Source organism: Pseudophryne corroboree, chromosome 5, assembly GCF_028390025.1.
Source record: "Pseudophryne corroboree isolate aPseCor3 chromosome 5, aPseCor3.hap2, whole genome shotgun sequence".
In the NCBI taxonomy this organism is placed as follows: Eukaryota; Metazoa; Chordata; class Amphibia; order Anura; family Myobatrachidae; genus Pseudophryne; species Pseudophryne corroboree.
In genome coordinates this window covers 702,616,333-702,904,690 of record NC_086448.1, presented here as the reverse complement: position 1 = coordinate 702,904,690, position 288,358 = coordinate 702,616,333, and the positions used below count along the sequence as shown (strand labels likewise).

The following is a 288,358-nucleotide window of genomic DNA, read 5'->3' as shown; positions in this document are numbered from 1 at the left end:
CATCAGTCATTACATAATAAATATATATACCTGTCCGGCTGCAGTACTAGTGATATTATATATACATATATATTGATTTCATCTCATTATCATCCAGTCTATATTATCAGCAGACACAGTACGTTAGTCCACGGCTGTAGCTACCTCTGTGTCGGCATCGGCAGTCCATCCATAATTGTATACCACCTACCCGTGGTTTTTTTTTTTCTTTCTTCTTTATACATACTACTATAGTAGCTTACTGTAGCAGTCTGCGGTGCTGCTGAGCTGACAGTGTCCAGCAGGTCCGTCATCAGTCATTACATAATAAATATATATACCTGTCCGGCTGCAGTACTAGTGATATTATATATACATATATATTGATTTCATCTCATTATCATCCAGTCTATATTATCAGCAGACACAGTACGGTAGTCCACGGCTGTAGCTACCTCTGTGTCGGCACTCGGCAGTCCATCCATAATTGTAAACCACCTACCCGTGGTTTTTTTTTTTCTTTCTTCTTTATACATACTACTATAGTAGCTTACTGTAGCAGTCTGCGGTGCTGCTGAGCTGACAGTGTCCAGCAGGTCCGTCATCAGTCATTACATAATAAATATATATACCTGTCCGGCTGCAGTACTAGTGATATTATATATACATATATATTGATTTCATCTCATTATCATCCAGTCTATATTATCAGCAGACACAGTATGGTAGTCCACGGCTGTAGCTACCTCTGTGTCGGCACTCGGCAGTCCATCCATAATTGTATACCACCTACCCGTGGTTTTTTTTTTTCTTTCTTCTTGATACATACTACTATAGTAGCTTACTGTAGCAGTCTGCGGTGCTGCTGAGCTGACAGTGTCCAGCAGGTCCGTCATCAGTCATTACATAATAAATATATATACCTGTCCGGCTGCAGTACTAGTGATATTATATATACATATATATTGATTTCATCTCATTATCATCCAGTCTATATTATCAGCAGACACAGTACGGTAGTCCACGGCTGTAGCTACCTCTGTGTCGGCACTCGGCAGTCCATCCATAATTGTAAACCACCTACCCGTGGTTTTTTTTTTTCTTTCTTCTTGATACATACTACTATAGTAGCTTACTGTAGCAGTCTGCGGTGCTGCTGAGCTGACAGTGTCCAGCAGGTCCGTCATCAGTCATTACATAATAAATATATATACCTGTCCGGCTGCAGTACTAGTGATATTATATATACATATATATTGATTTCATCTCATTATCATCCAGTCTATATTATCAGCAGACACAGTACGTTAGTCCACGGCTGTAGCTACCTCTGTGTCGGCACTCGGCAGTCCATCCATAATTGTATACCACCTACCCGTGGTTTTTTTTTTCTTTCTTCTTTATACATACTACTATAGTAGCTTACTGTAGCAGTCTGCGGTGCTGCTGAGCTGACAGTGTCCAGCAGGTCCGTCATCAGTCATTACATAATAAATATATATACCTGTCCGGCTGCAGTACTAGTGATATTATATATACATATATATTGATTTCATCTCATTATCATCCAGTCTATATTATCAGCAGACACAGTACGTTAGTCCACGGCTGTAGCTACCTCTGTGTCGGCACTCGGCAGTCCATCCATAATTGTATACCACCTACCCGTGGTTTTTTTTTTTTCTTTCTTCTTTATACATACTACTATAGTAGCTTACTGTAGCAGTCTGCGGTGCTGCTGAGCTGACAGTGTCCAGCAGGTCCGTCATCAGTCATTACATAATAAATATATATACCTGTCCGGCTGCAGTACTAGTGATATTATATATACATATATATTGATTTCATCTCATTATCATCCAGTCTATATTATCAGCAGACACAGTACGGTAGTCCACGGCTGTAGCTACCTCTGTGTCGGCACTCGGCAGTCCATCCATAATTGTAAACCACCTACCCGTGGTTTTTTTCTTTTCTTTCTTCTTTATACATACTACTATAGTAGCTTACTGTAGCAGTCTGCGGTGCTGCTGAGCTGACAGTGTCCAGCAGGTCCGTCATCAGTCATTACATAATAAATATATATACCTGTCTGGCTGCAGTACTAGTGATATTATATATACATATATATTGATTTCATCTCATTATCATCCAGTCTATATTATCAGCAGACACAGTACGGTAGTCCACGGCTGTAGCTACCTCTGTGTCGGCACTCGGCAGTCCATCCATAATTGTATACCACCTACCCGTGGTTTTTTTTCTTTTTTTTCTTCTTGATACATACTACTATAGTAGCTTACTGTAGCAGTCTGCGGTGCTGCTGAGCTGACAGTGTCCAGCAGGTCCGTCATCAGTCATTACATAATAAATATATATACCTGTCCGGCTGCAGTACTAGTGATATTATATATACATATATATTGATTTCATCTCATTATCATCCAGTCTATATTATCAGCAGACACAGTACGTTAGTCCACGGCTGTAGCTACCACTGTGTCGGCACTCGGCAGTCCATCCATAATTGTATACCACCTACCCGTGGTTTTTTTTTTCTTTCTTCTTTATACATACTACTATAGTAGCTTACTGTAGCAGTCTGCGGTGCTGCTGAGCTGACAGTGTCCAGCAGGTCCGTCATCAGTCATTACATAATAAATATATATACCTGTCCGGCTGCAGTACTAGTGATATTATATATACATATATATTGATTTCATCTCATTATCATCCAGTCTATATTATCAGCAGACACAGTACGGTAGTCCACGGCTGTAGCTACCTCTGTGTCGGCACTCGGCAGTCCATCCATAATTGTAAACCACCTACCCGTGGTTTTTTTCTTTTCTTTCTTCTTTATACATACTACTATAGTAGCTTACTGTAGCAGTCTGCGGTGCTGCTGAGCTGACAGTGTCCAGCAGGTCCGTCATCAGTCATTACATAATAAATATATATACCTGTCCGGCTGCAGTACTAGTGATATTATATATACATATATATTGATTTCATCTCATTATCATCCAGTCTATATTATCAGCAGACACAGTACGGTAGTCCACGGCTGTAGCTACCTCTGTGTCGGCACTCGGCAGTCCATCCATAATTGTATACCACCTACCCGTGGTTTTTTTTCTTTTTTTTCTTCTTGATACATACTACTATAGTAGCTTACTGTAGCAGTCTGCGGTGCTGCTGAGCTGACAGTGTCCAGCAGGTCCGTCATCAGTCATTACATAATAAATATATATACCTGTCCGGCTGCAGTACTAGTGATATTATATATACATATATATTGATTTCATCTCATTATCATCCAGTCTATATTATCAGCAGACACAGTACGGTAGTCCACGGCTGTAGCTACCTCTGTGTCGGCACTCGGCAGTCCATCCATAATTGTATACCACCTACCCGTGGTTTTTTTTTTCTTTCTTCTTTATACATACTACTATAGTAGCTTACTGTAGCAGTCTGCGGTGCTGCTGAGCTGACAGTGTCCAGCAGGTCCGTCATCAGTCATTACATAATAAATATATATACCTGTCCGGCTGCAGTACTAGTGATATTATATATACATATATATTGATTTCATCTCATTATCATCCAGTCTATATTAGCAGCAGACACAGTACGGTAGTCCACGGCTGTAGCTACCTCTGTGTCGGCACTCGGCAGTCCATCCATAATTGTATACCACCTACCCGTGGTTTTTTTATTTTCTTTCTTCTTTATACATACTACTATAGTAGCTTACTGTAGCAGTCTGCGGTGCTGCTGAGCTGACAGTGTCCAGCAGGTCCGTCATCAGTCATTACATAATAAATATATATACCTGACCGGCTGCAGTACTAGTGATATTATATATACATATATATTGATTTCATCTCATTATCATCCAGTCTATATTATCAGCAGACACAGTACGTTAGTCCACGGCTGTAGCTACCTCTGTGTCGGCACTCGGCAGTCCATCCATAATTGTATACCACCTACCCGTGGTTTTTTTTCTTTCTTCTTTATACATACTACTATAGTAGCATACTGTAGCAGTCTGCGGTGCTGCTGAGCTGACAGTGTCCAGCAGGTCCGTCATCAGTCATTACATAATAAATATATATACCTGTCCGGCTGCAGTACTAGTGATATTATATATACATATATATTGATTTCATCTCATTATCATCCAGTCTATATTAGCAGCAGACACAGTACGGTAGTCCACGGCTGTAGCTACCTCTGTGTCGGCACTCGGCAGTCCATCCATAATTGTATACCACCTACCCGTGGTTTTTTTTTTCTTTCTTCTTTATACATACTACTATAGTAGCTTACTGTAGCAGTCTGCGGTGCTGCTGAGCTGACAGTGTCCAGCAGGTCCGTCATCAGTCATTACATAATAAATATATATACCTGTCCGGCTGCAGTACTAGTGATATTATATATACATATATATTGATTTCATCTCATTATCATCCAGTCTATATTAGCAGCAGACACAGTACGGTAGTCCACGGCTGTAGCTACCTCTGTGTCGGCACTCGGCAGTCCATCCATAAGTATACTAGTATCCATCCATCTTCATTGTTTACCTGAGGTGCCTTTTAGTTGTGCCTATTAAAATATGGAGAACAAAAATGTTGAGGTTCCAAAATTAGGGAAAGATCAAGATCCACTTCCACCTCGTGCTGAAGCTGCTGCCACTAGTCATGGCCGAGACGATGAAATGCCAGCAACGTCGTCTGCCAAGGCCGATGCCCAATGTCATAGTACAGAGCATGTAAAATCCAAAACACCAAATATCAGTAAAAAAAGGACTCCAAAACCTAAAATAAAATTGTCGGAGGAGAAGCGTAAACTTGCCAATATGCCATTTACCACACGGAGTGGCAAGGAACGGCTGAGGCCCTGGCCTATGTTCATGGCTAGTGGTTCAGCTTCACATGAGGATGGAAGCACTCAGCCTCTCGCTAGAAAAATGAAAAGACTCAAGATGGCAAAAGCAGTAGCACCGCAAAGAACTGTGCATTCTTCGAAATCCCAAATCCACAAGGAGAGTCCGACTCCAATTGTGTCGGTTGCGATGCCTGACCTTCCCAACACTGGACGTGAAGAGCATGCGCCTTCCACCATTTGCACGCCCCCTGCAAGTGCTGGAAGGAGCACCCGCAGTCCAGTTCCTGATAGTCAGATTGAAGATGTCAGTGTTGAAGTACACCAGGATGAGGAGGATATGGGTGTTGCTGGCGCTGGGGAGGAAATTGACCAGGAGGATTCTGATGGTGAGGTGGTTTGTTTAAGTCAGGCACCCGGGGAGACACCTGTTGTCCGTGGGAGGAATATGGCCATTGACATGCCTGGTGAAAATACCAAAAAAATCAGCTCTTCGGTGTGGAAGTATTTCAACAGAAATGCGGACAACAGGTGTCAAGCCGTGTGTTGCCTTTGTCAAGCTGTAATAAGTAGGGGTAAGGACGTTAACCACCTCGGAACATCCTCCCTTATACGTCACCTGCAGCGCATTCATAATAAGTCAGTGACAAGTTCAAAAACTTTGGGTGACAGCGGAAGCAGTCCACTGACCAGTAAATACCTTCCTCTTGTAACCAAGCTCACGCAAACCACCCCACCAACTCCCTCAGTGTCAATTTCCTCCTTACCCAGGAATGCCAATAGTACTGCAGGCCATGTCACTGGCAATTCTGATGAGTCCTCTCCTGCCTGGGATTCCTCCGATGCATCCTTGAGTGTAATGCCTACTGCTGCTGGCGCTGCTGTTGTTGCTGCTGGGAGTCGATCGTCATCCCAGAGGGGAAGTCGTAAGCCCACTTGTACTACTTCCAGTAAGCAATTGACTGTCCAACAGTCCTTTGCGAGGAAGATGAAATATCACAGCAGTCATCCTGCTGCAAAGCGGATAACTGAGGCCTTGACAACTATGTTGGTGTTAGACGTGCGTCCGGTATCCGCCGTTAGTTCACAGGGAACTAGACAATTTCTTGAGGTAGTGTGCCCCCGTTACCAAATACCATCTAGGTTCCACTTCTCTAGGCAGGCGATACCGAGAATGTACACGGAAGTCAGAAAAAGACTCACCAGTGTCCTAAAAAATGCAGTTGTACCCAATGTCCACTTAACCACGGACATGTGGACAAGTGGAGCAGGGCAGGGTCAGGACTATATGACTGTGACAGCCCACTGGGTAGATGTATGGACTCCCGCCGCAAGAACAGCAGCGGCGGCACCAGTAGCAGCATCTCGCAAACGCCAACTCTTTCCTAGGCAGGCTACGCTTTGAATCACCGCTTTCCAGAATACGCACACAGCTGAAAACCTCTTACGGCAACTGAGGAAGATCATCGCGGAATGGCTTACCCCAATTGGACTCTCCTGTGGATTTGTGGCATCGGACAACGCCAGCAATATTGTGTGTGCATTAAATCTGGGCAAATTCCAGCACGTCCCATGTTTTGCACATACCTTGAATTTGGTGGTGCAGAATTTTTTAAAAAACGACAGGGGTGTGCAAGAGATGCTGTCGGTGGCCAGAAGAATTGTGGGACACTTTCGGCGTACAGGCACCACATACAGAAGACTGGAGCACCACCAAAAACAACTGAACCTGCCCTGCCATCATCTGAAGCAAGAAGTGGTAACGAGGTGGAATTCAACCCTCTATATGCTTCAGAGGTTGGAGGAGCAGCAAAAGGCCATTCAAGCCTATACAATTCAGCACGATATAGGAGGTGGAATGCACCTGTCTCAAGCGCAGTGGAGAATGATTTCAACATTGTGCAAGGTTCTGATGCCCTTTGAACTTGCCACACGTGAAGTCAGTTCAGACACTGTCAGCCTGAGTTAGGTCATTCCCCTCATCAGGCTTTTGCAGAAGAAGCTGGAGACATTGAAGGAGGAGCTAACACGGAGCGATTCCGCTAGGCATGTGGGACTTGTGGATGGAGCCCTTAATTCGCTTAACAAGGATTCACGGGTGGTCAATCTGTTGAAATCAGAGCACTACATTTTGGCCACCATGCTCGATCCTAGATTTAAAGCCTACCTTGGATCTCTCTTTCCGGCAGACACAAGTCTGCTGGGGTTCAAAGACCTGCTGGTGAGAAAATTGTCAAGTCAAGCGGAACGCGACCTGTCAACATCTCCTCCTTCACATTCTCCCGCAACTGGGGGTGCGAGGAAAAGGCTCAGAATTCCGAGCCCACCCGCTGGCGGTGATGCAGGGCAGTCTGGAGCGACTGCTGATGCTGACATCTGGTCCGGACTGAAGGACCTGACAACGATTACGGACATGTCGTCTACTGTCACTGCATATGATTCTCTCACCATTGAAAGAATAGTGGAGGATTATATGAGTGACCGCATCCAAGTAGGCACGTCACACAGTCCGTACTTATACTGGCAGGAAAAAGAGGCAATTTGGAGGCCCTTGCACAAACTGGCTTTATTCTACCTAAGTTGCCCTCCCACAAGTGTGTACTCCGAAAGAGTGTTTAGTGCCGCCGCTCACCTTGTCAGCAATCGGCGTACGAGGTTACATCCAGAAAATGTGGAGAAGATGATGTTCATTAAAATGAATTATAATCAATTCCTCCGTGGAGACATTGACCAGCAGCAATTGCCTCCACAAAGTACACAGGGAGCTGAGATGGTGGATTCCAGTGGGGACGAATTGATAATCTGTGAGGAGGGGGATGTACACGGTGATATATCGGAGGATGATGATGAGGTGGACATCTTGCCTCTGTAGAGCCAGTTTGTGCAAGGAGAGATTAATTGCTTCTTTTTTGGTGGGGGTCCAAACCAACCCGTCATTTCAGTCACAGTCGTGTGGCAGACCCTGTCACTGAAATGATGGGTTGGTTAAAGTGTGCATGTCCTGTTTATACAACATAAGGGTGGGTGGGAGGGCCCAAGGACAATTCCATCTTGCACCTCTTTTTTCTTTAATTTTCTTTGCGTCATGTGCTGTTTGGGGAGTATTTTTTGGAAGGGCCATCCTGCGTGACACTGCAGTGCCACTCCTAGATGGGCCCGGTGTTTGTGTCGGCCACTAGGGTCGCTTATCTTACTCACACAGCTACCCCTGCGCCTCTTTTTTTATTTGCGTCATGTGCTGTTTGGGGAGGGTTTTTTGGAAGGGCCATCCTGCGTGACACTGCAGTGCCACTCCTAGATGGGCCCGGTGTTTGTGTCGGCCACTAGGGTCGCTTATCTTACTCACACAGCTACCTCATTGCGCCTCTTTTTTTCTTTGCGTCATGTGCTGTTTGGGGAGGGTTTTTTGGAAGGGACATCCTGCGTGACACTGCAGTGCCACTCCTAGATGGGCCCGGTGTTTGTGTCGGCCACTAGGGTCGCTTATCTTACTCACACAGCTACCTCATTGCGCCTCTTTTTTTCTTTGCGTCATGTGCTGTTTGGGGAGGGTTTTTTGGAAGGGACATCCTGCGTGACACTGCAGTGCCACTCCTAGATGGGCCCGGTGTTTGTGTCGGCCACTAGGGTAGCTTATCTTACTCACACAGCTACCTCATTGCGCCTCTTTTTTTCTTTGCGTCATGTGCTGTTTGGGGAGGGTTTTTTGGAAGGGACATCCTGCGTGACACTGCAGTGCCACTCCTAGATGGGCCCTGTGTTTGTGTCGGCCACTAGGGTCGCTTATCTTACTCACACAGCTACCTCATTGCGCCTCTTTTTTTCTTTGCGTCATGTGCTGTTTGGGGAGGGTTTTTTGGAAGGGACATCCTGCGTGACACTGCAGTGCCACTCCTAGATGGGCCCGGTGTTTGTGTCGGCCACTAGGGTCGCTTATCTTACTCACACAGCTACCTCATTGCGCCTCTTTTTTTCTTTGCGTCATGTGCTGTTTGGGGAGGGTTTTTTGGAAGGGACATCCTGCGTGACACTGCAGTGCCACTCCTAGATGGGCCCGGTGTTTGTGTCGGCCACTAGGGTCGCTTATCTTACTCACACAGCTACCTCATAGCGCCTCTTTTTTTCTTTGCGTCATGTGCAGTTTGGGGAGGGTTTTTTGGAAGGGACATCCTGCGTGACACTGCAGTGACACTCCTAGATGGGCCCGGTGTTTGTGTCGGCCACTAGGGTCGCTTATCTTACTCACACAGCTACCTCATTGCGCCTCTTTTTTTCTTTGCGTCATGTGCTGTTTGGGGAGGGTTTTTTGGAAGGGACATCCTGCGTGACACTGCAGTGCCACTCCTAGATGGGCCCGGTGTTTGTGTCGGCCACTAGGGTCGCTTATCTTACTCACACAGCTACCTCATTGCGCCTCTTTTTTTCTTTGCGTCATGTGCTGTTTGGGGAGGGTTTTTTGGAAGGGACATCCTGCGTGACACTGCAGTGCCACTCCTAGATGGGCCCGGTGTTTGTGTCGGCCACTAGGGTAGCTTATCTTACTCACACAGCTACCTCATTGCGCCTCTTTTTTTCTTTGCGTCATGTGCTGTTTGGGGAGGGTTTTTTGGAAGGGACATCCTGCGTGACACTGCAGTGCCACTCCTAGATGGGCCCTGTGTTTGTGTCGGCCACTAGGGTCGCTTATCTTACTCACACAGCTACCTCATTGCGCCTCTTTTTTTCTTTGCGTCATGTGCTGTTTGGGGAGGGTTTTTTGGAAGGGCCATCCTGCGTGACACTGCAGTGCCACTCCTAGATGGGCCCGGTGTTTGTGTCGGCCACTAGGGTCGCTTATCTTACTCACACAGCTACCTCATTGCGCCTCTTTTTTTCTTTGCGTCATGTGCTGTTTGGGGAGGGTTTTTTGGAAGGGACATCCTGCGTGACACTGCAGTGCCACTCCTAGATGGGCCAGGTGTTTGTGTCGGCCACTAGGGTCGCTTATCTTACTCACACAGCTACCTCATTGCGCCTCTTTTTTTCTTTGCGTCATGTGCTGTTTGGGGAGGGTTTTTTGGAAGGGCCATCCTGCGTGACACTGCAGTGCCACTCCTAGATGGGCCAGGTGTTTGTGTCGGCCACTAGGGTCGCTTATCTTACTCACACAGCTACCTCATTGCGCCTCTTTTTTTCTTTGCATCATGTGCTGTTTGGGGAGGGTTTTTTGGAAGGGCCATCCTGCGTGACACTGCAATGCCACTCCTAGATGGGCCAGGTGTTTGTGTCGGCCACTAGGGTCGCTTAGCTTAGTCATCCAGCGACCTCGGTGCAAATTTTAGGACTAAAAATAATATTGTGAGGTGTGAGGTATTCAGAATAGACTGAAAATGAGTGGAAATTATGGTTTTTGAGGTTAATAATACTTTGGGATCAAAATGACCCCCAAATTCTATGATTTAAGCTGTTTTTTAGTGTTTTTTGAAAAAAACACCCGAATCCAAAACACACCCGAATCCGACAAAAAAAATTCGGTGAGGTTTTGCCAAAACGCGGTCGAACCCAAAACACGGCCGCGGAACCGAACCCAAAACCAAAACACAAAACCCGAAAAATTTCAAGTGCACATCTCTAGTATCTACAATATATACTGTATATACATTCAATTAAGTGCTAGTTTAGCAAAAATCTTGTACATGTGCTACTCTATGGCCTTCAGTCAGGCTGGATCACAAAACGCGATCCAACCACAACAATTACGAGGATGCGCGGCACATGCGCAGAACCCGTGGTGCACATGCGCCTGCTTTTTCTGTAGGCACCCCGCAGTAAATGCGAATGCCTCTGCCTGTCAATCCTAGGTGGATACAGAGTGTTGCGGGGGTGGTGGCATGAAAACGGGGGTCGCACCAGTCGAACGGGGGTCATGGCTTGATCGTAACATCATACGCAGTTGCTGCAATCACAAAGATGGCATCGGGCCTCCTGATGGCAAAGATGGCATCGGCATGGTCTCAGGGCAAGGCAGCGGATAGCATGCTGGGCTGCCTTGCCCTGTGATGGGCGGCCCTCAGCATGCGATCAAAAGAATTGCAAATTGTGCTACTTAGCAGAATTTGCAATCCTTACTGAATCGGGTCCTATATCTTTCTCTAGCTGTGCAGTGGCCAGGGGAAGCAGGAGCATCCTCTGCCTGCCTCCACAGTCAGGCAGTCCTGGAACACTTAAATTGCACTGGCCTGGGGGGGAGATGGCACCCTGCCCCCATGCCCAGCCAGCTCCCTAATGTAGTCACCAAACACCGCTCCACCGCTCCAATTGCCTGGCTGACTACTTCAGCATCAGGAACAGTTTCCCAGTGTCTCTGCTGCTTCTTTTACCAGGCTCACACAGGTGATTGCGATCAAGTCTGCTACTCAGCTTTGCACACAGAATACCTGGCCTGGATCTGACATCCTGCATTTTGCATTTATGTGCTATCATTGCCACATAATATAACAATAATAAACAGGGAGCTTTTTGTCAGCCCTCTTACTATCTCTCTCTCTGCCCATATAACATTGGCAACGTGAAAGGCAGTGGTGCAAGTATGCAGGTACGTTCGGATACGGAGTACCCTTAAGAATTTGGCAGCGAGTACGCAGTACCACCTGCCACACACTTTGCACTCGTGACCGCCATTACCACAATTATAATGTGCTACAAAGCAACAAGGCCATGGTGCTTGGCAGCATGACGGTGCCTCACACTTTGTCAGGGTTACTGGGAGCGCAACGTTGATGTCACATCACGCTTCCTCCTCTGGCGGCTGTGGCTGGCTTGAAGAGAGGAGCCTGATTACACTTTCCCGCAGCGTCCCTTGCTGGGAGCAGCAGTGCAGCTATTTCCATTCACTCGGCTCGTGTGACGCATTAGCACTGAGAAGATTTTGTTCTTCACAGGCTGGGATGCTGGGCATGTCTCTGGCTTCACTGTGTGGGGTAATTAATTTCTATTATAATGATGACACTACTATATATTTCTATTATTATGGGGGTATTACTATAAATTTCTATTGTAATGTGGACGCTACTATATATTTCTATTATTAAGAGGACAATTCTATATATTTCTATTATACCAGGGGCACTACTACAGTATATTTTCCTGTTATAATGGAAGCATTACTATATATTGTTAGTAAACTGGGGGTATTACTATATATATTTATTATACTGGGGCATTACTATATATTTCTAGCCTTGCTTCCAGAGTACAAAGAAAAGGGTCTGTGTCGTGTGGCCACACCGCTAGGGTCATGTAGCTACTCCCACTAGTGGCATGTGACCACGTTCCCTCACAACACATGACCACGTCCATTTTTCGGCACTCAGTACCACTAAGAAATATTTCTACTTGCACCACTGAGGACAATGTACAATACACATCTTTGTGGATCGTATCATATAGCTATAGGATATCAGCATGGGTATTATAATATAATGGTGAATGATAGGTCTGGAGTTAAAAAACTTAAAGTACTGTAAGTTCAGATTTAGGCGGTGCAGTAAGGTCTATATCAAGAAACATGTTAGTTTTATTTTGTGTTATAATTATTTGAAATACAGCAGGAGTTAGAATGACCTTGGTAAAACACTTTCATAGAAAGAGAAGCTTCTGCTCTTCGAAACTAGCCAGTTTGTTTTCCTATATGGGCTCCTTCTGTAAGACCTGAGAAGTCACAAGCACTAGTTTTTCCTATTATATTGACCATAAATAATTTGAATTGGTCCTGGATAATGAACCCAGGGCACCCCTGCAAGTGTCTAGAGGCAACTCAGTTTGGAAACCACTGATTTAGGGAATAGGTGTTTGTTTGAAGCTCATTTTGCAATAAGCCCTCTGCTGTTCCAGGACTTTGGCGCTGTTTTCTTTTTTGGTCCAGTCATGTGCTGCGGCTCTCAGGACTTTGCCAGTCAGTCACTGGTCAAGTCCTAGGAAGCAGGTCAGAGATTCTGTACTGCTGAACACATCCAGCGCTGGTTCAGCATTTTTTTTTTTTATTGATAATTGGTTTTTAAGTGGAAATTAGACTAAAACTGTATCATATTATCTCCACTCTAGTTCTTTAGAATGTAATTAACATTTGTGTAGGTGGTCTCATAGCACTTGTATTTGTCTATATGGCACTGAAACAAAGTCTGTGTCATTGGAGCCCTTACCACAGCCCAAAGTTAGTACATCCCTCCTGAGGTGTTAGCAATCCATGTGGGCTTCAAATAAATAGTTTATGCAATTCACAATATGAGCCCAATATGAGTTTACCATCTTCGGAGTGTTAGAGAATTAATATAATTTTTTATTATTTGTCAGATAAATTTTTATTTATTATTTCAAAATATAACTGGACCGTCTTTTGTTATTTTCCCCTCAGCTCATTTTAAAATCGTTATAAAGGAGAATAGTGTCTAAAAGCAATTACAGAGTAAGACCATTTTCCTTACTGTGTAAGATGCATAACTACAGTAGGTGTACTGTCAGTTGCTTTTCATTTTACCCTTGTATGCCTCACTGACATGTTTTGCTAATCGCACAGTGTAACCTAAGTAGTGGTCCCAACATGGTTGCATCGTCTGGTACTCTTTTGTGTAGAATAAACAATGCATGGTTCTGAACTCTCCTAATTCTTCTTCTTCTTCTTCTTCTTCTTCTTATTATTATTATTATTATTAATATTAATATTTTGTAATTATTATTATTTTTACTTTGCATTATAAAATAGGGTATTTTGGACTAAGATTGGTCCAGAAATCTTACAAACTTGTCCTATAAGAGGAACAAGATGGCAGAAGCCTCATGACTCACAAAGAGTCATCCTTCAGCACTCAGGAGAGGAAAAAAACCCTTGTGGGGGAAACCTCTGGGGACCCATGGCTGAAGGACTGCCCGTCCCTCTAGGCATTAAGAGACTATGCAGAGTTTGCCCAGACCAACTGCCCACCAACTAACCTTGCATAACCTAGTCATCCCTTCCATCGCCTAAAATCTGCTATTTTTACCTTTTACCCAGACGGTGAAGAACGCACCTACAGTTGCTGCTGAGAGAGTTAAAAAAATAGCAAGAGATGAATGGGGAGGGGGACAGTTATACCCACCATAGAACTCGTCTATGATGTTCACAGGGAGTTACAACTGTTCAAATGTAGCCAACTTTGTCGTGGCTACATCATACTGCGATTGCACCTTGTTAGGCGTGACCGCGCCGCGTACGTCTGGGCATCTAAGATGTTTGTGCGCCCATTTCGCATGAAAGAGGGAGTGGCAAATGCTGCAGCTCAGCACGCCTAGGCACAGGCGTGCATAGCTGCATTGAGGGTGCACGTTTACCTCAGGTGTAGCCATGATCAGCTTGGCTACATCTGTATATAGTATTGGATAAAACAAAAGTAATCACTAAAGCACAATATAATTCTCTTACACCTTTGCAAATTACTAAAAATGGAACAGCCTGCAAAACTGGCATATTGGGGTTTAGGCAGGCAGGCAGAGAGAGAGAGAGAGAGAGAGAGAGTACAGGATTTACCTTGCAACATTATAGGCTCACCAAAGAACTCCAAGGAGATGTCATACTGTAGGTGCAGCCAGACATAAAGGATTTAATTAGGGACATTCTAGGCCCATCTAGACAGCGCTCTTCAAATATCTCAAATGACCTATTTGCAGCTGCTTGTGATTAAGAAACAGCACTGTCCCTGTAGGTGTGAGATTTTGTTTTTATCCAATACTATCCCCAAGGTCATAAGTCATATATTATCGTAGTCATGCTAAAAGTCTGCCGACGCTTCAAACTAAGCTGCCCTTATCTTTGTCAAGTCACTATCCTTCTGATGGTGTGCTATGCCGTCCCAGGCCTCAGGAGGCATATGGAAGAGACAGCAACAGCACAGCCTTGATATAGGCAGTTGCCATTATGACATCACAGCATGACCTCACACACCCCACCACTCTCTTGTAGAATGTTATCTGCTGCGGTTATGTGGGGTCACTCTTGTGGTCTACCGCTGACCGTAAAGTTCCCACCATTGGATATAATGGAGCGCCTATGCGCTACATTGTATCTCGAGTGCGCCGCCTGATTGACAGCTCAGGCGCGCACAGCCAATCAGGAGAGTGCCATGACGTGGCACTCCTTGATTGGCTGAAGGGACCCTCTTTGACAGGAGTCATGGGGGGTCCTGCCAGTTGGGGAAAGGGGTCCCATGTGTAAACATGGGACCCCTTTCAGTGCGTGGAACGTGTTTTTTGTTTTTTTAATTTGCCAAGTACGTGGATTACAAACAAGAAGAGGACCGATCTACACTGGATTGTTGTGAGTATAATTTTATTTACAAGTACCCCGTGGATTCTACGTGGAGAAGGGGACTGTCTCTTTGTGCCAACATAGGTAAGTATGTGTGTATGTTGGTGTGCATGTATGTAATAAAGTTGTACTGTCACGGTGTGTGTGTACTGTTTTTATTTGGGTATTTTTTTTGTAGTAGAACTACTGGTACCAGCAAGCCCATCCCCCCCCCGCATGCTGGTACTTGTGGTTCTCCAAGTACCAGCTTGCGGGGGAGGCTTGCTGGGACTTGTAGTTCTGCTACAAAAAACAATATTCTTTCATTTTACACTCTGGCTATCAGCCCCCCATCCGCCGCCCTTGGATGGGTGGGACAGCCTCGGGCTTCACCCCTGGCCCTTGCATGGCGGGAGGGGGGACCCCTTGATTTAAGGGGTCCCCACTCCTCCAGGGTACCCCGGCCATGGGTGACTAGTTAGGTATTTAATGCCACGGCCACAGAGACCAATATAAAAGTGTCCCCGGGCTGTGGCATTATCTCTCTGGCTAGTGGAGCCCGGTGCTGGTGTGAAAAATATAAGGGACCCCTACATCTTTTGTCCCCCGTATTTTTGGCACCATGACTGGACGCAGAGCCCGGTACTGGTTGTTAAAATATGGGAGAACCCCTGTCATTTTTTTCCCGTATTTTTACAACCAGGACCTGCTCAAAGAGCCCGAGGCTGGTTATGCTTAGGAGGGGGGACCTCACGCATTTTTTTTCAGGATTTTTAACCATTTCACACCCCTTCAAACTGAAAAACATGCACTGATCTCTCCATAATATTGTAGTTAGTAAAAAAAAAATATATATTCTTTTAAAAAAAATTATTGAATAATACTTGTGGCTCCTAAATAGACAAACCAAGTAGATAATCCCTCCAGATATAAATAGATATGCTATTAGCAATAAAAAAAAAGCACCAAAAAAAACATGTTTTTTTAAAAATTTATTAGATCACGACAGAAAAATGAGGCGGAATGAAATTGATGAAATGACTGTCGAAAAGCACTGTTGTCGAATCAACATTCTTCAATTGAATATACTTTTGTCGAAAAGCCGCATTTTAACATTGCAGACATGTCGAATTGAAAAAATGTCGAATTGCCAAAAGTCGAAAATGAAAAGGCAGGTTTTTAGTCGAAAAGTACTGTATTGCATTGTCGAATCAAATTCGACAGGTTTTTTGTGTCGAAAATTATCCGTTTTTCTACATTTTCGGCAATTCGACTGCAATTGCATATACCCCATAAAGTCAATGTAGTTATAAAGTTAATGTATTAAAACAACAGAAAGTCCTGTTTTCTGCTATAAATTCTTCAGATCACTTACATGACACATACCCACCAGAATACGTGGCTGGATGTAAGTTCCAATAGTAGGGGAGAGAAGAGAAGGAAAAGGACATAGACAAGGCACGGGATTTAAAAAGCAATTTTATCATTGAAAATCCTATTAAAAGATACATGTTAAAAGTGAACGGTATGCGGTTAAATTACCTGCTGTTGGGATCCTGGCAGTCAGGATATCGACGCAAGGGAAATCCCGTCAGGCAGGAAATGCCGGCGGTCGGAATCTCAACCCAAGACAGGTATTCCCACATGGGTGGTGATGCACGCCACCACCCAAGGGGGAACCATGCCCGAAGCGCGGCAAGTGCAGAGAGCCCGCAAGGGAACAAACTGCGCTCACTACCAGTATTCTGGCTGTCGGGTTCCCGGCGTTGGTCTCCTGACCTCCAGGATTCCGACTGCCGGGATCCCATACCGATCCCATGTAAATTATATGCAACTATTTTAAAATAGACTTAATCTTTGCAGTATATGTAACTGCACTTGTTATTTGACTATAGGCAACAGGTTTATACACTGATTCAGTATTCATGAAAATGCATCATACTGTAATAGTTTAATGGGAACCAGTGACATCACTGAGAGTTTAACAAGTGCATATAAGATCCATTAGGTCCTAGTAATGCTATCAGTGTCCCAATTTTTTTATAGGACATAAATGAAAATGACTTCTTCCAGTGTGTTTATGTGAAAGTTCTGAAATCCATTCCACTGCTTGTACTATTATGCACTGAAGGAATAAGAATAACGAGGTTTTATTAAAATGTTCTAGAGCTTTTAAAAGTACTGTCAGTTTTAGTTGTCCATTATGAATATCCTTTTATTTTATAATTGATAGCATTGTAATAACACGGATCACCTGAAAGATAAATACTTATTTCCCATGCATATGATGCTCAGGCATGACTAAGTGCTTCTGTACACTCCAAACTAGTCTCATCCTAGAGGCAATTAATGGGTCCCATATGACTCAGCTATCAATATTATGGTGTCACATGTACATTCTGCTTCCATTGTAAATACCAGTTTCACGAATCTTGACCTACAAAATGTACAGGTTAGCATTTTATTATATAGGTGGTTTTAGTAAGCTGAAAGAGAATTCTACTTAGAATATTAGTCTCAGATAATACCATTGCACATAATAGAAATACAAAAGCATTTCAAAATGTGATCATTCTTTATTCTATTATTTTCAGTGTTGGTAAAATGTGCTTGGTAAGCAGCGATACAGCACAAGTTCCTATTGATCTCTTCGTTCTTTCATCTTCCAGGGATTCGTTAAATAATGCATACACCCTTGTGGATTAACCTTCTTCAGGATAGTATGTTCAAACCATTAGCCAAATATAGAAACAGCAGTTTATGTCAACCACTTCAGACCCATTGGCTTTCATTTAATTAAATTATCCCATTATGAAACATCTCTAATGAGATTAAAATTAATTATTTATTAGACACTTATTTGCACTATGGGGTTTATTAATTATTCATTAAGGTGCTAACCATTTTCAATCCATCACTTTTCTATTTAAAAGGTGCAATTTATTAAGTGCATTTAGAATATGTGTCTTTACTGTATATAGCTTCCATCCAACACTCATTAGATCAGCATGCTTATTCAGCAATTACATACTCAAGAAACACCTTACTTGAGTCCATTAATGGATGAAGTTCATTTATATATATTTCTAATTAAAATAGGATCTAATAAGGAATAGCTATATGGAGATATACATTGCTGCTGTATGCAGAGATTGGGCATCACTGGTCCACTTGGTGGTTTCTCTGGATATTATATCCAGTAACAATGTATTTGTTGAAAACTGATGATTGTGCCTGTGCAACAGCAATCAGTTAATTCATTAAAGATGTAATTTCTTGTTAGGTAATTAAGCCAAATTAAAGCAAATCCAGAACTGAACACATTCAGCTGCAACCTTTGGCATGCAAGTGTACCAGTTGGTTCAATCAATATGTCAATGCGTGATGTAGTCACTAAACCCACGTCAGAATCCCGCACAGGTGAAATCCCGACAGTCAGCATGCCGACTGGTGGGTGTCCACGACACCATTAGAGTAGGAATAGAACCTGTGGCGAACACAGCAAGCCACGGAGCCTGCAGTGTGGCGAGCACTTGGTTGCGCTCGCCCCCGTTGGCAACCTTAACTCTGGGATCCCGGTGTCGGTATGGTGACCGACGGTATCCTAACCTCAGGTCACCCATACCCAACCCGTTAATGCTTGGTCTTAGGGTGATTACCTAGAACAATCATACTGATGTCTCTCATTTTTTCATTTGGGTGTCAAGAGGAGTTTAAGGGCCTGATTCTGAGTCACACACAATACCGTTGTTCATGGAGTTGAGCGATTTTTACCACTGCATTGCAAAAATCCCTGAAGACTTGCATACATTATACCGTGTATATACACAAGGATGCAGTTGTAATTGAGATGCACTGAGCAAATTCAATTAGCTGCAGGGTTTAACTTGCGACTACTTGTCAGATGGACCTATTTAGTTAATTTCTGCTCCCCTGCACATAAGAGTCAGGAGCTGCAAGGAAAATCTGTGGTACGTGCACCCTCTGGGGCTTAACATGCGGGAAATCCATAGATTCCAGCACTTTATGTAGAATCCATGGGTAAGCGGGCATTACCCATGGGGAAAATACAGAATTAGGGGCAGATGTACTAAGCCTCGGCAAGTGATATCCCAGGATTTCAGGGCAAAAATACCTGGATTTGAATACTGGGATTAAAGCCTCCAATCCCAGGATTTGCAGGATTAAGCAGTGCAAGAGCATGGTTGTCTTTTGGCTGAGCAGTGCCACTGAGCACTAGCCCGCCCCTTCAGCCGCCACCTCCCACCCACCCACCCGCCATCATTTTAAGCGGAGGAGGTCGCCACAGAGCCCAGACAGAGCCGCACGGTGGTACCTGTGATAAGTGACATGAGGAGGTGACTCTCCAGTGCGCCAGTGTCACTCACACTAGCACCAAATGCACAGGCTGCGGCCACCAGCCAAAGAGGGGCCTTTTGCAGGCTCAGTTGTTTATCATTAAATTGATCACACTGCTGCTGCCTGTACTGCCAGTGCCACCCTGCCCGCACGTTCAGTGAGACAGCCACTGTGGACACACCTGCCTACCTGGGCCTGCTTGTCACTGCTAGCCAGGCCTGCACGGTGTCATACTCTGCTCCTGCTCTGACTGTACCCTGCACTGCCAAAGGCTGTGTACTACTGCACTGCTGCTGTGCTGTGTGGAGTGGACTGTGGAGAAGTTGACTGAAGAATCCTGTCTGGACGGTGGGCCCCTGCCCCCTGCCTGCTGCGTTTGCAGTGGACTCTCATGTTTGGAGGTGTAGGTGAAAGCAGAGCCGGCCCTAGGCATAGACAAACTAGGCAATTGCCTAGGGCATCTGATATGCCTAGGGGCATCAGCAGCTTCTGCTAATTAAAATGATATGCGGCATGCCTATATTCTGTGTGTAGCATTTCATATGCAGATACAGCCACAGTCACACACAGTATATAGGCAGAGCCGGCCCTAACCAATATGATGCCCTAGGCAAGATTTTAGCTGGTGCCCCCTAGCACCGCCGCTAGTTCTGCAAGAGATGCCTGGCATGAGTCAGCTGGCAGCTCTGCTAACGTCGGGCGCATTTTGTTTATGAAAATGCACCTTATTTGCATTACTATGTGGCTAGTCACACACAGAATATAGGCATGCCGCATATCATTTTAATCAGCAGAAGCTGCTGGTGCCCCTAAGCATTCCAAATGCCCTAGGCATTTGCCTAATTTGCCTATGCCTAAGGCCGGCTCTGTATATAGGCATGCTGCATATCAGTTTAATCAGCAGAAGCTGCTTGTGCATCCTAGCCACATAGCAATGCAAATAAGATGCATTTTCATAAAAAAAAGGTGCCCAATGTTAGCATTGAGGCAAGATTTATGAGGACACATCTGTATCCAAGCAGAGGCAGAGGTCACAGTGTTAGTGGAAGTGTGAGTGCTGTGTGCATGTGAGTGGGTTGGTTGTGCAGTAGTGTTCGGAATATGAGTTAGGAGCATTATGTGTGTCATGTAAAAAGGCATTAATAATGTGCTGCATATGTGTAAGGGACATTACAGTATGTGTAAAAGGGCATTAATAAAGGTTGTCATAATGTGTAAGGCGTACTATGTTTATAAGGACATTAATAATGTGTCTCATATGTGTAAGGGGCATTACTCTGTGGCATTATGTGTACAAGGTGCTCTACTGTGGAGTTGCGTATAGAAAGAGCCCTACTGTGTGGTCTAATGTGAATAAAGAGCAATAGGGTGTGGTGTAATGTGAATAAGGAGCAATTCAGTGTGATGTAATGTGAATAAGGGGCTCTACTGTGAGGAGTAACGTATATAAGGTAAAGTGATACTACTGTGTGATGTAATATGAATTATGGACACTATCACATGATCAAATGGGAATAAAGTTGCAGTTTCTGTGTGGCGTAATTGGAATTGGGGGTACTATTGTGTGCCATGCCCTTTGTCAGCAAAAACACACCCCTTTTTGGGCTGAGCGCCAAATGTGCGAACTGCTCCTATTTAAAATATAGGGGGTATAAACACCAAAATAAGGACTGCTATGGGTGAGGGGTGATGGTGCTGGGAAAGAGGTGCAAGGTCAGATGCGGAACCAGCGGTGGTGCTAGGGGGCATCAGTCATAATCTTGCCTAGGGCATCATATTGGTTAGGGCCGGCTCTGGGTGAAAGGGTGAGTGAATTATTTTTCTGTGGGTCTGGAGCTAGGCTGGCTGGGGGAGAGGGTTGGGCATGAAGTTATTATATACCTTTTGGGGATGTGTGGGTGGTGTCACTGTGTGTGCTGCTGCGCATGAGTTTTATATTTTTCCTGTGGGGCTGGGCCTCTGGTCCATGAGGTCTTGATGATATGTATTATTTTATATGTGGGGGGGGGGCTGGGGGGGCCATGACTGTTATTTTATTTCTGTCATTGTGGTGTTGGTGCCTTGCCGTGGGCCATGAAACTTTTTTTTTTTTTCGTGGACCTGTGCTGGGCCATGAATGTTATTTCTTTTATTCCTGTGGTGTTGGGCCCCAACACCAAAAGAAATATAGTAACATTAGGGGCACCAGCCAATCAGCCTCTAACTGTTAATTTACATATTGGAACTGATTGGCTGTTGTGTTTATCACCTTGCACATGTCACTGGTTTATCACTTCCTTATGCCGTCTCCAGTCTTACTCTTAATACATCTGCCCCTCAGTGTCCAACACAGGCCCACAGGAGAAAAACAAAAGTTTTATTTTTTTTCCTGTGGGGCTGAGCGCCTGCTCCATGAATTTTATTAATTACTGTGATGTTGGGGCTCAGCCAGGGGTCACGAAAGATTTATTTCATTGACCAACTCAATCCCGGATATCCTGGAAATCCAGAAATTGACAGATTTTTAATACTGAATCCTGTGAATGAAAAAATTACCAATGATTGGCTTTCCTAGTACCAACCAATCAGCTCATACCTGTCATTTTTCAAATACAGCCTGTAACATGGCAGTTAGGAACTGACTGGTTGGTATTTTATCTATATCCACTTTATCAATCCTCAAGGCTTACTACATAACCCCCTAATATAGTAGCTCCTGGCAGTAAACCCTGATATTTCCTTGTGCAGTAAACACAGCAGGTAATCAAATACAGCCCCACAGTCTCAGAAATGTTTTTGGAGTTGGATATTCTGGCACATGGACATGCACCGTCTAATAGATGAGTCATGATGCCCCAGACTAGAGCATCAACACTTTGGTTTAATGTACCCATAGGCCAAAAGTTTCTTGTTGAAATAGTTAGCAAAAATTATTAAAAAATGTTTTTTAATCATGCTGTGGGCTTGCCCAGCGTTCCAGAATGGACAACCCCGAGCCTTTCTTAGAGCCAACACTGTGTGTGCGGATGACAGATGCATGTGCCCCTTATCCATTCTCAGCTGCTTTGACAGTGTCTCCCCCCAACCTACTCCTGTTGGCAGAACAGTGTAGCCAACGGGTGGGACAGTCCCAGAAAATCAGGGCTGTTGGAAGCTATGCCATAGGGTGTCACAGCACCCAGTATGGCAACCACTGCCCCAGACAGTCGTGGTTAATATTAGTGATGAGCGGGTTCGGTTTCTCGGAAACCGAACCCCCCCGAACTTCAGCCTTTTTACACGGATCCGAGGCAGACTCGGATCTTCCCGCCTTGCTCGGCTAACCCGAGCGCGCCCGAACGTCATCATCCCGCTGTCGGATTCTCGCGAGGCTCGGATTCTATCGCGAGACTCGGATTCTATATAAGGAGCCGCGCGTCGCCGCCATTTTCACACGTGCATTGAGATTGATAGGGAGAGGACGTGGCTGGCGTCCTCTCCGTTTAGAGTAGACTAGAGAGTAGTAGAGACACTTGATTTACTAATTTTGGGGAGCATATTAGGAGAACTACTTGCTGATAGTGTGACCAGTGACCACCAGTTTAATTAATCCGTTCTCTGCCTGAAAAAAAACGATACACAGTGTGACACAGTCACATACCATATCTGTGCTCAGCCTCAGTGTGCTGCATCATCTATGTAATACTGTATATCTGACTGTGCTGAGTGCTCAGTGCTCACACAGCTTAATTGTGGGGGAGACTGGGGAGCAGTTATAGCAGGAGTACATATTTTAACAGTGCACACTTTTGCTGCCAGAGTGCCACTGCCAGTGTGACTGACCAGTGACCACTGACCACCAGTATATTGTGATTGTCTGCCTGAAAAAGTTAAACACTCGTCGTGTGGTGTTTTTATTCTATAAACGCATTCTGCTGACAGTGTCCAGCAGGTCCGTCATTATATAATATATACCTGTCCGGCTGCAGCAGTGATATATATATATTTTTTATATCATTATCATCCAGTCTATATTAGCACTGCAGCAGACGCAGTACGGTAGTCCACGGCTGTAGCTACCTCTGTGTCGGCAGTCGCTCGTCCATCCATAATTGTATACCACCTACCCGTGGTGTTTTTTTTTTTTCTATCTTCTTGATACTAATAGCTTACTTTAGGAGTCTGCAGTGCTGAGCTGACAGTGTCCAGCAGGTCCATCATTATATAATATATACCTGTCCGGCTGCAGTAGTGATATATATATATTTTATATCTCATTATCATCCAGTCTATATTAGCAGCAGACGCAGTACGGTAGTCCACGGCTGTAGCTACCTCTGTGTCGGCAGTCGCTCGTCCATCCATAATTGTATACCACCTACCTGTGGTGTTTTTTTTTTTTATCTTCTTGATACTAGTAGCTTACTTTAGGAGTCTGCAGTGCTGAGCTGACAGTGTACAGCAGGTCCGTCATTATATAATATATACCTGTCCGGCTGCAGTAGTGATATATATATATTTTATATCTCATTATCATCCAGTCTATATTAGCAGCAGACGCAGTACGGTAGTCCACGGCTGTAGCTACCTCTGTGTCTGCAGTCGCTCGTCATCCATAAGTATACTAGTATCCATCCATCTCCATTGTTTACCTGAGGTGCCTTTTAGTTGTGCCTATTAAAATATGGAGAACAAAAATGTTGAGGTTCCAAAAATAGGGAAAGATCAAGATCCACTTCCACCTCGTGCTGAAGCTGCTGCCACTAGTCATGGCCGAGACGATGAAATGCCATCAACATCGTCTGCCAAGGCCGATGCCCAATGTCATAGTACAGAGCATGTAAAATCCAAAACACAAAATATCAGTAAAAAAAGGACTCAAAAATCTAAAATAAAATTGTCGGAGGAGAAGCGTAAACTTGCCAATATGCCATTTACCACACGGAGTGGCAAGGAACGGCTGAGGCCCTGGCCTATGTTCATGGCTAGTGGTTCAGCTTCACATGAGGATGGAAGCACTCAGCCTCTCGCTAGAAAAATGAAAAGACTCAAGCTGGCAAAAGCACAGCAAAGAACTGTGCGTTCTTCGAAATCCCAAATCCACAAGGAGAGTCCAATTGTGTCTGTTGCGATGCCTGACCTTCCCAACACCGGACGTGAAGAGCATGCACCTTCCACCATTTGCACGCCCCCTGCAAGTGCTGGAAGGAGCACCCGCAGTCCAGTTCCTGATAGTCAGATTGAAGATGTCAGTGTTGAAGTACACCAGGATGAGGAGGACATGGGTGTTGCTGGCGCTGGGGAGGAAATTGACAAGGAGGATTCTGATGGTGAGGTGGTTTGTTTAAGTCAGGCACCCGGGGAGACACCTGTCGTCCGTGGGAGGAATATGGCCATTGACATGCCTGGCGAAAATACCAAAAAAATCAGCTCTTCGGTGTGGAAGTATTTCACCAGAAATGCGGACAACATTTGTCAAGCCGTGTGTTGCCTTTGTCAAGCTGTAATAAGTAGGGGTAAGGATGTTAACCACCTCGGAACATCCTCCCTTATACGTCACCTGCAGCGCATTCATCATAAGTCAGTGATAAGTTCAAAAACTTTGGGCGACAGCGGAAGCAGTCCACTGACCAGTAAATCCCTTCCTCTTGTAACCAAGCTCATGCAAACCACCCCACCAACTCCCTCAGTGTCAATTTCCTCCTTCCCCAGGAATGCCAATAGTCCTGCAGGCCATGTCACTGGCAATTCTGACGAGTCCTCTCCTGCCTGGGATTCCTCCGATGCATCCTTGCGTGTAACGTCTACTGCTGCTGGCGCTGCTGTTGTTGCTGCTGGGAGTCGATGGTCATCCCAGAGGGGAAATCGTAAGACCACTTTTACTACTTCCACCAAGCAATTGACTGTCCAACAGTCCTTTGCGAGGAAGATGAAATATCACAGCAGTCATCCTGCTGCAAAGCGGATAACTGAGGCCTTGGCATCCTGGGCGGTGAGAAACGTGGTTCCGGTATCCATCATTACTGCAGAGCCAACTAGAGACTTGTTGGAGGTACTGTGTCCCCGGTACCAAATACCATCTAGGTTCCATTTCTCTAGGCAGGCGATACCGAAAATGTACACAGACCTCAGAAAAAGACTCACCAGTGTCCTAAAAAATGCAGTTGTACCCAATGTCCACTTAACCACGGACATGTGGACAAGTGGAGCAGGGCAGGCTCAGGACTATATGACTGTGACAGCCCACTGGGTAGATGTATGGACTCCCGCCGCAAGAACAGCAGTGGCGGCACCAGTAGCAGCATCTCGCAAACGCCAACTCTTTCCTAGGCAGGCTACGCTTTGTATCACCGCTTTCCAGAATACGCACACAGCTGAAAACCTCTTACGGCAACTGAGGAAGATCATCGCGGAATGGCTTACCCCAATTGGACTCTCCTGTGGATTTGTGGCATCGGACAACGCCAGCAATATTGTGTGTGCATTAAATCTGGGCAAATTCCAGCACGTCCCATGTTTTGCACATACCTTGAATTTGGTGGTGCAGAATTATTTAAAAAACGACAGGGGCGTGCAAGAGATGCTGTCGGTGGCCAGAAGAATTGCGGGACACTTTCGGCGTACAGGCACCACGTACAGAAGACTGGAGCACCACCAAAAACGCCTGAACCTGCCCTGCCATCATCTGAAGCAAGAAGTGGTAACGAGGTGGAATTCAACCCTCTATATGCTTCAGAGGTTGGAGGAGCAGCAAAAGGCCATTCAAGCCTATACAATTGAGCACGATATAGGAGGTGGAATGCACATGTCTCAAGCGCAGTGGAGAATGATTTCAACGTTGTGCAAGGTTCTGCTGCCCTTTGAACTTGCCACACGTGAAGTCAGTTCAGACACTGCCAGCCTGAGTCAGGTCATTCCCCTCATCAGGCTTTTGCAGAAGAAGCTGGAGAGATTGAAGGAGGAGCTAACACAGAGCGATTCCGCTAGGCATGTGGGACTTGTGGATGGAGCCCTTAATTCGCTTAACAAGGATTCACGGGTGGTCAATCTGTTGAAATCAGAGCACTACATTTTGGCCACCGTGCTCGATCCTAGTTTTAAAACCTACCTTGGATCTCTCTTTCCGGCAGACACAAGTCTGCTGGGGTTCAAAGAACTGCTGGTGAGAAAATTGTCAAGTCAAGCGGAACGCGACCTGTCAACATCTCCTCCTTCACATTCTCCCGCAACTGGGGGTGCGAGGAAAAGGCTCAGAATTCCGAGCCCACCCGCTGGCGGTGATGCAGGGCAGTCTGGAGCGACTGCTGATGCAGGGCAGTCTGGAGCGACTGCTGATGCTGACATCTGGTCCGGACTGAAGGACCTGACAACGATTACGGACATGTCGTCTACTGTCACTGCATATGATTCTCTCCCCATTGAAAGAATGGTGGAGGATTATATGAGTGACCGCATCCAAGTTGGCACGTCAGACAGTCCGTACTTATACTGGCAGGAAAAAGAGGCAATTTGGAGGCCCTTGCACAAACTGGCTGTATTCTACCTAAGTTGCCCTCCCACAAGTGTGTACTCCGAAAGAGTGTTTAGTGCCGCCGCTCACCTTGTCAGCAATCGGCGTACGAGGTTACATCCAGAAAATGTGGAGAAGATGATGTTCATTAAAATGAATTATAATCAATTCCTCCGTGGAGACATTGACCAGCAGCAATTGCCTCCACAAAGTACACAGGGAGCTGAGATGGTGGATTCCAGTGGGGACGAATTGATAATCTGTGAGGAGGGGGATGTACACGGTGATATATCGGAGGATGATGATGAGGTGGACATCTTGCCTCTGTAGAGCCAGTTTGTGCAAGGAGAGATTAATTGCTTCTTTTTTGGTGGGGGTCCAAACCAACCCGTCATTTCAGTCACAGTCGTGTGGCAGACCCTGTCACTGAAATGATGGGTTGGTTAAAGTGTGCATGTCCTGTTTATACAACATAAGGGTGGGTGGGAGGGCCCAAGGACAATTCCATCTTGCACCTCTTTTTTCTTTAATTTTTCTTTGCATCATGTGCTGTTTGGGGACAATTTTTTTGAAGTGCCATCCTGTCTGACACTGCAGTGCCACTCCTAGATGGGCCAGGTGTTTGTGTCGGCCACTAGGGTCGCTTAGCTTACTCACACAGCTACCTCATTGCGCCTCTTTTTTTCTTTGCGTCATGTGCTGTTTGGGGAGTAGTTTTTTGAAGGGCCATCCTGCGTGACACTGCAGTGCCACTCCTAGATGGGCCAGGTGTTTGTGTCGGCCACTTGGGTCGCTGAGCTTAGTCATCCAGCGACCTCGGTGCAAATTTTAGGACTAAAAATAATATTGTGAGGTGTGAGGTGTTTAGAATAGACTGAAAATTAGTGGAAATTATGGTTATTGAGGTTAATAATACTTTGGGATCAAAATGACCCCCAAATTCTATGATTTAAGCTGTTTTTTAGGGTTTTTTGAAAAAAACACCCGAATCCAAAACACACCCAAATCCGACAAAAAAAATTCGGTGAGGTTTTGCCTAAACGCGTTCGAACCCAAAACACGGCCGCGGAACCGAACCCAAAACCAAAACACAAAACCCGAAAAATTTCCGGCTCTCATCACTAGTTAATATTGCAATGCAGCTGGGGACTTGGCACTCCTCTAAGAAAACATTTACTCAGGATAATAAACAATCCCCATTATATGTTGAAAGGCATTTATTTATGTATTTATTACCAGTTATTTATATAGCGCACACACATTCCGCAGCGCTTTACAGAGAATATTTGCCCATTCACATCAGTCCCTGCTCCAGTGGAGCTTACAATCTATATTCCCTATCACACGTACACGCTAGGGTTAATTTTGTTGGAGGTCAATTAACCTACCAGTATATTTTTGGATTGTAAACCGGAGTACCCAGAGGAAACCCAGGCAAGTACGGGGAGAATAAACAAACTCTGCAGTTAGGGCAATGGTGGGAATCAAACCCAAGACCTCAGTGCTGTGAGGCAGTAATGCTACAATTACACCATCCGTACTGCCCTATTAAGACAGTCCATAATCTCTGTGCTGTATGCTTCTCATTAGTTTTCTATAATTACATGCTTATATATGTAACAAATGTATAGTGTAAACCAAAAGTGACCCATTCCCACTCCATGTACACAAAGACAAGCCCTCACTTGTTACTGATGTAAATAACACAGGGAGAGGTATCAAGTCTCCTAAAGAGTAAAGTGGACAAGTGTAGAAATTTCCATTAGAAACCAACTTCTAGCTAGGATTTATCAAGTACAATCTATAATATGATTGGTAGAGGCTCATTGGTTGTTATGGGCTTTATACATCTTCTCCAATATTTCTTCTTAAATTTCAAAATACACTTAAAAAATAAAGGCATTATTTATGTAGATAAAATGTCATTAAAAAACCCTGCACCTGGTGGAGCCCGCCTTAGCTTTACGTTCTCACATAAAGTGCAGATGAAAATAGGATTTTAATTACCTACCAGTAAATCCTTTTCTCGTAGTCCATAGAGGATGCTGGGGTCCACATTAGTACCATGGGTATAGACGGGTCCACTAAGAGCCACTGGCACTTTAAGAGTTTGAGAGTGTGTGCTGGCTCCTCCCTCTATGCCCCTCCTACCAGACTCAGTATAGGAACTGTGCCCAAGGAGACGGACAACTTCGAGAGAAGGATTTTACACAGATAGTGGCGAGATTCACACCAGCTCACACATACAAGGCAAACCAAGCTAACCAGCTTGAAAAATCAGCAATGGCTGAACAATATTACTTAACAAAGTAACAAAACAGTACTTAACCAAGAACAAAGCAGTACTGGACCAATAAATAACTGCAGTGAGTGCCCAGCATCCTCTACGGACTACGAGAAAAGGATTTACCGGTAGGTAATTAAAATCCTATTTTCTCTTACGTCCTAAAGGATGCTGGGGTCCACATTAGTACCATGGAGATGTACCAAAGCTCCCAGAACGGGAGGGAGAGCGCGGAGGCTCCTGCAGAACTGATTAACCAAACTTAAGGTATTCAGAGGCCAAAGTATCGAACCTGTAGAACTTAGCAAACGTGTTCGACCCAGACCAAGTAGCCGCTCGGCAAAGCTGTAAAGCCAAGACACCCCGGGCAGCCACCCAGGAAGAACCCACCTTACGAGTAGAGTGGGCCTTAACAGATTTTGGACACGGCAGTCCTGACGTAGAATATGCATGCTGGATAGTGAACCTGATCCAGCGAGAAATCGTCTGCTTAGAAGCAGGACACCCAATTTTCTTGGGATCATACAGGACAAACAGAGAAACAATGCAAAGAAGGAGGAAAGGATATGGCTCTTGGCGCTATACCACAGGTTGCGTCGGCGTTTCATATCAGCCAACCTATTGTGGTGCCAGTTGCTGCTGGCTCCTCAATTCCATCAAAGTCCTTGGATGTTGTGAGGGCTCTGAAAATCTATGTGAAGAGGACTGCTCATCACAGAAAATCAGACTCTCTGTTTGTCCTAAGAAAAAAAGAATGAGGGGGGCTCTTATCACTAGAGATGAGCGCCTGAAATTTTTCGGGTTTTGTGTTTTGGTTTTGGGTTCGGTTCCGCGGCCGTGTTTTGGGTTCGAACGCGTTTTGGCAAAACCTCACCGAATTTTTTTTGTCGGATTCGGGTGTGTTTTGGATTCGGGTGTTTTTTTTCAAAAAACACTAAAAAACAGCTTAAATCATAGAATTTGGGGGTCATTTTGATCCCAAAGTATTATTAACCTCAAAAACCATAATTTACACTCATTTTCAGTCTATTCTGAATACCTCACACCTCACAATATTATTTTTAGTCCTAAAATTTGCACCGAGGTCGCTGTGTGAGTAAGATAAGCGACCCTAGTGGCCGACACAAACACCGGGCCCATCTAGGAGTGGCACTGCAGTGTCACGCAGGATGTCCCTTCCAAAAAACCCTCCCCAAACAGCACATGACGCAAAGAAAAAAAGAGGCGCAATGAGGTAGCTGTGTGAGTAAGATTAGCGACCCTAGTGGCCGACACAAACACCGGGCCCATCTAGGAGTGGCACTGCAGTGTCACGCAGGATGGCCCTTCCAAAAAACCCTCCCCAAACAGCACATGACGCAAAGAAAAAAAGAGGCGCAATGAGGTAGCTGTGTGAGTAAGATTAGCGACCCTAGTGGCCGACACAAACACCGGGCCCATCTAGGAGTGGCACTGCAGTGTCACGCAGGATGTCCCTTCCAAAAAACCCTCCCCAAACAGCACATGACGCAAAGAAAAAAAGAGGCGCAATGAGGTAGCTGTGTGAGTAAGATTAGCGACCCTAGTGGCCGACACAAACACCGGGCCCATCTAGGAGTGGCACTGCAGTGTCACGCAGGATGTCCCTTCCAAAAAACCCTCCCCAAACAGCACATGACGCAAAGAAAAAAAGAGGCGCAATGAGGTAGCTGACTGTGTGAGTAAGATTAGCGACCCTAGTGGCCGACACAAACACCGGGCCCATTTAGGAGTGGCACTGCAGTGTCACGCAGGATGTCCCTTCCAAAAAACCCTCCCCAATCAGCACATGATGCAAAGAAGAAGAAAAGAAAAAAGAGGTGCAAGATGGAATTGTCCTTGGGCCCTCCCACCCACCCTTATGTTGTATAAACAAAACAGGACATGCACACTTTAACCAACCCATCATTTCAGTGACAGGGTCTGCCACACGACTGTGACTGATATGACGGGTTGGTTTGGACCCCCCCCAAAAAAGAAGCAATTAATCTCTCCTTGCACAAACTGGCTCTACAGAGGCAAGATGTCCACCTCATCATCACCCTCCGATATATCACCGTGTACATCCCCCTCCTCACAGATTATCAATTCGTCCCCACTGGAATCCACCATCTCAGCTCCCTGTGTACTTTGTGGAGGCAATTGCTGCTGGTCAATGTCTCCGCGGAGGAATTGATTATAATTCATTTTAATGAACATCATCTTCTCCACATTTTCTGGATGTAACCTCGTACGCCGATTGCTGACAAGGTGAGCGGCGGCACTAAACACTCTTTCGGAGTACACACTTGTGGGAGGGCAACTTAGGTAGAATAAAGCCAGTTTGTGCAAGGGCCTCCAAATTGCCTCTTTTTCCTGCCAGTATAAGTACGGACTGTGTGACGTGCCTACTTGGATGCGGTCACTCATATAATCCTCCACCATTCTATCAATGTTGAGAGAATCATATGCAGTGACAGTAGACGACATGTCCGTAATCGTTGTCAGGTCCTTCAGTCTGGACCAGATGTCAGCATCAGCAGTCGCTCCAGACTGCCCTGCATCACCGCCAGCGGGTGGGCTCGGAATTCAGAGCCTTTTCCTCGCACCCCCAGTTGCGGGAGAATGTGAAGGAGGAGATGTTGACAGGTCGCGTTCCGCTTGACTTGACAATTTTGTCACCAGCAGGTCTTTCAACCCCAGCAGACTTGTGTCTGCCGGAAAGAGAGATCCAAGGTAGGCTTTAAATCTAGGATCGAGCACGGTGGCCAAAATGTAGTGCTCTGATTTCAACAGATTGACCACCCGTGAATCCTTGTTAAGCGAATTAAGGGCTCCATCCACAAGTCCCACATGCCTAGCGGAATCGCTCCGTGTTAGCTCCTCCTTCAATGTCTCCAGCTTCTTCTGCAAAAGCCTGATGAGGGGAATGACCTGACTCAGGCTGGCAGTGTCTGAACTGACTTCACGTGTGGCAAGTTCAAAGGGCATCAGAACCTTGCACAACGTTGAAATCATTCTCCACTGCGCCTGAGACAGGTGCATTCCACCTCCTATATCATGCTCAATTGTATAGGCTTGAATGGCCTTTTGCTGCTCCTCCAACCTCTGAAGCATATAGAGGGTTGAATTCCACCTCGTTACCACTTCTTGCTTCAGATGATGGCAGGGCAGGTTCAGTAGTTTTTGGTGGTGCTCCAGTCTTCTGTACGTGGTGCCTGTACGCCGAAAGTGTCCCGCAATTCTTCTGGCCACCGACAGCATCTCTTGCACGCCCCTGTCGTTTTTTTAAAAATTCTGCACCACCAAATTCAAGGTATGTGCAAAACATGGGACGTGCTGGAATTTGCCCATATTTAATGCACACACAATATTGCTGGCGTTGTCCGATGCCACAAATCCACAGGAGAGTCCAATTGGGGTAAGCCATTCCGCGATGATCTTCCTCAGTTGCCGTAAGAGGTTTTCAGCTGTGTGCGTATTCTGGAAAGCGGTGATACAAAGCGTAGCCTGCCTAGGAAAGAGTTGGCGTTTGCGAGATGCTGCTACTGGTGCCGCCGCTGCTGTTCTTGCGGCGGGAGTCCATACATCTACCCAGTGGGCTGTCACAGTCATATAGTCCTGACCCTGCCCTGCTCCACTTGTCCACATGTCCGTGGTTAAGTGGACATTGGGTACAACTGCATTTTTTAGGACACTGGTGAGTCTTTTTCTGACGTCCGTGTACATTCTCGGTATCGCCTGCCTAGAGAAGTGGAACCTAGATGGTATTTGGTAACGGGGGCACACTGCCTCAATAAATTGTCTAGTTCCCTGTGAACTAACGGCGGATACCGGACGCACGTCTAACACCAACATAGTTGTCAAGGCCTCAGTTATCCGCTTTGCAGCAGGATGACTGCTGTGATATTTCATCTTCCTCGCAAAGGACTGTTGAACAGTCAATTGCTTACTGGAAGTAGTACAAGTGGGCTTACGACTTCCCCTCTGGGATGACCATCGACTCCCAGCAGCAACAACAGCAGCGCCAGCAGCAGTAGGCGTTACACGCAAGGATGCATCGGAGGAATCCCAGGCAGGAGAGGAATCGTCAGAATTGCCAGTGACATGGCCTGCAGGACTATTGGCATTCCTGGGGAAGGAGGAAATTGACACTGAGGGAGTTGGTGGGGTGGTTTGCGTGAGCTTGGTTACAAGAGGAAGGGATTTACTGGTCAGTGGACTGCTTCCGCTGTCACCCAAAGTTTTTGAACTTGTCACTGACTTATTATGAATGCGCTGCAGGTGACGTATAAGGGAGGATGTTCCGAGGTGGTTAACGTCCTTACCCCTACTTATTACAGCTTGACAAAGGGAACACACGGCTTGACACCTGTTGTCCGCATTTCTGGTGAAATACCTCCACACCGAAGAGCTGATTTTTTTGGTATTTTCACCTGGCATGTCAACGGCCATATTCCTCCCACGGACAACAGGTGTCTCCCCGGGTGCCTGACTTAAACAAACCACCTCACCATCAGAATCCTCCTGGTCAATTTCCTCCCCAGCGCCAGCAACACCCATATCCTCCTCATCCTGGTGTACTTCAACACTGACATCTTCAATCTGACTATCAGGAACTGGACTGCGGGTGCTCCTTCCAGCACTTGCAGGGGGCGTGCAAATGGTGGAAGGCGCATGCTCTTCACGTCCAGTGTTGGTTAGGTCAGGCATCGCAACCGACACAATTGGACTCTCCTTGTGGATTTGGGATTTCGAAGAATGCACAGTTCTTTGCTGTGCTGCTTTTGCCAGCTTGAGTCTTTTCATTTTTCTAGCGAGAGGCTGAGTGCTTCCATCCTCATGTGAAGCTGAACCACTAGCCATGAACATAGGCCAGGGCCTCAGCCGTTCCTTGCCACTCCGTGTCGTAAATGGCATATTGGCAAGTTTACGCTTCTCCTCCGACAATTTTATTTTAGGTTTTGGAGTCCTTTTTTTTCTGATATTTGGTGTTTTGGATTTGACATGCTCTGTACTATGACATTGGGCATCGGCCTTGGCAGACGACGTTGCTGGCATTTCATCGTCTCGGCCATGACTAGTGGCAGCAGCTTCAGCACGAGGTGGAAGTGGATCTTGATCTTTCCCTAATTTTGGAACCTCAACATTTTTGTTCTCCATATTTTAATAGGCACAACTAAAAGGCACCTCAGGTAAACAATGGAGATGGATACTAGTATACAATTATGGACTGCCTGCCGAGTGCAGACACAGAGGTAGCCACAGCCGTGAACTACCGTACTGTACTGTGTCTGCTGCTAATATAGACTGGTTGATAAAGAGATGTCTATGTAACTATGTATGTATAAAGAAGAAAGAAAAAAAAACCACGGTTAGGTGGTATACAATTATGGACGGACTGCCTGCCGAGTGCAGACACAGAGGTAGCCACAGCCGTGAACTACCGTACTGTACTGTGTCTGCTGCTAATATAGACTGGTTGATAAAGAGATGTCTATGTAACTATGTATGTATAAAGAAGAAAGAAAAAAAAACCACGGTTAGGTGGTATACAATTATGGACGGACTGCCTGCCGAGTGCAGACACAGAGGTAGCCACAGCCGTGAACTACCGTACTGTACTGTGTCTGCTGCTAATATAGACTGGTTGATAAAGAGATGTCTATGTAACTATGTATGTATAAAGAAGAAAGAAAAAAAAACCACGGTTAGGTGGTATACAATTATGGACGGACTGCCTGCCGAGTGCCGACACAGAGGTAGCCACAGCCGTGAACTACCGCACTGTACTGTGTCTGCTGCTAATATATAGACTGGTTGATAAAGAGATAGTATACTCGTAACTAGTATGTATGTATAAAGAAAGAAAAAAAAACCACGGTTAGGTGGTATATACAATTATGGACGGGCTGCCGAGTGCCGACACAGAGGTAGCCACAGCCGTGAACTACCGCACTGTACTGTGTCTGCTGCTAATATATAGACTGGTTGATAAAGAGATAGTATACTCGTAACTAGTATGTATGTATAAAGAAAGAAAAAAAAACCACGGTTAGGTGGTATATACAATTATGGACGGGCTGCCGAGTGCCGACACAGAGGTAGCCACAGCCGTGAACTACCGCACTGTACTGTGTCTGCTGCTAATATAGACTGGTTGATAAAGAGATAGTATACTCGTAACTAGTATGTATGTATAAAGAAAGAAAAAAAAACCACGGTTAGGTGGTATATACAATTATGGACGGGCTGCCGAGTGCCGACACAGAGGTAGCCACAGCCGTGAACTACCGCACTGTACTGTGTCTGCTGCTAATATATAGACTGGTTGATAAAGAGATAGTATACTCGTAACTAGTATGTATGTATAAAGAAAGAAAAAAAAACCACGGTTAGGTGGTATATACAATTATGGACGGGCTGCCGAGTGCCGACACAGAGGTAGCCACAGCCGTGAACTACCGCACTGTACTGTGTCTGCTGCTAATATATAGACTGGTTGATAAAGAGATAGTATACTCGTAACTAGTATGTATGTATAAAGAAAGAAAAAAAAACCACGGTTAGGTGGTATATACAATTATGGACGGGCTGCCGAGTGCCGACACAGAGGTAGCCACAGCCGTGAACTACCGCACTGTACTGTGTCTGCTGCTAATATATAGACTGGTTGATAAAGAGATAGTATACTCGTAACTAGTATGTATGTATAAAGAAAGAAAAAAAAACCACGGTTAGGTGGTATATACAATTATGGACGGGCTGCCGAGTGCCGACACAGAGGTAGCCACAGCCGTGAACTACCGCACTGTACTGTGTCTGCTGCTAATATATAGACTGGTTGATAAAGAGATAGTATACTCGTAACTAGTATGTATGTATAAAGAAAGAAAAAAAAACCACGGTTAGGTGGTATATACAATTATGGACGGGCTGCCGAGTGCCGACACAGAGGTAGCCACAGCCGTGAACTACCGCACTGTACTGTGTCTGCTGCTAATATATAGACTGGTTGATAAAGAGATAGTATACTCGTAACTAGTATGTATGTATAAAGAAAGAAAAAAAAACCACGGTTAGGTGGTATATACAATTATGGACGGGCTGCCGAGTGCCGACACAGAGGTAGCCACAGCCGTGAACTACCGCACTGTACTGTGTCTGCTGCTAATATAGACTGGTTGATAAAGAGATAGTATACTCGTAACTAGTATGTATGTATAAAGAAAGAAAAAAAAACCACGGTTAGGTGGTATATACAATTATGGACGGGCTGCCGAGTGCCGACACAGAGGTAGCCACAGCCGTGAACTACCGCACTGTACTGTGTCTGCTGCTAATATAGACTGGTTGATAAAGAGATAGTATACTCGTAACTAGTATGACTATAAAGAAAGAAAAAAAAAACACGGTTAGGTGGTATATACAATTATGGACGGGCTGCCGAGTGCCGACACAGAGGTAGCCACAGCCGTGAACTACCGCACTGTACTGTGTCTGCTGCTAATATAGACTGGTTGATAAAGAGATAGTATACTACTAATATTATATATACTGGTGGTCAGGTCACTGGTCACTAGTCACACTGGCAGTGGCACTCCTGCAGCAAAAGTGTGCACTGTTTAATTTTAATATAATATTATGTACTCCTGGCTCCTGCTATAACCTATAACTGGCACTGCAGTGCTCCCCAGTCTCCCCCACAATTATAAGCTGTGTGAGCTGAGCACAGTCAGATATATATATACATTGATGCAGCACACTGGGCTGAGCAGTGCACACAGATATGGTATGTGACTGAGTCACTGTGTGTATCGTTTTTTTCAGGCAGAGAACGGATATATTAAATAAAACAAACAACTGCACTGTCTGGTGGTCACTGTGGTCGTCAGTCACTAAACTCTGCACTCTCTTCTACAGTATCACAGCCTCAGGTCAATCTCTCTCTCTCTCTCTCAACCCTAATCTAAATGGAGAGGACGCCAGCCACGTCCTCTCCCTATCAATCTCAATGCACGTGTGAAAATGGCGGCGACGCGCGGCTCCTTATATAGAATCCGAGTCTCGCGAGAATCCGACAGCGTCATGATGACGTTCGGGCGCGCTCGGGTTAACCGAGCAAGGCGGGAGGATCCGAGTCTGCTCGGACCCGTGAAAAAAACATGAAGTTCGTGCGGGTTCGGATTCAGCGAAACCGAACCCGCTCATCTCTACTTATCACACTGGCGCCTTTAAAGTGCCTTGAACTACGTCCCTTCCTAAAGTGTCACCACACTTTCAACAGATAAACAATGCAAAGAAGGTGGAAAGGATATGGCTCTTGGCGCTATACCACAATATTCAACACTTTACATGTACATATATATTAAAATTTACACAATACGTTCCTCTCAATGGATCCCCGGGAAATTTATTTTCTTCTTTCAATATTCATCCAATCTCATATCCCAGTGATGTGAATAATATGCAAAAATAAAGATAATATATGTGTAGAACAGTCTCAATTTCTTTAAAAAAAAGTCTCTTTTTTATGCACTGTACAATATCCTTTAAATGAACAATAAGACGTGATGTGGTCGTACCCCGACTCACACAATTCAACGTGAAGCTATGTATATAAAAGTATCTTTTTTTCCACCACCGATTTTACTGTGTTTTAGATTGGCGTACCCCACTCACTAAGTTTGTAGAGTGGAGAAAGCTCATATAGGTATCTTTATCTTCAACAGTATATCCAAATGCGTACCCTACGTACAGGTTTGAAAGTGATCACATGTGTATCAAGGTTTCTATTCCCTTGGTTTTTCTGATGGAGGTGACTTTAATTTTCTTCTCAGTTTTCCCCAAGGATTCAGTGCCAAATATGTGAAAAGAATTTAGAAAAAAACAAATGTGTAGACTGGACTAATAAATTAGTACAGAATATATATATATATATATATATATATATATATATATATATATATGTGTGAAAGCCTCTTTCCAAATATTTGAGAGGAATGTACCATGAAAAAAAAGGGGGGTTAATTATTGGTTGGAAATATCCCTTTGTAAAGATATATATGTATAATGATCCCCGAAAATATAGGAACGTACCCTATTTATATGTGGTACATATGACCTTGAAAATGAACCCAGTGTATGGACTGGTGTTAGATTGGAATGGACGTACCCCACTTACACAAGGTAGGTGAAGTGATGTACACATAACAGTTTCTTTGTATGGAGAAAAAAGGAGAAATTCCAACAAGCGTACCCCACTCACAATCTAGCTATGTATATAAAGATACCTTTATATACATAGCTTCACGTTGAATTGTGTGAGTCGGGGTACGCCCACATCACGTCTTATTGTTCATTTAAAGGATATTGTACAGTGCATAAAAAAAGAGACTTTTTTAAGAAATTGAGACTGTTCTACACATATATTATCTTTATTTTTGCATATTATTCACATCACTGGGATATGACATTGGATGAATATTGAAAGAAGAAAATACATTTCCTGGGGATCCATTGAGAGGAACGTATTGTGTAAATTTTAATATATATGTACATGTAAAGTGTTGAATATTGTGGTATAGCGCCAAGAGCCATATCCTTTCCACTTTAAAGGCGCCAATGTGATAAGAGCCCCCCTCCTTCTTTTTTTCTTAGGACAAACAGAGAGTCTGATTTTCTGTGATGAGCAGTCCTCTTCACATAGATTTTCAGAGCCCTCACAACATCCAAGGACTTTGATGGAATTGAGGAGCCAGCAGCAACTGGCACCACAATAGGTTGGCTGATATGAAACGCCGACGCAACCTTTGGAAGGAACTGCTGACGCGTCCGAAGCTCAGCTCTATCTTCATGGAAGATCAAATTGGGGCTTTTACAAGACAAAGCCCCCAATTCCGACACACGTCGAGCAGAAGCTAAGGCCAACAAAGTGACCACCTTCCACATGAGAAACTTGACTTCAACCTCCTGAAGAGGCTCGAACCAATCTGATTGAAGGAACTGTAACACCTTGTTAAGATCCCAGGGCGCCATAGGCGGCACAAAGGGAAGATGGATGTACAGAACCCCTTTCAAAAAAGTCTGAACCTCAGGGAGGGAAACCAGCTGTTTATGGAAGAAAATGGACAAGGTCGAAATCTGGACCTTTACAGATCCCAACCTCAGGCCCATATCCACACCTGCTTGCAGGAAGAGGAGAAAACGTCTTAGTTGAAACTCCACCGTAGGAAACTTCTTGGATTCACACCAAGACACATACGTTTTCCAAATGCGATGGTACTGTTTAGACCAGCCTTTTTCAACTGGTGTGCCGCGGCACACTAGTGTGCCGCGACCAGTTGCTAGGTGTGCCGCCGCCCGCCGCACAGACCCGCTGCCGCCAGCCAGCAAGACCTGACACCGCTGCCCGCACCGGCCGCACATACCCGCTGCCGCCAGCCAGCAAGACATGCCACCGCCGCCTGCCAGACAGCCCCACCTCATCCGCCCGGCAGGCTGTTCACATCCAGTTCTGCACTGCATTTTCGTTCCGACAGCCGGCTTGTGACCTATGGTGAGTCATAGGTCACGCACCGCATGTCGCCCGCCCACTCACACAGTCTCTGCTGCTCCGTGCTGCCTGGTGAGGTGAGGTCCCGGCGCTCCTCACTGATATTTAGTTATTAAAGCATGACAAATTATTATGGGTGCTGGGGGCAGGTGTGTGGAATTACTAAGGGGGGGAGCTGGTGTGTGGAATTACTAAGGGGGGAGCTGGTGTGTGGAATTACTAAGGGGGGGAGCTGGTGTGTGGAATTACTAAGGGGGGGAGCTGGTGTGTGGAATTACTAAGGGGGGGAAGCTGGTGTGTGGAATTACTAAGGGGGGGCAGGTGTGTGGAATTACTAAGGGGGGGCAGGTGTGTGGAATTAGGGGGGGCAGGTGTGTGGAATTACTAAGGGGGGAGCTGGTGTGTGGAATTACTAAGGGGGGGCAGGTGTGTGGAATTACTAAGGGGAGGAGCTGGTGTGTGGAATTACTAAGGGGTGGAGCTGGTGTGCGGAATTACTAAGGGGTGGCAGGTGTGTGGAATTGCTAAGGGGGGGCAGGTGTGTGGAATTACTAAGGCGGGCAGGTGTGTGGAATTACTAAGGGGGGAGCTGGTGTGTGGAATTACTAAGGGGTGGAGCTGGTGTGTGGAATCACTAAGGGGGGGCAGGTGTGTGGAATTACTAAGGGGGGGGCTTATTTTGTGGCCACACCCCTTCCCCACGAAGCCACACCCCTATGTACTTTAGCTCGCACCTACGGCGCGCAATGCCCATGTTTTGCATGCAGGGGTGGGGCTCCGATGCCGTTTCTTGCACACAGTGCTAAAATGTCTAGTTACGGCACTGTTGCTAGGTATCCATTTCTCTGGCTCTGAGCTTGTCCCCCTCATCAGATCCTCTCCAGGGGTGAGGGGGTGGACTTGGATAGGATGAGGGGAGGGGGGGGGCACCGCTCGCTAGTTCCGCCACTGCACTGAGAGACACAGAGATTGGAGCCAACCCACACACAGCGCTTTCTGAGGTAAAACTAAGAGAACTACCAGCACTCTCTGTGCTGCTTAATAGATTACACAGACTTTTCATAGCCCGCCCCACCACCACCACCACCCCCTTCTACAACTCCCTGGTACCGCACAGGATAGCTGGAGTTGCTTGGAGGGACAGTTCTCCCTGTCAGCGTCTGTTGTACAGGAACTGCAGGCAAGAAAATGGCGCTGAATGCTGCTGGGTCCGCTCTGAGGAGAAGCTCCGCCCCCCGAACATGGCGCTGCTTCCCGCTCTTCCTTTTATTATACTGGCCTGAGGATTTTGCTGGCAGCGATCCGGGGACCCTGACAGACTTGCTGGCCAGGGAAGAGTATAGGCGCTGGCTCAGGGCACCCCTCACAGTGCCGCACTATGTACCGCTGAGCCCAGAGCGCAGTTAGTACTGCGCTCCCTACCCTGTTGCCGCCATCTTCACACCAGCTCCCCGCTTGCCAGGGGGGCTGGTGACTCACTCACCACCGAAATCTTCTGGCTCTGTAAGGGGGTGGCGGCATGCTGCGGGAGTGAGCGGTCACCTGGGGCGGCTAGCGATCAGCACCCTCAGGAGCTAATGTCCTGTCAGCGGAGATAGTGGCTCAGACCCCATGGGGCGGACACTACTCATCCCTTAGTCCCACGGAGCAGGGAGGCTGCTGCCAGCAGCCTCCCTGTGCATAAACTAACTATAATAAAATAATAAAACTAAAGAAGCTCTAGGACCTCCCCTAACTGTGACCAGTTCCTCCAGGCACATTTTCTAAACTGAGTCTGGTAGGATGGGCATAGAGGGAGGAGCCAGCCCACACTCTCAAACTCTTAAAGTGCCAGTGACTCCTAGTGGACCCATCTATACCCATGGTACTTATGTGAACCCCAGCATCCTCTAGGACGTAAGAGAAATTATTATTATAATTTGTTTCAGAAGTTCCCCCATTGGTGAGATTAAGTCCAGTTTCCGTTGTTGTTCTGCAGCAGAACATATAAAATTTCCTTTTTTTTAATGACACATAATTTCAGAGCTAGTGTTAAGTGTCAATAAATATTTCTGCCAGTTTTCATTCCTTATTTTTACTAGTCACTAAACAGCTTTAAAACAACTGCCTTACAGAGCTTAGTAACTGTGCAACCAGACAGAGGTCTGTTCTTGTAATGGAAACTATACCTAAGGATCGTTTATATATGTAGTGTATAATTTAATTATTGATGCTGGTTCTGAAATATTGCAGTCACAGATTTCCGCTGACACAGCATCCATATGATCTATATGATCAATTTATCTACGTGTAAAAATACAAGGTGAAGTTTATGCTCTACTTTCTGTGTGTACATAGAGATATTTCATAGTAGATCCAATAGTGAAAGTATAGGCAGGTGCCAAATGTTTGCAACCTTTGGGGGAAAGGCTTTACAGCTACAGTATCTGCTAGACCAGGAAACCACAATACCTTTAATCGGAGAGAGAATTGACAGCATTGGAAAGGAATGAGTTAAACATCTTGTGAGGGGTGGACCTAGCTGGAAGGAAAGTACAGCCCTTGAAAAATGGGAGGGTTAGTATATATAGGGAAGGATAGGCCATTTTGTTTCTCTCTGTTGGTGAAATTGCCTTGTGCTGGGTGAGTGCTGCAGTGCAGAGCTCCCCATATTGTTTTTGTGCAGTTAAGATTAGAATTTCAACAGCCCTCCCTTAATTGTATTATTATGGCTTCCCGCCCTCGCCGTTCCGCCGGGACCCCAGCTCGATACCGCACTTCTGGCGGTGGAGCTGGGCCGGGGGAAGGGATGGCAGGCCTGGGGGACGGGGCTCCGTCCCCTGCGGCCTCCACGGGCGCGGGCAGGAGCGCTGCTCGACGGGTCAGATCGGCCTCGCCGCTGGGGGCCGGGCCGGCTTTGCCGGGCGGCCGCGGGCGGCGGGGTAGGCCAGAGAGTCAGCCAGGCTCGGAGGTAGGCGGGCAGCAGCCCTTGCCTCCTGGAGCGCTTGGCGAAGTGGCGGTGTCCGGGGCCCGCGGGCGCGCGCATGCGCACCGCAGCGGGCGCTCGGCGGCTGCTGCACAGGCGGCCCCTGTCTCTCCCTCCTTGCCGCGGCCGGAGCTGAGTGCCGGGCGGGGGGTAGAGGCCGGACGGGGTCGGTGGCTCGCCGCGCAGGGCTTGTGTCAGGGCCTCGCGCGGCGGGTAGGAGCAGTGCGGCGGGCGGAGGAGCTGTGTCGGAGACCAGTGGGACGCGCGCACGAGGTGCGCGCCCGCCCACGACTGCCTCCGGCGGCGCCGGCCGTGCACGTGTGCGCGCAGCGGCGCCGCCAGCCCAGTTGTCTCCCTGCTCATTGCTAGTAACTCCCTGGCAGCCGGAGTCCGGCGGGGGCCGGGGAGAAAGGTGAGGGGGGACATTCTTGGGGGGCAGGCAGGAGGCACAAGTGGGGGTGCGCTATGAGCACCGGAGTGCAATTGCACGAGGTGACCGGGCACGCGCGCGGGAGGCGCGCGAGCCTGTGCCCAATGTCAGCGGCGCAGTGTGCCGCGTGTTTCTCGGTCTCCCCTAAATACTCCCCGGGGGCCGGAAGACAGCGCCCCGCGGGGGAGGAGGGGTGACAGGGAATGGGTCAGCGGCCGCAGGGTGGCGGCGCGGGCGGATTATGCTCGGGGCGTCTCCCCCCTTGTGGCGGGAGATAGTTCCGGTTCGCAGGGGGAGGTGGCGTTCTCGGAGGCGGAGAGCGAGGGCGCAGACAGGGGCGCCCCCGTCTTCCTGCCGGGGCAGCGGGCGTTGGGTGCCCGGTTGCCGCCGGTCGGGCGGCGGGCGCGTGGTCGCGCGCGGGCCCCGGCGGGAGGTTCCTCGGGGCCCGAGGGCTCGTTTTGGGGGGGTCGCGACCCCTCCGGAGCGCTGGCGTCGGCCCTGGCCACTGTGGTGGAGGCTTTAGGGCCGTTAGCGGTGGCTGGCTCCCCGAGTACGGCAGGCGGGGCCGTTGGTCGGAGGGCTGCTGCAGCGCAGCGAGTGGCACGCGCCTGCTGGGAGCTCGGGGCGGCCGCTGCAGAATTGGAGCGGGGTTCGGGGCAAGACGCGCAGGGGAGCTCGGCGGCAACCCCCCCTCACGGAGGGCGCGGCATGCGCCGCAAGTGCGGGCTGGGCCCCCCGTTTCTTTCTCTGTTACAGGGGACTTCGGGGAAGTGGAGATGGCCGAATACGAAGAGGAAGACGGAGGTTTGGCCACGCCGGAGGATTCCATGTCGGGGTTGGCGGCATCAGGTGAGGTGGTGCAGTCGGTATCAGGTACCTCCACGAGCGCTAGTTCTCGCAGTTCTTCCTCTTCCTCCTCTTCGTCTTCTCTATCGTCGCAAGTGTCCGCAGTCAGTAGCACGACTAGGGCAAGGAAGCGGGCGACGAAATTCGCCAAGAGGGCAGCGGGCCAGCAGAAGAGGCGGAAGAGGCACAAGCGGCTTAGCGAGGAAGCTCGTAGGGCCAAGAAGCGCCGCGATTTGCCCGGGGTCGTGCGCTGCGAATATACTGCCGTTATGCGGGGGCTTCGAGATAGCTGCCGCAAGAAGATTTGCAGAGGGGACTTCGTTGATGTGTTCGTCCTGACGAAGGACGCGAAAAGGGAGTATAAGGCGGTGGCCGCGAAGAAGGGTATAGGGACGGAGGCATTCCGTACCTTCGATAATTGGCTGGCTGGGTTTTGGGTCTTTGCGGCGTGTTACCTGGAGGACAGGCCAAGCGAGCACATGAACATAATCTGGTACCTGCATCTCGTGCACGACATGCAGCGCACGTCGACGGGATCGGAGTGGCGTAGATATGACCAGGAATTCCGAGAGAAGCAGGACGGATTGCAGGTCACGGACTTTGGGTTCAAGGACGTTGAGGTCTGGCTCAAGGTCACTCGGGGTTCGCAACAGGCGGAGGAGCCCCGGAAGCCGGGGGCGGACGGGCACCGCGCAGGGTCGTCCGCCCAAGGGTCCAGCGCGGAAGGCGGATTGGCCAAGCCAGGTAGGTCGGCCGTCCGTGCAGGGGGGCGTGCCGCCACAAAAGGAAAATGTTTCGCGTTTAACAACGCGGCGTGTTCCTTCGGCAAGCAGTGTCGTTTTCGACACTCGTGCCTGCAATGCGGCGGGTCCCACCCAGCGTCCTCCTGTTTCAAAGGCAGTCGGCAGGGTGCCCGGGGTAAACAAACTTACCCCAGACAAGCCGCGGGTGGGAGCGCTTCGCAGAGCGCCCACACCAATTAAATTGGAGACGATGGGCTGGTGGTTGGACTTGTATCCGAATAGGGAGGATGCACAATTTTTGTTTTCCGGTTTTCAGTTTGGGTTTCGCTTGCCTGTTGCGAGCGAGGTGTCCGTGCGTGCCCAGCGGAACCTCCAGTCTGCCCGAGCCTTGCCGTTAGTCCTGAGGGAGAAAGTGGATAAGGAGGTCAGGTTGGGCAGGATGGAGGGGCCGTTTCCATCGCCCCCGGTGGATGACTTCGTCATCTCTCCAGTGGGGGTGGTTCCCAAGAAGACTCCAGGCGCCTTCCGGCTCATTCAACATCTTTCTTACCCGTTGGGGGCGTTGGTCAACGACGCAATACCGCCGGCTCATTGCTCGGTGGTGTATCAGTCGTTTGATGAAGCGTTGGAGATGGTCCGCGGTTACGGGACCGGGGCCCTCATGGCTAAGATTGATGTTGAGTCCGCTTTTCGGTTGCTGCCATTACACCCGGACTCATTCCGTTTTATGGGTTTCCGGATTGGAGCGGAGTATTTCATCGACAAATGTTTGCCGATGGGATGCTCCGTTTCATGCTCATTTTTCGAGCGTTTCAGCACTTTTTTACATTGGTGCGTGGAGTCTTCATCAGGGGGTCACGGGGTCGCCCATTACCTCGATGACTTCCTGTGCGCGGGACCGGCAAATTCACCATGGTGCGGCGACTTGCTTTTCAGCATCCGAGCGCTGTTTTTCCACTTCGGCGTTCCTGTGGCCGAGGATAAAACAGAGGGCCCGTCCTCCTGCTTGTCCTTTTTGGGGATTGAGATTGACACGGTAGCAGGAGCGTGTCGGCTTCCTCGGGACAAAGTGGTGAAGCTCCGCAACGCCATTTGCCGGTTTATAGGGTCGCGTAAGGTCACACTACGGCAGGCGCAGTCCTTGCTGGGCATGTTGAACTTTGCTTGTCGGGTAATCCCGATGGGCAGGGTTTTCTGCCGGAAGCTGGAAAGGGCGACTGCGGGGTGTGCCAGACCACACCATTTCGTGCGTTTGTCCTCAGAGATTAAGAGGGATTTGGCAATATGGGCCTCGTTCCTCGAGGACTTCAACGGGGTGTGTATATGGCAGGCCCCAATGGTGGACAGCGCTAGGTTGCAGTTGTTCACCGACGCAGCGGGTGCCTCTGGATTCGGTTGCTATCTGGAGGGATCTTGGTGCGCGGCCTCGTGGCGAGCAGAATGGCATCGCGAAGGTTTGACAAAGGACCTTTTGCTTCTGGAGCTTTTCCCCATTATGGTGGCGATGGAGGTATGGGGCGATCGGCTGGCTCATCGCAGCATCTTGTTTAGATGTGATAATCTGGGTGTGGTGCATGCGATTAACAACCAGAGGGCGAAGTCGCTGGTCGTTCTGCGGGTGCTGGGGCAGTTGCTGTTGACGTGCCTACGTCGGAATGTCTGGTTCCGCGCGCAGCACGTGCCGGGGCTAGAGAACGGAATTGCTGATGCGTTATCGCGAGGGCAGTGGGAAAGATTTTGTTTGTTGGCACCCAAAGCCGACGAACATGGTTTTCATTGTCCCGGTTATGTATGGCAGGTGATCGGGCCGGACTGGAGGGAGGGTCTAGCGTTGCGGTCAGTCGCGCCAACTACGCTTACGGCTTACAGGCGAGCCTGGAGCGAGTGGGAGGAGTTTGTCCAAGGACGGAATTCACAAGGTAAGAGCGGGCATCGGATGATGCTTTCTTTTATTTGGCAGCTGTATGTTACGGGTAGGTCCAGAGCGGTGGTTGCCCGGTACTTGGCTGGGATTTCGTTTTTCAGCAAAATAAAGGGCGTCCCCGATGTGACGAAAAGTGGGATTCTGCTGAAGGCAATGAAGGGATGGGCGCGAGTCGCGCCGACGCCGCCTGACAGGAGGCGGCCCATTGATGCGGCCTTGTTGCCGGCTGTCATCAGGGCGGTAGGTGGTGTCGCATCGTCCATGTTTGAGCCGCTGTTGTTCAGATTGGCGTTCTCAATGGCTTACCACGGGGCCTTTAGGGTTTCGGAATTGGTGGCGCCTTCTAAGCGAGCAGATTCGCGCATGCTGGTCGGGGACGTGGTGGTGGGTGAGAGGTCCTTGCTTTGCAGATTGCGTCGCTCTAAGACGGACCAAGTGGGGAGAGGTCGTTGGGTCACTTTGGTTCCGGCACTGGATGAGAGCATTTGCCCAGTAAGTTTGGCAGTACAGTATGCGGCAGTACGGCCCGGCGGTAGGGGGTCATGGCTGCTGCATTATGACGGGCTGCCGGTGACGAAGTATCAATTTCGTTGGATGCTGGGTCGCTGTCTTGCGAGCTTGGACCTTCCACCCGCTGCGTTCGGGACGCATTCCTTCCGCATAGGGGCTGCGACGTCGGCTGCGGCGGCGGGATTTTCCATGGCTGAGATCCAGGCGGTGGGGCGATGGAAGTCGTCGAGTTACAGACGGTATATTCGCCCCGTTGCGTGAGATGTTGGCTCGCGCGTAGTTTGTTGGTTTTTAATTACAGTTGTTCAGTCATGTTGTACAGTTCAGTACGTTATGGTGTTGTGCGTTTGTTTGTCTTCCCCCTTTTTATCCTACTCAGGGATTAGCTACTCGCCGTTGCTGGCATGAGCCGGCAGCGGGGGTCTGGAGTTATTTTGCGATTTTTTGCCTGACTTGACGGACTGAATTCTAATCCTCAATTCGGCTGATCTGTTCTAATCAGAGTCCCTCAGCAGGTCTTTACGCTTTCACCTCCAGCTGAGTTCTTACATGTGTTACCCCTTTTTTACCCTCCTCCCCCCCCCCCACTTTTTATTTTCTTAAATTTTGTTTCAAGTTCCCCATTTGTGTGTTCATGTTATGCTTCAAATTGTCTCGAAGCTCGTGCAGATCGGCTAGGCCGAGATTTCTGCAATATTCGGAAACAACATTTTTCTTTTTGGCAGATCCTTCAGGTTAATGCACTTACTGAATTATGGTTTGGATATTTAGTAACCAATTTTACCCCCTTTTCCTCCTCTTCAGGTTGGTTTGCTGATGACTTGACCGTTTGGGTGGTGGGCCACTCGTATGTTTTTTGGGCCGCAAAGTTTTTAGCCTTGGCTGGGGCTCAGTGGTTTCCTAGGGCTCAGGGAGTTAGATGGCTTGGTTGGCGAGGAATGATGTGGAAAGATCTGAGGAGTAGACTAGTCTGTCAGGCCAGCTAGCATGGAGTTCCTAGAGTATTGGTTGTCCATCTGGGTGGCAACGACCTGGGGAAGAGGACGTCTTTGGAGTTGCGGTGGGCCATGATACAGGATCTGGCAAGTGTGGCCGCGGCATTGACCAATTGCATATTGGTGTTCTCATTCATGGTGCCAAGATTGAGTTGGCGAGGTGTGGCGGACGGACGCGTAATTAATGAGGCCATGAAGAAGGTGAATGGGGCGGTGGCGAAGTGGGTGCTGTCCCACGGAGGCAAGGTAGTTCGCCACCCTAGGATTCGGTTCCGAGACAGTCACCTTTTTCGGCCTGATGGTGCGCACCTATCCAATGAGGGGATGATGTTTTTCCTGGAGGATCTGTTCCTAGTGTTGCAGGAGTTAGGGTGAGGGTATGGTGGCGGAGCGAAGACTCTGGGGAGGAGTCTTTCGCTGTTGGCGGAAAAGAACGGCAGTTTGTAGTTGTATGGTAAGCTGTAGTGATTTACAGTTGGATTTGGTTTAGGTGCACTCACCTCCATCGACTTATTTGCCGCTCGACCACCCGACCGGGATGGCAGCGGAATGGGGCACCCCTCCGGGTGGGAAGTCATTGTGGGGGTGGAGCTAGCACCTATTACCGTTTTTGATAGTTTGTAGTTAAATTAAGATAGTTTTGATTTTAGCAGTTTTTTAAGGTTAGCGTCAGTTTAATAGAGCCGTTCTTTTTTCTGCCACCATATGCCGGCTGATTCGGCATCTTAACCAAAGCTTTTCATTACAGGTGTGCTATGGTTAGGGTCAAATAAATAGCTAGCAATTTTCTGCCAAATTCAAGTCTCCGTGTCTTTATTTATGGGCATAAGAGGTAACGAATGCTTACTTAGAACGAAGGGGTCCACCAAATGTCACTAGGATGTTTAGGAGAGAGAATTGACAGCATTGGAAAGGAATGAGTTAAACATCTTGTGAGGGGTGGACCTAGCTGGAAGGAAAGTACAGCCCTTGAAAAATGGGAGGGTTAGTATATATAGGGAAGGATAGGCCATTTTTTTTCTCTCTGTTGGTGAAATTGCCTTCCCGCCCTCCCTCCCTGTTTGGTAGAGGTTTTGGCACGGAGTGCATTGGCTTTGAATTGTTGGCTGGTTTTTATCGTTGGCTATTTATTGGCGGAAAAGAACGTCAGTTTGTAGTTGTATGGTAAGCTGTAGTGATTTACAGTTGGATTTGGTTTAGGTGCACTCACCTCCATCGACTTATTTGCCGCTCGACCACCCGACCGGGATGGCAGCGGAATGGGGCACCCCTCCGGGTGGGAAGTCATTGTGGGGGTGGAGCTAGCACCTATTACCGTTTTTGATAGTTTGTAGTTAAATTAAGATAGTTTTGATTTTAGCAGTTTTTTAAGGTTAGCGTCAGTTTAATAGAGCCGTTCTTTTTTCTGCCACCATATGCCGGCTAATTCGGCATCTTAACCAAAGCTTTTCATTACAGGTGTGCTATGGTTAGGGTCAAATAAATAGCTAGCAATTTTCTGCCAAATTCAAGTCTCCGTGTCTTTATTTATGGGTATAAGAGGTAACGAATGCTTTACTTAGAACGAAGGGGTCCACCAAATGTCACTAGGATGTTTATGACACATGCTTATATTTTTTTTAATGTACAACACCATGGTGATACTGGCTCACAGGGGTACAGTGGCAACCCCTGGAGGGCCCCACTGCCTGTGGACCCATCTACACCTCTAGGGGTTCAGGTTCCAGATTGTGCACTTGAATTATATATTATGTATATTTTACATTATAGTGCACAGGACTATGGTGTTGTTTTTATTATTATTATTATTATTATTATTATTATTATTATTATTATTATTATTAGCCTTTATTTATACGGTGCCAGTAGCACATAAATAAATGAACAAAACAAGAAAACCAGTGACTTACAGTAAAAGTAAATGTAGTGCAAGTACATGGACTATAAATATTTCTGCATCAACAGACATGACACTAAAATAAGCATCAGGGTGGCCAAAAGCGAGGGCTAGGTGCTGTTGTAAGGAGTATGGTGAAGAAGAAAGGCTAGGTAAGAGAAAGAAAGCACATAAGGTGAGAGGGACCTGCTCACAAGAGCTTACATTCTAAAGGGGAGGGGCAGGGTGACAGGGGTGACACAGATGGGGTAGACAGAGAGCATGGAACAGAGGGTTAGTATGAGAGATGGCTGGGTTTAATGATGAAGTGATTATTGAAAGCCCATTTGAAGTTTTGTAGACCGTAGAGAGTCTGATAGGGAGATGTAGAGAATTCCAGAGATAGGGAGCAGCACATGCAAAATCTTGGAGGCAGGAATGGAACCTCAAACTTAGTATTTCAAAAACAGAGTTAATTATATTTCCACCGGTCAATAGTAGTTACCAACCTGATGTCTCTATCACTGTTGAAAACTCGACAATCAACCCTACCCCACAAGCTCGGTGCCTAGGGGTCATCCTTGACTCTGACCTGTCCTTTGTTTGCTACATTCAATCTGTCTCAAAATCATGTTACATGCATCTAAAAAACATATCCAAAATACGACCATACCTTACACAAGACACTGCTAAAACTCTAACCCATGCTCTTATTATCTCCCGCATTGATAATTCCAATAGTCTCCTAACTGGTCTTCCCAAAACGAGACTCTCATCACTACAATCCATACTGAATGCAGCTGCGGGGCTAATCTTCTTCGCTAGACGTTCATCGTCTGCAGGTCCACTCTGTCAGTCCCTCCATTGGTTACCTGTATTCTACCGTATTCAATATAAAATACTTTTACTCACACACAAGGCCATTAACCAAACTATACCAAAGTACATCTCTTCGCTCTTCTCAAAATATCTCCCAACCCGACCTCTTCGCTCTTCACAAGATCTGCGTCTCTCATCCACACTCATTTCTCGCTCCCACTCACGATTGCGGACTTTCTTCTGGCTGCACCCACTCTGTGGAATGCCATACCACACACAATAAGACTCTCCTCTAGTCTCCAAACCTTCAAGCGTTCCCTGAAAACTTACCTCTTCAGGCAAGCGTATCAAGTTCCGGAACCGCCCACATAACTTTCATAAACTTTCCTATCAAATTATATCCACTCTGCACAGACCACACATATCCTCACGTCTTCTCATTCTTCACTTTCCCTTTCTCCCGACCCCGGTTCATCATTGCTGTGTGACCATATCATACAGCCCACCAAGAACCTTTGCAATCTGGTGGACAACTATGCAATAGATAGCACCTATACTTGTGTATCCATGCCTATTTCCCTATAAATTGTAAGCTTGTGAGCAGGGCCCTCCTACCTCTATGACTGTTTGTGATTACCCAGTTTTGTTATATCATTGTTATTTCCAATTGTATAGCACAAAGGAATTTGCTGTGCTATATAAGAAACTGTTAATAAATAATAAATAAATAATGGAAGGAAGTAATCAGTTGGCAGGAGAAGTGGTGTGCATATGTGAAGCGAGGAGGATGTAAAGTGAAATAAGGTCAGAGATGAGAGGGGAATGGATGAGGGCCTTACACATTACATTGCTGTTATTAATCTGATACACTATCATGCATGCACTAGCAATATTAACTACACTGCTCAAAAAAATAAAGGGAACACTAAAATAACACATCCTAGATCTGAATGAATGAAATATTCTTATTAAATACTTTGTTCTTTACATAGTTGAATGTGCTGACAACAAAATCACACAAAAATTATCAATGGAAATCAAATTTATTAACCCATGGAGGTCTGGATTTGGAGTCACCCTCAATATTAAAGTGGAAAAACACACTACAGGCTGATCCAACTTTGATGTAATGTCCTTAAAACAAGTCAAAATGAGGCTCAGTAGTGTGTGTGGCCTCCACGTGCCTGTATGACCTCCCTACAATGCCTGGGCATGCTCCTGATGAGGTGGCAGATGGTCTCCTGAGGGATCTCCTCCCAGACCTGGACTAAAGCATCCACCAACTCCTGGACAGTCTGTGGTGCAATGTGGCTTTGGTGGATGGAGCGAGACATGATGTCCCAGATGTGCTCAGTTGGATTCAGGTCTGGAGAACGGGCGGGCCAGTCCATAGCATCAATGCCTTCGTCTTGCAGGAACTGCTGACACACTCCAGCCACATGAGTTCTAGCATTGTCTTGCATTAGGAGGAACCCAGGGCCAACCGCACCAGCATATGGTCTCAGAAGGGGTCTGAGGATCACATCTCGGTACCTAATGGCAGTCAGGCTACCTCTGGCGAGCACATGGAGGGCTGTGCGGCCCCCCAAAGAAATGCCACCCCACACCATTACTGACCCACTGCCAAACCGGTCATGCTGGAGGATGTTGCAGGCAGCAGAACATTCTCCTTGGCGTCTCCAAACTGTCACGTCTGTCACATGTGCTCAGTGAGAACCTGCTTTCATCTGTGAAGAGCACAGGGCGCCAGTGGCGAATTTGCCAATCTTGGTGTTCTCTGGCAAATGCCAAATGTCCTGCACGGTGTTGGGCTGTAAGCACAACCCCCACCTGTGGACGTCGGGCCCTCATACCACCCTCATGGAGTCTGTTTCTGATCGTTTGAGTAGACACATGCACATTTGTGGCTTGCTGGAGATCATTTTGCTGGGCTCTGGCAGTGTTCCTCCTGTTCCTCCTTGCACAAAGGCGGAGGTAGCGGTCCTGCTGCTGGGTTGTTGCCCTCCTACGGCCTCCTTCACATCTCCTGATGTACTAGCCTGTCTCATGTAAGGGCCTCCATGCTCTGGACACTACGCTGACAGACACAGCAAACCTTCTTGCCACAGTTCGCATTGATGTGCCTTCCTGGATGAGCTGCACTACCTGAGCCACTTGTGTGGGTTGTAGGGAGGTCATACAGGCACGTGGAGGCCACACACACTACTGAGCCTCATTTTGACTTGTTTTAAGGACATTACATCAATGTTGGATCAGCCTGTAGTGTGTTTTTCCACTTTAATATTGAGAATGACTCCAAATCCAGACCTCCATGGGTTAATAAATTTGATTTCCATTGATCATTTTTGTGTGATTTTGTTGTCAGCACATTCATCTATGTAAAGAACAAAGTATTTAATAAGAATATTTCATTCATTCAGATCTAGGATGTGTTATTTTAGTGTTCCCTTTATTTTTTTGAGCAGTGTATATATATATATATATATATATATATATACATACTGTATGTGTATATATATATATATATATATATATATATATTATCAAGGGGCCCAGACCAAGCACTAAAGATTAGCCAAGCCAATGAGCATGGGCCCCTACAACTGCACTTCCCCGCTGGGACATTCAAGTCCCCGTCCGACACAAAATAAACACACTTATGCAGATTTGGTTGCATTTTACACCTAAAGATCCTTTCACTTAGAGAGACCAAATGGGCTAATGTAGAGACATAGCTCATGATGTACAGTACAGTAGGGGTATGATCTTGTAAATGCAACTGACACAGACTGGACAGAGACAGAAATTTGTCTGACAGAAGGCATATCTCCTGTGGGTGCTCGACCTCTGGTGCAAAATACTGTATACCCTGATGATTGTGATGAGCTTCTCTCTGGCTGCTGATTAGCTGGTTAGAAAGACGCTTAATCTGGCTGCTTTATGATTGACTGATTAGAGAGACCCCTCTGACTGTGTTATGATTGGCTTATTAGAGAGACGTTTCTCTCTGACTGTGTTATGATTGGCTGATTAGAGAGCAAATCAGTTATCATCTTGCACCAGTTGTCTTCCCCAGACTTCAACATGCACAGCATAACCCAGGGCTCGACAAATCCGAGGGGCCGGGTCACCATGGCCCCCTAGTTTTTGCTGCCTGGCTACAAGATTATGGAGGGAGGGAGAAATCAGATCCTCCTCAGCTCCAGCAGCGATTTGTGGGCATGCCTGGAGTTCATGTGCTGACTGTTGTGCCTGCCCATCTGCTATCTCCAAACTCTGGCTGCATAGAGCTCTCAGATAAGAGGGTCTATGCGTTCCAGGGAATTGCAGCTTTGGAGGGGGTAGTGATATGTCCACAGGGCAGGGTGATGGCGGGGGGGATTGTTTGACCAGGGGGTGGCTGCGGAGGGCTGGTTTGCCTGGGGGTACCCCTTACTTGTGCCTGGGGGGTGGGGGAGGCTGCTCAGTAATGTGGCTGGGGGGGAGGGGGGTTCAGTTGGGGTTTTTTTGGCGAGGGAAGGGTGGCCTGACTCCTACACTTTCTGGCTCCTAGATTTTAGAAATAAAAATGTCACGCCCTGGTATAACCAAATTCTCATTGTGTAACTATCCCTTACCAGTGTCTGCCCTGCAGAATGTTTAGTTCTATTTGCCTCCAATTGTTTCATATTTGGTAGGAATATGCTTATCCATTATTACTGAAAAAAAGACATGTTTCTCAGTATGATTATTGAAACATTTTCAGGGTTTCAAATCCAATTTTCAGCAATCCCTATCCATTCATAGCGGGTTAATCCATTAATAAATAGAGCACACTCAGAATAATACTATACCTCTACTTGAAAATCATACCATGTCACTTTTCCCTTTTGTGTTTACAGAACGCGGGACTTTGACTCATTAATCCACAAACAGTCCTAGAGAACAGTTCGGTTTTCCTGCATTCTTTTCTCATAGTATCATTTCCATTGTTACCGCATTTAGGTCCAATTTCGTAACAATGCCCTCAAGCATTTACCATTGTTTTCCCTAGACCAAAAACTTTCATGAACTTGACAAATCTGTTCAAATGTTAACTCTTGCTATACCATGGTTCCAATCAACATGGCTTAAGACAATCACAAAAATAATTGTAGTGTATTTCTTTCTAAAAAAAAAAACATAACAAACCAACCCATACTATATAGTAATAAAAACATTTTTGTCATCCAAATTTTGACACTAATTTCCCCTCTTATTCATCCTGTACAGTATATTAGTTTCCTTAATCGTGCTTTATTTAAGCATTGGTTAAATTTATACACCCTTTCAGTCTTTCATACTCTATATACATCTGTTTAGTTCCCTTTAGATTGTAAGCTCTCTCACATACAGGGCCTCCCTTTTGCATGTGTTTTCCCTCTCTAATACCTCTTTTATACCAACGTGACAGGGGCGGCTTTTGGAGATCACATGATCTCCAAGCACCACCCGTACACACACTGTGAATTGGAGCGGACCCGGCTTCCCGCGTTTACATAGCACAATTTGCTCTTTGAACCTGTGTTTAACACTGCAAGCTACCCGAGTTGGAATACCGGGTCACTCGACCCGGATCATGGGCGTAGCTACCATAGGTGCAGGGGATGCGACTGCTATGGCGCCCGAGTTGTCTCTGGCACTTGAGCCTTCCCCTGCACCTAGTTGCTGCGCCCCGGCGCTGGCATCTCTTACCTTTACAAGTGTGCTGCTGCACTGCAGCCACACCTGCTCACCCGGCTGCCAGCTCCGCCTCTTCTGAGTACTAACTAATGCAGGGAGGATACCTGGCTGAGTCTGCAGGAACATCCCTGAACCACAGGCACGACTCCTCCCAGCATTTGTGAGGAGACACGAGATGAAGCCGGGCCGGCCGGGAGAGCGAATGAGGTGGCAGTGCAGCCCCGCTGGTGAGTGCTGCGGGGAAGGGGTTCTTTTGATGAACTCCCCGGGAGGATGGGGACGTGGACACGGACACGTGCAGCAGCAGCGGCGGGGCGGGCCTGTTCCTGTGGGAGGAATTATGCTATGGGGCCCGGTCAGACATAACTACGCCCCTGACCCGGATTATTCTAACTGGGTTCATGTAAACTACACAGCAACACGGGTTATGCACGCTCATGTGCAATAACCTGTGTTAGATGCTGGAGGTGTAAAAGGGCTATTATTTATACTATTATCCCCTCCCCACTGTCACAACTGCACCAAACCTGTGGGTTGAGCCTGCTCTGCTTTTCTGGACATTGTAGCTGCATGTGTCACAATGACTATATAGCATGTATTTGATGTTCTGCAGTGCTTAATACTGTTAAGGGGCCCATACATCAGCAGAGCATTAGGGCAATTCCCTGTTCTCCCGAGCCTGGGTAGGGGGATTGGGGAAATACAATATGTTGGAAATTTTCGATTTGTCAATTCTGTCCAAAACGTTTTCAGGATCAGCAAGTTTGGAAGTTTTAACATGCTGGATTTTGCCGATTCCATGGTGGATCGCTGATCATGGATGTCAGGGAATCTGGGAATCGCCCAGTTGATGTATGGTTCTCATTAATCTTTTGAATATTTTTATTCTTCTTTTGTTTGTTCTGTTTCAGCTTATACACTTTGAAAGGACTGCAGACCCCTTCTGATGCAAAATAAATAGGAGCTAATTGTAATAATAATAATAATCATAGCCAATATATCCATTTCTACAGATCTTTTATATATTAGATAATCATACGGTATATGATTATGCTAGTAGATGTACACTGTAAACTACAATGGCACAGGAAGCGTCAGGTTGGCCCAGAGGTGTACAGGGGAAATCTCTGGTGGCCCCACCCCTTTCTCTATTGTCAGGCTCCAGACAGTTCACTTAAATTATACATTATTACTCTATTAGAGGGTCAGTTGCATGGTCTCTAATAGCTGTCAAAGTATTAGTGGAGACTGGTCTCACACAGTGTAACTGCCCACACCCCTTAAGCATTGGCCTCTACTAGTGCTTTCCCCCAGTGGGTCCTTCGTGTCCAAGTTCAACACTGGAGACAGGGACCATTAGCAGCACCTACCATTTTAGGTGCACATGGCTGCCTGGACTGCTGCTCAGGGCAGCGCCAGTCTGGACTCCATAAGTATTCATAATATTTGAATGTGAATGGGGTAATATAAATGAATTAATAATGTGGGCTAAACAAATTATTTCTTTATGAGGGCATCATATACTGTATAGTGAGTGCATGCTGCCACTTGTAGTTCTGCAAATTTCAATCAAGATTACAGAGGTCAACTATATTTTCCGTATTATTCAGGAGCAAGACTTTATTCATGAGGTAACCTATGGGAGTAAAGCACATTTAAGGTAACAATAGCCGCCTTTCAGTGTAGCAACCAATCCAATACCATGGTGGATTTATCTGTATGCTAAATATAATATTTGCCACTTGACAGTTACATACTGTACATAACATATAACAACAGAAATATAAATACTTAATATGTAACAAATCAGAACAGTGTTTCTTCTGACCCTAGTATGTACTAACATAACACCAACTATCAAAACCCCATTTCATTTTAAATGTCACTATTTTCAGACTTTTGCACAATTCTCTTTCCTCTCTATGGGCCCGATTCAGACCTTATCGCTGCAACGGCAGCGATCGCAGTCTGAAGCCCATTGTGTTTTGCGCACACGCAGCAGACACACTTTGCATGCGCACACAGTGAGATGCACACAGTGACAGGCAGAGGCGGTCGCGGGGCGGGAGAGGGTATGCCAGCGGCATTTGAAAGCTATTGAGGGGACGCGGTCAGGACAACACAGGCATGTCTGAACCATTGCTGGGGCGGGCCGGGGTGGCTGTGTGACATCACACACAGCCGCTGCGCCCTAAATATGGTGGGTAGCAGCCTGCCTCTACAGCTAGGCTGCGTAGGCAGGGAGCTACTTGCCAGGGGCAAAAGAATCACCGCCGTTTGCATGTCAGAGATTGTGATCGTAGATGTACTATTTTTAGCACATCTACGGTCAGCTCTGAATCCCCCCCTATATTTTAATATTTTGCTAATGTATTTTTATATCAGATTAGTATTTTATTTGTATACCAAAAAAGTTGAGTCGTAATGTATAAAGTCTGACATGAGTGCTGCCCAATAGTAGTATTGAGTCTCTTTGGTAGTCACATGATTCCATACTAGATACAGAGTGGAAACAACCTTTCAGAATTAGTTACTGGCCTGTGACATATCGGACGTGTATTGGGGGTCATTCCGAGTTGATCGCTCGCTAGCTACTTTTAACAGCCGTGCAAACGCATAGTCGCCACCCACAGGGGAGTGTATTTTCGCTTTGCAAGTGTGCGCACACCTTTGCAGCTGAGCGCAGAAAAAACATTTTGTGCAGTTTCAGAGTAGCTCCTGACTTACTCAGCCCTTGCGATCACTTCAGTCTTTTTGGTGCCGGAATTGACGTCAGACACCCGCCCTGCAAACGCCTGGACACGCCTGCATTTTCCCAAACACTCCCAGAAAACGGTCAGTTGACACCTATAAACGCCTTCTTTCTGTCAATCACCTTGCGTTCAGCTGTGCGAATGTAATCCTCGCTAAATCTATTGCCCAGCACTGATCCTCTTTGTACCCGTACGATGTGCCTGGGCATTGCAGCGCATACGCATGCACAGTTTTGCCATTTTTTTACCTGATCGCTGTGCTGCGAAAATTGTCAGTGAGCGATCATCTCGGAATGACCGCCATTGTTTTATTAGTATTTATACAAACAATATGTTTTTACGATGTAAGCCTTAGATGTAGTGTTATTGTCACTTAAACACATTTTATACTTAGAACAAGTACTTATTATTATTATTATTATTATTATTATTTATTAACATTCATTTATATAGTATCTGCAAGCATACTCCATGATTTCAATTGGACACTACAGGAATAATATAACAAAACTAGTTATTAACATACAAAACAAAGTAGTGTCATTTAGTGTCTGCAGTTGGTATTATATTATAATTCTTTCTGTGAGACTTTAGAAGGAATAGACTGTATATAGAAAGGTAGAAGGCAGAAGGCAGGCAGATTTTTTTTTTTCTATAAAATCGCTCTTGCCTCAGTCTCCTCAGTTTGAAATTTGTCTTAGAATTGATGGGCTTAATTCAGACCTGATCACTCCCTGTGTTTTTTTTGCAGTCCAGCGTTCGCATTGTCGCCGCCCACCGGGAAGTGTATTTAGCTGTGCAAGTGTGCGATTGCATGTGCAGTTGAGCGGTACAAAAAGAGTTTGTGCAGCTTCGTTCTGAGTAGCCCAGGACTTACTCAGCCGCTGCGATCACTTCAGCCTGTCCGGGCCCGGAATTGACGTCAGACACCCGCCCTGCAAATGCTTGGGAATGCCTGCGTTTTCCCAACCACTCACTGAAAGCAGTCAGTTGCCACCAACAAATGCCTTCTTCCTGTCAATCTCCTTGCGAACGGCCGTGCGAATGTATTCTTCGCACAAACCCATCGCTGAGTGGTGATCCACTTTGTACCTGTGCAACGCGCCTGCGCATTGCGGTGCATACACATGCGCAGTTCTGACCTGATCGCAGCGGTGCAAAAAACGCTAGCGAGCCATCAGGTCTGAATTAGCCTCGATGTGCGAATCAACCCAGGGCAGGATTAATCAGGGCTTTTTGTATGGATCCAGAAACATTATTTCTATGCTAACCTTATTCGTTAGAGCTAAGTAAAATAATGTATTTTATATACTGTGTCAGATGTCATTATTTATGTATGCTATAATTGTAATCCTGATACTCTGATCCTGATACTAGTCAGCCATCTTGCGTGGTAGGGCTTATAGTTGAGTTATCAAAACAGATAAGTATGTCAGGTAAGTAGCGTCTGCTCCCTGGTGGAAAGAGTATTATTGGATATGTTTTTGAAAGAGTTGGGTGTGGTAGAGGACAAAGAGTTGGATGGACAGGATATATACATTTAAGTAATATCCAAATAAAAGTGGTGATTCAGAGGTGGATGCAAGGAAACCATTTGCAAGAGGCCAATGGATTTTATCTGGGCCACACTGCGCATCAGTCGTGAAGGTTACTGCACAGAGGCATAGATCCATGCAATCTTGATGGGTATTTCTGGGAGGTAACGGGGTAAAGGGAGTGGAGGGGGGTAAGGTCTACCAGAAGCGGGCATGTAGCGGGTGTATCGGTGTAAGTGACAGCGTCCAAAGATGCAGTTGCTCTGACTTGCGTCAACAGGGTGTCTTTGTACTAATATCAGCAGATATACGCAGAAGAGATAAGTTGTCTTCTCAATAGGATGCCCATAGGTGCGACATTACAATACAGATGCTGTAGCGGTAAAAGTCGCAGCCGGTACTGTTATAGTGCCCACCCTGAATCACCCCAGAGGTGATATTGGAATCCAAAAAGTTTAGGGGAGATGTATCAAAGCTTGGAGAGAGATAAAGTGGAGAGAGATAAAGTACCAACTAGTCAGCTCCTAACTGCCATGTTATAGGTTGTGTTTGAAAAATGACAGTTAGTAGCTGACTGGTTGGTACTTTAGCTCTCTCCACTTTATCTCTCCCCGAGCTTTGATACATCTCCCCCCTTAGTTTGTCAAATGTATTAAGCTCCAGAAACCTTATAGAGCTTGTACACAAAAGGCAACGCCATATGTAGATGGCGTAAGCCTATAGAAGCTTATGGGCTTCTCTTTCCACAGAAGTCCCCTGAGAGTGTTCAAGAAGAATTACGTGTGTCCTTAACATGTAGCAGAGGATCAAATCATTGACCACCGTAGTTAATGAACTATTAAAAAATAAATACTGACTGAAGAAGGTACAAAAGTCTGTGTGAGGAAATGAAGCATGTGAGGTGAGGTTAGACAAGCCTTACAATCAGCATCCTGAAGAAGCATGGGAAACTTACATATGAGTTTTCCACTGGTGAAACAAATCCCTCAGTGAATCGATTCTCGAGGGTTTTGCTCATCTCTTTGTGTGCTGTGACTGGTTATCCTAGAATAATGACTGGTTTCATCCAAAATCGCTTATATTTGGAACACACAATGCTTGTTTTTCATGTTGTTACAACCTGAGACTTACAATTTTTACAATGTAAGTCTACATTTACAACTCGCCTGGCTCAGTATTGTGTCACAGATATTTTGCTCAGGGCAAAATAGAGCTTTGGTTTCTAGTAAACAAAACATTATATTACTATGGTATCTACTTCCAGGCGTAGCACAAGGGCTATAACTTCACCTGTGTGCTGCCTGAATATGCAACAACTTACCAGTGTCCATCACTGTACATCATTTCTGAAAATAGCTTACGAATATAATGTTTTTTTTAATGAAGACAGTGGGGTGGTGATTTAGACTTGTGTACAAATGTGTTTCCATGTCCTCATTTTGAGCATTATGCAAAATTATTGTACTGATACTTGCACACAGGTTTAACTAATATTTTGAGCTGCACTTGCAGCCTGTGGAGCATGGGATACACATACAATCAAATTGCAAAGTTTTCCAAAGTTTTGGTTTTGCAAAACTACCCCCAAGTGTTTTGCTTTTGGAACTGTATTTTAAAAAACAAAAACATTATAAAAACAGCTAGAATAATGTAATCGGGCCTGTTTTTGTTTCTACAGTACTATAAACCTCAATAACATTACTTTTCAGTAATTTCCAGTCAATTTTGACCATGTCACAGATCACAATATTGGGGGTCATTCCGAGTTGTTCGCTCGTTATTTTTTTCTCGCAACGGAGCGAATAGTCGCTAATGCGCATGCGCAATGTCCACAGTGCGACTGCGCCAAGTAAATTTGCTATGCAGTTAGGTTTTTTACTCACAGCATTACGAGGTTTTTTCCTCGTTCTGGTGATCGTAATGTGATTGACAGGAAGTGGGTGTTTCTGGGCGGAAACTGGCCGTTTTATGGGTGTGTGTGAAAAAACGCTACCATTTCTGGGAAAAACGCGGGAGTGGCTGGAGAAACGGAGGAGTGTCTGGGCGAACGCTGGGTGTGTTTGTGACGTCAAACCAGGAACGACAAGCACTGAACTGATCGCAGATGCCGACGCTCTGAAGCCAGATCTGTAAGTGTGCTATAGTCTTTGTAAACTGCTGTGTATTTTGATGCTGCTGCTCTGTTGGCTTCAGTGTAGCCAAGGCAAGCATTTGTTCTATATTAGTGAACAATGGGGGTCATTCCGGCTTGCGAGCGAACAACTCGGAATGACCCCCATTGTTCACTAATATAGAACAAATGCTTGTTGGCTAAATGAAGCAACAGAGCAGCAGCACAAATACACAGCAGTTTAAAAGACTATAGCACACATACAGATCTGGCTTAAGAGGGGGGGGGGTCACAGGGGATACGTTACCCCGGGCTCTGCTGTCTCAGGGCCCCCCCATGCCTACCGTCCTGCACACATATAGGAGGTACTCTATAACACTCAGGGGAGCCGCGCCTCCCAGCCAACCCCTTTTCATTGTCAGCTGCAGAGGAGTGGCTGTCGGATGGCTTAGATATTAGCTCCGCTCCCACGGGTCCGCCTCCGTGTCTCTGGGGCTGCAGCATACACTAGTCACTACTATCACAGTCAGTCCTGCTTTTTACATTATCTATGCCCTGCGCTGCTTTCTCTGTCCCACTTGCAGGGTAAGCCAAATCCAGAAATTTCTCCTAGCTGTCAATGGCTCCCATGCAGCTGCTTGCCAGAGGAGAAGGGACAGGAAATCTCCTGCAGGCCTCCTAAGTCCATATAGAGGGTACTTTGGGGTATCTATCCATCTACGTACTTTTTTCTTAGTCTGTAGGTCCCCCTTGTCTTAAGTGCCCCGGACCCACTAGAGCCTTAATCCGGCTCTGCACACATATATAACATTGCTACACAGCAGTGGCAGAAAGGATAGCAGTTTAATAAACTGTACATCCACATAGAAACCAACAATGTTTTCATTAATCAAGAACTAGATCAGAGGCCTGAGGACAGTAAAGGGAAATTAAGGTGGAGTATGTATGTAATGGAAGGCAGGTAAAGGAAGGCATCAGGCAGTGAAGGCTGGAAACCCATTCTTTACTGGTGCTCAGCTCAGTCTAGCTTTAGGTGTCCTGCAGACAGCGTCTTGGCTACCATCCTGATTTTCACTGCAGTTGCTGTGGCACCACAATATTTCCTGTGGTCTCCCCGCAGTCTTTCCTGCCATCTCTGATGACTGGGCAGTACATATTGCTGCTGGTCAGTTGACCTCCGCTACACTAACTGCAATCCTCAGTCTGATCAGCTGATTCCCTCCTCCAGTTGCTTTGCAGCAAAGTGCATAAAAGGACTCCTGTGAGCTCCAGCAAATTGACCAAAACAGTGTTACTGCTTCAGCTGCATCTAGGCTCCAGACTCCTGTTTTCAGATTCTGTTCCAAGTAGCTCTGATTCCTCAATTCAGCTATCCACATGTTCTAGCCTGTTCCTGCAATCTGCTAGTGTTTCCAACACAGAGTATTCCAGCAGCCTATATCTAATCCAGTTTAGCTGCACTCAGTGTATACTGCTGGCTTCCTGCTTCCTGAGTGCTGGCTCCAACTGGTTTCAGTTTGGTCCCTGCAAAGCCAGCACAAGGTAGTTCAAGTCTGACTCCTGTTGCTGTTCCATCAGTTCCACTCCAACCAGAGCAAAGCCAGCACAAGTCTGACTCATGTTCCAGTTTCTACTGGTTCCAGTCTGGCCAGTGCAAAGTCAGTACCAGTCTGAATTCTGTTCCAGTTTCTACCAGTTCCAGTCTGGCCAGTGCAAAGTCAGACTCCTATTCTAGTTTTCTACTTGATCCAGTCTAGTCTGGTTACTATCTCAGTTTCAGTCTGTTCTCTTTAGAACTTACTTGTTCATATTAAACTGAGACTTTTCCTAGTTACATTCTACCACCACCACATTGTAGCAGTATCCTATCTGCTACACCTCAGTGCCCAGTAAACCTCATGTGCAAAAGTTACCTACACCCACTTAGCTTCCTGCATAAAGAGCCCTCTACTCAGCAAATGCCAAAATCAATCCCAAGTCCACAAAAAAAAACACACAGATCTGACAGAAGGATTTATTAGTTAGTAAATTTAACTGTTTGACTAAGAAAACTTATGAAGAAGGAAGGGCATAGTATGGCCAGCAGATAAGCCTCTTATGTTCTCTTTAACCATTGTCGTGAATCCTTGGCTATTAACATTGTTCTTCAACCATTGTCTGTAATCCTTGGCTATTAACAATGTACTTCAACCCTTGTCAGGAATCCTTGGATATTAACATTGCTCTTCAACCCTTGTCATGAATCCTTGGTTATTAACATTGCTTTTCATCCATTGCCAGGAATCCTTGGCTATTGGGTGTGCTACAGAAGATAGACATTACAAAGGTAGACAGTCATTAGGTCGACAGTCAAAAGGTCAACAAGACCAAAAGGTTGACAGTCAAAAGGTCAAAAGGGTCAAAAGGTCAACAGTCAAAACGTTAACAATAAAAGGTCATCAGGGTCAAAAGGACAACATCAAAATGGTTGATGCAAAAAAGTAGATTTTTTGTGTCATTTAGTGTTTTTAAAAATTTGTGAAATGCATCCCATCACTGGCTTGCTTCACTTGCCATTCTTTGGGCTCAATTACTAAAGTTAATAGTTTGTGTCATGGATAGTAAATGCAGCAAAGGTTGTAATAACAAAAAACCCTTAAAAACGTGTGCCGACCATAGCTGTGCTGATCTTTTTCATGTCAACCTTTTGACCCAGTTGGCCTTTTGACCCATGATATGTTGACTATGTCAAACATTTGACCCTAATGACCTTTTAACTGTTGACCTTTTGACTGTGGACCTTTTGATCCTGTCAACCTTTTGACCCTGTTGACCTTTTGACTGTCGACCCTATGGTGTCAACCTATTAACTGCCAACCTTCCAACTGTCTAGCTATCAACCACCTTCCTTGGCTATTAACATTGCTCTTCAACCCTTGTCAAAAATCCTTGGCTATTAACATTGCTCTTCAACCCTTGTCAGGAATCCTTGGCTATTTACATTGTTCTTCTACCCTAGTCAGAAATCTTTGCCTATTAACATTGCTTTCAACTCTTGTTAGAAATCTTTATCGTGTATGAACATTGTATTCTTTCCTCAACGTGTTCGCCCGCTGCTGACATTCTGGCGGACGGGATGCCGCTGTCGGTATAGTGACAGCCGGCATCCCATACGCTGAGATCCCATACCAATCCCCTCTCCATATGGGGATAGACACCACCCAGAGTCTAACTTAAACTGAGGGTCCCTATACAATAGACCTCAGCTTCCATTCAGAACCTAAGATTGCAATAAGATGCCTGTTCATCATTGATCGATTCCAAGCATCAAAAAAGGACAGTATGGGCTCTCTGGATAAACTACTGTATGTTTGCTTGGTCAACTATTGGAAGCTAAGTATAACTTGTTTATCTTTCTCTACTTATAATAAAGTGTGAGTTGATTTCATGTATTGTACTATTTCACTTCATTCAGAAGACCCACCATACACAAATACCCATTTTGGGGTGATATTCACAAATATTAGAGGTCCCCTGAATGTACCATGGACAGACCTGAGCATAGATTGGTCCCTCTATTTCTGACAGTAGCCACAGTCTCCATAAGTTTCTATAGGGGCTGCAAAGCTATCAGATTTACTAAGCCTATGGGTTACATTCCTCAGAAATCACAGGGAGCTGTTTCCTGTGTGCTGCAAATGTGCAGAATTGCCCAAGTTCCTGAAGTAGAAGTGAAATGATTGCTTTTGCAATCATTTCACTTCTTTACACATCTTTAACTTTATTCTCTGTTGTTTGCAAATGTCTTGCTAATTTATTATTTAATAAAAAAGTGAACAATTCTAGTATCTATTTAAGGTCATTAGAAATTAGTGATGTGCACCGGAAATTTTTCGGGTTTTGTGTTTTGGTTTTGGGTTCGGTTCCGCGGCCGTGTTTTTGATTCGGACGCGTTTTGGCAAAACCTTACCGAAATTTTTTTGTCGGATTCGGGTGTGTTTTGGATTCGGGTGTTTTTTTCAAAAAAACCCTTAAAAACAACTTAAATCAAAGAATTTGGGGGTCATTTTGATCCCATAGTATTATTAACCTCAATAACCATAATTTCCACTCAGTCTATTCTGAACACCTCACACCTCACAATATTATTTTTAGTCCTAAAATTTGCCCCGAGGTCGCTGGATGGCTAAGCTAAGCGACCCAAGTGGCCGACACAAACACCTGGCCCATCTAGGAGTGGCACTGCAGTGACAATCAAGACAGGATGTCCCTTCCAAAAAATACTCCCCAAACAGCACATGATGCAAAGAAAAAAAAGAGGCGCACCAAGGTTGCTGTGTGACTAAGCTAAGCGACCCAAGTGGCCGACACAAACACCTGGCCCATCTAGGAGTGGCACTGCAGTGTCAGACAGGATGGCACTTCAAAAAAATAGTCCCCAAACAGCACATGATGCAAAGAAAAAAAGAGGCGCAATGAGGTAGCTGTGTGACTAAGCTAAGCGACCCAAGTGGCCGACACAAACACCTGGCCCATCTAGGAGTGGCACTGCAGTGTCAGGCAGGATGGCCCTTCCAAAAAATACTCCCCAAACAGCACATGATGCAAAGAAAAAAAGAGGCGCACCAAGGTGGCTGTGTGACTAAGCTAAGCGACACAAGTGGCCGACACAAACACCTGGCCCATCTTGGAGTGGCACTGCAGTGTCAATCAAGACAGGATGGCCTTCCAAAAAATACTCCCCAAACAGCACATGATGCAAAGAAAAAAAGAGGCGCACCAAAGTGGCTGTGTGACTAAGCTAAGCGACACAAGTGGCCGACACAAACACCTGGCCCATCTAGGAGTGGCACTGCAGTGTCAATCAAGACAGGATGGCCCTTCCAAAAAATACTCCCCAAACAGCACATGATGCAAAGAAAAAAAGAGGCGCACCAAGGTGGCTGTGTGACTAAGCTAAGCGACACAAGTGGCCGACACAAACACCTGGCCCATCTAGGAGTGGCACTGCAGTGTCAATCAAGACAGGATGGCCCTTCCAAAAAATACTCCCCAAACAGCACATGATGCAAAGAAAAAAAGAGGCGCACCAAGGTGGCTGTGTGACTAAGCTAAGCGACACAAGTGGCCGACACAAACACCTGGCCCATCTAGGAGTGGCACTGCAGTGTCAATCAAGACAGGATGGCCCTTCCAAAAAATTGTCCCCAAACAGCACATGATGCAAACAAATATGAACGAAAAAAGAGGTGCAAGATGGAATTGTCCTTGGGCCCTCCCACCCACCCTTATGTTGTATAAACAGGACATGCACACTTTAACGAACCCATCATTTCAGCGACAGGGTCTGCCACACGACTGTGACTGAAATGACTGGTTGGTTTGGGCCCCCACCAAAAAAGAAGCAATCAATCTCTCCTTGCACAAACTGGCTCTACAGAGGCAAGATGTCCACCTCATCATCATCCTCCGATTCCTCACCCCTTTCACTGTGTACATCCCCCTCCTCACAGATTATTAATTCGTCCCCACTGGAATCCACCATCTCAGGTCCCCGTGTACTTTCTGGAGGCAATTGCTGCTGGTGAATGTCTCCACGGAGGAATTGATTATAATTCATTTTAATGAACATCATCTTCTTCACATTTTCTGGAAGTAACCTCGTACGCCGATTGCTGACAAGGTGAGCGGCTGCACTAAACACTCTTTCTGAGTACACACTGGAGGGAGGCCAACTTAGGTAGAATAAAGCCAGTTTGTGCAAGGGCCTCCAAATTGCCTCTTTTTCCTGCCAGTATACGTACGGACTGTCTGACTACTTGGATGCGGTCACTCATATAATCCTCCACCATTCTTTCAATGGTGAGAGAATCATATGCAGTGACAGTAGACGACATGTCAGTAATCGTTGGCAGGTCCTTCAGTCCGGACCAGATGTCAGCACTCGCTCCAGACTGCCCTGCATCACCGCCAGCTGGTGCGCTCGGAATTCTTAGCCTTTTCCTCGCACCCCCAGTTGCGGGAGAATGTGAAGGAGGAGATGGTGACGGGTCAGGTTCCACTTGACTTGACAATTTTCTCACCAGCAGGTCTTTGAACCTCTGCAGACTTGTGTCTGCCGGAAAGAGAGATACAACGTAGGTTTTAAATCTAGGATCGAGCACGGTGGCCAAAATGTAGTGCTCTGATTTCAATAGATTGACCACCCGTGAATCCTGGTTAAGCGAATTAAGGGCTCCATCCACAAGTCCCACATGCCTAGCGGAATCACTCTGTTTTGGCTCCTCCTTCAATGTCTCCAGCTTCTTCTGCAAAAGCCTGATGAGGGGAATGACCTGACTCAGGCTGGCAGTGTCTGAACTGACTTCACGTGTGGCAAGTTCAAAGGGTTGCAGAACCTTGCACAACGTTGAAATCATTCTCGACTGCGCTTGAGTCAGGTGCATTCCACCTCCTTTGCCTATATCGTGGCCAGATGTATAGGCTTGAATGGCCTTTTGCTGCTCTTCCATCCTCTGAAGCATATAGAGGGTTGAATTCCACCTCGTTACCACCTCTTGCTTCAGATGATGGCAGGGCAGGTTCAGGAATGTTTGGTGATGCTCCAGTCTTCGGTACGCGGTGCCTGAACGCCGAAAGTGGCCCGCAATTCTTCGGGCCACCGACAGCATCGCTTGCACGCCCCTGTTGTTTTTTTAAATAATTCTGCACCACCAAATTCAAGGTATGTGCAAAACATGGGACGTGATGGAATTTGCCCAGATGTAATGCACGCACAATATTGCTGGCGTTGTCGGATGTCACAAATCCCCAGGAGAGTCCAATTGGGGTAAGCCATTCTGCGATGATCTTCCTCAGTTGCCGTAAGAGGTTTTCAGCTGTGTGGCTATTCTGGAAAGCGGTGATACAAAGCGTAGCCTGCCTAGGAACGAGTTGGCGTTTGCGAGATGCTGCTACTGGTGCTGCCGCTGCTGTTCTTACTGCGGGAGGCAATACATCTACCCAGTGGGCTGTCACAGTCATATAGTCCTGAGTCTGCCCTGCTCCACTTGTCCACATGTCCGTGGTTAAGTGGACATTGGGTACAACTGCATTTTTTAGGACACTGGTGAGTCTTTTTCTGAGGTCTGTGTACATTTTCGGTATCGCCTGCCTAGAGAAATGGAACCTAGATGGTATTTGGTAACGGGGACACAGTACCTCAATCAAGTCTCTAGTTGGCTCTGAATTAACGATGGATACCGGAACCACGTTTCTCACCGCCCAGGCTGCCAAGGCCTCAGTTATACGCTTTGCAGCAGGATGACTGCTGTGATATTTCATCTTCCTCGCAAAGGACTGTTGGACAGTCAATTGCTTACTGGAAGTAGTACAAGTGGTCTTCCGACTTCCCCTCTGGGATGACGATCGACTCCCAGCAGCAACAACAGCAGCACCAGCAGCAGTAGGCGTTACACTCAAGGATGCATCGGAGGAATCCCAGGCAGGAGAGGACTCGTCAGACTTGCCAGTGACATGGCCTGCAGGACTATTGGCTTTCCTGGGTAAGGAGGAAATTGACACTGAGGGAGTTGGTGGTGTGGTTTGCAGGAGCTTGGTTACAAGAGGAAGGGATTTAGTGGTCAGTGGACTGCTTCCGCTGTCACCCAAAGTTTTTGAACTTGTCACTGACTTATGATGAATGCGCTGCAGGTGACTTATAAGGGAGGATGTTCCGAGGTGGTTAACGTCCTTACCCCTACTTATTACAGCTTGACAAAGGCAACACACGGCTTGACACCTGTTGTCCGCATTTGTGTTGAAATAATTCCACACCGAAGAGCTGATTTTTTTTGTATTTTGACCAGGCATGTCAAGGGCCATATTCCTCCCACGGACAACAGTTGTCTCCCCGGGTGCCTGACTTAAACAAACCACCTCACCATCAGAATCCTCCTTGTCAATTTCCTCCCCAGCGCCAGCAACACCCATATCCTCATCCTGGTGTACTTCAACAGTGACATCTTCAATTTGACTATCAGGAACTGGACTGCGGGTGCTCCTTCCAGCACTTGCAGGGGGCGTGCAAATGGTGGATGGCGAAGCTCTTCCCGTCCAGTGTTGGGAAGGTCAGGCATCGCAACCGACACAATTGGACTCTCCTTGGGGATTTGTGATTTTGAAGAACGCACAGTTCTTTGCTGTGCTTTTGCCAGCTTAAGTCTTTTCTTTTTTCTAGCGAGAGGATGAGTACTTCCATCCTCATTTGAAGCTGAACCACTAGCCATGAACATAGGCCAGGGCCTCAGCCGTTCCTTGCCACTCTGTGTTGTAAATGGCATATTGGCAAGTTTACGCTTCTCCTCAGACGCTTTTCATTTTGATTTTTGGGTCATTTTACTTAACTTTTGTGTTTTGGATTTTACATGCTCTCTACTATGACATTGGGCATCGGCCTTGGCAGACGACGTTGATGGCATTTCATCGTCTCGGCCATGACTAGTGGCAGCAGCTTCAGCACGAGGTGGAAGTGGATCTTGATCTTTCCCTTTAACCTCCACATTTTTGTTCTCCATTTTTTAATGTGTGGAATTATATGCCAGTATCAATAGCAATGGCCTACTACTATATTTACTGCGCACAACTAAAAGGCACCACAGGTATACAATGTAGATGGATGGATACTAGTATACTTAATGGATGACGAGTGACGACACAGAGGTAGGTACACAGCAGTGGCCTACCGTACTGCTATATACAGTATACTGGACCTGGTGGACACTGTCAGCAAACTGCTAAACTAGTCTAAAAAAAAGGCACCACAGATATACAATGTAGATGGATGGATACTAGTATACTTATGGACGACGAGTGACGACACAGAGGTAGGTACAGCAGTGGCCTACCGTACTGCTATATACAGTATAATGGACCTGGTGGACACTGTCAGCAGACTGCGTTTATAGTATAAAAAAAAAGACACCACAGGTATACAATGTAGATGGATGGATAGTATACTTATGGATGACGAGTGACGACACAGAGGTAGGTACACAGCAGTGGCCTACCATACTGCTATATACAGTATACAGGACCTGGTGGACACTGTCAGCAAACTGCTAAACTAGTCTAAAAAAAAATGCACCACAGGTATACAATGTAGATGGATGGATACTAGTATACTTTATGGATGACGAGTGACGACACAGAGGTAGGTACACAGCAGTGGCCTACCGTACTGCTATATACAGTATACTGAACCTGGTGGACACTGTCAGCAAACTGCTAAACTAGTCTAAAAAAAAGGCACCACAGGTATACAATGTAGATGAATGGATACTAGTATACTTTATGGAAGACGAGTGATGACACAGAGGTAGGTACACAGCAGTGGCCTACTGTACTGCTATATACAGTATACTGGACCTGGTGGACACTGTCAGCAAACTGCTAAACTAGTCTAAAAAAAGGCACCACAGGTATACAATGTAGATGGATGGATACTAGTATACTTTATGGATGACGAGTGACGACACAGAGGTAGGTACACAGCAGTGGCCTACCGTACTGCTATATACAGTATACTGGACCTGGTGGACACTGTCAGCAAACTGCTAAACTAGTCTAAAAAAAAGGCATCACAGGTATACAATGTAGATGGATGGATACTAGTATACTTTATGGATGATGAGTGACGACACAGAGGTAGGTACAGCAGTGGCCTACCGTACTGCTATATACAGTATACTGGACCTGGTGGACACTGTCAGCAAACTGCTAAACTAGACTAAAAAAAAGGCACCACAGGTATACAATGTAGATGGATGGATACTAGTATACTTTATGGATGACGAGTGACGACACAGAGGTAGGTACACAGCAGTGGCCTACCGTACTGCTATATACAGTATACTGGACCTGGTGGACACTGTCAGGAAACTGCTAAACTAGTCTAAAAAAAAGGCACCACAGGTATACAATGTAGATGGATGGATACTAGTATACTTTATGGATGACGAGTGATGACACAGAGGTAGGTACACAGCAGTGGCCTACCGTACTGCTATATACAGTATACTGGACCTGGTGGACACTGTCAGCAAACTGCTAAACTAGTCTTAAAAAAAAGGCACCACAGGTATACAATGTAGATGGATGGATACTAGTATACTTTATGGATGACGAGTGACGACACAGAGGTAGGTACACAGCAGTGGCCTACCGTACTGCTATATATAGTATACTGGACCTGGTGGACACTGTCAGCAAACTGCTAAACTAAAATGCACCACAGGTATAGGAAAGTAGATGGATAGTATACTTAATGGATGACGACACAGAGGTAGGTACAGCAGTGCACTCTGCACTGTACTCCTCCTATATATAATATTAATTATACTGGTGGTCCCCAGTCCCCACAATAAAGCAGCACACTGTGAGCACAGATATGGAGTGTTTTTCAGGCAGACAAACGTATTAGAGAGGAAGAAAAAATAGAAGCGCTCAACACTAACTGACCCTGTGATCCAAGATTAAATCACAACCAAAGTGTCCAAAGGGATTTTTGATATAGTAAAATATATTTATTACAATACAAAAAATTAAGCACAATAAACCAGATATGTATCTGACATAAAAACCCTTATCCTCACTGAAATTATGTTATCAACAGATATTCTACATTCATATCAGTTACAAGTGTCAGCTAGATAACTAGTAGCAATATAGTTGTAACAATTGTTGCAATAGAGTAACCAAGCTGTTTATTTGGCACTGTTGAATATATACTCAGACACAATTGTTAAATGTAGAATGAATTATAGATATGGAGTACACTCATAGGCTCTATATACCAGAGCTGTATTCTGACACGTCTCTAAAGTTCCAGGAGCCGATGGCAGGTGATAATGAATAATTAAATTACCTCTCCGGTAAGGCTGGCTGGTCCCGAGCGTCCTCGGGTGAGTCCAGAAAGCCTAGATTGAACTGCAGAGTTAAAAGCACTACCGTGCTAGCCGAGGTCCCGCTGTTGAGTCTGCTATCCCTGGGCGTGCACCGCCCGTTGCAGTTTGTAGGGAAAAGACAGGTAGATGGCGGCTATAATGGAGAGCCCGCTGCGGGAAAAAGCACCTTAGTGGAACTCCTCGATCTCCCTGGACTGGCACCGTCCGTTGGAGATGTAGGGGAGAGAGGCTGCTGGTTAGCCACTGGTGCTGTGCGGAGATGGAAGTACGGCTTTATCCTGTCCTGGCTGACGCACTGTTTGCTCCCGTGAAAGAATGACCGGAGCCGGAGACAAACGTATACTGGTGGTCACTGTTAGCAAAACTCTGCACTGTACTCCTGCTATAGCTGCTCCCCAGTCCCCACAATTAAGCAGTGTGAGCACTCAGCACAGATATATCATGCAGCACACTGAGCACAGATATGGTATGGAGCGTTTTTTTCAGGCAGAGAACGGATAAAAACTAAACTCTGCACTGTACTCCTCCTAACAGCTGCTCCCCAATCCTCCCCACAATTATAGTAATAAACAAGCACAAGCAATCAAATGAAATCAACTGTCTTCTGACTTCTACTAAACGGAGAGGACGCCAGCCACGTCCTCTCCCTATCATCTCCAATGCACGTGTGAAAATGGCGGCGACGCGCGGCTGCTTATAGAATCCGAATCTCGCGAGAATCCAACAGCGGTTAACCGAGCAAGGCGGGAGGATCCGAGTCTGCTCGGACCTGTGTAAAAAAGGTAAAGCTCGGGGGGGTTCGGTTTCTCGGAAACCGAACCCGCTCATCACTATTAGAAATAAATCTAAACTAATACTTTTGAATACATTTTGTTTCTCTTTGTTTGTGGTTGTTTGGGGAACACACTTTTCTCCTGTGTGTGGCCCAAATTGAGAGTTGCTGCTAAAGAAGAAGTGTATCCACACCATCTACATCACCATATTATACTACTTCGGTCCACAGTGCCGAGGACGAATGCTTTCTGCAAGTTCACTATCAAAATGCAGTCTATGCTCCACCTGTTCCCACTAATTATAATAATAATAATTTTATTTATATAGCGCTCTTTCTCCAATAGGACTCAAGGCGCTTAACAGATACATAGCATAATATAGTACAGAAAATAATGAAGTACATAAAATACAGAAGCATGAAGATACTAAAAGGGACATTATGGAAATGCTTGAGTAAAAAGGAAAGTCTTGAGTCTACTTTTGAAGGATTCTATAGTTGGGGCCTCTCGCACTGTGCGGGGAAGTGAGTTCCATAGAGTCGGAGCCGCATGACTAAAAGCTCAACCCCCAGATGAATTACGGGAGATTCTAGGTACTGCTAAAAGTCCTTCATCTACAGCTTGCAGTAATCGAGTGGGGCAATATGGGATCAGAAGCTGCTTCAGGTACCTTGGGGCCTGGTCATGTAATGCTTTGAAACTCAGTAAGCCAATCTTGAAGATGATTCGCCATCTTATAGGCAGCCAGTGAAGGGAGTAGAGTATGGGTGTTATGTGGCTAGAACGGGGCTGGTTGGTTAACAGCCTGGCAGCTGTAAGCGGTGCAATTCTTTTGCTGGGAGACCAAGGTAGAGGGCATTACAGTAGACTAATCGAGATGATACAAATGCGTGGATGACTTTTGGCAGATCATCTGAGGGAATTAAGTGCTTGATTCTGGCTATGTTCCTCAGGTGAAAGAATGAGGATTTGATTGTGGCTGATATCTGATGTTTAAGTGTCAAGCCACCATCCAGGACAACGCCAAGATTCCGCACACGATCAGTGGTTTGTAATTCCGAATCCCCGAGTGTAAGTCCAGTTGGTTGGCTATGCTGCAGTCTTGTCCTTTGATGTTGTGGTCCTATCATAAGGACTTCTGTTTTATCCGGGTTCAGTCGCAGCCAACTAGCACTCATCCACTCCTGGAGTTCAGCTAGACAGCCATTTAGGGTTGCTATTGGGTTATCAGTGCCCGGAGCAAAGGACAAGTACAGTTGTGTATCATCTGCATAGCAGTGGTAGACTAGCCCATGGTGCCTGATTATTTCACCCAGCGGGAGCATGTACACTGCAAAAAACATGGGGGATAGTATAGAACCTTGTGGGACACCACATGGCAATGGCATTGGTGGTGATGAGTATAATCCAGACGATACTCTCTGTAACCTGCCTGTGAGAAATGATTTGAACTAATTTAGGACTGTGCCATCCAGTCCACAAAAATGTATCAGTCGCTCAATCATAAGCCCATGGTCCATGGTATCAAATGCTGCCGAGAGATCCAGAAGGATTAATATTGAACAGTCGCCTCTGTCTCTTGCCGTCAGAAGATCATTTAACACACACACACCAGGGCTGTTTCACCAGGGCTGAATAGATTCTGGAGAATATATCATTATTTATGCAGAGTGCTTTGAGATGATCAGAGAGATGGGTGGCGGATGATTGATCGACAGTCAATAGGTCGACAGTCAAAAGGCCAACAGGTACAAAAGGTCGACAAGGTCAAAAGATCATTGTCTAAAAGGTAAACAGAAGTTAGACAGTACAAATGTTGACCTTTTTACCCTGTCAACCTTTTGTACTGCCTACCTTTTTCATGACGATTTTTTGACCCTGTTGACCATGAGTACCCGTCGACCTATTGACTGTTGACCATGTGGTGATGACCTATTAACTGTTGAACTTGTGACTGTCGGTCTATTAATCCCCACCCAGGTAGATACAGGCAGTGCTAAGAAACAAATGCTCATACACTAGTGTTGATTTTTTTTTAATGAATGTTGCAGTTGCTTTATGTCAAATAATTCGACAAAGGACTTTTTGTGTGATAGTGGACATGCATTTGGAAGAGAGAGTATGTGATACTCCACATTTTGGGAGGTCTTACTTTTACTGGTCCCCAATGCAGGACATGGCTATTGCGGCTGCAGGAAGACATAGCTGTCAGAGTCCATGCACAATGCATTGCAAGAGCTCAGTGGAAAAAAAGAGGCAAGAAATGACTGTTGGAAAGAGGACAAGGTGACACCTGGAGGGAGAGAGGGTAAAGCAACTGGAAGTATAGAGGAAACCACTGGGAGGTACTGAGAGGACCCCACTAGAGCTGGGCTAAGCAGAGCTAATTGAATCTGTGCAGAAGGGTCAATATCTACACAACCTGGAGAAGGGGTTGGTTATGAAATGTCGGTGGCCTGGATACTGGCGGTCAAATGACCGATGCTGGCATCCCAATGTTGAGAATCCCAACAGGGTCTAGGTAAGCATACTTACCTTCCCTCAATACCCCCCTAACCCTCCGCAGCTTAAACCTAACCCGCCCCCCTCCCCCCCCCCCCACACCCACACACACACACACACACACACAAACAAACATCCTAACCCTAACCCTCCACGGTGGTGCCTAAACCTACCACCCCACACACACACTTCCTATAGCCTAACTCTCCCCCGCAGCCTAAGCCTAACCTCCCCCCTGCGGCTTACCAGTCTGCAGCCATGGCAAACCCTCATTTGGGATACCGGCGGTCTGGATTCCAGCACCAGGATTGTGATGCTTGTCAGATCTGACCAGATCCCCTGCAGAAGTGGTGCACAGATGCTAATAAAAGCTGCTGAGAAACACAGAGTGAGTTGCTGCAAAGTTGCTACAAATGTACATATATAGTATATATGGTTATGTTAGCATGATCTCTGTCAGGCATCATGGTCATGTGGGGAAACTGAAGAATAACCCAGACAATAGTTAAGTTATGAAGCCATCAGTACTGTACTGACTGTATTGTACTATTCTAAACGTATTCATAGACAGTCCAACCTATTGTCTATTTACCTTGTTTGTCAAATCAACAGTTTGCGGTTCATGAAAACTTTAACTCTTTCGCTGCTCAGCGTTTTCTCACCCCTGTGCGGAGGTACTTTTTCCATTCGCTCATCACATTCTAACATCAATGTAAAACTTTTTTTGTGGTGCCCACACAAATTATACCTTGTTTTTTTCAGAAGTCTTTTTTTATTACAGAAAATACAATTACTCTTTTTACTCATTCTCAGTCATCAAATAAATATAATTAAATGGGCAAAAAAGTGTTTTTATCTAGAAATTTGAAGAAAGATATATAAATATGTTGAGATTCTATGAGAATCTGCCCCCTCTCCACTGATCCATGAATCGCAGTATACAGCTGTGAGGGGGTGGGGTTTTGATCGTGGGCTGTGGTGCCACGAATGAGGTAAAAAAAAACATTTGGTCCATCAGGGGTGGAGTTTCTAACTAATCAGACCCCTCCTTCCCACCCACCCTTCCTGTGTGTGAGGAACTGCCCTTGTGTACAGGTGCAATATTGGGTGTAAGAAGGTATGTAGTAGCAGTTGGTAACGTGGCCATAGCTGATCACCACACAATAAGCACTAAGGTGCCCAACCATTTGAAACAGGGGACTGCCCTTGCTATTGCTTAATTCATGAATGCCAGGCTGGAATAGATCTTCCCCCATCCCTATACGCCACAATATTTCTGTAGTACAGGTGGTTATTGTCTGGTGATCTCAATAATCACCAGACATTTTTTCTTTTTTTTTTAATGAGGACACCTAATTTAAAAGAGTGGGTTTTAGGCAATTACAGCATGGCACCACAGCAAGTATAGAAGTGGGACATGCAGCATATGGAATGGGCTGCACCTGCAGCAGCAGACTTGGGTGGGTGACTTACCATACCAGTTTGAGGAGAGTTCGGAAGTAGCCTCTGTAGCAGCATACAATAGTTCTGTTTCTTCCACACAGGTAAATCATAGTGAAACATTGCAACTCAAGATGACCTCCAGCCCTTGGTGAATATTAAGCTACCCTTGGGAGGGTAATTCTGTTAACCCTAAAAGTATCCTCATAAAATAACACTGCAACATAGGAAAGCCCCTGGTGACTTGTAATATTACTGTTACCCTAGTGATATCCTGTGTAGACCAGACACGTTTCTAACGGGTGTTGGCACTAGAGACAAATATCATCTGAGGTGTATGAACATGCGCCAAGATGAATGAAAAGTATCTGAGGCACTGGTGATAATATTACACTCAACCCGCTAGCGTGGTTTCAAGGTTGTTAGGTTTCCCCATTCTGGTAGTAGGGTGACATGTACTAATTTGATTTCTTCACTTAAAATGAGACTGATGTGATTCCAGGACTTACCCTCAAAGAACAGCTCCCTAAAGGTGAGAGTGAGCGGCAAAGGTAAGTTGCCAGGTTTCTTTTTACCTACCTCCATTTATTGTTAAATAATACTGTAAAAGGATATGAGTGAATTGTATTTTGTATATTGGGGGTTAATTCAGACCTGATCGCTCGCTAGGTGTTTTTTGCAGTCCTGCATTCGCATAGTTGCCGCCAACCGGGGAGTGTTTTATAGCTATGCAAGTGTACGATCGCATGTGCAGCTGAGCGGTACAAAAAGATCTTGTGCAGTTTCTGAGTTGCCTAGAACTTACTCAGCCGCTGCGATCACTTCAGCCTGTCCGGGGCAGGAATTGACGTCAGACACCCGCCCTGCAAACGCTTGGACACGCCTGTGTTTTTCCAACCACTTCCTGAAAATGGTCAGTTACCACCCACAAACGCCTTCTTCCTGTCAATGTCCTTGCGATCGGCTGTGCGAATGGACTCTTCGTAAAACCCATCGCACAGCAACAATCCACTTTGTACCCGTGTGATGCGCCTGCGCATTGTGGTGCATACACATGCACAGTTTTGACCTGATCGCAGCGCTGCAAAAAGCGCTAGCGAGCGATCAGGTCTGAATTACCCCCATTGTTAGAATCATATAAAGTTAAAGATTTCGGCTTAAAGGTTTCGGCTGGCGAATAGTGTCGAATCTGAAAACTGACGAATCCACTGCGGGATTCAACACCAATTGAATATACCATTATATATTTTAAATAATGTATTACATTAATATTTTATGTTTTTGTTAATAGTTAAAGATGATTAGACAATTACTTCTAACTGTGTGGCTCCAGTTTCCTCATTCAGGGACCATCAGTAGAGAGTGTGGTGTGGGTAGATAGGGAAACTGACTGAGTGGACCAATAGTTTAGTTTAACCACCTACTGATCCATGCGGTAACAAACCTCCTAGGTTTGCAGAACAACTTGCCACGTTAGAAAAAATAGTATATCAAAATAAGAAACATCAAATCTTAAAGCTGTTTAAAATGTAGGTAGTATTAAAATGTTTAATTGAGTGGACATTCCATTTAAAGGGAAACACTATTTCCAAGATTCAGTGGAAACTCAAGGATTATAATATATTTTTTGGCCTTGTCTTCATATTGTTTCTGCTTTCCCTGAGTCTAGCAGCAACTTTTCCACTCTCTTACTGGTTCCTCTTCTCTCTGGAGGTGTCTAAACTGAAACATATCAGTAGATACTGGAGCCTCCTATGGGGGCTTAGGGGGAAGAGCAGCCAAGTTCTGGAGCAATATATAACCCTTTCACTACCTGAAAGATGGATTATCAAATGAGATGAAAGCAGGATAGAACATGAAAAGTATAACCTATATCATCATATATATTATTATAACATAGGCTAATATGTTGATTTTCTCACATGCAATGCGCTAAATAAAATTAATGAAGTAGATCAATGAAGTCCTAGTAGTTGACACTTTCATGCATAATGGCTATGTTTTATTTTTTTATTTTTTATTTTGCACTGGAAATTGTGAGACTGTTTCTTGTCCCAGACTAGCAGTTAGTTCAGACTCCCAGTTTATGCTGTCCAGGTCTCCGCTGTACACGTTTTACAGCTTTTACCATCCTTTGTTGACGGCTGCCTCTCCGTCTGGTTTTGAACTACTAGCACCATTATTAGTTAATGGCTTACATCCACCCTGCTATTTTAATAAAATCCCCATCATCTAGAGCAGATTGTGGTGAAAGTTTTTGTCAAACAGCTGATAAACCATCCTGGTTCACAAAGCAATTTCCATCAGAGATTCTAACCTATTTTAAACCTCCAACATAATCTCTCTCTCTCTCTCTCTCTCGCTCTCTCTTTCGAGATATACATATATATATATATATATATGTATATATATATATATATACTGTAAAGTAGAGAAGTATTCTTCCATTTTTTCACAGCAACGAGACAAAAAAAAAAACAGAAAAACAACCAGAGACAGCCAAGACAGGTGTCATATTTCACAATCACATCTGTCACACATTCTCACTTCATTTTTCCTTGCAAATTTTAGCATTGTAATGTATTTATAACGTGCCAACACATTGTATGGCTCAGTGTGATTGTTTGAGTGAACAATCAACATCAACATACATTTACACTGAGAGCTTGGGGGATGAATGGGGTAGGCTCTGGTGTTTACCTGAGTAATAGGGTGTTTTATGGTTTGCTTAATAAATATGTGTTATGTGTATTAGTGCACCTTTAGATGTGATCAACTGATTTTATATAACTTTATATATATATATATATATATATATAATCATACATTATGTATGTATGTATGTATGTATGTATATATGCATGTGTGTGTGTGTGTATATAATATATATATATATATATATATATGTGTGTGTTGTGTAGCAACAGTATCTAAGATTGCATTATATACACACACACATGTACACATATCGATAGATAATAGTAAGATATATAGATAGATAGATAGATAGATAGATAGATAGATAGATAGATAGATAGATAGTTTGCTGCTAGGATTTTGTTTCCAATATCACACTGAGTATCCCTTTAGATGGCTGCTCAGATAGGTCCACTAATGTCCTGCTGTAAGTGCAAGCTTGTGCTATCAGTTGGGAGCCACAGCAGAAGTGCATAGCTTGCTGACAGAAGGCTTCGGCTGGCCTTTTCTACACACAGCTGTATATTCAGACACAGCTAAGGATTCATTTACATAACACAATTTTCTGAAGCTACCAGGTTCCCTCTGAGTACTGCAGCACACCACTCCGTCCAATTGTTACAGTCACACCAATAATGGTCTGAAGAAGGGAATCGGTGTGGTTTGCCTTCCCAAAACAAGAGAAGCAGCCCTCTGGCTATACTGGGCAGATCTTGCAGAGAAAGCATAGGAGGGAAGAGGATTCGTCGTCTCAGGGTCTGAAATTGTATCTTATTTACTACAGAGGGAGAAGAAGCTGTCTGCAGTATACAGGGTGATGGCCAGAGGCTTCCTCCTGCACAGCCCCTTCTCCCAGCTTTGGTGGTGAGGGAGCTCAGCTTACTAGTGCTCGTTCTCTCCTGCTCCAGAGCTCCAAATTCGGGAATTACACTCAGGATATTCAACTCTCTTTCTGCTGGTTTTGCTCTCTGAAAAGAAGAACTGAAAGCCAGGACAGTGCAAAGCAAAAAGCTGCTCTATTGTACTAAGGAAGAAACGTCTGTTATTATAGGACTAGTTGTGTGAGAGGAAAGAATACTTAGCAAACAGTGAGTATGTACACAATTTCCCAATCAAAGCAAGCGCTCTAATTTATTGTAATGTTTCAGTGAGCAAGTGCAAAATCTAATTAGCCAGTCACTGTGTATGCAGCAATTCATTCTTACAACTGTTTAAAACTTATATTAACACATACTTTTGCATAATATTTCAGTTTAAATAAAGGTAATATATTATTAAGGAAATTTCTGGCCATTAGCATTGTGATATAGTATTCCATCAATAAGAATATATATATATATATATATATATATATACTTATATGCATATATATATATATATAATGTAGAGACAGAGAGAAATATTTGTATATATATGTAAAATTAAAAATATTTTTTTTTATGTTGCTCTTTTGTCCAGTAGAACTTATGCAAAAAGGAGAGAAATACTGTAGGTACACGTTGTCCCCGTTAAAACAAATCTAAGTTATTATATGCTAATAGGATATCATTGTTTATTTGGCTCATGGTTACGGTTAGCATTATTTAATGTTAAGCTGAAGAAGGGAATCGGTGTGGTTTGCCTTCCCAGAAGAACTTGATGCGTACTGCAAATTATCTTAACACATAAATATAAATTAATTTATTTAAAAATCCATATTGTGTGACAGTTATTTTTTTCATCTATTTTTCATCTATTAATGTAGAAAATGGAGCAGCAGTTTTACAATAGGTCCAGGTACATTTTTGTCTCCCATTTACAGAACACAAAAGCATAATAAGACAAATAGCCATGAGAGATATTTTAAAAAAAATAATTCTAATAACTTATTTTTTAATTTCTAAATTAACTTTTTTATAACTCAAGCATTAAATTATTATAAGTTTGCTTATTATTCTATATTTATTAATAAGTGCCAATTGACAGGATTTGTAGGTAGACAGACTGACCGACTACTGTAACAAAATCTATCGGTCTATCCACGTTATAATTATATATGTGTTTGCTTTACTACGTAAAAAAAATAACATATTTTAACAAGTTCACTCTGACAACTTCTTGGATGCTAGATGCTATTTTTAATGAAAATCCACGTAAGCAGATTTTTTTGTGATATGATTTCCATATAAACACATTTAAACAGAAGAAAATTACTCTGGCCTGTTTTCTTTGGAAAAAATGAAGAACACAACTCAACAAAAATCTCCTGTACGTCAGCCACATTTATTTTGATAAGCCCTGTCCCTTACATTTTGAAAACATCTTTGCCTTTGGGGGAATTTAAAAAAATATATATTTAAGATTATAGACATTTTCTAAAAATTGCTTCAAGTAAGCAAAAAATACAAGGCTTGAAAACCCATAATTTTTGTAGATTTTGCTTTTGCTTTGAAATTTCAAATCCCTTCCAATTTGCAGTTTACGTTTCACAGAACATTATTAACTTTTTTTGGCTTAATCCAGGGCTTGCTGTCAGACGCTTTTGATTTTGTAATTTTGCAAAGTATAATAAACACAGCAAAAGTCATGAATTTTCCTCCGCATCCTGAGCTCTGTGGTAGGGAAAATGTGAGAAAATGTGAACCTAAAGCCTTGTTTGATGATCTCGCGTAGCAAGCCTGCCTTCTGGAAATAATTTTTGGAGGTTGAAGTGCATGGTATTAACAGATTTAATGTGGCTATTCAATGGATTGGTGGGATACCATCCGAAGTTTAACCCTTCCATCCCACAGTGCCCTGGAATATGCCTTTAATTCTTCCCAGCCACACAGAGGTTAACAGAAATTAGTCTGTTTAGCCAATCAGCAAAATTTCCATCTGTGAAGAATTATACGTTTAATTAGTAAAAAAACAGGCAACGTAAAAGACCTCAATAGCTAATCAGAACTTGAATTTGCCAGTCCTAAATTTTCATCAGCAGAATTTGTCCTTGTTTGTATTGAGAGCTGTTGCACAGTGTCAGAGGCTACTGGCTGACACTGCTACAAATGCAGTCACTATACAGAAAACTAGCTAAAGGAAACTGAATTACATTTTGTGTTTTTTGGAAATACATTCTGTACTTTTAAGGGTTTATTATAGCCGTAGGCTTTATTCCCCTTTTTCATTTTTTAATGGCGTAAGCTGTTTTAGGGGATTCAGCATGATATTGCATCTGTCAGGATCCCGGCGGTTAGGAGACCGACGCCAGGATCCCGACAGCCAGAATACCGGCGGTTAGCTCAGCGTGTCACCTCGTGGGCTCGCTACGCTCGCCACACTTTGGGCCCAGTGCCGACCTTCGGTCACCACAGGGTTATATTCCCACCTGGGTGGTGGCGTAGACAACCACCCGAGTGGGGATTCCAGCCGGCGGTCAGGATTCCTACCACCAGTATTTCACCAGGTGTCGGGATTCCGGAGTCGTATCCTGACAGCCGGGATCCCGACAGGCGGCAAAATTAATGCCTCCTGTTTTAGGTCAAAAGGATTTCTCACAAAGTGGAAATGTTCCATGTGTCTATCACTTATCAAGCAATAAGAGTGGGATCGCTTTAGAATAACACATACGGTGGTGAAAAAATACATGTCAGCACTAACCAGAGATGTATTTTCCCTGTCTACTCTCCCCCACCGCCACCCTTCAACATCATAATTTTTTTTGCCACAGATATAGGGAGCACAATTGATGGAAAGGCATGTGAAGTGTAGCACTTTGTAAACTGTAACTAATTTTGCTCACATCTGTGTCTAATTGTTGTCTGCCTTCACATTCTTAAGAGTCCATTTATTTTCTCTGGGCCACTATGTGGATTCAGCTGACCAGCCTAAGTGAGGATTAGTTGTTTTAAAGTTATTTTGATTAAGGAGTAATTTCTTCTTAATCTGGTAACACATGTGATTCAAATACACTCTAAATACACTTGGATATCTGCTCTTCTCTTAGAAAATGTACATACATGTTATTCTATTTGATGAATCTGCATTTCTGCGTTGAATTTGCTGTTGTTGGTTCTTTTAGTACACAGCGCATGTATAAGTGCAAATATATTTTATAGTATACATACATACTATAAACTAAATATATGTGTGTGTGTGTGTGTGTGTGTGTGTGTGTGTGTGTGTGTGTGTGTGTGTTTTTGTGTTGTAAATATTTGTAAAATTTGCCTCAACAGTCATTATGGCTACAATGCTCTATTTTGAGAGTTGTATTATTAATAGACCATTTGAAGGACTATAAGGATACAGTGGGTGGAGTATGAGATGCCATCCTCCAATGTGGCACTACTTTAGTGAGAACACACACACATACACACATATGAATGAATATATTTAGTAAGGCCGATAAGTGAAATTTGCTTGACTGCCTATATTGGAAATGCTTCATCTCTATCTTTTGTGCTGAACTCATCAAAGAGACGTCAGTTCAAGATGAATGGAAACTCACATCAAAGTTTCTGGACCTAGACTTTTAGACAATACATTCCTGTTGCCAGTGAAGAGTTTGTTTTTGCTTCCTAAGCCAAAAACCTTTCTTCACCTTGGTTCTTATCACCTGTTTGCTGTATACACTGCCTGCAGTAATGCATATCATCAACAAACTACTTATCTACCAAACCCTCTCACCAAAACTACTCTAGATCCAATCTTTGAACCAAGCTAAAAGCAATATGCGTGAGATCCACAATATCATGTACAATGCAGAGGAAACAGGCCACACCGCTCTGTTATACACATACACATGACAAACCTATATAAATACACATGAAATGACGTGTCCTCTCTATGAAGGAGAACATGGCATGTGCCTTTTTGCTGCAAGTGCTGATTAAACAGCATGCAAAATTACACTTGTTTACATTGCATTGCTCTGTTTATCCCATGTGTGGTTTCCAGGTTTGCCCAATTAGGATGAGCAAAATAGCAGTATTGTGCAATTACAGAGGGGTAATTTACAGGCCTGCCTCCACTTCCCCAAGCAATCCCAGAATGTGTGCTGCTGAATTGGAAATGTCGAATATTAAATGATGGAAAAGTGAGATGATAAGATTAGGGTATTATTAAGAGTTAAAGTGTTGGAGGGAAATATGTTTCAAGGAGAGATATTCTTAAGGATGCTGTTGTGGGTTCAATGCTTGACCTATTTTGTTCAGCATGATTATTCTGTTAATAGCTACTTTTTTCTAAGCACCTTGTCCTAACTACCTTAGAAAAACTGCTTTGCATGTTGATTGGGGGAGGGGTAATCCATTTTGCAGCTGTCATAGACCAATGATGAATCACTATCCTTGCCATTTGGCTGCCTTCCCCCTGACGGGGAGTGAGAGGAGGGGAACAGCAGGGAGAATCCACAGCTCAGACTTCTAACATGAAGACAAAATGATTTTACTGCCACAGTGTCTTCTTCTACATGTAGTTTCTGTCTAGTGTCAGTCTTGTTCGACAGTCCTACCACTATCATCTCAGACTGAACCCGGATATTAAAATAACATCATTTGTGTATTGTAACTTCTAGGTGTAAAATTAAAGAACGCTTACACCAGGTCAGATGTTGCGGCTTCACCATATCAAAGGTAAGAATCATTTTTTCATTTCTTTTATTAGAAATTGTGATTTCTCATGGTATAGCTCTATCTACATGGTCTGCTTTCAATGCATGATGCCCAGAGTTTGTTAAAGAGTAAATAAGTCATTTTTATACAACCATCAGCACAAATTCAACAAAAGTATTATTTTATGTTTGCGTTGCATTAATAATAATACTTTCAAAACTCTGCAACATACTCTTGATACATATAAATGTATGCTATTTACACAGCTATCTCTGTCCAGGTCTGTACCTACGCATCACACTGCGCATAGTTTGTTCTTTAAATGAACATCAGTGTCCTTATTGTGTAATTTGGACATATGTACGTTATGATATGTTTGGTTACATTTGGACTTAGACGCATTATAAAGTACTTTGCTACATTTAAAAATATTAACAGAAGTAATTTATGCTGTAGATCACCAAGCACAATTAGACTTGTGTTATCATTAGTCTAGCATATTCTTTCTATAAATAGACAGCAATAGCAACCTTTTAGCAAACTATGTTCTGCAAAAACTGCACTTTTTTTTATCAAATGGGAGTTGTATCATATTTACAAAAGCATTGCTGAGTGACAGGTTACAATTTTAATTTACATTTAATTTTATAGTTGTACATACCTTGTCTAGGGAATATCTAGGGATAGGGTAACATTATCATAGATCACATTCTTTTTTCAAATATTGTCTAGAGTTTTTTGAAAATTCTTGTTTTCTTACCTTAATTTCTAATTTCCCCTTAGTTATTACTGATTTGTATATAGAAAGTATAAAACGCTTTTGTGTTGAAAGTCATTGTGCTTCCCTGTCTTTGCCTAAATGACAGCTGAGCAACAGTGCCGTGCTAAAGCAGTTTAAAGCCTGTATGGATTCACTGTATGCTGGCCTTATCCTTTTTCAATTGGACACGCTTTATGTAATCCACAAAGCAAACAACTGAGCAGACATAATAATGTTTTAATGCTGCATTTGTTTCAGCGGAAACAGAGGAACAATTAACTAGTTTGCCAGAGTAAACACGTGCATCATGAATATACCCCATTTGCTGTCACAGGACTGCAGGGCTACATCAATCGCTTCAAGTGTTTGTAGACCCTTTAAAAGACAATTGGATGATAAATCATGCTAGCTTGTGAGTGCTGAGTGCTAATTCAATGACAGTAGACTGTTTGCACTAATCGGTTGATAATGCAGATAATTGACTATATTAGTAAGCAGGAGGAGGGCTGATACAATACCATATTGAATGTGTTCAGTCACATTGGTCACACGTAAATAACCTCTGCCTGTGCAGAATAGGATCATTATCATTACTCGGAATTTTATTACAGTGTCTAAATCACCATCTTCTACAGCATTGTACAGTGTGATTAGTTACACACGTGTTTTCTTATAAAAATGACATGAATTTACCGAAAGAATAGAATTGAGAGTCCTGCTAAACGACTGTATATTCTACAGATCATCCAAAAATATATTACACAGTTAATATTGTGCAAACAGCCTTCGATAGCCAAATCCAGTACTAATTGTTTCATTTAACCATGTAAAAGCATAAAAATCATACAAAAACATATTGTGGAACGCATGAATGAATTATTGCTTCATAATTAGAATATACATTTGTTCATTGTTTTTTAACTATAAGGCCCATAGATTTTTACATAATGTCACATCTTGGTTTTGCGTAGGTTCTAGAACACAGTTGGCTTATTGTGTTTTTATGCTGGGGAGCATATGGTACAGCAGTGCACTAAAAGATTGTTTCGGTGGTTGTGAAGCAGGAGGAGATTAACCATGATAGCTGTCTGTTGTATTCATGGCTGAAATTGGCTTCCTTTCAGGTCTATGGAAATGCAGGATCTAGCAAGTCCACATAGTCGACTTAGTAGCAGTAGTGATTCTCCCAGTGGGACAAGCCTTGATAACTCTCACATAAACAACAATTCTATGACACCAAATGGCACAGAAGGTAAGTTGCGTGAAATCTTTGGAATCTCTCTACTCTCTATTGCCTTTAACTGATTACATGGTATCTGTAGCAAATTTTCAGATGTGTAACATAGATATTAGGACAATAGTAAACCACATAGACCATTTAACTCCCGAATAATTGAAAACAGAACATGGATATCCATATGTTAAAGAAAATTTGTTTTTAGAATGGTTTCTCTAATATATGATATACAAACTTTCTATATATCAGGTGTAAATGAGTTAAGTACGGGCCATATATATATATATATATATATATATATATGTTCCAAACAGACCGGCACTCCCTCCTGCACTCAATAGGTACTCCGGTGCCCTCCATAAAAGTCCAAACAAGCAAGAAGAAAAGGGTGGCACTCAGAGACTTTGAAGTAACAATAAGTGTATATCCGTGAAATACACTTGTTGTTACTTCAAAGTCTCTGAGTGCCGCCCTTTTCTTCTTGCTTATATATATATATATATATATATATATATATATATGTTCCTTAGTGTCTAAATCTAATTATGTGGATATGATGTGCTACCTGGAGGCATCATTTAATATCTAGGCGTGATTGTACCGATGATCTGCGGAGTCTGGTCTGACACACATGACGTGTCATGTTCTAAATTATTGATTTATTCCTGATTATACATGGATAATTTAGCTGCATGGAATTCACTTTGGGTATATTATTACATGACCCTATTGGGTGTAAAGTCTTAGACATCAATGAATATGAAATTAATAGATACATTTAAAAAATCTGTCTTGGTTGAAACATTTATTTACACAAAAAGTTGGTCTCTGAGTTTGCGACCTGTGGATTATTTATAACCTCTGACCTCAAATTCATCATCCAATCATTGACTACATAGCTCTGTACTAGATAAGACATGCATCTATTCATATTAGTACAGTAACATGCCACATTTGAAGTCATGATTGTCATTGTGATTGCATGTTTTTGTATTATGCAAAGGTGAATAGTAGATAATGCTGTACAAAAATGAGAATTCCCATAAGCAGGTGACCTGATTACAATATTGGTAACCTTTACAGTTTACAAATTATGAATCCATTGGAATTTCAAGGAGACTGTTATTTCAGCACTAGATATATAGTCTATATTAAATCGATTCTTTTGTACCATCAACAACATGAAAACCTCTTTCATACCTGTATATGTCTTGTAATATTTTGTAGAATATTGCTTCACTAGTTTCTAACGTCCAGCAACCACCCTCCTGAATATTCTAGTTAAGCTCTTTAATACAAACAATTTTAAGAACATCATTAAAACATATAATTGCCTACAAGATCTCTGTTCCAATTCAAAAATTGTGTATGTTAAATATACACTATTTCGAAATGATAAAATAACATTATTTATTATTGACTATATCTTACTGTGTGGAGAGATGGATCAAACCATGGAGAGAGATAAAGTGAAGAGAGATAAAGTATCAACCAAACAGCTTCTGACACTTTTCAAACAACTCTAAATTGACTGAATCTGATTGGCTTGATACCTTTCCCCCTATATCTGTATATGGTCAATATATTAACATAACTATTTATTTGTCACTGATTTTCTTGCCCCTGGACAAAAGGGAAACTCTTCCGGTTATGTTTCTCCACTTTGCTTAATCATACGTCAAGAAGCACTAAAAGTCTGCCTTGTATATGTAGTACAGGTTGAGTATTCCTTATCCAAAATTCAAAATCCCACATTTTTGGGTCCCTTACTGAGATAATGACACAGATAGATAGATAGATAGATAGATAGATAGATAGATAGATAGATAGATAGATAGATAGATTATATATCTATGTAATATATCTATATATACACATAATATATAATATATGATATTATCTCAGTAGGGGACCCAAAACTGTGGGATTTTGAATTTTTGATAAGGGATACTCAACCTGTAACTACATCAAGAATACAAGTCACAAAAAAGATTTCTGAAGACAGCATAATACAATATTAGTTATATGAAGGGTATAAAAGAAGAAGTGATGTGTTTTAAATCCAGTATGGTTCAAGCAGGGAATATAGCTTTCTGGGAAGAAATTTAGGAAGACCAAGGAGAAGACTAGAGTCTCAAATTATGTAGCCTTGGCTGCCATGGATTGGATTCTCATTATAGCTACAACTTTGCATGGACTAGGTCACCTATAGTGACCCCTGAGAGCAGATGTTTCTCAGATTTAATTGTGCCTATGAAACAAGCAGTAAACTGACCCTTCTTATGTTACTTTTGTTATGGGCAGATATGTTTATTAATATAATTGTTGAAGCTGATCAGTCACAAAAGGAAATGCCTATATATGTCATATTAGAAAATGGGTTATGTAGAGCATGCAGATTAAGCTTTATCATGTGTATATTATGCAGAATTGATATAGCAAATAATCTACTTCACAGGAATTATATTTTGTTTATTTTCTTGAATGGGGAAATTTTGTTATTGTGCTGTAACCTAAATTTGTGTTTAATGATTCATATGATGAATAGTTTATTTCAGTCAAGTTATGAGATAGAATACAAACATACCTATCAAGTATCATAGATTCTGCATGGCATGAACTGTACTCATTCATATAAATAACACCACTCTGGAACAGCCACACATCTCCTATCTTGTTCTGTTACTTATACTTTTTTTTTTACACTGGCTTGTTGTTTTCCCAATACACTGCCTATAAAACAGCCACATATGTCTTCTTTAGATTCCATCCTCTTCCTTTCAACAAAATCAAAACCTTCAATGAACAAAAAAATGCCCCCCAGTATTACAATTCACAGTGCTTCACTTATTTGTCCAAGTTCAATTTCACACATAATTCATCTATATCTTTAAAACAGAGGATGTGACCATGTTTTATATAGGGGTCTATTTACTAAACCTTGGAGACAGATAAAGTGAACAGAGATAATGTACCAACCAACCAACCAGCTACTGACTGTCATTTTTAAACACAGTCCGTAACATGGCAGTTAGGAGCTGATTAGCTGGTACTTTATCTCTATCCACTTTATCTCTCTCCAAGGTATACTAAATAGACCCCATAGTCTGCATCAAGGTAGAACCTATTTATCCGGCAATGGTCATCATCCTAGGATGTAAATTTCAAGTTTTGAAATTGAATGGTTTCAAAGTTGCAAATTGCAATAAATGATTGGCTGCAGCATGCATAGATTAAGTAAGGAATAATCACACATGACACAACTCTTAATGTTTGTTACTTTACATAACAAATCAGAGTTACACACAGACCAAGAATTAGGTTATTGCTTTTGCCAATGTTTTCCATTACCTGTATTTTAGTATTTATACTAGCTAAGGTAATATAGATACTCATTAATTATATTTGTCTCCCGTGTACTGTATATTATTACTGTTAAAAAGGGAGATTTATATTGTAGCCTTAATATAAATATTGTCCTTATAATTATCTTGCCCCATAAAACGAATCATTAATGAGCGCTGCGATATCTCAAGATAATCCCAGTGTGGAGAAAGATTATTAGTTGACCACATAAAAGAGCTGGAATAGAGGTAAATCGGCTATACAGGTAAATCTACCTTTAGTGTCAAATGTTTGATTCTTACAGTGAGCTTTTATATCAAGCTTTTATATAAAATTCCCGCTATTCCAGATTGGCTCTAACAGTAATGTATTGCACTGCTAGCTTTGGGGGTCTTTGGCAGCATATGACTCTTCTTTGTTGTTTCAGAGATAAAAAAAAAAATACAAAAACAGAAAGAAAAAAAATTCAAAGTTGAATGTTTATTATATTGCTTATTTTAGAAAGTTATTAATTTCTTTGCAAGAACTTGAAATTGTATTTTCAATATACACCTTCATACATTGTACAAAACATTTTTTTGCTTTACTGTTCGCTTTATTTTTATTTCTGTTACATTAGTGTTTGTATGTACATAGTGGTTCACTTTTAACTTATTTTCATAGATAAATATCACTAGCCTTTAAAGTGAAATATGGGCTGCTATGTAGAGAATACAATTGCATATACTGTCAATAAGGAAGTAGTTTATTTACTATCTACTCTCTGCAGTACATTTCTGCATTTTATGTTTTAGACTTTTCAAGTTCTACATTCTTTAGCGAGAAATATTCTCCAAAAAGTTGTTCTGGACTACACTTCGAGAGAAACCAGTAGGGTGGCCAGCTCCCACTAAGTCCCAATAATGAATTATATACTCAGAAAAGTAGTATTTAAGTAAGCTATGTCTGAAATGATGCCCGACGGGTTCTTTTGTTTGCCTTTTGCCTTCAGGGGACAGCATGACACTACTGAACACTGCAGACTGGTTGCTAGGTGCTAGTGCGCAGACCGCTGCAGGTTTGTGTACTTTTTTTATAAACAAACAAGAAAATATTAGCATGTTTTGTACGGCATTACTGTAATCTATGGGGGCGTTTGAAATATGTATCTTTGTGTACTTAGGATTTTGAAGACGTTGTGCTAGTAGGATGTACATGTATATTTGGGGTAAATTTCTTGTTTCTTTTCCTCAATGTATGTGAATGTTCGAGAAAGCTTGTTAGAAAATAAGATATCTCAGAAAAGCCTGCGATTGCAAGGAAAGCCTTTTTTTTAATGCTTGTCTTATATTTCCAAGTGTAAGTTGTCTGGTGCAAGGCAGTAAAGGTCTGTATAAATGATAAGTCTGGGCACACACAGTGATATTATCTATCTGCCTGATATCACAGATAGTATAAATCCAAACACATGTGCTATGCAGATAGTAATGATCTGATCAAAATCTGTTAGCTCATTATTGTAATTTAAGGCCAGAAGATGGCCACTATCAGCCGGAGTGTGCAGTTACGTTCCAACCAGCCGTTTGCTCAACACAAGTGCCAAATGGCCTTTTCTCAACAAATTTGGCTACCTATATGCGTGAGTAATTTAAAACATTAACCGGACCACAACTTAGGACCAGCTAACCTGTGGCCAGCTTAAGGGTTAATGTATAGAGTAAAGCAGAATGTTAATGAGTAACAAATAATTAATTGATAACTCCACAAAAATTTCCGTACTTGCTTTGCCTGATCTAGAAGGCCTGCAATGGCTGTAATGGTCCAACCAGGAGATCCTCTCTCTTGCTTGTGGTGGGGATTTTTAAGATTTTTAGTGTTGGATGGACTTATCCATTTATTATATTAGGTACAATGTCGAATTTAAAATTCAAAAAGCAGGCCTTAGTGCTCCTAAAGTGCCTTGTCTGAAATCAACCTTGGAGTATCGCCTAGCTCCAAAATCAACAGTATGATTTAACAAGAGGTACCTATGCATGGTGGATCAACTTTTTATTTTAATTGGAAAAATGTTAATTACCATGTTCCAAGGCCAGCCCAGGGTTTCCCTGCCAATAACCGCAGGGTCATTTCATTTACTTGCTTCATTCTGTTTGAAGCCAAAATTACTTTGTAGCAACATACAAGATATGAATGTCTGCTTTAATAACACAGAAAGTAGTGCTAAGATCTGCCATGGTGCTTTGAGCATAAAATGTTTGTGTTGGTTTCTGCCGTTATAACAAATTGTTCATCATGGCTCTCATTCAGATGTGGTTGGAGGTACTATCGCTGCTGCTTACATAGAAGCATCAGCGATAGCACTAATATGGTAATGAGCTGGGGGCGCCATGACTCCTGCTATATTACTGATCCAAACTGCACTCTAGGACACAGTATCAGATCTTCCCCAGCACCATCGGCCAGCTGCGTGACCTATGTTTTCTTGCAAGCCGGCCGCCGCAGTGGTTACCTAGAGGCTAGGAAATCTCAGTCCTGTGACCAAGATCCTGGCCTCTTCCCTCCACTTGGAGAAATGGTGGGCGTCGCCACCCCTTCCCAGCCCCCAAATGACATTAGACTGTCAATCACTGACAGTCTGAAGCCGACCTACATCCGTCGTCATAGGACCCATTCACGCATGTGCAGAACAGGTCCAGCAAATGCGTAAAGTACTGATAATCTGTAGTTTGCAACGGAGGCAGCACCTTCAACCACACATGAGGGCCCTTGTGTACAAAAACAAAGTCAATGGCACAAAAACATATAGTAGGTATTTACCAAGCTGCGTTGTCACAGCATAACACTTATACATGTTTATTGTTTGCCTAATTAAATTGCATTATCTATATTTCAGACAGGGACAGTTGCATCTGAATATTGAACATACACTTTATATCTTATGGCTTGAAATCAGTATGCTGTAGTTCTAAATAGGTCCAGTTAAAGAAAACTATATAGCATTATTTATATCAGATTAACACGTGTGTTAAAAAAAAAAAAAAAATTCTGTCACCTAAGTGCAGGCAGCTATTATTCATGAGAATGCAGCCTATCAATTAACTTGGATACCCTGAAAAGTGCCTTGTGTCCCAATGATGTCACTAGTTTCTAGGGAATTAATAGTCTGTATTCTTATGTCTATTTTTCAGTCCAGAGAATGGCTGCCTGCTGTGTAGGTGACAGGTGCATTGCAGAACACATACGGAAGGCATAACTGTTTTCTCTTTCAGAACCTTTTAGCTAGTGTCAGATGTAAATACTATATCCAATGATTAATTACACATCTAAGGTTCCATTTAGTACATTGCAGATCTACCCATGAACATAGAAAGGTAACACACTGTTATTACCCTACCAAGAGACCTTACGCTAGCTTGTAAGCGAGAATAGTGAGTCAAATTCTCATCCACCTGAAATATTATTAACGAGGTCATATCATTCGTAACAGTTTTTATTTTGGACAACCAATTATGCAAACACTTAATTGCAAGAACAAAGTATTGGACAGGTTAATCTATTTTTAAAATAAGATACTAACTTAGCATACAGTACAGCATAACTTTTTATTTGACCCATTATGGAGTTATAGTACTGGTCCCGCTACAATGCAGTGCGCATTGAGGGCTTACTAGAGTGTCCCTGTAAAATCTATTTAAATGTAGATTTGCAACATGATTAAACTGAAATTAAATGAATTCAACAATTATATATAAACTAGTATATTATATCGGGCGAATGCTGCTTTGAGGGTCTCTCCTCTCTCCTCCTGCACCCTCCTCCACCTGCCTCAGCTCCCTACTCTCTTTCTCACGCAGTGGTAGCAGTGGGAGGAGTTTGACTTGGGCGGTACACCTGTCAAACCGTAATGCAGGTGTCCTAATGCGAGCTCTGGGAAGACAGAAACCTCCCGTTGAGCAGAAGGGCAAAGGGGCTTGGCATGTAGTGTACACCCTCTCTCCTAATTCGCATGTCAGTCTCGGGTCATGCGGTTCTTAATTATTATATACATTTATTTTATAGTGGGTGAACGTCATTATTTCACCTTTTACTCTAAGATTACGTAGTTGCAGCGGCAGTTACTACCTTTTGTGAACGGGGTGCTGCCGCTGCCCTTGCTGAAGAGGGAGAGATGAAGCCTAGCAATGGATCTGGCAGGTGCCGTGAATGGGTAAACACATACCCCCAGCTTCTATAGGCTGCATCGGCAGCAGCCCATAGAAGCCAGGTAGGGCTGATAATGAGGCACGGAGTGGTTTCCTACAGGAAGCCAGCTCTCTGCTAATCCGCAGTACTGAAGGAAGCAAACACCTCTTAATGGGACAGCCTGTCCTCCAGGTGACTGGCAGGTAGATCTTCCAGTAGGAAGTCACTGCCAGTCACAATGCTGCCAGTGCAGTCACAGACTGCATCTGGCTTCACTGACACTGAGCTGGGTGGTGGATTTTACCTGGGGGGGCTGCAGTCCTCCAGACCATAGGAAAAATCTGCCACTGGAAAGGTGTGTTTATCATGTATTACCAAATTTCCAGCTTCTGTCACATAGATCAGGGGTAGGTAATGTTTTTCTTTGGGTGCCATACATTCAACATTACAAGCCAAAAACAAAAATTCAGAGTGCCATCACCGTTACAATATACACAAACATTTTCAAAATTAAACATTGGTACTGTTTGTGGGTTTTTTTTAAAACTAGTTTGCTCAGGTTACGTTTATAATTTGTAGTCTGCAGGTGAAGACATGCTTTACAATTTTGTACTGATAAAGTGCTGTGAGCAGGACTAACTGTGGCAGGGTCCACTGACCAGAGTCCCAGGCTTTTCTGGGTATACAGACCATACTTGGGTTATAGGTTTTTAGAGGGTCTAGCACACCCAACAGGTCTCTGCTGTGAGGGGAGAAGGTGGAGTAGGAAGGGATGAGCAGCACAGAGTGCACAGCAGGAGAGGGATGGACCCAGAGGTTCCACCTTTTGCTACAGGTAGCATATACCTGCAATAAAGCAAACATCAGCTGTACTTGAATACTAGAGTACAACAGCATTATTTTCCACTAAGAATCAATACTTTAGCATGACAGTATATTTAAAATAAGAAGCCAATTCACAAAGCAAATAAAGTAATTTCATCCTCTATTGGCCAAAAACCTGGATTTTATATAGTCATGGGTTAAGCCAGAGCATAGGAAACATTGGTCTTATTTCTTGTCCTTGAGCCCTTCAACCAAATTGGGCAGTAGGTACCACCACTATATTTATGTATATATGTATATGATGTGTGTGTGTGTGTGTGTGTGTGTGTGTGTGTGTGTGTGTGTGTGTGTGTGTGTGTGTGTGTGTATACACCAGACAATGTTTGCCTTTGTGTGGTTGTGTGCATTGCAATTGCAAGAAATAACATATCTCCTACTGTAGATTATAAGAATACTGGCAAGTCGCATCGGAGTTAGGTGACCTGTATAAAACCTCAAGGCTGCTTTTATATGGACACAGATCTCCAAGGTGACTACTGTTGAGGTATACTTAGCAAAATTAATAATATACATATGATATTAATATAGATCTATACACTTGTCAATAATATATTTACAAGTGGTTAAATGATGTTATCAGGGCACACACATACTGGTGTAATATTTGAGAGAGCAATAAAGCTTTCATTGTTATTGAGCAGGTAACATATGGGCTAAGCATTTTCAGGGCCTACTTAAGGGCACAACAACAGGCATATATCTTAGGTCTAAAGATGTTAAGCAGCCTGTCAATAAGTTACAAATATCATCTCCTGGCTTGCTGTCCATGAGACAACATACCATGTTAGCAAGAAGTAGTAGAAGAATATTAAAAACTGGACTTTTCTGCACTGTGATTTAAAATAATTTATATTTCAGTGGGTTTCTGTTCACATTCATTCCTCACACAAATGTTCTTTATGTCCTACAGCCCAGTACTATAAATGTCATTTACTGCTTTATTAGTCCCATAAGGCAGATGGCTCCCATAGAGGTCACATGGCATGTACCTACAATATGTCTGTTCCATCGCTGAATTGCAGCTAATGCTCTTTCCACCATGACTAAAACCATCAGGCCTTAATCAATGCAAAGCCACTAGAAATATTCACTTATTCTCAATGTGGAAAGTCACAGATAATGTATGCGGGTATTCAGGGTCCATACTTATTATTACAGTTAAAAACTAGCAAAAAAAAGTTGTATGATGTTCCATAGAAGAAAACAATGATACACGTATAAGATACAAAACAATATATATAAATCTTGACTGTACAGTATAACTACTGTAGGCTGTTTACTGTTAAACCTTAGCAGCGACAGGGTTAATAAATGCATATAATTCATGATACAAATACAGGTTGAGTCTCCCTTATCCAAAATGCTCGGGACCAGGGGTATTTTGGATATGGGATTTTTCCGTATTTTGGAATAATTGCATACCATAATGAGATATCATGGTGATGGGACCTAAATCTAAGCACAGAATGCATTTACGTTTCATATACACCTTATAAACACAGCCTGATGGTAATTTTAGCCAATATTTTTTATAACTTTGTGCATTAAACAAAGTGTGTGTACATTCACACAATTCATTTATGTTTCATATACACCTTATACACACAGCCTGAAGGTCATTTAATACAATATTTTTAATAACTTTGTGTATTACAGAAAGTTTATGTACATTGAGCCATCAGAAAACAAAGGTTTCACTATCTCACTCTCACTCAAAAAAGTCCGTATTTCGGAATATTCCGTATTTCGGAATATTTGGATATGGGATACTCAACCTGTATAGTAATATATGTACTTACTGGAAAGGAAAAGGTTAAAGCTCTGTACTTTATACTGTAGGTAAGGTCGGGAAAGGAAAAGGTTAGAGCTTTGTACTTTAAAGATAAGGTTGGGGAAGGAAAAGGTTAGAGCTTTGTACTTTATAGGTAAGGTCATAAAGGAAAATGTTAGAGATTTGTACTCTATAGGTAAGGTTGGGGAAGGAAAAGGATAGAGCTTTGTACTTTATAGGTAAGGTCAGAAAGGAAAAGGTTAAAGCTTTGTACTTTATAGGTAAGGACGTCAAAGGAAACTGTTAGAGCTTTGTACTTTATAAGTAAGGTTAGGAAAGGAAAAGGTAAGGACTTTGTACTTTATAGGTAAGGTTGGATTAGGAAAAGGTTAGAGCTTTGTCCTTTATAGGCATGGTCTGGAAAGGAAAAGGTTAGAGCTCTATTCAAAGGTTAGAGCTTTGTACTTTATAGGTAAGGTTGGGAAAGGGAAAGGTTAGAGCTTTGTACTTTATAGGTAAGGTCAGAAAGGAAAAGGTTAGAGCTTTGTACTTTATAGGTAAGGACGGCAAAGGTTAGAGCTTTGTACTTTATAGGTAAGGTCGGGAAAGGGAAAGGATAGAGCTTTGTACTTTATAGGTAAGGCCGGGAAAGGAAATGGTTAGAGCTTTGTACTTTATAGGTAAGGTCAGAAAGGAAAAGGTTAGAGCTTTGTACTTTATAGGTAAGGTTGGGGAAGGAAAAGGTTAGAGCTTTGTACTTTATAGGTAAGGTCGGGAAAGGAAAAGGTTAGAGCTTTGTGCTTTATAGGTAAGGTCGAGAATGGAAAAGGTTAGAGCTTTGTACTTTATAGGCAAGGTTGGGGTTTTCTCTAGATTATCTTGTATTCTAAAACAATTAATGCTTTTGTTCTTAAATTGTACTGTGTGAAGCAAAACGGTTCTTGTGTAATCATTGTTGTTATATTTTCAGTTAAAACAGAGCCAATGAGCGGCTGTGATATTGCTGCTACAACTGCAGACGGGTCCATAGACAACTACTCAGGGTCAGGTAAGAAAACAGTATGACCAGATTCTGTTGTTTCTCCCTGTACATTGTACTTAGTCCAGAGTCCGATGCTTGCTACATGCCTCCAATGTTATTATTACAAAACAGCATGTGTAGGTCCTAGATGTTTCTTAGTGAATGGGCAATTAGGCAGCCTTAACAATCACCGATCAGTGATAAAACACTAGAAAAATAGCCCCAAAAATGGTTCACAATATTGAATGCATCCTAAAGGGGTTGTATAATACCTGCCTTTAAATGCCAAACAGTGTTCTGCCAGGAAAGCTGCCAAGAGGGGGCATAAAATTTCCTTCATTCTGAGGTGATCAGTGTTCCCCACACTTCATAGCTTTCTTGACCAATCTCTGTCAAAACCTGTGGATGGCATTTACCACCAGAGGTACCGTACAACCCATGCAGAGCGGATGTGTCACCTGCAAAACAGAGAAAAAAATGCATGTGTGGCAAAACCTTTACATAACCAATGAAATTCCTAAGAACCAATTACATCACTGAGACACTGCCTGACTAAACCTCATGAGGCCTGTCTTATATTCATGAGGCACTGGCTCCTAATGATTTTCTAACCTAAATTCATGAGGTGCTGGCTCTCGATTAACTTGTTTTATGCATTCATGATGCAATGGCTCCTAATGCATTTATAGTCTACATTGTCATTTTATTATTTATTTATTAACAGTTTCTCATATAGTGCAGCAAATTCCGTTGTGCTTTACAACTGGACACAATTAGAAGACAAAACTGGGTAAAAACAAACAGGCATAGAGGAAGGAGGGCCCTGCTCGCAAGCTTACAATCTATGAAAAATATTCATCCTACAAATGTAGACATCCAGTGTTTGTGGGTGACAATTCCATTTTAATTTAAATTGATGAATTCTGGATTAAGGCCCAACTTTCATCTATTTGCAAATAATTAGAATTAACGATACCTCAGTACTAGTATGTATCACTATACAACATGAATTTATTATCTCTTTTCCTTTTTAAAAAAAAAAAAACATATTGGTTTTCTCTGCGTTGCTGGAAACACTGCTTCCCTTAGTTTCTGGCACGATTCAGGGAGCATTAGGTATCTTTTACAGAGAAATTTTTCTCCATGTTTTTTTGTCTTTTTTTGTCATATGCTGTGAACATACAGTATTTATAAGGTGTGTGCAACTGGAACAGGCCATATTGGTTTCACTGGTATCTGGAATGAATATTACTGTATAACTGTATACTTTATATTGTTTAAGTCACAATATTTGTAAGCAGTATAATAGAATTACATTGCAAACTACAGGGAAACAATATTGAAATGAGCAGCACAATTGTAAAATAAGAAGCATTTCTCCAGGCAAAGTTAATTTGCGGTGTTACTGATGTGTAAAATTTTTGAGAGCAGATTTTTTTTCCGAATTGATTGATTTGTTATTCGAGTTGGTGTAAGTGTGCCAATTTTGTGCATGTATTGTACTATTGTAATAATGGAGCTATTCCATATTAATTATATATTAATGAAGCACTTTTGTATTTATCCCTGGACATAGTAAATAAAAAAGAACATGAATCCAAAATAGGATGTTTATTAGCTAGAATTGTTAGTAATAATTATACATAATATTGTCAATGGTTAGTGTAAATACCCAGTGTTACCTTATTGGCTAGAAATATTCTTTACCACCATCACTGAATGTCTATCTCACAGAAGATGTTGTGTGTGGTATTCTCCATAAGATAAGTGCAGAGCTTACATTTGTGTTAGTGATCATTTATTTTACGTCATATGTATTCTTCCCTGTTAATGGTTTACCAAGTGGAGAGGATTTGACAAGCAAATGTTTTTGTAAGCTGGGAAGCACTTATGGCTGCTTAGTTATCTGGAAGTTTAAAAGGGACCTTATCATATCAGAGTATACATCACTGGGATATGAAGTACATATGTAAATCGCCATTGAACTGGCAAAATAGTATAAAAACTATGGTTATTTAACTCATGGTAATAATGGTTTACATTTTAGCAATTTGTCATTTAAGACTATTTTGACATTCATATGCTTATTCAACTGATATGTTCGTCATACTGTATTACAGGTTGAGTATCCCATATCCAAATATTCCGATATACGGAATATTCCGAAATACAGAATTTTTTGAGTGAGATACTGACACCTTTGTTTTCTGATGGCTCAGTGTACACAAACTTTGATTAATACACAAAGTTATTAAAAACATTGTATTAAATGACCTTCAGGCTGTGTGTATAAGGTGTATTTGAAACATAAATGAATTGTGTGTATGTACAAAGACTTTGTTTAATGCACAAAGTTATTAAAAATATTGGCTAAAATGACCTTCAGGCTGTGTGTATAAGGTGTATATGAAACATAAATAAATTCTGTGCTTAGATTTGGGTCCCATCTCCATGATATCTCATTATGGTATGCAATTATTCCAAAATACGGAAAAATCCGATATCCAAAATACTTCTGGTCCCAAGCATTTTGGATATGGGATACTCAACCTCTATATAGAAAGACTTATATGTCCACAATGAGAGTATAGTAGTTTAGAATACTGCTAAATAAGTACATGACAAGACTGGCAATGCAAAGTTCATACCAGGTGAACAGAAGCTAAATAGACGTGTCTTTAAGTCCGCCACTTAAAACTTAGCTGACATGTCAGGTCGCTGAAGAAGATGAAGGGAGAGCGCTCAGTTCCTCCTTGCCTTCAGCTGCAGTGCGGACAACATAGGCAGTCCAGCAGCAGCTGCAGTATCAGTGCAAAGTGCAGACTTCACTCCAGAGCACTGTGCTGGCCGGACGTCAGGAGGCGTGACCTATAATGTCATGCCGCTGCATATCACGGTCCGAGCCACATCTGAAAAGCTAGAACTGGATGTACGACTGGCAGAGTGGTTGACACCAGCACCACTAGTCTTGACTGGCAGAGGGTCCCAGTGGTGGCCGCACTGGCCCTCCAGCCTGCACTGCTCCCTGGTGCCCCCCTGACAGCTGTCCCCCAGAGGCAAAGGCTTCCATTGCCTCTGGGAGTTACCAAACTTTTTGACATAGAGAGGGACACAAACAGGTGCCAAAGCCCTCTGTACCGTTAAACAACTGCACAGTTTAGCAAGCAGAGCATTTTCAACTTTATATTAACTTTTATTTACTCATGGAAAAAGAAACATGTGAGGATAGGCACAAAAATGTCAGTTGGAATTAAAAAACAGGAAATCAACAGAATTTTTGTTCTAGTTAAAAAAAACTAAATTTATAGAGACTGCCGTGAATTTCAAAATAGTTTATTTTTACTTAAAAGTCAGAATGGTTTAAAAAAAAAAATTAAAAAAAAATGTAAAACTGGGGTAATTAAAAATTGATACAATACAAATTTTGGCCCTGAGGTATAATGCAATGTTGTGCAAGAATTACATATTACAATTGATGATGTCTTTTCTTTACCATTGTATGGTGATTCTTACTGAACTCTTCTGGCGGGCTTTCTGTAGAACATATCCATTTATCAAGTAATGTTTTATGTCTATTTATTTTGCTTTCTGGTGTTGTTTTATTATCAGGTAAAAATTACATATTTATTTCAACTTTAGTTTTAACTAGCAATAGTTTTAAGCCTATTCACCATTGTTTGCTGACATCTATCATGTGTTTGCTTGCGTCTTCTCTTTAATCTGTATGAGATACAGTATTAGTGTTGTGCTTGGTTAGACAATAGGCACTGGTCTGCTACTAAAAAAGAGAAGTGACTGACCTTTAGAATAGGGTTAGGTCTGTCACTTCCCTCTATGTTCTGGTCTAAAGTTTATTCCTTTCAAAGAATTTCAAGCAGTTACATGCAAAAAAAAAAAAACAACATAAATATGAGTACTGTCTACCATATGTACTGGCACCAAGAGGATAGTATAGTATTATGAAAGAGGTGAACATTTAGTGTTCTTTTGTTTTACTTTAGTGTGGGTGTTTGATTTGTTTTCATCTCCTTTTCCCTACTCTATGTGGAGTTATTGGAAGCAGTGGATTTAGCCCCAGACAAACACACCAGTTTTCCCCTCAGATCTACCCATCCAAGTAAGATTTTATGCTTTGTGTAGTAATGAAATAAACACATGGCACCATAAACCTGTCATTGCATGTTTTTGTGTATGTCTGCCAGTTCATTATTAGGAGGATTGTAATATACTGTACTAGAGTGATCTGGAAGACAGGAAAGGCATAAAGTTTCCGCTTTGACTTAATCTGACGTCCTCTCTGTCACTAGCTCACTCTGGGCCTGATCTGAGGTGGGCGCTATGGCGATGTTTGCACAGCTGTCCAATGATATGTGTACTGCACATGTGTCAGAAAAGCACTGCACATACGTCACAATGATCACTGTTGGTGGACACAGTGGCGGCTGTATTAGCACCCACCTCTGAATCAGGCATTTTGTCTCTTGCTCTTATTGACAGTTTTGATATATCTCCCTTTCCATTTATATGTCCTGTTTCTGCAGCCTATTCATTTTCTCTACATTTCAATCTATCTCGTCTTCTTTATCTCTCTATATCTCCCTCTTATTTGCTCTCACACATTTACTCTCCCCCACACCGCCATTTGTCACTTTCACTCTTTCTCACCTATTTCCCACTAATCTCTCTGTTCTCTTTGTCACTTTGTTTTTCTCTTTCTCCTTTTCCCTCACTATCTCACTAACCCTCTCCATCTCTCTCTTCCCCCTTTGCCGCAATCATTATTTCTCCCCCTCTTCCTTACTCACGTTCTCCTTCTCATCCACCCATTTGTCATTATTGCTCTCTCTGCATCTACCTCACTATCTCATTTTCTCCCCCTCTTTCTCCCCACTAACTCTCCCCTCTTCCTCTGTAACTCTCTCCAACACTATTGCTCTCTCCCCATATTCCTGATGACCATCACCCTTCTTCTTCACTATCTCCCTCTTACACCATCTTCATCACTAGCTAGCCTACCCTCTTTTCTAATTATCTCACACTTTCCATCTTTCTGACTGTCTCTTACCTTTTTCTTACTATGACGCTCTATTTAAAAAGGAAAGTGAAAAGTGGCATAAAAAACATTACTGCTTTTCACTTTCTTTTAATCTCCATAGTTATATATATTTTAGGTGCGGGATAGCTCTAGAGGTAAGGGGCTGTCCCGGCAAGGAGTAAGAACACTGGGTGGCATGTACTAAAGCTGCAAATGAAGCCCAAACTCTGAAAAAGCCTCCGGGCAGAAGGGTGCAATGCAATATAGGAAAAAGCAGGCAGAGAACATTCTTTTCCTTCTTATCTTCCCTAAGGGTGCACATAACCCCATTTGATTAAATACAGTTTGTGTGCAGCCCCCAATTATACCTATAGTATGGGGACTACAGCACTGTTATTAGGAAAAAGGATTGGCACAAAAATTTGTGATTTCTCCTGCACTTTTATTCTAAATAGTGAGAAGCGAAATTAAAGGCTTTCTCAGACAAAAATGATGGAGAAAAGCCTTAATTTCATTTACTAAAAATATATCGATCTCTCTTTATATCGATCTCTGTTCCCTCTCTAGGGAAAATGAGGAAGTGGAAAAAGTGGAGAGGTTGCCCACAGCACCAATAAGATTCTGTCATTTTTCTAGCATAGCATGTAAAATGACAGTTAGAATCTGATTGGTTGGTACAGGAAATGTTTCTTCTTTATCTCTCTTTAAGGTTTGATACATTTCTTTCTTTCTTTCTTTCTTTCTTTCTTTCTTTCTTTCTTTCTTTCTTTCTTTCTTTCTTTCTCTCAGTGGGGGACATTTATCAAAGCTTGGAGACAGACAAACTGGAGAGAGATAAAGTACCAACCAATAGGCTCCTCTGTCATTTTTCAAATGCAGCCTGTACAGTGACAGAAGCTGATTGGATGGTACTTTGTCTCTCTCCACTTTATCTCTCTCCAAATTTAGATTTTTGAAGTAGCACGAGCTCTGAGTGTGGTATGTACCAATGTAATGATGTAGATTTACATCATTTTAATAAGCTAAACTGTTTTATACCCACTGGCTCTGTATAGTAAATTAAATCTTTATTCATTTATGTTCCACACTTCACCTGAGAAGTAAAATAGCCTTTACAACCCAATAACTCTTCTGTTTAGTAGTTCAGTAATGTTGAGATGTTGACAAGTAGATTTTTTAGTGAAGTTTTTTCTTATTTCTGTTTTTTTAATAGCAGAGCTTATCCCCATATTCTTCCCACCCCTTCCTCACAAACGATGGCAGCATATGGGCAGACTCCATTCCCCGCAGGAATGCAGCAAACCTCAGCATATGCTACATACCCACAACCAGGACAGCCCTATGGAATCCCTCCTTACGGTAGGCCGTCTGCCTTACTCTAAGCTGTCATTATGTGTCACTCTTTCCATTCTACCTTGCAGCTTTTCTTGACAAAGACTTTTTCAGCAAACTGTAATAAATATTAATGTTCTCCACAACGTTAGAAAACTGTATTTAGAATACATATTTTCCCATTTACTTTAAATATCTTCATAAATGAATGAATATGAATTATAGCATGTCCTTGATATACCTGATATACTGTGAGTGGATAACCTGTAGCTGTCCAGTCATTGTTCAGTTGCACCTCTCAGCATCCTCTGACAGAGACTTACTGGGCCCCTCAGGTAGCAAGAATACTGATCTCTGTACAGTCTGTGGCACTTTCAGGCTCTCTGGGGCATATTTGTTAGTTTGGAGAGAGATAAAGTGGTGAGAGCTGACGTACCAACCAATCAGCTCCTGGCATTTTTCAAATACAGCCTGTAAAGTGCCAGAAGTTGATTGGTTAGTACTTTATCTCTCTCCACTTTATCTCTGTCCAAGCTTTGATTTATGTCTCCCTCTATGGACCTTATTCAGTAAGGATTGCAGTTTCTGCCAATAAGCAGTTGCTGTGATCAAATACTTTCCGCCCAGAAATAGAGAAAAAAACACCCATTGCAGAAATTGCGAATGCATCATAATATCCTGGCTGGTTGCAAAACCATACGCAATTACCGGAACATCGAAGATTTTTCCCATATGCGCCAGGCAAGGTCATCCACAATTCTTGTGACATAAGAGGCTGGAAGTGGTCATCGCTGACAACAGAGACCCTCCTCAAAAACGCCTGGGTTCGCCTGCGTTTTTTCAAACACACCCAGAAAATGACAGGTTTCCGCCCAGAAATCGTTCGATAATCGGACAGGTTGCGATCAGCAAATTTTGCAATCCTTACTGAATAAAGTCCTATGGGGCTGATGTATTAACCTGGAGAAGGCATATGGAAGTGATAAACCAGTGATAAGTACAAGGTGATAAATGGAACAGCCAATCAGCTCCTAACCATTAATTTACATATTGGAGCTGATTGGCTGGTGCGTTTATCACCTTGCATTTATCACTGGTTTATCACTTCCTTATGCCTTCTCCAGGTTAATACATCTGCCCCTATATCCCTTAAGAGTAAGGAACAGCAGTAACAGGGATATTTGTTATTTACATTCTTCACTTCTGGTACAGAATAATAATCATGTATATGGACGCCGTACATTTGGTGGCACAAGGGTAAATTTTGTCCACCTCTCCCCCAGGCTTCCTTGCTTTCCTCGACAGCTTCATATCCTATGCTGTATGGATATCATCTTTCATAGTCTCTCTCACACATATTTGCGTAGAACATTTAAGAAAGAGCCTAGAATAAAAAGAAAATGCACACATTGGAGTACGAGGTTGTATGCATTATACTTTCTGTCTTTGATATAATAGTTAATACATGTTCAGCGTCGTATAACACTTTGCAGTTCCTTCAGTATCCTTTGAAGTTGTGTTTCCTAAAAATACCAATTCTTACAGAATAAAAATCTAGGCCGGGATGTAATGCAGTCCAAGGTCGATGGCCGTGCGGTATGCTGGCTGAACGGGTTCACTACGATATGCCGGCGGTCGGGCTCCCGGCGACCAGCATACCGGCGCCGGGAGCCCGACCGACGGCTTACCGGCAGTGTGGCGAGCGCAAATGAGCCCCTTGCGGGCTCGCTGCGCTCGCCACGCTACGGGCACGGTGGCGCGCTACGCGCGCCACACTATTTTATTCTCCCTCCAGGGGGTCGTGGACCCCCACGAGGGAGAATAAGTGTCGGTATGCCGGCTGTCGGGCTCCCAGCGCCGGTATGCTGGTCGCCGGGAGCCCGACCGCCGGCATACTGAAGACCACCCGGCTGAACACAGAGGTTTTCTTAATGGGGCAATCATGTACAAGGCATGGGCATTTTTTTAAAGGGACAATCATGTATGGTTTAGCCTTGTAAATTATTTCCCTTTTAAAAAAACGTCCGAGTTTGGCAGGCATCTTGGCCTTAATACGTTTTTTTACTTAATTCAGCAGCATTGTCAATGTTGTTTCTTGGCTGTATTTGTACACACGGATCTGATGTCACTAACTGATTTAGGTGCATTGTGGGCAGGCATCAAGACGGAAGGAGGATTACCACAGTCCCAATCGCCGGGACAAGCAGGATTCCAGAGCTATGGTACAAGTTTCAGTGCTCCTCAACCAGGACAAGCACCTTACAGTTACCAAATGCAAGGTGGGTGAGGGCTTTCTGAACGATAAATACCAATAATAATTAATGTCATTCTTTATTTATATTACACTGCTGGAGCTACATGTTTTATGATATAACTGGTTTGGTTCTACTTTTTGATTGCTCTAAGGGGGTCATTCCGAGATGATGGCCCAGCACAGGGCTATCCCGCCCCGCATGTCAGTGCCGCCCCCCCCCCCCCCGCAGAATTGCAAAGGCATCGCACAGCGGTGATGCCTTTGCACTTCTAGAGTAACTCCCGGCCAGCGCAGCTTTAGCGTGTTGGCCGGGAGCTACTTATCGCTCCTCGGCCCGCAGCGGCTGCGTGTTACGTCACGCAGCCTCTGCGCCCCCCCCCCCCCCCCCCGTTCGGTCCGGTCACGCCTGCGTTGGCCGGACCACGGCCATGAAACAGCGGGCAAATACCGCCGTTCCGCCCCTCCCCCCCGCCCAGCGACCGCCTCTGCCTGTCAATCAGGCAGAGGCGATCGTAGTGGGTCGAAGGCCTTTGGCCATCTGACCCGATCACACCGCTGCGATAAACTGCAGCGTGCGATCGGGTCAGAATGACCCCTAAGTTTTTTATGGTGGGACTGTGGTTATCTATAGTTGCACGTTCTTATATGTAGAGTGCAAGCTTATAGTTTGAAACTAATTGGCTAATTTATCAATGAGTGATACATTTCACTGGGAGTGATAAATTGCACCAGCCAATCACTTCGGAACTGTCATTTTTCAAACACACCCTTATTTATCAATGAGTGATACATTTCACTGTGTGATAAATTGCACCAGCCAATCACCTCCTAACTGTCATTTTTCAAACACACCCTTATTTATCAATGAGGGATACATTTCACTGTGAGTGATAAATTGCACCAGCCAACCAACTCCTAACTGTCATTTTTCAAACACAGCCTGTGACATGGAAGTTAGGAGCTGATTGGCTGGTGCAATTTATCACTCACAGGGATATGTATCACTCATTGAAAAATAAGGGCAACAGTCTTTAACATGGCAGTTAGGAGCTGATTGGCTGGTGTAATTTACCACTCACAGTGAAATTTATCACTCATTGATAAGTGAGCCTATTTGTAAAATGACCTGCTGTTTTCTAGTATACAATACATTAGGGACGGATCTAGACTTTTCTTTAGGGGGGGGGGGGGTGCAGTTTACGGTTTAATCTTGACTCCTCCCTCTACAGTCCCAACTCCTCCCATCTGCAATCCTAACTCCTCCTCTCTCAATTCTGACTGAACTTTTTGAGTGAGACTTGTATTTATTAGCCCTAGTACTACTACTCACACACCAGCAAGTGAGGGGCAAATGCTCTGTAACCCTTGCTGTCCTGGCTCCTCTGTGCTGCTGTGGTATAAGCTGCAGCACATCGTTCTGCCTCAGGCTCTCCCCGGAGAGCTCTCTTCTGCTCAAAAGTGGGCGTGGCTATGACTGTGTTAGGGGGGGCAGTCACCCCCTTCGCCACCCCCCACCCCCCCTAGATCCAGCCCTGGTATACATACACTAGGTACTGTTCACATGTTACTAAGCTGTATGCTGCTGTTTTGCATCTCACTCCAGTGTTTGATATACCGTTGAGTAGAAGAGATGGCACGTTTGTCTGTCCCTCTTAATGTGTATTGATCCTGGGTTTGTCAGTATCTGGTGAGGTCCCTGTACCTTTGAACTGTTAGCTGAGCAACCACAGAGCTGTTGGTCTGACCATCTGATACAGACTCCCTTAAGTGAGCACATTCTGCTTGATCTGCTTTACAGATGGTTGAAGTGCAAACAATTGATGCAGTCCCTAGAGCTAGATAGAAATAATACATACTTTTCTAGAAAGTTGAAAAGTTAAAAAAGTATTTTCCCCTTGTTTAGAGCAATTAAATATAGATTTTCTATAACTTAACAGCCATATCATTGTCATTGTTTTATTATTTGGTATTTTAGATTATTTTGCTTGTTGTTTATTTTAGCTGCTTTTATTGTTTTACTAGTTTTGATTATTTGTTCTGTAATTAGAACAAATAACAGTGTGAGCGTGTATACACATACAGGTATATATACAGTATATTCTGTTATTAGGGATTCTTGGGACTTCAGGATAAAGGTTTTATTTTCCCATCATTTGGAATATCATACCTAGACTATACGTAATTATTTTAAATTACATTTAAAAATAATCTCCTTTTCCATAGACTGTCCTAAGCATTTCCTCCTCATCAAGCAGTGAAAAAAGGAATAAGAGTTTGGTGATTGCATTGAAGTTGTATAACATTTTCATTTACTTTTTATTTTGGTTTGGTTTTCCTGGACATTTCCGCCAACAAGTTTGCAGGATGAAAATGTAAACTTCCAAATAAAACCTTTTAGACCAAATTATGAATAAATTAGTCTATTCCAAACATGACATAAATATATGAGTACATTTCCATGTCGGTTTGTATTCATTTTTTAATTACTTTTTTACTATTATTTTGTTATTTTAGCTCCCATTGTACAAAGCAGAATATAGTAGAACCATTGGCGTTTCTATCATGGCTGCAATGTGTGCGGTGCAGGGGGGGCCCACACCGCACACACTGCATCCATGTTGTTTATACTTACCTCTCCGGAGTCCCACGATTAGCGTTACAGCCGCTGCATTTGCGGCAAAAATCCATCCAAATATTGCCGCCGCGCATGCGCAGTTAAAAATTTGTCTCCGGACCATGGTGGGCACTATGTTTCCGGAGACTTGCGCATGCACAGTATACTCCAGCTCGATTCCGGAGCCTGCAGCGCTGTGGAGAGGACGGGGCCCACCTGGAGTCTGCACGCGGGCCCCCTCCTCTCTTAAAATGCCCCTGAGTAGAACCCTGATTATCCAGGATCGTATTAGCTGCGGTGTGGATTAGCCTGGTAGCTAAAAATACGTACTGTACATATTTTTTGATCCACCATGATACTACAATAGTCCATGCTTGTCTGAGCAATGTCATGTCCGCCACGTACCCCTATGTATACCTGTACATACTGTATTTGTCTTTCTGCTTTAGCTCTGCATTGTGAAAAATGGCCATTAAGACCTGTAAATTCAGTACTGTACATGTATTTTCTCATTAACTGTGATTTCAGTTATGCCGCCACCCAGGGTCGGACTGGCCCACAGGGGCACAGGGGAAACCACCGGTGGGCCCCACTGCCTGAGGGCCCACTCCTTCCTCTAGGGATTAGGTTCCAGACTGTGCACTTGTATTATACATGGTAGATATGTTGCATTACACTGCACAAGACTATTGTGCATTTCAAACCTCTGTGGAGACTGGCCACACCCCCTTTGTAGGCTGGCCACACCCCTAAGTATGGGCCCCTATCACTGCATCTCCCCGGTGGGCCCTTAATACCCCAGTCTGACACTGCTGCCACCTCTCCCCCGGTTACCCTGGATAATCTCGCCTCTGCTGTATGTTACTGCTCTAGAAAATGACAAGAGTTCTTTTCTGGAAACCACACTATTTCCTTTGTTCTAGCAGAGAAATGTGGTGATATTTTCTTAGAGACCTCTCAATTTTCCCTCTGTTTTGAGGTCCTTGTTTGATTCAAGGGATTCCTGAAGTTGCTTATAGGGACATAGGAACAATTAGGGGATTTATGCAAGAACTGATATGGTTGTAAAATTAAATATAGAACGTTTCTTTGTTCTTAAATTTATTGTTATTTTATTTTATATTTTATTTTGCATCATTTATATAGAGCATGCCTGAAAATTTTATACGATAGAAAAAGTAGCTTTTATTCTAAATAACGGTTTTCTCACAAAAGTTTGCAGACAGTCATTGTAAAGGCCAACTGTTCCTCTGAAAGGAGTATAATGAAAACAGATTTTTGGGAAAGTACTTTATGTTTGTGTCTAATGGCCAGGAACCGAGAGAGACATTTTAAAAACAGTGCAAATGATGTCTGAACGGCAGCAAATGTGAAAAGGAAAAAAGATCTAGGATTAAAGAGCCCATCTGGCCTTCATAGAGCTTTCCCCAGAGGACTACACTAACTTCTGCCTCGTATATTGTGCACTGATGATAGACATTGCCCATGGCAAAGGCCCTGATTATAGGAAGCAAATGAACTTCTGTTTGAGATCTCAAAGTGAGACTTATATTGTAACCATCCCATTAGATATCGCATTATATATTCTTTCCAAGGAGCTAAACTGTATTGTTGTACACACAATTATTCTTTAATATGAACTGTACCCAAAATATCCCTGGGAAAAATACACATTACTGCTTACGTCATGCAAACCATAACAGTTTTGCTATTTGCAGTTTTACATGTCACTTTAATGTTTAATGTACCAACACATGTGCTATTTTAGTGATGTTCATTGTATTTTATAGGCCATGGATCAACTTTTCTTATATCTGTTTACTAAGCTTGTCTTGGTCACTCCCCTACCTCAATACTTACCAGCGTTCCTTCCATTTGGAATCTACACATAAATTAAAATTCTAATCTATAATAGATGGATATCTGTTTATAATGAAAAATACAGTTTTCTTAATACATACTAAAAATAGTATACTACTGTAACCATCTTAATAGGAACTGCAAGTTCTGAGATAAATAAAACCTCTAAGAAATGACAGGCGGCATGGTTCTGTTCAGTGATAACATTTACCAAGTCCCAAATAAGCAACAAGCCCACGGCATCCAGAAATTAAAGTGAATCCACCCATTATTGTATGAATCTGTAGCACAAAAGTCCTCCGGGGTCTTAGCTTTAATCCGAGATGTTATAATACAGCACAAGCAAAGTTTAGAGACAGAACAGAACACCGGTGTTGTAGCAGCTAGAAAGGCACCCACGCCGCGTATTTCACTGTTCACTGTGGCACAGTTGGTGTACGATATGTCTGTGTATGTGTGTATATTTATATATACAGGTTGAGTATCCCATATCCAAATATTCCGAAATACGGAATATTCCGAAATACGGACTTTTTTTGAGTGAGAGTGAGATAGTGAAACCTTTGTTTTTTGATGGCTCAATGTACACAAACTTTGTTTAATACACAAAGTTATTAAAAATATTGTATTAAATGACCTTCAGAGTGTGTGTATAAGGTGTATATGAAATATAAATGAATTGTGTGAATGTAGATACACTTTGTTCACTGCACAAAGTCACAAAAAATATTGGCTAAAATTACCTTCCGGCTGTGTGTATAAGGTGTATATGTAACATAAATGCATTCTGTGCTTAGATTTAGGTCCCATCACCATGATATCTCATTATGGTATGCAATTATTCCAAAATACGGAAAAATCCGATATCCAAAATACCTCTGGTCCCAAGCATTTTGGATAAGGGATACTCAACCTATATATATATATATATATATATATATATATATATATATATAATGGAAGAAGGTGGCACTCGGAGATGGCATATATAGTAACAATGCTCAATTTAAGGTTCTCATGAAGCACGCACACACACACACACACACACACACACACACACACACACACACACACACACGTATATAAGCAATTTTAAGAGGAATACATTTAACTGTGTAATGGTGCTGACACACACATTGTAATGTGGCTGTTCAGCTGCATATATTCATGATGACATTTCACAGACCGAGCTCTTTAGGTATCTCTCAGGAACAGATCCTAGAGGGGCACTTATTGTTTTCAGGTCATTGGCCAATCTGATTTTCTGTTCTTTCCAATCAAATCCAATTCAGATTCAGAACACTATGGGCCTTATTCAGGTTTGTTAGCAAACCAAAAAAGCACACTAATGAGTAAAACCATGTGCACTGCAGGAGCGGCAGATATAACATGTGCAGAGAGAGTAGATTTGGGTGGGGTGTGTTCAAACTGAATGATAAATTGCAGTGTAAAAATAAAGCAGCCAGTATTTACCCTGCACAGAAACAAATTAACACACCCAAATCTAACTCTCTTTGCACATGTTACATCTGCCACACCTGCAGTGCACATGGTTTTGCCCATTAGTGTTCTTTTTTGGTTTGCTAGCAAACCCGAATAACCCCTTCACTACATTGTGCATTGTTGGATCAGTTTAGTGAAAATATGACTGAATATAATTTTCTCTAGACTGTGCACATACTCATACATGTCTTACGGGGCCTACTAGTCCTACTAGTGCACAACCTAAATTGCAGGCCCCATTCACCCTTAAATAAGTTTTAGTGTATCGAGTGATCACTAGTATTTTGCTGCAGCCTCTGGTTGTACCATTGTCATGAAGGTGGGACATTTATTTATTAACAGTTTCTTATAACGTGCAGGTAATTCCGTTGCGCTTTACAACTGGTCACAATGATAAAACAAAACTGAGTAATAACTTTAAGTAATAACAAACAGTCATAGAGGTAGGAAGGCCCTGCTCGCAAGCTTACAATCTTTTAAAATTACTACAATGTTTAGGCCTCAGAATGGTGGCAGCAGTAGAGAATGTATGACATTCTGGTTAGGGTCAGGGTGCAGTTCAGAGAAGACAATGGGTTGAAATGTGAAAAAGTGAAATGAGAAAAAGCAGCAACCTGTATATTTACTGTAGAGTACCCCATAACAGCACTAATGGGTGGGTGACTACTGACCATAGGGAACGAATCTTTATAGCTTGACATAACTGAGTCATTATCTGCTCGGTATCTCATTTGGTATCACTGTAGAACAAGCCAGCACTAAATTCACAGACATACTGTGTGAAAACGAATTTAATGCTTCTGCACAGCATATTTGTGTCACCAGTAGACCCAGACAGTGGCAGATGCTGATAAGGCTGCAGCCACATACTGTAGCTGAATGTTACAGATCAACGTGTTTGTGGCCAGTTTTACTTCTACTAAGTGATCAAATAAATATTTCATTGGTTGCTCTGTGCTACAGCACACTTGAGCTGTTTGCTGTTGCAGATCAAACATACTTTTTACAAGGCGCTGAAGCTTATGCCATTCATTTCATATATCTGAACATGTGCACACTATTTATTTATTTTTTACGTATTTTCTACTGAAAGACATTTCAAAAAGTCCTCATTATTTACTAACAACGTTACTACGGTATTGTTTTCAGTTATATTCAACAGACAGAATTGCCTCTGGTACCCCTTAGGTATCTTTTTGGGGTACACATACCATAGATTAGACCTAGGGTTTAGAAGCAGATGGCATAACAAACAATACTTACTTAAGAGTAGTAGAACCAGACTGATATTTTTTGGCTGGACTGTACAGTATCTAAACTTAGTATTTTCACCAAGGGTAGCAGTTGTTGCAGCTGCTACGTGGGAAGGAGCTTTGGAAGCAGCATGGTGGCTGGAGACTATCTTTCACCTCCACAGACATAGGGGTCTATTTATTAAGCCTTGGAGAGAGATAAAGTGGATGGAGATAAAGTACCAGACAATCAGCTCCTAACTGTCATTTTTCAAACACAGATTGTAACATGGTAGTTAGGAGCTGATTGGCTGGTACTTTATCTCCTTCAACTTTATCTCCATCCAAGGCTTAGCAAATAGACCCCATAACTACCAAGTAGTGGGGGCTGTGGTTGTTATGGGGCCCCTAGTAACCTCATGCAGACTCCAGCTTACTGAAGCCCCCTTTATAGATCAGGCGCTGGATGCTAACCAAAAGGAAGACTGATATTTATGTACAGTGTATGTTGCTTCCTGTTGTTTACATTAAGAACAGCAATGGACTGATCAGCAGAAGGCGCTTCAGTAAGTTGGAGTGATAGAGGCATGGGGATCCCAAGAAAATTTTGCTGTGGGGCCCACAAATATCTGGTTTTATGCCCCTGGCTCTGGCATTTCAGATATGCTCCAATACAGCTGTCTGGTTATTTAAATAGAATTCATACGGTCAGTACGATGTTGTAATGGCTTGGGTTTGATTCCCACCATGGCCCTAACTGTGTGGAGTTTGTATGCTCTCCCCATACTTGCATGGGTTTCCTCTGGTTCCTCCCACAATCCAAAAATATACTGGCAGGTTAACTGGCTCCTGACAAAATTAACCTTAGCTTGAATGTGTGTGTGTGTGTGTGTGTGTGTGTGTGTGTGTGTGTGTGTGTGTGTGTGTGTGTGTGTGTGTGTGTACATGTGGTAGGGAATATAGATTGTAAGCTCCACTGGGGCAGGGACTGATGTGAATGGCCAAATAGTCTCTGTAAAGCGCTACCGAATATGTGTGCGCTATATAAATATCTGGTAATATATAAATAATAAATAATATTTTTTTAAAAATCATGAGTGGGGTGTGGAAAATGAAGACTACTGTACCTAATTCTCCAAGCTTCTGGCTCCGCAGGAAAAAAAAATAGAAAATACTTTTGGCTGGATACTGTACAAAAAGTGTTCTGCAGTTCTTCAGACTGACGACCACTTTTCCCTCATATCAAAATGCGTCCGGACATGCCACTTAATTTATTTTTGAACTTACCTGTGTTGACATGATAAATTGATGTTTTCTCAAAACATTCTTCCCATCAATTCATTAATTCAGCACATCTAACTGCAATAGCAAATTAAGTGGGGAACTCTAGAGTTGCAGTTACCTTTACCACATCAGTAATCTATTCAATGCAAGAGAAAGTGACTTCAGTGAGATAATGGGAAGCAGAGCATTTTGGAGCAGGCCAGGCAGAAGAGGTCATGGTGGAGGGTTTGTTCTGCACTATAAATGTTCATACTTTGGCATCTGTATATTGCAGTGTGGGACAGGAATATTGCATGCATTGGATGTGTCGGCCAATGACCAGACAGATAAATACTTTGAATGTTACTATACAAACACGGCCTATTTGTGACTATGGGGGACATTTACTAAGCAGTGATAAGAGCTGAGAAGTGAGCCAGTGAAGAAGTTGCCCATGGCAACCAATCAGCACTGAAGCAACAACTATAATTTGCATACTATAAAATGACTACACAAAAAGGGGAAAGAAAAGACAAAAGAAATCTTTTTTGGGAGCACTCTTAACTTCTATTTGTGTATTGTATTATAGATAGAAATATTTGGACCATAATTGGTCGATATTTTAAGGAACAGAATAAATGTTAAGTTTTAGATTATCCATTTTCACATCATCATACTGTACATCATGATCTAATATCATTAGAATTTTCAGTTAAGAGTGCTCCCAAAAAAGATTTCTTTTGTCTTTTCTTTCCCCTTTTTGTGTAGTCAATCTACAAAAGCATTTGGGAGCACCACCAATAAGTAAAGTGCCGCTTTATGATTTGACGATTAGCACTGTGTATATTGGTACTTATATATTATTATTTCTATCTGTTGACATTAAGGTGTGGCTGTACAGCACACAGCTAGTGCAGAACTGACAAACCATTTTTCAAACATACTATAAAATGATACAGAGCTGCTGATTGGTTGATGGGGCAATTTCTCCACTGGCTCACTTCTCTGCTCTTATCACTGCTTAGTAAATGTCCCCTTAAATCACATTCCAGTGGCATCTGCAGTGTTTGCGGCTGGATGATGTGAGGAAGCTATTACATTTGTGAATACTCCTCTTCCTCAATTTACAAATGTAATAAATTACTGTTATATTTTTTTAATTTAAATTAAATATGAAATATTTTCACAATGATATATATCTGCAAACTTAGTCACTTTCACTGTGTAATCATCAGCTTATTCAGGTCAGGTTCTTGTACTGTAGCTGTAAAATAACAAGACGTCCCATTTCGGTCGCAATTGTTTTTGGGACTGCTCGTGTCTCCCGATTGTGCTGTGTCTCTGGTTGCAGTGCCCAGTTAGCTGCAGCGTTATTGACAGGCTGTAGGCGTTTCGTGATTGTAATTAGGAGCGTTCCAGAAAACTGGAGTGGGTATGCTTCATTTTCTGTACATGCTGAAGCCAGTGGCTTCTCGTTACACAAGCCTCCTCCTGCGGCATTTGCATATGTTTGCACAGCCGATGTGTACAAAGATGCAGTGACGGTGATAATTGTGTTCACTAATGAATCAGGCCAAAAGTACTCTCTCGGTGACAAGAGGTCAGTTTTGCCGGTAGGAACAGGTTTCATCTACTTGTTGGTAATTACTCTAGATATCATTATTTTATATTGTTAAAGACTGTCAATAAATGTAATTTAAATAATTGTTCTAACGCTATTTGGAAAATGAAAGCACACATCTGATTGGCTGGTCACCATAGAGTACCATTTGTTGACATATCACCATGTTAATGCCTCTATTTCTTTCTACCATTATTTCTGTCTGTTACTGGTGGTCCTTAAAGAAAGATATATTGATAGTTACATAATTACCTGACTACTGCGGCTAAGTTGAACCGCCTGAACGGAGATCAGGGCCCAGTCATGCATTAGTCAGGAGCCATCAATCTGAGCGGGTGCCCTTTCCACATTACTGCAGTCATCAGGATTTGTCGCTTACTTGTACATGTCAGGAGCAGCGCTGTTGCTTCTGCAGGACACATGGAGCCTATTGAAGTTGCAGTCTGGGAGGTCTTCGTGTATACACATTTCAGTAATTTGAGGCATTTTCTCCTTTCATTTCAGGGAGCAGTTTCACCACAGCATCAGTAATCTATGCAGGAAGCAATTCACTCACAAATTCAACTGGATTTAATAGCTCCCAGCAGGTAAATTTTGGGAAAGAGAGATATTTCAGTTGTGCACAAGAAGTCTTTTTTTTTGTCAGTCTTCCACATTTCTTCTGTGTTTTCACCTCACTGACTCCTGACATTGTCCTTCCAACCTCCAAGTGTTTCTACATGCCGTGTTATAAATCCAGACTTAATTCCTTCGCTGACAGATGTACTGCAGTAAATGTTTCTGTAATGCGACAGAGAGGTACCATGTGTTTGGCATCCCCCATGTACACTGGTAGTGCATGTGGATATCAGATCATGTTTAATAGATGCGTTTGTGGCACATTTAAAGCCTTCAAGTCCAGTACGGTTTATCTGTTATTATGCACCAACAAGCAAGCCAATGTATTCCATGTGGGAAGCAATGCTAACATGTGCTTGTAGTTATATTTTGGAATGTTTGTTCTGAAGTAGCAATATGTTTAACAAAAACTCACTTTGTTGCTTTATTTGTGTGCTAGGAATATCCATCTTATCCCAACTTTGGCCAGAGTCAATATGCGCAGTATTATAACAGCTCACCGTATCCGTCACATTACATGACCAGTAGCAACACGAGCCCCACTATTCCCTCCACTACTGCAACATACCAGCTACAAGAACCACCTTCTGGTGTCACCAGCCAAGCAGTGACCGATCCTTCTACAGGTAGGTTGTGCTAGCCTTAATCAGCTGGGGTCATTACTGCTGCTCTGTTGTTGGAAGATATATACAGAATGTATGTTCTTCTAAGTGTGCAGAATACTCGTTATCAACTCTCCCTCAAACAAACCCACCCTCACCATTATTTTCTTCTATTTTATTTTAGTATTTACAACTTTTATTGTCACATGACTTTAAAGAATCAATAGACAAACGTAAAGTGCAATATATGCCAGGTCCTTAAACCATAAACATGTTATAATAACTATAAAGAGAAATATATTAGAATAACATATTTTTAAGGACGACCCACTAAGAGATTACTTTATTTACACCATCCTGCAGCTTTGACTAAATATGCTAAATTATTTATGTGAAGACATGGCTGAAAAACACAGAGGGTTCATGTAGAGTTGGACATACGCAAAAGGTAGGGGGAATCTCATATAGCCATGGGACTTTGACAGGGAAGGCGGGTGCTTAAAAATACAGGTGATGTAGCTGCTACTGTATATCCCCTGCTGTAGTTACGATTTTTATGTAGACCAATATAATATATATTATGCTGCACTTTACAGGCCAATTAACCTGCCAGTAGGATTATAGATTGTGGGAGGACACTGGAGTGCCTGCACAAACACAGAGAGGACATACAAACACCATGGGGCAGATGTATTAACCTGGAGAAGGCATAAGGAAGTGATAAAGCAGTGATAAGTGCAAGGTGATAAACACACCAGCCAATCAGATCCTAAATGTTCATTTACATAATGGAGCTGATTGGCTGGTTTGTTTATCACCTTGCACATATCACTGGTTTATCACTTCCTTATGCCTTCTTCAGGTTAATACATCTGCCCCCATGGCATGTATGGTTGGAATTGAACCCATGATTTGAGACAACAAAGCTGATTATTGCACCATCATGCTGCCCATCAAAACATAGGGGCAGATGTATTAACCTGAAGAAGGCATAAGGAATTGATAAACCAGTGATAAATGCAAGGTGATAAATGCACCAGCCAATCAGCTCCTGTTTATTTACATATTGGAGCTGATTGACTGGTGTGTTTATCACCTTGCATTTATCACTGGTTAATCACTTCCTTCCTTATGCCTTCTCCAGGTTAATACATCTGCCCCAATGTTAAATATAATTGACCGTTGTATTTATTTTAGTTTTGTATACTCCTTTAGTTTAACTTAATGTGCAGTTTTGTTGTATGGAGTTCCATATATGTATGTAATGCTATAAACTGAACAGCTTCCTACAGTGTCAAGTCTCCCAGCATTCTGTGCTGCCTCAGATTTCTGTTGAAAGGTCCCACAAAAGTTGGTTTGCAAAAATATAAAAAATGTGTTGGAGCCCAGCAGGGGAGCAGATTCAGGCCACTTGTAAATGCGAGCACAGCTGCAGTGTTACTATTGAGGCACAGAGTCACTGGGTTTTCCGTGCCCAGATTGGTCGTTGTTTCAGGAAACAGAGCTTGTAAAAATAAGTTAACACCCAACTTCTAGTCATCGGGAACAGCTGATTGGGGCCTTCTTCTAAGTTCCCCACATCATACTGGCTGCCACTTGTATGTCTGCTATCCCTTCTAGCAGGGGGTCTTGATAGCTGGCTTAGCTGTTTCTTATGAGTTGGTGGAAAGTATATTATTTCCTATTTGTTCCAGAAACAGCTGGGGAACCAACAGTCTCCTTGCATGCCTCGAATATGCTTCCTAATCGATGCTGCTGTTGAAGGCGATGATAGGTGTGTGAGGGCTCTACTTCCTAATTAAAATGACCATATGTGCCGGACACATAATTGCCTTGAAAATCACAAGGTACTTCTACAGACAACTTATAGTAGCATCATCCTTTAACTATGTCAGTGTTGCAGTTGGCTTGCATAATTGGTGCTATCTAAGAGGCCAGCGATTGACTATTGTGATTTCACTGAGAAGAATCTTATTTTTACATTATACTGATGTCTGCTGTAAAATCTCCACTCATTCAAGATAAACGTTTGATCAAGTCTAGTAGCTGGCTACCTAGTTTCCCCAATGATTGGTGAACATCAGATATACTGTACTTGTGGACAGCCTTCATTTTTAAAGCTATGCATAATCTGACCCAATTGGTATTGTGGTTAACATTACTGGCTCACAGCTCTAAGGTCTTTGGTTCGATTCCCACCAAGGTCCTCTCTGTTTGGAGTTTGTATGTTCTTCCTGTGTGTTTACCAATAGGTTAATTGGCTTCTGACAAAAAATTAACCTTAGCGTGTTTGTGTGTATATGTGGTAGGGAATAAAGATTGTAATCTCCACTTGGGCAAGGACTGATGTGAGTAAATATTCTCTATAAAGTGCTGCAGAATATGTGTGTGCTATGTATAAATAACTATATATAAATATCTAACTATGTATAAGTAACTATAATCATATAGACATATACTACAGACATATACTACATTGTTTGATCTACTAATTCCCCTTTCACACCACAAAAATAACCCGGTATCGACACCGTATATTGCCAGGTTGACACGGGTTACTGTGCGGTTTGAAAGGGGCCAAGATGAATTCCCGGGTTGCCCGACCTGGTAATTCAACCCGGGTTAAATACTGGCTCAGTTGCAGTGTGAATGGGTTGCCTGGTCGATGCACGGAGATGATGTCATTCCCGGCGCCGCCTCTGCCCCCAACCCCCCCGATGATGCCATGATTCCTGTATCCCCCATGGAAACCCGACCCGGCATATTTCCAGGTCAGGGAAGCAAATGTGAAAGGTCCAATGCCAGGTCCCACCCGGGAAGGACCCGTTTCCAATTCCCGGGTCGGACCTGGCATTGCGATCTGAAAGGGGTATGAGTGACTCCGAAGTTGTATTCCGACTAAAGTTGGTCACACGGATTCATATCACAGATAGAACTATTTGCTTGTTTTATACTGGAGGTAACTGACACAGTATTGTAGTCCCCAAAACATACGCTCTGCCTGCAAAAAATCTGCCATATACTGTGTCAGCATGATCATGGTTAAGCTTTTGGAAAAGGTGTGATTGACCAATGATCACATCAACAGGAAAACCTGGTCATTATTTGACCACTTTGCATGCTAGCCTTTGCAGTCCTGCCATTCATCCACAAGAACCAGAACAGTATAATATATTCCACTACATGTGTGGCCAGACAGATTGGTGAGGATGCTGCATGACTAGGTCACATGTGTGTGGCCTGCTTGTCTTTCTCTACAGATCAACAGATTTGGTAGTGAAAGTCATGGTATTTCTTTGGCTTTTTGCAAAAACATTCCCTACTATGCTAGATCTAGGTAGAAAAGTATGTACATGTCTAGCAAGTGGGTTGAAGGATAGAAAGGCACGGGTAGTTATAAATGGAGCACATTCAGCCTCTGCTACAGTAATTAGTGGTGAACCACAGAGTTCTTATTTTAATGACCTTGTAGATGGCCTGTAGTGTAAGTTTCCATATTTGGTGCTGACACTAAACTATGAAGGGTTATTGACGTGGAGCAAGATAGTAACTTGCTACAAAGTGATTTAGACAAAATGCTAATCAGCAATTAACTTGAATCTGTCTAGTGCAAATCAGGTAATGAACGCGTGTCTGATTGGTTGTAATAGTTTAGCGCAGATTTTGCTACTGAACGCAATGTTAGTAAATGGGCCTTATTATCTATACAAAGATCCCCCTGTCTGAATGCTGCTAAGGAATGAATGCTGCTATAGTGAATCATTATATTTAACTTATCCCATGTGACCGAGAAAAGTATTTATAAATCTTGGCCTGTTCGGGTATTTCTGACATGCTTTGAGAAACAGATATAGAAAGATATTTTAATTCATATTTGTGTATATAGATAGAACGATCTTAATGAAGTACAGAATAGTGAGATCTGTTTTGTCGCACGCAATGTTTGCAGAAGACTTTGCATGAGTGGGTACATTGAATGTCTGTGGTCCAGTTGGCTGTGAAAAATGTACATTCCATAGTAAGTAGTCAGGAGTTGTCTGCGAAACAGGACTCTTGTGGGATGGAAGCTTTTATATTCCATTTTGCAAGAACTTGAAGTAAAACGTATATCTGCTAAGGAAACCACTTTGCATGTCTGTTGTGAAAACGCTGTCCCCAGAACTTAGTTTGTGTCACACTTTTGCCACAAGTGGATTTGTAGGGAGTAATTGTGAGAGATGTGTAACCAATGTATATTCCCGCTATGTTAAGATGGACATCTACAATCTAAAACAAAGGGTATGTACTGTAAACTGGTAATATTACTATTGGTATTAGTGACATCATCTGAAAGTCATATGTGAAAATGGTTATTTGGGATTAGGTATTCCGTCTTTAAAAAAAAAAAGTCCATTATATTTTATACATCTTGCAGAGTAATAGCATGACTAATGGTATCTGGCTTTTGGGTTTTTTTTATTAGAATTTTTTTTATAATAAACCAGATTTAATATTTTATAAGAACATTCAGGACCAGCGCATATCCACAAGTTTGACGGGTTTGGGGTCAGTTCAGTTAGGGACATTATTCTCACTCCCACACATGAGTGTGGGTTGCATACAAAAATCAGCGAGTACAGGGGAGATCAGACAATGAGGGTGGGTGAGTTCTGCTGCTGTTGCCGGCATTAATACAACACTGCATTGGCAACTAGCCCCCTTTGCCCCTAATTGAATTGACCCCTATGATGTTAAAGTCTGATTTCAAACTCTGGGGTACATTCAATAGTATACGGATGGCACCCTCTGTGACAAGCTATTATTATCATCTTTATATGGTGCCTCAAGGTGTTTTACAAAGATTAAGCATACAGAGATTAAATAACACACGCACATTCTCATCAGTGCTTAAAATAACAAAGGATAACAATTAACATAATCTAAAGTATAAATAGTTGCAAGTAACTACTTCCGTACATCTACATAGTAAAACATTATCTGCTTAGATTTGTATGCAATTGTACTAAATCTAAAAATGTTGTATGCAAGGTTGCCCAATCATGTCCGTTAAAAATGTTTTCAGGTTCATCAAAATGTACTGACAGGTTGAATTTATTTACTGACACGTCATTCGGCAGTATAAAATTTTCCCCAAAAGTAGAAGTTGAAAAATCTACAACAAAAGGAATTTCAGGGATTGGATAAATGGATGCGTTGGGGCCTGTTGATCAAGGTAAACATCTGTTATATATGTAGAAATAGTTTTTTCTGCATGTTTTATATAACAGACACATTCACCATTAATGTCCCACTTGACCGTCGGTGCTGTCCATTCATCAAGCTCCGAAAGTTTTTGACTGCAGGAACTGACACCATATTCAGATGGTGTTAGCCCACTGTGCCCTGTTCAATCTATAGGAAGGAGGTCCAGAAGTGTAAACATTAATCGCTTGTAATTATCGGCGAACATGTGGCTGTTAGGGAACACAGGATAGCTGTTTTTTTGGGCAGCTAGAGCAATACTGAATTGCTTCAATGGATTTGTGTCTTCTGCCGCAGCTCAAACTGAGTTAGACACGTAACTTACATGGGACCATCTGTGTTAAGAATGACTAAGCAGCATACTCTCTACACCACTGGTGCAATGCGTTTCTCTGTATATTATATATATATGTATATTATATTATATTGTCATGATGAGGTCTGATTTTTTTTTACTACTAGGTTTTAAAATGCAATGTTAGATTTTACTCACTGACCATTTGCAACTCTGTAATGCACTAGTAAAGGGACACTGGGTCAGCTCAGTCAGCCCACCCTCTTTGCTCCGCCTCTGCTTTGTCCTCCTCCACCCTCCTCTTTGCTGCTTTGTCTAGCCCCAAACACAGCTGCGTCCCATCCCACCTGCCACCAGTTGCCCTTCCCCCTCATCCTGCTCCTTCCTGCCTTCATACTTAAGGGGGGTACACACGGAGAGATCCGTGCTTAAAATCTAAGCAATCTGACTAGATTGCTTAGAACTTGAGCACGGATCTGTCGTGTGTATGTCCCCCAGCGATAGTGCATTGCTATCGCCGGTGCTAGATTGAGCCTGCATGCAGGCTCAATCTAGCAGGTCAATCACTTCAGCGCTGTGTGAAGTGAGTGTCCCCCCGTCCCCCCCTCCTTCCTCGCTCAGCACACATTGCGCTGTGCCGAGCGGGGGGAGATATGTGTGCTGATCTGTCTGTGATAGATCGCTCAGCACACATCTCTTTAGTGTGTACCCCCCTTTACCCCCATCCCACCTGCCACCCATTTCCCTTCCCCCTCGCCCCACTCGATCGTGCCGTTATTCACCCCATTCCCCATGTCTAGCGTGCACCTTTGCTCCCACTATGCATGCATGTAGGAGACAGGATAAACCTTACAGAATTTAATGCATTACCTTTCTTTACAAATAATAAGTTAAGCACAAGCAATGCAATACTGATTGTCATCCTTCATGTGACTTACAATTTTCCAGTTTGCCAACTGCATTTCACTTTTTAAAACAGAAAATATTACATGCAAGTGGTTAACTATATACACAAATATTTCATGTTACCAAATTGCGCTGGAGAAATTTAAGAGCAGATTCTTTTTTATTTTCAAAATCAAGTTTCTGAAACGTGTTCCCTTTGAACATTCAGGACGACTGAAAGACAAAACTTTAATATTTTCACATATTTCTTTTGGGGGCTAGCTGTCCTTCATTTGATGCGTATGAATTTTGCAGTTGTAATCCTTGGGTTTTTATCAGTGATTACTCCCTTGTCTAGCAATTCTGCTGTTGCTAGACAACCTTTGTATTAGTAAAGGGTTTTGGCAACGTTGTATGCTTATCTCCTGTAATATGATAGTCTTCACTTTGCAGTGAGCAGGGAAGGATCACTCTGCTTCTCATGAATATTCAGAAGCCATCGTCTGACGACTACAGGAAACCTGGCATTCTCCATTCTCCACATAAACTTCCACATTATTGATAGAGACAAAATTGCATAACTTTTTGAAGTCTATAGATTATTCTAAAGACCAGACCGATTTTTCAGGGAGTCTGGGAAGGCTCCAAAAATTAGAAGCCAGCTGTAAAATAGTTGTAATTTCAAACCATTTTCCCTTAAATTCATTTCACCAATGTTAAGTAGACAGGAGACAATTATTTTGAAAGTAAGAAATGACAGGATACAATGGATTGGGGGATGTCACAACTGAGGGCCTGAGCTGACGGGAGGCAGCCTCAGTTGTAGGGGCTGAGATGTAATGGAACCTGGGAGGTTGTATCAGACCCCTAGACATGTAAGTAACATGTAGAATAACTGCCCGAAGGCGTGACCACGACAACCAGGATAAAAGTCAATGATGTTTATTATGACAAACTCCGTAACACAGCAGCAGTAAAGGAAACATAAAAGTCAACAGAGGATAAATACAATTCCTGGGTACTACAGGGTGGCAAGGGCCACAGGCACTGGTAGAGTGAGACAGTTCTTATAATCTTCTAGTTGGAAAGTTCTTACCAGACCTGACTGTAGCAATGGAGAGAACCCAGGATCATACCAGCTGGTGTTCCAGGAAAGGCTGGGTTGCTGAAGATAAAACGGCTGCTGTGGATACTGGCTGGAACCAGACTGTTGTTGGTACGGAGTGGATACTGGCTGGAACCAGTTAAATAATAAACGAACTTGAGAGCGATGAAATAATAATGAAGTTTGGAGTTTAAGAGCGGTGAAATAATAATACCGGTGGAGAGTGGTAAACTGCAGAAAGGACACCGGCCCTTTAAGAGAAGCTGTACACTGCTGGAAGCTGGGCTGGAAGCAGGTGATTGATGAAGTTTGGAGTTTGAGAGCGGTGAAATAATAATACCGGTGGAGAGTGGTAAACTGCAGAAAGGACACCGGCCCTTTAAGAGAAGCTGTACACTGCTGGAAGCTGGGCTGGAAGCAGGTGATTGTTGTAACTGGAAACAGGTGAGTCCAGAATGGATCGGAGAGTCAGGCTACACCGCAGATGGAATGCTGGTGCGGGTCTCTATAGCAGAAGTCTGGAGACAGGAGCTGGAACCTGGAAGACAACCACAGGAGAGAGACAAACTGGAACTAGGTTAGACAACCACAGGAGAGAGACAAACTGGAACTAGGTTAGACAACCAAAGCACTGACGCCTTCCTTGCTCAGGCACAGCTTACTTATACCTGCAGCAAGGAAGGGGTTGGCTAGGCAATTATGCAAATCAACAATACAGACAGCAGATTGGTGGAAATGCTCAGATGACAAAATCCAAGATGGCTGCGCCCATGCAGACACTTGGAGGGAAGTTTGGTTTGTAATCCATGTGAGAATTGAAACAGTAATGGCGACGCCGGCCACAGGAGACAGGAGACGCCAGACTGACAAGCGCACATTTAACCACGCGGGCACAGCGGAGGCAGCGGCTGATGAAATCACCACTCTGACATTCTGCATGTGGAAACTCAGGAACAGCGGGATCCGGTCCTGGAACGCTGAGCCAGCCTTAGGAGGCATCTGAAGGGTAAGTAATGGCGTCCAGATACCCGGATCGTGACAGCACCCCCCCTTTAGGAGTGGCCCCAGGACACTTCTTAGGCTTTAAAGGAAACTTTGCGTGGAAATTTCGGACCAAGGCAGGAGCATGGACGTCTGAGGCATTGGTCCAAGAGCGTTCTTCAGGACCATAGCCCTTCCAGTCAATGAGGTATTGTAACTGACCGTAACGGAAACGTGAGTCCAAAATCTTGGCCACCTCGTACTCGACTCCCCGTTGAGTCTGAACTTTGGGAGCTGGAGGAAGTGCGGAATGAAACCGATTCAGGATCAGCGGTTTCAACAAAGAAACATGAAATGTCCTGGGTATTTTCAAGAAGGATGGTAACTGTAACCTGTAGGCAACAGGATTGATGACTTGTTCAATCTTGAAGGGTCCGATGTAGCGAGGTGCAAATTTCATGCTGGGAACTCTCAACCTCAAATTCTTCGTGGACAGCCACACACGATCACCCACCTTGAGAGCAGGAACCGCTCTACGCTTTCTATCGGCAAACTTCTTATACCTGAATGAGGCTTTAAGCAGGGCTGCGCTGACGTTCCTCCAGTTATTTGAAAACTGACGCAAGGTGACATCCACTGCTGGAACAGAAGTTGCGGGAAGCGGTTGGAATTCTGGGACTTTAGGGTGGAATCCATAATTAATGAAGAATGGTGTAGAAGAAGATGAGGAATGGTATTGATTGTTGTGGCTGAACTCGGCCCAAGGAAGGAGTTGAACCCAGTCATCTTGAGAGGAAGACACATATATACGGAGGAAGGCCTCCAAGTCCTGATTCACCCTCTCGGTTTGACCATTGGTCTGAGGATGGTAAGCCGTGGAAAACTTTAACTTGACTTGGAGGGCTTGACACAAACTTCGCCAAAATTTGGCTACAAATTGTACTCCACGATCCGAGATGATCTCTTCAGGAAGACCGTGAAGTCGGAAGATCTCTTGTATAAACACTTGAGCCAACTTGGAAGCTGACGGAAGACCGGTGAGAGGGATGAAATGTGCCATCTTGGTGAACCGGTCAACTACCACCCAGATGGTATTAAACTTGTTGCAGATAGGTAGATCGGAAACAAAGTCCATCGACAAATGGGTCCAAGGTCGACGGGGAACAGATAATGGAACCAGTTGCCCCACAGGCGACTGGCGGGAGACTTTGTGTTGGGCACACTTTGGGCAGGAGGCAATAAATTCCATAACGTCCTTCTTCAGAGTTGGCCACCAGTAGGACCTAGAAATAAATTCAAGGGTTTTCTGAATGCCTGTATGTCCAGCAAAACGGGAAGCATGGGCCCAATGCATGAGCTTCTTCCTTAGAACTGGCTTAACAAAACTTTTCCCTGGTGGAGGCGTAGAGTCCATCCCTACCGTGGAGAATGCCAACGGATTAATAATAGGATGCTTGTCTGCAGACTCGGACTCATTTTCTTGCTCCCATGAGCGGGAAAGGGCATCGGCCTTACGATTCTGAGAACCCGGACAGAACTGGAGTTTAAAGTCAAACCTAGAGAAGAAAAGTGCCCATCTGGCCTGACGAGGATTCAGACATTGTGCGCCTTTGAGATATAAAAGATTTTTGTGGTCGGTAAGAATGGTGATTGAGTGGGAAGCTCCCTCCAACAGGTATCTCCACTCCTCCAGAGCGAGCTTGATGGCTAGCAACTCCTGATCGCCAATGGCATAGTTGCGCTCAGCTGGGGAGAACTTCCGGGAGAAGAAACTGCAAGGATGTAGATGTCCATCTTTGGCCCTCTGGGATAACACTGCTCCTACTCCAACGGAGGAGGCATCTACCTCTAAGATAAAAGGAGAGTCGGTGTCGGGCTGTTTCAGAACTGGTGCAGAGATGAACCGTTGCTTCAGAAGGTGAAAGGCCTGTGTAGCTTCCTCGGACCACTTGGACGGATTAGCACCTTTCTTGGTTAATGCAGTGATAGGCGCCACAATGGTGGAAAAGTCTCGTATAAATTTTCTATAATAATTGGCGAACCCTAAGAACCTCTGGACCCCTTTGAGGCTTAAGGGTATAGGCCAATTCTGGATTGCTTGGAGTTTCTCAGGATCCATCTCTAGTCCGGAACCGGACACAATGTAACCTAGAAACGGAATGGTTTTAACTTCAAACACACACTTCTCCAATTTACAATAGAGGTGATTGACACGGAGACGGGAAAGAACCTCTTTTACCCAGAAACGATGATCTTCGAGATTATTAGCAAAGATGAGGATGTCGTCTAGATAAACCACGACATGGCGGTACAAGATGTCCCTGAAAATCTCATTCACGAAGTGCTGGAAGACTGCTGGAGCATTGCTCAATCCGAAGGGCATGACGAGGTACTCATAATGTCCGTCACGGGTGTTAAAGGCGGTCTTCCACTCGTCACCCTCACGGATTCGGATGAGATTGTAGGCACCCCTCAAGTCCAGCTTTGTGAAAATAGTTGCACCACTAACTCTATCAAAGAGCTCGGTAATCAGGGGTAAAGGGTATCGGTTCTTGACGGTAATGTCGTTCAGACCTCTGTAGTCGATGCACGGACGCAGACCACCGTCTTTCTTCTTAACGAAGAAGAAGCCTGCGCCGGCTGGAGAAGAAGATGGTCGGATGAAACCCTTCGCCAGGTTCTCTTTGATGTACTCTTCCATGGAGTGTGTCTCAGGCAGAGACAACGGATAAGTTCGGCCTCGCGGTGGAACCTTCCCTGGAATGAGGTCGATTGGGCAGTCCCATTCTCTATGAGGAGGAAGGATATCAGCAGAGGCTTTACTGAACACGTCCGTGAAGTCTTGATATGGAGGAGGCGGAACATCAGATGACCTGGGGAAGGAAGAACAAACAGGAAGAACTTTGGCTAAACAAGTCTCAGCACAGGAGGGACCCCATGCCAGTATTTGCGTAGTCGTCCAGTCAATTGATGGGTTGTGGAGACGGAGCCATGGAAGGCCTAAAACCACTGGATGTGTGGCTCTTGGAATCACTAAAAAAGAAATAGACTCAGAATGAAGAACTCCCACTCTCAGACGAACTGGAAGAGTCCTTAAGGAAATGACTGCGTCAAAAATCTTGCTGCCATCCACGGCAGTCAAAGAGATGGACGAGGACAGTCTCTCGGTGGGTAGGGACCACCGTTTAACATAAGCTTCGGTTATGAAATTTCCAGCTGCTCCGGAATCAAGGAGGGCAATAACGTTCCTGTAACGTTGAGCAATTTGGAGCGACACTGGGAGGTTACAGTCATGAGGAGATGGAGAGGAGATCATTACTCCTAGCCGGCCCTCTCCTTGGCGAGCTAGGATCTGGAGTTTCCCGGACGTTTGGGACAGGCATTGATAGTGTGCGACGGAGCAGCACAGTAGAGACAGAGAGACTCAGAGAGACGCCTTCGGCGCTCAGCGGGAGATAGACGAGAACGACTAATTTGCATAGGCTCATCCTTGGATGGAGATGGTTGACGAGGAGGAGGAGCAGAAGATTTAGGAGTAGATGATCTTCCTCGCTCAGTTGCTCTCTCTCTGAAACGTAGATCAACCTTCGTGCAAAGAGAAATTAGCTCATCCAACTTAGAGGGCAAGTCTCTGGTAGCTAACTCATCCTTGATGCGTTCTGATAAGCCATGCCAGAATGCAGCATACAGGGCCTCGTCGTTCCATGCCAGTTCGGATGCCAGGATTTTAAACTGTATAAGATACTGTCCCACAGTACGTGTTCCCTGGCGTAAACGGAGAATCTCAGATGAAGCAGATGTTATCCGGCCTGGCTCGTCGAAGATGCGCCTGAATGTAGCTACAAAGTCAGTATAGGAGGATAGCAGGGGATCAGACTTCTCCCATAAAGGTGATGCCCATTCAAGGGCTGAGCCACTGAGAAGGGAGATGATATAGGCAATTTTGGTACGGTCACTGAAGAAATTGCCAGGTAGAAGCTCAAAGTGGATTTCACATTGATTGAGAAATCCCCTGCAGAACCTTGGAGATCCATCAAATTTTGCTGGCGTTGGAAGATGAAGATGTGGACTGGAAATGGGTAAGGTGGGTGGGGTTACAGCTGGTGTCACTGTAGTGGACGCACCGGACGTGCCAGGTCCACGGAGGGTCATTTGAATCCCATCCAGCCGTGTAGAGAGATCCTGGAGACAGCGGATGATGTGGCCCTGTGCAGCCTCCTGATGTTCAAGTCGGGCTGCCAGTTCTTGCATTGGCCTGGCCGCTTGATCCTGGTCTCCGGCTGGATTCATTAGGTCAGTGCTTACTGTCACAACTGAGGGCCTGAGCTGACGGGAGGCAGCCTCAGTTGTAGGGGCTGAGATGTAACGGAACCTGGGAGGTTGTATCAGACCCCTAGACATGTAAGTAACATGTAGAATAACTGCCCGAAGGCGTGACCACGACAACCAGGATAAAAGTCAATGATGTTTATTATGACAAACTCCGTAACACAGCAGCAGTAAAGGAAACATAAAAGTCAACAGAGGATAAATACAATTCCTGGGTACTACAGGGTGGCAAGGGCCACAGGCACTGGTAGAGTGAGACAGTTCTTATAATCTTCTAGTTGGAAAGTTCTTACCAGACCTGACTGTAGCAATGGAGAGAACCCAGGATCATACCAGCTGGTGTTCCAGGAAAGGCTGGGTTGCTGAAGATAAAACGGCTGCTGTGGATACTGGCTGGAACCAGACTGTTGTTGGTACGGAGTGGATACTGGCTGGAACCAGTTAAATAATAAACGAACTTGAGAGCGATGAAATAATAATGAAGTTTGGAGTTTAAGAGCGGTGAAATAATAATACCGGTGGAGAGTGGTAAACTGCAGAAAGGACACCGGCCCTTTAAGAGAAGCTGTACACTGCTGGAAGCTGGGCTGGAAGCAGGTGATTGATGAAGTTTGGAGTTTGAGAGCGGTGAAATAATAATACCGGTGGAGAGTGGTAAACTGCAGAAAGGACACCGGCCCTTTAAGAGAAGCTGTACACTGCTGGAAGCTGGGCTGGAAGCAGGTGATTGTTGTAACTGGAAACAGGTGAGTCCAGAATGGATCGGAGAGTCAGGCTACACCGCAGATGGAATGCTGGTGCGGGTCTCTATAGCAGAAGTCTGGAGACAGGAGCTGGAACCTGGATGACAACCACAGGAGAGAGACAAACTGGAACTAGGTTAGACAACCACAGGAGAGAGACAAACTGGAACTAGGTTAGACAACCAAAGCACTGACGCCTTCCTTGCTCAGGCACAGCTTACTTATACCTGCAGCAAGGAAGGGGTTGGCTAGGCAATTATGCAAATCAACAATACAGACAGCAGATTGGTGGAAATGCTCAGATGACAAAATCCAAGATGGCTGCGCCCATGCAGACACTTGGAGGGAAGTTTGGTTTGTAATCCATGTGAGAATTGAAACAGTAATGGCGACGCCGGCCACAGGAGACAGGAGACGCCAGACTGACAAGCGCACATTTAACCACGCGGGCACAGCGGAGGCAGCGGCTGATGAAATCACCACTCTGACATTCTGCATGTGGAAACTCAGGAACAGCGGGATCCGGTCCTGGAACGCTGAGCCAGCCTTAGGAGGCATCTGAAGGGTAAGTAATGGCGTCCAGATACCCGGATCGTGACAGCACCCCCCCCTTTAGGAGTGGCCCCAGGACACTTCTTAGGCTTTAAAGGAAACTTTGCGTGGAAATTTCGGACCAAGGCAGGAGCATGGACGTCTGAGGCATTGGTCCAAGAGCGTTCTTCAGGACCATAGCCCTTCCAGTCAATGAGGTATTGTAACTGACCGTAACGGAAACGTGAGTCCAAAATCTTGGCCACCTCGTACTCGACTCCCCGTTGAGTCTGAACTTTGGGAGCTGGAGGAAGTGCGGAATGAAACCGATTCAGGATCAGCGGTTTCAACAAAGAAACATGAAATGTCCTGGGTATTTTCAAGAAGGATGGTAACTGTAACCTGTAGGCAACAGGATTGATGACTTGTTCAATCTTGAAGGGTCCGATGTAGCGAGGTGCAAATTTCATGCTGGGAACTCTCAACCTCAAATTCTTCGTGGACAGCCACACACGATCACCCACCTTGAGAGCAGGAACCGCTCTACGCTTTCTATCGGCAAACTTCTTATACCTGAATGAGGCTTTAAGCAGGGCTGCGCTGACGTTCCTCCAGTTATTTGAAAACTGACGCAAGGTGACATCCACTGCTGGAACAGAAGTTGCGGGAAGCGGTTGGAATTCTGGGACTTTAGGGTGGAATCCATAATTAATGAAGAATGGTGTAGAAGAAGATGAGGAATGGTATTGATTGTTGTTGCTGAACTCGGCCCAAGGAAGGAGTTGAACCCAGTCATCTTGAGAGGAAGACACATATATACGGAGGAAGGCCTCCAAGTCCTGATTCACCCTCTCGGTTTGACCATTGGTCTGAGGATGGTAAGCCGTGGAAAACTTTAACTTGACTTGGAGGGCTTGACACAAACTTCGCCAAAATTTGGCTACAAATTGTACTCCACGATCCGAGATGATCTCTTCAGGAAGACCGTGAAGTCGGAAGATCTCTTGTATAAACACTTGAGCCAACTTGGAAGCTGACGGAAGACCGGTGAGAGGGATGAAATGTGCCATCTTGGTGAACCGGTCAACTACCACCCAGATGGTATTAAACTTGTTGCAGATAGGTAGATCGGAAACAAAGTCCATCGACAAATGGGTCCAAGGTCGACGGGGAACAGATAATGGAACCAGTTGCCCCACAGGCGACTGGCGGGAGACTTTGTGTTGGGCACACTTTGGGCAGGAGGCAATAAATTCCATAACGTCCTTCTTCAGAGTTGGCCACCAGTAGGACCTAGAAATAAATTCAAGGGTTTTCTGAATGCCTGTATGTCCAGCAAAACGGGAAGCATGGGCCCAATGCATGAGCTTCTTCCTTAGAACTGGCTTAACAAAACTTTTCCCTGGTGGAGGCGTAGAGTCCATCCCTACCGTGGAGAATGCCAACGGATTAATAATAGGATGCTTGTCTGCAGACTCGGACTCATTTTCTTGCTCCCATGAGCGGGAAAGGGCATCGGCCTTACGATTCTGAGAACCCGGACAGAACTGGAGTTTAAAGTCAAACCTAGAGAAGAAAAGTGCCCATCTGGCCTGACGAGGATTCAGACATTGTGCGCCTTTGAGATATAAAAGATTTTTGTGGTCGGTAAGAATGGTGATTGAGTGGGAAGCTCCCTCCAACAGGTATCTCCACTCCTCCAGAGCGAGCTTGATGGCTAGCAACTCCTGATCGCCAATGGCATAGTTGCGCTCAGCTGGGGAGAACTTCCGGGAGAAGAAACTGCAAGGATGTAGATGTCCATCTTTGGCCCTCTGGGATAACACTGCTCCTACTCCAACGGAGGAGGCATCTACCTCTAAGATAAAAGGAGAGTCGGTGTCGGGCTGTTTCAGAACTGGTGCAGAGATGAACCGTTGCTTCAGAAGGTGAAAGGCCTGTGTAGCTTCCTCGGACCACTTGGACGGATTAGCACCTTTCTTGGTTAATGCAGTGATAGGCGCCACAATGGTGGAAAAGTCTCGTATAAATTTTCTATAATAATTGGCGAACCCTAAGAACCTCTGGACCCCTTTGAGGCTTAAGGGTATAGGCCAATTCTGGATTGCTTGGAGTTTCTCAGGATCCATCTCTAGTCCGGAACCGGACACAATGTAACCTAGAAACGGAATGGTTTTAACTTCAAACACACACTTCTCCAATTTACAATAGAGGTGATTGACACGGAGACGGGAAAGAACCTCTTTTACCCAGAAACGAAGATCTTCGAGATTATTAGCAAAGATGAGGATGTCGTCTAGATAAACCACGACATGGCGGTACAAGATGTCCCTGAAAATCTCATTCACGAAGTGCTGGAAGACTGCTGGAGCATTGCTCAATCCGAAGGGCATGACGAGGTACTCATAATGTCCGTCACGGGTGTTAAAGGCGGTCTTCCACTCGTCACCCTCACGGATTCGGATGAGATTGTAGGCACCCCTCAAGTCCAGCTTTGTGAAAATAGTTGCACCACTAACTCTATCAAAGAGCTCGGTAATCAGGGGTAAAGGGTATCGGTTCTTGACGGTAATGTCGTTCAGACCTCTGTAGTCGATGCACGGACGCAGACCACCGTCTTTCTTCTTAACGAAGAAGAAGCCTGCGCCGGCTGGAGAAGAAGATGGTCGGATGAAACCCTTCGCCAGGTTCTCTTTGATGTACTCTTCCATGGAGTGTGTCTCAGGCAGAGACAACGGATAAGTTCGGCCTCGCGGTGGAACCTTCCCTGGAATGAGGTCGATTGGGCAGTCCCATTCTCTATGAGGAGGAAGGATATCAGCAGAGGCTTTACTGAACACGTCCGTGAAGTCTTGATATGGAGGAGGCGGAACATCAGATGACCTGGGGAAGGAAGAACAAACAGGAAGAACTTTGGCTAAACAAGTCTCAGCACAGGAGGGACCCCATGCCAGTATTTGCGTAGTCGTCCAGTCAATTGATGGGTTGTGGAGACGGAGCCATGGAAGGCCTAAAACCACTGGATGTGTGGCTCTTGGAATCACTAAAAAAGAAATATACTCAGAATGAAGAACTCCCACTCTCAGACGAACTGGAAGAGTCCTTAAGGAAATGACTGCGTCAAAAATCTTGCTGCCATCCACGGCAGTCAAAGAGATGGACGAGGACAGTCTCTCGGTGGGTAGGGACCACCGTTTAACATAAGCTTTGGTTATGAAATTCCCAGCTGCTCCGGAATCAAGGAGGGCAATAACGTTCCTGTAACGTTGAGCAATTTGGAGCGACACTGGGAGGTTACAGTCATGAGGAGATGGAGAGGAGATCATTACTCCTAGCCGGCCCTCTCCTTGGCGAGCTAGGATCTGGAGTTTCCCGGACGTTTGGGACAGGCATTGATAGTGTGCGACGGAGCAGCACAGTAGAGACAGAGAGACTCAGAGAGACGCCTTCGGCGCTCAGCGGGAGATAGACGAGAACGACTAATTTGCATAGGCTCATCCTTGGATGGAGATGGTTGACGAGGAGGAGGAGCAGAAGATTTAGGAGTAGATGATCTTCCTCGCTCAGTTGCTCTCTCTCTGAAACGTGGGAAACTCAGGAACAGCGGGATCCGGTCCTGGAACGCTGAGCCAGCCTTAGGAGGCATCTGAAGGGTAAGTAATGGCGTCCAGATACCCGGATCGTGACAGGGGAGTTGTGATCCTTTTCCTGCATACGCATGTGTCAATTATTTTTCACAAACTAATATTTTCCACGTTTCCTTTTTCTGGAAAAAAATAAAAGGGCTTATTTTTGTCATACTTGCTGTGCAGAATGTTATGTAATAAATTAATTCACACAAAAAAGTCTGTAAACGTCCAAGTGATTTCTTTTTTTCTTTCTTTTCTAGTTGAATACAGCACAATTCATAGTCCATCAACACCTATTAAAGACTCAGATTCTGATCGATTGCGGCGGGTGTCAGATGGAAAATCTCGCGGACGGGGAAGAAGGAATAATAATCCATCCCCACCTCCAGACTCTGACCTTGAGGTATGTTATACAGCGACATAAGAACACTATAAAGTGTTTCCATAATAAAAAATGCTTAACCATATTCACATTGCAGGTTCTGCAGAGAAAATACATTTGTATTGTTTGTTTGCATACTATATATGAGCTCTTAATTCTCCTCATGCTACGTTCTGTGGCAACTAACAAGTGCATAAGCGTTTCTGAGCCATTTACAATGGAGGTTACATAAGGAGGATATAACATTTTTAATATATAATATATTATATTAATATTTTATTATGAATTGTTTTTCATGCTTTCTGTTTTTTGTGTTTTGTTAATAATGTATCAAATATCATATATTGGTCAAAATGAGCTATAAGTATAATGTATAAGTAACAACTATATATCAGTTGTATGCACATCCCAAAATGAAGTCATACATGGTATGTGATGGGCAGTAATGCAGAATACTGTGTTTTGTATTTTATCTAATATATATATATTCATTTTTATTATTGTATTATATTTTAGAGAGTATTCATTTGGGATTTGGATGAGACTATTATTGTTTTCCATTCATTACTGACAGGATCCTATGCAAACAGATATGGAAGGGTGAGTGTCAAAAAGTGATATGTTTGTAAAAGATAAAGAAAAGTTTGAAATTATGTAATTGTTTTATTATATTTCAGTTGATTCTCCAGTTTAAATATTCCGTGGTTTGGACTTGCTATGTGTTATTATGGAGATGTTGAGGATCATGTTGAATTGGACATAACGTTTGTTTTGCTGCATAAAATCCTGCACATATGTACAATGCACTGCTTTGAGGCCATATGAACAGTCAGCCATATCTTGTGCTTATGGGCGATTGTGGCTCTTTATGATTGAAGTGTTGGGTTAGGGGAAGTAGAGTATGTGTAAGCATAACCATAGTACAGTATGGGAAAGTTGATGCACATATCTTGCAAAGTGCTTGTGGCTCCTTATGATTGAAGAAGTGGACCAGGGGAAGCAGAGTATGTTTAAGCATAACCATAGTACAATATGGGCATGTTGGTGAACATATGTTGCATTTATGAGCATTTGTGGCTCCTTATGATTGAAGAGGTGGATCAGGGGAAGGAGAGTGTGTTTAAGCATGACCATAGTACAATAAGGGTACGTTGGTGCACATATTTTGTGTTTATGAGCACTTGTGGCTCCTTATGATTGAAAAGTTGGATCAGGGAAGGAGAGTTTATGTAAGCATAACCATAGTACAGTATGGGTATGTTGATGCACATATCTTGCACTTATCAGTGCCTGTGGCTCCTTATGATGGAAGAAGTTGATCAGGGGAAGGAGAGTCTGTGAAAGCATAACCATAGTACAGTATGGGTATGTTGGTGCACATATCTTGTGACTTTACAGTTGCATCATGGCTCACATATTGCATAATTTTTGGAAACTTTTTTCAATTCTGTTATCTGAAGTGCGAATAGCTATATACATATTTTGTACAAATTAGTACATTTAAATTTGTATTTGCATTTTGAAGACTATCATAATAAGTTTTTACTGTATAGTTTAAAATGTTCATATACTTTATATTGAAAGAATAAATGAAGTGTGTGTGTGTGTGTGTGTGGGGGGGGGGAGTTGTTGGTTCACATTTATAACATTACATGTATTTTAACTACTAATGAATGAAAGTTTATGCTGGTATTTTGTTGTTATGTCAACAATTTTTTCTGGGTCTCTGCTCAATTTAAAAACATTACCACTTGAGACTTTGGTCCTGGGCCCCAGGTTCCAGGGATCAGCAATGAATTTCTGTTTTAGTTCACTTATCTACATGTTTGAACGAATAAAAAAATAAGAGTGTAGAAAATGTTTGGCAACTTGTTTTCATTTTGGAATTTTTAGTTTCTGTTTAGTCCTACATAATTGAACATTTAAGTATGGAAATAATGTTTTTAAAGTTGTCAGCTATTGCATTACTATTTGTATATATATTATAATATTGCATATAGTATATTTTTATATTTATTTGTGGTGAACATATCTGTTGAAATTTCAGTACAAGTAATAGATAAAACAATATTTGCCATCATTTTCATATCAAATGTTTACATAATGTTACGCATTGTATATTGATAAGGTATATTTAAAAATACACAATCATAATGTTTATGGGTACTTTATTATTTTTGCATAAGCGTACATTAAATTATGTTTTGCTGCTACGAAGCGCTTTATATTCCAGATATTAGGTCTTCTGATGTATGATATATAGCATAGGATGACATATATATGTCTGTTAACCTCTTTTTTCTTCTTTTTCTTTGTTGTCATCCTTGTAACTACAATCACCATGCTATGAGACTAATGTCTATGTTTATTTTTGGACATATGTACTACTCTATATGGAAACTGTTTTCAATTTGCAAAATGAAAAATAAAGAATTAAAAAAAAAAAAAATTATGTTTTGCTATCAATTATATATATATATATATATATATATATATATATATATATAAAAGCACAATGAAGCGGCACTCCAGGACTTAATTCAAATAAACGGGTCCAGTCTCCCGATTTTGATGTGCAACGTTTCGGTTTTAATCACAAACCTTCGTCAGGGCACCGGGCAAGCTGACTGTGATGTTTATTTCATGAGTGCCGAATACAAATACTATATATATATATATATATATATATATATAAAATTCATAAAAATGTAATCACTTTTCACTGTAAATTTACACAATTGGCAATTGCATCATCATTAATTAGCTAATAACATCATCTTTGGCTGCACTCATTTCAAGTCTGCCCTTTCACACCGAGCAGCAACACGGGTTATGCACGTTCATGTGCAATAACCCGTATTATATGCTGGCGGTGTAAAAGGGGTATAGACCCCAACACCCTGTGTGCTGTGGCTGTTTGCCACTATTTAAAAAAAAATAGATTTAAGAGGATTTTTGATAACTATTTTTTGCTATTTCACTTGTTTGGTCTTTACATAAAAGAATGCAGTCCGGGAACTGGGTGAAGCAATGGCCTCCTTCACATTATGTTGTTTGACCCATTATGTTGTTGGATACCTTTTGATACGCTTTGCAGTTTGGTCTGATATATGAACATATGGACTCACAGTGAGCACTCACAATTGTACTGTGTATGGCCAACGTGAGATATACCACCAGACTGACAAGGTTATGCAAGGCTCACAGTACAAGTACAGACACATTTTGAATATATGCAGTGCGGAAAATAATTAGATTTACCACATTTTTTATTTTTATTCTTTATTTTGTCATCTGTTGTGTGTGTCTTTTATAAACAATAGGAAAATATTGTATGCATTTAATGTAACCTGAAATTGGGGCTGCATCCAGACAGGACTAAATGAATGACAGTGTGTTTTAAATAAAAGCTTGTAATTTTGATGTTGGCGTTCATTTGTAATAAGCAGTGTCTACACATTGCAGACAGGGCATGACTTTATGTGTTCTTTCTTAGAGAACAATTGCCTGGGGCTCTGGAATGAATGGGACAAAAGGTCAATTAGCCTACCAATAATAATGTGTGCTTTTAGTGACAGGAGGGCGGAGAGGCAATGTGATTCTCTTCTTATCTCAGTAGACAGTACTTATTTTACCAATTTTCACATTACAGGTAATTGCTACTGTTGTGCAGTGGGAGTAGATGGAAGATAACAAGTTTTTGTCTTTAGTTCTATCTGTAGTTGCCATGGCTGGGTCACATGGCACAGTAGGCTTGTTGTGGCTACTGGATGCAGACTCACAGAGGAGATTGCACCTTTAAGATGATTTTATGGAGATGTATTACATTTGTCATGTGTTCTATGCTGTGATGTTAGAATGTTGTAGTCATGGCCTCAGTCACAATCCCGCGAGGGTTCTTGCATTTGCTTTTTATGTACATTGGTTGATGGTGTGAAACGGTCTCCAGTCAGATTGTGAGGGGCTGACCTGCTAAAGATTAATTTACAAAAAAAGTGGCTCCATGTTTTTATTGATTTCCACTGAAATTAACTGTAATTTCCCTAGTCACCAGATATATAGAAATCAAACTGAAATATAAGTCCAAATCTCCTCATAAAATCACTAGACATGGTAAAATCACTGCAATAACAGTGTCAACTATAAAACAGGACTATCTATAACAGATTAATGTAGTAACTCGCTGTGGACATTTGTTCATATCCATTCAAGGCTGCTTCAAATCAAATCAGTAAAACAAGTAAGTTTAAAAATGAAAAAGAACAATCCTTTTACAAATGTATTGGAAAAGCTCTAGTAATATCCCCCTTCCCCCTCAAATCCGGAACCCCTGCCGTAGTGGTCTCTACAAGGCTCGCTGAACTGTATTTCATAAAGGCACAGACAAGGAGCTTAGTGTGTACAGGGGGAAAAAACATTTCCTGCTTAAAGTCTTATCTCCATTATAGATGTTTAGTTCCTTGCACTTATCCTTACGTAGTTGTGAAAACTATTAGTAGCATTTGTTTATTCTTATAGCTAGCATCTAACGTAATAATACTATTGAGGAAAAGAAATTCAGGCACATGCTGACTGCTGTGTTTCTCATTTCTATTAAATGAAATCTGAGCTTTTCTCTTTTTTGTACCTCTCATCCTGATGTATCAAGCCAGCTGCTGCTAAACTGGTCTTGGAAGGTGGAAATTGTTGACATCCCTTTCACAGAATTGATAGCTTGAGACAGGTGGACAAATATTATAGCTCTGTATATACTGTGGTCACAAGGTCATTTTCCTTACATTTTCTCTTCTTTTTAAATAATTTAGTACTGTTAAAAAATGACTCTATATTCGGGTCTCTGAGACTTATTTGGAACTTTGTACCTTACAGAGTAGTTAAAGCTACTAAAAATATATAGTAAAGGCTCTAAACTCTTAGACATAAAATATATTTAAAATACATTTGTTTATATTTAACTATGTCCTTCATGCTGACTTCCAGTCATCTGTGTTAGCAGGAGGTGCTTCTCTATGTAAGCAGCAACATAATTGATACATTGGTTTACTCACTCACAGGGACAGGGATGGTTATGTTACAATAACACTAAAGTTCAAATTACCACATGTATTAGAGCCCAATAAGACAAAGACGTGGGAGGAGCTTCATCTATATGTAGTGCAATATGGAGTTATACTTCTCTTTATTAAGTTAGTGGCATTTCTAAAGTGGAATTGCCAAGATTGTTGAGATATAATACAATGGGGAGCAAGGATAAACTACAAATGCTGCTGAAAGTGATGTGCTGGCTGAGTCACTAATTGAGTGGCACCTAAGAATCTGAAATGGGAATAATTAATCCCATTTAAAAATGGCCATTTCATTCACACCCTTGACCAGCAATAAAAGCACAGGCATATATTGGTCATATTATAAAATGCATACCTGAGGAGATTTTGTATTTTTCCTTTTAGATTGTGAACTCTCGCAAGCAGTGTGCAATTATAATAATAGGATTGGATTATGCCAAAGTCTGGATTGGTAGGGGGTCCACAGAGCAAAGAAAGTGGCCTGGGTGACTGAGTGGGCTAATAGCAGAATTTGAAGCTTCCTCTTTGGTATCGCTGAACCTACTCAACTCTCACGGCTACAAATAATTGTGGTGTGTGTGTGTGTACTTGTGTGTGTGTGTATGTGTTGATTGTAAATCCCAGTCTCAAGGTTTATGTGATATATAAGGACAAATGCACAAGACTACTTATTTTTTTCCATATGCCATGTTTAATGTAAATCCACAAACCGTAGAGCTGACTGCGTTTGCTGCATGCTGCAGGTGCAGTGTTGCCCACTGTTTGGCATTTCTGTGTATTTTTGATAGGTAAAACATTGTTTCATTTGGGCAAGGTTATCGCCTGGCAATCGACTACAGGCATCGCCCACGGGGATCTCCAGCCCCAGCGCTGATTCCCGGCTGCCTAGCAGCGCACAGGAATCAGCATAAGCCATTTTACAGCTAAGCCTGCCCCCCGGCCAATAGGAGCATGGGGGGGGGGAGCTAAACTTCATAATGCAGTATGCTGATTCCCGGGTGCTGTGCATGCTCCACGGATGTCCACAGGAAGATTTCCATGCATACCAAGAGGTTAATCTGCTGTGTAATCTGTATAAAACAACCTGTTAAGAAATAGATAGATAATGCTGTAGGTAAGCTCTGTAGCTAAGCTCTTAAGGGGCGTACACACATTGAGTTTTGTGCTCAACTTTTGTGCTAAGCAATTTAGACTAGGCGATTGTCCTTGAACTTCCCGGTGTCTAGATCGCCCATACACACATAGTGAGGTGTGCTGAGGGGATGTAGTTAGAATCCTGGCGGTCAGAATCCCAACAGTCAAAATACCGACACCGGAATCCCAACTGCCAGAATGCCGGCAGCGCCGCCACAGCTATTCCCACTCCTGGGTGTCCATGACACCCATGGAGTGGGAATAGAACCTGTGGCTATGTAGCCACCGAGCCCGCAGCGTGGTGAGTGTAGTGAGCACGCAAGGGGCTTTGGGGGTAAGTCCGAGTTGATCGCAGCAGGAACTTTGTTAGCAGTTGAGCAAAACCATGTGCACTGCAGGGAGGCAGATATAACATGTGCAGAGAGATTTAGATTTGGGTGTGGTGTGTTCAATCTGCAATCTAAATTTCAGTGTAAAATAAAGCAGCCAGTATTTACCCTGCATAGAAACAAAATAACCCACCCAAATCTAACTCTCTCTGCACATGTTATATCTGCCTCCCCTGCAGTGCACATGGTTTTGCCCAACTGCTAACAAAATTCCTGCTGCGATCAACTCAGAATTACCCCCTTTGTTCCGCTCGCCCCCCTGCCAGCATTCTGATGGTCGGGATTCCGACATCGGTATTTTGACCGCCAGGATTCCAACCACCGGGATTCCTACCACCGGGATCCCGACCGCCGGGATCCCGTATCCAACTGAAGCTGAGCGATCTGTGCTAACCAGTGTTCTTTATGCACATGCTAGGCGATCTAACTAGATCTTGCCTGCATGTGCTGAAGATCTGAGCGGGCGATAACGACGCATGGGACCACGCATCGCCACCACTATGTGGTGTACACATGCATGGCCGTAACTAGGGGGGGGGGGGGGGCTTGGGGGTCACGTGCTCCGGGTGCTGTACGGTAGGGGGCGCTAGGAAGTCCGTTTCTGGTGCTATGCTGCTCCGGCTGCCTCCTGCTGCGGGAAAAAAGCAATAGCGGTCACTAGCTGACAGCCTGGTGACCTGCTGTGGGATGCCGGTAGCGTCTAGCAAGGTACTGGTTCCAGGTGCTCACGGTGCTTCTTTGTTTCAGCTGCTGCGGTGTGCTTGTGACGTCACACGCACACCGCGGCAGCTGAAACCAGGAAGCACCGTGAGCGCCTGGAACTGGTACCAGAAACGGACTTCCTAGCGCCCCCCATTGTGCAAAAAGAAAGGAAGAGAGAGTCCAGAGGCCGGGAATGAACCCATGCACACCCAAAAAATAAAAGAAGGTGTGTGCTGGCAGCAGTACTAAGATAAAAATAGGAGAGGAGGGGGGTGGGGGAGTGAATCAGAGTACAGTAGATGCCAGTGCCAATGATGATTCTGGCGTCCACCTACCCTGCACTGTAAACAAATTCTGATTGTAAAGAAAATGGATATGCACATTTATTTATAAAGATGTGTACATTACTGTACTAATAAAATAATTTAAAATGTACTATTTTTAATACATGCCTATAAATAAACTTGCACTTTCAAGTTTGGAAACCAGTGTCCCCCATTTCATCTATCTATCTGTCTGTCTGTCTATCTATCTATCTATCTATCTATCTATCTATCTATCTATCTATCTATCTATCCATCTACAGCGTGTGTGTGTGTGTGTGTGTGTGTGTGTGTGTGTGTGTGTGTGTGTGTGTGTGTGTGTGTGTGTGTGTGTGTGTGTGTATAGATATCTAGATAGAGGATGAAGGAAAAGGTGCTCATAGTGCAGACTGCTTGTTTATTGATAAATTTAAACCAGCATCCAAACAGAACTATTTAAAAAAAACTCATACCATATAGCTCACAGTGTGGGCTGATTACCACATGGTTAGATCATAATCCACCGGCATATGCTGCATGCCCGCACGCCCCGGCCTTGGACCTCACACCGCGCCACCGGCTTCGACTAAGCTGTGACTCGTCGGGTGCCCCAACAGGTCACGGCTTAGTCGTGTGAGGTCCCAGGCGGGGGCGTGCGGGTATGCAGCATATGCTGCCGGATTATTATTATTATTTTTTTTATTATTATTATTTTATTTATTTATTTATTTATTTTTGGGGGGAAGCGGCTCAAATTACTTCTTTGCCCCGGGTGACAGGAATCCTAGTTTTGGCCCTGACACATTGGGAGTAATTCCAAGTTGATCGCAGCAGGAATTTGGTTAGCAGTTGGGCAAAACTATGTGCACTGCAGGGGGGGCAGATATAACATGTGCAGAGAGAGTTAGAGTTGGGTGTGGTGTGTTCAATCTGCAATCTAAATTGCAGTGTACAAATAAAGCAGCCAGTATTTACCCTGCACAGAAACAAAATAACCCACACAAATCTAACTCTCTCTGCACATGTTATATCTGCCTCCCCTGCAGTGCACATGATTTTGCCCAACTGCTAAAAAAATTCCTGCTGCGATCAACTTGGAATTACCCCCATGGAGCGATCTTTGCTTAATTTCTTCCCCATTATGCTAGTAATTTATCTCTCATAGTGGCTTGGCTCTGATCTGTTTAGTGTAAAAAAGTTTAATGGTCACAGATTGAATGACAACTCTCTTGTCCAATAAGAACAAAATTAATTCTGCAGTTGGATATCCAGTTTGAAGAGGAAACCATTCACCATTAGTGACTATCCTGAGTGCAGGGTTACATAAGAGAGGTTACCTATTTATGGAAATTTAAGTTTTGTAAGTTTTGTTTCTTGATAGAAAAACACTTTTCTTTAATAAATAATAAAGACCAGAAGGCATGTAAATCAAAACTGAAACATCCAGCAAATTCAAGAACTAAAATATTTTGACATGAAAAAGGCTGAGGCATTCTAAACAAATTTGTAGCCTTTTTGCTTTCTTTTTTAACAACTGCCAAATACATAATCCAACAAATATATGTAGCGATCAATGCATATGTTCTAGGTATAAAAATCATGAAAATGTTCTGCAAATGAAAACAAGACAGACATCTGCAATATATTTAGAAACCATGGCTTTGGACACTGTTTTTTATTTTATTAGCTCAGCAAGGAGCCAGTTGATACGGCAATTTATTTGGAGAACATAAAGTGTGTTATATGTTAATCGCAAACAAAGGACCTTAAGTCTATGTGGGTGGCCTTGGTCACATAACACTAGTGGTTCTCTACAGATTTTTTTTCAGATCTTTGATTAACTTGGCATATCAGTAACCTGTAAAGTAAATCTGATTATGATAGTGTCAGTATGACTGCTCTCATTCTTCTGACCATAAGGTTACATATTATTACTTCTTAGGCCACAGAACATTTCACTTGCATTTTTTCAGTGATACTTGTACATGTCCTCCTGCAAAAATGTTTTTAAATGCATTGCTATAATTTCTGGCTTCTTTGCTTTTCAGTAATATTTTTATATCACTAGGCAAGGTTGTTTATTTTACTTGTAATGAGACAGATCTCTAAGCTACTGTGTGGATACCTGGGCTGGCTACATTTCAAATAGCAAAGAAGCAAGACAGCTCAATGTGCTTCAGAGTATGCTGATGTTATGTAAATGGTAATCAATAAAGCAGGAAGCTATATGAGATGCTTCAGACAAAAGAAGGATGTCTGCGAGATACTAAGTTAGCTTTAAGGTCCATTTAATGGCAGCACATAATGCTGATTGTGATGTCGCTCGCCCATATTTGTACGAGTCTTACAAGGGTGTGTATGATCCAAGGTGGAAGCTTATTTGCTTATAGTCGCCATGATGAATGTTGCGCCTCAATATCTAGTAGTTGTTGGCATGCCAAGTTGTGAACGCTAGGCCACATCAGTAGATGCTGCTGGACTGATGAAGGCAGCAGGACCATACCATTTGTGGGTGTCATTGTGGGCCTGATTCAGAGATGGACGCAAATGCAATTGCAAGTGCGAGTTTCTTGGCTTCACAACTGCTGATATTGCCAAGTGAAGCTGCCACCAAGAAATTAAAAGGGATGCCCACCAGAGCTATTGCAACCCATTCACAATTGCGTACATGGGTATGGGTCATTAGGTTGACCACACTTAGGTCGACAGTCATTAGGTCGACCACTATTGGCCGACATGCATTAGGTCGACGTGGTCACTAGGTCGACATGGTCATTAGGTTGACATGAACAAGGTCGACATGGAAAAAGGTCGACATGAGGTTTTTTTTTTTACTTTTTTTGGTGTCGTTTTCTCCGTAAAGTACGTGAAACCCCAAGTAGCGCACCATGTCTCACTTCACTCACCATGTTTCGGGCAGGTTACTTTTCCCAATCGTAGTCCACGTGGATCGTAAAGTTTGAAAAAGGTCAAAAAATGGAAAAAAAAAGTGACAAACTCATGTCGACCTTTTTCCATGTTGACCTAGTTCATGTCAACCTACTGTAATGACCATGTCGACCTAGTGACCATGTTGACCTAATGCATGTCAAACAATAGTGGTTGACCTATTGACTGTCAACCTAAGTGTTGTCGACCTAATTACCGTATCTCGCGTACATATATACAACATATAAGTAAGAATAAGGAATATCAGGCTTAAGGGTAGACATATGGATACACAGACTGGACGCGGCAGTAGCCACGTAGATGGCATGTTTTTAGTATGTTAGAGCTCGCAGCTGACATCAGATACACACCCTGAAAATGCCCACTGCGTTTTTCCATCCACTCCAGATAATGGTCACTTCCTGGCAATCGCTTTGCAATGAAATCCTTAAAGCAAGCGGGATCGCAGCGGCACCTTGATGCATACGCATTGCGATCATGGCACATGCGCAGTCTGCCGTCAGTAGCTCAGGTGCGTGGAACGTCAGCTTTGCGTCCATCTCTGTATCAAGCTCTGTGTCTCTTTGGGAGCCTGGTCCCCAGTACAATGTCCCCTCGTCCTCAACATATCTGTGTTTGTAGCCAACATGTTTGCAGATTGTGGAGAAACTTCAGGGACAGTGGAAATTCAGAAGTGCCGCTATGTCATACCACCAAATATCGGCACACTTCAACCACCGCCGCCACTTCTAAATTTCCACTTCAACCTCTGAATAAAATGACTTGTGTAATAGCTTGTGTGAGCATTTACAGGGGCATTGCCAAGCAAAGTGAGCATACATCCCTTTTCCCTGCCACCTCTGAGATCTTGGAGATCAGGTCTTGTCCTTATACTTTTAAGTACCTTTTATTTTGAATGTTTCCATCCTGTGTATCTGCCGCTTTGAAAATTCGGACACAGACTCATTTTGTGGAGAGTTTCCAAATACCATGAGTTGAGTATGCACCGGGGAGCTGTACAGGCTGCAGTGTGCATGCCTGCAGTGATACTGGCTGCAGGGTGCCAGATGCAGGGACCATGTGGCATTAACGGTGCCGCCTACACAGCCCCTCTGTTCAGTATATATGTGTGTGTGGTGCATAATGTGTAAGGGGTGGCAGATTTTTAGCTGAAAATTAGCTAAAAAAATGGTGGTTGGGGGGGGGGCACTTCTGTATTAGCCTAGAGCAGCTGGAACCCTGAATCAGGCCCTGAATGTCACACAAGCTGCAACTGTGATCTGCAGTATGCCAAATCCTATATAATAAAAGGATAATGTTGCTCCTCACCTCTATGGAGGGAATTCAAGTGTTTTGCGCGCTGGCGGCCACTGGATGGCATCTGACAGAACAATTCAATTGTTGCTCGTTCGGGTGTGGACATCAGCCAGCAAAGACATTACTGTTAAGTTGTTCCGTCAAACATCAAGTTAATACAATGCTATACATTGTCTGTAATTTAATTTCTCCCTTGGGGTGCTATTGCCAAGAATCGCATGTCGCATAGCACTCACTCCTTAACCACAAACTGTCACAGATAGATCACAAAGACCAGGGCAATCTTATCGTATAGGCACACCAGGCAGCTGCCCAGGTCCCCACAATTCTATGGGCCTCTGAACAGTGGCAGGTGGTGGTCACACAACCAGAGCATCCATTCTCTACCTTCCTCCCAGCCTGCAGCAAGACAGAGAATGGCTGTCAGCATGCTTATTGGTGGATGGCTGGAGCTATCCAGTGCGGGCACACATTCAGCATATGGAATCATGTGGAGAGATGGCGCAAAACCACAGGAGGGGCATGTTATCATTTATTTCTTTATTAAATAGGTTCCCATTAATGGGAGTGTATGGGCCCCAGTGCATTGCTTTGTTCAGGGCCTACAATGCTGTTAAGATAACCCTGACAAAGTCACCTGGTGACATTCTAGAACCACCTGTGATGTAACCACAAGTATTTCCTGTTTAAAAGAGATTATCTGAGTCCAGTACAATTTAGATTATCTGTACCACCAGGGACTGACTGGGGGCCGAAATCGACCATGGCATGTGCGGGCACGCTAAAGGTGCGCGCACGCACATGCCAGGGTTGTGCGTGCCGTGATTGGGGGCTCGCTGGGAACTAAAGATGGGGGCATGCAGTGAGTCAGGGGGCGTGGACTTGCGGCACGCCTCCATTTCCATGGAGATGCGTGGGGTGGCGGGGGAACGACCAGATCAGAAAATCGGAGGCTGCGCTGTGCTCGGCCTTTCCGGCTTTCTGTGTGAAATGACCAGCCCTCCAGCCCACCGGCCCTTGTGGCATTTTCCAGAAGGACCAGATGGGCATTCCAGCCCTGTGTACCACCACTACACCTATACTGCTAAGGCATTTGTCTATCACATGTTCAGCCTATAATATTGCATACTTACGCATTCTAAAACAGTTGAAAGTTGTAATTTAAAATAATAATGCTAATGTAATAACATACTACAAACATGTTTGTATATACATTTTATTGTACATACAACAAACCTCCAATAAAAACATAGCCAAAGCCTCCAATAACATTTTGAAAAGTTTCCATTTTTTCTCTCCATATAAAGATCATATTTAGCAACCAAATAAAAACAATTTTTGCTTAAGGATTTTAACAAAATAAAGCTGTTATTTGTTAAAAATAGTTTGGTCCTCGGGATACTTAGTCTGGCAGCAATGCTTTCATGGGGCGCTGCGTACCTCACAGAGGAGCACTCAATATTCTCATTTTCCCTTTAAGGAGAGAACGCAAATTGTCCACGTTTCAAGTTTGTTATTTCTTGTTTGAAGTTAAAGTTCAGATGTCACTTCTATATCTTTTCATCTGTAAAATTGCTACTGTATGAATAAACATATCACTTTAAAGAAAGAAAAACAGGTGCTGTTACAAGGAATATGCAGTGTTTTTAGGTTCAAAATATATATATATTTTTTACGTTCTGAAAAAAAGAAAAGAAAACAAAATATACAAAGCATGCCTCAGAAACCATATTTAAGTATATAAAGAAAAGAGAACTATAAAGAGGGAAAAATAGAGACAATAAGAGTTTATATACTGACAAGTTTTTAATGGTCTTGAAATGCCATGAAATCTTCAGTTATTGAAAATGTGAATTTCAAGGCCGCTACATAACAGGGACATAGGTCACATCGTAACAGGAGTGGGAATTACAGAACTGCCTGGAGCTTCATGAGTATGCATCGGGGAGCTGTACAGGCTGCAGTGTGCATGCCTGCAATGATACTGGCTGCAGGGTGCCAGATGCAGGGACCATGTGGCATTAACAGTGGCGCCTACACAGCCCCTCTGTACCAGGGACATGCGGTGAGCTAAATGGCTCAGGAGGCACTGGCTAGCACCAGAGCCAGATTTACACGCAATATATTAGTCAAAGGGTACATCTGGGCATTATACACATGTGCAGCAGTATAAACTCCTGGAAAAATGGTGCACTGTGATCAGAGATGTACGGAAAGGTTAGTATGACAGGAAAGGCTCTGCCTCACCTGCCTCACCCATCCGCATGTCCCTGCTCTGTACAGTATATATGTGTGTGGTGCATAATGTGTAAGGGGCGTTATGGTTTGTGCCATAATGTGTAAGGGGTTGCAGATTTTTAGCTGAAAATTAGCTAACAAAATTGGTGGTGGGGAAGGGAGGGGGGGGGGGGGCGGACACTTCTGAATTAGCCTAGGGCGGCTGGAACTCTAAATCAGGCCCTGGATGTCACACATTCTGCAACTATGATCTGCAGTATGCCAAATCCTATATAATAAAAGGCTAATGCTGCTCCTCACCTCTATGGAGGGAATTCAAGTGTTTTGCGTGCCGGCGGCCACTGGATGGTGCCTGACAGAACAATTCAATTGTTGCTCGTTCGGGTGTGGACAGAAGCCAGGTTAGACATTACTGTTAAGTTGTTCCGTCTTTTGACGGCTGGTAACTACTGATGAATAAATGGCAATATTTATTCACACCGATATCAGTTCTGCATTGCAGTATACAGCTCATTTCATCAAGTATTACATAGGAATGAAAGTTACCACTAACGAAAATATAAGCACTATGCCCACCATAATCAGCATAGACACCTCTCAGTGTCATTGTATGACATCAAACTGTCCTTCCATTAACAATATTGAAGTAACATTCCTTTACAGTAGCCATGCTCATCTTACTGCGGTGCAGCATACTGCATGGCGTGCCAGGCTGCAATTATTTGCAGCTGGCAGTCGCTTCCTTAATTACTTTAGGAATGGCTACCTCTGTACATAATGATTTGATGTATCGATAGAACCAAGGGGTTGATCCATTGATCTAATTTCTTATTTGACCCAGATCATATGACCTGCAGAATGCAGAAATCAATACACACCTTGACTAAATTGTCCCTTAGAGGTATGGTACATCATTTGATCAGGGTCTGTAGTATCACACAGGCTACTATGGTTCTAGCTATTCCCTTATATAAATGATGCAGTGTAATGATGATTTATATGAATTTTGTTTTCAAATTGGGGAGTTTATGATTGATAGAAAAATTGTAATTTACTCTATATTTTTTGTCCTATAAGGATCCACCAACCTCTGTATCACTTGGACTTCGCATGGAAGAAATGATTTTTAACTTGGCAGATACACATTTGTTCTTCAATGATTTAGAAGTAAGTGTAACCTGATGATTATAAATAAAACTCTTACTGATACATTTCTCTAGAAATTGATAAGAATATGAAGCCAAGCTACTGTGGGTGACATTTAGCATAAATAAAAATGCATCAAATCTTTATTAGAAATACTAATATATATATATATATACTGTATTAGCAAAATGAATGCAACCCTAAGGAGCATGAGGCGATCACATGGGGAAATTAAATTGCATGTCTCTTTAATCAGTGTTATTTTCTGTATTGTGCCTATATGAGAAAGCAACATTGAAACACTACATACAGAACTTATGTCATATTTTCCTTGTTGTGACCATGCATGATTGTATTTGTGTTGACTGTGTTTTAGTTGCATTGCTTTAATAGATTTACACAATGATTTAAAGAACACTACACAATCTTATTGCAGTTTGGGTCATTTGCTTGTTTGTACACTATGGGGTTTATTTACTAAAGTGCGGGTTTATAGAAGTGGAGATCTTTCCCATAGCAACCAATCAGATTCTAGCTACTATCTTCTAGAAGATGCTAGATAAATGATAAGTAGAATCTGATTGGTTGCTATGGACAACATCTCCACTTTTATAAACCCGCACTTTAGTAAATACTGTCTACCCCTATGCATAAATTGAAGTACAACAGTTTAAAGCAAGAAGAACTACGCATGTATGATTCTGGATGAAACCCCCAATCTTTTTTCATTTATTTATTTATTTAATATGTATTTATTTATTTATTTATTTGCCATAACTCCAGTGTTTCTTGTTTTAACATGAAAGTCAGAGATTTACCATAAAAAATGTATCAGACCAAATGCTTATTTTCCTTAGACACTTTGATTATTAGAATTAGCGTAAATTGTTCCCAGAACTGTTTACTGTATTTTTAGCTGTAAAAGAAGCGGTGGGCATGTTCTGCACAGCGCAAGCTGAATTTCACATGCATATTACTGATTTCTGTTCTAACAGTATGGGAATCTTATATACTGAATGTAGCAGACTGGAATAACTATTTTATATAAACCAAGAAAATTGTACTTGCCGAATTAAAGGGAATTTGCATAAATTAAATGAGAGCTTAATTCCTGGAGTAAATCTATGATCAGAGGTGTAGCGTGTAGCCACGGCGCATGGAGCACATACATGCTATGGTGCCCTCCCAAGTGTGCATGTGGGGCTAAGTTAAAGAGGAGTCTCTGCGTGGCTGCATCACCCCCCTGTATCTCCCCAAAGCTGCCTCCCCCCTGTCTCTCCCCGTGTCTCCCCATGGCTGCCTTCCCCCTGTGTCTTGTCTCCGTATGACTGCCTGCCCACCCCCCCATGTCTCCCCATGGCCTCCTCCCCTCCTGTGTCTAGTCTTCATAGGACTGCCTGCCCCCCGTGTCTCCCCATGGCCTCCTATCCCCTGTGTCTTGTTTTTGTATGATTGCCTGCCTCCCGTGTCTCCCCATGACTTCTCCCCCCCTGTGTCTCCCCATGGCTGCCTTCCCCCTGTGTCTTGTCTCCGTATGACTGCCTGCCCACCCCCCCATGTCTCCCCATGGCCTCCTCCCCTCCTGTGTCTAGTCTTCATAGGACTGCCTGCCCCCTGTGTCTCCCCATGGCCTCCTCCCCCTGTGTCTTGTTTTTGTATGATTGCCGGCCTCCCGTGTCTCCCCATGACTTCTCCCCCCCCTGTGTCTCCCCATGGCCTCCTCCCCCTGTGTCTTGTCTCCGCATGACTGCTTGCCTCCCTGTGTCTCCCCATGGCCTCCTCCCCCACTATGTATTGTCTTAGTATGACTGCCTGCCCCCCGTGTCTCCCCATGGCTTACTCCCCCCTGTGTCTCCCCATGGCCTCCTCCCCCCCTGTGTCTTGCCTTCGTATGACTGACTGCCCCCCATGTCTCCCCATGGCTTCCTCCCCCCTGTGTCTCCCCATGGCTTCCTCCCCCCTGTGTCCCCACCATGGCTTCCTCCCCCCTGTGTCTCCCCATGGCCTCCTCCCCCCTGTGTCTTGTCTTTGTATGACTGCCTGCCCCCCCGTGTCTCCCCATGGCTTCCTCCCCCCTGTGTCTCCCCATGGCTTCCTCCCCCCTGTGTCCCCACCATCGCTCCCCCCCCCTGTGTCTCCCCATGGCCTCCTCCCCCCTGTGTCTTGTCTTTGTATGACTGCCTGCCCCCCCGTGTCTCCCCATGGCTTCCTCCCCCCTGTGTCTCCCCATGGCCTCCTCCCTCTGTGTCTTGTCTTCGTATGACTGCCTGCCCCCCTGTGTCTCCCCATGGCTTCTTCCCCCCCCCCCCCCCTGTGTCTCTCCAGCAGCTACACTTTCCTCTCCTGCCCTCGTCCTGGATCAGTGCTGAGCTGAGATCCTCATCGCTGCAGCTGTGGCTCCTCCTGTTCTTCAGTCACAGAGCACGGACGTCATAATGTCGTGCGCTGTGTCCAAAAGGAAAAAAACTTTATTGTGCTGGTGGCGCCAGGGAGAGCTTCCGTCCCTCCTCCTCACGCAGTGCAGCCGCCTAGCACTGTGTGACATGCCGCTGGCTGCGCAGTGTTAGCTGCTGGCGGGACTACAGTGCCCTTACCAGAGGCAGACGCCTGGAGCATGAGCTCCACGGGCGCTGCCCTCGCTACACCCCTGTCTATGATATACTGAATTTAAACTCGACCTGTGCATTATGAGAACATAAGTCTGCTTTGTAAAAGAGCTTTTAAAAATGAATTATCCACCACTCATACTGCAGTAGAGGGATCCCTTTACTCAGACCCCCATCTCCCACCAATGGGGGTCATTCCGAGTTGTTCGCTCGTTGCCGATTTTCGCTATGCTGGGATTTGTTGCTAATTGCGCATGCGCAAGGCACGCAGGGCGCATGCGCTTAGTTATTTAACTGAAAACTTAGCAGTTTTGCTGTGGATCCTGCGGCACTTTTCAGTCGCTCTGCTGATTGGTGAGTGATTGACAGGAAAGGGGCGTTTCTGGGAGGTAACTGAGCGTTTTCCGGGAGTGTGCTAAAAAATACAGGCGTGTCAGGGAAAAACGCGGGAGTGTCTGGAGAAATGGGGGAGTGGCTGGACGAACGCAGGGCGTGTTTGTGACGTCAAACCAGGAACTAAATGGACTGAGCTGATCGCAATCTGTGAGTAGGTCTGGAGCTACTCAGAAACTGCAAAGAATTATTTAGTAGCAGAACTGCTAATCTTTCGTTTGCACTTCTGCTAAGCTACGATACACTCACAGAGGGCAGCGGCCTAGCGTGTGCAATGCTGCTAAAAGCAGCTAGCGAGCGAACAACTCGGAATGACAGCCAATGTGCAGAGCTTATACGCTCTGTATGAACCTCTGCTGCTCAGGTACAAGATGTTTGATTCACAAGCCCTTTGTCATGCATATTGTCACCAGAGCTTCTGTGTTTTTATTAAAGAGTTAAGGGCAGTTCTTGCTAGGCATAGACCACCCCACCAGAGTGGAGTTTCTCTGGTGAAGGCTTTTACTTGAGAAAATATAATGTATACCACAGTGGTACAAAAAAAACACAGTAGAATTATTTTTTTTATATTTTTTGACATTTAATTTTTTATTTTTTATTTGTATTATTATAATTTTTTATAACCAGTGGAACTGATAGCCCAAGCTCAGGTTTCCAGTACCACTGTGAATGTGTCAACCGGCAAAGTTGATTTACACATGCGCACGCCCATTTTACACAGGCCGGTAAAGCAGTAAGAGAACCCTTTCCACCGCAGTAGAAAAGCATTGCTATCACCACATACTGTATTACTAAACAGTCCCAAAGGGCTTGATAAATAACTTTTTTAAGCATTTTTTAGAAAGAGGATTTGTCCTTTAAGACATTCCCTACTTCTCTTTTCCCCTTCTTTGAAATGCCTGTAGCCACAGAATGATGGGCATATTACCCCAACAAGCTCATTTCATTAGGAAAGCCGCTCTCTCCTATATTTTACATGAAACAAGCCACATTCGCTTTCACTGGGATACAGACAGCTGTTTATTTAAAACCCAATCGTTAAGCAAGCTTGTGGCAGAGCTGCCAACAGGCATTAATCATCAAGTTGCTGTTTTGCTGGATTTTGGAAATGTATGTTATTTCAGACAGAATAAGGAATCTGAAAAGTTTTGAATACATCTTCTCCTGATCAAAGTAATTGGCAGCAATTGGCCTTTAAACATTCCCTGATGTTTCCTCTTTCAAAATCAGGCAAAATGCACCTTATTTAATGGATGAGCCAAAATCATTTAAAAATGCCAGTATGTGACAGACTTGCAGTGTGGTTTCTCCAACATCTGTCCTATATTTTGATTCCTTTTCATCTGTAAAGAAAGTCTTCGCAGATGAATTGGCAACTTATATTGCAATCAAATCATTTACATGTACTTTATTTTTTATACATTCCGGGGCAAAATGTTTCTTCTACTCTAGAATTCAAATTATTAGAAATTATTTTATGTCACATTCAGTATTTTTTTTCTTATTTGTCTAGGGAAATTCAGGCTCTTAGCAGATCTCCTGTTACTTGGGCATGTGTTTTCATTAATAAGTATATTTTGACTTAGTCATTATGTGTTGAATTTCTGTTTAGATTTCAATTATTGTACTTAGAAAAAGAACTGTATTATGAATGCCAATATAGGTTAAGAAAAAAATGTACATTTGAAGAGTTCTTTTAGCAGTTCTTTAAAAGTGGACTTGACAAAGATTGGTTAAGAACAAATAAAAGGAATAATTAATTTGTATATATATATATATATATATATATCAGTTTGATAATTTATGAATTTGTTGTGATATTTTGCCTCTTGATGTTACATGTTTATAGTTCATTATTTGCTTTTATTTGAGAAGCAATGTACTCAGAAATGTTTTTCCTAATGTGGAGAAATGTTATCCACATAGCTACCAATCAGAATACAGCTGTCATCTTCTAGCACAGTTTACAGAATGAAAGATAACTTTTTACTGGTTACTTTCAATAGGACACAGCTAGTTTGTGCCCTTTTCAGCAAGTTATTAAATAAGCCCTGCTATGTGCTATAGATAGTAATCCAATCATTGTACAGTATGTGGTAAGCATTGTGTGGTATGGAAAGATTATTTTGTGCCACTAATATTTAAAGACTATAATATACATAATGTGCAATGCAGTAGCAGGTCAGTTTAACAGAGGAACAACGATCTTTTTAAGACGTCAAGGCAACATTTATAGAAATTATTCTCAGCAGGTGTCGCCAGTAAATTTTTGGTGGAGCGTCTTACTGACTCCTGGGATTTTCTAGCTCTGGCTACAAGTGGTCAAAATTTAAAAAAGTGATATAAGGAAACAGTATTAGGATACAAGAGTAACGATACAATACATCTGGTGAGCACCAGAAGAATGTAAAAAAAAAAAAAATATATATATAAAGGGGTCAGAATATAATATATGTAGAATCCTTTGCTGCTTAGATACTGACAGCTTTTCATGCAATGAGTCCATGCTACTTAGAATAAGCATATTCTACCCTTGGCACTGCTAAGTCTCTGAAAATATACTGAGGGTCCTGCCCTTTTTTTCGGCATAATTTGCCTCCCATTTTCTCTTTCTGCCTGATAGTGTAATATGACTCATACTGTAAAAGCCTCTCTGAATGCTCCCATACCCCTCCATCTCTCCATCTAGCCCCTGGTTAGATCAGTATTGTCACACTTGTATCCTTTCTTCAATAGAAATTGTGATTAGTTGTAATAACTGCCAAGAATTCTTATCTTGTCTCTGGACCTGATTCAGAGATATAGGTAAACCCAATGTTTTACCTACATCTCTAATATTTATTTTTTATCCAAATATCTTTATCCCATTTTTAATAGTCAATAAATTTCACAAACAAAAACAGAAAGAAAATATAAATAACATTCATATAGTCATATATTATGTCCAAGATCTTTACAAATACCTTACTGTACATCACCTTATTTCACAAATAGTATGATGATAAAATCTGATAATAAAACGTAATATCTGGTGTCACCAATAGAAACCTATTTCAACACAATAAATAACTTTTCCTATCATAAACACCTTATATCCAACTTCCCCACTCCCCCCCCCCCCCCAAAAAAAAAAGAAAGAAAAAGAGGAGAAAAAGAAAGAAAGGAAAAATAAAAGGGAGAGAGGAAAGAGGGAGGAGGGGGGGAAGTATGACCCAGGTGTGCTATGGAAGGTAGATAGTAACTAGGTCGACAGTGTCTAGGTCGACACTATTGGTCGACAGTAACAAGGTCAACAGGGATGCTAGGTCGACATGTTCTAGGTCGACAGGTCAAAAGGTCGACATGATTTTTTAATGGGTTTTTTGTGTCATTTTCTTCGTAAAGTGACCGGGAACCCCAATTAATGCACCGCGTCCTCTCGCATGGCGAGCGAAGGGCAAGGTGCCTCTCTGCGCTCAGCACAGGTTCCCAATTGTAGTCCACGTGGATCGTTAAGTATGAAAAGTTTCAAAAAAAGAAAAAATTGTGAAAAACTCATGTCAACCTTTTGTCCTGTCGACCTAGGACATGTCAACCAAGAGACCCTATCGACCTAGAAACCCTGTCAACCTAGTTACTGTCAACCAATAGTCGACCTAGATAGTGTCGACCTAGTTACTGTCGACCTAGAGACCGGATCCCGTATGACCCGTTACTATCATTAATGCACAGTATAACATAGAGCAATTACTACCATATAAACAATAAGCTAAAAAAAAAAACAACATCTGCGATGTTTAGAGATCTGCGCATGTCCAAGTCTTCTTCTGCAAGATCACTCACAGTGCCTCCAAGCTGCAGCATGATGGACATACTGCGGCTGTTTGGGGGTGGGGCGGTGCTGCCTGCATTTCTAGAAATCAGGAGCATAACGGCCCCATTTTCTGAGATGTTGTGGTGAGGGCAGTGTCTGTGCATTCTGATACATATTTACAGGCCTAGTAGGGAGGCAGGAGGCGGCCATTGTGAGTAAGCTTAGGCTTATGCTTCCGCCATCATGAACGATGGTCGCAATGGTGATCCGTATGCAGTACTCGGATCTGAGTTGCTAGCGCCCAGATGTGCAAATGCATCCATCTCTGAATCAGGCGCTGTATTGGTAATGGCTTGCAGAAGATCTGTTGTTACCGACACGGAGTGTACCAAATGGGTTTTTATTTACCTTGTGGGTCTGCTATTTGCTCAGTGCTACAATATCCACTTACATGACTTAAATCTGTACTACCACCTTGGAAAGTATTATTCTGGTTTGGGCCCTTCTTAGCAAATCATACAAGTGACGCATATCAAAAATAATCAGCACAGTCTCTGTTGTGACAAAGACATATTTTTGGCAAAAAAGATGCACAAAAGACACCCGACGCTAACAGAGTCTTACTGGACCTGGCTTGCCTAGAGGGGCGCTTGGTGTGACTGCAGCAATACTGTATGAGGACTCATCTGTATGTTCTATTGTGGTCATATTATGTTCGGGCAGTTGTCCAACAATATTTCACTACATGCAAAATGCTTTAATGCAATTGTCCACAGCTCTGCGAGAAGCTCAGCTGAGCACCAATACTGGGAGAGCGACATGTCCAAACAGGGCCATAGCCAAACCTCATTCTGGGAACTTTAAAGAAGCTATGTGCACTGAGGGGGTTGGGCTGTGCCATCTTGAGAGTGTGCAAGCCCAGGCCCCCTGAGAAACTCAGGCCCTGATCATTTGTGCCCCCAACCCTCAAATACCCCTGCTTGTTCAACAACAAAGTGACCCTGTAAACTTCTGTATTAAGCTGTAATTCTTTAAGCTTTTATCTGTTGCTATGACCTCTGCATTTTGTACTATTCTGGCCCATAATAACTATTAAAGCTAATGATGATTACACATCTATTCCTATAATATTCAAGCTGAACCTCCCTAAGTGCTGTTACATTATTTAAGTTTTGTTTTCCAATTAGCAAGCTGCGTTTCTTGCAGATGTATTTCCACAGTTATGACATAACACCTACATAATAAATACATCAGCAGGACATCTTGTTAATGGTGTGCATATCCATTTCAGCAGCTATTTTTTTTTCTTTGCATTTAACAAAGATAAAAAGGGAGATGAAAATAAAATACACAGTGATGAAAATCACTTAACTATATAGGAAATGTTACAGGTTTTGTAATATATAAGTGATAATCTCATATAGGGTCCTATTCATCAGACAGATTTTGTATCGCCTGAAAATGTTTTCAGGACTATTTTAAGAATAAATAAATATAGGCCGGTAGCAGTACGCAAATACCACATCATTGTACAGTCAGGGTCCCTTCTGCCGGGTCACACGTGTGCACTGCAATAGAATTATTGGTCATTCTGCTTGCCAGTGAGCTATTGCAGTGGGGTGTAGTATGGCTGACCGACGGTCAGCTTACCGACGCCGGGATCCCGGCAGCATACCGGCGGGGAGGGGCGAGTGCAGCAAGCCCCTTGCGGGCTCGGTGGCGACCTACGGTCGCCACGGGTTCAATTCCCACTCTATGGGTGTCGTGGACACCCACGAGTGGAAATAGTCCCTGTTGGTCAGCATGCCGACCATCGGGATAGTGAGGGGTCGGGATGCTGGAGGAGGTCATGTGACTGTCGGTCTCCCGACCGCCGGTCACATGAATACCACCCATTGCAGTGATGTGATGACTTTCATAAGCTGTTCCAGTAGAGCCACTGTGATGGTCACTGTTGGTGATACTCCATAATGACTTCTGCTAGCCTGATAAATGGGCATAGACCCTACATATGGAGTTCAAAGCACTATAGAGCAAGCAGTTACATCAACTGTGATGTGATGAAATGACATGAATTTCCACCAATGACTGTGTGAACAGATGTTGTCTAAGCCTGTTTCTGAATACTTCTAAAGTGAGTGCTTTCCAGATTGTGCAGGGTACAGATTTGACAACACTGCATAATATGTTCACATACATAATAAAACAGAGTGTGACAATGTTGATCTATAAAAAAGTATTTTTTCAGATTACACTCCCTTGTTAGGTATAAGGTGGCTGCAGTCTTTCAGAAGTCTGGTGATCAGCTGATAAATTCCCTGGAAGGGTGCAAAAAGACAAGCGCCTAATAGTGTGTTTTTTATATATTCACCCGGAGAGCCCTCCACCCCTATAACCCTTCAGTACGAAGCCTACAGTTCTTATTGGTATCATGCTAACCTGCTTGGACCAGGGAATATATCGCGGCCAAACAGCCAACCCTTTTCCTAGCATGGTAGGGACCAAGGGTCAATCAACCTCTGTCCATGGGGTACACTGAGGGTGGGATGTATTAACATACGTTGCCGCCCCTCGCCGCCCATCGCAGTGATGTTGATCGCATGTGTACTAACATATGCAATCAACATCGCAATGAGGTGACGGAGGCCCCTCGCGATACCTGTGAGGTGGCCTGCGGGGGGGTCTCCATTACCTCCCTGGGCTCTCCTTTTCCTCAGCTGCTGAGAACAAAGCAGCAGGCTGTCCCCGGGGCCTCCTCCTCCTCCCCCCTGCAGTTGGAAGGACCTCCGGCTGCGTTGCTAGGGGGAGGAGGAGTTTACCTTCCGGGTCCAGGCTGCCTGGAGGAAAGTATGCCGGGGTGGGGGGGGGGTTGTCTTCTGCGACGGGGGGCAGCGGAGGTGGTGGGTTGCGGAAGCCGGCGATAAGAAGCCCGTAGGCTTCCATAGGGTATCGCCATCCATAGATGGCAATACCCTGGGCGGCGAAAACCCGGCGGCCAGGTCTTAGTACATTTGAAAATGCGGTAAAAACCCCGTAAATGGGGGTTTTACTGCATTTTTCCCTTAGTACATCCCGCCCTGAATCTGCTCTGTTTTGAGGTGATGGGGTGTAGCAGGAATTCAGACCTTACTGCTACCTGGTTTTGTTATTCTCACACACCGGCTGCAGCTTCATCATCCATTATCTTCCTTGATAATGTCTAAGTCACTCTTTAACTCTCAGATTCACCTACCTGGGACCCTCTTTTTTTCCCTATTACCAAGTTGCAACCCCTACGGGTGTAAAGGTCCTGTATTGGGGACATGGTTGGTTCCTTTAAATACAGACTTAAACAATAACCGTTATGTTTCATGGAAACTCCCCCTTCTCCTGCCTGACAGGTACAGTACATAGGCTACAAATTTGGTGATGTCATCCCTTGGAAAATGGCATGGATTTACTATGCACCATGAGGATTCCAGTTCTCTCAAGGCCTAGTAATTGCAAAAGGTGCGAGTTTAAAGGGTGGTAGCAACATATTTACAATATACCTGACTGTATTTTGTCTGTGTCCTATACTGTGCTATGTGAGATACAGGGATTACTTCCAGGATAATGGACCCTCATCTTACAACAGAAAGGGATAAGTGCTCACGTTGCATATATATAAGAAAAATAGATTTATAGTATTTGTGTAGGTGGATGGTGTGTGAACCTGTGGTTTTTTATTACTTTATCCCGTCTTTCATAGGAACCTTAATCATACTCAATTGTGTATAGAAGACAAAGAAGGAAGGCAATAGTGTGATACTGTACAGGATATGTTACCGAATTCACATGGGTCTCTCTCTTTCAAATGGAGGGTGTGGCAATTTAAGGAAGTAAAGCTCATAGTAGACTAACTTACAACTTTAAAGATCATCAAGCCAAACTAAAAAAACAGATGCTTCATTTTACAGCCAGCAGCCTAGAAAAGAAAACACTGGTATATTGCGGCAATAATGTTTGTTGGGTAGCTGCTAAATTTCATACTATCTGCAACTGATGCAACTCTTTCATCATCGGGGCAGCAGTTCATAGATTTATTGTCACTAGTTCAAGAACAATTGGCTGTTTTTATAGCATCTTGATTTTAGCCTCTGACCCTCACCCATAAGCACTTCTGTTTTGATTGTGTTCGAATTCAATCATTTACTCCCTATTCCCACTTTCAGATCAGCTGTGCAGACAATTAATATTGATGTTCTATAGTGGCAAATATAAATTAGGAGTACATTTAGAGCGTCATCTGCACAACAAAAAGCAATTTATATGAGTATAATGATGTTGGATTATATCTCACAGTGGCAGTATATAAATGTGCACACAGCACAGAGAATAAAATAAGGCACTGAAATACTTCATTTGGCTATATTGATTTATGATGGGTGAATCATTTCAACTGAATCTTAAGTTACACCAAATTCAGGGATCCTGTTAGTTAATCAATGATTTGTCCCCTATTCGCAAAATAAATCACTGATGAATCCGTGTTTATGATCAGCTGTCATATATCATTGGAACACTGGCCTCACTGCCATTATTTCCAATAGGGTCTTAAGAGGTAACCAGGTCAGCCTCTCCCACTCCATCGTAGAGACCAGTACTGATTCTGGTTTAATAGTATCTGCACTGTTTAAGGTAAATAAATAAATAAATAAATACATAAATAAATAAATGATTAAAAATATTGATGGCATGCACCCCGATCTAAATCCTTAATTAGTCATAGCACTAGACAGTTTAGGCTGGATTCCAGAGAGAGTCCAGTAGTGTAGCTTCTTGCTCATTATAATGGGACCACAGAGGTGGCAGATTTGACACTCCTGAAGTCCTAATTGTGTACTAGACGCCAATAATGCTTTAAAACTCAAGACTGTTTTTCTTGCACATCTCCTGTTCCCATAGAGACACTAGGCTTTTTCTGAGCAGCATGTGACTATGGGAGGGAACCTCACACTCTTTCCCTAGTTAAAGTGGAACCCAGCCCATAATGTTTAGCGCTGGAACTGGTTGAATATTTGTGGAAAGAGACATACAGTAGTTGACATTTATTTCAACTATTTACTTTTACTATAAAGTGTGCCATCCCTGTGCAATCGGAATACATGCTCAAGTTATGTTGAAGTACTTTTTCTTTTGTATATATATATATATATATATATATATATGTGTGTATGTGTGTATCCCGCACCTCCATTACATCTCCTGACGTGCGTGTGTGTGTGTGCATGTGTGTATATATATATATATATATATATATATATATATATACGTAGTGTACAGTACCAGTCAAAAGTTTGGACACACTTTCTCATTCAGTTGAATGAGAAAGTGTGTCCAAACCTTTGACTGGTGCCGTGTGTATATATATATATATATATGTATATATATATATATATATATAGATGTAGATGCTCGGCAAACTGTTTGCAGTGTCTTCTTTACATCTGATGTACAGTCTCCTAGAGTGCCATCCCGCACCTGGAATAAATAAATATATATATATATATATATATATATACGTGAAATGGCACCAGAACTGGCTGTGATGTTATGATGTCATTATGAGAGTGCTAGACTTGGAAATATATATATACATACTGTATGTATATATATATATATATATATATATATATATATACAAAGATGGTGGCACTCACGGGTCTTTCAGTCAAAATATAACGGACACAGCAGTCTCAGATAAAGATCAACGTTTCGTTAATTTAATAACGTCATCAGGATACAGATACAAGAACAAACAAACAATATATAGCCACTTACCACATCTCGTGAGTCCCCGCCATCGTCCCCGGCGTCGGGTCCACTGACGACGCCCCCCCCGACGTCACGCACTTCCCGTGCATCCGGCAGCGACGGATGGTAACTAGGCAACATAACAACACACCCCACACAGTGAATGGGATCGTGCAGACACAATGACAGGCATATTGAGAATTAGTATCTAAATCATATAAATGCCTGCATACATTAAGAAAAATCTTAGAGGCATGACAATCAGCTAGACTAATCTGTAGAAATACCTGGATGTGAACATTCATTTTTGCAAGGCACCTCCTGACCTAGGTGATCTACACCTCATTAGTCTGTGACACTGCAGGGTCATTTGCCTGCGCTTTTAACCAGCTCCAGGGGAGAGATGCAGGACAGTACAGGCATCAGGAATATTTACACTCCTTGCTGGAGTTTTTTGGATGCGGATGCCGACACTATACGGTTCAAAGAACACCTGGAACAGTCGGAGTCAGGAGAATCGGCTGAGCAGCTCAACACGCAGCTTCTTAGGCTATCTAAGAAAGAGATTGATTATTTTCTACATGGGGTGACTCTCTCAGACTATCACCGCAGCGGCCAGATCCCCAGGGGGTTTCGGATTAGGAATTCCCCCACCAAGGGAAATATAACTCTGACTTTTGTCGCAAGTGGGCTGCAATCCTCAACAAGTGCAGCCTAGATTTAATCCTGTTAGTCATTGAGGAGGCCGCAATGGAACTGAATGATATTAAAAATAAGAAAACTGAGTTTGAGACATTACATCTTGCCACGATCAGATTAGATCAAGGCACTGATTGGCTGGGAAAACTAGCAACACAAGTAGAAAATTATCGGAAAGATTTGGTTAAGTTCAAACGAAATAAACTTGCCTTGGTACAAAAGGATTATGCGGAAGGTAGAGTTTACCCCTGGGCATTGAACCCGAGTTACAAGAGGACCTATAATCCAAGACAAAGGAAGTTTAGGAGATTTGCAGGGGATACAGAAACCTCCAGCGGGGGACAGTCTTCACAGAGTGAGACAGAAACGACTGGAAGACGCAACACTGGTAAACCCCCTTTAGGGGTCAACACTCGCGCTCAGCGAGAAGCAAAAGGCGATCGTTTACCAGAAGAGGAGGACAGTGGCAAAGGGTCCTCAAAGCGCAAGAACAAAGCCCCTGCCAAGAAATAGTCTTCAATTTATCCAGCAGACCTTTGTCAAGTGAGGAAAAGAATCTCCTCAACAAGGGCCTTTCCTTTGTACCCTTTAACCAGTTCAATGATTTCCAGTGGAAGTTGGATGCCTACCGATTTAATAGGAAACTAAGATTACGAGAACATTTTGTTGACATTGAGGCTTTGGACTCAGGGGATGAGAATCCATTGAGGATAATCCAAGGGTCATCTCAATTTGACCCCATTAGTATGAACGCGTCGTTGAGATGCTTCAATCGGTCATTGGACCAACAAGTTAAGAGTGTAGTTCAGTCGATGAAACCGAGACCAAATATGTCCAAATTGGAATGGGAGACTCTGAAAAAGCTGAGTGGTGACTCTAGTATCGTCATCCGCCCCGCAGATAAGGGGGGTGGTATTGTCATACAAGATTTGGCCATGTACAAGGAGGAGATATATCGACAGTTGGATGATTCGACAGTATATCTTGAACTTTCTACCGATCCAACTGCAAGGTTCGAGGTAGAGCTAAGGGGAGTGCTACAAGAAGCAGTTCTGAAGGGGACTATTTCTCAGGCAACTATGAAAACGTTGATTCAGCAGAGTCCGGTGGCTCCAGTTCTCTACACATTGCCTAAAATACATAAGCACCCCACTGCTCACCCGGGCCGCCCGATTATAGCTGCTAGGGAGTCGATATATTACAAGATTTCCCAATACCTGGATGTCTTCCTCCAACCAGTTGTGCAGGCCCAAAATACATAATTGAAAGATACGACGTCACTTATCATACGTTTACAGAATTTACCAGTACTTCCTCCCAATGCATATTTATGCACTTTGGACATTGTAAGTTTATATACCAACATTCCTCATTCAGGTGGCCTGGAAGCTGTTCCAGTTATAAAGGCCCAGAAGTGCCCTTCTTCATTAAACTTCTAGAACTGACACTATAGAAGAACTACTTTCTATTCAAGTCTCGTTGGTTTGTACAACAACAACAAGGCTGTGCCATGGGATCTTGCGTGGCACCAGCCTTTGCTAATAGCTATATGTTTGGGGTAGAGCGACAAGCATTCTTTAGTGAGAACGAGATTGCAGAGAAGATACCCTTCTTTGTACGCTACATCGACGGTCTCCTTCTTATCTGGTTGGGCACCGATGTTGAATTCAATGACCTGATGGCAAGGATAAATTCCGCAGAGAGTACCATCAAATTCACCTATTGTATGAGTACTCAGTGTGTCAATTACCTGGATGTCCAGTTGTCTTTGTAGGACGGGAAGGTACATACTGCATTGTATAAGAAAAATACGGACCGGAACACCATTTTGCACGGTAATAGCCAGCACCCGGGCTCTACCAAAAAAGGACTCCCATATTCACAATTCCTTCGGATACACCGCATCTCGGATGATATGGATAATACCATCAGAGAGGTTGACATCATGATCTGACAATTTTTGACGAGGGGATATAAATACCAAGATCTGATAGAGGCAAAGAACAAAGCACTTGCCATCCCACGTTCTAAAACTCTGATTCCGAGGAAAAACAGCAATAAACAAAAGAAGTTGGACATTATTCCTTTTGTCCAACAATTTAATTCAGCTAGTCCAACAATTGCGAAAGTTGTAAAGAATTTGTGGCCGGTTGTGACCTCTGATCCAGAACTCCCTATGTTAAAGAAATCGAGTCTGATGCCAAGCTATACCTGGAATAAGAATCTGAAGGACTGACTTGTTAAGAATGACATTTCTACCCGTGCTAGTAGTGGTCCTAGTACTTTTCTATCCAGAAAGCCGGGCTGCAATCGTTGTATCGGCTGTACTACCTGCAGTTTTATGGAACATGGGGACTCCTTTGCTCACCAGCATACGGGGGAGCGGATTACCATACACCACATTCTGACATGTAGTAGCACCCATGTCGTTTACATCATACGCTGTCCTTGTGATCTCCTCTATGTGGGGAAGACCACAAGGCAGTTTAAAGAGCGCATGGCACTCCACAGGTCCTCCATCCGACAGGCACTGGAGGGTGGCAAAGGTGGGATCAATCAACCAGTTGCCTGTCATTTCAAAGCCTTGAATCATGGTTTGGCCACGTTACGGTACAAAATAATTGACACAGTACCACGACGATTACGAGATGTGACAAAGGTAAAACTTTGTTACAAAGAGAAGCTCGATGGATCCACCGCCTGAATACCATTGCTCCGAAAGGACTCAATGAACACTTACCTGTGAACTGCTTTCTCTAATATTTCTATTTTATATTTGAATATTGCTATAGGGATAAGCGATCATCTATAGGCATAGTCTCCTCTATTGTTGAGCTTTGCTGGCTCCTGATTGCCTCATGTCACTGATGTGTTTGTTTTTTAGTCATATATAGGATTGCTATATCAGGACCTCAATCTGCTGTTGTTGAGAAATGTATGTTCTTTTACCGTATATATATCGTCTGTATTATGTTAACATCCAGGTATTTCTACAGATTAGTCTAGCTGATTGTCATGCCTCTAAGATTTTTCTTAATGTATGCAGGCATTTATATGATTTAGATACTAATTCTCAATATGCCTGTCACTGTGTCTGCACGGTCCCATTCACCGTGTGGGGTGTGTTGTTATGTTGCCTAGTTACCATCCGTCGCTGCCGGATGCACGGGAAGTGCGTGACGTCGGGGGGGGGGGGGGCGTCGTCAGTGGACCCGGCGCCGGGGACGATGGCGGGGACTCACGAGGTGTGGTAAGTGGCTATATATTGTTTGTTTGTTCTTGTATCTGTATCCTGATGACGTTATTAAATTAACGAAACGTTGATCTTTATCTGAGACCGCTGTGTCTGTTATATTTTCACTGAAAGACCCGTGAGTGCCACCATCTTTGTGCTTGTACATTATGGTCAAGAGACCTCCGTGGGAGGCACCGGGGCAGTGAGATCTTCAAGGAGTGAGTGCCGGCCATACATTTAGTATATATATATATATATGGAGAAGAAAGGCGGCACTCGGAGACTGATAGTGTAGTCAAACGAACCAATCAGTGTTTAATCACGTCTACGTTTCGGGGGACGCACCCCCTTCCTCAGGACAAACCAAACACAAGTTTATATATTTTATAACTTGCTTATTAGTTTCATGGCATTAAGGTGGTGTATTGGTGCCTACAGTATTTGTTAGCGCCTTTGAGTATTTTTGCTTTTCTTTCTCTTGATATGCAAAGTTAGAAGAAAAAACAGAATATCAAAATACACAGCCTAGAATAGACATTTAGGTACACTAGTGACATACTTTACAATTGACCCCAAGGCAGAGGGTTAAGTGACGAGATAAGATAACAGACGATTAGCAAATATGAGGTGCTGACATAACAATTAGGCACCACTCCCTTATCCTTAAAGTTGTTGAAATCAAGTCTTCTGCTTTGAAATAACTTCTGTGTTGGCTCTGAAAGGCCCTGATGTTTTGTTTTGTGGCTCTAAAGACAAATATAGTGTGATGTGCCTGAAAGCATACTGCAACACTAATAATCCACCTTTGTGGCAGTGGAAGCACATAATGTATATAGTATGTGGCGTAGCTAACAAAACTATATTTAAGTTACTTAAAATTATAAAATTAAATAAGGCAAGATTTTTTATTTTTATTTACTTTTTTGTTCATGTACCCCAAATAGGAATGACATAATGGGCGGTATTCAATTCTTTTCACCCCCTTCCACACTCGTTCTGTTTCTGCTGACGGGCATGGTATAATCATTTCAGCTTGCTACCCCTGGAGTAGCGAGGACACCCAACCCTTAATGCAGATAAACATGATTACTTTGGGCGCAATATGTGCGATAACAGGGATCACTTTAGAAAGGAGATTGGGTGTGATATATGATTTGAATACCGCCCAATGTGGCCTGTTGACTGAAGAAAATTGTGTTAGCACCAATACCAGCTGTCCTTGATTTACATTTTCAGGGTTAGTTATACTAAAGCTTCTCTCTGTGCATTCTGGAACATGATAGACACAATCTGATTGGCTGCTATGGGCACCACCACTACTTATCTGTTTTAGAATCTTTAGTAAATCTCCCCCTCAGCCACCACTTCTAAAGACCACCAGATATTAAAATGATTGGTTTTGAATATTGGTGAAAACTCCTCTACTACTTCCATGGTTTGGATGCTGCATATAGTGCTGAGTATCTATCTGTTCTTATTCCATAGGTGTATACATTCCGGTCAATTTAAAGATGGATATAGATGTAGCATTCCACATCAGAGTGCAATAGAATTTTATTATCATTATATGTAATGACAAGGTCATATTAGAGTGATGTCATGACCTTTCTAGTGGTTATGTCATGTGGGGTAAATGTAGTGTCCTATGGGAGATATCCAATTGACAATGGATAATTGTATCGCCGGAGGCTATCCTATTAGCCCCGATGTGGTGGGCTCCTCCCCCTCATGTCGGCACTTATCGCGGAATATGCTTCGGGTGCCTCAGGCATAATCTGCGATAAGTGGGCTGCCGGAGCCGTGATAACACATGGGATCGGGGACTTATCAAATTTGAAGCAAATTTTAGTTTGCAGCCCACCGGTAGGTGAAAAGAAGAAAAAAAAAATCATTGTTTTAAGGTTAATATGTGAGGACTTGTTGCAGAACCACTGGTATACTTTGCCCCCAATGAAAAATAATTCATTTAAATTACATTATTTGGCCAATTTTTTATGTCAGTCTCTGGTGATTTTATGTAAATAGTGCAAAAATGGGTTAAATTATGTTGGGTGTGTATTTTGTGGTGCTGTATAGATTGGGAATTTGTTTTTATACCTGGAGATGGGAGTGACACTTTTTTTTCCTAATATTTTTTTCAACTTATTTAAAACAATTAAATATCATATTACAGACATTTTCTGTACACCATTTTCTGTAATTTTTCCACTGTTAATAAAAACAAAAAAATCAGCCATTTGATACCTTTTAAGAACCTCAAATACTTTGCTTATGGACACCAATAGCCTTCTATAATGTTATACAATCTTATTTGCTACTTTTGGGGGGTTTAAGGTTATTTCCTCACTTTGTGATGTACTTTCCCCATTTAGAACTACCATGCCACAGTAGCACAAGTGCTGCAAATTGTCTTTCACAATTTAATTGTGCAATTCATGGGAGCATGCTTGATGAAAATAGCTCACAAATTGTGCGGTAAAGTAACCCACGACTTTCGTGAACAGAACTTGCGGCTAATTGAATTTGGTCCAGAGTTATGTTACGATCATTCCAGCGGTTGTGTCATGTTAGATGAGTATAGTGGTAGAACCTTATTACGGATGGTATAATGGTTAGCATTACTTCCTCACAGCACTGAGGTCATGGGTTCGATTCCCACCATGGCTCTACCTGTGCGGAGTTTGTATTTTCTCCCCGTACTTGCATTGGTTTCCTCCGGGTACTCCGGTTTCCTCCCACAATCCAAAAATATACTGGTAGGTCAATTAGATCCCAACAAAAATTAACCCTAGTATGAATGTGTCTGTGTGTACATGTGGTAGGGAACATGTGGTAAGCTCCACTGGGGCAGGGACCAATGTGAATGGCCAAATATTCTCTGTAAAGCGCTGTGGAATATGTGTGCACTATATAACTAACTGGTAGTAATAATAATAATAATATGGCATGGCTTTAGAGCCCATCGTATTTGTGTTACTTAGGACATTTGACTATCCAGATCCATATTGCAAATATAGAAAATGTATACGTTCTTTGTTGATGTTTTTTTTTTGTTACATCTTATTTTTATTTAGTAATTTATGTTATGGAACAACAAAATATATATTATAAATAATATATAAATCCATCCAAATCAAGATATTTCAACATGAGCACAATAGCCAATTCCATATCTTTAGGTTTGGTTCTGCCTTCATTACAATTTTTTAATTTACAGCAAATCTTATTAGGAAAATAACATATGTAGCACAGGACACTGAAAGATGGCATCCTATAGGTTGTAAGCTTGCGAGAAGGGCCTTCCTGCCTCTGTGTCTGTCTGTTATCACCCAGTTTTGTTTTATCAACGTTGTTTCCAATTGTAAATCGCTACGGAATTTGCTGCGCTGAATAAAAATCTGTGAATAAATAAATAAGAGTGAACATATACAAAATTAATTTAAATCCCGAACGTAATATTTTATGTACATACCATAAGGGGTACAATAATTAAAAAAAGTTAGATTGATTTATTTACATATTAGTCTATAGCTGCATTCCTACAGTTTTACACTGATATCACTGAAACTCCTTACCAACTATATTTGTTCGCTGCCTGTTCTTCCTCGGATTGTCAAATAAAATGCTGGGTATTTCAAGACCCCTTTGTTCTCTACATCCTGTGTTGGACCCACAGGTAATCTGCACCTTTTCTCCCGTCTGCTCTCAGTAATTGTGGTGGGAAAGAAGGGGTCACAAAGTGCACTCCCGGCAAGGTGTGACAGGCTCTGCCAACTGCTCGTGTTGAAATCCTGTGAACTGAGGACACCTCTTATTCACATGGAGTTATTTTGAATGCTAAGCAATATAATGACAGTCTAAAGACACTCATTTCTGCTCAAAAGATTTTAATTAACTCCAATTTAAAACTATAATTCCCTTTAGCTTTATACTTTTATAGAACCATTTCATAATAAGTATTTTTTTGTATTTTGTAGTAATAGCTGTTTTGTTTTTTATATGTATAATTTTGTAAGCATCCATATATTTTTACAAGATTGAATAGGCCATTTTATTAGCGACAACAAAAAATGTTACTAGTTAAAAAGGCTGTCCCACCATGAAAAGCAGTATAGTAAAAGTAACCTTTTTTATTTTTATTAATGACCATGTTCATTTTAATTGATGCACAATCTGCATAATATATGTTTCGCCTTCATCTGTGTGTATATATATATATATATATATATACATGCAAATTTTGCGGAATGTGTGTATATATATATATATATATATATATATATATAGATATAGATATATAGATATACTGTATATATATAAACTAATGTTTATATTTTTATTTACTTATCTCTCTATCCAAAGTCTGAACATTTTAATGCAATGCAGGTTCTCACAAATATAGCCAGGACTCTTTATTATTCAACACGGACAAGGAAGGAGTTGAAATAATTGCCTAATGACAGATATGAAGAGAACAGAGAATGCACTGATCATTTCCTGTATGCTGGCCCGATTCCAGCCAGTCTCAATGGGCTCGCTGATGTAAAAAGAAAACGCAAATTGCTGGTTCTAGGGGGAATTTTCTTTCTGCTTTACCCTTCAGAATAAGGCATTGAAACAATTAGGCTAGAAGACGGTGTTAGTTTTCTCGTGATAAACTGGGAATACTGAGTAAATGTGGAAGTATGTTATTTTTGCCATAATAATCATACTTAGAGGATTGTAACGCTGTTAAGCTCTTTCATAGAACTTGTTTTTACATCCTAAATGGTGTTATATTTTTCACCTTAACACACAATCATTCTTGGAATTTCAATCTCCTTAGATCAACATTTATAAATATGCCTTAAAACCATATTAAAAAAATACATTAACATAAAATCCTTTGTCTGGTACCTTCTGGAAAAATGTTACCACCTGTGCCTAAAAGATAAAGTTATCTCAGCTGTAGTTGTTTGTCAAGCACTGATTGCTAAGTCAGCATGTTCTTTATATGCACAATTGATGGGACCTTTTAAAGAGGTTGGTGTCCTTTGGGGTAAAACAAGCATTTAAAAGTTCACAGAAAAAATTTACATTATGGAGCAACCATGGCATGAGATTGGTCGGTTGCCAGTATTATCTGATTGTCTGGACATGACATCCCACCTGGTTTCAAACTTCTGCTGCATTTTTTAACAGATCCAATGAATAAAGTATTTGTTTTCAGATGTTATCAAGAGAAGCCAATTTTGGATCAGGCAATTACTGCATACACTTTTTCTGTAGAGCATTAGGCGCCTATACTGTACATCTAGCCTGTATTGGCTCAGTTCTCCACTGGGGGATTGGAGAAATCCAAAATGTTAGACAATCTCAATTCCCCAATTCTGAGCTGAAAATGGTTGCAAATTTTTAAAACGTGGAATTTCCACCAATTTTTTGGTGGATCACTGATCATTGATGTCTGCCAATCCGCAGAATAGGGAATTGCGGTGCAGATGTATGGCTCGCATCAGTTTAAGTCAACATGGTCGAGTTTGTGGCGGCTGATCACATCAAACAGATTCCTTATGACACTGTCATACTCTGCCTATTATGAAGCAACTGTAGGCAGCTGATTTCAGGGAATAGTAAAAGAAAGGGAATTAATTTACTAAAGGCTACATGCTGAAAAGGGCACATTTTTGTTGCTAAATGTAATTATAATTAAAGTCTTTTAGTGCATAGAACTACACATTATATAAAGGTGGGTACACACTAGGCAATGTGCTCTATGAGCAATGTCGCCTAGTGTTTTCTTTCCCTGGCCGGGGTGGTTGGTGGCCGGGCATACCCACTGAGCGATATGATGACCATATCGCTCAGTGACGTCACCCAGCGTCCGGGCCGTGCAGGCAGCTCTTAGATGACAGTCCAAATTGAGCTCCCTTCATGGCCGACAGGGAGGGTCGTTAACAACCTGTGGGGCTGCGCATCGCTTCTTGGCGGCGGTATACACACTTGGTGAGAAAGTAAGTGATGTGGCTCAGGAAGGGTGACAATGAGCTACATTGTAACGATTTTTGGCTCTCCACACTTCCATTGAAAGTATAGGAAAAGGGGCGCCCTTTACCCATGGCCACGCCCCTTTTCCTAATTTGTACCGGTTTTTATGTATAAAATGTTGGAGGGTATGAGTGTGTATGCACCTTAAGGGAGGACTGTGCAGTCTAGCAATTCAAAGTAACATTGATTGTTTATTCTGACAAGCATATAAATAATGTGATAACGTAAGGGACAGCTGGCCATGGCCACAAATTAGCCACCTGAAAACTGAGCCTGTCAGCCTGTGCACGTGTTTGACCCTATAAGCATCAAATATGTCAAATTATAATAATGATCATTTTTATTTATATAGCGCTTTTCTTCAAAAGGACTCAATATTCCTGTGGACCTGCCAACCTGACCTGAGCTAATAGTCTCATACCTCCCAACTGTCCCGATTTCAGCGGGACAGTCCCGCTATTCGGGACACCGTCCCACTGTCCCTACCGCGGGTCACAGTGTACCGCGGGCAGGGGCAGTTGGGAAGGCTTTGATCACCCGCTGCTCTGCTATGCAAAGCAGCAAGTGATCTCTAAATAGATGCTGTGCGCACATGCACAGCATCTGTTCAATGCAGGGAGTGAGCCGGGGGCTGCCCAGCTGCCCAGGGAGTGCTAGGCACGCCCCCAAAATGATGAAAATGGACCCTCAGTGTGTGGCCACGCCCACTCGGTTGTAGCCACGCCCATCCGAGGCAACACCCCTTTTCGGGACGCGCGCGACTGCGCAGCGCAGAGTGTCCCGACTTACAAAGATTAAAAGTTGGGAGGTATGTAGTCTGACAATGTACTGCTCCATTTTGTCACCCACTTTGCTTTCAAAATTCGATAAACCTCTTTTTTTTTTATTTAACCTTGGATATTGCAGTTGGATATATTTGGGGAAAATTGGTTCACGTGGATATATTGCTGGGGGCTGGGGTAATATTATTATCCATCTTGTAGTGAACACATTTATTGTTAAGACCGCTGTATGTGAAACCTGTGGAGGCACTTAAACCACTGCCTCACAATGTGGGACTTCTCAGCATGAGCTGCAGTACTGTATGTACAGGAAACAATGTACAGTATAGCATTGCTCATCTGTAATTACAGTTATCACATTTGGGTATGGCTCGTTGGGTCGTCCCAACTTAGGTCGACACTCATTAGGTCGACCACTGAAGGTCGATATTGCTATTAGGACGACATGCATTAGGTTGGCATGGGCGTTAGGTTGACATGTACTAGGTCGACAGGTCATACTCTGCACTGCAGGTCGGGCAGATATAACATGTGCAGAGAGAATTAGACTTGGGTGGGTTATTTCGATTCTGTGCAGGGTAAATACTGGCTGCTTTATTTCTACACTGCAATTTAGAATTCAGTTTGAACACATACCACCCAAATCTACTCTCTTTGCACATGTTATATCTGCCCCCCCCCCCCCTGCAGTGCACATGGTTTTGCCCAACTGCTAACAAATTAGCCCTTAAGTACTGGAAACTATGGGTTACTCTTCATGTTAAGCACCAGAGGGTGCCATTACTAAGGAATGTTCCTGGGTCTGTGAGGAAAAAAAATCACATTAAGTGCACCCTCTGGGGCTTAAGGCGAGGGGATGCTGGGCTAATTGAACAGGTCTCGCTTGATAGTTAACCATGGGGTAAACCTGTAGGTAATTGAATCTGCCCTTATGGGTTGATGGATCTCTAAATGGCAAAGCCACTACTGCTATTTTTTAGCCGCCATCTAGTGTCCCTTATTAGCACACTGTACACATCTCTATAGGTACCATCCCGTACCAATGAAACCCTATTCTACATTTTGTGCCTGATCCATAGTTGGATGGAAGTTGGGCATGTGTACTCCTGAACTGCCCACCCCCGATCCATACACTTGCTTTGTTACTTGTCATCATTTGCACCAGGCCTATACTAGTGCAAGTTATATGGCTGGGAACAGGCACAATTGCACTTACGCCTGCAGGTTCCATCACACACCCTCAGTTAACTTTTCCTGTATGATAAATGATCAGTTACAGCTTTGTAGTCACACAGTTGACGTGATCAAAATCCGTTTGAGTCTGTAAAGGTCCGGAGCTTGTCAGTGCAAACCGTGCGAGATACACTCCGCAAACAGGCACACGTTTATCTCCACTTAAGGGCCTTTGTGTCTAGGCTGAACCTACATTAAATGCTAGCTGAAGGAATCCTTAGCATGAGTGTGAAAGACAGGCTCTATCATCCAGACAAGCATAGCTCCCTGCAGTTTCCTCTATAAACATTTAATCAAGTCTCAATGAGCTGTGTCCATTAATTGAAAATTGCAAGCTGTTGACAATCAGGACCACTTAAGTGAGTCTTACTGTCTTGCTGTGAGTAAACACAAAGGGCAGTCCCTTCACAATGGGAAACAAATAAGGAAATCAGCATAATAGGTTCATTACCAGTTAGAAGATAAGCAGGTCCTGCAGTAGTTAAAAGTAAATAGGTGCAGTATTATCTATAATTACAATGCAAGATTGTTAACTGGCTGACTGATGTCAGGTAACACCTTACCGACAGTACTGTGATATGCATCTTGGTTGCTATCCCTTTAAACTGGGACATTTATAAATTACACAGGTTCTGTGGCTGGCTGACGTCTAGCCTGCATTTTACCTGGTTTTAATCAGCCTGAGAACCTCTGTAATTCAAGAGCTTCCCGGATTATGGTCAGCCTAATCTTGGTGGCAGTCAAATAGTTAATGATTTGCAGAGAAAAACACTGCAGAACATTATGGTAATGTCTGTTTGTATCTTTACTGAAATCCTATTTTAACCAATCTAATGTTTCCTGTTCTACAATAATATTTCCTTATTTTATTAGCATTTAATGTCCATCAATTGGACATTAAAACAGAGAACATATTGGGGGTCATTCCGAGTTGTTCGCTCGGTAAAAATCTTCGCATCGCAGCGATTTTCCGCTTAATGCGCATGCGCAATGTTCGCACTGCGACTGCGCCAAGTAAATTTGCTATGCAGTTAGGAATTTTACTCACGGCTTTTTCATCGTTCTGGCGATCGTAATCTGATTGACAGGAAATGGGTGTTACTGGGCGGAAACAGGCCGTTTTATGGGCGTGTGGGAAAAAACGCTACCGTTTCTGGAAAAAACGCAGGAGTGGCCGGAGAAACGGAGGAGTGTCTGGGCGAACGCTGGGTGTGTTTGTGACGTCAAACCAGGAACGACAAGCACTGAACTGATCGCAGATGCCGAGTAAGTCTGAAGCTACTCAGAAACTGCTACGAGGTGTGTAATCGCAATATTGCGAATACATCGTTCGCAATTTTAAGATGCTAAGATTCACTCCCAGTAGGCGGCGGCTTAGCGTGAGCAAATCTGCTAAAATCCGCTTGCGAGCGAACAACTCGGAATGACCCCCATTATACCTTTCAACAGTGAAATATTACTAATAAAAAAAATAATTGCTGTTATTATTATCGTCATTTATTTGTAATGCTCCAGTACAGGCCAGGGGGAAATACTGTAGGGCATACATAAAGCAATGGCCCTCATTTCGAGTTGTTCGCTCGCTAGCCGCTTTTCGCAGCAGTGCACACGCTAAACCGCCGCCCTCTGGGAGTGAATCTTAGCTTAGCAGAATTGCGAACGAAGTATTCGCAATATTGCGAAAAGATTTTTCTTAGCAGTTTCTGAGTAGCTCCAGACTTACTCAGCCATTGCGATCAGTTCAGTCAGTTTCGTTCCAGGTTTGACGTCACAAACACACCCAGCGTTCGCCCAGACACTCCCCCGTTTCTCCAGCCACTCCCGCGTTTTTCCCAGAAACGGCAGCGTTTTTTCACACACTCCCATAAAACGGGCAGTTTCCGCCCAGAAACACCCACTTCCTGTTAATCACACTACAATCAGCAGAACGAAGAAAAAACCTCGTAATGCCGTGAGTAAAATACCAAACTTCTTAGCAAATTTACTTGGTGCAGCCGCAGTGCGAACATTGCGCATGCGCAGTTAGCGGAATATCGCACCGATGCGAAGGAAAATAACGAGCGAACAACTCGGAATGACGGCCAATGTACACAGAATAAATGCAGATGGGAAAATGAAGAAAAGGTTATGGAGGGCACTGATCATGAAAGAGCTTACAATCTAATGGGAGAGGACACCACTGAAACAAGCGGAGTGACAGTAGTGAGTAGATATGAGGCAGTAGGGTAGCTGTATTAAAAAGATCGATTTTCAGAGAGCATTTAAATATTTCAAAGCTGAGGAGAGTCTGATCAAAAGTGATAGGGAATTACATTGTTGGAAGCAGCATAGGGGAAGTATTTTAGGTGGGAGAAAGAGGAGGGGATTAACAGAGATGAGGCAAGGAGCAGGTCACAGCAGAGGTGGTTTAAGAGAGGAGAGGGCCAGTCTGCCAGCTCCCTGCACACCCCCTCCTTTCTGGTTTGCATGCGCATATCTCTGTGACATGGCGTCTGTGCCTTGTTCCCAGAGACTGCTTCATTGTGCATGTACAAAACCACCAAGAAAATGTCCACCAAGCCATTTTACCAATAATTTCTTCTGCTCTTCAGCGCCAGCCAATGTGGTTCTACAGAGAGGTAAAGTATAGTTATGCATTGTAGGTGTGCAGTACTGGCCCCTCTACCAATGGGTCAGAGCAAAGGCAAACCTACCATAGATGCAGGGAGTGCAGCTACTATTGGGCCTAGAGCTGAGAGGGGGCCACCTTTACTATCAAACTTACATGTGTTATATATATTTTTCACTATTGAGTGATGCATAGGGGCGCTTCCAACTGTAATGGGGCACAAGATTAGCTGGCGGCAGTACTGTAATGTGTCATAATGTGAACTGGGGCCACTGTAATGTGACATAATGTAAATTGGGGGTACTGTGTGGCATAATGTGTACTGGCATTTCTACAATGTGACATCATGTGTAGCAGGGTACTACTGTGGTACAGAAAATAAACTAGGGCACTATTATGGGGATCCAGACTATAGGTAGACAATGTTTAGGTCAACAGTCAATAGGTCAACCCTATATCGACATGCATTAGGTCTACATTGACAAAATGTCAGCACGGAGAAAATGTTGACCTATGAAAGGTCGACACTGGAATGGTATGGAATGGAATGGAATGGTGACCATGGACAAAAGGTGGACAGGTTCAAAAGATCGACATGGCAATTGTCGACACATATATGGTAACACATGTTTTTGGGATGTTTTTCATGTTTTCTACTTTCTCCTCCCTTGATTATCCATGTCACAAATCATAACCTTTAGTAACCTTGGCCCCCATTTATGAACAAAAAAAAATTCTTATTCTAATTAACATTACCGCTTGCCACGGTTTTTTACTTGTATTCAGCATTGAAGCTGTCACTGGCAAATGGTAACGTTAAAACACCCGTAGTGATTTCCGGACGCGGCGGCCATTTTTGTTTTCCTGTCACTATAGCAACCCGGCAGGCGTGATGCATGCCGAGATTGCTGCGGGAGGGGGGAGCTGAAGCGCAGGCTGGACACCGCTGCAGCGGTGTCCATAACGTCTGCCCGGAGCAGACGAAGCAATTTTAGGTAAGCGAGCGCTATTTCAGAAATAGCGCTCATTGTTAAATAGACTTTACTGTGCAGCAGTATAGGGAAAATGAAAGGCTAATAGCGCTGCTAGTTAGCAGCACTATTAGCCTTGTTAAATAGAAATTGGTCCCATTTACCACTTAAAACGAGTTTCCAGCAGGGAAACTCATTGATAAATGGGGCCCCTTGTGTCAATCAAAGCGAGCACCGTGCCTGAAGCTTGGTGAGCGAAGGTAGCCAGGGAGGGGAATTCTTTCTACAAATGGTGGTTCCAAATGGAAAAATTATCCACACTAAACCCACAAATGCAAAAAAAGTGTGTTGACCAGTTTTGTGTTGACCATTGCCATGTCGACCTTTTAATCCTGTTGACCTTTTGTCCATTTCAACCTTTTCCCTTGTCGACCTTCCATAGGTTGACCTTTTGTCCAAGTCGACCTTTTGTCAATGTCAACCAAATGCATGTCGACCTAATGACTGTCAACCTAGACATTGTTGATCTTGTATACTACACCCACTATTATGGGGCATTAAATTAACAACTGCAGCAGAGAGGTGTCTCTTTAGAAGCGTTGAGACAGGGGCCCCTTCAGTATGTTGCTATGGGGCCCAGAAAGTTCTGGCTACACCCCTGGGTCAGAGATAGAAGTACAAGAGTGTGAGGGAGAGTATTTCAAGATGAGTTTTATGTTATTATCACATGGGCATATTAACTGAATTTACAGCTTGTTGCTCCTTTTATGTAGATTACCAGCTACTCCAAGCAGTACAGTATCTCACCATATTGGTTCACCTCTCATACTGATTTAACCTTTTTGCCAACCAAGGATATGATTACAGCCATTTCTTCATATATCTCACAGCAATCCATGGCAACAACTGTATCCATAGATGTGTTACACCACTGTGGCTCAATTTAATAACAATCCTAATTGCCAGCAGTATATTTCCTTCAGCCACACGTCGATACTAACAAATACACCACCGGTATTTAACATAACTTACCTCTCCAACGAGGTGGCCCCTCCTTGGCTGAGCTTACAGGTGTTTGCTAAATACTGAACAGAGGGGCTAATTCAGGTTGGATCGCAAATCGCGAGGGACTAATTCGGGTGAACTGCATTAATTACGAATGACTGTGCCTGGTTGACAGGCAGAGGCTTCTGTGGGGCAGCAATGCGCAATTTCCAAGGCGGAGATGGAGCATTGTGGGAACGGTGACAAGGAAAAGGGGGCGTGGTGGCGCAAATGGGGGGCGTGTTGGTGGTGTTGTTGTCACATGCCTCCACTCCAATTTTAAAAATGGCGCAGGGTCTTCTGCTGTCGCAGCCTGGCTGCACTGGTAGGTGGCTTCAATCATTTCTTCAATCACTCTGAAATTGTGATTGCACCGCAATTTCAGCGAGATCGCAGTGCCTGGGCGGTGGACAGCATTCTGGGCAGCCTTGCCCTGCTATGGGCGGCCCACCAGCATGTGAGTTAAATGATTGAAAATTCTGCTAAAAAGCAGAATTTGCAATCCTTACTGAATGAAGTCCAGAGTTCATAACTCCTGTAGCAAGTACTAAAAGGGCTATGGCTCATTCTTAAATGGGGAGCCGTGTAACAGATACAATTTAACATGATAAAACAAAGGGATGCCTGCTACCCGCTAGAAATTCGTTACCTTATTGCAGGAATATGGGGCATTCCCACAACTCTAATTTACAACATTTTCAACTTTAAATTTGCACACACAAAACAAGGGATGTATAACCTACAGCAGCCAGTCCAGCTGCTATAGCTCTTGAGTCATGTTGACTAAGTCTAGTAACTGAGGTAAAGAAGTTTGATTAGGCTCTTTGATTGACAAGGCTCTGAGACTTTCCTAATCTGCCGCCCTGCAGGATACACTAATTGTCACTGGTTTATGGCCCATTATTGTAAATGTAGCCGAAATCCATAAGACATTGAAGAATTTTTATAGATATGTTTTGAATTAGACACTAGGATTGTGCTAACAAACTGTTAGAATTATTTCTTTTTACTACTTAGGGTGTTGTGTCTTTAATAGACTACAGATATTATATTTGAAACTTTCTGCAACATTTAGCACGGCATTTATCCAATTATTGTTTACTTATACGGGGAGGGTCCTAGGGCCTGGGTTTCAACTCCCTGACACTGGTTAGTTTCATGTTTGACTGTTCCAGCCTGAACCTATGTGCTGAACTGTATATACTGCAGTTCAATCCCAATTTTAGTCTATTTCCCATGGTTAGAGTCCGGCTGTGTTAGCTATTTAAAATATCAAAGTACTGGAAAACAATGCCAGATTGTGGACTGAATATCCTCTGGTTCTCTTCCAGGCCCACCATAATGTCCCATTAAGACAGTTTTCCTGTGTAATCTAGCAGGCCGCCTTGTAGGACGTTTCTATGGGCCCTCAGACTACCTATGACACAATATGAAACCTATTTCCATCTTGCTTAACAAACATACAGCCTTTGGTGTGATTCATACAATAGTACAAATGTGGGTATAAATTTCCATGGGTGATCTCAACCCATCTATCGTCAATCTATACAGTACAAAAAAAACTGCCCATTCTTTAAATAAACCCGAACAAATGCTGGAATTCTTGTTTTAACTTTAACACCATTTTAATCCAAAATTATACTGGTAGGTTAATTGGCTCCAAACAAAATTAACCCTAGTGAATGTCTGTGTGTACATATGATAGGGAATCTAGATTGTAAGCTCCACTGGGGCAGGGACTTATGTGAATGGTCAAATATTCTCTGTAAAGCGCTGCGGAATATGTGTGCGCTATATAAATAACTGGTAATAAATAAATAAACACCTGTTAGGTATTCTATCAAATGCTTTGAAAAGTAACTGATGTCACAAAACTAACTCTTGCCCATTATGTTGCTAGTATTTAATTTAATTTTACTTTTAGAAATATTATATGAGGCCTCATAATCCTTTTTTTCTTATCTAGAGCAGTTGACCTCAAGAGAGGAGTAGAAGGTTACAGGGTCAAAGTCTTTTCCTCCTTGGGTCTCACTGCTTGCTGAGAGAAGAGTGGCTGGAAAATAGATGTTTTAAAAGTGAGGTGGAGGGTCACTGTTTAATTCTGTTACAGAACAGCTGTTTTGAGTTTACTGCGACTCCAGACTCCCTCCTCTATCTAAAATCTACTGAAGTAAAAAAGGCAAAATATTCAGTAGGCGTCGGCAATGCAAAATATCTATTTGTAACATCTATTAAGCAATATTTGAATTGTGTTTTATACATGTACTTTGTTATTCAATATTTGTACACATTTTATGCTACTTTATGGAAAACACTAAATTGTGTACTCATTGTTTTCTGGATGGAATTCAAAACCCAGGTCATGGAGGCATGGTTATTGTACACAGAAGGCAAATCAGCTACACATTAAATATTTATATTCCACTGAGGAGTAACAGGGGAAAAAAACAACTTCCACAACACTCTGTAAATCACACGTTAAGTGAATTTAGCACAGATATATGTTAAAAAATAAAAACTATTTTATGAAATTGTCACTGTTTACAAATCACCTACTGGAAAAGTCTTGGCAATCTTCTCTGTATCCTATATTGGTTTAGGTTTTGTTTGTTGGTCTTGGGTGCATATTAAAAAAACATTCTTTGATATCAATTATTTTATTTAGCATTTTCTAGCGTAATCCTAATACACAAGACTTTTTTTTGTTCAGTTTGCTGAACACATGCAAGAATTCAAAAAACAAAACACGCAATTGTATACAGCAGTAAACAGAGAAATAAAACAGTTGATGTGGAAGAGTAATGAATACTTGCAGAACAACTGAATTTATTTTACAATTAATTTCTTGTTTTTACCTATTGATTGTTTACTATGCAATGAATTTTTGATGTCTGATTTTGGGGAGAAAGACTGGGGTTATTTTGAGTTGGGATTTTTTTTAAATAATACCAATGCATAATTTTGATGCACTTGAGGAGCTAAATAAACTAAACTTGTCTTATTTCAGCCATTGTGTGATACGAGGATTCGGTTAGTCATCTTGTTAGTCTTCTCAGTGTCTCAATTGCCATTCTTGGCTTTCTTCCTACTCTTGGTTACTGAGCATTCCTTGGTTTCCTGTATGCGGAATGTCAACATAAGGTGTTATTGTCAGTCATTCCACAAAAGTATTTGATCGTTAAAGCCGAGGCGGCTGTCAAAGTGCAGTGTAGGGTCCACTGTAATCCAAGTGTTTGTTCAAGAAACTGTAAATAAACTCCTTAATGATCTCACCTAGTGGACTTCTATTGAATCATGTGCACTTTAGTCATCAACGGGTACAAATTAATTAGAATTCCTTTTAGTAAATTGCACTAATGCCAATTGACTCACTTCTGCAAGAAAATTATTAGTAACAAGCCTCTTTTGTGTTAGGGGTCCATTCATCAAATAACATTAAACCATCTTATTTAACAAAAAAAAATTCAAGTGCTTTTGAACTGCTCCTTTACAATATGTATGTTGAGAATTTGAACACACTTCACTTTTTTTTTCTATTTTACCAAGGCAAAATAAATAAAACTCACAAGTCTGAAATAAATGGAAAACTAGTAACAGATTTTTTGGTGTACACTGTTCAGAAACATTGGCCCCGGGCTGTGTTAGTGTGTGGCTCAACAGCAATCAGAGGTCATAATTTCATTGGCGGTTTGCATTGGGTTTAATTTTTGTAGCATGTTACGTTACTGAAAATGTCTGGTTTTAGTTAAGCAAAGTACTGGCTGTGTTGGCTTTAAACAGTACATTTTAAAGAACCTTAAAGAGTAAGAGTCCCTTTATAAAGCACATATGCTAATTGTTTTTAGCAGCTTAGTAAATATTGAGAATAAGCTTTAAATAAGAATGTGTAGGTTAGTAAAATGTAATGACAGCTGAATTTTTTTTAAAGGCACTTAAAAGTAAAGTGGATATTTTACAAGGTTGCCACCTACAGATTTAAAAGTCATGCAATAACATTTCAAGATGAAGATATTAGCTGTCTGCTCATTTGTGTTAAGTGGTGGGCAGTAAAAGTTTTTTGGCATTCTGTCCTCTTTTAGGAATGTGACCAGGTTCATATTGATGATGTATCTTCGGATGACAATGGACAAGACCTAAGGTTAGTCCACGTTTTAAGATTAATCAAAGTTCTATGGGCATTAGGTCAAAGAAACTAGTGATTTTATGCTTTAAAATGTCACTGTATTTTCCATCTGTATTTTACTGTATACTGTTTGTCACAGCAGGGGACATTTACTCACCCTTGTGGCCGCAGTGTGCTGCTGCTATACTGCCGCCACATCTGCTCTCCTGGCTGGCCCGGCTCCGTCCACTGTCTCTTCACAGACGCTGGGTGGAGGCGTGGCCGTGGTCCAGGGATGTCGGACGTCCCTGCATACTCAGCCACGCCTCCTCCAAGCATTAGTTAGTACCCAGGAAAGACGGAGCCAGCCGGGTAAGCAAGTGTGGCTGCAGTACAGCAGCGCAGCACACGTCTTGTAACGTAAAAAGCTGCCAGCGCCGGGGCTCAGTAGCTGGGTGCAGGGGAAGTCTCGGGCCCCATAACAGCCGAATCCCCTGCACCTATGGTAGCTACGCCAATGAGTGTACCACAAATAGTAGGAAAATAGTAGGAAAGGATGGTATTGCCCATAGCATGCTTGACATTTCCAAATTTCAATGAGCAGACTTTTGTGGATCCTGCCCACTTCTCCAGTGAAACGCGTGGGTCAGGGACGTGATAATGCACTATACAGTGAAACACGTTTCTGCATCTTCCATACCTGATCTCTGGACCTCCCCTGTGGGATCCGACAGTGAAGAGCAGCAAAAAGTGGGTAGAAGCTAGAAGCTACAGCTAGAAGTACATGTCATCAATGTATCCCAATACATTTCACACATGTCTGTATTTGGGGATGTAGTTAAAACGCCGGAATCCCAAATGACAGCATAAGGCCGGCATTAAAAGGCCGATGGAGCTCGGGTTCCCAATCGTGATCATTCTTTCAGCAGGACACGCTCGCGTACTGCCGTGGGGGTGGGAGGCTAAGTTTAGGCATTAGAAGAGTATGGTTAGGTACAGGGGAGGGGGGGCTAGGCACTTACATGGGGAGGTTAGGGTTAGCCACCAAGCTGGGATGGTTAGGTTTATGCAGTGGGGAAGGGAGGGTTAGGGTTAGGCACAACCAGGGAGGATTAGGGTTAGGCACCGACAAGGGAGGGTTAGGGTAGGGGGCAGAGGAGGGTTAAGGTACTTTCTGGGGGGCTGTCGGGATTCTGATGGTTGGGATGCCGCTGTTGGTATTCTGACCGCCGGCATCCCGTTAATCGGGATATCATACTGAATCCTGTATTTGTGCCTACAGTCTTTAATCTAGAGTATAAAGTACCAAATACAGGGAATGTGATCATAATCGGATTGGTGTTTATGTTTTAGACATAGGGCCGGGTCACAACCTAAATATAATGTGTTTTGTTATTTTTTATCTGTTTTATTCATTTAAAATCATTGTTTCTGCATGTCCACTGTACAAGAGTTGAGTCTCAGAGTTGTCTATATATAATTTAGTGATGTGCACCGGACATTTTTCGGGTTTTGTGTTTTGGTTTTGGATTCGGTTCCGCGGCCGTGTTTTGGATTCGGACGCGTTTTGGCAAAACCTCCCTGAAATTTTTTTGTCGGATTCGGGTGTGTTTTGGATTCGGGTGTTTTTTTACAAAAACCCCTCAAAAACAGCTTAAATCATAGAATTTGGGGGTCATTTTGATCCCATAGTATTATTAACCTCAATAACCATAATTTCCACTCATTTTCAGTCTATTCTGAACACCTAACACCTCACAATATTATTTTTAGTCCAAAATTTGCACCGAGGTCGCTGGATAACTAAGCTAAGCGACCCAAGTGGCCGACACAAACACCTGGCCCATCTAGGAGTGGCACTGCAGTGTCAGACAGGATGGCACTTCAAAACAATAGTCCCCAAACAGCACATGATGCAAAGAAAAAAAGAGGTGCAATGAGGTAGCTGTGTGACTAAGCTAAGCGACCCAAGTGGCCGACACAAACACCTGGCCCATCTAGGAGTGACACTGCAGTGTCAGACAGGATGGCACTTCCAAAAAATAGTCCCCAAACAGCACATGATGCAAAGAAAAAAAGAGGTGCACCAAGGTCGCTGGATGGCTAAGCTAAGCGACACAAGTGGCCGACACAAACACCTGGCCCATCTAGGAGTGGCACTGCAGTGTCAGGCAGGATGGCACTTCAAAGAAATAGTTCCCAAACAGCACATGATGCAAAGAAAAATTAAAGAAAAAAGAGGTGCAAGATGGAATTGTCCTTGGGCCCTCCCACCCACCCTTATGTTGTATAAACAGGACATGCACACTTTAACAAACCCATCATTTCAGTGACAGGGTCTGCCACACAACTGTGACTGAAATGACTGGTTGGTTTGGGCCCCCACCAAAAAAGAAGCAATCAATCTCTCCTTGCACAAACTGGCTCTACAGAGGCAAGTTGTCCACCTCCTCCTCATCGTCCGATTCCTCACCCCTTTCACTGTGTACATCCCCCTCCTCACAGATTATTAATTCGTCCCCACTGGAATCCACCATCTCGGGTCCCTGTGTACTTTCTGGAGGCAATTGCTGGTGAATGTCTCCACGGAGGAATTGATTATAATTCATTTTGATGAACAACATCTTCTCCACATTTTCTGGAAGTAACCTCGTACGCCGATTGCCAGAGCCGGCCCTAACCAATATGATGCCCTAGGCAAGATTTTGGCTGGTGCCCCCTAGCACCGCCGCTAGTTCTGCAGGACATGCCTGGCACGAGTCAGCTCGCAGCTCTGCTAACGTTGGGGCGCCTTTTGTTTATGAAAATGTGTCTTATTTGCATTACTATGTGGCTAGGATGCACAAGCAGCTTTTGCTGATTAAAATGATATGCAACATGCCTGTATTCTGTGTACGACTACGGCTGTACTGCATACGAAATGCTACATTACAGTGATTTCCAGGAATACACTGCAACGTAGCATTTCGTATGCTGACACAGCCTCAGTTACACACAGAGTATAGGCATGCCGCATATCATTTTAATCAGTAGAAGTTGCTGGTGCCCCTAAGCATACCAAATGCCCTAGGCATTTGCCTAGTTTGCCTATGCCTAGGGCCGGCTCTGCCGATTGCTGACAAGGTGAGCGGCTGCACTAAACACTCTTTCGGAGTACACACTGGAGGGTGGGCAACTTAGGTAAAATAAAGCCAGTTTGTGCAAGGGCCTCCAAATTGCCTCTTTTTCCTGCCAGTATACGTATGGACTGTCTGACGTGCCTACTTGGATGCGGTCACTCATATAATCCTCCACCATTCTTTCAATGGTGAGAGAATCATATGCAGTGACAGTAGACGACATGTCAGTAATCGTCGGCAGGTCCTTCAGTCCGGACCAGATGTCAGCATCAGCAGTCGCTCCAGACTGCCCTGCATCACCGCCAGCGGGTGGGCTCGGAATTCTTAGCCTTTTCTTTGCACCCCCCGTTGCGGGAGAATGTGAAGGAGGAGCTGTTGACGGGTCACGTTCCGCTTGACTTGACAATTTTCTCACCAGCAGGTCTTTGAACCTCTGCAGACTTGTGTCTGCCGGAAAGAGAGATCCAAGGTAGGTTTTAAATCTAGGATCGAGCACGGTGGCCAAAATGTAGTGCTCTGATTTCAGCAGATTGACCACCCGTGAATCCTGGTTAAGCGAATTAAGGGCTCCATCCACAAGTCCCACATGCCTAGCGGAATCGCTCTGTTTTAGCTCATCCTTCAATGTCTCTAGCTTCTTCTGCAAAAGCCTGATGAGGGGAATGACCTGACTCTGGCTGGCAGTGTCTGAACTGACTTCACGTGTGGCAAGTTCAAAGGGTTGCAGAACCTTGCACAACGTTGAAATCATTCTCCACTGCGCTTGAGTTAGGTGCATTCCCCCTCCTTTGCCTATATCGTGGGCATATGTATAGGCTTGAATGGCCTTTTGCTGCTCCTCCATCCTCTGAAGCATATAGAGGGTTGAATTCCACCTCGTTACCACCTCTTGCTTCAGATGATGGCAGGGCAGGTTCAGGAGTGTTTGCTGGTGCTCCAGTCTTCGGCATGCGGTGGCTGAATGCCGAAAGTGGCCCGCAATTCTTCGGGCCACCGACAGCATCTCTTGCACGCCCCTGTTGTTTTTTAATTAATTCTGCACCACCAAATTCAATGTATGTGCAAAACATGGGACGTGCTGGAATTTTCCCAGATGTAATGCACGCACAATATTGCTGGCGTTGTCTGATGTCACAAATCCCCAGTAGAGTCCATTTGGGGTAAGCCATTCTGCGAAGATGTTCCTCAGTTTCCGTAAGAGGTTGTCAGCTGTGTGCCTCTTATGGAAAGCGGTGATACAAAGCGTAGCCTGCCTAGGAACGAGTTGGCGTTTGCGAGATGCTGCTACTGGTGCCGCCGCTGCTGTTTTTGCAGCGGGAGGCAATACATCTACCCGGGTGGTCTTCTGTATGCCGGCGGTCGGGCTCCCGGCGCTCAGTATACCGGCGCCGGGAGCCCGACAGCCGGCATACCGACACTTATTTTCCCTCGTGGGGGTCCACGACCCCCATAGAGGGAGAATAAAATAGTGTGGCGCGCGTAGCGCGCCACCGTGCCCGTAGCGTGTCGAGCGCAGCGAGCCCGCAAGGGGCTCATTTGCGCTCGCCACGCTGTCGGTAAGCCGGCGGTCGGGCTCCCGGCGCCGGGATGCTGGTCGCCGGGAGCCCGACCGCCGGCCAGCCGTAGTGAACCCCATCTACCCAGTGGGCTGTCACAGTCATATAGTCCTGAGTCTGCCCTGCTCCACTTGTCCACATGTCCGTGGTTAAGTGGACATTGGGTACAACTGCATTTTTTAGGACACTGGTGACTCTTTTTCTGAGGTCTGTGTACATTTTCGGTATCGCCTGCCTAGAGAAATGGAACCTAGATGGTATTTGGTACCGGGGACACAGTACCTCAATCAAGTCTGTAGTTGCCTGTGAATTAACGGTGGATAACGGAAACACGTTTCTCATCGCCCAGGCTGCCAAGGCCTGAGTTATCCGCTTTGCAGCAGGATGACTGCTGTGATATTTCATCTTCCTCGCAAAGGACTGTTGGACAGTCAGTTGCTTACTGGAAGTAGTACAAGTGGTCTTCCGACTTCCCCTCTGGGATGACGATCGACTCCCAGCAGCAACAACAGCAGCGCCAGCAGCAGTAGGCGTTACACTCAAGGATGCATCGGAGGAATCCCAGGCAGGAGAGGACTCATCAGACTTGACAGTGACATGGCCTGCAGACCTATTGGCTTTCCTGTGTAAGGAGAAAATTGACACTGAGGGAGTTGGTGGTGTGGTTTGCAGGAGCTTGGTTACAAGAGGAAGGGATTTAGTGGTTAGTGGACTGCTTCCGCTGTCATCCAAAGTTTTTGAACTTGTCACTGACATGATGAATGCGCTGCAGGTGACGTATAAGGGAGGATGTTCCGAGGTGGTTAACGTCCTTACCCCTACTTATTACAGCTTGACAAAGGCAACACACGGCTTGACACCTGTTGTCCGCATTTGTGTTAAAATAATTCCACACCGAAGAGGTGATTTTTTTTGTAATTTGACCAGGCATGTCAATGGCCATATTCGTCCCACGGACAACAGGTGTCTCCCCGGGTGCCTGACTTAAACAAACCACCTCACCATCAGAATCCTCCTTGTCAATTTCCTCCTCAGTGCCAGCAACACCCATATCCTCATCCTGGTGTACTTCAACAGTGACATCTTCAATTTGACTATCAGGAACTGGACTGCGGGTGCTCCTTCCAGCACTTGCAGGGGGCGTGCAAATGGTGGAAGGCGCCACCTCTTCCCGTCCAGTGTTGGGAATCAGGCATCGCAGCCGACACAATTGGACTCTCCTTGGGGATTTGTGATTTAGAAGAACGCACAGTTCTTTGCTGTGCTTTTGCCAGCTTAAGTCTTTTCATTTTTCTAGCGAGAGGATGAGTGCTTCCATCCTCATGTGAAGCTGTACCACTAGCCATGAACATAGGCCAGGGCCTCAGCCGTTCCTTGTCACTCCGTGTCGTAAATGGCATATTGTCAAGTTTACGCTTCTCCTCAGACGCTTTCAATTTTGATATTTGGGTCATTTTACTGAACTTTTGTGTTTTGGATTTTACATGCTCTCTACTATGACATTGGGCATCGGCCTTGGCAGACGACGTTGATGGCATTTCATCGTCTCGGCCATGACTAGTGGCAGCAGCTTCAGCACGAGGTGGAAGTGGATCTTGATCTTTCCCTATTTTACCGTCCACATTTTTGTTCTCCATTTTTTAATGTGTGGAATTATATGCCAGTATCAATAGCAATGGCCTACTACTATATATACTGCACACAACTGAAATGCACCACAGGTATTGATGGATAGTATACTTGACGACACAGAGGTAGGTAGAGCAGTGGCGTACTGTACCGTACTGCTATATATTATATACTGGTGGTCAGCAAACTGTGCAAAACTGAAATGCACCACAGGTATGGATGGATAGTATACTTGACGACACAGAGGTAGGTAGAGCAGTGGCCTACTGTACTGTACTGCTATATATTATATACTGGTGGTCAGCAAACTGTGCAAAACTGAAATGCACCACAGGTATGGATGGATAGTATACTTGACGACACAGAGGTAGGTAGAGCAGTGGCCTACTGTACTGTACTGCTATATATTATATACTGGTGGTCAGCAAACTGTGCAAAACTGAAATGCACCACAGGTATGGATGGATAGTATACTTGACGACACAGAGGTAGGTAGAGCAGTGGCCTACTGTACCGTACTGCTATATATTATATACTGGTGGTCAGCAAACTGTGCAAAACTGAAATGCACCACAGGTATGGATGGATAGTATACTTGACGACACAGAGGTAGGTAGAGCTGTGGCCTTCTGTACCGTACTCCTATATATTATATACTGGTGGACAGCAAAATTATGCACTGTACTCCTACTATATACTACAATGCAGCACAGATATGGAGCGTTTTTCAGGCAGAGAACGTATAATACTGGTGGTCACTGGTCAGCAAAACTCTGCACTGTACTCCTCCTATATAATACTGCTGGTCCCCAGTCCCCACAATAAAGCAGTGTGAGCACAGATATATGCAGCACACTGAGCACAGATATGGAGCGTTTTTCAGGCAGAGAAACGTATAATACTGGTGGTCACTGGTCAGCAAAACTGTGCACTGTACTCCTCCTATAATACTGCTGGTCCCCAGTCCCCACAATAAAGCAGTGTGAGCACAGATATATGCAGCACACTGAGCACAGATATGGAGCGTTTTTCAGGCAGAGAAACGTATAATACTGGTGGTCACTGGTCAGCAAAACTCTGCACTGTACTCCTTCTATAATACTGCTGGTCCACAGAATAAAGATATTTGCAGCCCCCTGAAAGTTCAGAAACAAAGTGAGAGGACGCCAGCCACGTCCTCTCACTATCATTTCCAATGCACGAGTGAAAAATGGCGGCGACGCGCGGCTCCTTATATAGAATCCGAATCTCGCGAGAATCCGAGCGGGATGATGACGTTCGGGCGCGCTTGGGTTAACCGAGCAATACTGGAGTATCCGAGTATGCCTCGGACCCGTGTAAAATGGGTGAAGTTCGGGGGGGTTCGGATTCCGAGGAACCGAACCCGCTCATCACTAATATAATTATATATCGGATATCACAATAATTTTTTTTTTTGCTTTACTACAGTGTAACATTGTTTTGTATTGCAAATATGAACAAGCCATTTATACAATATATAAATAAATTGTAATAAATAATAAATACTGAGGAGGAAAAGTGGCTGCTCCATATTTAGCCTCTGTAATAAACAAATAATAATTAAGCTTTTGTGAAAAAACTGTATCCACACAGGACAAGTCATAGTGGAACCCTCATTAAAGTTGTTTTAAATATTAAATTACATGTACTCAGGCATTAAAAGTTAGGCAGTTATTGGATTCCTCATAGCTGTTTTATTCGTGTGGATACCTGTATGTCTCATTCAACTAAAAACTATTTGCAAATCCATGAAAAATATATCAGACTTTGCCAGAACAGCTGCAGGAGATTTCCAAGTCATTGTCCATATTTTTATGGTTTGTTTTTAAAAAACTGTATTGGTTTTCTCTAGTTCTACTATTACACGCTAATAAATTATATCACAATGCACAGCTTCTTACTGTATATTTAATGGGCTTATTTTTTCACTAATATAGCACCTATAACTTTGGGACAGATGGCTTTCCGGCTGCAGCAACCAGTGCGAACCTGTGTCTAGCAACGGGGGTCCGTGGAGGTGTAGACTGGATGAGAAAACTGGCTTTTCGTTATAGAAGAGTAAAAGAAATCTACAATACCTATAAAAATAATGTTGGAGGCAAGTATATATGCAGCATACAAAATAGTGTATATAACTGTCAACATGTTAGTATCATTTAAAGGGACACTTTGCTGATGAGCGATTACATGCAATCATGTCATGTCTAGGTGAACCTCTGTCTATAGTCAAAAATCATTATATGTTTGCTGATCTTGACTAATTTGTTTTTGAAATATAAATATTTTTCTTAAAAATTATATTTTATAAAGCAGAGTAAGTTTTTTAGAGGAAGGGACTCGGCCCGTGTGCTTTCTTTGTTGGGGGCTTTCCTCTCTCTTGGGGACACATTTGCCAAGTAGGCTCTGGTACTTTGACAGAGTCCACTGCGTATGCACAGATCTCCGGTAACATGGTACCAGCACCAGAGGTGGGGCTGCAGCACAGTCCAAAATTCAAATAGCGGAGCCACACCTACTGCCAACGAGTCCCAGCCAGCGATGATTTTTGGTGGCAGTTGTAGTCTCCTATTTGAATTTTGGACAGCTACAGCCCCATCTCTGGAGCCACCATTGAGCAGCACCATTTTCCTGGTGTTTCTTGCAGGGTTCAACAGGGGAGGTAAGTATAGTCTATAGAAGCAGGGTGTGCCCTGTGGGCCCTTGTGCAAAGTACACTCTGCACCCATTATAGATATGCACATATAATAAACTACAGAGATTAAAAGTCACATCAATTACCTATTTTTGTCTGGATAAGCCAAATTTTGACTATACTGATGGGCCCTTTAGAGGACTTTTTTTCCACTGGGAAAAGGAATGACCATGTTGCAAGGCAGCATAGAAGATCCATAGCCAGGGGGCAGTTTAAGACAGGAGAGAACCTGTGTGCAGGCTGTTTGGTCCTCCTCTTCTCTGGCTGAGCAGCAGACTCAGGCTTTGTCTACTGCACACGAGCATGCCTCTGGGAACATGATGCCATGCCTTGTTCCCAGGGATTTCTCTACTGTGCATGCACAGTCACTGAGAAAATGGCCACGGCGTTATTTTCCCAGTGATTTCTGCTGCTCTGAAGCATTAGGGCCCGGCCAAAATGGAACAATGGAGATGGTGGAAAGGTCAGTAAGAATAATTATATGGGTGCAGTGTGTGGGCCTCCTGAACCCAGGGGCCCATGTGCACCACACACTAGATATGCCAGTGACCATAGCTAGAGCTACAACCTAATTTGTTTAGTAACTATTTGTGGATTCAGAATAAATAAGTCAAATGGTATGATCTATTTTCATTAATGAATTGTGCTTCTGAGGTAGATTATGAAAAATAATAGATGAGGATGTGGTGGATCTTACATTTGTTGCACATGAAAATTAAGAGGCAGGCAAAGCACCTGTAATGATGTTTAGAATGTATTATTTGTGTACCACAGGTCTGCTTGGCCCTGCAAAGAGGGAAGCCTGGCTGCAGCTGAGAGCTGAGATTGAAGCCCTTACAGACTCCTGGTTAACGCTTGCACTGAAAGCCCTGACACTAATTCACTCTAGGTAATATTCCTTTCATCTGCAATAGAGAACACTGGGGCAGATGTATTAACCTGGAAAAGGCATAAGGAAGTGATTAACCAGTGATAAGTGCAGAGGCGTAACTAGGGTTTTCGGAGCCCAGGGCAAAATGGAAAATGGCGCCGCCCCCCCCCCCAAAAAAAACAAAAAACCCACACACAAAAAGAAGCATGTGCGCGCGCCGCAGGCGCGCGTGGTGAAAAATAGGTGTGGCCACACCCCAGAAGGGGTGTGACCACGCTCCAGAAGGGGTGTGGCCACTGAAAATGGCCCACAGTGCCCGTTACATTGCCCCACAGTGCCGGATACATGCCCCACAGTGCCAGTTACATTGCCCCACAGTGCCAGTTACATGCCCCACAGTGCCAGTTACATTGCCCCACAGTGCCGGATACATGCCCCACAGTGCCGGATACATGCCCCACAGTGCCAGATACATTGCCCCACAGTGCCAGATACATTGCCCCACAGTGCCAGATACATGCCCCACAGTGCCAGATACATGCCCCACAGTGCCAGTTACATGCCTCACAGTGCCAGATACATTGCCCCACAGTGCTAGTTACATGCCCAACAGTGCCAGATACATGCCCCACAGTGCCAGTTACATGCCCTACAGTGCCAGATACATTGCTCCACAGTGCCAGTTACATGCCCCACAGTGCCAGATACATTGCTCCACAGTGCCAGTTACATTGCCCCACAGTGCCAGATACATTGCCCCACAGTGCCAGATACATTGCCCCACAGTGCCAGATACATTGCCCCACAGTGCCAGTTACATGCCCAACAGTGCCAGATACATGCCCCACAGTGCCAGGCCCCACTCAGTGCAAGTTACATGCCCCATTTGGTGCCAGTTACATGCCCCACAGTGCCAGATACATTGCCCCACTGTGCCAGTTACATTGCCCCATAGTGCCAGATAAATTGCCCCACAGTGCCAGTTACATTGCCTCACAGTGCCAGATACATTGCCCCACAGTGCCAGTTACATGCCCCACAGTGCCAGATACATGCCCCACAGTGCCAGGCCCCACTTGGTGCCAGATACATGCCCCACTGTGCCGCCGAACCCCCCCCCCCCCCGTGCCGCCGGACCCCACCCCCCGTGCCGCCGGACCCCCCGTCACTTACCGGCCGCTTGTTGCTATGTGAGGGGAGGAGAGCGCAGCGCAGCGCCTCTCCTTCCCCTCACCGCTCCAGGTCTCCGGCGGCTGTCTGGCGCCGGTTCGCTAGCCAATCAGAGCTCGTGGACCGGCAGCCTATCAGGAGCCGGTCCGCAAGCTCTGATTGGCTAACGCTTGAGACCGGACACAGCAGCGCTGCTGGCAGCGCTGCTAGTGCTGGCAGCGGCGGTGAAGGGAGGGAGAGACGCTGCGCTCTCCTCCCCTCACATTTAGGGTTGACGGGGGCGAGTGGGGCATGATGCCCTGGACGCCGGTGGCGCCCCCCTCTCCTGGGCCAGCCAAGGCGCCCAGGGCACGTGCCCCACTCGCCCTACCCTAGATACGCCTCTGGATAAGTGCAAGGTGATAAATGAACCAGCCAATCATCTCCAATATGCAAATTGACAGTTTGGAGCTGACTGGCTGCTGCATTTATCGCCTTGCACTTATCACTGGTTTATCGCTTCCTTATGCCTTCTCCAGGTTAATACATCTGCAACAATGGGCCTAATTCAGATCTGTTCGCAGCAACAAATTTTTTAGCTAATGGACAAAACCATGTGCACTGCAGGTGTGGCAGATACAACATTTGCAGAGAGAGTTAGATTTGGGTGGGTTATTTTGTTTCTGTGCAGGGTAAATACTGGCTACTTTATTTTTACACTGCAATTTAGATTTCAGTTTGAACTAGGGAGGCCAATCCCGGGGCATTTTTTCAATCCAGGGATTCGGGATTGAAAAATGCTCAATCCCGGGATTCCCGGGATCCCGGGATTGCAGTAGGGATCAGTGTAGGGAGCAGGGAAAGTATATGTGGAGGGCAGCAAGGCAGGGTGGATGTAGGGAGCAAGGAAGGATGGGTGTAGGGAGCATGTAAGGAACAGGAAGGGAGGGTGGGTGTAGGGAGCAGCGGGAGAGTGGGTGTAGGGAGCAGCGGGAGGGTGGGTGTAGGGAGCAGCGGGAGAGTGGGTGTAGGGAGCAGCGGGAGGGTGGGTGTAGGGAGCAGCGGGAGAGTGGGTGTAGGGAGCAGCGGGAGGGTGGGTGTAGGGAGCAGCGGGAGAGTGGGTGTAGGGAGCAGCGGGAGGGTGGGTGTAGGGAGCAGCGGGAGAGTGGGTGTAGGGAGCAGCGGGAGGGTGGGTGTAGGGAGCAGCGGGAGAGTGGGTGTAGGGAGCAGCGGGAGGGTGGGTGTAGGGAGCAGCGGGAGAGTGGGTGTAGGGAGCAGCGGGAGAGTGGGTGTAGGGAGTAGCGGGTGGGTGGGTGTAGGGAGCAGCGGGAGAGTGGGTGTAGGGAGCAGTGGGAGGGTGGGTGTGTAGTGAGCATGTAAGGTACAGGAAGGGAAGGTGCCGGTGGGAGTAGCGAGCAGAGGGAGGATGTCTGGAGCAGTGAGGGAGTGTGGGTGTAGGTAGCGATAAGATAAACACTTACTACTTAGGCGGACCGCGGGCACCAGCCATGGACACACACACACTGACCGCGCTGGCAGCATTTCAAACGTAGCGCTGGCCGCCAGACAGTCAAAACTGGCAGTCCGGCAGCCAATCAGGGGCCGCGGCTGCTGCCGCTTCCCTGATTGGCTGCCGGTCTGCCAGCTCTGATTGGCTGGCGGCCGGCGCTACGTTTGAAATGCCGCCAGCGTGGTCAGTGTGTGTGTATGTCCATAGCTGATGTAACTACATCGCTGACAGCCGGGCAGCGCTGTGCTATAGTGCTCAGTGCTGTCCGGCAAAACTGCGCATGTGCACTCTAATCCCGTGAATCCCGGGATTGGAGGCTCCAATCCCGGGATTCAAATCCCAGCATTTTTGGGCCCAAATCCCGGGATCCCGCCGATCCCGATCCCGGAATTGGCCTCCCTAGTTTGAACACACCCCACCCAAATCCAACTCTCTCTGCACATGTTATATCTGCCCCCACTGCAGTGCACATGGGTGGTCATTCCGAGTTGATCGCTAGCTGCATTTGTTCGCTGTGCAGCGATGAGCCAAAAAAATTGCACTTCTGCGCATGCGTATGCGGCGCAATGCGACGAGCGACATACTATTACAACGAACAATGTAGTTTCACACAGGGTCTAGCGAGGCTTTTCAGTCGCACTGCTGACCGCAGAGTGATTGACATGAAGTAGGCGTTTCTGGGTGTCAACTGACTGTTTTCAGGGAGTGTTCGGAAAAACGCAGGCGTGCCAGGAAAAACGCAGGTGTGCCAGGAAAAACGCAGGCGTGGCTGGGCGAACGCAGGGCGTGTTTGTGACGTCAAAACAGGAACTGAATAGTCTGAAGTGATCGCAAGCACTGAGTAGGTTTAGAGCTACTCTGAAACTGCACAAAAAAACTTTATAGCCGCTCTGCGATCCTTTCGTTCGCACTTCTGCTAAGCTAAAATACATTCCCAGTGGGCGGCAGCATAGCGTTTGCACGGCTGCTAAAAACTACTAGTGAGTGATCAATTCGGAATGACCCACATGGTTTTGCCCATTAGCTAACAAATTTGCTGCTGCGATCAGATCTGAATTAGGCCCAATGAGAGATGCACATTAGTGAATAGAAAATAACTCATGTTTTCTTTCTCTTCATAAAGGACAAACTGTGTAAATATACTTGTCACAACAACACAACTTATACCAGCACTGGCAAAGGTCTTGCTGTATGGGTTAGGAGTTGCGTTTCCAATTGAAAACATTTATAGTGCAACTAAAATAGGTGAGTATAAGTTATAAAGCAATATACATGTGTTCATACATACGAATGCTATGGGAAATAACAGTCTGTTTTATACAATGTCCTATGGAGGTTTCATATTCAAAAGGTTTAAATGTTTCAGATGCATTGTTTAATGTGAATGTTCAGTTTAGCTCTGGTATAGTTGTGTAGTGCCTACCCTCCTTGAATTTTGGTATGAGTACTAACAGACTTCAAGGAGGGTAGGTCATCCTGAAGAACCCTGAAGATTCTCCTCTTCGTGATCCTGCAATTTGCCACATAGGGGGTAATTCAGACCTGATCGTAGCAGTAAATTTGTTAGCAGTTGGGCAAAACCATGTGCACTGCAGGGGGGGGGGGGGGGGGGGCAGATATAACATGCGCAGAGAGAGTTGGATTTGGGTGTGGTGTGTTCAAACTGAAATATAAATTGCAGTGTAAAAGTAAAGCAGCCAGTATTTACCCTGCACAGAAACAAAATAACCCACCCAAATCTAACTCTCTGCACATGTTATATCTGCCACACCTGTAGTGCACATGGTTTTGCCCAACTGCTAACAAATTTGTTTGGCAGTCTCAGGGCCTAGTGATGTAAAGCATATTGCCCTGTCCCCTACAATGGCCACCTGCATCTCCCTTTCAGGAACTTTTCCGGAGGGGGGAAAGAAAACATTGGCATGTATGGTGTAATGTAGGCTACATTTTCTATAGAGCTGATGCTGATCTAGTCATTGCGGAAGAACGTGATGCAAATATGTAAACTGTGCACCAACTTTCCCATGTTTCTTTTGTCCAGCACAACTTGGTTCTTTAGGGAAGTTAAGTATTTGCATCTAGTATAGTATGTACAGTTTGTTCATGAAGAAAATATTAATTATAGTAATTCTACACATTGAGATTGCTTTGAAACTGAGGTTCACAAATATGATAACTAAAGTGACTTAAGTTACTCTTAGTAGGCAGTTGTGAATGTGTGGGGCATATCTTTGAGATTGTGGTGTATGCCAACATTGCACATATTTCTGTGCACCTCTAATCAATTAGCCACGATAATAGGGTTTTCCCATGGAAGTGTTGCTTTCCCTTTTTTCATGTAGTCCTTCATTTACAAAACCCATGAAATTACCGCAGGTCAGTGTGGGGGGATGTAGAGTTTTTTGCTTGCACCTCCTATGATGGTGTGAAGTGAAGAGAATCATCCATTTCTTAGTGAAACTGCCCAACATGTGACAGAATTTCCCCTGCTGTGGTGAGGCGAGATCAGAGAAAACAGGCTCTTTATTCTGATTTCACAGGAGAGCAGGAATAATTCAGTCAGCCAGGCGCATGCTTATAATTATTACTCACAACCAACAAGTAGCAGATAAATCACTTCCTCTATAGACTAGAGGAACCTGTCAGGACCGACATACTTCAAACTGGGGTCGTGCCCACAAATCAGACCTTTACTGTTTCCTGCACATAAGAATACAGACCACTGCAAAGAACAACAGTACATATCTCTGTGGGCACAAAACAATACTTAGGATGGCTTGCTATATAAATACTAGTCGCACAGGTGTATCTATATCGAGTAAATGACCCCCATTTTTAATATCCAAACAGAATCATGTTTATCAAGTTTATCAAATATATTCGAGGGGTGCTACCACAGGCAAGATAAATGCAGAGTAGAAAGTAACTAGTGCACCACCTTAGGGCAATTCGAATCTTTCTTTCTACTCTCTTATAAGAATACTTAGGATGGGTAAAGGTTACTCAGCTTTCACAAACACTTTCATTGGTATCCTGAGCTGTTTTTCCACTGCTGGGGAGGTGTGGTTTCCCATGTCAATAACAATCACTATCCTTGGCGTGAGCTGGCTTGTCCAACACCCAACTGCCAGTTCTGTCACACCCACCTCGCATGCATCACACAATACACGCAATGTAAACTCTGGAATTCAATAGTGATAATAGCATGCAAAGTGAGCTCTGTATTGCAATAGTGACAATTCAATGGCGTGGTTTGGTAATACAATATATCCTGCAATGTCCGTGGAATATTAATCTGCAAGCTACCTCTAGGAGTCCGTGGCTAATTGAATTGGCCCCTATGTGTGAAGTTGGTGGTCACAAGGTGCCTATACTGGTAGGGAAGGAAGAAGTGAAGACCAGAACCTGTAAACATAGAAAGTGATGTACTGATTTTTTTTCTGCCAGCGAGGGGCAAATGACTAAAATAAATACCAGTTTCTTTAGTCTTTCCGGTTAATTGTTGTCATTATCTATATAAGCTACAATTGTGGGCGATACAATAGTCACAAATTTCTGGTTACAAATGAAAGATATTTAAGCTATGAATATTTTTTTGTATGTTTGTTACCATACTAGCCCCATTACATAGTTTTGCATAGCTGCGCCCACTCATTTTCCACAATGAGTCTTACCTGAGTGTTTTCTCATTCATAACCGGTATAGTCTTGGAACGTTGTTTTTTTCAGCATTGCTCCTTAGCTCACATCTCATATATGTAATTATCTTTTTCCTACTGTTTTCCCCAAGATAGTTACTGTACCTCTAGTTTACTTAGAAGATAATTAAGACCCATGACATTTAATAACATTTACAGTTTCATTATCTTGCACAGGTAAAGAAAGCTGCTTTGAAAGAATAGTCCAAAGGTTTGGGAGGAAAGTGGTCTATGTTGTTGTGGGGGATGGAGTAGAAGAGGAGCAAGGAGCCAAAAAGGTAACAAAGAAATTTTAGTGCAAATATTTCAAACCCGAAAGTTTAGCTACATGTAAATATAAGGCAGATACTTGAAACTTGGAAGCGGGTTAAGCTGTCAGTGGCGTTCCGTCCAAATACAACAGCTACAAAAATTATTCTATCTTAATAAGGGGCATATTTATTATTAAGCACCATCGGCCCCTCGTTATTTTGGTATCCAACTCACCGCGATATGTGGCGATTGATACCAGACTCCCAAAATTCAGTACTGTCTCCACATGCCCTATCACTAACACTTTTGTCACTAATTAGTATGGGCAGAAGTTTACATTTAGAGGTTTGAACTCATGCACACAAAGAGGGTCGGGGGGTAGTGTCAGGCTCTAAATGGATCCCTTTTTGTGAACTGGACCTCCTTTGGGTAGGAACGAATGCCATCTGAAGGATTTGGGACTGTTTTCAGTTTTGGGTTTGTCGGTAAAGCAGGAGATTATGCAATGGATGATTCTGGTGAAAACACTTGTTGGCACTGGAGATCTACGTTTTTCAGAACCTTACTTATTCAGAAAATCAATCTGACAATTTCTCATTGCTTCTTACAGTACTCCTATTTCATGCAACAATAATTATTTAGTCTGTCAGTATCTAGCCTACATTTAATATTTAAAAAAAATATGCTTGCACCAAGATGACAGTTCTTAATTTTTTCATTTTGCAGCATTCAATGCCATTTTGGAGAATAACAAGCCACTCGGATTTAATGGCACTGCATCATGCCTTGGAACTTGAATACTTGTAGCAGGAAAATAGCACTTTGGTTCCTAATACAGACCTGCCCCACTTTTGGGGGAACGTTCCGGTGTTCCTATGAAACGGTGTCGTTAACTTACTAATGTGGAATTCCTACCGAAGGCGCTTATCTTCTGTTTGACACACTGCTGATAATTTAAGCAATGGAACTTAAAAGGGGGGAAAATGCCTACATTAAAGAACAGTCACCTTCATAGCGGTTCTACAAGCAAAATAAAGGGTTCATACCTGTGAAGACCTTGCCGCTACTTTGTAGTCTTCATGATTTCCGCGTAGAGGAAGTTGACCATGGGATGGCAGGTTTTACTGCACATTAAACAGCTATGCTAAAGTCACTTAGTATAGTGCCCTGAAAAGTTTACTGTCTACACTATTTATGAATGGACATGTCAGCTTGATATACAGATATATGATAAGGCAAACAAGGTACTAAAGGTCTCTCTTTATGACGTTGGGCAGGAGAGCCTGAGGCCGGCCTAGGCAGTCTGTGTCTGACTAGAATTAGTTCCACATGAGCTTAAAGCCGCAGGCTGCCTACCTCTGGTCTAGCATATGTATACTGTAATTTAAACTATAATTATGTACATCACTGCGACAATCATGTACAGAAAGATTTTTGTGTAAATTTGTAATAATGGATTCTTTTACATATGGTTTAGGTAAATATTATTAAGGTAGCAATGCCTTAGTAGGTCAGATGTGCAGGGCTGCGTGTGTACAAACTGTTGTGCAGTGCCTTAAGAAAGTGTTAGATATAAATATGTAGATAATGGGGAGAGAGTTGGGTTTGTTTTTCGTTTTTTTTTTTACTGTAGTTGAATTTGTTAAGACCAAAAGCATAGATGTCAAATGTCAATAACAATTTACTGACTTGTTTCTTTGCCATTCACATATACTGTGCAAGCCTAAATCATCATCATCAACATACACATAAACCGGCTCTCGCAGCACACCAGTGTGGTTTTTTTTGTTTTTTCCCTTTATGCAACTTAAATGTTCCAGAAATGTACACTGGCCAGGTAAATTCACAGAGGTGAGGATTTCCAACATATACAATGTATGTGTTTGTGTAATAGGAACAGCAAATCTGGGAAATTGGAAATTATCACAATTATATAAGATCTAACAAGAGTCAGAAAATACAAGCAGAGGTATATGCTGTGGATGGGATCCTTTATCCCTTTGCCAACGAGAGCTGGCAAAATCTGAACAGTTTCAGTCCAGCCAGACATTGGCACACTCATCACGTTTAAGTATAGTGCAGGTAAAGACCATTCTCTGTCCTTCAGTCCACTGTATTCAAACACTGCAATGTACATTCTGGTTATTTTATACACAGGTGTCAAGAGGGGGTGAGGGAGAGGGTACTAATTACCCAAACCGTGTCCCCTTTGCAGCGCTGCTGAGGGGGACGTATATTATCTGTTAAGCTTCTACTCCCCCAACAACATGTTTCCCCGGATTTGGCAAAGCCCCCCACATCCCCGCCCCACCCTTCCTGTACTTGGGCCCGTGGCCGCTATAAGTGGCCCTGATTTTATATAGCAAAATATTCACATTTTGCTTAATAGATACACATGGGGTCTTTTATACTGTCAGTGTCAGCTTTGTTCAAGGAACCTTTAATAGCTTTGAAAATAAAGATCATTGTTTTCTATTGAAAATTGCTGTCAGTGTAAAGTGACGTTTCCAATATACTTGATTGAAAGACCATAAACAATATTTATTATCTGCCAATTTGGATATTGCTTTCATTATTCATTATCTAATGATTTGGAAATTGTCAGTGTATGTTGATATGCAGTTGTGATGTTCACAGTTATTCAAGCTACAGTAATACCAGATTTATCAGCACATATAAAAGGCACCAAATAAGTGTCCATTGCACCCACTTTGTGGCAACCTACGCTGGTATGCTAATAGAGAGACAGAAGCCAGTCCATACATTAGTTGGAACAACAAAAGACACCAGCCCAAACTTAGTGCTTTCAAAATAATTCTAAATAACAGTGTACCAAATATTATTTACTGTATATATATTATATGCCAATCATGGTTTCTTAATTCTTCATCCAATAGAATCCTTTCAGAACTCTCAAAGGGTTAACTATAATATATCAACATACCAAAAAAAGTTACACCACGGCCCCACAAAGAAGGGGAAAATACTGATAGTGTAGTAATTTAGAATTTGAATAAAATATAGGACCCAAATTATAGTGTACTTCAAATCAACTTTCATCAAGGCTTAGCTGAGTTTTCTAGCTTTCTAGTTCCACCAAAGGGGAATAACTCAGGGCCATCTTAACATTATAGTAGGTCCTGGGTAATGCACTGGGACACCAAACCACCCCTTCACAGGAACAATGTGCTGTCCTGTGCTGTCTCTCCTCATGTTTCCATACAGTGAATGACTGTCAGCACTCTGATTTGTGGATAGCTCCAGCCCTCCACCAATCAGCACATTGAGAGTTTACAGCCAGTCACTATGTGGCTACTGGCTGGGAGGCAGGTAGAGAATGCTGCCCCACCGCTATGATTGTGTAACCACCACCTGCCACTGCTCAGAGGCCCCTAGAATTATGGCATCCTGGGCCACTGCCCAGTGTGACAGTATGTGAAGATGACCCTGGAATAACTCCTACTCCTTACTGATGCTATCTAGAACATACCCACATACCAGAAACATCCATCAGGTATAATGGTGTATTATTTTGTTAAAGTAGTATTAATTCACCAATCACAGACAGATTCATGCATACATTTTAAAAACTTGATTAAGAGCTTATCTAACACTGGTTGTCCTGTACAAGTATAGACCACCAAACTCTGCTAAACCCGAATCCAGATGTGAACTCCAGCTGAAGTTCTGTTTTGCAAGGTTTCCAAATCAGAGTTCCAGACAAAATGGATAATCTAATGCATTCTGTTGTTTCCAACTTCCTCAGGGATGTGGTCCCCCTTCCTTCATGTAAGGACCGTGCTAAAATGGCAATGTTCGATCTTGATTAGTGGTTCTCAATCATTTTCCACTTGGACACATCCTGTCCGGGCCATCTGTGCTATTTATACCTACAACATTTGCAAAAAAAAAACCCCAAAACATTTTAATTAATATAATTGGTACCAGATAAAATATATAGGTGTCGTTATAGATAAAATCAATTAATATGCTACAAACAAGGTTTAAAAAAAGACACAAAAATAGAATGAATTGTACATACAGTACACAGTATACAATATATTTGTCAGAAATTTCAATTTATGAAAACTTCAAAATAACAATAAACCTATAGACCCCATATGCTTTCTTTAACCACATTTTTATATTGTTATCATGATACCACTGTAAATCATGGGGTCATAGATCCCCAGGAAACTGCTTTCCCTATGTATCTAATTATCACTTGTATGTCCCACCTCGCCATTACTGAACATTTTTGAAGTTCCCCTGAATGTTACAGCAGTACCCCTGCTGTTATACTATTGGTATCCGGATGATAGACAGTGTCTAGTTAGACAGTCAATAGATAGACACCATATGTTAGACAGACATTAGGTCGACAGGGTCAAAAGGTCGATATAAAAAAGGTATACAGCACAAAAGGTCGACAGGGTCAAAAGGTTGACATGAAAATGGTCGACATAAAAAAAGATAGACACGTGTTTTAAAAAAATGTAACATGCTTTTGGACTATTTCATACCTTCTCTATCCATGTCAGCATAGAGTTGGTTATAAACCTTGTGGTGAGCGCAGCGAGCCACCGAGCCTGAAGCATGGCGAAAGAAGCGAGCCCCGCGAGGGTATGCCTTTCTACAATTGGGGGTCCCAGATGACAAAACTATCCACACAAACCACAAAAATGCAAAAAACATGGTGTCTATCTTTTTTGTGTCAACCATTTTCATGTCGACCTTTTGACCCTGTTGATCTTTTGACCCTGTCAACCTAATGTCTGTCTAACATATGGTGTCTATCTATTGACTGTCTAACTAGACAACTGTCTATCTATCAACCCACACCCATACTATTAACCCAGGTTGAGAACCACTGATCTAGAGCTACAGTCTACATATCTGTAACGTAGTTGTCAAATCAATCATGTTTCCCAATAGCCTACAGATGGAATTACTGAAGATGTCTGATCTAATATGCTCCATGTTGCTGTTAATGTTCTATTTCTGATTGTTCTAGTCATTCACTGCATATGCTGTACATCTGTTTGTTACTGACCTTAAGAATGAATACAATAGGAGCTATTACCCCAGTAAAAATCACCCAAAAATACAGCTGTCATTGAGATCATTGATTGTTATTATAATTTCTTCTCAGCATTAACAACTCCACTTGGGCAACAGATGTATCTTTAAGCTGGCAAACCATAGGCAAATACAAATATGTGCACATAACCTTAATAAATAAGATTCAGATGAACTATGATACTGGAAGGCTGTTGCTCGATACTTCAAATACCATAAAGTGAAACTGCACTCTTGACTATCTCCCTTAATAAAATTCACTGTAGTAAATAATACATATTACCTGTAAACTGTAGCCTATTGTGTTACTTTCTTACCCAGTATTCAGTGAAAATAAATTATTACGTGGGATTGCTTGAAATCAAGCTCCACATCTACAATCACCAAATCCCTCTAATTTGAGGACTAGTGTTGCTGCTAGAATTACTAACTTGTGGATCTTAAAACTTTAGTACATTTTATTTCATTATGGAAAAATACACAGGGATTTTTTTTTTTTTACTTCTTTAAAAAAAATAATCTTAACATTGGGGGTCATTCCGACCTGATCACACGCTAGGATTTTTCGCTGCGCTGCGATCAGGTCAGAACTGCGCATGCATATGCACCGCAATGCACAGGCGTGTCACACGGGCACAAAGCGGATCGTTGATGAGCGATGGATTTTACGAAGAATCCATTTGCACATCCGATCGCAAGGAGATTTATGGGTGTCAACTGACCGTTTTCTGGGAGTGTTTGGAAAAACGCAGACGTGTCCAAGCATTTGCAGGGCGGATGTCTGACGTCAATTCCGGGCAAGAACAGGCTGAAGTGATCACAGCGGCTGAGTATGTTCTGAGCTACTCAGAAACTGCACAAAACTTTTTTGTACCACTCAGCTGCACATGCGTTCGCACACTTGCAAAGCAAACATACACTCCCCTATAGGCGGTGACTATTTGCAGTGCTGCAAAAAACAGCTAGCGAGTGGACAACTCGGAATGACCCCCATTGACTATTTCAGCCGTATTGTACAAAAAAGCATGCTGTATCCTCATATATGTACAGTTTTCTCTCTTCATTCAATTTTGTGTTAAATTAATAAATTTAATTTGTGAAATATGAAATTGTGCTTAATTTTATTTTTACATATAATGTAATTATTATTGTGTTAATTTTGTTATTTTTGAAGAATCTGTAAAAGATAGAAAAAAAATTAAACTTTGGGAAAAGAGTGAATCATTTGAAATAAAATTAGAAGAACACAATTAAGAATTCATAACTTTTCTTTATTACGTGTTCCAGCAAATACCACTTTGTGTGTCTAAGGGCCTTATTCAGCATGAGTTGTAGTTTTACAAGAAATCGCAAAACTACAACTCATTTCTCTAGCATGTGGGGGATCGCCCAGCACAGGGCAAGGACGCCCCTCATGCCAGGTCCTCCTCTCTCCCCCCTGGACCTAGCAGTTTCCGGGCCTACATGTTTTGAGTCGTAGCAGCTGCAGACATGCCTGTGTTGTCCAGATTATGCCCCACAATGCCACAATGCCGCCCCCAAAATGGCATGCAATCGCAAACTAAGTCCTCTGCGCATGTGTGCAAGTGTGCGCAGAAGTTTTCCACACTTCAGCGTTCTATGCTGAATCAGCCCAAAAGTTCCTATGAAAGGTCAACTTTGGGGATTGATATAACTGAGAATGTGTCAATTTGTGTAAAAAATTTGTTCAACATGCAGAAATCTTTTTTGTGACAGCTTAGGGATTTTGACTCGGTATGTACTGTAAGTTCTACATTGAATTTTTTTACCTCTGTTGTTCACTTCTATATTTTGGTTTAAAAACAATAAGAAGGAATCCTCTCCATTTACATAACCGATAGGTCGTGTATGGTATATGAGATCAACAACCATTAAATCGATATTCAGAATGTTGACACAAGAGTGTCAACATGATCTGAATGTTATGAATGTTGACATGTTTAACATTGATCTCAAACTCAGAGAGGGCATGAAATGTTAGTCGAATGCTATAATAATGTTCCCACTGTCATGAACCACAGGTAGTGGTTCATTCCTATTTTATGTTTATAGTTGTCTTGCAGGCCAGGATTTCCCGTTGCTCTGGTTCAAGAATACTCTTGTTTGCTGCCGGTGGTGAGTCTGTGTAGTTGCAGCTTTTTCCCATGTGTTCAGCCTCACCTGTCTGTTGATTGCACCTCTCAGTTGTGCAGCAGGGCAGCTGCATGACATAATTAATTAAGACTCTCTGTTATATTCTGGCTCAGTGCAATTCACAGACGCTTGTGATATTTCCAGATTTCCAGATTTCCTGGGTTCCAGAGTTCTTGAGTTATGAGCTAGTCTCTGCCAGTTCCTGAGCTCCTGTCTAGCAGTATCTGCCTAGCTGCTTTGAGTGTCGGTTCCTGAGTGTTGGTTCCTGAGTGTTGGTTCCTGAGTGTCGGTTCCTGAGTGTCGGTTCCTGTGTCGATTCCAGTGTCTGATCCTGTGTCCTGCCGTGAAGCGTTCCTGTCCAGGAGTCCTGTGGATTTGTCTGTGCCTGGGCGAGTGTCTGGCTTCTTGGTGTCCACCGGTCTGTCGTTTGGGATTCTGCCTGTCCTCCGGTTCTGAGAGTCTGTGTAGGCTACTTTGGGGGTTCCAGTCCGTTTGCCAGTATTTGTACTGGTTCCGTGAGTAGCGGCTTTGCCGCGTCCGTCGGCCTAGGCCGCAGTATTCTTTGGTTATAATTTGTTACTGGTGTTTTGCAGAGGGTTCTGCTTATGCTGTCACCGCCGGTACACAACAGTATTGTGTCGGCGAGTGGACAGCATTTCCTTGGTTGTTCTTTTCCTTTGGCGGCGTGCCGCACATATATTTAGTTTTAGGGTTGTTAGTAGCCACTAGCCTTCTGTTTGCTTTAGTCAGAGGTCCCCTTGTTATTATCCTGTCTCGGTTCACGCCTTGTCTCAATCTAAGACCTGGGGGCATCGGAGTTGGGCAGACCTAATCCGCCCTTTAAACGCGGCTGCCGTGGGCCCAAGAAACCATAGTCACTCAGGCGTGAACTGACCACACGGGTGAAACAATGGAGGTAGGGTGCGAGGGGCTATTTCCACACCACACCTTATTTCAGCGTCACGTTCTGGTGCTCAGGACTCACTACGCAACATCTCCCTTGTTCTGAGCACCAGGAACCTAACATTATCACCAGCCATACAACAAAAAAGAAACAAAGCTAAATAGTAGTTTTTTCTTTTTTGGTCCAGTGTCTAGTCTAGAATCCAGTCCAGTCTAGAACTAACTGTGCAGAATCCAGTCCGGTGTTTAAAAATCCAGTCCGGTGTTTAAAAATCGTGTCTAGTCTTGTCTTGTCTAGTTTGAAATCCTCCTATGCCTACTATGCAAGCCCTGCAAGCATCTCTCTCAGCCCTGAACTCTGCTTTCAGTGCATTGAAACCTGAGCGACTGGAAGTTTTGCAGCAATCCTTAAAGCAACTGCAAAACCTTCTGACTAAAATTTTGCTTATCTTGCCAGAAGTTATTGAGAGTTCATCTACCTCTAAAGAGACTCTTGCTCACAATATGGTCACAAGAGAATCCTCAGGTTTAATTAGAGAGAAAAAGTTTGAAAGTTTTCTGTGGCCCAGGCTCTCAGAAGAGGAGCGTCTGCGTCGCTGAAACTTAGATTTATGCCTATATTGTGGAGGTTTAGGCCACTATTTGCAGACCTGTGAGTTGCGCAAGCCAAAGTGTGGCGACAAGTCCTGCCCTCTGGCCAAGTTGAGTCAGGATACAAGACCTACTCCTGTCTCTACTGTGGCAGAGGTACTTGTCACACAACCCACACTAAAAAGCACTCTGTCCTATAATTGGGGTCCTTGGGCTAGGGAGCCCCATTATAGATTCAGGAACCAAAGGAGAATGTTTCTCTCCTCTCTTGATTTTCCTGTTGAAGCAGAGTTGCAAACCCCTGGAGCGGTGCCCGATGCCCGGGGTCCTGGAGCGGTGCCCGATGCCCGGGGTCCTGGAGTGGTGCCTGATGCCCAGGGTCCTGGAGTGGTGCCCAATGCCCAGGGTCCTGGAGTGGTGCCCGATGCCCAGGGTCCTGGAGTGGTGCCCGATGCCCAGGGTCCTGGAGTGGTGCCCGATGCCCAGGGTCCTGGAGTGGTACCCGATGCCCAGGGTTCTGGAGCGGTACCCGATGCCAAGAGTTCTGGAGCGGTACCCCGATGCCCAGAGTTCTGGAGCGGTACTTGGTGCCCAGAGTTCTGGAGCGGTACCCGGTGCCCAGAGTTCTGGAGCGGTACCCGGTGCCCAGAGTTCTAGAGCGGTACCCGGTGCCCAGAGCCCTGGAGCGGTACCCGGTGCCCAGAGTCCTGGAGCGGTACCCGATGCTCTAGGTTATAGAGGGACATCGAATATTATAGCTCAGGTGTCAATACCAGAAGGGGTCTCAGAAGCTGTTTCCCCAGGTAAGGACTTGAAAAGCGCAACCCCAGAAAGGGTATCTAAAACCATAGTTCTAGAAGGGAACTCGAGAAGCAAAACCCCAGAAGGGATCTTTGAAGTAATATCCCCAAGTGGGGTCTCGAGAGACGCAGCCCCAAAGAAGGGTCTAGAGGTCGCTTCCCCAGGAAAGAACTTAAGAGGCATAGCGTTAGTGGAGGTTCTGAAGGTTATAGCTTCAGCAAAAGTCCCGGAAGTCATAGTCCCGGGAGAAGTTTCGATAATTATCGACTCAGAGAGGGAGGCCGACGGCCCGGTCCCAGTAAAGGAATCCGAGGTACTGACCCCAGCGGGGTTCCCGAAGGCCACTGCTTCGGGTGGGGTTCAGAAAGTCACTGCCCCGGGTGGGGTTCAGAAAGTCACTGCCCCGGGTGGGGTTCAGAAAGTCACTGCCCCAGGTGGGGTTCAGAAAGTCACTGCCCTAGGTGGGGTTCAGAAAGTCTCAGCTTCGAGTAAGGTCAATAGTGACCAAGTCCTAGCAAAGCACTCTAGTCAGTCAGATGGGAAGGAAGCAGATCCTGACTCTGTTGATATCTCAACATCTATAAACTTTGATGGGGACTTAGTCCAATTTCTGGCGCTTTACAAACACTATTACATCATTATGTTGTCTAGACCATTTCTGGGCATCACTACAGAGAACCTTGTGCTCTATCTGATATCTTCCTTTAGAGGTGAGCCTTTTGAATGGGCGACCAGCCTACTGAAAGCTGAAGATCCCATTCTTCAGGATCCCCCAGCATTCAGTGATGCAGTTATTAAAAGATATGGTTCCAAAGAAATTGGTTCAGGTTCCTCTAAGTCACCCGTCTTGTCTGCTGAGAGTCCACCAAATACTGTAAACTCGGCACAAGAGTCTCAGCCCGTTGTTTTGACTGCAGGATGTGCTTTTCTGTCTTCTTCTAATAGGAGTACTTTGCCTGAAAGTTCAGCTCCCAAGTTTAAGAAACCAATCTCTGATTTGAACCAGCCTTGCTGGGAGGTACCATCAGTTCAGACAATGTTTGGGGAATTACCTTGGTCAGACCTCAAGAACTTTGTAAAAATAATAATAATAATAATAATAATAAGAAGAAGAAGAAGAAGAAGAAGAAGAAGAAGAAAAATAAATAATTATTGACTCTTTTCTTGAGATATAAAAAAAAAAAAAAAAAAAGATTTTTTTCCCCCATTGTCTTGTGTCCAGTGGCCACCGTCAAGAGGGGGGCACTGTTACAAGCTGTTGCCACAGCTTGTTTCTGTTTCTTATCTTTGTATGTTTATTCCAGTGTCAGGTTTATTAATGTATTCCTTGTTTTGGATAACCTGAATTTTGGGGTCCTTTGACCCCTCCTCAAGGGGGGGTAATGTTATGAGCCACGGCTGTGGCTCATTCCTGTTTTGCATTTTGGTTGTGTGTTTTGTGTTATACTTCTGTTTATGTTCCCCGTGGGTGTCGTGGGGTGTTCGGAGCTCACCCTTAAGGAGAGGGTACTGTTATGAACCACAGGTAGTGGTTCATTCCTATTTTATGTTTATAGTTGTCTTGCAGGCCAGGATTTCCCGTTGCTCTGGTTCAAGAATACTCTTGTTTGCTGCCGGTGTTGAGTCTGTGTAATTGCAGCTTGTTCCCATGTGTTCAGCCTCACCTGTCTGTTGATTGCACCTCTCAGTTGTGCAGCAGGGCAGCTGCACGACATAATTAATTAAGACTCTCTGTTATATTCTGGCTCAGTGCAATTCACAGACGCTGGTGATATTTCCAGATTTCCAGATTTCCTGAGTTCCAGAGTTCTTGAGTTCTGAGCTAGTCTCTGCCAGTTCCTGAGCTCCTGTCTAGCAGTATCTGCCTAGCTGCTTTGAGTGTCGATTCCTGAGTGTTGGTTCCTGAGTGTTGGTTCCTGAGTGTCGGTTCCTGAGTGTCGGTTCCTGTGTCGATTCCAGTGTCTGATCCTGTGTCCTGCCGTGAAGCGTTCCTGTCCAGGAGTCCTGTGGCTTTGTCTGTGCCTGGGCGAGTGTCTGGCTTCTTGGTGTCCACCGGTCTGTCGTTTGGGATTCTGCCTGTCCTCCGGTTCTGAGAGTCTGTGTCGGCTACTTTGGGGGTTCCAGTCCGTTTGCCAGTATTTGTACCGGTTCCGTGAGTAGCGGCTTTGCCGCGTCCGTCTGCCTAGGCCGCAGTATTCTTTGGTTATAATTTGTTACTGGTGTTTTGCAGAGGGTTCTGCTTATGCTGTCACCGCCGGTACACAACAGTATTGTGTCGGCGAGTGGACAGCATTTCCTTGGTTGTTCTTTTCCTTTGGCGGCGTGCCGCACATATATTTAGTTTTAGGGTTGTTAGTAGCCCCTAGCCTTCTGTTTGCTTTAGTCAGAGGTCCCCTTGTTATTATCCTGTCTCGGTACATGCCTTGTTTCAATCTAAGACCTGGGGGCATTGGAGTTGGGCAGACCTAATCCGCCCTTCAAACGCGGCTGCCGTGGGCCCAAGAAACCATAGTCACTCAGGCGTGAACTGACCACACGGGTGAAACAATGGAGGTAGGGTGCTAGGGGTTATTTCCACACCACACCTTATTTCAGCGTCACGTTCTGGTGCTCAGGACTCACTACGCAACATCTCCCTTGTTCTAAGCACCAGGAACCTAACACCCACAAGTTTACACATGTACAAAAGTTTGTATTTTCCACACTGATGCTAAAGGCAGGCTGTTACCATGGAATTAATCTTCCCAACTTCACCTTACCCAATCTCCTTAGCCTTCTCTGGACATGTTTATTTTTTATAACCCCTTCCTTCCAGAAATTCAAATGCCCCTGAGGCTGCTCAACATAGTTGGGGACAGTTGTCTTCCTGCCACTGGCTAACGTATAAAGATAGGAAGAAAAGTAGTGCCTGGACACATTTTTGGATAACCTGAATTTTGATGATTCCATTGTGGCTATATGGCTACCTGAGCAGCAATAGGAAAGCTAATGCCAGGGTAAATCTCCAGATATGATAGGTGGGCTATGGGCATGCTTTGACTGGTGTCTTTAATTACTTTGTGCAAGGGTTCTCAAACATGGTCCTCAAGGCACCCCAACAGCAGACACATCAGCCAGATAGACTTACCTAGGAGTTTCTATTTATTGTAGTGCACAGATTGGGTACAGTCATACTCACTATTGCATATACATGCAGCGGAGGTAGAGCAGGGTATACAGTAAACCAGCCGGTCACATATATAGGCAGGATTACATAGGTTCCTCCATGGAGCTGAGCAGTACATCTTTGTGTACCACCATGGTGCTCAAACACAGTGACAAATTGGCGCATGCACAGACTAAAGAACAGTGGCCATCTTGGTAAAGGTACATGTTTCATCCAATGGAGTAAGTACAGTAGCGCACTCTATACAGTTATAACAACAATCACACCCAGCTCTCTTTTGGTCTGCATACAATAATTAGTTACCTATACAACTAGGATAACAATATATCCATATTCTTAGATTTGGAATTAAGCTTGATTCCTTCTTCAATCCATTGATTTTCACTTTGTTCCATTCCATCTTCTTCGACCATAAACTCCAGTATTGTCACAGACTTGTCCTCTTAAGACAAAGTGACTAAGCAAGACAGGGTCTAATTTTTGCCAAGCCATGTGGTTCTCTCCTAGAAGCAACCAGCACATTGACATTTTGCTAAAACCTGGACCACACTGGGGTAGAGCTGCTGTGTGGTACTTTGAAACACTGCTCAGAGATACCTAAAATAGAGATTGGTATCCTGAAGCAAGCAGTCAGTGTGGCAAATTAATCTCCCAAATTATCCTGTAGTTTGAACTACAAGTAGTAATGTTTCCCACAGAGTGGAACAAGATTCTCCAGTTTGTGGATTACTGGCCATTGGTCTTGGCCAATCCACTTTATGAGAAGGTTGATATGTTAATGGTTAACTGCAATTAGATCTTTGACTCTCTGGGGTTCTTCACTATTAATGCTACAAGACTTGTCAAGATCAAGCAATTTAATAACCCAATAACTGAGTATGCAACTGAATGTCAGACTCTTGCAACAAAGATGTGATGGAATGACAAATCACTGCTTTCCTCCTGCTGAGGATTGGTAGACTTCATTAAAGATGTCCTCTATTGTCAGAACCTTCCCATCTGCCTAGAGTTACTGATATCCATTTGCATTTGGTTTGACACCCACAGTCCATCACTCTCTCCTGGAGGGACTGAATGGTAAACACTAAGGCCTTCACATAGGATGTGAACCAGAGAAACTGTCTGTGCTCGAATGGCCTGTTGTCACATTCTGGACTGGTTCAGTGGGCAGCGGCAGAGAGTGTCCGAGCTCACCATTACGATGTCTCCAGGGTCCTGAAGTGTAGACTGAGTGGCAGCTTTTGCGTTCATCTCTTGTTACCTTGGTCCCCACCTCCAAGCTGTATAAAGTATGGTCAGAAAAAGCATTCAGTGCTAGGTTGTTGTCTAATGTGTAGTGTGAAACTAGCAGCTGATTCTCACTGTGATTGACTCTGGTTACTGATTGTGGCTAACAATCCCTCACTAGTCTCTCTGTCTGTTCCCAATACTAACTGGCTTCTTTGTGAACCAGATCTCTGCTATAGAACTTGACCATGCAATTACGTGCCATTTCTAAACTGTATTGCCTAATTGAACTGTCCTGTGACCAGGCTCTTGACTGACCCTCTGGAGACCACATTACCCACTTGTGCATCAATTCTTTAGAACAATCCTTTGTGCCCTACTCTTTTGCTAATATTGATGTTTGCCCATATGTGCACTGGAATTTGGAACTGTTTTTGGACTATGGTGATCATTCCGAGTTGTTCGCTTGCTTGCAGTTTTTAGCAGCCATGCAAACGCTATGCCGCCACCCACTCAAAGTGTATTTTAGCTTAGCAGAAGTGCGAACGAAAGGATCGCAGAGCGGCTACAATATTTTTTTGTGCAGTTTCAGAGTAGCTTCAGACCTACTCAGCGCTTGCGATCACTTCAGACTGTTCAGTTCCTGTTTTGACGTCATGAACACGCCCTGCCACGCCTACGTTTTTCCTGACACACCTGCGTTTTTTTGAACACTCCCTGAAAACGTCCAGTTGACACCCAGAAACGCCCTCTTCCTGTCAATCACTCTGCGGCCAGCAGTGCGACTGAAAAGCTTCGCTAGACTTTGTGTGAAACTACATCGTTCTATGTAATAGTACGACGCGCGTGCGCATTGCGCCGCATACGCATGTGCAGAAGTGCCATTTTTTTGCCTCATCGCTGCGCAGCAACCAAAAGCAGCTAGCGATCAACTCGGAATGACCTCCTATGTCTGCTGTCTGCATCACTACCCATACATGAAGCATCTGCTTCTCTTGCTCTGCTGCAACTCCATCATATTAATTGCTTCCTTACCGCTGCCATAAAAAGCCCTTGTTCCAACTCCCAGAATCCTTCATGGAACTAGCTAGGGTAATTAAACTACCATAATAGCAGGAGGGCTTTGAGGTTTAGCAACTATTATAGATGTTTTATTAGGAATTGTGTGACTGGAACCAGCAACATCAAGGCCAACACAGTTTTCTAGCAGTTATCATCTGAATGATCCATCATGCAGACCAATGTATTTACCCCTCTATGTTCTGGAAGTTGCTGGCAGGATCCCAGTTTAAAACAGCAGCACTCAACAAGTTTCCTTCAGCACCTTAAAGCCAAAAATTAGTTTCCCTTGACTGTGAACTGGAAGTTCTGCAATGGGGAAATAACTCACCATTGGTAGGGAATTCCACAATCAAAAACATTTTCCATTTAGTTTTGGAGAATTCTTTTGAGCAAACTTACGAAAATATGTCTCTTTCTTTGGCTAATCATATCTGTGCCTATGCTAAGGTCCTTTCCTTTGGACTTATCAAATTATTTGTTGAGAGATTGCTGCCAGGGTGGGATTTGCACTGGTATTATTGAGGCACAGAGTCTAATGCACCCCCTCATCTTCACCAAGAACCACCAAGAACCACCACAGGGTGGTATGAGCTTTGCTGCTAAGAGCCCAAAGGTCACTGTCCTCCTAACTGCCCCAGATGTGACAAGTAGGGAGCAGCAGACAGGAGAATATTTAAACATAGCTGAGCTCAGACTCAAAGGCACAGGTGAACGACTTAGGTGAGATCTGAGGCACTAGCTAAGAAGCAAAGTCCAAAAAACATGCACCTGGTATACAGGAGTCATATTAAGAACAGGGACTGCAAGAGCAAACAATGGTACCCGATATTCTGTCACTGTACTGTGTGCAGACAGACACACTTAGAAGAAGCAGCTGGATATCAATTTGGCGCACTTCCCTTACAAATCATGAAAAGGTTCTTTGAAATTTATGACAGCCATATGTTCACCCCTCGAGGTAGCACCAGCCACAGTGGACGAAGATACCACAGATGAGGGGAGCCTGTAGAAGCAATGAAGATATACCACACACCACCAGACCAAATAAGCTGTGATAGGACTCTAGATGCTTCAGCTCATTCCACAGAGGCAATGGTAATATGTCTCCATGGATATTATCGCTGACTTCCCTAACTCCTGAGTCACCCTTGTGTATCACTTCTTCAAGTAAATGCACTTTGTGGCCTAGAAACAAATGGTGTCAGATCTTCAACTCAACTAAATCTTCTCCAAAGAGGTATTTTACCTTCCTTTGTAGAGATGTCCTATCCTAAAGAAAACCATACATTGCCAGCCATATAATGCACAAAGTCCTCCCCTTCCCTAATAGCTATTTATTACAGAGATTTTATAACCCCTGTTGACAGCCCACAGATACCCCAATAATTAGTAATTCACTGCACATACACACAGCATTGCTTGTCAGATATATACTAAAGAGATACCTACCAGTCACGTACAGGAATGGCCATCAGTAAACTTACCATTAATGGTGTAAAAGTGAATAACCATCAATGGTTGTAAACTATGTAATGGAGGAACATCAATGGTTTCACCCACCAATGGTCACGCCTGTTTTTCACTGACTGTCCCACAATCAGAACCCAGGGCTTCATGGGTATCTCAGGGGCTGAGCTAGGGGAAGAAAATAAACCATCGGGAGCTCTGTACCATTGATGGTGGAGAACCACTGGTTCTTCTCTGCCATCAATGGCAAAACTATCTAACACTGCCATTAAACCATACTGTAGATTAGGGGTGGGCAAAATACGGCCCGCGGGCCGGATGCGGCCCGCAAACCGATCCTGACCGGCCCACTGCTTCCCACCAGCATGCAATGACAAGCGGCCCGACTGACTGAGCTGCTTGTCATTGCTCTGCAGTACTCCAAGCTGCCGGCGCCTGTCTCCCCTGCTGCTGCTGCTGCACGGCGCCTGACATACATCCTCCAGAGTCCCCATTGGCAAAGGCAGCGATCAGACGAAAAGGGGGCGGAGCGATGCGGCGATGAGGGGGCGGGGCTACGCGGGACTTTAGGGGGCGGAGCTACAAAAGCCACTGCTAGAGATCCATCCTTCCTGCCACTGCCAGCCAGACACAGATCAGTAAGTTAATGGAAAAAGTGAGGGAAAGAAAGTGTGTGTATATGAGAGAGTGTGTGTGTATATGAGAGAGTGTGTGTGTGTGAGTGTGTGTGTGTGTGTGTGTGTGTGTGTATATGTTTGTGTGTGCGGGCAGTGGCGTCAGACTGTTTTTAGGTTCGGGGGGAGATCTTTAATGCTTGCTGTACCACCCCCCAACCCCCCCCCCCCTCCCCTGGATTCTTTCACCGTGTCACCCCCCATGTTCTGTCACTAAGTCACCCCCCCCCGTGTTGTTACCGTGTCACCTCCCGTGTTCTGTCACCCCCGTGTTCTGTCACCGTGACACCCCCCCACGTTCTGTTACTGTGTCACCCCCGTGTTCTGCCACTGAGTCAGCCCCCCCATGTTCTGTCACGGTGTCATCCCCCCCCCCGTGTTCTGTCACTGTGTCACCCCTGTGTTCTGTCACTAAGTCACCCCACTGTGTTGTTACCGTGTCACCTCCCATGTTCTGTCACTGTGTCACCACCCCGTGTTCTGTCACTGTCACCCCCCCGTGTTCTGTCACTGTCACCACCCCCGTGTTCTGTCACTGTCACCACCCCCGTGTTCTGTCACCGTGTCACCCCCCCCATGTTCTGTCACCGTGTCACCCCCCTGTGTTCTGTCACTAAGTCACCCAGCCGTGTTGTTACCGTGTCACCTCCCGTGTTCTGTCACTGTGTCACCTCCCGTGTTCTGTCACTGTTTCACCCCCCCGCGTTCTGTCACTGTGTCACCCCCCCCCCCGCGTTCTGTCACTGTGTCACCCCCCCCCCGCGTTCTGTCACCGTGTCACCCCCCCCCCGTGTTCTGTCACGGTGTCATACCCTGTGTTTCATCACCGTGTCCCAACCCGTGTGTTCTGTCACTATGTCACACCTTTCCCCAGGGGCCATAAGACACTGGATAATTTGCTTGCTGTGCAATGATTATCCCAAATAAAATGTTAATGTGTAAAAGGGGGCTCTACCTTCCGTAGTGTGTAAAAGGGGGCTCTACCTGCTGTAATGTGTAAAAGAGAGCTCTACCTGGCGTAATGTGTGACAGGGGCTCTACCTGGAGTAATGTGTGTAAGTGGCGCTACTGTGTGGCGTAATTTGAATAATGGAGACTATTGTGCAGCCTAAAATGAATCTGTATTATTTTTTGGCCACACCCCTTCCCCATGAAGCCACGTCCCTATATTCTTGGCACATAGGGGAGCAGATATTTTGTGTGCGGCCCTCTAAAACTGACAGGAAAGTGTCAAGTGGCCCCTCAGCTGAAATAATTGCCCACCCCTGCTGTAGATGGTTTGTAATTATTGATGGTTGATGGCTAGTCCTAGTCATGCACTGTTTAGATACCCCCGGCACTCCATTATTAGCTATACACAGTATCTGCCTATTCCCCTTCCCATACAACTTAACTTATAAAACTCTCCATTTCTGTTCCTTCTCATTCTGACAGAATCTTCATGCAGGCTTTCAGGAGGTCCCAGGATCAATCAGCATAGGAGCACTAATAGCGCTCAATTATCCCAGAACCTCCAGGAAGCATGTACGTCACATAAAAGTGACATGAGACGAAGTGTCACTCTCTAGACCCTCAGGACTATGAAACTGGTACTGTGGAACTATGATAGCATCAGCAGAGGTGATGGCAGGTGTTCTCGCCACCTCCGCTGTTACATAGAGGCCAGTGTGCTGGTCTGCTATTATAATGGCTGGAACTCAGTTGTCGTACTGGGCACAGGAAAGATAGCTTGCTCCATCTGGTCCATGACTAGTAAATGCATTTTTGTTTTTGCTAAATAATTGAATGCCCTTCTGTAATAGCATTTATTACACTTAGATGTATTATCATGCATCTTTAATTGATAGCTCTCCTTTAATACATTTTAGCACATACTGTTTATGGTAGATGCATGGTCAGCCTGTATGAGGAAAACTTTAATATAAAGTTTGGAACTGTAGCTTTTAATTGAAATGATTTACTGTTCAGAAGCTGGATGGGAACTATTTCTTACATTTTACACTTACAACGTAGGGCCTGATTTGTATGCAATACCAATATTTACGGAATGTAGCCATTATGGGCCGACTGCATATGCGTCACTGTCGTACTGCGCACATGCCAAGATACCTTAGCAGCAGAGTAGGAATTTCTACAAGGCAACCTTGGCGCCTGCCAGCAGGTCCCAATGGGCCCCATAAAGATATCCTGGCCACCCAAAACGTTCCCAGAGGAGCATTGTGCGACTACTGCGTGATATCATGACATCACATGGACCTGCCCTCACTCTCAAAGTCCCTTTGATGTTTTTTGATAGGATAAAAAATGTTTGGACACACAAAATGGTTTCATCCACTGTATCTGGGCAGTCAGTTTACTCTATATGTGACACAGGTATTAAGCCTACTTCCAAAAAATGTAGATCCTGATTCAGATTTGTATGCAATGCTGATGTTCATGCATCTAAGCATTTATCGGTAGACTGTGCACGCGCCAAGGTACTTTACCGATGCCACCTGCAATCAGCAGCAAAAATATAGTGCTATGGATTGTTGATGGAGGAGGGTCGCAAACCGGTATCTTGCCTAGGGCTCCATGATGTATAAATCCACCTCTGCTTATCAGTGTCGCTTGCAGTGAGGATTAATTTGCAAGATGATTGGCAGTCAGTGACTGTTGGGGAAGGTAACGGGATCGATCGCAACCTTTTTCAGGGCATGTCTTAGCCTACAACTGAGATCCCATACACACATAACATGGTGCCACTGTCTAGTCAATTATGGAAGGGTCTCCAATGACCAATGTGTATTTCTATGCAACTGCTTAGATCTGTGACCACCAATGCAAATTTGTATGCAATTGCTTGGATCTATGACACCACTGGTGGGCACCTCAATAGAAATCAAGGCTTCTGCATCATTTGCATATGTTTGCATATCTGCTGCGTACAGGATTGCAGCTGTGAATGCAATAGATCACAACTATGAATCAGGCACACTTCTAAGTAGAAAGTAGTGTATGGTGTTTTCCTAACTTTTCTCTGCCCTTGTTTAACAATCAAGGAACCAGATGACCCCAGGGAGAACCAACACTGATATAAACATATTCAGTACTTGCATCTCCCAGTGTAATGAAGACAGGAAAATACTACAGAGTGTGCATGGAGCAGGCACGGACCTCCTCAACGCTTGACTGTACCTATTATTCTGACTGACCATAGAGAAAGTCCAGGATTTCTGTAATTAGACAGAAAGTGCTTAATAAAGGTAAAATAACAGAAACATTCTTGGGGAGGAAATACATAAAACTGTATCATATAAATAGAAATATGATCTCAGTTCACAGGATTTAAATCGTGCTCATAGTTCAAAAGTGTCCGTGTGACTTAAAGTTGTCCCACAACCATTAATTAAAGCATGTGGCACTCCAGCTGCTATAGAACTCCTCATACTAGCATGCCCTGCCATAGTTTTGGTGTTAGTGCATGGTAAAACTGTGGCATGTTCATGCTGGAATGTGAAGTTTCACAGCAGCTAGAATGCAGCACGCTGCATTCAGCTGCAATAATGCCGTAAAAATTCAGACATGCTTCAATACATTTTAGTTATGTCTTTATAAACCATTTTACTCTTATGATGCATTTCCCGCTTAGCTGTACAAACTGGCTCCTGGTAGAGAGTATGAAGGCACAAGATGGTATCTGGACTCCAGGTAGATACCAAAAAGGTCGACAAACCTTTGGTCGACACAAACAAAAAGTCGACATGGACAAAAGGTCAACATGGAAAAAGATCGACATGAGGTTTTCACATTTTTTTCATTTTTTTAACTTTTTCATACTTTATGATCCACGTGGACTACAATTGGGAACCGAAGTTCGCGAGCCATGCGAGGGGATGCAATGCACTAATTGGGGTTCCCGGTCACTCTACGAAGAAAACGACACCAAAAAAACATTAAAAACTCATGTCGACCATTTCCCATGTCGACCTTGTTCATATTGACCTTTTGTCCATGTCGACCTACGGCGTGTCGATCATTTGGTGTGGAGCTAATGTGTGTCGACCTTATTGGTGTCGACCTGGAGTCCAGGTATAAGTTGGGCCAGATAATCAATATTTAAGCACAAGAAACCAGTCACATATTTAGCAGCTGCAAAGTGCACCAGATATGTGTAAATTGGTCCTTATTATTACAGATTAAATATATATATTAATAAAATGGTTTCTATATTCACATTTTCACATAGGGGCTTCTGCAAACAAGCGGGAAGCCATGGCACCCATAGATTTAACACCAGCTTCCGCAACAGTCATTAGTATCAGTACTTGCATCAATCCCATGCTAGGGGCAAGAGATTTGTTAGAAAAAGGCTTCCCTTCCCCATATGCATGAATCAAATTTGTAAAGAGCTTTAGCGACACATCCACAACAATCCCATAAGTAAGAGCGGTTACATGCACTCACATCATTGCCACCTAGTTTCCATCCTGAAATGTCCAATTCTATGAGAAGACAGATCCGACTGAGTTTTGTACAATTTAGAATATGATGGTGAAATGCAAAACATGAGTAAATATGCATCTGCAGCATGCCAAAACTCACGATTTTCATGTGTGCACAGAGATCCAGCCGACTCCAAATCAGACCCACTATCTGCGGTTTATACGGTACATATAACAGGATTAAGGGCCTTATTCAAAGATGGATGCAAATGCTGAGTTTGCATGCAGTGGCTGCGTCCATAGGGTCTTCACACGCGCACCGGCCATAGTCCTCATGCACGACCCTTCACCAGGCGATCGGATCCCAGAAGGATGCGATCACATGGTGATTGACAGACAACAGGTGTCCAAGGGCAGCGATGAGGCATTGGAGGGTAGGAGATCGGGAAACGCAGGCATGTCATGGCCATTTTCCGTGTCGAACTCTATTTGATGCATTCACAATTAAATTGCAAACACGTCGCATGGTGGCACCCTTGCCCCGTGTTGGGCGACCCCCAGCATGTGAGTATATGTTCGCAGATTTTGCTGCGAGAGCAAAATCTGCGACCAACCCTGAATAGCTGCCTAAAAATGAGTATGTGCATACTTTCACTTTGTCAGCATTGACCTGCTGAGAGTCAGCAAATGTGTAAATTAGTTGTAGAGGTCATAAATAGAGGGCTTTACTTACGGCCTGTTTATCAAGCAGTGATGGCTTTTTTTGCGACAGAAAGTCGATATTACCTCTGACCCCTATTTAACAACAGCAATTTAGGAAAGAAATCACAGAATTGTGGCCTATTTTTTATTCCTGGAGCATTATTAACCTCAATAACCTTAATTTCCACTCATTTCCAGTCAATTTTGACCACCTTGCAGCTCACAATATTGTTTTAATCCAGTTTAGGACTAAAGATTGCACCGAGGTGACTGGATGATTAAGCTAAGCGACAGCAGTGGGCATCACAAACATGTGGCACTTAAACTGCCAAAATGGCACATCTAGGAAACAGAATGGCACTGCTGCTGCAGACAGGGTGGCAGTTTAATAAACTATGATATTGTTTGTCGTCTAAAACAGTCTGCAATGCTCTAGTTCAAACAGCGCATAATGCAAATACACCCTTATGTTGTATATATTAAATAGTACATGCTCATTTCAACAAACCAATCACTTCAGCGACAGGGACTGCCACTTGTGGCTGAAATGATTGGTTTGTTTGGGCCCCCACAAAACAAGCTGCCAATGGTCTCTACGTACACAAATTGGCTCTACATAGGCAAGATGTCACCATCGTCATCATCATCCGATTCTTCACCCCCATCAGTGTGTACATCCTCTACTTCACACACTATTAATTCATCCCCGCTGAAATCCACCATTACAGGCACCTCTGTATTTTTTGGATGTAGTGCCAGTAAAGGTTTTCCTTGTGGAATTTGTAATTAATTTTGATTAACATAATCTTTTCTAAATTTTGGGGAAGTAACCTCTTACGCTGATTGCTGATAAGGTTCCTGGCTGAGCTAAAAACTTTTTCTGAGTACACACTGGAGGGTGAGCAACTTAAGTAAAGCAAAGCCAGTTTGTGCAAGGGCCTCCAAATCGCCTTTTTTCCCTGCCAGTAGGGAAATGGACTGTCTAACATGACAATTTGGATGCTATCACTAAAATAATCATTAACCATTCTTTGAATAGTGACCTGACCATATCACTAAAATAATCATTAACCATTCTTTGAATGGTGACCATATCATATGCAGTCACAATAGACATGTCACTAATTGTATGCAGTTCTTTCAGTCTGGACCAGATGTCAAAAGTTTTTGCTGACTTTTTCCTGGCAGATCATGACTTTTTCCTAACAGCTGAAGTTGCCGGAGAAACTGAAGGAAATGTTGCCATGTCACATTCTGCTTGAGCTGACAATTTGCTCACAGCATTTTGCATCTCTTCAGATGTGTGTACATTGGACAAAAAGACACAACATTCGACTTAAGCCTAGGATCAAGTATGGTCGCCAAAATATAGTGATCTGATATCAAGAGATTGAAAACCCTTGGATCCTGGCAAAGCGAATAAAGGACTTGATCTACAAGTCCGACATGCTTAGCGGAATCGCTTTCTTTTAGCTCCTCTTTCAGTTTCTCCAACTGCTTTTCCAAGAGTCTAATAAGGGGAATTACCTGGCTCAAGCTGCCAGTGTCTGATTAAGTTTGCTTGTGGCACCTTCAAAGAGTTTGCACACCATGGAAAGTATTCTCCACTGCCCTTCAGTAAGGTACATTCTCCTTCCTTTTTAATAAGTCATTGTGTAGTTTTGGATGGCCATTTGCTGCTCCTCCATCTGCTGAAGCGTATAAAGGGTATAATTCCATTTAGTTACTGCCTTTTACTTCAGCTGATGGCAGGGCAAATTCAACAGTACTTGCAGGTGCAACAATCTTCGACATACACTTGCTGAATGGCCTGAAATTTTTCAGGCCACAGAGAGCATCTCCTGCACACCCTTTTCATTTTTAAAATTAATTGTGTGAGCAAAATAGGGGACGTGTTGAAATTCATCCAGCTGTAATGCTCTCACAATATTGGTGGTATTGCCCGAAATCACAAATCCCAAGGAGAGTCCAAGTGAGGTAAGCCATTTTGCAATGATTTCCCTGAGTTTTTCTAAGAGGTTGTCAATGGCATGCCTCTTAATGAAACCAGTGACTAAAAGAGTACCCTGCCTCTTTAGTTTGCCCTGTTCCACTAGTCCACATATCTGTGGTTGAGTGAACAGTGGGTACAACGGCATTTCGGAGGACACTAATTACGTTTATATAATGTCCATGTCCATACTAAGAATTACTTTTCTAGTGAAGTGGAATCTAGATAGGATTTGGTAGCAGGGACCAGGACCTCAATTATCTGTCTAAAACCCACCACATTAATGGTGGATACTGGAAACACATCTAATACCAGCAAAGCTGTTTTGGCGTCATTAATTCGCTGTGCAACTTGGTGATTGCTGTCATGCTTGCTCCCTCTTGCAAAGGATTGTTTAACAGTCAACAGTTTTGTTAAACTACAACAAGTAGTCTTTCTGGTCCCCTTCTGGGATGAAGATCCACTCACAGCAGCAGCATCAGAAGGTGTAGCCTTTGTAGGGGGTTCACTACGGCTGGCCGGCGGTCGGGCTCCCGGCGACCAGCATCCCGGCGCCGGGAGCCTGACCGCCGGCTTACCGACAGCTTGGCGAGCGCAAATGAGCCCCTTGCGGGCTCGCTGCGCTCGCCACGCTACGGGCACGGTGGCGCGCTACGCGCGCCACACTATTTTATTCTCCCTCTATGGGGGTCGTGGACCCCCACGAGGGAAAATAATTGTCGGTATGCCGGCTGTCGGGCTCCCGGCGCCGGTATACTGAGCGCCGGGAGCCCGACCGCCGGCAAACAGAAGACCACCCTTTGTAGGAAGTCTGGCTAGGAGAGGAGTCAGTAATACTTATGATATTGAAAGCAGGACTACTTCTGATCATGATTAAGGATATTGATGATGATTGAATTGGTGGTGGATATTGCAGGCGCTTATATCTAACAGAGAAAAGGGAGCTAGGTGATGCTGGACTAGTTGCTGTACGTTTTTAGCCAAAGGTTTTGTAGTTTTCAAATACTTTTGATGGATGCGCTACAAGTGACGTAACAGATGGTAAAGGTCCCTACCTCTACTTACTATGGCTTTACAAAGGGTACAGATGCTGACAGTTGTTGTCTGGATTTGGGTAGAATTATTTCCACACATAGGAGGTGTATTTTTTGTCTTTTGCTCAAGCAAGACAATGGGCTTTTCATATCATGGACAACAACTGTTTCTACTGATGCCTGAATTACACAAACAACATCTTCATCAACATCCTCATCATCAACATCATTAATAGTGCCAGCTACACAAATATACTCCTCAACCTGGTGCACTTCCACCGAAGCATCCTCAATTTCTGTGTCAGCTTGTTGACTTGTGCTGCTTATCCCCAAATTTCCTCTTCAAGTACGGTTCTGGAAAGATCAGGCTCACACATGGCACCCATGGACATACTTAGACTCTCCTCAGGGATTTGTAAGGTTTCTGAGCAAACAGTTGGTTCCTGTGCCTTAACGAGTTTCATTTTTTGACACTACAGAGAGAAAGGCTTACATCATCATAAGAGGCAGAACCACCAGTCATTAATAAAGACCAAGGCCTTATCCTTTCCTTGCCACTTCATGTGGTGAATAGCATTTTGCCAATGTTATGTTTCTCTGTAGCTAACTTTAGTTTTGATGGCTTTTTCTTTACCACTGTAAAATTATATTGCTTCTTTGATTTTTGTATGCCCTCACTTAAGCTCTCTATGCTCTTGGCATTGGCCTTAGTAGATTATGTTGACAAACTTCTATCATCATGACTGGTGGCAGCAGTTTGTCCTCCATATCTATCAACAAACATCAACAAATTGGGGTACACACACCACAATTTGTGCAAAACATGTTTCACCTACATTGTCATAATATGTGTATGAGTCAGAAATAATAATATAACACTGCAGTTTACTTCGACCTACAGTGTCGCAGAATACATGTATGAGTCATAAATAGATATAAAACACTTTGTTGTTCCCTTCTACCTACATTGTCACATAATACATGTATGCATCAGTAATAATAATATAACACTGCAGTTCACTTTCACCTATAGTGTCACACAACACATGTATTAGTCAGAAATAATATAATGCTACAGTTCACTTCTACCTTCAATGTCACATAATACGTGTATAAGTCAGAAATAATTATATAACACTGCGGTTCACTTTCACCTACAGTATCACACAATATGTGTATGAGAAAGAATACTACACTGCGGTCTGACTGGCAGTGTCACAGTACTTATGAAAATGTAAAAAAGTCGTATAGTACATTGTGGTACAGATTTCATTATTTTAATTTTACACTGAGGGAGAGCGTTTGGATGGACAGACATAGCAGCCCTTGATGGATGGATGGACACAGCATCCTCTTGTTGGACACAGCAGCCCCTTGAAGGATAACACAGCACCCCTTTATGTACAACAAAGCACCCTCGGGATGGACCACCTACAATTGTGGTGCCACCTACTGTGTCACAATACGTGTATAATTATATACTGTGGTCTGATCAGCACTGTCACAGAAAAATAGTAGTGTAATATACTTGAGTATAGCAACAAAAACAAAAAAATATATATATATTTTTTATTATAATTTTTGCTTTTATTTTGAATACACTGGGACAGAGCACCACTAGATTGACAGAGCACCCTGTGGATTGACACAGCAGCCCCTTGTCAGACAGAGCAGCCCCATGAGAGATGGACACAGCAGCCCCTTGTCAGACAGAGCAGCCCCATGAGAGATGGACACAGCTGCTCCTTGTCAGACACAACAACCAATTTACGGACAACACAGCACCTCTTTATGTACAACAAAGCACCCTAGGGAATGGACCACCTACAGTTGAGGTATCACCTACAGCGTCACAGTATGTATAGAATTATACACTGTGGTCTGACTGGCAGAGTCACAGAAAATAATAGAAAAGTAAATATATATATATATAGATATATATAGATATATAGATATATATTTTATTATACTGTATATTTTGCTTTTATTTTTTTACACTAGGGCAGAGCACCCCTAGATTGACAGAGCATCCCTGGACGGACACAGCAGCCCCTTGAAAGATGTACACAGCAGCCCTTTGATGGACTGCGCAGCCCTTTGATGTACAACACAGCACCCCGAGTGACAGACTACCTACAGTTGGGGTACCACCTACATTGTGACAATATGTGTATGATTATACCCTACAGTCTGACCGTCAGTGTCACAATACAGTAATAGTATAGTACACTGGGGTATAGCACATAATATATATATAACAAAACAACAGCTGGACGGCACTCCTAGAGACTGATCAGTGGTAAAAAAAACAACAACATGGAGGCTAAAGTATTTGTCAACATTTCAGAGATTGCTTTCTTTTATCAAGATAAAAGAAAGCAATCTCTGAAACGTTGACAAGTGCTTTAGCCTCCGTGCTGTTTTTTTTTTACCACTGATCAGTCTCTAGGAGTGCCGTCCAGCTGTTGTTTTGTGACATAGTTTCCCAGGTCGGGCACCGAAGCATGCTGCCATTTTGTTGGGGGTAAGGAGTGCCAGACACCACAAACTGTATATGTATAGCAGCCCCTTTATGGGTAAACACAGCATGGACCCACCTTTATGGACAGACACAGCACGGACAGAGCACCCCTGAAGGACACATCAGTCCCTTTATGGATGTACACAGCACAGACACAGCACCCCTGGATGACTCACCAGCCCCTTTATGAACTGACACAGCAGCCCCTTTATGGAAATACACAGCATGGAGAGAGCACCCCTGGAGGACACAGCTGCCCCATTATGGACGGACAGAGCACCCGCTTTATGGACATACAGAACACCCCTGGTCAGACACAGCAAACTTGATGGACAACATGGCAGCACCCCTAGATGGACAACACAACACCCCAGGATGGACACAGCACGGACATGTCTGCTCACTACAAACTCCACAACCGGAGGAAGATGTTTCATCTCATTTTGGGATCCGAGTCCGGCAGGAAAACCGAAGCCGGATCCTGGCTTGGAACACTACGTTCTAGATGCGGCCAGACCAATGACCTTTGAAGTGGCAATATTACTTCTTTCATTCTGCTCATTTCTTACCTACTTCGCTGCTTTGTTACATAGCTTACCTGCTTTTAAGTCACATGAAATAGTGAATCCTAGATTCCTTCCTCCTCAGTAGTTTCATTATAATGCCATTAATAATATATTTAGCCTTTACATTTTTGAGACCCTGGTGCATGATTTTGCATTTTTTGGGCAGTAAACTGTAGTTGTCTCACTCTTGACCATTCCTCTAGTCTATCTAGCTCACCGAACATTTGTTTTACCCCTCCTGGTGTGTCTACCCTGCTTCATACCTTTGTGTCATCTGCAAAAAGGCATACTTTCCATTCAATACCATTTGCAATGTCACCAATAAAAATAATAAAAAGCACTGGTCCAAGGTGGTCATTCCGAGTTGATCGCAGCAGCAATTTTGTTAGCAGTTGAGCAAAACCATGGGGGTAATTCCAAGTTGATCGCAGCAGGAAATTTTTTAGCAGTTGGGCAAAACCATGTGCACTGCAGGGGGGCAGATATAACATGTGCAGAGAGAGATAGATTTGGGTGTGGTGAGTTCAATCTGCATGCAATCTAAATTACAGTGTAAAAATAAAGCAGCCAGTATTTACCCTGCACAGAAACAAAATAACCCACCCAAATCTAACGTTCTCTGCACATGTTATATCTGCCTCCCCTGCAGTGCACATGGTTTTGCCCAATTGCTAACAGAATTCCTGCTGCGATCAACTTGGAATTACCCCCCATGTGCACTGCAGGAGGGGCAGATATAACATGTGCAGAGAGTTAGATTTGGGTGAGGTGTGTTCAAACTGTAATCTAGATTGCAGTGTAAGAATAAAGCAACCAGTATTTACCCTGCACAGAAACAAAATAACCCACCCAAATCTAACTCTCTCTGCAAATGTTATATCTGCCTCCCCTGCAGTGCACATGGTTTTGCCCAACTGCTAAAAAATTTCCTGCTGCGATCAACTTGGAATCACTCCCCAAGTACAGATCCCTGGGGAACTCCATTAGAAACATTTACCTCCTGTGAATCCACTCCATTTACTACAACTCTCTGTTTTCTATCCTAGAACCATGATCTAATCCATTCAACCATCTTAGAATTCAATGCCAAGTTTATTTAACAGTCTGCGATGTGGGACAGTATCAAAAGCCTTACTTAAGTCTACATAAGCTACATCTACGTGTCGCACCCCCCCCCCTCCATACACACCCTCGATCTGTTACTTTAGTCACCGAGTCAAAAATGTTAATAAGATTAGATTGACATGATCTCTCCCAAGTACCGTATTTTTTGGACCATAAGACGCACTTTTTCTCCCCAAAAATGTGGGGGGAAAAGTATGTGCGTCTTATGGAGCGAATAAGACGTGTTTGCGGGTAGCGCCGGCGGCCGGTGGGTAGCGGCGGGTCCTGGATGCTGCTGCTGCGCCATCATCAGCAGAGCGCAGATCGCCCGCATCTCAGAGCCCATCTCAGCAGCAGAGCCGGCATCATGTGACTCCCCCGCTCCCCCCACCTCCTCCCTCCTCAGGAGTGCACTGCGGGCAGCGGTAGCCTGGAAGCGGGGAACCACTGGTACTGTCAGTATGTGTGTAAGTGTGTGTGTGTGTGTGTGTGTGTGTGTGTGTGTGTGTGTGTATGCTGGCTCTGATGTGTGTGTGTCTCTGTATGCTGGCTCTGACAGAAGGCTGCACTGTACAGAATCCTTGTAGGAGTCTGAGAAATCACACAGAAATATCTCTTAGAGGTTGGTGAAAACTAGGGAGGCAGCGCAAGGATGATAGAGCAGAAATGGTTCAGAATATTTTTTTTCCAGTTTTCCTACTCTAAAAACTAGGTGCGTCTTATGGTCAGGTGCGTCTTATGGTCCGAAAAATACGGTACATCCATGCTGTTTGGAATCCTGTGTAAAATGTTGGATTTGAGATATTCTACAACTTTTTCTTTTAATAATAATAAAATCATTTTACTTATATAGCGCTCTTTCTCCAATAGGACTCAAGGTGCTTAATAGAATGAACAAAGGGCCTAATTCAGACCTGATCGCTCGCTAGCATTTTTTGCAGATCAGAACTCCGCATGCGTATGCACCGTAATGCGCAGGCGCGTCGCAGGGGTACAAAACGGATCATTACTGTGCGATGGGTTTTACGAAGAATCCATTCGCACAGCCAATTGCAAGGAGATTGACAGGAAGAAGGTGTTTGTGGGTGTCAACTGACCATTTTCTAGGAGTGGTTGGAAAAACGCAGGCGTGTCCAAGCGTTTGCAGGGTGGGTGTCTGACATCAATTGTGGTCCTGGACAGGCTGAAATGATCGCAGTGGCTGAGTAAGTTCTGGGCTACTCAGAAACTGCACAAATTCTTTTTGTACCACTCGGCTGCACATGCGATTGCACACTTGCACAGCTGAAATACACTCCCCGGTGAGCGGCAACTTTGCGTACGCAGCACTGCAAAAAACAGCTAGCGAGCGAACAGGTCTAAATCACTCCTGTAATACAGTACAGAAACAATAAAGACAGAAAAGCTTTTCGTAAAATACAGAGAACATGGAGAACTAAAGTGACATTAAGGAAATGCTTGCGTAATGGGTAAATCTTGAGTCTGTTTATGAATGATAGTAGAGTGGGGGGGGCTCTTAAACTGTGCAGGAAAGCAAGTTCCATGAGTTCCATATGCGGAGTCGCATGATTGAAAGCTCGACCCCCAGATGTAATACATGATATTCTAGGTACTGCTGAAAGTCCTTGATCTACAGATATCAGTAATCAAGTGGGGCAGTATGGAATCAAAAACTGCTATCTTGGGTTCCGGTCATGTAGTCAGTAAGCCAATCTTGGAGACGATTCGCCATCTTACAAGGAAACCAGCTTAGGGAGTAGAGAATGTATGTTATGTGGCTGGAATTGGGTTGTTTGCTGAACACCTTGGCAGATGTGTTTCGTACCAGCTGTAAGCGGTGCAATTCTTTTGCTGGAGACCAAGGTAAAGAGCATTGCAGTAATCTGCTTGAGATGATACAAAGTCATGTATTACTTTTTGCAGATATTCAGAAGGAATTAAGATCTTGGTTCTGTGTTTGTTCCTCAGATGAAAGCATGAGGATTTGATTGTGGCTGATATATGAAAGTGTCAAGCCACCATCCAGGACAATGCCAAGATTCTGCACATGATCAGTATTATGTAAATTTGAACACCCAAGTGTAAGTCCAGTTGGTTGGCTATGCTGCAGTCTTGTCCTTTAATGTTGAGGTCCTATCAAAGGAAATATCTGTTTTATTAGGATTCAGTCGCAACCAACTGGCACTCCTGGAGCTCAGCTAGAGAACCACTTAAGGTTATTATTGGGGTTCTCAGTACCAGGACAGGTAGAGTTGTGTATCATCTGCATAGCAGTGGTAGACCAGGCTATGGCATCTGATTATTTCACCCAGTGGTAGCATGTATGCTGCAAAAACCATGGTGGTTAGAACCTTGTGGGACACTATATGGCAGTGGCAATGGTGACGAGTGTACTCCAGCCAAATTTCCTGTGACCTGCCAGTGAGGAATAATTTGAACCATTTAAGGAGTGTGTCATCTAATCCACGGACATTTTTCAGGCGCTCAATTAGAATCCCATGGTCAATGGTATCAAATGCTGCAGAGAGATCCAGAAGGATTAAGATTGAACAGTCACCTCTGTCTCTTGCCATCAGAAGATCAATGAACACACACACCAGAGCAGTTTCAGTGCTATGTCTTCTCCTGACTCCTGATTGAAATGGATCATAAATATCATGGTTTGTCAGGTGAGTCTCCAGTTGATTTTCAACCACTTTCTCAATAACTTTGCTAGAAAATGTAGGTTGAAACTGCTCTGTAGTTAGCCACAGTCAAGATCTAAATTAGGTTTTTTAAGAAGCAGTCTAACAATTGCTTTCTTTAGTAGTTTAGGAAAAATTCCTGAAATACAGGGCCATTTATGTACATATACCCTATTTGGAGCTTGGTTGAGGCCAGGTCCAGATCACAGGTAGTGGGACACAGCATTAGGGCAATTTCAGCAATATCTTTTACATCCATTGGGTCAAAGCTGGTCTAAGATAACAGGTGGCTTACATTGTCAGGCTTGGAAGTTTGGCACACCTTTGATGGCACTGTGAAGATTGCAGCCCAGAAGGTGTCTTCACAGGCACTCAATATCACAGAGAGATCCAGATTTGATGCAGAGCCTGGGGAGTCATACCCCTCTTTGGATGATATCTGGTGAACTCCATAGGCAAAGATCTAATTTGATGGGTTTTAGCTGAGAACCTAATTCAGTGGTGGTCTGACCATGTTACTGTGTTTGGGATGTAGTTACAATGCCGCTGAAATACCAACTCCAGAATCCCGACCGGCGGCATAATACCGACATTAAAATCCAGATGGAAATTGGGATCCCAGGGTCAAAATACCAATGCCAGGAATCCTGAATGCTCTTTTAGCAGGACGCACTTGCGTCCTTCCACGGGGGGTGGGAAGTTAGGTTTAGGCATTAGAAGGGTGGGTTGGGGTGCAGCAATGGGAAGGGGGTGGTTAGGTACCGGGGAGGGTGGGTTAGGGTTAGGCACTTACAATGTAGGCTAGGGTTAGGCACTAAACAGGAAGGATTAGGTTTAGGCAGTGGGGAAGGGAGGGGTCGGCACCACCAGGGGAGAGTTAGGGTTAGGCACCCACATGGGAGTGTTAGGATAGGGGGCAAGGAGTGGGTTAGGGTACATTTTGGGGGCTGACGGTATTCTGATGGTCGGTATGCGCTGTCGGTATTATGACCACCGGCATCTCATCCATTAGTACATCATATCAAATCCCTATGTTTCTTTTTAGGTCAGAGACTTCGAATCAAATTTGAAAGATAAGCTCAAGAGTGTGACCACTTTTATGTGTGGCAGAAGGAATGACTTGTGTGAAGCCCAGACAATTCATTGTGCACAGGAGGTCTTGGCCAAGGCATGAGAGCTCACCATAGACCCATGCATTGAAATCTCAGAGGATTTTAAGAGTATTTCTATCAATTTCCTTACTACTGATGTAAGGCTCACTGGTCGGTAGTTACAGTATGTGCCTCTTCCTTGCTTCCTCTTATGTGCAGTGGAACTACATTTGCTCTTTTCCAGTTGTTTCACCTTTAGTTAGTGACTGGTTGAATAATTCTGTTAATGTGTTATCAGCCCACTTTAAACCCATCTGTCCTGGTGGGAATTCAATTAGCCGCGATACAGCGGTAATCTACCACAATCTGACTTTTCGTGGACATCCAAAAAAAATCAACACAAAAAGTATCTTATCATGGGTTTGCGTGTTCCCGTGATTCAATTGCAAATTCACGAAAATTGGATTCTTGCGATAATTCTTGCCATTAAAACCAGAGAAAAATGTAGGAGAATATGGGGAAATCTGCCTGTACTCCCAAAAATTAGTGATGAGCGGGTTCGGTTCCTCGGAATCCGACCCGCCCGAACTTCACCTTTTTTTTACACGGGTCCGAGCGACTCGGATCCTCCCGCCTTGCTCGGTTAACCCGAGCGCGCCCGAACGTCATCATCCCGCTGTCGGATTCTTGCGAGACTCGGATTCTATATAAGGAGCCGCGCGTCGCCGCCATTTTCACACATGCATTGAGATTGATAGGGAGAGGACGTGGCTGGCGTCCTCTCCGTAATAGAAAAGACTAAGAGTGACATTGTTATAATTGTGGGGAGGATTGGGGACGGGGAGCAGCTGTTAGGGAGTACAGTGCAGGGTTTTGATTATACCACCAGTGATTTTAATCCTTTGTTTCTCTGCCTGAAAAAAAACGCTCCACCATATCTGTGGCTGTGCTCACTCAGTATGCTGCACTGCTGCATGATATATCTGTGCTGAGTGCACTGCTCTGCTCACACTGCCTAATTGTGGGGACTGGGGAGCAGTTATAGCAGGAGTACAGTGCACAGTTTTGCCGACAGTGACCACCAGTCCAGTATACGTTTGTCTGCCTGAAAAACACTGTGGTGTTTTTTTTTTTCTTTCTTCATGCTAGTTTGTTTAGCAGTCTGCTGACAGTGTCCACCAGGTCCATTATACAGTATATTATATATATATAAGCACTAAGCAGCAGTACGGTAGGCCACGGCTGTACCTACCTCTGTGTCATCAGTGCACTCGTCATCCATAAGTATAAGTAATACTATACTATCCATCCATCTACATTGTATACCTGTGGTGTTTTTTTTTTCTTTCTTCATACTAGTTTAGCAGTCTGCTGACAGTGTCCACCAGGTCCGTTATACAGTATATTATATATATAAGCACTAAGCAGCAGTACGGTAGGCCACGGCTGTACCTACCTCTGTGTCGTCAGTGCACTCGTCGTCCATAAGTATAAGTAATACTATACTATCCATCCATCTACATTGTATACCTGTGGTGGCTTTTAGTTGTGCGCAAAATATGGAGAACAAAATTGTGGAGGTTAAAAAAATAGGGAAAGATCAAGATCCACTTCCACCTCGTGCTGAAGCTGTTGCCACTAGTCATGGCCGAGACGATGAAATGCCATCAACGTCGTCTGCCAAGGCCGATGCCCAATGTCATAGTACAGAGCATGTAAAATCCAAAACACAAAAGATCAGTAAAAAAATGACCCAAAAATCAAAATTAAAAGCGTCTGAGGAGAAGCGTAAACTTGCCAATATGCCATTTACGACACGGAGTGGCAAGGAACGGCTGAGGCCCTGGCCTATGTTCATGGCTAGTGGTTCAGCTTCACATGAGGATGGAAGCACTCATCCTCTCGCTAGAAAAAAAGAAAAGACTTGCGGCAAAAGCACAGCAAAGAACTGTGCGTTCTTCGAAATCACAAATCCCAAAGGAGAGTCCAATTGTGACGGTTGCGATGCCTGACCTTCCCAACACTGGACGGGAAGAGCTTGCGCCTTCCACCATTTGCACGCCCCCTGCAAGTGTTGAAAGGAGCACCCGCAGTCCAGTTCCTGATAGTGAAATTGAAGATGTCAGTGTTGAAGTACACCAGGATGAGGATATGGGTGTTGCTGGCGCTGGGGAGGAAATTGACAAGGAGGATTCTGATGGTGAGGTGGTTTGTTTAAGTCAGGCACCCGGGGAGACACCTGTTGTCCGTGGGAGGAATATGGCCATTGACATGCCTAGTGAAAATACCAAAAAAATCAGCTCTTCAGTGTGGAATTATTTCAACAGAAATGCGGACAACAGGTGTCAAGCCGTGTGTTGCCTTTGTCAAGCTGTAATAAGTAGGGGTAAGGACGTTAACCACCTCGGAACATCCTCCCTTATACGTCACCTGCAGCACATTCATAATAAGCCAGTGACAAGTTCAAAAACTTTGGGCGACAGCGGAAGCAGTCCACTGACCAGTAAATCCCTTCCTCTTGTAACCAAGCTCGCGCAAACCACACCACCAACTCCCTCAGTGTCAATTTCCTGCTTACCCAGGAAAGCCAATAGTCCTGCAGGCCATGTCACTGGCAAGTCTGATGAGTCCTCTCCTGCCTGGGATTCCTCCGATGCATCCTTGAGTGTAACGCCTACTGCTGCTGGCGCTGCTGTTGTTGCTGCTGGGAGTCGATCGTCATCCCAAAGGGGAAGTCGGAAGACCACTTGTACTACTTCCAGTAAGCAATTGACTGTCCAACAGTCCTTTGCGAGGAAGATGAAATATCACAGCAATCATCCTGTTGCAAAGCGGATAACTGAGGCCTTGACAACTATGTTGGTGTTAGACGTGCGTCCGGTATCCGCCGTTAGTTCAGAGGGAACTAGACAATTTCTTGAGGTAGTGTGCCCCCGTTACCAAATACCATCTAGGTTCCACTTCTCTAGGCAGGCGATACCGAGAATGTACACGGACGTCAGAAAAAGACTCACCAGTGTCCTAAAAAATGCAGTTGTACCCAATGTCCACTTAACCACGGACATGTGGACAAGTGGAGCAGGGCAGACTCAGGACTACATGACTGTGACAGCCCACTGGGTAGATGTATTGCCTCCTGCTGCAAGAACAGCAGCGGCGGCACCAGTAGCAGCATCTTGCAAACGCCAACTCGTTCCTAGGCAGGCTACGCTTTGTATCACCGCTTTCCAGAATACGCACACAGCTGAAAACCTCTTACGGCAACTGAGGAAGATCATCGCAGAATGGCTTACCCCAATTGGACTCTCCTGGGGATTTGTGGCATCGGACAACGCCAGCAATATTGTGCGTGCATTACATCTGGGCAAATTCCAGCACGTCCCATGTTTTGCACATACATTGAATTTGGTGGTGCAGAATTATTTAAAAAACGACAGGGGCGTGCAAGAGATGCTGTCGGTGGCCAGAAGAATTGCAGGCCACTTTCGGCGTACAGGCACCGCGTACAGAAGACTGGAGCACCACCAAAAACACCTGAACCTGCCCTGCCATCATCTGAAGCAAGAGGTGGTAACGAGGTGGAATTCAACCCTCTATATGCTTCAGAGGATGGAGGAGCAGCAAAAGGCCATTCAAGCCTATACATCTGGCCACGATATAGGCAAAGGAGGTGGAATGCACCTGTCTTAAGCGCAGTGGAGAATGATTTCAACGTTGTGCAAGGTTCTGCAACCTTTTGAACTTGCCACACGTGAAGTAAGTTCAGACACTGCCAGCCTAAGTCAGGTCATTCCCCTCATCAGGCTTTTGCAGAAGAAGCTGGAGGCATTGAAGGAGGAGCTAAAACAGAGCGATTCCGCTAGGCATGTGGGACTTGTGGATGGAGCCCTCCATTCGCTTAACCAGGATTCACGTGTGGTCAATCTATTTAAATCAGAGCACTACATTTTGGCCACCGTGCTCGATCCTAGATTTAAAACCTACGTTGGATCTCTCTTTCCGGCAGACACAAGTCTGCAGAGGTTCAAAGAACTGCTGGTGAGAAAATTGTCAAGTCAAGCGGAACGCGACCCGTCAACATCTCCTCCTTCACATTCTCCCGCAACTGGGGGTGCGAGGAAAAGGCTACGAATTCCGAGCCCACCCGCTGGCGGTGATGCAGGGCAGTCAGGAGCGACTGCTGATGCTGACATCTGGTCCGGACTGAAGGACCTGCCAACGATTACTGACATGTCGTCTACTGTCACTGCATATGATTCTCTCACCATTGAAAGAATGGTGGAGGATTATATGAGTGACCGCATCCAAGTAGGCACGTCAGACAGTCCGTACGTATACTGGCAGGAAAAAGAGGCAATTTGGAGGCCCTTGCACAAACTGGCTTTATTCTACCTAAGTTGCCCTCCCTCCAGTGTGTACTCCGAAAGAGTGTTTAGTGCCGCCGCTCACCTTGTCAGCAATCGGCGTACGAGGTTACTTCCAGAAAATGTGGAGAAGATGATGTTCATTAAAATGAATTATAATCAATTCCTCCTTGGAGTCATTCACCACCAGCAATTGCCTCCAGAAAGTACACGGGGATCTGAGATGGTGGATTCCAGTGGGGACGAATTAATAATCTGTGAGGAGGGGGATGTACACAGTGAAAGGGGTGATGAATCGGACGATGATGATGAGGTGGACATCTTGCCTCTGTAGAGCCAGTTTGTGCAAGGAGAGATTGCTTCTTTTTTGGTGGGGGCCCAAACCAACCCGTCATTTCAGTCACAGTCGTGTGGCAGACCCTGTCGCTGAAATGATGGGTTGGTTAAAGTGTGCATGTCCTGTTTATACAACATAAGGGTGGGTGGGAGGGCCCAAGGACAATTCCATCTTGCACATCTTTTTTCTTTCATTTTTCTTTGCGTCATGTGCTGTTTGGGGAGTATTTTTTGGAAGGGCCATCCTGCCTGACACTGCAGTGCCACTCCTAGATGGGCCAGGTGTTTGTGTCGGCCACTAGGGTCGCTTAGCTTACTCACACAGCTACCTCATTGCGCCTCTTTTTTTTCTTCTTTGCGTCATGTGCTGTTTGGGGAGTATTTTTTGGAAGGGCCATCCTGCCTGACACTGCAGTGCCACTCCTAGATGGGCCAGGTGTTTGTGTCGGCCACTAGGGTCGCTTAGCTTACTCACACAGCTACCCCATTGCGCCTCTTTTTTTTCTTCTTTGCGTCATGTGCTGTTTGGGGAGTATTTTTTGGAAGGGCCATCCTGCCTGACACTGCAGTGCCACTCCTAGATGGGCCAGGTGTTTGTGTCGGCCACTAGGGTCGCTTAGCTTACTCACACAGCTACCTCATTGCGCCTCTTTTTTTTCTTCTTTGCGTCATGTGCTGTTTGGGGAGTATTTTTTGGAAGGGCCATCCTGCCTGACACTGCAGTGCCACTCCTAGATGGGCCAGGTGTTTGTGTCGGCCACTAGGGTCGCTTAGCTTACTCACACAGCTACCTCATTGCGCCTCTTTTTTTTCTTCTTTGCGTCATGTGCTGTTTGGGGAGTATTTTTTGGAAGGGCCATCCTGCCTGACACTGCAGTGCCACTCCTAGATGGGCCAGGTGTTTGTGTCGGCCACTTGGGTCGCTTAGCTTAGCCATCCAGCGACCTTGGTGCAAATTTTAGGACTAAAAATAATATTGTAAGGTGTGAGGTGTTCAGAATAGAATGAAAATGAGTGTCAATTATGGTTATTGAGGTTAATAATACTATGGGATCAAAATGACCCCCAAATTCAATGATTTAAGCTGTTTTTTAGGGTTTTTTGAAAAAAACACCCGAATCCAAAACACACCCGAATCCGACAAAAAAAAATTCGGTGAGGTTTTGCCAAAACGCGTTCGAACCCAAAACACGGCCGCGGAACCGAACCCAAAACCAAAACACAAAACCCGAAAAATTTCCGGTGCACATCACTACTAAAAATACAAACTATTTTTGGAAAACAGTATAGAAGTCTATAAGTGGTCATAATAAAAAGATTTGGGGAACTTCAGTTTTGTCAAATGGCTGTTATATGTATTTTTCTAAAAAAGGCAAAAAATAATATAAAGCAAGTGTTTCTCAGCAAACTAATGGCCTAGGGCCTAATTCAGACCTGAACGCAGCAGCAACATTTTTCTCTAAAGGGCAAAACCATGTGCAGTGCAGATGGAGCAGAAAAAACGTGCAGAGAGAGTTAGATTTGGGTGTGGTGTGTTCAAACTGAAATCTAAATTGCATGTTATATCTGCCCCACCCGCTCTGCACATAGTTTTGCCCATTAGAGAAAAATGTTGCTGCTGCGATCAGGTCTGAATTAGGCCCTGCCTCTGGACTTCCCGCCTTATCCCAAATCAAGGCCGAACGATATCATCCTGATGTTTGATTCTCGCGGGTTTTGGATTCTATTAAGGTCCACGGTGATCGACGCCATCTTCACTCCAGCTGTGGAGAGTGTATTGGACGGACGTGTCCGTCTCAGTACTGTGTTGTGTGGGGTGGGTGCTCTGTGTGCTGTATTTGAAAGGGGTGCTTTGTCTGCTGTATCTGAAAGGGGTGCTCTGCTGCATCAGTACAGGTGGGGTGCTCTGTCTGCTGTATCTGAAAGGGGTGCTCTGTCTGCTGAATCTGAAAGGGGTGCTCTGCTGTATCAGTCCAGACGGGTGCTCTGTCTCCTGTATATGAAAGAGGTGCTCTGTTTGCTGTATCTCTGACTCATACATGTATTGTGTGATACTGTGGGTGAAGGTGGTATGACAGTAGAGATGAGCGGGTTTGGTTCTCAGAGAACCGAAACCCCCCCCCCCTCCTCTGAACGTCACATTCCGAGCCAGAATCCGAGTCCGGCTTAGGCCTTCCCGCCAGACTCGGATCCCAGAACGCGGCAAAACGCCATCATCCCACTGTCAGATTCTCGCAGGTTCTGGATTCCATAAAAGGAGCCGCGTGTCGCCGCCATTTTCACTTCAGACTTGGAGAGTGAGGGAGACAGACCTCTGTCTCTCTCTGGGGCGGGTGGCTTCGGGTGGAGTTAGTGTGTGCTCTATAGGGATGCTGTTCCTGTCACTGTGGTGTACCTGTGCTGTTAGGTGTGCTGTCCTTTTTGTCACTGGTGTTTCATGTGCTGTTAGGGGTTCTGCAGCTGTACATGGGTGTTGCTATCCTGTCTATAAGTGTGTTGTACAGGGGCAGGGGCACTATTCTCCTGAATGCTGTGAAAATACAGGGGTGCTGGCTGTAAAAATTCAGAGGTGCAGTGAAAACAAATGTACACTGGCCCTGTCTTGTATGCTGTAAAAATTATGGGGTGCTGCTGTGAAAATAAATGTACACTGGTTCTGTATGCTGTAAAAATACAGGGGTGTTGCTGTTCAAATAAAAGTACACTGGTCCTGTATGCTGTATACCCCTGGACTGATAAGGCAGAGGGGCAGCACCCCACATAGGGCAGCATTCCTGGAATGATGTGGCAAAGAAAAGATGTCCAAGGTGGAATTGTCCTTGGGCCCTCCCAGCCTTATGTTGTATAAACAGGACATGCACACTTTAACAAACCAATCATTTTAGCGACAGGCTCTGCCACACAATTGTGCCTGAAATTATTGGCTTGTTTGGGCTCCCCCCAAATAAGAAGCAATTAATCAATCCTGGCACAAACTGGCTCTACAGTGGCAAGATGTCGTCCTCATCCTCAGATATCCAACCCCTCTCAGAGGGCATGCAAATGGTGATAGAAGCCTCCTCCTCCCATACAGTGTTGTGAAGGTCAGGCGTAGATATCACAACTGCGGACAGTGCCAGCACCCCTGTATTTTTACAATGTCCCAGTGTTATGTTCACTGTACTTGGTAGTCCTGGAACTTGGAGGATGAGCCCCAAGTACAGGAACGTAATGCTGCAATGGATACGGAGCTCGGCAGCAACCCCTAGGGAAACCTGACTCCGTTGTCTCACCCTCGTAGTCAGCCTACGCCTGTGTGACTATGGTTTCTTGGGCCCACGGCAGCCGCGTTTCATGTGCGGATTATGTCTGCCCAACTCCGATGCCCCCTGGTCTTAGTTGGAGACAAGGCGTAGACTGAGACGGGGCAATGACAAGGGGAACCTCTGACTAGAGAAGGACGTACCCAGTTAGGGGTGCTACAGAACTAAAATAAAGCATGTGTGGCACAGCCACTAAGACAAAAACTACAACAAAGGCAGTGCTGTCCATATGCCGACACTACACCACTGTGTTCCGGTGAGGACAGCACACGCAGAACTCTCTGCAGAAAATCCAAAGCAAAAGCAACAAGTAGCTATGGCCTAGGCCGAGGGATGCGGCGAAGCCGCTACTCACGAAACCGGTACGAATACTGGCAAAAGGACAGGAACCCCCAAAGTAAGCTGACACAGGCTCTCAGGACCGAAGGACAGACAGAATTCCAAACGTCAGACCAGTGGACACCAAGAAGCAGGATACTGGATCAGGCACAGGCAAAGCCATAGGACTCCTGAACAGGAATGCTTCAAGGCAGGAAGCAGCTAGACTGAAGCTATCACCGGCGTCTGTGTCAGGCAGTGAGGGAGAATATATCAAGGAATACCTCCAATCACAGCAAGGTACCCTAATTAATTATGTCATGCAGCTGCCCTGCTGCACGACTCCAAACTGACAGGTGCAGTTAACAGACAAGTGAGGCTAAACACATGGAAACAGGCTGCAATAACACAGACTCACCACCGGCGGCCAACAAGAGTCTTCGAAACCAGAACAAAGGAAATCCTGGCCTGCAAGAGAACTAGAACATAAAATACATGAACAGAAAGTGAACAGGAATGAACCACTGCTTGTGGTTCATAACAGTACCCTCTCCTTAAGGGTGGACACCGGACACCCCACAAAATCCAAGGGAACAGAAACAGAAGTAAAACATAAATACATAACCAAAATGCAAAACAGGAATGAGCCACTGCCGTGGCTCATAACAGTACCCCCTTCTTGAGGAGGGGTCAACGGACCCCAAAATTCAGACTTTCCAAAACAAGGGATACAAACTAAAACCTGACACTGGAACAAACAGACAAAGACAAGAAACAGAAACAAGCTGTGGCACAGCTTGTAACAGTGCCCACCCCCCCCCCCTCCTTGATGGTGCCCACTGGACACAAAATATTTTTTCTTTTTTTTTTAACAAGGCAAGAGTCAATAATTATTTCTTTTTCTTCTTTTTTTTTACAAGGTTCTTGAGGTCTGACCAAAGTAATTCCCAAAACATTGTCTGAACTGATGGTACCTTCCAGCAAGGCTGGGTTCAATCCAGAGATTGGTTTCTTAACCTTGGGAGCTGAACTTTCAGGCAAAGTACTACTACTAGAAGAAGACAGAAAAGCACATCCTGCAGTCAAAACAATGGGCTGAGATTTTTGTCCCAAGAATACAGTATACCGGGGAATCCTGAAGAATGGGATCTTCAGTTTTCATTAAGTTGGACGCCCACTCAAAAGGCTCCCCTCTAAAGGAATATATCAGACAGAGCACAAGGTTCTCTGAAGTGATGCCCAGAAATGGTCTAGACAACATAATGGTGTAGTAGTGTTTGGTTAGTGCAAAAAATTGGACTAAGTCCCCATCAAAGACTACAGACATTGAGATATCAAAAGAGTCAGGATCTGCTTCCTTCCCATCTGACTGACTGGAGTGCATTGCTAGGACCTGGTCACTACTGACCTTACTCGAGGCTGTGGCCTTCGGGACCCTCTTTGGGGCAGTGGCCTTCGGAACCCTGTTTGGGGCAGTGGCTTTCGGGACCCCCTCTGGGGAAGTGGACTACGGGACCCCCTCTGGGGCCAGCACCTCGGATTATCTTGCTGGGGCTGGACCGTCGGGCTCCCTCTCTGGGACTGGACATCGGGCTACCTCTCTGGGACCGGACCGTCAGGCTCCCTTTCTGGGACCGGACCGTCGGGCCACCTCTCTGGGACCAGACCGTCGGGCTCCCTCTCTGGGACCGGACCATCGGGCTCCCTCTCTGGGTCGATAATTATCAAGACTTCTCCTGGGATTATGACCTCTGGGACTATTGCTGAAGCTATGACCTTCAGAACCTCCACTAAAGCTATGCCTCTTGAGTCCTTTCCTGGGGAAGCAACCTCTAGACCCTTCTCTGGGGCTGTGCCTCTCGAGACCCCACCTGGGGACATAGCTTCAAAGATCCCTTCTGGGGTTGTACTTCTCGAGTTCCCTTCTGGAGCTATAGCTCTAAATACCCTTTCTTGGGTTGACACCTGAGCTATTATATTCGATGTCCCTCTTCGACCCGGAGCATCGGGAACCGCTCCTAGACCCAGAGCATTGGGCACCGCTCCTAGACCCGGAGCATCGGGCACCGCTCCTAGACCCAGAGCATCGGGCACTGCTCCTAGACCCAGAGCATCGGGCACTGCTCCTAGACCCAGAGCATCAGGCACCGCTCCAGGACCCAGAACATCAGGCACCACTCCAGGACCCCGAGCATCAGGCACCACTCAAGGACCCCGAGCATCGGGCACCACTCCAGGACCCCGAGCATCGGGCACCACTCCAGGACCCCGAGCACTGGCACCACTCCAGGACCCCGACCATTGGGCACTGCTCCGGGACCCCGAGCACTGGGTACCGCTTTGGGACCCCTAGCATCGGGTACCACTTCAGGACCCCGGGCATCAGGTACCATTTCGGGACTCTGGGCATCGGGTACCGCTTCAGGACTCTGGGCATTGGGTACCGCTTCAGGACTCTGAGATTCCACTACCGGGGTTTGCAACTCTGACTCAACAGGAAAGTCAAGAGAGGAGAGAAACATTCTCCTTTGGTTCCTGAATCTATAATGGGGCTCCCTAGCCCAAGGACCCCAATTATAGGACAGAGTGCTTTTTAGTGTGGGTTTTGTGACAAGTACCTCTGCCACAGTGGAGACAGGAGTAGGTCTTAAATCCTGACTCAACTTGGCCAGAGGGTAGGACTTGTCACCACACTTTGGCTTGTGCAACTCACAGGTCTGCAGATAGTGGCCTAAACCCCCACAATATATGCATAAATTTAAGTTTCTGCGAAGCAGACGCTCCTCTTCTGAGAGCCTGGGCCGCAGAAAACTTTTAAACCTTTTCTCTCCAACCGAACCTGAGGATTCTCTTGTCACCATATTGTGAGCAGGAGTCTCTTTAGAGATAGATGAACTCTCAACGACTTCTGGCAAGATAAGCAAAATTTTGGTCAGAAAGTTTTGCAGTTGCTTTAAGGATTGCTGCAAAACTTCCAGCTGCTCAGGTCTCAAAGCACTGAAAGCAGATTTCAGGGCTGAGAGAGACACCTGCAGGGCTTGCATAGTAGACATAGGAGGACTTCAGACTAGACAAGACTAGACAAGACTGGACTGGATTTTAAACTAGACAAGACAAGACTGGACTGGATTTTAAACTAGACAAGACAAGACTGGACTGGGTTTTAAACTAGACAAGACAAGACTGGACTGGGTTCTGAACACTGGCCTGGGTTCTGAACACTGGACTGGGCCAAAAAAGAAAAAACTACTATTTAGCTTTGTTTCTTTTTTGTTGTATTGGCCGGTGATAATGTTACTTTCACTGTACTTGGTACTCCTGGAAGTGGGCGGATGAGCCCCAAGTACAGGAATGTAATGCTGCAATGGATACGGAGTTCGGCAGCAACCCCTATGGAAACCTGACTCCATTGTCTCACCCTCGTAGTCAGCCTACGCCTGTGTGACTATGGTTTCTTGGGCCCACGGCAGCCGTGTTTCAAGGGCGGATTATATCTGCCCAACTCCGATGCCCCCCGGTCTTAGTTGGAGACAAGGCGTAGACTGAGACGGGGCGATGACAAGGGGAACCTCTAACTAGAGAAGGACGTACCCAGTTAGGGGTGCTACAGAACTAAAATAAAGCATGTGTGGCACAGCCACCAAGACAAAAACTACAACAAAGGCAGTGCTGTCCACATGCCGACACTACACCGCTGTGTTCCGGTGAGGACAGCACACGCAGGACCCTCTGCAGAAAATCCAAAGCAAAAGCAACAAGTAGCTATGGTCTAGGCCGAGTGATGCGGCGAAGCCGCTACTCACAAAACCGGTACGAATACTGGCAAAAGGACAGGAACCCCCAAAGTAAGCTGACACAGGCTCTCAGGACCGGAGGACAAGCAGAATTCCAAACGACAGACCAGTGGACACCAAGAAGCAGGATACTGGATCAGGCACAGGCAAAGCCACAGGACTCCTGGGCAGGAATGCTTCAAGGCAGGAAGTAGCTAGACTGAAGCTATCACCAGCGTCTGTGTCAGGCAGTGATGGAGAATATAACAAGGAATACCTCCAATCACAGCAGGAACCCTAATTATGTCATGCAGCTGCCCTGGTGCACGACTCCAAACTGACAGGTGCAATTAACAGACAGGTGAGGCTAAACACATGGAAACAGGCTGCAATAACACAGACTCACCACCGGCGGCCAACAAGAGTCTTCGAAACCAGAACAAAGGAAATCCTGGCCTGCAAGAGAACTAGAACATAAAATACATGAACAGAAAGTGAACAGGAATGAACCACTGCTTGTGGTTGATAACACCCAGTAATTTAACAGCATACAAGACAGGGCCAGTGTCGATTTATTTTCACTGTGCCCATGTATTTTACAGCATACAGGGCCAGTGTATTTTTATTTTAAAAAGCAGCAACCCTGTATTTTTATAGCATACATGGCCAGTATACTTTTAAGGAAGGATCGAATAGCTTCAACATCACAATCGGATTTGTGAAAACATAGCCGCAAATGTGGAAATGGAAATTGCTATTTTGACGAAGTGTTTTTTAATAAAGTTGCGCGAGACCACATTTCTGGCCAAAGTCAGTGTGACTCAGAATAAACAGAATCATAATCCAGCACTAATACCATAAAAGTAAAAGAGAGAGTTTCTGCCGGAGCACTAGAGAGAGGTTCTTCTCAATTACATATTTCATGTTACGGACTCACTCAAATGAATGGCTCCCATTAGTTAACCTTTATTTTGATTTATTATAGCTGTTCCACTTTTTGGGATTATTTATTTAGAAGATGTGCATTTGTTGTACAGGGTTCTTTTCCTAAGGACTGTGTAGGGTTATTGCAAGACCTTGCGGTGTTAGAAGAACAGAGTTGCAGTGATCTTGCATTGCATCAGCTTTCTATTGCACTGCAGCACTAGATGGGGCAGGAGCTCCTGTGAGGCACAAACAGTTATTATGGAGTCTCATGGTGGTTTACAGCCAGTAAAATGTCTGGCTTGCCAGGCTGAGGTATGCTGTGGGCACAGAGGTTAGCATTGCTTCCTCCCACAGTCCTAATTATATTATGAAATGATTTTCGACTGTAGAGTGGTAAGCTCCCCTAGGGCAGGTGCTCAATACCAAAAAATTCACTGCACAGTACTGCTTAGTACTGTATGGACCCACCGGAACTTAACTTTCCCGATCCGTGGCTGTGGTGGGGGCTCACAAGGGGCTGCTAAACCATCTAAGTGGCTGCTTTATTTAAAAATAAAATATGAATAAAATAAACAAGACATACATCTATGCTCACATGCGTGTAACTGGGAGACACAGGTATGTTCACATGCGTGTAACTGGGAATAAAACTAAAATAAGGCATCTGCCATAAAATATGTAAATAAAATTGCAATAAAAAATGGGATTTTCACTAAATAAGTCTCCAGACACTGTGGAGGGGAAAATATCCAATCTTGATCCTGTGGTATACACAAGTTTATTTGCATCCCAGCATTAATTCTGAGATTTTCTTAATCCCTGAAAATGGAGAAGGGAGTACAAATATGGAGGCTTTGGCCCCTAGTTTTTCAATTTGTCCAGTAATGTGGTAATTAATTATATATTTGCTTGGTTGAAGTCCTTTCCGTTCCACACCAATATAGGAGTGGAGGTGAAAGCCTCTGTGTTGTTCCTGATTGCATGTGCCTCTCTAATTTTTAATCACCTTCTTGACACTGTCCTCTTCCTCTTGCCTCTTTTGATAATGTGAAAAGTCATCAAAGAAGGAGGTGGTATGTTTGTAGCTAGCTATGATTCAGAGAACTTGGCGACCTTTTTCCAGGGGGACCACCTGTTGCTGAAATGATGTTTATTAAACTGTGCATGTCCTGTTTAAACAACATAAGGGTGGGTAGGAGGGCCCGGTGGGGTGGGAGGGCCCAAGACAATTCCATCTTGCACCTCTTTTTTTTCCTTGCATTATGTGCTCTTTGGGGCCTAGTTTTTAAAACTGCAATCCTGTCTGCCCCTGCAGTGCCACTCCTAGATGGGCCAGGTGTTTGTGCCACCCACTTGTGTCGCTTAGGTTAGTCATCCAGCTACCTCGATGCAACCTTTTGGCCTAAAAACAATATTGGGGGTAATTCAGACCTGATCGTAGCAGTAAATTTGTTAGCAGTTGGGCAAAACCATGTGCACTGCAGGGGGGGGGCAGATATAACATGTGCAGAGAGAGTTGGATTTGGGTGGAGTGTGTTCAAACTGAAATATAAATTGCAGTGTAAAAATAAAGCACAGAAACAAAATAACCCACCCAAATCTAACTCTCTCTGCAAATGTTATATCTGCCACACCTGCAGTGCACATGGTTTTGCCCAACTGCTAATAAATTTGCTGCAACGATTAGGTCTGAATTACCCCCATTGTGAAGTGTTCAGAATAGACTGGAAATGAGTGGAAATGAATGTTATTGAGGTTAATAATACCGTAGGATCAAAATTACCCCCAAATTCTGTGAGTTTAGCTGTTTATATGTTTTTTTCAAAAAACATCCATATCCAAAACCAAAACCCAAAAGGGTGGTTTTGGCAAAACCAATCCAGATCCAAAACACGAGCGGAGATCCAGATCCAAAACCAAAACACAAAACACGAAAAGTGTCTACCGCACATCTGTATATGACAGTAATATATTTTATTTCCTACTTATACATGTATTGTGCGACACTGTTGGTGAAAATAAACCGTAGCATTAGATTATTATTTCTTACTCATACACGTATTGTGACACTGTAGGTGATACATTTTTTGTACAAAATGTTGTGTGTGCTGTGCCCCACTTGGTTCGTGTTTGTTGATAGATATGGAGGACAATCAATTGAGAGGAGAGGCATAGACGGCTTAATTCAGGGCATGGAAAATCAAAGATAAAGTAAAAGTCAGATTAGTGCAATAATATAACCAATAAAAATTGGGCGTCACCAATGCCTCCAATGTTTAATTTTAATTTTTAAAATTAAAAAAATTAAATTAAATTACTAATCAATCCTTCCTTCCACTTCCACTACATACTGTATCTCCCTTGGGCCCCTGATCTAGTTATTGATAAAGATCTGTGTCAACCAATTTTTGCTGATTATGGCTTCTTCTTTTTTTCTGAATTTACAAAAACAGCTAAAATCCCATGATTTGGCCTTTTTTTGTTCCTAGAGTATTATTAACTTCAAAAACATTCATTTTCAGGCATTTCCAGGCAATTTTGACCACAATACAAACAATAAAAAATATATATTGTACGATATATATTTTTAGATGCTGGAATCATCTGTACAGATTATTTTCAGCCTCAATGTAGGATCAGTTCTTGAAAGTTATGTTCGACCTGGAGAAGGTTCCGCTTCATCCAGCTTTACGCAACGTATGTAGTACCATGTTAATGTTTTTCTACCAATATACACAACTAATTTTTTTAATTAATTCAACATATTTCCACTTTGTTGCAGACATCATGGCAAAGGGAGTGCAATTGCATCGAGTCCCAGATGCGGTTTGCTTATATGGAATTCAAAACCTGCAAGATCCAGTGCTGGATGAAAACAATATTGTAATGTCATCAAAATTTACTGGAAATGAGTAGAAATGAATGTTATTGAGGTTAATAATACTATAGGAACAAAAACAGGACCACATTCTGTGATTTCACTGTTTTTATAATTTAAAAAAAAAATCCAAATCCAAAACAAATACAGGTCCATAACTCGCAAGAGAGGTTTTGGCAAAACAAATACAGACCCAAAACACAAAGGAGATACAGATTCAAAACAAGATCCTAAAACCCGAGATTTGGGCCAGCGCACATCCCTACTTATCACATGATGAGAGGTGGTGAAGTGAAATTCGTGGTAAACCAATGGAGAATTATCGCCGGTAATTTATCACAGACAATTGAATAGCATCTTATCATGGTTAATTGCACTCCTCCCTTAGGTGTCTATTTACTAAGCTTTGGATGGAGATAAAGTCGATGGAGATAAAGTACCAGCCAATCGGCTCCTAACTGTCATTTTTCAAACACAGCCCATGGCATAGCAGTTAGGAGCCGATTGGCTGGTACTTTATCTCCATCGACTTTATCTCCATCCAAAGCTTAGTAAATAGACCCCTTAGTCTTTAATCTTTCCCTCTCTGTTTTAATTGCTTTGTAATATGCGAGTCTATAAATTTAATTGTAATATGGTAATGTGTTTATCTCATTGTAATATGGTAGTGTATATATCTCATTGTAATATGGTAGTGTATTTATCTCATTGTAATTTGGTAGTGTATATATCTCATTGTAATATGGTAGTGTGTATATCTCATTGTAATATGGCAATGTATTTATCTCATTGTAATATGGTAGTGTGTATATCTCATTGTAATTTGGTAGTGTATATATCTCATTGTAATATGGTAGTGTGTATATCTCATTGTAATATGGCAATGTATTTATCTCATTGTAATATGGTAGTGTATATATCGCATTGTAATATGGCAATGTATTTATCTCATTGTAATATGGTAATGTGTTTATCTCATTGTAATGGTAATGTATTTATCTCATTGTAATATGGTAGTGTATATATCTCATTGTAATATGGTAGTGTATTTATCTCATTGTAATTTGGTAGTGTATATATCTCATTGTAATATGGTAGTGTGTATATCTCATTGTAATATGGTAGTGTGTATATCTCATTGTAATATGGTAGTGTATATATCTCATTGTAATATGGTAGTGTATATTAGAGATGAGCGGGTTCGGTTCCTCGGAATCCGAACCCGCCCGAACTTCATGTTTTTTTTCACGGGTCCGAGCGACTCGGATCTTCCCGCCTTGCTCGGTTAACCCGAGCGCGCCCGAACGTCATCATGACGCTGTCGGATTCTCGCGAGGCTCGGATTCTATCGCGAGACTCGGATTCTATATAAGGAGCCGCGCGTCGCCGCCATTTTCACTCGTGCATTGAGATTGATAGGGAGAGGACGTGTCTGGCGTCCTCTCCATTAGAATAGAGATAGATTAGATAGAGAGAGAGAGATTGTGCAGAGTCGCAGACAGAGTTAGTTTACCACAGTCAGTGACCAGTGCAGTTGCTAGTTAACTTTTATTTAATATAATATATCCGTTCACTTCTCTCTGCTATATCCGTTCTCTGCCTGAAAAAAAAAACGATACACAGCACAGTCAGTCACACAGTGTGACTCAGTCTGTGTGCACTCAGCTCAGCCCAGTGTGCTGCACAGTCATCAATGTATAAATTAAAAGCTTATAATTAATTGTGGGGGAGACTGGGGAGCACTGCAGGTTGTTAGCAGGAGCCAGGAGTACAATTATATTAATTAACAGTGCACACTTTTGCTGCAGGAGTGGTGACCAGTGCCTGACCACCAGTATAGTATTGTTGTATACTACTAATATCTCTTTAAATATCAACCAGTCTATATTAGCAGCAGACACAGTACAGTGCGGTAGTTCACGGCTGTGGCTACCTCTGTGTCGGCACACGGCAGGCAGTCCGTCCGACCAGAATTGTATTATTTATTATTATATACCTACCACCTAACCGTGGTTTTTTTTTCATTCTTTATACCGTCATAGTGTCATCCTAATTGTTACGAGTATACTACTATCTCTTTATCAACCAGTGTACAGTGCGGTAGTTCACGGCTGTGGCTACCTCTGTGTCGGCACACGGCAGGCAGTCCGTCCGACCAGAATTGTATTATTTATTATTATATACCTACCACCTAACCGTGGTTTTTTTTTTCATTCTTTATACCGTCATAGTGTCATCCTAATTGTTACGAGTATACTACTATCTCTTTATCAACCAGTGTACAGTGCGGTAGTTCACGGCTGTGGCTACCTCTGTGTCGGCACACGGCAGGCAGTCCGTCCGACCAGAATTGTATTATTTATTATTATATACCTACCACCTAACCGTGGTTTTTTTTTTCATTCTTTATACCGTCATAGTGTCATCCTAATTGTTACGAGTATACTACTATCTCTTTATCAACCAGTGTACAGTGCGGTAGTTCACGGCTGTGGCTACCTCTGTGTCGGCACACGGCAGGCAGTCCGTCCGACCAGAATTGTATTATTTATTATTATATACCTACCACCTAACCGTGGTTTTTTTTTCATTCTTTATACCGTCATAGTGTCATCCTAATTGTTACGAGTATACTACTATCTCTTTATCAACCAGTGTACAGTGCGGTAGTTCACGGCTGTGGCTACCTCTGTGTCGGCACACGGCAGGCAGTCCGTCCGACCAGAATTGTATTATTTATTATTATATACCTACCACCTAACCGTGGTTTTTTTTTCATTCTTTATACCGTCATAGTGTCATCCTAATTGTTACGAGTATACTACTATCTCTTTATCAACCAGTGTACAGTGCGGTAGTTCACGGCTGTGGCTACCTCTGTGTCGGCACACGGCAGGCAGTCCGTCCGACCAGAATTGTATTATTTATTATTATATACCTACCACCTAACCGTGGTTTTTTTTTTCATTCTTTATACCGTCATAGTGTCATCCTAATTGTTACGAGTATACTACTATCTCTTTATCAACCAGTGTACAGTGCGGTAGTTCACGGCTGTGGCTACCTCTGTGTCGGCACACGGCAGGCAGTCCGTCCGACCAGAATTGTATTATTTATTATTATATACCTACCACCTAACCGTGGTTTTTTTTTTCATTCTTTATACCGTCATAGTGTCATCCTAATTGTTACGAGTATACTACTATCTCTTTATCAACCAGTGTACAGTGCGGTAGTTCACGGCTGTGGCTACCTCTGTGTCGGCACACGGCAGGCAGTCCGTCCGACCAGAATTGTATTATTTATTATTATATACCTACCACCTAACCGTGGTTTTTTTTTTCATTCTTTATACCGTCATAGTGTCATCCTAATTGTTACGAGTATACTACTATCTCTTTATCAACCAGTGTACAGTGCGGTAGTTCACGGCTGTGGCTACCTCTGTGTCGGCACACGGCAGGCAGTCCGTCCGACCAGAATTGTATTATTTATTATTATATACCTACCACCTAACCGTGGTTTTTTTTTTCATTCTTTATACCGTCATAGTGTCATCCTAATTGTTACGAGTATACTACTATCTCTTTATCAACCAGTGTACAGTGCGGTAGTTCACGGCTGTGGCTACCTCTGTGTCGGCACACGGCAGGCAGTCCGTCCGACCAGAATTGTATTATTTATTATTATATACCTACCACCTAACCGTGGTTTTTTTTTCATTCTTTATACCGTCATAGTGTCATCCTAATTGTTACGAGTATACTACTATCTCTTTATCAACCAGTGTACAGTGCGGTAGTTCACGGCTGTGGCTACCTCTGTGTCGGCAGTCGGCAGGCAGTCCGTCCATCCATAATTGTATTATTATTATAATATATACCACCTAACCGTGGTTTTTTTTTCATTCTTTATACCGTCGTCATAGTGTCATACTAGTTGTTACGAGTATACTACTATCTCTTTATCAACCAGTGTACAGTGCGGTAGTTCACGGCTGTGGCTACCTCTGTGTCGGCAGTCGGCAGGCAGTCCGTCCATCCATAATTGTATTATTATTATAATATATACCACCTAACCGTGGTTTTTTTTCCATTCTTTATACCGTCGTCATAGTGTCATACTAGTTGTTACGAGTATACTACTATCTCTTTATCAACCAGTGTACAGTGCGGTAGTTCACGGCTGTGGCTACCTCTGTGTCGGCAGTCGGCAGGCAGTCCGTCCATCCATAATTGTATTATTATTATAATATATACCACCTAACCGTGGTTTTTTTATACCACCTAACCGTGGCAGTCCGTCCATAATTGTATACTAGTATCCAATCCATCCATCTCCATTGTTTACCTGAGGTGCCTTTTAGTTCTGCCTATAAAATATGGAGAACAAAAAAGTTGAGGTTCCAAAATTAGGGAAAGATCAAGATCCACTTCCACCTCGTGCTGAAGCTGCTGCCACTAGTCATGGCCGAGACGATGAAATGCCAGCAACGTCGTCTGCCAAGGCCGATGCCCAATGTCATAGTACAGAGCATGTCAAATCCAAAACACCAAATATCAGAAAAAAAAGGACTCCAAAACCTAAAATAAAATTGTCGGAGGAGAAGCGTAAACTTGCCAATATGCCATTTACCACACGGAGTGGCAAGGAACGGCTGAGGCCCTGGCCTATGTTCATGGCTAGTGGTTCAGCTTCACATGAGGATGGAAGCACTCAGCCTCTCGCTAGAAAACTGAAAAGACTCAAGCTGGCAAAAGCACCGCAAAGAACTGTGCGTTCTTTGAAATCCCAAATCCACAAGGAGAGTCCAATTGTGTCGTTTGCGATGCCTGACCTTCCCAACACTGGACGTGAAGAGCATGCGCCTTCCACTATTTGCATGCCCCCTGCAAGTGCTGGAAGGAGCACCCGCAGTCCAGTTCCTGATAGTCAGATTGAAGATGTCAGTGTTGAAGTACACCAGGATGAGGAGGATATGGGTGTTGCTGGCGCTGGGGAGGAAATTGACCAGGAGGATTCTGATGGTGAGGTGGTTTGTTTAAGTCAGGCACCCGGGGAGACACCTGTTGTCCGTGGGAGGAATATGGCCGTTGACATGCCAGGTGAAAATACCAAAAAAATCAGCTCTTCGGTGTGGAGGTATTTCACCAGAAATGCGGACAACAGGTGTCAAGCCGTGTGTTCCCTTTGTCAAGCTGTAATAAGTAGGGGTAAGGACGTTAACCACCTCGGAACATCCTCCCTTATACGTCACCTGCAGCGCATTCATAATAAGTCAGTGACAAGTTCAAAAACTTTGGGTGACAGCGGAAGCAGTCCACTGACCAGTAAATCCCTTCCTCTTGTAACCAAGCTCACGCAAACCACCCCACCAACTCCCTCAGTGTCAATTTCCTCCTTCCCCAGGAATGCCAATAGTCCTGCAGGCCATGTCACTGGCAAGTCTGACGAGTCCTTTCCTGCCTGGGATTCCTCCGATGCATCCTTGCGTGTAACGCCTACTGCTGCTGGCGCTGCTGTTGTTGCCGCTGGGAGTCGATGGTCATCCCAGAGGGGAAGTCGTAAGCCCACTTGTCCTACTTCCAGTAAGCAATTGACTGTTCAACAGTCCTTTGCGAGGAAGATGAAATATCACAGCAGTCATCCTACTGCAAAGCGGATAACTGAGTCCTTGACAACTATGTTGGTGTTAGACGTGCGTCCGGTATCCGCCGTTAGTTCACAGGGAACTAGACAATTTATTGAGGCAGTGTGCCCCCGTTACCAAATACCATCTAGGTTCCACTTCTCTAGGCAGGCGATACCGAGAATGTACACGGACGTCAGAAAAAGACTCACCAGTGTCCTAAAAAATGCAGTTGTACCCAATGTCCACTTAACCACGGACATGTGGACAAGTGGAGCAGGGCAGGGTCAGGACTATATGACTGTGACAGCCCACTGGGTAGATGTATGGACTCCCGCCGCAAGAACAGCAGCGGCGGCACCAGTAGCAGCATCTCGCAAACGCCAACTCTTTCCTAGGCAGGCTACGCTTTGTATCACCGCTTTCCAGAATACGCACACAGCTGAAAACCTCTTACGGCAACTGAGGAAGATCATCGCGGAATGGCTTACCCCAATTGGACTCTCCTGTGGATTTGTGGCATCGGACAACGCCAGCAATATTGTGTGTGCATTAAATATGGGCAAATTCCAGCACGTCCCATGTTTTGCACATACCTTGAATTTGGTGGTGCAGAATTTTTTAAAAAACGACAGGGGCGTGCAAGAGATGCTGTCGGTGGCCAGAAAAATTGCGGGACACTTTCGGCGTACAGGCACCACGTACAGAAGACTGGAGCACCACCAAAAACTACTGAACCTGCCCTGCCATCATCTGAAGCAAGAAGTGGTAACGAGGTGGAATTCAACCCTCTATATGCTTCAGAGGTTGGAGGAGCAGCAAAAGGCCATTCAAGCCTATACAATTGAGCACGATATAGGAGATGGAATGCACCTGTCTCAAGTGCAGTGGAGAATGATTTCAACGTTGTGCAAGGTTCTGATGCCCTTTGAACTTGCCACACGTGAAGTCAGTTCAGACACTGCCAGCCTGAGTCAGGTCATTCCCCTCATCAGGCTTTTGCAGAAGAAGCTGGAGGCATTGAAGAAGGAGCTAACACGGAGCGATTCCGCTAGGCATGTGGGACTTGTGGATGCAGCCCTTAATTCGCTTAACAAGGATTCACGGGTGGTCAATCTGTTGAAATCAGAGCACTACATTTTGGCCACCGTGCTCGATCCTAGATTTAAAGCCTACCTTGGATCTCTCTTTCCGGCAGACACAGGTCTGCTGGGGTTGAAAGACCTGCTGGTGACAAAATTGTCAAGTCAAGCGGAACGCGACCTGTCAACATCTCCTCCTTCACATTCTCCCGCAACTGGGGGTGCGAGGAAAAGGCTCAGAATTCCGAGCCCACCCGCTGGCGGTGATGCAGGGCAGTCTGGAGCGACTGCTGATGCTGACATCTGGTCCGGACTGAAGGACCTGACAACGATTACGGACATGTCGTCTACTGTCACTGCATATGATTCTCTCAACATTGATAGAATGGTGGAGGATTATATGAGTGACCGCATCCAAGTAGGCACGTCACACAGTCCGTACTTATACTGGCAGGAAAAAGAGGCAATTTGGAGGCCCTTGCACAAACTGGCTTTATTCTACCTAAGTTGCCCTCCCACAAGTGTGTACTCCGAAAGAGTGTTTAGTGCCGCCGCTCACCTTGTCAGCAATCGGCGTACGAGGTTACATCCAGAAAATGTGGAGAAGATGATGTTCATTAAAATGAATTATAATCAATTCCTCCGCGGAGACATTGACCAGCAGCAATTGCCTCCACAAAGTACACAGGGAGCTGAGATGGTGGATTCCAGTGGGGACGAATTGATAATCTGTGAGGAGGGGGATGTACACGGTGATATATCGGAGGGTGAAGATGAGGTGGACATCTTGCCTCTGTAGAGCCAGTTTGTGCAAGGAGAGATTAATTGCTTCTTTTTTGGGGGGGGTCCAAACCAACCCGTCATATCAGTCACAGTCGTGTGGCAGACCCTGTCACTGAAATGATGGGTTGGTTAAAGTGTGCATGTCCTGTTTTGTTTATACAACATAAGGGTGGGTGGGAGGGCCCAAGGATAATTCCATCTTGCACCTCTTTTTTCTTTTCTTTTTCTTTGCATCATGTGCTGATTGGGGAGGGTTTTTTGGAAGGGACATCCTGCGTGACACTGCAGTGCCACTCCTAGATGGGCCCGGTGTTTGTGTCGGCCACTAGGGTCGCTAATCTTACTCACACAGTCAGCTACCTCATTGCGCCTCTTTTTTTCTTTGCGTCATGTGCTGTTTGGGGAGGGTTTTTTGGAAGGGACATCCTGCGTGACACTGCAGTGCCACTCCTAGATGTGCCCGGTGTTTGTGTCGGCCACTAGGGTCGCTAATCTTACTCACACAGTCAGCTACCTCATTGCGCCTCTTTTTTTCTTTGCGTCATGTGCTGTTTGGGGAGGGTTTTTTGGAAAGGCCATCCTGCGTGACACTGCAGTGCCACTCCTAGATGGGCCCGGTGTTTGTGTCGGCCACTAGGGTCGCTTATCTTACTCACACAGCGACCTCGGTGCAAATTTTAGGACTAAAAATAATATTGTGAGGTGTGATGTGTTCAGAATAGGCTGAAAATGAGTGTAAATTATGTTTTTTGAGGTTAATAATACTTTGGGATCAAAATTACCCCCAAATTCTATGATTTAAGCTGTTTTTTAGGGTTTTTTGAAAAAAACACCCGAATCCAAAACACACCCGAATCCGACAAAAAAAATTCGGTGAGGTTTTGCCAAAACGCGGTCGAACCCAAAACACGGCCGCGGAACCGAACCCAAAACCAAAACACAAAACCCGAAAAATTTCCGGCGCTCATCTCTAGTGTATATATCTCATTGTAATATGGCAATGTATTTATCTCATTGTAATATGGTAGTGTGTATATCTCATTGTAATATGGTAGTGCATATATCTCATTGTAATAAGGCAGTGTATTTATCTCATTGTAATATGTTAGTGCATATATCTCATTGTAATATGGCAGTGTATATTTATCTTATCTTAATAGTGCAATGTGGTACATGCACAGTGGGGCAAGTAGAAATATTTTCTTAGTGGTACTGAGTGCCGAAAAATGAGCATGGTCACGTGTTGTGAGGGGGTGTGGCCACATGCTGCTAGCGGGAGTGGCTACATGACAGCCCCCCCTTTTTTTAAAAAATCTGGAGGCAAGGCTAAACATATATAGTAATGCCTCCAGTATAATAGAAATATATAGTGATACCTCCAGTATAATAGAAATATATAGTAAAGTAATGCCCCCAATTTAATAACAATATATAGTAATGACCCCATTATAACAGGAAAATACAGCCACTGTCGCACTCCCAGTAACCCTGACAAAGTGGGAGGAGCCGTCATGCTGCCAAGCACCATGGTCTTGTTGCTTTGTGGCACATTATAATTGTGGTAATGGCAAAGCGTGTGGCAGGTGGTACGGAGCACCCGCTGCCAAATTCTTATGGGTACTCCGTACCCGAGCATACCCGCATACTTGCACCGCTGTACATGCATTAACAATTCTAGTACTTTGGTGATGTATTGTAACACATAGCTTTTCAGAAGCATACTGAGCATATTCATGGTAGATGAATTATTAATATAAAGTGGCTCCTACTACTAAATTCTCATGTAGACACGGAGACTTAAGGATAAAGGGGGTCATTCCGAGTTGATCGCTCGCTAGCTAGTTTTAGCAGCCATGCAAACGCTATGCCGCCGCCCACTGGGGAGTGTATTTTAGCTTAGCAGAAGTGCAAACGCCTGTGCAGCCGAGCTCTACAAAAACAGTTTGTGCAGTTTCAGAGTAGCTCTGAACCTACTCAGCGCTTGCGATCACTTCAGCCTATTCATGTCAGGATTTGACGTCATACACCCGCCCAGCGAACGCCCAGCCATGCCTGCGTTTTTTCAGACATGCCTGCATTTTTGGAAACACTCCCTGAAAATGGTCAGTTGACACCCAGAAACGCCCCCTTCCTGTCAATCTTCTTGCGGCCATCAGTGCGAAGAAAAACTTCGCTAGAACCTGTGCACAACCACAAAGAGCTTTGTAACCGTATGTCGCGCGTGTGCATTGCGGGGCATACGCATGCGCATAAATGCAGTTTTTTTCACCTGATCGCTGCGCTGCGAAAATCGTCAGCGAGCGATCAACTCGGAATGATCCCCATAGAACGGGGGCAGATTGGCCATAGGGTTCACCAGGAAGATTCCTGATAGGCAGATGCGTCTCTGGGGCCTGTTTTGTGTATTGTCATGTAGCCTCACCCCCCACATGACAGACAGCCCACCACAGTCAGTACACTGCATTGTCCCCATTCATTCTGGTATTCCATCTCTGCAGTACAGCAACTTGTGCTGCCCATGTCAGGCCACGTCTACAAAATTTTTATAGGGGTACTTTTAGCTCCCAATCTGCCAGACACAACTGCAGCAAAAGACGCAAGGAAGGCCACAATTGCATACAATCAGGCCCTATGAGGAGGGATCCCTCCCCTCTACAAACCCACCACCTCATCCAACCGCACCCATTAGGGCTGCTTCCATAAATTTTTCCGGGCTGGTTTTTCATCCTAATCCGCCCCTGATATAGAATAAACAATACATCTGTTTTACACAATTTGTTAAAATAATATATTTATATTTTCATTTGCAAGTTCTATGTTGTGTAGATATTATATTCACAACACAGATTTGTGCTAATCTCTTCTATTCATAAACAATAAATTTAGCTAACTATACCTGGAAGATAAACTTGGCAGATTTGCACTTTAATAAATACATACAGACCCAGTTCATATGACTGCACATATTCTTTTTTACCTCCATACTTGGGAATAGTCTACACATTTGAATGGTCAGTGTATGACATGGCGACCATGCATGCTGGGGACAGCTGGAGTTACTAAGGAAGGATTAGAAATTAATCAGGACCCTGACCAACTCTCCTGAAGTGCACCAGGGCCTGGAACAGCCCTTATAAGACGGAATGGTAGAGTCATTGTCAAAATAATAAATTAATGTGTGTGGGGGGAGGCTTGTATCTGCCTTACATTAGATTAGTACAAAAACCGCATGACAATATACTGTCTTTATATAATCTTACATGCTTCTATGTAATAACATTGGTGGGGGGTTTTATGACCAAGGAGACATACAGAAAAATCTCATGGGAAATGTAAACAACTCTGTATGTTTAGGATAAAGAATTTCATCATGACCCTCTACATCAACCACACATAAACACATACAGTACCTGACTATATTTTCCTTCATTTACTTGTGACTGGTTCTCTATGCATCTTCAGGGGTGTAATTATACATTCTGACGGGATGACTCCTGACAGTAGAAGACTAATGATTTGTAATTTGGGGAACCTTTGGCCCTGCTGACTGAGAGCAGGTTGTAAGTGAATAGGAAATCCTGCACTTTGCTGGCTGGCAGTATACATCACATTCATCTGTGAGATGATGGCATAAATACCATTTATTCAATTATCGTTTCAATGTATTTTGATGCCAATTACTTCACATTCTGTCATAAATTCACTAAGTGGTGTTAGACAATGTCAATGCCAAACAGTGTTACATAGAACACGCAACTGCACCCGAAACATATATTCTGAACAGACGACATATGGACTAAGTTACTGTTACTGTTTTACAGTCTGTATGACTATTGCCAACTATATCAAAATAGTATAAAGAAATTACATTTTATTCACCACGTTATGTATATAGGATAGAATATTTTATTTCTTCTTGATCCATTATATACTAAATAGAAAAAAAATATATATTTTTTCCTTCTGTTAAAATAGGGAAAAAAATAAAAACACCTGAAAATACCCATAAATAACATCCTCCTTTACACTTAAGCTGGGTAGACACTATACAATAATCTGGCGAATGGGATGTACTGTGGTTTATATCCCGGTGCTCAGGATCCCGGCGGACAGAATAGCGATGGGGCCATTACAGCTGATTCTGATGGTAAGTACTTGGGTTAGGTTTAGGGTTAGAGATAATCACTAGAGAGAGGGCTAGGGTTAAACACTTGGGGGGGATTTAGTGTTCATGCTGCGGGAGTGGGCGGTTCGGGTTAGGATGCGGGAGGGGTGGGTTAGGATTAGGGTAAGGCACTACGGAAAGGTTAGGGTTAGGCTGCGGGAGGGGTGGGTTAGGTTTAAGATGTGGGAGGGGTGGGTTAGGATTAGGGTAAAGCACTAGAGGAGGGTTAGCAATAGGCTGCAGGAGGTGTGGATTAGGGTTAGAATTAGGGTAAGGCACTAGGGGAGGGTTAGGGATAGGCTGCAGTAGGGGTGGGTTAGGTTTAAGATGTGGGAGGGGTGGGTTAGGATTAGGGTAATGCACCAGGGGAAAGTTAGGGTTAGGCTGCGGGAGGGGTGGGTTAGGGTTAAGCAGCGGGAGGGGTGGGTTAGGATTAGGATTAGGATAAAGCACTAGGGAAAGGTTAGGGTTAGGCTGCGGGAGTGGGCGGTTAGGGTTAGGCTGCGGGAGGGGTGGGTTAGGATTAGGGTAAGGCACTAGGGAAAGGTTAGGGTTAGGCTGCGGGAGGGGTGGGTTAGGGTTAAGATGCTGGAGGGGTGGGTTAGGATTAGGGTAAAGCACTAGGGGAGGGTTAGCGATAGGCTGCAGGAGGGGTGGATTAGGGTTAGAATTAGGGTAAGGCACTAGGGGAGGGTTAGAGATAGGCTGCGGGAGGAGTGGGTTAGGTTTAAGATGCGGGAGGGGTGGGTTAGGATTAGGGTAATGCACTAGGGGAAGGTTAGGGTTAGGCTATGGGAGGGGTGGGTTAGGGTTAAGCAGCAGAAGGGGCAAATTAGGGTTAGGATTAGGGTAAGGCACTAGGGGAGGGTTAGGGATAGGCTGCGGGAGGGGTGGGTTTGGTTTAAGATGTGGGAGTGGTGGTTTAGGATTAGGGTAAGGCACTAGGTGAAGGTTAGGGTTAGGCTGCAGGAGGGGTGGGTTAGGGTTAAGCAGCGGGAGGGGTGGGTTAGGGGAGGGTTAGGGATAGGCTGCGGGAGGGGTGGGTTAGGGTTAGGCTGCCAGAGAGGTGGGTTAGGATTAGGGTTAAAATACTTACCAAAATCAATCAGGACTTTGAACATTGGGATGCCACTGTCGGCATTCTGACTGTCAGGATCCTGTGCACCAGGACATCAATACCAACCCGAGTCGAACAGCCAAATCTCAGCTGCTTGGTCCAATTTTCTTGGTATGTACAAAACACCTGGGGCTTGCTTCCAATATTAGAAGTGCTGCATGACATTCATTGAGTTCCAATGAGCTGATATCATGCACAAATGTAGATCAGGCTGACACAATGCATTTAGAAACAGCACGGTAACGATATTTAGGGACTCTATCATTCCAAAGGGAATAATAATTGAGTAGTGTGAACACTGGAAATCAGATGTTCAAATTAACATTTCAGCTGTGAGAAGAAAATAAAACACTCAGATTATTTCTCTACACCGGACAAAAGAAACTAGGGGCCTAATTCAGATCTGATCGTAGATGTGCTAAATTAGCACATCTACGGTCATTTACTCTGACATGTGGGGGGACGCCCAGCACAGGGCTAGTCCGCCCCACGTGTCAGGCCCTATGCCCACCGCACAGGTGCAAAAACATTGCATGGCAGTGATGCTTTTGCACCTGGCGAGTAGCTCCCTGCCAGCGCAGCTCCTGTGTGCTGGCAGGCCGCTACCAGCCATGACCCGGGTCACAGCGGCTGCATGTGACGTCATGCAGCCACCGCGGCCTGCCCTCCCAATGGTCTGGACACATCTGTATTGTCCAGACCGTGCCCCGTCAATGCCATTCTAATGCCGTTGGCACGCCCCATCTCGCCATGCAACCACCTTGGTGTTCCTCTGTTTGTCTACTCTAGCAAGTGTGTAACTAGCTTTAGGGCAACTGATATGAAATGATGACAGCTGGGATGAACTGCTGCTTCTCTTCTCTGACAGATACAATCAATGAAACAATCAATGAACCTGATTCAAATATCTAAACAAACCTGATTTTTCTTTTGCAGTTGAGCAATTACTGGCAGTCTAAGTAGCACTACACATGTACTACGATGGTCCTGCAAAAGAGGTCCCAGAGAGTATATATTCACAAAGAGATTGACAGCCGGGGACCATTTGAGGGAGGAAATGGGTTGGGTATAGGTGACTGGCTTGGTATCCTGCCAGTCACCATACCGACGCCAGGATCCTAGGGGTTTATAATGCCAACGGGGAAGCGAGCACAACAAAGCCACTTGCGGGCTCGCTGTGCTCACCACGATGCGGGCTCAGTGGCTTCTAGTACCACTCTATGGGTGTCGTGGACACCCACAAGTCGGAATAGTCCCAGCATGCCAACTGTTGGGATTGCGTGGGAGCGGCATGTAGTCATCGGTATTGTGACCGGGCATAACTACATCCCAAGGAAACAGGGTAGTGGCAGCAAAATGCAGGCATGTTGCAACCATTGTGGGGACATGTTTACTGCTTGCAACTGCGATCCCATATGCAGCTACAAAGGCTCCAGCATCTTAAGTCCTGTAGCCATGCTGCGTTATCTTATGGCATGGATGTTGCGTCTTTGTATGTAGTTTATAGGATATGCAAACCGCCGATGGGTGTCTCAATACAAATTAAGGTGGCATTAACTTTTGCATATGTATTTGCGTAAATCACTGAATCAGGCCCAATATGCCATGGTGTTTGTAACTGGCTGCTGTTGAAGGAGAGTCCTGGGTAATCCTGGCTTTTATCAATTCAGCAGAGGGTGTTGTGAGTAGAGCATTTTAGTATAACATTGTTTTGTGTTGATGGGTATTTTGTTTTTCACTTCAACTTATTGAGGATTGTTTTCTTATTATCTTGGCATAATGGGTAGGTCTCTTAAGGATCTCTGTCTCTGTCTATTATGTTGAGACCATTGGGGTGAAGCATGTAATAAAAACATTTCCTTTCATGATTTATTTAAGCAATCAGGCAGTAGTTTTGAAGAAAATGGATAATATTCCATAATTCAAAGGGATAGTACTAAAAGAACCAGAAGGTGGACTTTGGTGGAACATTTACACTTTACACCGGGCATATCCTGAATAGATTTTCACCTCATAAAAAAGATTTTGCTCCCCACAAAGAAGAGTTCTTTACTTTATAGGTATAACTCCCGTCTCTTAGCCCAGCTTTTGTTTCACTTGAGTCCACTAATAATAATCCAAAAACCTACTGTATAAACTAAGAACTTTTTCAATTTCTTTAAATGCACGTTATACTTTGATTGTGACCGTTTTTTAGTATTATAGAACCACAAACTTTAATTAAAAAATTTATCTTTCTGCATTTCAAAAGCTCTTTGAGAAACCCCCAAGCTCGGAAGCTTTACCATTTCTTATGAAGGAATGAATTATTACTAAAACTGACTGCTAATAGCATATTGGTTTGGTTTGCATTGTCAGGTTAGCCACATTTACCATATTCTACTTGCATTAATATACCTTTGTCCAATGTAAATTGCTTGCAAAGGCTGTCATTGGTCATGCAGACCGCAGAACCCAAATATACATTCACTGCTGTGGTAAGTCCCTCTAGTCACTCACCTGGAACTAATATATGTTTTGCAGTAGAGTTTGTAGTCTGAACTGATTTTAGCATAGCATCCTGGAATCTAATCTTTTATTTATTATATTAAATGTTATTATTTGACATTGTACACTATATATCTTCTAAAATGAATATTATTAAATCAATTTAATCTTGTGTAGCTTAGAAATAAATGAGAAGAAGGAAATGCGTTCTTATGAATTTTAGACGTTGATATTTCATACACATTTAATTACCATACACATTAAAATTCAATATTCATCAAATTACATAGTCTATATACTGCACAGAGTTGTATGTTTTTTTCTGAACGATATAAATTTGAAACACATGAGAGACCACCTGTATTTATTAAAAAATGATAAATGTGTACAATGTATCAGGTATACAACTATAAAAGTACAACTTTCCAATACTGCTGTAGGTTACCGAATGACACATTAATTAATTTGAATAATATTACATGAAAAAAACAAATGACTTTTAATGAGCATATGTTTGCAATATGTACTCAGAATTCAATATAATACATCCAGTTGGAATAAAAAGTAAGCACAGAACGTATACAAGTTCAGAGCAAATAATCAAACAAATCCAAACAATATGCGTGTTCAACTGAGGCTAAACATATATATAAAGAAAATGAAATGTACACACACTGTTTATGTAAACTGTATTTGCAGGGGATCAGTATTAATTGCCGGTGGTTAGAATCCCGACAATGGCATCCCGTCCATCAGAATGCCGACAGCCTCCCAGTCAGCCCCCTAACCCTCCTCTTCTCCCTACCCTAACCCTAACCCTCCCTTGTGGGTGCCTAACCCTCCCCGGTGGTGTCTAACCCTAACCCTCCATACTTGGTGCCTAACCCTCCCTCCCCGGTCCCTAACTCTAACCTACCCGGCGCTGCAACCTAACCCCCCTTGTACATTCTAAACCTAACCTCCCCCCACCCCCTTGCATGGCAGGACGGCAGTGCGTCCTGCTGTTCGGACGGTCGGAATGCCGGCTGTTGGTAATGTGATGCCGGCGTCTCGAGCAGCGTCAGAATCTTGACAATGGCAATGCGTCCTCCCTCGGAATCCCGACAGCGGTATATTGACCGATGGGATGCCCTATGTCGGGAAGCTAACTGTTTCCCATTTGCACTATATGTTAATGCACCCACATACTAGCTATGCCAGTCGTCAGTAACATGATAATGATGATGATGATGACTACACACACAAAAGCCGCAGCCAGCACCAGGCTATGATATGCTGGGTTGGTCCCAATATGACAGGGAGACCTGCAGTGTGGGCTGAATTCCCTTGGGAAATTGGGACTGCAAAAGAAGGATAATACATGGAAGTTGTATCCTATTAAAATCCAACCACCGCTAATAGCAGCTGTTAACTGACTTGGATAGCGGGTGTTGGGGTAATGATTTAAAAAAGGAAATGATTTAATGTCTGTAGTATCACTTGTCCCAGCACACAAGGGCAGCTTTTGAATGACAAGTTCCAGCATTCCCTAGCATCCAGGGACTGATGGGACATATAGTGCTCGATAGTAAAATACTATGAAACATATACACACACTACAAAAATTGCCTCCATTCTTTTTTTTCTATTTGTTTTATTTGTATGGTATCGTTTCCCTTCTTAATTTCTTTATTCTTCTTTTTCCTCAGTTTTTCCTCCTTGCTGCCATATTATTTCCTTTTTTAGTTATCCAATGGTTAATTGTAAAGAAAAATCTTCTTAGGTGACAAGATCCTTTTCCTTAGTGGACCTGCGTCATTAATGAGAGCTCCGCAAGTAACCTTCAGAGTGACTTGGATAGTGAGAAAGCCACACAGAAAAAGAAAAAAAACATGGTCCACACGCTAAGCACTAAGAACACTGGCAATAGGAACAATTATAATAAACTACAATTTATCACAGAGTAAAATTGAGGTTCTTAGCACAATTTTTTGCCAAAAATGTTGGTCCACCTACCATGGCCAGGTGACCTCATCAGGTGGGTCCCTAACATCCGACATATAATGCTGACATATTAAATACATTTATCCAGGTCTAACCTACAGTTTCATAGTGCCCATCCTAATATATAGACCGTAAATGAAGGGACCCATACTAATTAAAAGCACCTAAGGGCAGGTAGGTGGGATGCTAGTCTAGGTTGAAGGCGTCTCTACCTTCAAGTGTACCTACATACATGATTATAGAGTAAAAAGGGGGGGCTGGACTGCACGCCCTGATTTTATTCGTAAGAGGTGCTACCCTGTTGAGATTTGTAGTACCACACAGAAAAAAAAGAAAATGCAGGTGCACTCTCTAAGCACTATGAACACTGGTAATCAGAACAATTATAATAAACTCTACAATTTAACTTAGAGTGAAATTGAGGTTCTTAGCATAATTAATAGCCAAAAGTGAGGACCCACCTACCAAGGCCAGATTACCTCATCAGGTAGGTCCCTAACATCCTTAATACATGCCTCCCAACATGACCCTTTCCAGGAGGGACAAAATGCTCTGTTCCCAGACTTCCCTCTTAATTTATTATTGTCATCACCTGTGGTGAACTAGTCAATGGAGAAGAAAGGTGTTTCACCACATTTGATGGCAATCATTGATTAAGAGGGAAGTCCAGGAACAGAGCATTTTGTCCCCTCAGGAAAGGGTTATGTTGGGAGGTATGCTAACACTGACATATTATATAATAGTGAGAAAGCCACTCTGATTAGTTACTCGGTGTAAACTCAGAAGTGTGTATTCAAAATCATCATCAGCAGCTTGTCTTTGCACCACACGTTCCCAGGGTTCTTGCCAAGATTAGGTAAATTAGTTGAGCTTGCTCACCTCTTCCTGCCTCTCTAGGCAAACATGGCCAAAAATTGTACTTATAACTTTAACATACAGTACGTTCTACTTTAAATGAGAAAACATAGGATTTCTGGAGGAAGGCTTCCAAATGTTTGATTTTAGAGTGATTGAGTAATTCAGCCTACGAAGGATGCATAATTACCATGTAAAGTTATAATCTGTCCCAAACAAAGTGCAGTTTATGTAATACAATATTTCATACAAATGCTTTGTAATGATCACGGTAGGCCACTTACCAGATTCTCTCTGGTGTGATGATTGTGCACTCAGATCCACAGACACACAAAGAGTAGAGTTGGTAGGAAAATGTGCTGCCACTGGGCATGTGCAGCAACTCTATTCCACCCTTTATACTGCATTCAGTGGCCGTTGGACAGGCTGTGTGGGAAGGGAGGTTTTCGGGCAACTGGAACTGCCCCCATGTTTGCATATGCCCACTACGTATGTATCTCCTATATAATAGCCCAGATCTGTGACTTTGTGCCTGTGTGTATAACGTATCTCTCATTGGGTTAGTGGCAGGTCTATCACACCCAGTCCACAGCTGATTGGCCGAGAAATGCCCTCCCACACAGGTTACATCCAATGGGAGGCACTGCCCTTTGCCTGCTGTGTTTTCACAGTGCAGGATTAGCAATGGGACTGATGGAGCTGCAGCTCCAGCCCCACACCCCAAAATAGTCCCACTGGATCTGCAGCAACATACCCTCCAACAATTTACACATACAAATTGATACAAATTCGAAAAGGGGGCGTGGCCACGGGTACAGCCGTGTGGCCACGCCCCTTTTCCTATACTTTTCATGGAAGCTTGGAGAGTCAAAAATTGGTACAGACCATAAAAAAAGGTACTGTACCTGCCAAAAAGGTCCAGCTGGAGGGTATGCCACTGCATCTGCAGCAAGTCTCTGTGCTGTAGATAGGGGGGGGGACTTTTACTGCAGCGTCCTATGTCCTGCTGCCAGTCTGCCTGCCCCCTCCAGCATCAACAATCCCCACTCCCTAGCCGCGGCGCAGGTGGAACAAAAGCTGCTGCAGCCACCGGCATAGATGTGTATGAAAGCGGCGCAGAGGAAGGCTTTCATAGCCCTCCCTGCCCGCATACTCTCTGAGCCCCAGAGCCTCCTCTGCGTGTGATGTCACAGAAGCGCCTCCCAGTCAAAGCCGCGCCCAGATCCCCAGAGGCCCTGACTCCGCAACACAGCACCTGGCCTGCCAACCTGGAAGCCCCGAGATGGATAATGTAACGGATAGAGTGGGTGATATCGCGGAGGGTAATGTATGGACGCTGAATCAATGTAAAAGGTGACAGTGCTGTGCAGTGCAGTGGGTGTGCAGTCTGTACCGGTGCTAGGGTGTTCGACAACCCCCTGCAAACTATAAATTTGCACCCTCGCATACTTTACAAAGGCACAGCGCACATAATACTCCCTGTAGTAGAGACACTTACACATGTAACGCCCCCTGTTCCAGTGATACTTACACATGTATCGCCCCCCTGTGCCAGTTACCATACACAAGTAACACCCCCTGTAGCAGTGACGCTTACACACGTAACGCCCCCTGTACCAGTGACGCTTACACACATAACGCCCCCTGTACCAGTGATGTTTACATATGTAACGCCCCCTGTACCAGAGACGCTTACACACGTAACGTCCCCTGTACTAGTTCCACTTACACATGTAACGCCCCCCTGTAACAGTGACGCTTACAGAAGAAACACCCCCTGTAGCAGGGACGCTTACACACGTAACGCCCCTATACCAGTGACGCTTACACGCGTAACGCCCCCTGTAAAGGTTCCGCTTACACACATAGCGCCCCCTGTAGCAATGCCGCTTACACACTTAATGCCCCCTGTACCAGTTCCGCTTACACACGTAATGCCCACTGTACCAGTGCCGCTTACACACGTAACGCCTACTGTACCAGTGATGCTTACACACATTATGCCGCAGTCACAAATACACACACAACAGACACATATATATATATATATATATATATATACACACACACACACACACACACAAACACATACTGTACATACATTACACACATACACAGTCACACATATATACAGTATACACAGAGACTGTATATACACACACACACACTCACTCTCTTTCCAGACACTTACCTAATGACGTCTGGCTGGCCGAAGCTGTAGCAGCTCATCCTCCTGCTGCAGCATGGTCCTGTCTAGCGCCGCCCCTTATTCCCATCTAGCTCCGCCCCCTTTGGCTCCCGCCCAGCCACTGAATGTCACACAAGGGAGCAGGGAGGAGAGAGGAGGCTTTGTGCTGCCGGCACCGAGGGGGATAGGAGGTTGTGTGCTGCTGCTGGTGCCGCTGCATGTGTGACAGCAGCCTGCAGCAGCAGGGATAGCAGCAGCAGCTCAGCACAGGGATGCAGAGCAGGGAGAATGCCTCTCCTTCCTGGTGCCTCCCTGCACTGCATCCCTTTGCTGAGCGGTTAGCGCCGGGCCTGTGTGCAGTGTCACTGACACTGCACAGCACTCTCACCTTTTACATTGATTCAGCCAGTCACTCAGTTCTGCCAGCCAGTCACTATTGTTAGCACCAGTGTCCCAATGCCCCGCATTACAGGGAAGTAGACGCACTAAATAAACTACAGCTCCCAGCAGCCCTTAGCGCCAAAGCATTCCAGCCCTTAGGGCTGCTGGGAGCTGTAGTTTATTGAGTGCATCTTCTTCCCTGTAATGCAGCGCATTGGGACACCGGCGCTAACAATAGTGATTGACTGCTGTGCGAGTCTCCGGGAGAGCCACTGCCAAAGGGAGGACAGCAGCTTAGCTGCTGACAGGAGAAGCAGAATAAGCATTACCCGCCCCTCCCTCACTCACAGTACCTCCGGGCCCCATCCGCGGCACCCCTGCACACCCCCTCCAGCACCCGCGGTAGCTCCATACCCCCACCCGCAGCAACCCCGCACCTGACCCTCCCGCTGCACCACCGCATTCACCCCTCCCCAACCCAGGGTACCCCCGCAACTGCTCCTCCCCTACCCACGGTTGCTCCGGACCCCCACCTGCGGCACCACCGCACCAGCCCCTCCCCCACCTGCGGCACCACCGCAATGGCCCCTCCCGCGGCACCCCTGGATCCCATCCGCGTCTTCCCCGCACCCACCACTCCCCCAACCAAAGCACCTACTAGGTGATTCATCAGGCCCTGCGTGCGCTGTTCACCCCATTGCAAGGGGCTTCGACCCCTAAACCATCGCATGCCCTTTGTCCGTGCAATATTTAACCACTCACACAATTATGATTGGAGGTAATACTCCCATATAATAAAAATATTGCACGCCACAAGGGTGTGCAAGGGTTAAGGGGGCGTAGCCCCTTACGACGGTGTGAAGAGCGCCCGTAGGGCGCGATGAATCACCTAGTACAAACATATTTATAAATCACAAGTTACAAAAGACTATAATTAACAAACAAGTAATTGTACAAATTCACACTTTAAATAGAATATTGTATCACTCCTAAACACTTTCATAAATAGATGTAATCTCAGTACTAATCCAATAAGCAGCTCAATCAATTGAATATAATTATAATCATTCAAATACAATAGATAATGAGTATCAAAAAAATTATATTAAAACATATGAATAAAACGGCACAATATTTTTATTGTTTTTAGAGGTCTGTGAAACAAAAGTAAATGATAGATAGATAGATAGATAGATAGATAGATAGATAGATAGATAGATAGATTGATTGATTGATTGATAGATAGATAGATAAACAGACATACAGGCAGAAAGACAGAAGCCAACCAATATTTTCTGAATCCCTTTATTCCCTTTTGTTTTTATAAAACAAATTATCTTAAAGTATACAAACTTCTATTATATATTTCTAACAATACTAATATTTTTTTAATCATTTAGTATTTGGGGAAGATGGATGATTTTGGATTATGCAGTATGCTTCATGCAATGCACACAGTTCAGAGAGAGACAGCAAGCATCCGCGATGACCCTTTTCTGACTTCTTAAACAATAAGTCTTTCACAAATTGTATAACAGGCAGCTATAATCCATATATAATAAAACACACAAACCATCTTTGTAAGAGTTGTTGCAGAATTATTTTTAAAAAGTTAAACAACTCTCACATATGATATACTTCTGTTTTGATTTCTTGAAGTCCAGGCCGTTTGCCTTTGCCATTATTAAATTAAACAAACTACAGTAATACATTTAGTCCCCAAGCCATTAATGTCTGCAAGTGTAAATAATAGGTTAGACTGCTAGAAGGCACTACTCTGTGTACTCAGTTTAACAAGGTTAACAAAAAATATCAACAAAAAGTTCAGCGTAAGTGTAACACACAAATATTATCTATAAATCAAGTGACAACTCTCAAACACGGACATTTAAAATACAAAATTAAAAAAATGTAGAAAACAATTTACAGAAAATATCAGTCTAGCTAGATTTTGCTTTTCTAGATCAGTAGTTCTCAAACTGTGTGCCGTCGCTCCCTGGGGTGCCTCGGGACACTTGCAGTGGAGCCTTGGCTTGGTGGTTAAGGGCTAATCAAATTATTTATAGTCAATGTGATAGGCAAAACCAGTGCTACCGACTGCCAATTATAAAATATGTGGACAAACAGAAGTGAATCTTGTCCCTCACCACAACACAGAACCTAAGGATAGCATATAAACACAATTTACTTAATTTTATATTTTTTTCTGAATTTCTTAATAAGAAACTTTTGCCGGAAAAAAAATTCTAATACTCTAGGGTGCCATGATTCAAAAAAGTTTGGGAACAACTGTTCTAGATTATTAGAACAGTCGCTAAAGTTGAAAACAGGAACAATTTTATTTCACTTTCAACCTCAATTATCTGCATTGTTTGCCATGGAAAAAATAATTAGTGTTTCTCTCTGTTTATTTAACTGCCCTATGATTAATTGGGGGTGTCATACATTCACTTTACACTCAATGTTTAAAATGCAGCATCTAATAACTTAACATTTGAATCATTAACCACTTAACTAGGTAATATTTTTTCCAAAAATGTCACCAAAATTGTTGATTATATAAATAATGGCTATTTAAACCATATTCAGTCTAATTTTACTAACAAAATTGCATATGCTCATGACTTACCGCTGACCGGGAGGATAAGAGTGAAAGGGGAGGCGGAGCTGCTGCAGTGCAGTCAGTCCAGAATGGTATCGCATTCGTCCTCGCACAGTTCATGTAGCAGGGGGAGAGAAAGAAAGATGCAGATTCCCTGAGCCCAGGCTGCAGGAAAACAGGCTTCCTGCAGCTGTGGGTGGGTGATCCCTTTAGAATCTGGCCATCAGGCTGCAGGGAGGGTGTCATGGAAAACAAGGAGCTGCTGGCTGGACTGAGTCTGGTTACTTCTCTGACATAGTCAGAGAAGGCAGATGTGACCATGCCAATTAAATCACGTGACCATGCTAGGCAAGTGGTTAAATTAAGTAAAATGGACTTGTGACACAAATGATTTAGGGGGAGACTTATCAATGCTTGGAGAGAGATGAAGCCTTTACCAATCATCTTCTATGCTTTAAAAATGACATGTGCTGATTGGTTGGTAGATTATCTCTCTTCATTTAATCTTTCTCCAAGCTTTGATAAATCTGCCCCTTAATTGTTTTAATTTTTTTTTAAATGCTGACAAGTGTCAAAAATGCTCAATGAAAACACTCTGCAAAAGAATTATATTTCATAGATACACAGAAGTCTTTCATTGTTCATTATAAGCTATATCATACAAAGAAAAAGTAAAATTGAGCATGATCATTCCTGAAATTGAAGCATTACATGGATTACTATATATTGTCTGAAATGAGAACTGTTGTCAAATTAAGATATATTTTTATGGCATGAAAAACAAATTTCAGAAAGTGTAAAAAAAAAAGTACAATTCAAATAAGTATTAAACACGTACACATTTTATACTTCCAATTTATACTTTTCAGATAAATCAATTGCAACCAAATCGGTAAATAAAGTAACTTTCAATGTTTTGACTTTCATTTCCCTACTGTTCCATCTCTCTGCTAATGCTAATGCTAGTTCAGTTAGTTACTGGCTCCCCTCCATTACCCAGTGCCCTTAACTGGCAACATGTTTCATTTGAAATGTAAAAATTAAATTGGATTGATGATGACAAATGACAATAATGATTGACAAAGTTGGGTGTTAGAGTTGGGCATTATTCTTAAATGACAGCAACTCTGAATATAGAATTTTATGATGTTCTATAAAGGGGCACTGTACATCTGAGACTTGACTTTTGATTTGACTTGATTGCCGTTAACGTTGGTAGGATAAGCTTGCCGGCATTGTGACAGTCAAAGGCAGGGAATCTCTAATAACCGCATGCCACTGGGATCGGATTAGGGCAGCATGCCTGTCATCATCAATGTAGAAGTGCAATTGTTGAAGGTCTTGGGCAATCTGCTTTCGACATGTGTTCTTTGGCGGATCACGTGCTATTTTCCATCGATCTGGGCATGTGTTATTTAGGTACTGGTATGGTATTCTCTTAGGCTTCATTCTGCAGACATGTCCAAACCACTTTAAACAATGTCTTTTAATATAGGATTCAATTGTGGGTTGGTCTTGCTATAGTTTTTGGATGTATTAATTTCTTCAGTGGTCTGTTAGCTTTACTTGTAGTATGCTTCGTAAGCACCTCATTGGGAAATGTTCCAGCCTTGTTAGGTTATTTTTAAGGATTGTCCATGATTCTAAACCATAAAGTAATATAGCTCTAACCAATGCGTTGAATGTCTTCATTTTTGTTGTAATGGTAATGCCCTGTAGGTTCCAGAGGCCTTATTTTCAGAGATGCAAAGGCAGCTGTAGCTCAACCTACATGTCTTTTGATGAAGCCTGGTTAGTAGGCTGAGCCATCTGAGCCTTGTTGTCAGACTGTTTGTCTTGATACCCTCCCCAAATATTTTCCCTATCCTTCAGCGACACAAAGAGCAGTGAAAACAGAAGCCTGACTTTGCTCAAATGGAAGAAACATTTTGCCTTTCTGTGTTGTCAGTGTGAATTAGGCAGACATTTTGGTCATATATATATATAAAATCCTAAAAAGAACATTAAATATTAATTTACAAATATTATTACATTGTTATTGTACTGAAACAGTACATGAAAATTAAATGATGTAACGGTCCTGTAGAGCAGGCTAACTTAATCTACCTATGTCATAAATTAGGGTGCATACTTAATATCTTGAGTTTCCTCTGAAACAAACCAGTCAATCTCAGAACAGACATAGAGAAACTGAAACTCTACCTCGCTACATTAATACTTATGAAGAAGAACACAGAGCAAACAAGCCTGTTTTGAGGGGATGGGGCATGCTTAATGTGGGTCAGGAGCACCACTGTTGAAGTAAGGGGGCAGATTTGGAATGAGGGAGCAGTTAGCTATTGTTCAATTTTTATTTTCTTTGTGCAGTGGGCATCAAAATCAGTACATTCAGATAGTGTACGTCTGTAGTGGACATAGCAGTACTCACGTTCTTTATAACATGTTCTGTGTGACATGGGTAAAGGTGGGTACACACTAGCAGATATATCTGCAGATCAATTGATCTGCAGATATATCTATGGACGGATCGGGCAGTGTGTAGAGCATACACACTGCCCGATCCGTCGGGGACTGACGTCATGAACTGGGCGGGCGTGTACACACGCCCTCCCAGTTCAGCTGTCAATCACCGCCATCTGCCGCAGCATGTGTACGGTCGGCCGACCGCCGTACACACACAGCGACACGCCAATATATCGGTAGATATATTGGCAGTCGGCTGTGCTGCGGGGCCGATGCGATACGTCTGTGAACGGCAGAGTTCACAGACGTATCGGCCGTACACACTGGCCGACGGACCCGCGATATATCGGCCGTTCAAGAGAACGGCCGATATATCGGCCAGTGTGTACGGGCCTTTAGACAGGTAAAGTAATTTATAATAAAAACATGACTGTCTTATTTAAAGAAAAAAATGCAGGAAATAGAAATTGCAGGTGCACACTCTAGGCACTAAGAATACTCATAGTCAAACAATCACAATAAACTCTACAGTTACCTTAGAGTATAAATGAGATTCTTAGCACATGTTTGGACAAAATTGTGTGCCTATCCACCAAGTCAAGGTGAACCTCATCAGATGGGTCCCTAACACGGGTGGCTCCAAATAGGGGAGCCACACCAACTGCTAGTGAGTCCCAGCTGGCGATGTTTTGGCTATAACACGTTATATCAATTTATCAAGGACTTACCATAATAGTGCCCTCAGTTTGGCAGCATCTCTTACTATGTTTAAAAATTGGGCAGTGCAGTCCAAGTCCCCCACCAATCCTTCCATAAAGAAAAAAACACAATATTATGCAACATCCCATCATCAACATATATACACAACCATCTTTAAAATTAGATATCATTGTGTATTATTATGACAAATTCTTTTTCCTAGTATATACTGTATTATCATGAGTTGTCGATGGTAACAGTACCAATATCTTACCTTAGTTTTTCCCTGCATTAAAAGGGCGGATGTTGCAATGTTCCTTTAATATTTCTGCTGCATGTCTCATCATGATTTACGATGTGCAGTTTACTGCTCATGTCATATCATGAATTTATAGACTGCTGCGTATTGTTTTAATTTAAAAAACCTATGTTATGAGAGTGCTACACTTCCCTTATAGTGTCCAGTGTTGACTACAAAGAATTTTCAGAAGCCGTGTGTCTGAGCCTGTGCTCTACACCCCTGATTACCTCCCCATGGCATCTCCTCTTCACAACTTGATTCGCTAATAAAGAAGAACAGCAATTTCTGTAGAAGCATGTAACAGGACAAAATGCTGGGTTACCTCTATCCAGAATATATTAGGTATTACTTCTTTCATAACCCCTCCTTTTACCATGGATGTGAGAACAGGAAATGGCACACATCTACTTTCATGGTGAAAATATCAAGATATATAGGACAGCTAAAATGTAACTCTTTCTTGTGACACAATATTACCTGTGTTCTGAATTTCAGCTCTTGGACCACTGTTACGATACATTTTTTAGCTTATTATATTGGCAATATACAGTAATTTGATGGTAATTTGTTTTTAACTTTTAATACATTTTTGAGAGATTATTTCTATTTTGTTTCATTTTTGCTGCTGTCAATATATACTGTATAAATCAATTGATGTAAAAATAAATAAATAAATGTATGCATACAAGCAGCTATTGTAAATTCAGCTCATATTTGGGTTACAGTATGAGAGAGCTAGCCTGCAGCAGAGCTAAAAGGGTAGCAAAAGATCACCACGCCAGATAGTGGGTCTATTCATGAAGCAGTGAAAAGAGTGGAGAAGTGAGCCTGTGGAGAAGTTGCCCATGGCAACCAATCATTTGCTCTGTATAATTTTATAGTATGCAAATTATAAATGTTACTTCAATGCTGATTGGTTGCCATGGGCAACTTCTCCACGGGCTCACTTCTCCACACTTTTCGCTGCTTCATGAATAGACCGGTGAGATACTGTAGATTCAGGGTCAATATGCAAGCCTGGAGCTACAGTGAGTCATAACAGTACAGACTTATCCTTACAGGCATTATTGTAGGTCCTCTTTGCATGGCAATTGGCTTCTCTGCCTCTATGTAGCAGTCACTTTAATGTTTTTGGAAAGCTTTACTTAGCACTATAGATGGGTTTTAGATCAGAGGTATCCAGATTAGCTCTATCATGTATCAATCTTGTGTATCCTACTGTAGGTGTGGTCAGGCTGGACAAAACTCAGAAAGATCATATCCTTGAAGGAGCTTCTGAGGGCACAAGGAGGCCATAAACCAATGACACACAGCTCTTTGAAAATCATTTATACTTCCTGCAATTTTTTGCAAAAGTATTATTTCTGCAACATAACAATTAACATGCTAGAAGTGTGATATGATTTGGGTCATATAGAGGGGGATTTGACACAACAATCTTCCTGCCCAAATTTGGTAGGAGCATCACATCTATACTCTGTTCTCTCAATAAAATTCACATTGACTTCTTTGTCCTAGCAACTTGAAACATGAATACACAATTGCTTTCAGGTATTGGGGAATATTTATCAACACTTGGAGAGAGATAAAGTACCAACCAACCAGCTGCTGTCATTTTTCAAACACAGCCTGTAACATGTCATTTAGGAGCTGATTGGCTGATTGCATTTTGCAATATTTTAAAAAAAAACAAATCTTTGTGACCCATTGGCTGCGGCTTCATCTCCCGTCATAACCGGCTGAAATGAGACGCTTCTTTAATAAAAGTGAGGATCACTGCATTCTTCCCCCCTTCTGTAATTACAACATAAAACAAAGATATATAGGTGAACTCCATTTCCAATTCTTTTTATTTTTTATCATGCGATATTAGTAATATTTATTTTTTATTATTTATTAACAGTTTCTTATATAGTGCAGCAAACTCCATTGCGCTTTACAGCTGAACACAATGATAAGACAAAACTGGGTAATATATAGAGCACCAAGAGGATGATTCTGCACCAGCAAAGTGTAAAGAAAGATAATAGAAACCAGAAATATCAAATCAATGAGGATAACACATAATTACCAGTGTTCTGGTGGTGCACCCAAAGTCAAACAATACAGTTACTATACAAATTTTTTGGAGAAGAAGAAAGACTCTTTTGTGGGTGCACTCTTGTTTGGGGACTATTTTTTAAATCGGCCATCCTGTCTGACACTGCAGTGCCATTCCTAGATGGGCCAGGTGTTTGTGTGGGCCACTTGTGTCACTTAGCTTAGTCACACAGCGACCTCATTGCACCTCTTTTTTTCTTTGCATCATGTGCTGTTTGGGGACTATTTTTTAAATCTGCCATCCTGTCTGACACTGCAGTGCCACTCCTAGATGGGCCAGGTGTTTGTGTCGGCCACTTGGGTCGCTTAGCTTAGCCATCCAGCGACCTTGGTGCACCTCTCTTTTTCTTTACATCATGTGCTGTTTGGGGACTATTTTTTTAAAATCTGCCATCCTGTCTGACACTGCAGTGTCACTCCTAGATGGGCCAGGTGTTTGTGCTGGCCACTTGGGTCGCTTAGCTTAGCCACACAGCTACCTCATTGCACCTCTTTATTTCTTTGCATCATGTGCTGTTTGGGGACTATTTTTTAAATTGGCCATCCTATCTGACACTGCAGTGCCATTCCTAGATGGGCCAGGTGTTTGTGTCGGCCACTTGGGTCACTTAGCTTTGTCACACAGCTACCTCATTGCACCTCTTTTTTTCTTTGCATCATGTGCTGTTTGGGGACTATTTTTTAAATCTGCCATCCTGTCTGACACTGCAGTGCCACTCCTAGATGGGCCAGGTGTTTGTGTCGGCCACTTGGGTTGCTTAGCTTAGCCATCCAGCGACCTTGGTGCACCTCTCTTTTTCTTTGCCTCATGTGCTGTTTGGGGAATATTTTTTAAAATCTGCCATCCTGTCTGACACTGCAGTGCCACTCCTAGATGGGCCAGGTGTTTGGGCCAGCCACTTGGGTCGCTTAGCTTAGCCACACAGCTACCTCATTGCACCTCTTTTTTTCTTTGCATCATGTGCTGTTTGGGGACTATTTTTTAAATCTGCCATCCTGTCTGACACTGCAGTGCCACTCCTAGATGGGCCAGGTGTTTGTGTCGGCCACTTGGGTCACTTAGCTTAGCCATCCAGCGATCTTGGTGCACCTCTTTTTTTCTTTGCATCATGTGCTGTTTGGGGACTATTTTTTAAATCTGCCATCCTGTCTGACACTGCAGTGCCACTCCTAGATGGGCCAGGTGTTTGTGTCGGCCACTTGGGTCGCTTAGCTTAGCCATCCAGCGATCTTGGTGCACCTCTTTTTTTCTTTGCATCATGTGCTGTTTGGGGACTATTTTTTTAAATCTGCCATCCTGTCTGACACTGCAGTGCCACTCCTAGATGGGCCAGGTGTTTGTGTCGCCCACTTGGGTCGCTTAGCTCAGCCACACAGCTACCTCATTGCTCCTCTTTTTTTCTTTGCATCATGTGCTGTTTGGGGACTATTTTTTAAATCGGCCATCCTGTCTGACACTGCAGTGCCACTCCTAGATGGGCCAGGTGTTTGTGTCGGCCACTTGGGTCGCTTAGCTTAGTCATCCAGCGACCCCAGTGCAAATTTTAGGACTAAAAATAATATTGTGAGGTGTGAGGTGTTCAGAATAGACTGGAAATGAGTGGCAATTATGGTTATTGAGGTTAATAATACTATGGGATCAAAATGACCCCCAAATTCTATGATTTAAGCTGTTTTTGAGGGGTTTTTGTAAAAAAACACCCGAATCCAAAACACACCCGAATCCGACAAAAAAAATTCAGGGAGGTTTTGCAAAAACGCGTCCGAATCCAAAACACGGCCGCGGAACCGAATCCAAAACCAAACCCCCGAAAAAATTCCGGTGCACATCACTAGTCTTATACAACACTAACTGTGTGGATCTATGAACCCTACTACTCCGCCTATGTACCGTGTAACTATAAAGGACCTCTGGTCGGTAGATTAGAACTCATATAGGTTGATTATTTTGTAGTGGAGTATAACTTTCAAATAGAATTCCAAAATTATTGTGCAATAAAGGACTGAAGGATGGAAGAAAGAAGTTAACAGTGATTCTGCTGTCAGCGTTAGACACTGGGTGTTCCCAATGGGTGTTCTACTACACTCGGTATTCCCAGGGGGGTCTCTGACCCTAGTACTGGCCGAGCCCACTCCTGCTTAGCTCCCAAGTTCAAGTGACAGTGGGAGTGTTCCAGTGTGGAATGATGGTAGAATATTATATCGCACCTCCCAGTGAATCACTGATGAGAGTTCACTTGAAAAAGATAAACTGGGATCAGTGCAGTCAGAAGCAACAATAGATGGATCTGCTGACAACGTTAGGCGGGGAACTAAAATATGCCCCCCGGATCGTTGGTGAGAGTCCATGAGCAAGAATTGAGTAGGAGAAGGAAAAAGAAGAAAAAGAAGAACAACAAGGAAGAGAATAAATATGAAGAAAGGAGAAAAAGGGAGAGAGAAAGTTCAAATATTTTGATCCACGGAATTTAACCGTATTAACGTGGATAACGTATTGTTGACTCTAAATAGAATTATGCTGTCAAATTACATGTATATTTGGCAAGAAAATATAGTATTGGTGTATAATTACACCTGCCTTAATATATATCTGTGAGCAAAACGGCTTGGAGATATGGTAAATCAATATACCAGGGATCCCCTAAGAATGTTCGAACAGATGTTCTAATCAATATCCGTTATCATTAAATATATGATCCAGTTATTGTTTCCACATTACTGCAAATTGTATAATAATATTATCTCCCTGAGTTACAGAGATTACACACAGTGCTTGCTAAGTATACATAGGCAGAGATGTTTACAAATAATCCAATCACTTGTTCAAAAATATGTATCAGATTAAAAATGTTATAGCTCAGGAATAATTATCAAGTGCTTACTGGGAGTATATTCACAACAATTATAGCTGATGAGATAACAATATTCACACAGTCACAGTCCTTTATAGTTACACGGTGCATAGATCCACACAGTTAGTGTTACACGGTGCATAGAACCACACAGTTAGTGTTGTATAAGACCACAAAATTTGGGACCTACTATATGCCCATGTGTGTTTTAATTTAAGTGTTGTTTGTCTTGTCTATTATTGAATACACTGTCAGTTTTAGATGACTATAATAAAGACATGTTTTTAAACTTTACTAATACTTAATGAGAGTGCACCCACAAAAGAGTCTTTCTTTTTCTCCAAAAAAATTGTATAAAAAACTGGGTAAAAACAAACAGTCATAGAGGTAGGAAGGCCCTGCTCACAAGCTTACATTCTATAGGGAAATAGGCATGGATACACAAGGATAGGTGCTATTTACTGCATGGTTGTCCACCAGATTGCACAGGTTCTTGGTGAGATGCATGATATCACATCACAGCAATGATGAAACAGGGTCAGGAGGAAGGGAAAATGAAGAAATAGAAAATATGTGGACGATATGTGTGGACTGTACTGTGGGGATATAATTGGATAGGAAAGCTTATGATGTGAGTGGTTCTGGAATTTGATATACTTGTCTGAATAAGTGAGTTTTCAGGGAATGCTTGAAGGTTTGGAGACTACACCACATTGTGTGGATTGCTAGCACCCCTAATACACCCCTATGTGTAGATTGCTAGCACTCGTCATGCATTTAACCCTTCACTGGTGAGGTTTTTCTCACCTTTGTGCTGAGGCAATTTCTATCATTAGCACTCGTCACATTCCAACATCAATAAAGCTATTTTTTATGCGGCACCCACACAAATAATACTGCTTTTGTTTTTTCAGAAGACTTTGTATTTTCAGAAAATAGCCTTTTTACTCATACTAAAACGCCAAATTTTGTCAACCCACATGGCTAAAAAAAGTTTTTATTGAAATTTTTAGAATGGCAACCAAAAGCAAGTGTCGTTTTTTCCTTCCATCTTTAAAACACAGCAAATAAATATTTTGTGGTTCTTTTTTCGCCAATAATTTACCTTTCTGAAAAATAAAAAGCAGCATTCTATACGTAGGTTTTGACCAAAATAAAATAAAATATATATATATATATATATATATAGTTACCAAATGTCTTTTTCAAAGAAAGGACGAGGCGGCACTCCCACAAATTGAAATCATCAGGACGTGAATACAAGTGAAAAATTCCTAGAAACATTTTTCACTTGTATTCACGTCCTGACGAAAAGGCCTGCGAGCCTTGAAACGTCGACATCCACCCATCTGAGATTATGATGATTGCCTAAATACACCAGCTTGATTTCAATTTGTGGGAGTGCCGCCTCGTCCTTTCTTTGAAAAAGACATTTGGTAACTATTAAGAATTTGGGATGGCACCCCATTTTGATGCAGTATCTATCCAGAGTGCCAAGCTACAGTATTTTATATATATATATATATATATATATATATATATATATATATATATATTATTTTTATTTCTCACTGCCTCAATTGAGACATTTGCTGCTGTATGTGTAGGAAGAATACGGTAGACTAACAAGTCTTGCCATTGTATAAACTAGACAACCTACCGCATTAAGGGCCTAATCCATGTTTGTTGCATTTGCCTATGCAGCTGCAAATTTTTTGGCTACAAAATTCCAAAATCATCACAAGTGAAGCCGCCTCCAAGATAAGTTGTGTATGTGTACGCAATGGCATACACATACGCAGACCATACGCAATAATGAGGAACATCAGCTGCTAGGGTGGCCCTATGGCTATGCAGAGTGGTCGCGGTACTTGCGACACAGGCACCATGTTTTTGCAGCCACTCCCACGTCAACTCTCCCAAATGGTCCTTTCCTTTCAATCACTCTATGTATAAAATGTCAGTGCGAGAGCGCAAGGGTATCTTGGTGCGTGTACACTGCCATCCCAGTACATGCACAGTCTTCTGATAATCACTCAGTTGCGTAAACTTTAGCTTTGCGTACATACCGTACATATTGAATTAGGCTCTTAATGAGGGATTACTTTTTTATGTGTCACAAGATGGGGGATACAGGTGCTTCATAATTCTCCATCTTTAGAAAATTTTCTTTTTTGAGTACTGTTTTGGTTATTGTCTGGTGATCCCCCATACAATAACTACACAGGGGCACATCGTCTGAAAGAGGAGACTCCCTTTTTTATGACAGGGTTCCCCATGCGTGCGCTGGCCAGTGTAAGGAGATTGGGCATAAGATGTCCTTCCTCCAATTTTTTCTGTAGTGCGGGCAATATTGTTTGGTGATGAGAGTGGGGCTCATCCTCTGCAATCTAGCTGTATATTTGGAGGATGAGCCCCTCTAATCCTCTGCAGCAAAGGGGCAATCCAATCACTTTCTCTTCGACCTTTCACGAGAGTTCACCTCCATCCCAGCCCTGGGTTCAGTCCTTCTCAGACTTAAGACAAAAAAAACTACTGAGTAAAATGTTTGATAATGTTTGTTATCACAATACTACTGAGAATACCGTTCTGTAAGTCTCACCAAGACTTTGCCATTCTTAGGTATTTTGGCTTTTTCTTGACCCTAGGACAGAAATTTTGCATTCACTATGAATGTTTCTTTTCAGGTCTGTTTTGGCTGGCAGCGTTACTGGGTCTTCCCAGGAGATGTTACTGCTGGAATTTATGGTATTCTAATGTAATCTCACTCTGTGCTGGAAGGATGAAATACTGAATACTTTCAGTTGCTTTACAAGTTCCCACAAAAAAAGATAAAGTAGTCTAAAAACTAGTATAACAGAATTGGGTGTTTACTGTTGAACTGGCCATATCATTTATGAGATAGCATACTCTTATACTACGGTAAGCAAATATTTTTACTATTATTATTATCCTTTATTTATATGGCTCCCAATTACAGAGTACATAAACAAAATAGTCAAAACAGGAAAATAGTAACTTACAGTTGAAAACAATATAGGACAAGTACAGGGTAAATAAACATCGCTACAGCAGCAGACGACACTGACATAAGTATCAGAGTGGCAGAAATCTGCGAGATTTGGTACCGTTGAAGATGGTTTAAGTAAGCGAAGGATAAGCACATAAGGGTTGAGGACCCTGCTTGTGAAAGCTTACATTCTAAAGGGGAGAGGCAGACAGACAGGGGTGACACAGATGGGGTAGACAGAGAGCGTGGAACAGATGGGTAGGATGAGAGAGGGCTGGGTTTGGTGAGAAGTGTGTCTTCAGAGCCCGTTTGAAGTTTTGTAGAGAGGTGGAGAGTCTGAGGGGGAGAAGTAGAGAATTCCAGAGAAATGGAGCAGCACATGAGAAATCTTGAAGGTAAGAGTGGGAGGAAGCAATCAGTAGGCAAGAAAGGCGACGTGCATTAGCGGAGCGAAGAGGACGGGAGGGAGTGTACAGGGAGATAAGGTCAGAGATGTAAATGGGAGAGGAGTTGGTCAGGAGTTGGGTCCCTGGCAGATTGGACAAGTGTGTACCCAGCTTAAGTGAAGTGGAGCTTACAATCTATGTTTCCTATGGACACACAAATACACTTTGGTTAATTGTTTTTTCAGAAGCCAATTAACCTACCAGTACGTTTTTGAAATGTGGAAGTGAGGAGTACACAGAACAAACCCACACAGACTTTGGACAAACTTCACACAGATTGGCCATGACTTGAACTCTTGACCTCAGTGTTGTGAAAAAGCAATGCTGATCACTATGTCAACTATACCTTCAAGTGTCCGAACTGTCGCTATTTAGTGAGATAATTTTGTACATTTTTATATTTTATTTACATTGATATATATATAATGTAATTATAGTGAGTTATTGGCGCATAAAGCAAATGTATTGCATAAACTAAGTGCACGTCGGTAATCAGGTCAGATTTGTGAGATACAAAGACTCTGAAGACAATTGCAATAACTCCCTCAGTGTCCCCATCACTTGAAGTTCCTTAGAGTACACTTTAAAAAGCTAATGTTCAACCAGCTAATTTAAATCTGACCCTCAAATTAATTTAATCTTCATTTGTTCTAGAAATTAATGAATTAAAAAGAAACTTTGTCTTGCCTAACGAATTAACGCTTGGACGCTAAGAAAAAGACATGTTGTATTTGGGATGGAATTCTTCATACTGGTTGTAGCCAAAAAACCTGTAACTGGCAATGGGAGACCAGGGTCTTGGGCAGAGTGGAGAGGTCAAGGTGGAACATACTTTAAAACAAAAGAGGAGATTAACATTGGTGCAGGGATCTATTCATAGAGTAGAGAAAAACCCTATTCATGGAGCGGGTCCTGACTTCTTCGTGGCTGAATCACATCACCTTAATTTTGTAAGGAACTTTTGTATGGAGAGTGTGAGTCATAAAAGAATGGAAAGCTCAGCTTTGCGTTTCTCTGCTGTGTTCAGATTTGCTATCTCAGGATAGCGTAATCTGAACTTCAGTGCAAAATGGGCATGAAAGTTGCTTATTTCCCTTTCTTCTGCCCAGTATCAGTTCTAGCTCCACCTCCTAGATATCCCAGCATCCACTGCAACCTCCATGAGCTCAGCTACCAGATCATGTGCAGGAAGGACCTGTCTTCACCTCCACACTTCTCCCACTGGACCACAGCTGAAGACAGGACCGCCGGAAACCTAGATACTGGATCACATGGCCGAAAAGGTAAGAATACATGAATTGCTACTTAACAAAGTTACATATTGCATCAAATCGATGTGATATATAGTGAAAAGTGACAATCCGGTTTTCATTTTCTTTATGAATAGACCCGTTGATGTCTTAGTACTTGATGTCCTATACTGAATTCTTTACATTGCAGTCAGCCAACATAGGAACCATCAGACTGGAGAAGCAGTCATGCAAGTGCAAGTCAGTGTATTTATATTACTATGTTGCCACTAATTAGCTGCGAAAGTGGCAGTGTAGGTACCATGGGCAGGGCAGCCATTAGGGGGGGACTGCGGGGACAGGAGTTCCGTGTCCTTACAGAAAGGGGGGCCAACTCCTGGCTCCTACTGCCAATACCTGGAGAGCTTCACCAGGCTGTGCAACAACAGTGGACTGATGAGACTTCTTAAAACAAGCATTCCCTGTGCATTTCCTCACCATGAATAATTCCTGCAGGTCCGCAACGCTCCACCTGTATGTAACGTCACAATGTGCGACATCACATAGGGATGGAGTGGTGCGGCAGAATCTTTTTTATGTGTGGGGGGGCCCTGTCTATTTTGTCAGTCCCAGGCCCCAATGATAGCAGCCCTGAACATCAGACAGCTTCTTTTTGGAGCA

General features: G+C 43.6%; 1 protein-coding gene across 10 annotated transcripts; it reads left to right on the top strand.

Annotated features, from left to right (window-relative positions):
- The first annotated feature begins 80,827 nt into the window (after nucleotides 1–80,827).
- EYA1 (EYA transcriptional coactivator and phosphatase 1) lies at nucleotides 80,828–206,514 on the top strand. Of its 10 annotated transcripts, XM_063923901.1 has the most exons (19): nucleotides 80,828–81,464; nucleotides 85,910–85,967; nucleotides 87,831–87,958; nucleotides 92,280–92,345; nucleotides 99,076–99,153; nucleotides 103,177–103,243; nucleotides 105,375–105,520; nucleotides 107,635–107,772; nucleotides 118,345–118,427; nucleotides 118,898–119,084; nucleotides 137,060–137,202; nucleotides 137,698–137,781; nucleotides 152,335–152,424; nucleotides 185,649–185,707; nucleotides 193,934–194,094; nucleotides 195,463–195,577; nucleotides 199,342–199,463; nucleotides 202,093–202,193; nucleotides 202,894–206,514. In XM_063923901.1, the coding sequence occupies exons 3-19, from the start codon at nucleotides 87,835–87,837 to the stop codon at nucleotides 202,972–202,974; spliced, it is 1,845 nt and encodes a 614-aa protein (XP_063779971.1). In that variant the 5' UTR covers nucleotides 80,828–81,464; nucleotides 85,910–85,967; nucleotides 87,831–87,834; the 3' UTR covers nucleotides 202,975–206,514. The 10 variants fall into 10 exon arrangements, with proteins under 10 accessions (XP_063779971.1, XP_063779974.1, XP_063779972.1 ...); XM_063923904.1 differs by lacking the exon at nucleotides 80,828–81,464 and having other exon boundaries at nucleotides 85,700–85,967; nucleotides 105,378–105,520; nucleotides 107,650–107,772; XM_063923902.1 differs by lacking the exon at nucleotides 80,828–81,464 and having other exon boundaries at nucleotides 85,700–85,967; nucleotides 105,378–105,520.
- The last annotated feature ends 81,844 nt before the right edge of the window (nucleotides 206,515–288,358 follow it).

Coding starts and splice junctions, on each gene's coding strand:
- EYA1 (XM_063923901.1), top strand. CDS start 87,835: ATGGAAATGCAGGATCTAGCAAGTCCACATAGTCGACTTAGTAGCAGT. Junction 107,773..118,344: donor TTACAGTTACCAAATGCAAG/GTGGGTGAGGGC, acceptor CTTTCATTTCAG/GGAGCAGTTTCACCACAGCA. Junction 199,464..202,092: donor TTATAGTGCAACTAAAATAG/GTGAGTATAAGT, acceptor TATCTTGCACAG/GTAAAGAAAGCTGCTTTGAA.